General features: G+C 53.6%; 7 protein-coding genes across 15 annotated transcripts; 5 read left to right on the top strand and 2 right to left on the bottom strand.

Moving 5' to 3' along the window:
- Nucleotides 1-42,118: 42,118 nt before the first annotated feature.
- On the top strand, nt 42,119-76,786 carry CSNK1D (casein kinase 1 delta). Of its 3 annotated transcripts, XM_082860416.1 has the most exons (10): nt 42,119-42,487; nt 48,749-48,859; nt 65,794-65,942; nt 66,197-66,425; nt 66,748-66,918; nt 67,390-67,538; nt 69,528-69,699; nt 70,286-70,425; nt 73,451-73,515; nt 74,650-76,786. In XM_082860416.1, exons 1-9 carry the CDS (start codon nt 42,412-42,414, stop codon nt 73,481-73,483), a joined length of 1,230 nt encoding a protein of 409 aa, XP_082716542.1. In that variant the 5' UTR covers nt 42,119-42,411; the 3' UTR covers nt 73,484-73,515; nt 74,650-76,786. The 3 variants fall into 3 exon arrangements, with proteins under 3 accessions (XP_082716542.1, XP_082716543.1, XP_082716541.1); XM_082860417.1 differs by lacking the exon at nt 73,451-73,515 and having other exon boundaries at nt 70,286-70,332; XM_082860415.1 differs by lacking the exon at nt 73,451-73,515.
- A 3,705-nt stretch (nt 76,787-80,491) lies between these two features.
- SLC16A3 (solute carrier family 16 member 3) lies at nt 80,492-85,243 on the bottom strand. Its single transcript, XM_082860393.1, has 5 exons — nt 85,119-85,243; nt 83,739-83,986; nt 83,126-83,269; nt 82,064-82,828; nt 80,492-81,143 (listed from the first exon to the last, which is right to left on the bottom strand). Exons 2-5 carry the CDS (start codon nt 83,959-83,961, stop codon nt 80,890-80,892), a joined length of 1,386 nt encoding a protein of 461 aa, XP_082716519.1. The 5' UTR covers nt 83,962-83,986; nt 85,119-85,243; the 3' UTR covers nt 80,492-80,889.
- Nucleotides 85,244-106,742: 21,499 nt separating this feature from the next.
- On the top strand, nt 106,743-213,013 carry CCDC57 (coiled-coil domain containing 57; the record flags this gene model as incomplete). Of its 2 annotated transcripts, XM_082860378.1 has the most annotated exons (21): nt 106,743-106,779; nt 107,544-107,604; nt 108,623-108,747; nt 119,863-120,277; nt 121,465-121,573; nt 129,655-129,756; nt 131,186-131,343; nt 131,508-131,582; nt 132,903-133,103; nt 138,946-139,104; nt 141,098-141,260; nt 141,660-141,794; nt 147,694-147,916; nt 149,269-149,421; nt 154,256-154,359; nt 157,259-157,525; nt 162,780-162,966; nt 179,531-179,631; nt 183,941-184,060; nt 184,492-184,708; nt 212,811-213,013. In XM_082860378.1, exons 4-21 carry the CDS (start codon nt 119,871-119,873, stop codon nt 213,011-213,013), a joined length of 3,084 nt encoding a protein of 1,027 aa, XP_082716504.1. In that variant the 5' UTR covers nt 106,743-106,779; nt 107,544-107,604; nt 108,623-108,747; nt 119,863-119,870. The 2 variants fall into 2 exon arrangements, with proteins under 2 accessions (XP_082716504.1, XP_082716505.1); XM_082860379.1 differs by lacking the exons at nt 106,743-106,779; nt 107,544-107,604; nt 108,623-108,747 and having other exon boundaries at nt 154,259-154,359; nt 157,325-157,525.
- A 3,213-nt stretch (nt 213,014-216,226) lies between these two features.
- FASN (fatty acid synthase) lies at nt 216,227-234,896 on the top strand. The gene is made up of 42 exons (XM_082860377.1): nt 216,227-216,276; nt 218,212-218,349; nt 219,141-219,293; nt 220,535-220,708; nt 220,924-221,124; nt 221,239-221,361; nt 221,446-221,561; nt 221,652-221,786; nt 222,440-222,902; nt 222,988-223,175; nt 223,264-223,453; nt 224,116-224,210; nt 224,343-224,477; nt 224,582-224,785; nt 224,903-225,018; nt 225,255-225,427; nt 225,501-225,692; nt 225,774-225,854; nt 225,970-226,155; nt 226,341-226,520; nt 226,597-226,800; nt 227,438-227,742; nt 228,028-228,420; nt 228,504-228,668; nt 228,765-228,883; nt 228,973-229,127; nt 229,282-229,485; nt 229,658-229,808; nt 229,895-230,073; nt 230,159-230,278; nt 230,475-230,597; nt 230,707-230,930; nt 231,009-231,210; nt 231,346-231,497; nt 231,610-231,701; nt 231,910-232,061; nt 232,155-232,400; nt 232,643-232,831; nt 233,111-233,341; nt 233,454-233,674; nt 233,762-233,860; nt 233,956-234,896. The coding sequence occupies exons 2-42, from the start codon at nt 218,223-218,225 to the stop codon at nt 234,343-234,345; spliced, it is 7,548 nt and encodes a 2,515-aa protein (XP_082716503.1). The 5' UTR covers nt 216,227-216,276; nt 218,212-218,222; the 3' UTR covers nt 234,346-234,896.
- A 6,246-nt stretch (nt 234,897-241,142) lies between these two features.
- Nucleotides 241,143-248,201, top strand: DUS1L (dihydrouridine synthase 1 like). Its single transcript, XM_082860410.1, has 14 exons — nt 241,143-241,364; nt 242,225-242,471; nt 242,941-243,049; nt 243,565-243,615; nt 244,030-244,142; nt 244,697-244,779; nt 244,985-245,088; nt 245,316-245,460; nt 246,079-246,175; nt 246,255-246,343; nt 246,793-246,938; nt 247,426-247,463; nt 247,717-247,792; nt 247,891-248,201. Exons 2-14 carry the CDS (start codon nt 242,235-242,237, stop codon nt 248,028-248,030), a joined length of 1,428 nt encoding a protein of 475 aa, XP_082716536.1. The 5' UTR covers nt 241,143-241,364; nt 242,225-242,234; the 3' UTR covers nt 248,031-248,201.
- A 328-nt stretch (nt 248,202-248,529) lies between these two features.
- On the bottom strand, nt 248,530-253,708 carry GPS1 (G protein pathway suppressor 1; the record flags this gene model as incomplete). 6 transcript variants are annotated; one of them, XM_082860383.1, is made up of 15 exons in its annotated part: nt 248,530-248,988; nt 249,071-249,205; nt 249,276-249,413; nt 249,497-249,577; nt 249,658-249,763; nt 249,872-249,966; nt 250,181-250,266; nt 250,704-250,764; nt 250,944-251,021; nt 251,124-251,259; nt 251,382-251,546; nt 251,985-252,166; nt 252,672-252,764; nt 253,262-253,465; nt 253,642-253,674. In XM_082860383.1, the coding sequence occupies 15 exons, from the start codon at nt 253,672-253,674 to the stop codon at nt 248,914-248,916; spliced, it is 1,668 nt and encodes a 555-aa protein (XP_082716509.1). In that variant the 3' UTR covers nt 248,530-248,913. The 6 variants fall into 6 exon arrangements, with proteins under 6 accessions (XP_082716509.1, XP_082716510.1, XP_082716512.1 ...); XM_082860384.1 differs by having other exon boundaries at nt 250,704-250,761; XM_082860386.1 differs by having other exon boundaries at nt 253,262-253,346; nt 253,642-253,673.
- A 105-nt stretch (nt 253,709-253,813) lies between these two features.
- RFNG (RFNG O-fucosylpeptide 3-beta-N-acetylglucosaminyltransferase) lies at nt 253,814-258,015 on the top strand (the record flags this gene model as incomplete). The annotated part of the gene is made up of 8 exons (XM_082860424.1): nt 253,814-254,098; nt 254,749-254,797; nt 255,366-255,468; nt 255,601-255,754; nt 256,056-256,144; nt 256,234-256,399; nt 256,960-257,045; nt 257,119-258,015. The coding sequence occupies 8 exons, from the start codon at nt 253,814-253,816 to the stop codon at nt 257,198-257,200; spliced, it is 1,014 nt and encodes a 337-aa protein (XP_082716550.1). The 3' UTR covers nt 257,201-258,015.
- Nucleotides 258,016-279,729: the final 21,714 nt, after the last annotated feature.

Raw genomic sequence — 279,729 nt, 5'->3', positions numbered from 1 at the left:
TATGCCAGATGTCTTCATGATCAAAACTGTGTAACTCCACTGAGTGTGTTCTTTTTTTGGCGGCGGGGGGTAGGTCTTTTTTCTTCCTTTCCTCTTCGTTCTCTCCTCATGATTTGATGACTGTCTTTAGTGTTGTGTTGGAACTCCTTTTTCTTTTGTGTGTGTCTATCTATTATAGATTTTTGGCTTGTGGTTACCATGAGGTTTTGATATAGCAGTCTATACATATGCATGATTGTTTTAAGTTGCTGATCTCTTAATTTCAAATGCATTTCTAACATCCTGCATTTGTTCTCTCCTCTCGTGATGACTGGTCTTGATATCATGTTTGTGTGTGGGTGGTTTGCTACCTTTACTGTGTGTTTGCCTTCACTGGTGACCTTTCCCGTTTCATAATTTTCTTATTTCTAGTTGTGGCTTTTTCTTTTCCGCCTAGAGAAGTTCCTTTAGTATTTGTTGTAGAGCTGGTTTGGTGGTGCGTTTAGTGTATTCTTAAAAGGTACATATAAGGTGATAAATGAAGGTTTTTCTAGAAGTACTGCATTCAGTGCTTTGCGAAACATCCGTATTGCTAACCCTCAAGATGAATAAACTAAACCAAATAGCAAACCATCAAATGAGCTGAGAAACACGTTTTTAAGTGGAGAAAATAAAAATCTGAAACAAGCTGCTTTGAGTCTTAAAAACTAAAAAGTCCCAAGGCATCCAAACGACCAGACATCTGGGAGTCCTCACTCACCATGAAGAATCCAAAACTGGAGACCCTGCGCAGTGCCCAACGACCGTGGCCTCACAGGAGGATGATGACCCCAGAGCAGCTTTGCTGGCATCCAGAGTCCAGGTCTAGAATGGGCTGCATTTGCATCTCTCAGGTTAAAGTAAGGTTCACACGAGAAATACTGGGTTTGTGCCACCACAGGGCCAAGCCCATGGGACACAGTGTGCACGGCACCTGGGACCTCCATGCTTTGGGGGCCATGGAAATCTGTTCCGTTTTGCCTGAAACAGACAAAAAGTGTTGATGCATTTGAAGTAATTCAAAGGTTATTTTAACATTGGTATTATGGTGGGAAGGGCTCGCGTAAGTCATTCAGCCCCTGCACACCCAAGGCAGGAAACCTAGAAGGAAATACTGCATCTGGGTCTTTGACTAATTTTCATTTTCTACTCATTGCTTGTCTGTATTTTCAAGGATTTCTCTAAAGGAAGTTTAGTTCTGAGTCCTTGCAATGCCCTGGAAGCCCTTCCTCCTGATTCCCCCTCCCCCTCTGTAGCCACACTGGCCCTCTTGCAGACACTCAGACACACCAGGCACTTTCTGGCCTCAGGGACCATGCACCTACTGATCCTTCTGCTTGGAATGCTTGTTCCCAGGCACCACATGACCCTCCCTCATCTCCTCAGTCCTTTGTTCGTATGGCCCCTTGAGGTTTGGCCCCCCTCTCCCGACACAGGTTGTGTGTCCTGCTGCAGGTCTGCTTGTCCATCCCTGGAGGTCAGCTCCAGGCCACAGGCCTCTTGTCCATTTTGCCCTCTGCTCTTGGCAGGCACTGGCACGTACGGGTGCCCAGTGAGTGTTGGTGATAAACAAAGGCAGAATGAGATTAGGAAGGGTCTTGTTTTGCCAAGCCCTATGCTTTCATGACCTCCTGCAAACAACCTGCTAGGTTCCTAGGGGCCTTTGGCAAGATTCTGCCCCCGAAATAGATACCCCTCGTGCAAGGAGAGTCTGTGGGTCTGCCCCCACCCCCAAACCCCACTCAGGACCCTGAGCCATCAACAGACAGGAGCATCTGGCCAGTGGAGGGGGCTTCCAGGGAGGAAACAGCTTAAGGCTGTCAGACCACACGTGAGCCATGCGCACACACCTGTGTACATGCACATGTGGCTTTGGGCGCAACACTTGAGGCTTGGCCATCTGGCCCGTGGCCCACAGAAAAATGACCTCCTGGTTGCCTAGAGTCTGCCTCCGTGTCCTCGGGGTCAGGGGCCAGGCATGGGTCTCCCTCTGCCTTGGGGGCTGATCACCAGGGCCTGGTGCACCAACATAGGATGCTAGTCCAGCTGAGATGCCTCCAGCCCCTGCACCCACAGGAAGCAGAATCGCAAGCCACCAGGGCAGCCGTAGCCTTGGGCACATGCCCTGGCCCGGTCCCTACAGCCACACCAAGCCTCCACACTGCGGGTATGACTGACATAATACTCCAAGTTTCTGGGCATAAATCAGGTCCCCACGTGGGGACCCCCTTATCTTTCTCCTGGGCCTGACCCTTCCTCACCCTCCTTTCTCCTCTCCCTGTTGTGAAGCAGGGGCAGAGGACCAGGACCATGGGTCTACCTGGGGGCACTCAGCAGTTTAGAGGCGGGGGGGGGGGGGATGAGGGCCGTCCCTCCCAGCCTCGCCCACAGCGCCTCCCCTCACTCAAGGCACCGCCTCCAGGAAGCCCTCTTGGAGTGCCCAACCTACAGTCACTGTGTGCTGTCCCCCTGCCTACCTCCTGCTCCATCCTGCCCTGACTGCCCCTGGAAGTGGCAGTCTGTGAGGTGGTGGCACACAGTTGGGTGCTGCAGACAGGAAGTCTTGACAGCCCTGTAAGGGGGCCCTGTTCTTCCCCCACTGCAGTGAGCATGGCTGGGCTCCTGGGGCTCCAGCTGCTCCCCATGCTCCTCGTGCTCCCCCGCAACCTGGCTGCCCAAGGTAAGCACTTTCCAACCATCCGTCCCCCCGTCCCCCACTGCACCCATCAGCGGGCTCAGCGCTCCCACCCAGCCACCCTTGCAGCCCTCCCCTCCCCGCCCCGGACTCTCCTTCTGGGAAGGGGGTGCTCCCCCTTCCCGGGGATGCTGAGTGTGACCTTCCCTTGAAGCCTTGGTAGCCCCTCCAGAGGATAAGGTCCAGCTTTGGACACTTAGACAAAAAACAACGGGCACCAAGATGCTGATATCTGGGTGCAGAATCACTATGGTTGAATCTCTTCTTTCTCTTTACCTGAATGTCTGGGGACTTTCTCTCCTACAACCAGCAAGGCTGCCTTTGTCCTGAGAGAACACTGTCCTTCGGTTTACCTTTTGTGCGAAGTTCTGCAGTAAGAAGGAGAGATTAGTTCCGCAAGGTGGGATGGGGGACCCGGCAGGTGAAATTCTTGTGTTCTCTCTCCCAAAAACAGCTGCAGAATTTAGTTTGTGGAGAGCTGGTATTTGGATTGTGTTTGCACCTAGAAGTGGGTCCTGCTGGGCCTTGCTGGGCAGATGAGGGAACTTTCTGGGTGTCCCACAGACAAGCCAGGATATGCCCACCCCATGGAGCCACTGGCTTCAGGTGCCTGGAAATGGTGGAGAAACTGAGGCAGTAGGCATTGGAAAGAGACAGGGAGACAGGACAGTGCCCCCAGCTGTCTCGGGAACTGTCATTTAAGAGAGGGAGAAGGTGTAGAGCCTGGGAGAGTGGTTGGAGGTCTCAGCAGACGGCCTGCCGCTTTGAAAGGAAGAGGCCCCAGCTCTGACTTCCCCCGACCCTCAGGGTGGGGAGAGGTCACAGGCTGCCCAGCCCCCTGGGGCCCCTTTGGAACTTGAGTATAGCCCAGGGTGCTGGCACCGTGAGCTGCTTCAAGGCTTCCGAAAGTTGTCTCGTCCTTGACAACAGCCGGCTGTCCAGGACTTCCTTGGTGGTCCAGTGATTAAGAATCCACACTTCCACTGCAGGGGGCAGGGGTTCGATCCCTGGTCAAGGAACTAAGACTCTGTATGCCATGCGGTGTGGCCAAAAAGAAATTAAAGCCTTCTTTAAATTAAAAAAACAAAATAAAATAAAAACAGAAAAACCCAGCGGGCTGACCCAGGGCACCTCTGCCCTGCCACCATCCCCGGCAGAGAGGTGGGTCCCTGCCCCTCTGGCCAGGCTGGTGGTGACAGTGGCAGGTCCTCCTTGCAGAGGTGTGGCAGTCCCCCACCTACACGATCGCTTTAGAGGGGGACTCTGTCAACATCACCTGCTCCAGCCGGGGGCCCCTGCTTGGCCTCTACCTGAAGCAAAGGTGGCCGAACTGCAGCAACGTGATTTACTATGAAAACGGGAAGGAGCCCACCGTGGACCAGCGGTTCCAGGGCCGCGTCACCTTCTCAGGGCTGCAGTACAACCTGACCATCAGCATGCACCACCTGCAGCTGGCCGACACCGGTGACTATGCCTGCCAGGCCATCATGAATGACGAGGTCTGGGGCCCCGGGACGTTGGTCGTGGTGACAGGTAAGGAGTGTGCCACCCCAGGGACCACTCCACCTGCCTGCTGGCCAGCCCAGGCTCCATCTGCCCCCTGTCTGAGGATCTTCCCTCTACCCTTGCTTGAGTTACCATGAGCCCACCTCCTCCAGGAAGCCTCCTGGATTCCCACATGCACACACACTCCAGAGCCCCGCCCTTGCCCTGAACCCCAGAGGCTCTTGTGGACTCCCTCACCTGCCAAATGCCTGTCTCTGTTCCTTCTTCCCAGAAAAACTGCCCCAAACAGTGAACACGTGCCAGGAGACTCAGCTGATACACTTTGCCCTCCCCACGGCCCTGGCTATGGGCTTCTTCCTCGTCGGACTGGGGCTGGGAGCCGTGTGTGTGCTGAGAAGGACACAGGTCAGTGTGGACCCTCAGATGTCATCTGCGTCCCTATAAGCCCGTTTCTCTCAGAGAGAAGGGAGGGAAGGAGAGTGGTTAAGCCCCAGGGAGTTGGCCACATGGGAAACCTCAGCACCCACGAACTCCCTCCGTCAGGGTCTCCTGGAGCTCAGAGGGTTTGGACGGCAAGGTCCAAGGTGGGAGGAAACCCAGGAACTGGAGCCCCCAGCAAGGACGGGTGCGGGGCCAGGAAGACACGTCCTGGTCAGACGTTTACGGGGGAGCGAGAGGAGGGTCCAGAGAGACCCTTTCGGAGAGCATGGGGATGCCGCGCGTGACTGTGAGAGTGTGCACGCGTGTGCGCACGTGTGCATGGGTGTGCATATGCGAGTGTCTGGCCTGTGGGTGTGTGAAATCCATGTGCGATCATGGGCTGGAGGCAGGAGGGGAGGGGGCAACAGAGACAGGGGTCAGGAAGTGATCAACTTGTCCCTGGTCCATCAGCTTTTGCCCCCACCTTCACCTAGCGCCTCCAATTCCATGTCCCCTGCAACAGCCAGACCCCGACCTGTCCAGGGCCAGGGAGCAAGGTCACTTCCACCTCCTCCTCCCTGCTGCTGCCCAATGGCCCTGCCTCGCCCACCCTTGCCCAGGCCTGGGAAGCTCTGGAGAACTGAGGGTCTGGCCGAGGACCCTCCTAAAAAGGGTTCATGCAGTCCCCCAAATCTAAAAGCTTCCTGAAGGGAGGTGCCTTGAAGATAGAGGGTGCCCCTGAGCGAGCTGCCCCCAGTGGTAGATGACAGGCTTTCTTTCAGATCCAGAAACTTTGCTGTGCGAAGGAAAAGAACTCGGTGTGCGTGGTCTACGAGGACATGTCCCACAGACGCTGTAACACCACGTCCATCCCCAACCACTACCAGTGAGCCTGGAAGGACCCCAGGCCTCCCTCTGTCTAGCAGAGCTCTGGGCAGATCATCCAACCCAGCGTGGACACACAGGCAGCTCCCCACAGCAGTCAGGCTCCTGCTGCCTCCTCCAGGCAGCCCTCCTTGCCTGCCTCCCACCCTTGAGGCTGCTCCTGGCACCTTGGAGCCACCGGGAAGGAAGCTTTTCTGTCGTCCTGCTGCCCTGACCCTTCCATGGCAGAAGAGGCTGCTCTGGAGGAGGGACTTGGGCCTGGGGCAGCGGGCAGCTGGGGGGGCGGGCTGCGGAGGCTGGGGACTGAGCGCTGACCCCAGCCCAGCCTTGCCAGAAATAAAGGGCTTGTCTTCTCCCCTTTCCAACTCCAGTGTCTATTTCTCAGCCAGCTTAGAGTCAAGGAGGGGAGGCTTGCCTGACACCCTCCCTAGAGTCTCCAAGGACTTTGACAGCCTAAGGGACTATGTGTGAGACTTTCAGGAAGGAGGGAGGGGCAGGGGACACACACTCACTCCAGCCCCTGTTCAGGCTGGAGAAGGGGCAAATCAACCAGAGTCCTCCTGGCCTCTCTAGCCTCCACCATGGGGTGACGTGGGGATGGAGGAAGGGGAGCTAGCAGCAGTGGTCTGGGGGTCTTAACAGAGGGCCACTCCCGGTGTGCGCTCACGTTGGGGTGCGATGGGACCTTGGGGAACCGACCTTGGGGAAACAGGCGTGCCCAGAGTGGATGTGAACCGTGGCTCTGTCCTCCTGGACTCAGGGCCAAGAAACCGCAGACCATGCTGCCCACCAACTGAGATGAGGTAACCCTTCATCCACGGGGTTTGCAAAGATTAAAGTGTCATTAGCGAATGATGTTCGTTTTAGCTGGAATTATATCTTTGGGAAATGATCTTTGGGCATAGAAACAAGATTGCAGTGATATCCATGGCAGTGTTGCTTTCAATACAAAAATCAACAACTGAGAAATTACCTAAATGTCCAAATAAGAGAACTGCTGTATCGATCACGGTTTGCACATGCAGCAGACATTAAAAGGGCACCATGGGGGCTTCCCTGGTGGCGCAGTGGTTGAGAGTCCGCCTGCCGATGCAGGGGACGCGGGTTCGTGCCCCGGTCCGGGAGGATCCCACATGCCGCGGAGCGGCTGGGCCCGTGAGCCATGGCCGCTGAGCCTGCGCGTCCAGAGCCTGTTGCTCCGCAATGGGAGAGGCCACGGCAGTGAGAGGCCCGTGAACCGAAAAATAACACACAAAAAAAGGGCACCATGAAGAATCTGAAACACCACGCTAGGACCTTTGCAAGATGCCGTAACGATACAAGCTGGTGCAGAGCGTGTGTATGATCCCACATTTATAAAGCACAGATGGGTGTATGTAGTTGTTTAAACACATGACTGTACTTTTATGTCTACACAGATCACATAATGGAAGAACAAATGGGGTGTTGACACTGGTTCTGTCGCTGTGAGGTGTGTGTCACCAGGGCAGGGAGTCACTGGGACACTCTGGGCTTGGGTTGGGCAGCTCAGGACGTGATCTCAGCTGTTCTTGTGGAGGGTATCGGGACCTGCAGCTGGGACCCAAACGGGTACCAGGGGCAAAGGCAAGGAACACAGCGCCCCTGTACCCTCCACCTCCCAGGGCCCTGAGGAAAGGCAGGCCACCTACAGAGCCAAGTATACAGCAGGTGTCCACCTGTTGCCTGCTGACTTCTGATCTCCACTCTTGTGGCCTTGGGCAAGTCCTGCCTCTCTGGGCCTCAGTTTCCCCATCTGTAAATTAGAGGAGTGGGATCCACGCTGTCTTCAAGGGCTAGGCTCTGTGGTTTCCCAGTCACACTGGCCACCCTTCCCACTGCCCTGACCCTCAGCTGTCACCCCGACCCTCGGGTGTCACCGTAGCTCTGCCCTCTTCCCACCACCTGAGACGGAAGCAGACAGCGCCATCGGCCCGCCTCCAGAGGCCCTTGTCATCGGAGGCATCTCTCCACCCGACTCCACCCCAGCGACAAGAGGCTGTGCCCCCTCGGTGCTCCCGTCCTTGTGATCTGTGCTCGGGGTTATGCTCCCTACCGTCCTCCCCTCGCATGATCACCCCTGAATCATCTGCTTCTCTGTCCTTTGCCAGGACTGTGATGACACGAAGGGCAGGGCTGGGTCCCTCCTCCATGTGCCCCCTGCCCCACGTTGAGCACCACTGCATGCTGGGCTTGTTACATACATGTAAGCACACTGGCATTTGTTTCCATTGTGACAGAGAACCCGAGTGTGGCCTGAGTCCTGGTTCTCACATGTCCGTGTCTGGGTCTGAGCCTCTTGGGCCTCGATTTCCTCAGTGTAAAATGGGGGCAGGGAAGTGGTCCAGTGGTCAGGACTTGGTGCTTTCACTGCCTAGGGCCCGGGCTCGATCCCTGGTCGGGGAAGTAGGATCCTGCAAGCCGCATGGCACGGACAAAAAATAAAAATAAAAAATGGGGGCAGGGCTTCCCTGGTGGCGCAGTGGTTGAGAGTCCGCCTGCCGATGCAGGGGACAGGGGTTCGTGCCCCGGTCTGGGAGGATCCCACATGCCGCGGAGCGGCTGGGTCCGTGAGCCATGGCCGCTGAGCCTGCGCGTCCGGAGCCTGTGCTCCACAACGGGAGAGGCCCGCGTAACGCAAAAAAAAAAAAAGATAGTCTCAAACTGTATTTAAAAGAAAAGATTCAATACTATATTGTCTGCAAAGAACAATAGGAACAATAGGACACCACGGGTTGGAAGGAAAAGAATGGAAAACATATAAAAAGCAAACATGAACCACAAGAAAGCTGGAGTTATCAATCCTACCTTCTGGCCAGATAGTAATACTGGCAAAGCAACAATAGAACAAAAACAAATAACCAGTGTGAACCCATGAATCTAAAAATAGCAAAATACATAAGAACAGGAAGGACATAACCACTGTGAGAAATAGATCAATCACCAATTAAGCCTGAGATTTCAATTTGCTCCTTCAGATCTGAGCCATGCTGTTGGTTAATGTGAAATCCCACACTCATGGAACAGAAAATAGACATGACTGTACACCATATGTGAACTTTACAAAATGATCATTCACTATCAAGAGGAGCTGAGCAGAAATAGAAGCAGAATGAGGTCTTCAGGCCCAATGCTGTTGACGTGAGCTACAAACACACACACACAAAACAGCAGTGCACGTTTTATCCTAACTAGACACGCCTGGGACAAACTCAGCCTTGGGCTTCTGAGGAGGGGCAGGTTGTGAGTTATCCTGGACGATCTGGAGGGGCCTCTGTCAGGGACCCAGCCTGAAGGCCATGTGGCCACCCCCCTGGACCACCTCAGGCTCGCCCCAGGGTGCGGCAGAGAGGCTCACTCCGAGGCGTGGGCAGGGGTGCAGCCCAGGGGAGCCTGAGCTCATGCGCACCAAGAGGGGCTCTCCAAGGAAATAAACACGAAATCACCGGTGCAAAACCAGGTACAAAAGCAAATGTTTACTTAGAACAGAAAAAGGAAACCACAAATTTTAAAAAGCATCCAAAATATAAAAGGAAATAACAATATTTTAAAATTAATGACCATCATTAACAATTCTATTTTATGCTCCATAATTTCACTGCCTACCCTTTGGTGGCCTCTTGATATGACCGCAAAAGAATCCAGAGAGGGAATTCCCTGGTGGTCCAGTGGTTAAGACTCCACGCTCCCAATGCAGGGGACCCGGGTTTGATCCTTGGTCAGGGAACTAGATTCCACATGCCACTACTAAGAGCCTGCATGGTGCAGCTAAAGATCCCACATGCAGCAATTAAGACCCAGCGCGGCCAAATAAATAAATAAATATTAACAACAACAACAACAACAACACAGAGAAATACCATCCTTCTGAAAACACCGGTGGATCAGGATGTGCTTGGCCAGCTGGAGAGGCAGAACAAGTGCCTTGGCTCCCTACAAACACAGGGATTTCAGAACATTCTATTTTTCAAGAGTCTCGTACCAGAAGAAAAAGGGAGGGGGGACGGTGCTGTCGTAATTGGGTCGGGCTGCATCATGGAGGGCAGTCCAGGAGGTGAACCAGGTTTTGACCGGCGTGGATGAGCACCAAGGCCTCTGCCAACAACCTCACGTTTTACACACCTCACCTGGCACTGCCAGGCACGGAAAGTCGCAGGCTCCCTCCGTCCCCCACCCCTAGCCCCCAACTTTCCTGTCATGAAGCCAGAGAGCCAGCCCAGGAGCCGGGGGCGGGGGTGGGGGGTGGGGACGTGCAGGGAAGAAACCTGTCTTAGTTTCCCGTGGAGTCCGTAATGAATTACAAATCTGGTTGTTTAAAACAACAGAAATTAATTTTTTCACAATTCTGGAGGCCAGAAGTACAAAACCAAGGTAGGGTTGGTTCCTTCTGGGGGCTCCAAGGGAGACTCTGCTCCAGGCTTCTCCCAGCTCCTGGTGGTGCCAGTGATGTGTGCTTGCTGGGCTTGCGGCCGCATCACTCCGCTCTCTGCCCCTGTCACTGAGACAGGAGATAGATGGGCTCCAGGCTAGACATTTACAGCTGGCCTCCTGTTTACATTCTTTGGGGCAAGAAAAAGATGGGATTCAGGCTGGACACTCACGACCAGCCTCCTGTTTGCACTTCAAAATAGAAGTAACGGGCTTCCCTGGTGGCACAGTGGTTGAAAGTCCACCTGCCGATGCAGGGGACACGGGTTCGTGCCTCGGTCCGGGAGGATCCCACGTGCCGCGGAGCGGCTGGGCCCGTGAGTCATGGCCGCTGAGCCTGCGCGTCCGGAGCCTGTGCTCCGCAACGGGAGAGGCCACAACAGTGAGAGGCCCGCGTACCGCAAAAAAAAAAAAAAAAAAAATAGAAGTAACAGCAGAAACAGGGTAAATAAGCCACGACAGTTTAAGATAAAAGTCACGGCAGGAACAGAGAGGGGCTAAACCCTGTTTAAGTAAAAGATCAAGAGGTCATATATTTCCCATCCTTGGGGCAAGGGAGACATTGCATATGCGCAGAAAGGCTCCTTGGGGGTCAAAAAGGAGGGGGCGGCACCCCAGAATAGGTGATGCCAAGGCCCCCCATAGGCCTCTGGTCTGGAATCCATCTTGGAAAAATGTTGCACACTTATGTTGGGGAGGATCCTAAGGCGTCGGGTGTGGAAAAGGCAACCAGACGATGGGTCAAAGGTAGACAAAGCCCGGGAAGAACTGCCCTGTATAAATGATTTAAGCGCCTCTTTACTGTGCTCCCTTCCTTAGGGGGGACGCCCACACCCTTTTTCTCTGCGTGTGTATCTCTGCCTTGCTTCTGTCTTAACTAAACAAACTGCTTCTCTGGGTGCTCTCCCACTTGTTGTACTGTCTTTAATAGTAAACTTTGTACCTGTTTTTATAGTTTTTGCCTCCTTGAGAAATGCATTTTCTCAATGGGGGCAAGGGCCGGGGGAGTTTTGCTTCTCAGCCTCTAGCCCCTGGTGGTATAGTGGCTAGGGCTTTCATACAGGTTATCCAGGTTCAATTCCTGGGCAGGGAGCTAAGATCTCACTTCAAGCCACCTCTCACTGCTGCCTCTCCAAGATCATTACCACATGGCCTTCTCCCTGTATCCAAATTTCTCTCTTCTTATAAGGACACCAGTCATAATGGGATTAAGGCCATTCAGGATGGTCTCCTTTTAACTTGACTACATCTGCAAAGACCCTGTCTCCAAATAAGGTCCCATTCACAGGTCCTGGGTGGACATGAATTTTGGGGAGTACCATTCACCCTCAGTGCACCATCCCTCTCCCAGATACATAGCAAAATCTTATTAGATCTTGAAGCCACTGCACATTCATAAGTAGACCTACTAACCAACTAAATGTATCCCCAGCCCAACTTCCTCTTAGCCAGGCCCCAGAGATGCTCTGGGCCAGCCTGAGGCCACCTGACACACAAGCACACTGGAAGGAGACAGGGGTCTGAACCACCGTGGTTACACACCTTTACCAAGTTTTACATCACACCTTACCCTCCAGGCCTTGGGAGGGGCTGAGGCCTGAGTGTCAGAACCACATAGCAAACCCGCCTGGGCCCACCGGCCAGGGTGCTTCTGGGAGCTACGTCCACCCTGAGCTCCAGCTCAAGCCACCTACACACAGCTTCTAGATGCCACAGAGTGGGTGGTCATTTCTGTACAGCAGGCAAGATGGGGCCCAGGTACTTGAGGGGTCGCAGACCCGACTCAGCCCCACATCCTGAAGCTTCCCTGAGGGTCTTCTGTGCGCCTCTTGGACCATCAGGCCTGAGGCCACCCCAAGCCCCTACCCCACTGAGGAACTTTCCAGCCCTGCCATACACCACATTGCAGTGGGGTCAGCTCTTGGCTCCCCAAGTAGGGGACACCCAATTAAGGGGCAGTGGGTGCTCAGCCCCTGAAGAACACGCCGGCTGTGCCCTACAGATGTCTGTGTGATGTCCGTGTGATGTCCGTTGTCCCCAACCAGGTTGGGGTCCAAAGGTGGAGCCAGGGGCAGTTCTTGTTCTTCTAAATGAACAACTTTTATGTCCATCCAACAAATACTGACCGAGTGGCCACTCTGCGCAAAGCACAGGTCTAGGTGCTGTGGGTACAGCGGTAAACAAACTAGGGGCCCTTCCCCCAAGGAGCCAGCACTCCTAGGTGGCAGGAGAGAGACCTGGAAAGAGGCACCTGGGTGCTGGGGAGAAATACCGCACGAGGGGGATGTGGGGAGCCGGGGGCGGGGGAGGGAGGCAATGCTCCATGGGGCCAGCGTGGGGACACCAGGGGAGGGCCTCAGCCTGACACCACGCCGAGGGTCAGGGCTGTTGATGAGTCCATCTGCTGCCTCACTGCCCCTATGGAGGACTCTCAGGTCTGCAGGCCTGGGCGAGGGGGAAGGGTAAACACGAGGAGACCCTCCCCACAGGCGCAGAGGTGAGCAGCCACAGAAACGTCAGTCTGCTCACAGGCACCTGTCAGCCTGGCCAGCAGAGGCTGTGGTTGCCGTGACGGGAGCTGCTGTCTGGGTGCAGGAAGGAGAGGCGAGGCCTGCGGTGCCCCCCACCAAATTCTCACTCCCCCGCCGGCCTCACATCCGCCCCCAGCCCTGCTCAGTCCTGCAGTCCCCCATCCTCCCCAGCCCCCAACACCCACAAGGGCAATAGCACAAGTGGTGCCCGTATCCAGGCAACTGTCTTTCATACCTAAACCAGGGAACCAGCAGCTAATAAAATGTGCCCCCATCACCACCTTGGCAAATGAAAACCCACAGCCCCAACATGGGCCAAGGATGCTTGTGCACCTTGCCCTGAACCCCTGCCCCCACCCAGCCACCGGGGCAGCCACAGTCCTGGTGGGTCCAACCGCCCCCCGCAAGCTGAGCACTGCTCCCACCTCCTCTGGAGCACTTGGCCAGCCCTCCCCACCTGTCCCCAGCTCCTGGAGGCTCCTTCCACCCTCCTGCCCTCCCCTCTGCCTCCTACCCTTCCCAGTCCCCCTCTCCCCCTCCCCCTCTTGGGTCCCCTCCCCCTCCCCTCTTCCTCCTCCCCCTTCTCAGTCCTCTGGCTGAGGGATGTCATCCCTTTGCAGACTGACCATTCTGCCCTCTAGTGGATGGTGTTCAGGGCCTCCTGAGCCTCCCTGGTCTCTCTGGGGATGGACAGCCATGAGCAGGTGGCCTGTCTCCTCAGCCCGGAGCTCCCACAGTTCCTTGGACCTGGCCCCCGACACATGCATGGCATCTGCCTCTCTCAGACTCAAGCCCTGGGCTTCAGTCCTCACAAGGCCATGCCCTGCCCCACCCCCCGGGGACAAAACCAAGCCAGGGTGGGTGATGGCCCCCACCTCAGCCCCCACCCTGATGGATGGCCCAGGAAGGAGGGCTCCCTTCAGGTTATTACCGAATGCAGGTTCAGCTGCTCGCAGCTCAAAAGCCAATAATTCAAGAGGCAAGTATCAATAGAAAGGAAAGTTGCTTTAATCACAAAAGCCAGCAATCTGGGGAGAAGTGGATTCATGTCTCAAGACCAACTCTGAAGATTCTGCTCAGCCATGACAGTTTTTAAAGGGGAAAAAAGGGAAAGACTCTTAGTGAACCATTGAGGGAGGATGTTGGATTCTGCATCATTCTCCATCGTGTGCACGCTTCAGACATTATCTTGCCTGTGTGGTCTGCTTATAGGATTGCTAAGGGGACTGTTGCAGGTAGTCCTTTTTTAACTGCTCAATTCCTTTTTCTCCCCCCCTTAAGATTTATTTATTATTTATTTATTTTATTTTATTTTTGGCTGCATTGGGTCTTAGTCATGGCACGTGGGATCTTTGTTGAGGCACGTGGGATATTTCATTGCGGCGCACGGGCTCCTCTCTAGTTATGGCGGGCAGGCTCCAGGGTGCGTGGGCTCTATAGTTTGCGGCACACGGACTCTCCAGTCGAGACACATGAGCTCGGCTGTTGTGGCGCACGGGCTTAGTTGCCCCACGGCATGTGGTATCTTAGTTCCCTGACCAGGGATCGAACCCGTGCCCCCTGCATTGTAAGGCAGATTCTTTACCACTGGACCACCAGGGAAGTCCCTAACTGCTCAATTCTTCATTCTTTTTATCTAGGAAACAAATCAACAGATTAGGCAAGCCATGGTGTGCATTCAGGAGAGCATAAGTCAGGAGTCTGGTTAAATTGCCTAGTGATCTCGTTCCTATAATTAGGTTCTTTTAAGGTTGGAGGGGAACAGAAATGGGCAAACAGGAAAGGGGCAAAAGAGCTGCTTTCAATTCCCCACTGTCAAACATCATTCCATTTCTATGAGATCATGGGTGAAGGTTCATCTTCTGTAACTTCTTCATGCTGATATAAGGCACTGTATTCTTAGAGTGGAAGATGTCAACATGCGCCTGTAGTATCTCTTTACTGATAATTTTAATTGCCCGCTTACATATATGGGCAGAGCAAGCTATAAGTATTTTGATGCCCTCAAAGATATAGATTATTATGAGCGATAATATGAGTCCCATTCTCTTGAGGCAGTTCTTGGAATTGTGCTAGCCATAGATTCAGTGCTGCTCAAGTCGGAGCAGCTTCTTTCGTGGCTGCAGTCTGGTCATCATAGCAAGAAGTTCCAGGCTATTCTCAGCACGTCCAGAGAACGACTACCTTGACCTCAGAGTCTTCTACCTGCCTTCCCCCCACACACACACCTTCTGCCCAAGTGGGTCTCTCTTCACCTGGGCTTGAGGCTTTGGTCTTCACACACCAGACGTGGGGGGTCTCCTGGGAGACCAGGCAGAGGCTGGGAAGATCCCCTGCCCAGTCTCCCATCTCCTTGGGCCCCTGCCAAGGGGCTGTCACTTGCCAAGCTACAGGGCTGGAGAACAGTGGTCAGCCCCCCAAAATTGGCTGTGTTCCTATGATCCTCTAGCCATGGTGTCCTGGCGACTCACTGATGTCCCTCACTCGGACCTCATCAGCATCATCAGAAAGAACATCTGGTCCTGGTCACTGAGCCTGGGAGGGCTCTCTTGTGACATGGTCGATCACAGCTTCTTGTCTGTAGCTGGGCCACTTAGAAGGGGGGCTGCTTCTCTCATCCCCTCCCAGGACATTGTATGTCTCCCAGGTCGACCTCAAGTATGCTGGACCCCTGCCTGGACCCCTTTGTCCGTTCCAGCGCCAGGGCTCCAAGACCCGCCAGCTTGCACTGCCCCTCCCAACTCGTCCATTTCTCTTCTGGTTCCCTGCTGCTGTCACCTCCTCCCTCTTCACCCAGACAGCCTGCTCTGAGCTCAGATCTGCCCCCAAGATTCCCCATTTCTGCCCCCTGGTGTCTGAGCCGAACCCTGATGGCCCCACCCAGTCCATTCTGTGTGCCTGTAGCTGGGAGGTCCAGCTGGGCCTGCATGTCCTGGCCCCTCCCTTCCCATCATCTCAGTTGGCTATCCTCCCATTGCCCCCAGAACCCCTTGCTGGTTCTGTGAGACCTAAGGCTTCTCCATCCACTTCCTCTGGAGCCAAAGGCAGGGTCTGAGCAAGGAGTGGGGCCCTGAGGAGCTGCTGTGTCCATGGCACATCCTGCACACACACCCACACCTTCACCGGCCCCTGGCCTGCCTGCGACCCACCCTCTTTGCTGTCTGCTGGAATCCTCAGAGCTGGCCCCTGGCTGCCTTCAAGGGCCTTTACTGCCTGCAGGTGACGAGCTCCCAGATGATGTCCTAGCACCCAGCCTGGCACACCATGGTGGTCAGGCAGGTTCTAAGCGGGGTCCCCAGCCCCTGTGGGCACTGTGGAGCCCGTGGAGCCCTAACCGATCTGGGTCCAAGCACTGTCAGCTGCCACCCCTCGGAGCGATGCAGAGAGCAGAGCCTCCTGCCCTCTGGCGGCAGGACGGGGACAGGGCAGGGAGCCAGCCCAGCTAGTGTTCCTGGCTTGACACACCAGACCTGGAAGGGAGCACCAAGTTCCTAGAGTTCAGCTCCTCATTGACAGATGGGGAAACTGAGACCCAGAGGTGGCAGGGGCCTTTGACAAGAGATGGAGTCCCCCAGCCTCAAGACGACTTCCCTAGTGGGCTAGGCACTGGTCACGAACCAGTCTGTTCTCACCCGACTGTCCCCCTGTCCCCAAGAAATGATCATCCCCACAATGTTCCTGATGGTTTGGGGGTCTAGGGTTTAGGAACTTTAACAATCAACCCGAGAGGCTGGGGTTATCTGGACCAGCAGGGCTCACACCCCAAGTCAATGATTTGGGGAGCTAGAGGGACAGAGGGCACGGAGCCAATTTTCTTCGTGGGAAAGAGCTCTCCGGAAATGGGTAAGAACGAGAGGAAGGAGCAGGCAGGTCGCAAACAAGGTAACAGCTGACATAGATACACATGAAAACGCTCACCCACAATTAAAGAAAAGCAAAGGGCAGCTGTCAAGTTTCACCTGTGACTTAGCAAGTCTCAGAAATCTGTAATACAGGGTTGGCGATGCTGTGCGGATCAGACCCCTCACACTCAACGTCTTGTTTACAGAGATGAACTCAGCAAGAAAAACAGGCAAGGGGGACCACAGCTCCCAGCAGCCGAGACCCGTGGCCGTCAGCACAGGACCTGTGGCCACCACCGCCTACCAGGAGAGGCGTGAGGACGCAGCCAGCCAGGTGGAGGGCACCTCACCCCTCAGACTGACTGGACGGTCCAACCGCAGCCGATGTCGAGGTCTGGAGGTGTGGGGCATGGGCAACACTGTTCGTTTCACCAAAATCTCTGCAGGGGCCCGAGCCCAGCCTGGACCAGGCTCCGGGCTCCAGGCTCAGGGATGGCGCCACAATTTGTGACTGCAGCTTTGCCGACTGGTGGTCCCCAGACCAGCCTGAAAGGAGGGACCGGCAAGGTGTGTTTGGCTCCACGATGAGGGGTGTCTGCTTCCTTCCCAGGACACCTACTTCATCCAGGCTAGAGGCTGCTCTCATGGAATCCAGCTGTTCCTGCCCCCTTGACCTCTACCTGCCCTTCTGCCAGCCTGCCCTTTGGGCCCCTCCTTTCCTCTAAACTTCTAACTGCCTCCTCCTGGAGCATCTGCTCCTCTGAACCACCCCTCAGCTTTTGCCCTCAGCTTGGTTCCTTGAATGGCATTTGGGGATTTTAATGTCCCCGAAGTTGAGAGGGTCTGAGGTTGCCCAGGGCTTCATTGCCCTGGGGAATGGGTCTAGGCATGAAAACTTCTATAATTGTGAAGTCCTGAGCTAAGGTCTGTCACAATGTCAAGGGTCTTACAACAGCGTGGGGAGGCCTCTCTCTTTCAGTACCAACTCCCAGACCTCTAGGCCCATCACCTTCATGAGTGAAATAAAGACCTTTCCCCATGGTGGCTGCAGCAGGTATTCTGCAGAGTGGGCTTTTCACTGTTCCTTCCCAGACATCCTGCTCCAGGGCACCAGACTCTTGCCTTTGACCTCTCCTCCTCATCTGACCGTGGAGGGGGCTTCTGGCCAACACCTTAAGACACAGCCCCATCTCCCATCTGTGGGAGGGCAGGAGTCTAGCTCTGATAAGCACCAGTTAGCAAGCCCAGGTAGGCTTCACAGGGACCAAGCCCCTTCCCACTTTTGCAATTTTCCACTTCTCTGACTCTACTGAGCCATCCCCCTCCCTACTTACTCATTTTTCCTTTAAAACATCCCATCATCTCTGCACAGATCTGGAATGGAGCTCAGCTCCTTCCCTACTGGCAGAGTTACAGAATCAAATCTTTTTCCACCACTTTGACCAGCGTCCAGGAGCCTCTGCCACGCTCACAGGGCCTCAAAGGTACCTCTCATTCCACGCCCTTCACTCCTGCCCCCAGACCAGTCTACACACTGCTCCCTGCCCTGGGGGGTGCACAGTGCCCTGTTATCTGGGGATAACAGCTGGGGGCACACTCAGAGACACTCCCCACCCCACCTTCCTGGTGGATGCTGGCCTGGCTTACGAACACAGATCCGCTGAGTCAGGTATTTCATGGGAAGCTACTTGTCAAAATAAGCAGCCTGGGATGATGATTCAGAACACACTGGAAATATAGGAAAGGAAGCTCTTGTAGAGGCAGGAGCCCCACATCCCAGCACACATGCTGGTTCCTGGAACGGTCTCAGGCCCAGGGACGCCTGCCCAGTCTGCCCCCAAACAAAAACACACAGTGTGCTCCTCCCCCACATACACCTGCTACACACGTGCACCTGGTCCCCCTCCTATGATGCGCCCCACCCTGGCCCTGGACTCTTCCCCCCAACCTCACCCCTCTCAGCTTTTTCAGGCAAACACCTCCTCCCCATCCTTCTCACCACTCTCTCATCCTCCTGTCCCCCACCTCCATTTCCCACCCCGTGGTCCCAGAGGGAAAGGGCCTGCAGGGCTGGGATTCCACCCACCCAGCACAGCCCTGGGAGCTGAGGGCAGTCCTCACCCCAGTATGACAGGAAACAGACAATGGTCCCCTTTTACTTTTTGTATTTTAATTCAGATTACAAATAATAAATGGAATATTACCTGTCATATCAGTAAACAAAGGATGTCACAGTCATCAGCAATTGCAGCCCTCCAACGTTGAGCCGGTGAGGCCTAAGGAAACCCAGGTTGTGAAAACACAGGATACTGGCCCCCATAGCTAAGATGCATATCAAAGAAGTGATTTCAGTGAGCCCAGACTCTTGCATCTTCCCATGCATAGAAAAGCGCTAGATTCCTGAACTTGAGGTATCTAGTTTTCTTTAATTAATAGTAATCTTTTGTTCCTACTACCTGCCCTTGGTTGCAAAACTTCTATATAACCTGGCTGCCCCCCTTGCCTCTTTGGAGCAATTCTCTCAGGGTTACTTGAGATGCTGCCTCCGGGCTTGAAGTCCTAAAAATTCCCATAGAATAAAACATAACTCTCAACTTCTGGGTTGTGAATAATTTTTTAGTCAACACAAATAATTCACAAAAGTAAAAATAAAAGGATAATAAAATTCTTTTTTAGAAATTTTAATAGGAATTTAAACATAGAAAACCTCTTTGTACTTTTATCAAGCGGTTTTAAAGCACAGACATCAGAACTTCCCTGGCAGTCCAGTGGGTAAGACTGCACTTCCAATGCAGGTGGCTCAGGTGTGATCCCTGGTTGGGGAACTAGATCCCGCATGCATGCCTCAACTAAGAGCTCACATGCCGCAATGAAGTCCCCGCGTGCCACAGCTAAGACCCAGTGCAGCCAAAATAAATAAATAAATAAATATATATATATATATATATTTTTTTTTTAAAGGCACAGACATCACTGAAGATGAAACAGTACTGTCCTGGGTCCTTTCAGTCGTGTGAGATGGTCCAGGTGCTGGTGGCAAAATACTGGGATGTGGTCACCTGATGACCATTCCTCCCACCGTCGCTGGGGCCCAGGACTGCTCTGTTCCTTTTCATCTTCTGATGCGCTTGCTTCCCCTGTTTCTTCTCTTTGCACTGAGGGCAGCAAATGGGAGATTCCGGACCCTCCACTGTGTTAAGTAGAGCAAACTGCAGCCACAGAGTGGTGTCTGCAGAAAGAGGCTGATACTTCCGAGGCCCCGTGGGAAACTGAAGAAGCAGCGTCATCCTTCCAGGTGATGCCATCATTCTTCCGTTTTCTTACTAGTTTAGTCATTGTGGGCATAGTTGGTAATAGTTGATGAGTCATGACGAAATAATTCCTGTAACCAAGCAGGACCCTATGGTGCCTTCCCCCATATCCTCTGCTTTAGCTCCTCTCTGAATACCTAGATAACAGTATCTGACACACATTTCCAGAGCAGTACCACAGATGCTAAATCCCCCGCCAAAAGGCAGATGTTAACTACTTGCTGACCATGAGCCCCAGGACTCCTGGAGCCTAAGGATACTGTTAACCCCTGTGACACCACCCTGTTACCTCACCATCAACCAATCAGAGAACTGTGCATGAGCTGATCACACACCCTGGGACTCCCCTCCCACACCTGGCCTCTAAAAAGGCTTCCCTGAAGCCCACTGGGAGTTCGGGCTCTTTCAGCACTAGCTGTCCCAGACTCCTTGTATGGCGCCTGACAATAAATGCTGCACTTTCCTTCACCACCGGGTGTCAGTAGGTTGTCTTTACTGGGAGCCTGCCAGCGGACCCAAGTTTGGCTGGGTAACATTCCTAGAATGATGAAGTAGCAAAATGTCTCAAGATACCGGAAAAACAAGACAGGGGTCAGTGGGCCACAGTGGTTAAGTGCAAGCCAGGAGGCGCTTTACTCTATTTAGAAACAAAAGTAACCTTGTGTTCCCTTAGTGCTTTGAAGACCTGTAAAAATTAAAGTCTCACAAGAGTTAGAACTGCCCACTACCTGGCGTGCTTAAGAGGCAACCGAGACCGAAGCTGGCCCCGGCCCGGGAAGGTGCAGCAGGGGTCCGTCGGGGCGCGGCCTGGAGGGGCGGGGAGAGGGTGCAGGAAGGGGAGATGGGGGTCGCTAGACGCGGAGCGGGCGGCGTCGGGAAGGGAAATCGCGGGGAGGGGGAAGGGGCAAGGCAGGGAGGAGGACGGGAAGGGAAGGGTGGGGGCGGGAGAGGGAGGGGGAGGGGCGCAGGCTCGGAGCCCAACACCCGCCCACCTGCGGGTGCTCAGGGGACGGAGGCGGTGGGGAGGGCCAAGTGCCAGGGCCACTCCGGACCGGAGGGTTCTGGGGGCGCCCCTGAAGTGGGGGAGCCTGATGAGCTGAGGGCTTCCGCTCCGCGCCTCGGGGACCACTGAGGATCGCGGGAGGGCCAGGAGGCCGGCTAGGGACCAGGCCAGATCCTCCGGCCGGGTTTGTCAGCGCGGCCTCAGGTGGACAGCGACCCAGGCAGCTAAGGATACCTGGGCGGAGACCCCCGGCCGGAGGCCCTCCATGTCTTCGTCTGAATGCGAAGCCCCAGGGGTGCCGGGCCGCGGCGCAGCCCCGCCTTGGTGGGCCTGAGCCCAGGAGTCAGTCCTGGGGTGAAGGGGCTCCTTGCACGGCCCAATGCCAAACCCCCACCGAGGGTCTGCGCCAACGCTGCTTTCTCCGAGAGAGGCACAAGTCAACTACGCACTTTATATGCCATCTTTTTACAAAGTTGCCAAAGCAACTCAACAAACAAAGGAAAGTCTTTTCAACAAATGATGCTATAATAACCAGACATCCACGTGGCAAAAATGAATCCTATGTTACATCATGTACAAAAATTAATTTACAGTGCACCATAGATTTAAATGTGAAAGCTAAAACCGTGAAGTTTTAGAGGAAAACAAAGGAAAATATCTTCTGACCTAGGGACAGGCAAAGACTTCTTAGTTCTAAGAAAATAAATAGAGAAATTCGACTTCATTGAAATTCGAAATGTCTGTTCTTAAAAAGACACTGTTAAGACAATCAACAATCCAGAGGATGGGAGAAAATATTTGCAAAACTAATACCTGACAAAGACTGGTCTCCAGACTATATAAAGAATTCCCACTGCTCCAAATACAAAGTCAAACAACCCACTTGGAAAACTCCATCCTATCTCACTTTTGCTTTTTTGACCACATTTGAAAAAGGGCCAGCCAAAGAGTGGACATGAATACAATTGTCTTTTATGGAATCAAGTCCATGGTTCGGGGTTTATTTCCACTGCACCTTTAGGAGGAGCGCCAACCAGCCCAAGAAAGTAAATTGGGAGCTGTCATTAACTGAAGGACACAAAACAAAAGTGCCCAGATGTAAGTTAATGTATTATATCACAGGCAGAAATTGGAATATGTGCTTTTTCAGATGTAACAATTTAACTGCCTACATGATAGAAAGTTAAATAAAATGTACACTAACCTTGTTACTCTTCAGTTATCAAATACCCTCCCTGCAATGTGACTGAAGCTGGCAGAATGAGGTGAGCCTGCCCAGAATTACCAGAGGCCTGAAAGTCCTCTTTTGCAACACTATTTGCAACACAGAAGTTTAAGTGGTCCCATTAGACTAACTACACTTTTGCTATCTTAAACAGGGGGTTAAACACAGGGAGGGGTGTTTGAAAATTCCTTTTCCGTATAATAATCCCTTTTAAATGCCCTCCTGGAAGTTACCTGTGATAGTACATTTCTAATAAAATGCCACTGTTGGAAAACAAATTTTTTTAAGTTAAACAACCCAATTTTTTAAAATAAATGGACAAAAGATTTGTTCTTCTCAAAAGAAGAAAAAAGTGCGTAGTGTCATTCATCATCAGAACAATGCAAATTAAAACCACACTGAGGGGCTTCCCTGGTGGCGCAGTGGTTAAAAATCCTCCTGCCAATGCAGGGAACACGGGTTTGAGCCCTGGTCCGGGAAGATCCCACATGCCACGGAGCAACTAAGCCCGTGCGCCACAACTACTGAGCCCTCATACCACAACTACTGGAGCCCGCACGCCTAGAGCCCGTGCTCCGCAACAAGAGAAGCCACCGCAATGAGAAGCCTGCACACCTCAACAAAGAGTAGCCCCCACTCGCTGCAACTAGAGAAAGCCCGCGCACAGCAACGAAGACCCAATGCAGCCAAAGCTAAATAAATATTTAAAACAACAACAACAAAAAAAAACCACACTGAGATACCATTTCAGATCTATTAGAATGGCTACAATTTTTTTTAAAGTGCTGATGAGGATGTAGAGAAATTGGAACCCTGTTAGTGGCGTGCAAATTGAAAGCCAGGATGGAAGAAGATCTGTCAGCTTCTGGTGAAAATAAACAAACTCCTATCCTTTGACCCAGTCCTGGGTATCTTCCCAGAGAAGTAGAAACATATGTCCATGAGAAGACTGCAGAAAGAATGTTTGCAGCAGCTTTATTCACAATAGCCAAAAACTGGAGCCAGCCCAAGTGTCCATCAACAGGATGTTTACAATGGGGCACTACTCAGCAATCAAAATGACAAATGATCAATGCACGAAACAACATGGATGGATCTCAAAAACATTATGCTAAGTGAAGGAGCCTTACACAAGAGTGTGTACTCTGTGCTTCGTTTATATGACTCTTTGAACAGGCAAAACTGCCGTGGAAAAAATCAGAATCATGGGTGCCTCTGCACAGTAGGGGAGGACATGGAATGGGAAAGGCCGGAGGGAACTTTCTGGGAGTGATGAACATGTTGTGTTTGTCTCTGGATAGCATCTTGGCTCACACAGTGGTGTGTATTTGCCAAAGCTCAGCAAACGTATGATTAGGATTTATGTACTTCATTGTAAATTTAACGTTAAAAATCTATAAACAAATACTACATGTTAATGGTATGCGTGCTGCAGTATGTGGGGGGAATTGTGCTTATATTTGCAATCTAATATTATAATATAGTTTTTACTATAATGGTTTAATAACATAACGAGCACTTGCAAATCTACCTCCAGCACCAAAACTAGAGCATTTCCAGTAACTTGCATCTATCTATTCGTGTGCTTCTCCCCTTCCCTCTCCCCAAGATATTTAGCATTTTCTTGCTTTAAAGGGTTCCCTCCAACGTTCGTATGCTATTATATGTTTTACGTGCTTATAACACGTTTATATGCCTAACAGTAGACGGACTGCTGGATATAAATGCTAATGGCAGAATTTGGGTGGTGTTCACTGGAAAATAGACTTTGCTGAGTTTCAAATTATCCATTGAACAAAACCCTGAAGTGCAGGTTGGCGTGAGGCAACGGTCTCATCTTTGGGATGTCCACCCTGGACGAGCACTTTGCCTGGGGAAAGGGGCCCGGGGGACTGTGCTTCGAGCGCTCGGAGCTGGCCCGCAGGACCAAGTCTCCGGAAACTGCTGGGAACCCCGCCCCCGCGACCCCAGCCCCGTAACCCCGGTCCCCCTAACGATCCCGCCGGCCTGGCCCTCCCAGCGTCGTAGCCGCGACTACCAGCCACAGCCCAACACCGCCTCCCCGGCACATGACCGGGCCCGACCAATCACAGTACAACGAGCCGTGGCCTCTATGATTGGGCCAGGGGTGGTGATCCTAAGTGACCAATCAGAGTCCAAGGATGTCTCTTTAAGGCGGAGTAGTCCTCGTTCGCTCAGCCCGGCCCCCTGGCAGTTGCAGAGCAGTGATGTGTGGCTACGGCTGTTGGGGGCGCTTGGAGAGGGTCGCCGGCGACCTTAGAGAGCTGCCGAGACGCGAGAGGCGACCGCTTGGACGATGGGGCCTCCTGCTGCATCTCCCAGAAGTGCGACGTGGGATGAGTCTCCCGGGGTCGGGACCGGAGCGGGGTCTTCGTCTTGGTCACATGTGGTTCTGAGGTCCTGACTCGCCAGCTCCGAAAGCCTGGCCCAGGGGATCCGCCCATAAACAGGCGGTGTGGACGTCAGGCCTCTTCCGCAGGCCCACCGCTCTGGGGTCCCCAAAACGTGACAAGGACGCGCCGCTGGAAGCAGCACAGGGGGCTCCGGATTAAATGCCGGGCCTTTATTGAGTTAACAGTACACTTACTGTAAAATTCACTTATTTAAAGTGCGAGGTTCAGTAGTTGTCAGTATGTTCAGAGTTGTGCAATCGTCCCCTCTATCGAATTTCCATTTACATCACCCCAGATGGAAACCCTGTACCCGTCTAGCAGTCATTCTCCGTCCCAGTCCCTCCAGCCCTAGGTAACCACTCATCTACTTTTGGTCCATATAGATTTACCTATATTGCACATACTAAAGAATTAATTCCTTGTTCATCTGAAGTACAAGTTTAACTGGGTTTCTTGTATTTTTGTTTGCTAAATTTGGCCCCCAAAGGGGGGAGTATTCAAGCACCCTCACCTGAGGAGGAGGACCAAGGCACTGACTGGAGAGGCCCTGCCCATAGGACATACTTCCACAGAGTATGGTTTCCAAGAAAATGGAACTCCAAAGAAGCAGGCAGACATCAAGCCAATCCCTGGCTCTGCATGGGTCCTCTGGGGCTATCCCTGGTACACCCTGCATGGAAGATACAGGGGCTCATGGAGAGGAACAGTTAGTGCGGGTGATTTCAGGTCTCACAGGCCCTAAAGATCTTTCATGAATATATTTTTTCTGCAATGACCCTCCTTCCATATTTTCTAGTTCTCCCTATATTTAAAAATAGTCCTGGGGCTTCCCTGGTGGCGCAGTGGTTGAGAGTCCGCCTGCCGATGCAGGGGACACGGGTTCGTGCCCCGGTCCGGGAAGATCCCACATGCCGCAGAGTGGCTGGGCCCGTGAGCCATGGCCGCTGAGCCTGCGCGTCCGGAGCCTGTGCTCCGCAACGGGAGAGGCCACAACAGTGAGAGGCCCGCGTACCACAAAAAAAAAAAAAAAAATAGTCCTGGTTGTGTGCTTCTTAAATCACGTTTCAATTTTGTTGTTTTTGACCATTTCCCACAATTTTGCCATGCAACATTGGTCTCTCTGCAGCTCAGTGACCCTTCCTTTCACCTGGAAGTCCCTGCTGGTGGGGACTGTGGCTGGTGCCTCCCATCCCTGCCCCCCTTCACAGCAGAGTAAACTGAGGCTGGGAGGCCTCACCAAGCTCACCAGAAAGTAAAGGAGGCTCTGCAGCTTGCAGGCTAGCCTTCCAATTTCACAGCCAGTTTCCTTCTTCCTCTGAGGGTCAAGTTCATCACATACCTCAGGTCATGGAATATGATAGTGTTTCCTCAGTGCAAGGCCCTGTCTTCTTTCATCTATTTATATTTTACTCATTCATTCCCTGCTCTCATTTGCCTGACCCCATAGGCAGCCCTTCTGATGTGTTATGTGTGCATGTATTTTTTTCATCTCGAGATAATAGATTTAAGTACTAATTCTTACTACAATTATTAGCAAGCTAGGAATAATGAGGAAGATCTTTAACTTGCTATGGTAACAATCAGGAGCCTACAGCAAATACCTTTTTTTTTTTTTAACTTTTAAATAAACTTCTTTTATGTGGCCACACTGTGTGGCTTGCAGGATCTCAGTTCCCCAACCAGGGATGAACTCAGGCCACAGCGGTGAAAGACTGGAATCCTAACCACTAGGCCACCAGGGAACTCCCTAAACTTTTTATTTTAGTACACATGTATGCTTATAGAAAAGCTGTGAAAATAGTACAGAGTTCCCATATACCCCACAACCAGTTTTCACCTATTGGTAACATCTTACATGACTGTGATGTGTTTCTCACAATTCATGAGCCACTATTGATACATTTTTTTTGTTTGTTTGTTTTTTTAACTAAGGTCCACGCTATTCAGTTTTCCTCAGTTTTAACCTCATGCCCTCCTGCTGCTCCAGAACCGTCCAGGACCCCACGTGACATTTAGTCATCACGTCTCCTCCGGCTGCTCTTGGCCGGGAGGGTCTTTCAGACTTTCCCGGTTTGAACGACCCCAGTGGTTTGGAGGAGGGCTGGGCAGGGATGTGCAGACTGTCCCTCTGCTGGTTTGCCTGATTTTTTCTCGTTATTACTCTGGGCTTGGGGGAGGGAGACCACAGAGGGAAAGTGCCCTTCCCACCACATCCTGTCAGGGTCTGTGCTCTCAACATGACTCCTCACTGTGGCTGTGCCCTTGGTCACCTGGCTGAGGTGTGCCTGTCAGGTGTCACTGCTGGGGAGTTCCTCTCTCTCCCCTTTCCATCCTGTTCTCTCTGCGGGGACGTCACCACGTGCAGCCCACACTTAAGGGGAGGTTTGGGCTCCCTCCCGGAGGGCACAGCCATCTATATATATGACTTGGAATGCTTCCACACAGATTTGTTTCTTCTCCCCGTTCATGTATTTATTTAATCGTTTTTATATCAGTATGGACTCATGGATACCTACTTTTATACTTTGTGTTTTAATCTAATACTTTGTTGCTCAAGTTATTCCAGCCTTAGCCTTGGGAACTCTTTTACTTTGCGTCCCTTTAACAGAACCCCTTTGTTGTGGGTTGTTGTTTTGTTTTTGAGCACTTCTTGCCTTTCTAGCTATATTTGTCTGCTAGGGATACCATAACAAAGCACTGAAGGCTGGGAGGCTTAAACAACAGAAGTTTGTTTTCTCACAGATCTGGAGGCTGGAAGTTCGAGATCAAAGTGCCTGCAGCTTGGTTTCTCCTGAGGTCTCTCTCCTTAGCACTTAGACGGCCATCTCCTCCCCAAGTCTTCACACGGCCCTTCCTCTATGCGTTTACTCAGTCCTTATGTCTCTTTCTCTTCTTGTAAGGACACCAGTCCTATAGGATCAGGGACCCACCCTTATGTCCTAATTTAACCTTAATTACCTATTTAAAGGCCCCCGTCTCCAAATATAATCGCATGGGAGGTTAAGGCTGCAACCTATGATTTTCTGGGGTGGGGGGGGGAGGTGGCCACAATTCAGTGTACTAACCTGTGTATATACATGTATCTATAAATATTTCTACATGTTTCCACAAGTATCCATAATAAACATGAATTCCTATTGGTGTCTCTAATTCTATTACCTCATGGATCATTCTAGCCTTTTCCCTTGCTTATCTGTAAACTCCCACTCCAACAGAGAGAAGTGGCTCACAGCATCCACCATCATGCACTCAGTTGTTCAATTCCAGTGTGCCTGCACAGTAGTTTCAGAATTAACCAGTCCCAGTGGGAAGCAACATTACCAACTACAGTATAGGTCTGTGTGCTGTTCTTTTGCCTTTAGTCTTAGGGGCCCACTCTTCCCAAAGTTACTTAGGTCAGCACCTTCCCCCCACCCCCTACAGTGAGATGGTCTCATCTATTGGTAATGCAGCTGGATTCTTTTGTCATTCCATCTGGAGATCCCCATCTCCTAAATGATTCTCCTACATTTGCATACATTAAGCTTCATACAGTCTCTGGGTTTTAACAAACGTGTACTTTCATGTGTCCACCATCACAGTACCATACAGAGTAGTTTCACTGCCCCCAAAATCTTCTGTGCTTCACCTGTTCGTCCTTCCCCCCACCCCCACCCCTGGTAACCATTAATCTATTTAGTGTCTCCATAGTTTTACTTTTTCCAGAATGTCTTATAAATGGAATCCTACAGTGTGTAGCCTTTTCACACTGGCTTCTTTCAATGTAACATGCATTTATGATTCATCCATGCTTTGAGTGGCTTGACAGCTTTTTATTGCTTAATAATGTTCCATAGTATGGATGTTCCAGTTTGTTATCCTCTCACATACTGAAAGATATCTTGGTTACTTCCAGTTTGGGACAATTATAAACAAACCTGCTATAAATATTTGCATGAAGGTTTTTGTGTGGATATAGGTTTTTAACTCAGTTGGGTAAATACCTAGAAGCATGCCTTAGTTCAGGCTGCTATAACAGAACACATAGACTGGGTGGCTTAAATAACAAACATGTGTTTCTCATAGCCTGGAGGCTGGACATCCAAGATCAAGGTGCCGGCAGATCTGGCATCTGGTGGGAGCTGCTTCCTGACTTGCAGAGATGTCTTCTCGTGTCATCATATAGCGGAGAGCAGAGAGTGAGAGTGAGCTCTCAGGCCTCTTCTCAGAAGAGCCCATCAGGGGCTCTGCTCTCATGGCCTAATCACCTCCCAAAGGCCCCACCTCCTCACACCATCACACTGGGGGTTTCAACAGAGGAAATGGCGGGGCGACCAACATTCAGTCGATAGCCACGCACGATTACCGGATCTTGTAGCCTCTGGGACTATGGGGAACATGGGTGTCACCCAGCAGCTCATCCTGGTCTTGGTCTGAGCCACTGCACATTCTCCTTTGCACCCACCAGTGCTGTAGGCTTGGGGGTGCAACCCCCACCAGGTGAAGGAAACGCTCTTCTGTTTCTACTGTGCTGAGAGCTTTTTAATCAGTAACAAAATAAGACTAAATCCGTCGTATTCAAGACACACGTCAAACGCTTTTCTGTATCTATCAACTTAATCATAGGATCTTTCTCCTTTATGTATGGGATGAATTGCATTGCTGTGTTTGACGTTAAACTAGAGAAACCCAGACCATGAGGTCTATTTCTCACTTGTAATGGTTCTTTTTTTTTTTTGGACACACGTCGTGGCCTGTGGGAACCTAGCTAGTTCCCCGACCAGGGATCGAACCTGTGCCCCCTGCAGAGGAAGCACGGATTCTTAACCACTGGACTGCCAGGGAAGTCCCCTATGATTGTGTTTTATTTCAGATGTTTTGTACCCAAGTTCCTGAGTGAAATGGGTCTCTCATATTCTCTTCCCACTTGTCTGCTTCAGAGCCAAACGCAGTGAGCTGGACACATCCCACTCTCTTCCACTTTCTGGAACATTTTGTCCAAGACAGGAATTAACTGGTCCCTGGAATCAGGGTGGGACTCACTCATAAAGCCCGGGCTCCAGGCTGGGGGAGGACAGGGCTTGGACAACCACTTTTTAGTCTATTCCTGTTTATTACTTCATTTTGTCATTTTCCAGGAATTTATCTATTTCATTTAGGTTTTCAGTTTTATTAGTTTATAAGTGTTCCTAATTCTATTATTTAAAATCTGTGCTGTGTCTGCAGTTATTTCCTCTTTGTATGTTTTATTTGCAGTGACTTGCTTTTTCCTTCTTCCTTGCCAGAGTGTCTTCATGTGATTGTTCTTCCAACGAACCAGCATTGGGTTTTGTTCGTCTCCGCTCTTCCCTCTCTCTCCCTCCTCCATTGATCTCTGCCCTTTTAAATTTCTTTTTGTATTTTCTCCTTCTTGTTTCTTTGGGTTGGCTTGGAGTTAAACTGCATTTCTGGAATCCATGCTTAGTTGGAGCAGAGTTGGTCTTGAGTCAGCTGCCTTTGCCAGCCCATCCCTCTCTCGATGTCACCGAGATTGTTTTCAACAACGGTGACAGCTGACCTTTCCCAGTGTTTGTGCGTCCTGCGCACTGCAAGACCCTGTAGCACAGCCCCCCTCTACCCTTGCCCCATGCTCCCAGACAGGTGTCATGAGCCCCATTTGAGATCATTCTAAGTCTAGCCTTGATCTGACCCCGGAATCCTCAGCTCCTGCCCCAGCGCCCAGGGCACCCCGCCTGGAGGCCTCCCGAGGGAACAGGCTTCGTTCGGGCTGGGCAGGGCTGGGTCACTCAACCAGATGCCCTCTGCCGGCTGAGATGGTGGGGTGTCCTGGCTGGAGCAGGCTGCTGCAGGGTCTCTCTGCTGTCAGAGGCCCCAGCCCCCTCCCTGTCAGGGACTTTACCACAGGACCTTCCAGGTGTGTGAGGCCCCCAGGGGAAGGGGTGTTATGGAAGTGCCCATGGCTGCCAGCTCACTGGGTGGCACCTGTAGAGGCCCTGTCCACCTGGGGCGGAAGCTCGGCCCGGTGACTCACTGCCCAGTCGCGCAGCACAACTGGAGATGCAGAGGTCAGCGGGTGAGGGGTCTGGGCTCTCCCAGCTGGCCTTGCTGCAGGGCACACAGGGTGGCCACGAGAAAGGGGAGACCACCCGAGGCCAGAGACAGGCCAACAGCTGCAGCCCATCAGAGAGGGGGATGTGGAGGTCACCCCAACTTCCTTCTGGCCGGGCCAGAACCACAGGTGCCCCAGCCGTGTGGGCATCACTCCCTGCCCACAGGCTGCCGTCTCTGGCTTCTGGGATGGCATCTATAGCCCTGCCCATCCCCAGGGCCAGGAGAAGGGGCTCTCTAGGGAGCTCTGCGGGCGAGGAGGGGCAGGAACAGGTCTAGACCCTGACTAGAGGATACCCCCACCCTGCCTGTAGGAGAGGACGGTGGACAGAGAGGGGTGGGGCTCGGGCTCGTGGCCAGAGGCAGAGGTGAGAGGCCAGGAGAAAGGCCTCCTGCGGGAGGGGCTACCACTAGAGATCCTTCCACTCATGCCAGGGCAGGGTTGAGGGGGCCAAAGGGGTGCTGCCCTCAGACTCCAAAAGAGGCTGCAGGGATCTGCTTCCCGTCCAGGAATAGGGCTTGGGACCACTTTGGGGCCCTCTTGCATCCACTGACCATAGGTGACAGTAGGGCAAGCTCCAGAAAGCACCTGCTCTTTTTTTCTTTTGTTTTAAATGTATTTATTTTTTGGCTGCGTTGGGTCTTCATTGCTGAACGTGGGCTTTCTCTAGTTGAGGCGAGCAGGGGCTACTCTTCATTGCAGTGTGTGGGCTTCTCATTGCGCTGACTTCTGTTGCTGCGGAGCACGGGCTCTAAGCACACGGGCTTCAGTAGCTGTGGCACACAGGCTCAGTAGCTGTGGCTCGCAGGCTTAGTTGCTCTGTGGCATGTGAGATCTCCCCAGACCAGGGCTCGAACCCATGTTCCCTGCATTGGCAGGCGTACTCTTAACCACTGCGCCACCAGGGAAGTCCCAAGCATCTGCTCTTTACCGGTCCCTCCTGAGCCAGGGATTCAGGCTGGAAACCAGCTCCCTGAGGCTGGAAAGTCAACAGGGAACCACAAAGAGGGGGTGGGGAGTTTGGGCTCAAAGTTCAGTGTTGACTTGCTTTCAGAGCGAGACTGCCTCAGCCCCTGCTGGCCCTCTGTCTGTCCAGTCTAAGTACTGAGGACCTCCTGGGGCTGTGCAACAGAGCCTCTGCCCTCCTGGGGGGCTGGGGCAGGGTGGGGTGCTCCCGAGCTGGGCCTGGTAACACAAAGACCAAAGACCTGACTTGTGCCTAGCCCAGGTGGCCAGTAGCCTCTCGAGTGGGCCCTGGCCCCCTGCCCCTGCAGCTCTGAGACTCAGGACTCTAAATGTCAGATCCCCTGCCTTACAGAGGGACAGGCAACACTCACACCTGTGGATGTTCTTCAGCACTGCCCTGGGGGCTGGCACAGCAGAGCCACCCATCTACCTGGCATCCTCCAAGCTCACACCCTCACCTGACGGACGTAGAAGACCTGTCTGGGAATCAGGCTCACCAAAGCCTCTATCCAGTAGGCAGAGACGCTAATCACGCGCCGGGCTCCATCCAAGATAAGGGGGTCCCCACCTTGGCCCCAAGGACACTGGGGGCCGGATCATTCTCTGTGGGGGCGGGGGCATCCTGTGCACTGTAGGACGTTGAGAGCATCCCTGCCCTCCACCCGCGAGATGCCAGTGACCCCCTGATTGTGAAAACCCAACATTGCCAAATGCCCCTCCACACCCCCACCCCAGTTGAGACTCCTGGTCTCCAGCAGCCCTGCCCAAGAGGGCTCTCTGGGATGATGGAAATACTCTGTTCTGTGCTGTCCAATCCAGGCATCACTGAGCATGTAGAATGTGTCTAGTGAGACTGAGGAAGTAGGTCTTTACTTTTACTTCATTTTAATTAAGCTAAAGAGCCATGCATGGCTAGTGGCTGCCTTTGCAGCAAACGCCTGTCGGTGCTGGAATCCTAGCCCAGCTCTGGCCTCCACCCCAGTCTGGCCTGTGCCTGGGAATTTGGTTGGGGGCATGAACTCACTTCCATTTCCCTCCTGGCGTGGGTCGGGGCTGCATGCCTCTACCCGATGAGTCATGGGGTTGGCACAGAGCACCCAGAGCCTGGAAGGCTGCTCGGCCCAGTCCCACGGGTACTCTGTCTGGCCAGGGCCCTGGGTGTCCCCAGCATTTCCTGGAGTTTTCCTCGGCCAGTGGCTGGGTACTAGCTGTGTGGGAAACACTCACGTGCACATACAAGCCGCCAGAGCCGCAGACCACAGCCCCACGGCTCCCTGTGTTCACCTGGCACCTGTCCGGGAGCTCCACAGTCCTTGCTCACTTCCCGATGGTTGGCTCATGCATTCTCAATCCCCCAGAAAACGACTCACTGGGCCAATTTTGTTAATTAAGTGGGATGATCATTAGTACTGGTGGCAAGGGGTAGGCATGGTCCTGACTGCTCCTGGATGGGAGCCGAAGGCTCCTGAGGTGGGGCCCGGCCCTGGGCTGAGGTAAGAAAAGAATCCCGGTGCACAGCCTGGAGGGCACTGTGCTTCCAGAGTTGCCCCTGGAAGGTCAGGAGCTGAGGACGCAGCTGGAGGGCTCAGGCCCAAAGCACAGGCGGAGTGGGCCTGGTCTGTGTCCCCTGAGGCAGGTCCTGCTATGGTCCCCGCAGGCCCTGTGCTGGCCCTGGAATCACTCCCTAACCCCAGAGTCTCTTCCTGTTTCCACGGGGAGGCTGTTGGGAGAGAAGACATGCCTTTCAGTAACAGCAAGCAAAGTTCTAAAAGTGGGTGGGGGGTGCTGAGAGCAGGCTCTGGAGAGAACAGTGGACAGAGAGGGGTGGGGCTCGGGCTCGAGGCCAGAGGCAGAGGTGAGAGGCCAGGAGAAAGGCCTCCTGCGGGAGGGGCTACCACCAGAGATCCTTCCACTCATGCCAGGGTAGGGTTGGGGGGCCAAAGGGGTGCTGCCCTCAGACTCCAAAAGAGGCTGCAGGGATCTGCTTCCTGTCCAGGAATAGGGCTTGGGACCAACTCCTGAGAGAGTTCCCAGCTCTCAGTCCACATGTCAGGCCCTTGGGTGGGGAGGGGGTCACAGTGAATTGTGTGCAGAAGTACATTCCCACCCCTGCCAACAGACAGAAGCCCCTCCAGGTGCTCTCTCTTCCTTCAACATCTGAGGGGCCAGCTGCTTCATCTCTCTGGGACCATGAGTGACCAATAAGCAGAGTCCCCTCCCAGCCACGATGGATGTGGGGCGTAAGCAAGACAAAACCTCTTGTTTTCAGTCCTTGGGCTCGAGGAGCTATTTGTTATGAGGCTTACCCATCCCAGCCTGACTGAGACAGTCTGTACCTATTTAATCCCAAAGTATCTAGGGCTGAACGTGGGCACCTGGAAGGTGTGGGGCTGGGGACTCCAGGGTGCCCCACTCCAGGGTGGGCACCTGCTGGGCAAGAAGCACTGGCTCCCTGCAGGGGCCTAGGAGAAGGTCGGTTGGCGGGGCGGGGCATACCCAGCCCCATGGGAGAGCCCCACAGAGGGCGCTGAGGGTCCAGAAGTTTGCCCACTTTCCTTATCCTTCCTCCGGCTCCGACACTAGGGTAAAAAAGCAGGATCAGGAGATGAAGGGACCGTCCCCTCCAGCCCCTGGGAGCTGCACGTGACCTGGGCCAGTGAGAGGCTGGACCCAGGATCTCTGGAAGCTACCTACCAGGGACTTGGATTTTAATAAATGAAGAGACCAGAAACCATGGACCGCCCAGGAAACCCATCAGGCCGGGAAGGGCAGTTTTCTCAGGGCAGGCTCAGGGTGGTCGGGAGAAAGCTGTAACTGCTCCCTGCCCAGGCCCCCAGGTTCAGGATGCCCAGCCACGGCCCAGCCCTCCCTGCTCCTTCCTCTCCCTACATGGGATCTCCACCCCGCGTGCTCTGCTGCTGCCCTGGAAGCCCCGCAGCACTTTGCATTCATCCCTGATATTCCTTCCCCTTCCTGATGTTAATAAGCAGTTTTTTTCTGCTGTTATTTGAAAACAAGACACAAACTATTTTCCCCACCAAGATGCACTCCTCACCTTCCCCCCCATAACAAGATGAAATCTACAGAAAATTTATTCCTGTTTTCTTGCCTCCTGCCCACCTATCATGAGACCTCAGGAAGGATTCTATCCCCTGACTCCCTACCCCCAACTTCCGATCTTTTAGCACTAGCCTACTGATAGACTTCCTGGCAGCAGCCCCTTCCATATCAAGGATCTTTATTCAACACTTACTTCCCCCAGTTCCAGAGAGATTATCACTACCTATTTTCCACTACATGTCAGCATGCATGCAAGTATATGCACACAAACCACATGTATGTGCACATGTGTTTCTGGGCACACATCTGCATGTGTGTCTGTGCACAGATGTGCATGCATGTATGCACATGAACTCACAAGTGCATCTGTGCGTGTGGTGTGCATATACGCACATGTGAGTGCACACATACATATGTACACGTGCACACATGCAGGCATGCACATTGTACACATCTCTGTGTGTGGGCGTGTACACATGCATACGTACAGATAGGAGATGTGGGAAGACAGCTCACCACTGCTCTCCTGGTCCCTTTACTTCTCTGCCCTGAGAACTGGGTTCTGTCTCATTCTTGTTTACTAGGAGGCCTCTCTGGGCCCGTTCCTGGCTGGGCTCAGCATGTCCAACTCAGGTGCCGGCACATGAGTCCAGGGAGCAGTCTAGGCTGTCCGAAGATGCTTTTCCCCAGCCTCTGCAGGCTTCGGGTCACACAAGGAGCCCAATGTCAGTCTGAATCTTTCTCCTTTGTCAGCAACTGCTTTCTCAATGAAGCTTTGAAAATCTCTTCCTTACCTGTGGGGTTTAGGAGATTTATCAGGATGGGCCCGGGCGGGGCCTGTCTTGGCCTCCTGCCTGGAGCTCTCTGGGCCTCGCACGTCTACATCCCTGGATCTTCCTGGAGATGTTCTATTATATCTGTCCAATGGTCCTGGTCACACTAACCACCTGTTGCTTTTGCTCCTCTGGGACTCCATCCACAACTGAGGTCTAAGCCTCTCATTTTTCCTGTGTGCTTTGCATCTCCTCGCATTTTCCCTCTGTGATATGAGGTGTTGCTTCTACCTGGACATCTAGGTGTTCATGGACAGCTGCCTCTCCTTCAGTTCACGGGCTGACATTTTTATAGTTCAGTTGCAGGGAGTCCTCTCTGCAAGAGAGCACACTGATATGTGTGTGTGTGTGTGTGTGTGTGTGTGTGTGTGTGTGTGTTCAAGTGTATGAGCATGGGTTTCTCTGTTGGGTCAGAGGGGTGGGATGTTTGCACAGCCTCCTCTGGAAGATCTTCCTCTTTGACTCCTGGGCTCTGGTCCGTGTCCCCTTCCTTTGTCAGTTTGTTGGTGCCAGGTCTGGTGGAAGAGGATGCTGACCTCGACATCTGTGCCCACCCCCCCCCAGCCAGGGGTGAGGACAAAGCCATCATCCCGCCCTGGACTAGTGGCTGCTCTGGGATGGCTGCTGCCCCGGGCTGGCCCACCTGGCACCTTCCCAGCACCATCTCCACTGCACCTGTGGCCTCATCCACATTCTAGGTTACAGAGTCAAGACACAAACAAACAACCAAGATCCAGGCAGACAGCACAGTACTGTTGCAGCTGTCTGAAGCCCTTGGCACCTGGGTGAGGAAAGCAAGATAAATGGAGCCATCAGAGTCATGGGGGCCTCAAGAAAGAGCGGATGCTGACGGGAGGGGAGGGCAAGTTTTCTAGGAGGAAGGGTCCCAAGTCACCTGCTGCCAAACCTTTTAGGAGAGAAAGCTGTCTACACCAGCTGCTCCACTGCCTCTCCTCCCCTCTCTCTCTTTTTCAATCCATGGATTTTTTAAAAATTGTGTTAAAATATACATAACATACAATTGCCATTTTAACCATTAAATGTACAGTTTGATGGCATTAAGTACATTCATGTTGTTGTGTAACCATTACCACGGTCCATCTCCAGACTCTTTTCATCTTCTTAAATGGAAACTCTGTTCCCATTAAACATTAACTCCCCAGTCCCCTCCCACTCCCCTGGTAACTTCTCCTCGACTTTCTGTCTCCATGAATTTGCCTGCTCCAGACCTCATGTAAGTGGAATCAGTCTTTGTCCTTCTGTGACTAGCTTATTTCACTTAGTATAATGTCTGCAAGGTTCATCCACGTTTAGCACTTGTCGGAATTTCCTTACTTTTTAAAGGCTGAATAATATTCTATTGTATGTACAGGCACACTTCGCTTTATTGTGCTTTGCAGATATTGCATTTTTTACAAACTGAACATCTGTGCCCTGTGTCAAGAAAGTCTATTGGCACCAGTTTCCAAAAGCATTATTTTATTTTATTATTTTTAAAATTTTATTTATTTATTTATTTTTGACTGCGTTGGGTCTTCGTTGCTGCACGCGGGCTTTCTCTAGTTGTGGCGAGTGGGGGCTACTCTTCGTTGCAGTGCATGTGTTTCTCATTGCAGAGGCATCTCTTGTTGCAGAGCATGGGCTCTAGGTGCACAGGCTTCAGCAGTTGTGGCATAAGGGCTCAGTAGTTGCAGCTCGTGGGCTCTAGAGCACAGACTCAGTAGTTGTGGCACACAGGCTTAGTTGCTCCACGGCATGTGGGATCTTCCCAGAGCAGGGCTTGAACCCATTGGCAGACAGATTCTTAACCACTGCTCCACCAGGGAAATCCCAGGATTATTTTAAAATTAAGGTATATACACTGGGTTTTTTTTTTTTAAGACATAATGCCTTTGCACAGTTAATAGACTATAGTATAGTGTAAATATAACTTTTTTTTTTTTGGACATGCAGCATGTGGGATCTGAGTTCCCCGACCAGGGATTGAACCCATGTCCCCTGCATTGGGAGCACGGTAAAACTCTTTTTATCAAAGTATAGTTGATGTACAATATTATATTTTACAAGTGTACAATATAGTGATTCAAAACTTTTAAAAGTTATACTCCGTTTGTAGTTATTATAAAATATTGCCTGTGTTCCCTGTGTTGTATAATATATCCTTATAGCTTATTTTATACATAATAGTTTGTACTTCTTACTCCCTTACCCCTACATTTTTATCCCCCCCCCCCCACTGGTAACCACTAGTTCACTCTCTATTTCTGTGAGTCTGTTTCTTTTTTGTTGTATTCACTAGTTTGTTGTATCTTTTAGATTCCACATATAAGTGATATCATAGAGTATTTGTCTTTCTCTGTCTGACTTATTTCACTTAGCATGATACCCTCCAAATCATCCATGTTGTTGCAAATGGCAAGATTTAATTCTTTTTTTATGGCTGAGTGATATTGCATTATTTTTATATATATATACCACATCTTCTTTGTCCATTCATCTGTTGATGGACACTTAGGTTACTTCCATATCTTGGCAATTGTAAATAATGCTATGAACATTGGGGTCCATGTATCTTTTTGAATTAGTGTTTTTGTATTCTTTGAATATATACCCAGGAGTGGAAATGCTGGGTCATATGGTAGTTCTATTTTTAGCTTTTTGAGAAACCTCCATACTGTTCTCCACAGTGGCTGCACCAATTTACATTCCCACCAACAGTGTACAGGGGTTCCCTTTTCTCCACATCTTCATCAACATTTGTTTTTTTGTTTGTTTTCTAAATTTTTTATTTATTTTTTTTTAATTTTATTTATTTTTTGGCTGTGTTGGGTCTTTGTTGCTGTATCAAGGCTTTCTCTAGTTGCGGCGAGCAGGGGCTACTACTCTTGCGGTGCACAGGCTTCTCATTGCAGTGGCTTCTCGTGTTGCAGAGCAAAGGCTCTAGGCACACGGACTCAGTAGTTGTGGCTTGTGGGCTCTAGAGCGCAGTCTCAGTAGTTGTGGCGCATGGGCTTATTTGCTCTGCGGCACGTGGGATCTTCCTAGATCAGGGATTGAACCCGTGTCCCCTGCATTGGCAGGTGGATTCTTAGCCACGGCACCACCAGGGAAGTCCCTGTTGGCTTTTGCTAAAATCATAGAGTATTTGAAATTGCGGGTACCCTGCTAGAATCGGATAGCCTCTCTGGGCCTGTTTCTGCATCTCACAATGATGTACTGATGATCTCTAAGGGAACAATGCAAGTTAGCATTCCTATGGTTTGTCAACATGTAGCAGGAGCAGAAAGAAGGAGACTCACCCCCTGGGTGCTCACATGGGAGCCAGCTGGGGATGGTAGTCACGGGGGGCGACCTTCCCTCCAGGGTGTGAGCCTGGGCCACAAAGCCCCTCCTTGGTGACCCTGGGCTGCCCCAAGCTCTGGTCAAGGGGAAGCCACAGGTAGACACAATTTGCAAATGACCCCGGCCCCTGACCCATTAATTGGCTCTTGCCAGTGACCTGTGACCTGGGGCAGAAAAAGAACAAGTGACCAGGACCAGCCAGTAGCTGAAGGAGGCACAGCAGGGAGGTCAGGGGAGCTCAGGGGCAGAAACTACTGGAAGCCAGAGCAGCCAGCTAGAGGAGGAAGGAGAGCAGAGGGAGTGGCTGTGAGGTGTGGGGTCACCATGAGAGACCGCAGCCAGGGGACCCAGAGCAGCTCCCACCCCCTGCCCAGCACCAGGTCAGGTGTCCTTCCAAGGACATGGGCACATGTACATGCCTCTTGTTTCTGGAGATTGGAGTGTGTATCTATCCCTCTCCCCCAAAGAGTCTGACAACCCTTGGAGAGTTGAGGTGAGGTCGGGATGGGAGAAGGGAGGTGTGTGCTCTCAGGGGACAGGAAAATGCAAACCTCTGCAGCCTGATGCCAGCTCTGGCCTGACCTCAGAAAGCACAAGGGCTTCGTTCATGCATGGGGTGTTCGGGCATAGGTGTGGGGTACGGGCTTCTTTTTGGGGTGATGAGAATGTAAAATTGACTGTGACAATGGTTGCTATATACTAAAAACCATTGAACTGTACGCTCTAAATGGGTGAGTTGTGTGGTTTGTGAACTCTGTCTTGATAAAGCCACTCACACAGGCGCACAATCACACACGGCACAAGCCCAGGAATCTTCTGCACACCAGGACACACACGGTCTCAGCTTGCTTCCTTTGCGCTCTGCTTTCACACGAGGGCAGAGGACAGGCTGGGCATCCCCTCCCCTCTGAAACCTCCTCACCTGCCCAGGAGGTCAGGAAGGTCTGGGTTGAAGCAAAGGGGACCATGTATTTGGAACTGCATTAAAACCGTGATGCCAGGTGGAGTGGGGATGGTCTGTGGAGAGAGATGTGGGACCCTGACAGCAATGCACAGGGGATGGAAAGAGGTAGCAGGGACCGGCTGGGAGTCCAGATAATGGGGAGGGGCCTGCAGGGATTGGGTGAAAGGCCTCCAGCCCTCCAGCCCCCACCCCACAGGCTTTTGTGTAAGACTTACCTTTTGTGGTTTCCGATTAAAATAAAAAGACCCCGGGCAGGGGTGTATAGGCCCCCAGCCCAGTTGGGGCATCCTAAGTGTGAGTGAGTTTTGAGGGGGAGCTGGCAGAAGCCAGTGTCCCTGCTGGAAGCAGAATCATGAGCCTTGGAGGGGGCGGTGAAACCCACCCTGACTGCAAAGGCGGGGCTCTGAGCCTGGCAGTTCTGCTTGGAAATGGCCTGGGCTAGGAGCTGGGAGTTCATCCATGTGAGTCATTCATGAAGCCAGTGTTTACTGAGTGCCTACTATGTGCCAGGCGCAGGCTGGGTGTCAGCTTGGAGTCAGTATGAACCGGGATACTAATGAGGCCATTTCCAACAAAAAGAACACTCACCTATGTGGGAGCCTTCATGCCACATGCCAGCCTTCTGGCCGTGTTATTCCTGGTCCTAACACCATGCTCCAAGGGCAGGTCTAAGACACTGACTTTCACCTTCAAGGTCACACAAGAGCAGGGCTAGAGAGCAGAACACGAGCACAGAGAGGATTGCAATTCTGGAGAGTGTACAAGGCCCCCACTCCTGCGGCCAGAAGTGAGGAAGCAGCTGTCATAGTTACACCCTCTACAAGCCCTAGCCCTGCAAGGGTGCTTCACAAATGGGAAACTGAGGCACACACAAGGGATGACTATGTGATTATCCTGACCAATTCTGAGGGAAAAAAAAGAAGCAGGCAGAACCCTGGGACCTGGGGGTAGCCCAAAGAGTTGCAGCTTCTTTCTGAGAAAGGACATCGAGGCCCCAGTAGGGGACTGCTGACCAGCGATCAGCCCAGGGCAGCTAAGGAAGTCTCCAGGCCAGTATTTCCAGGGAGCTGGTGCCAAGCCCCTTTCTGTTTCCAGTCTCCACTCATGGCTTTCTCTTGTGGGGAAACTGGACACTTAGCATATTCTGCCAGCAAGGCTAGTTTTACTAGTTTGGCAAAAATCTTCCCAACACCCTAAGACTGAGAAACTAGGCTAACCACTGTGCATGGACATGGGGTGTTCCTAATTGCCCACCACTCATTAGCAGCTGATCACGGTTTGCCTTGCAGCCTCTCCTTCTGTCTTCACACTGCTATGTAACGCTCAGGAATTGATGCCTGCTCCCCCAAATTGACCTCCAACTATTTTCAAACAGGGGCTGCACTACTGAGGCTGAGTGGTGGAGAGGGAAGACTTGTGAATGGAGAGACCAGGCACTTTCCTTCTCTGCAACCAGGGAAGATGATCCTGAATGGCGGCCCTGGCAACCATCTCACCCACACCTCTATGTAACCCCTGTGCTCAGAGCAGTATGTTTGTTAGCTGTCCAAAAATATGTATTAACAGCCTGTTTTATGGCTCTTTCTTTTTGGCTGGGGTGGGAGATAGGCGTAGAGAAGCATCGACACGAAAGTCATTCCTTCTTGGTTCAGGCACCTCTCTGAAGACCCAACGCAGACTAGATGAAAACATTGATCCAGTCTCCAGGCAATGGAACTGGAGAGGCAGGCAATGCAGACCTCACTCTCTGAAACGTGGTAGTGTCACCCTCACCCTTCAGTCTGACACCAGGCCCTAGGACAGCTCTTCCTTCAGTCCTAGGCTTGAGAGCGCTGTAGGCCCGGGACTTAGCTCATAGGGTGGGAAGGGAACAGCACAGTGCAGGTCTCGGCCAGCCCAAGAGACCTGTGCACACTTGTGTCCCCTGTAGCCTGGCCTGTGTCACTTCCCACAGGCGCCGGTGCAGGGAGGGCGGGCCCCTCTTGGAGAGTCCCGAATGTGCGGGTCTGGGGCCTGGAGGGACAAGCTCTCTCTCCTCTCTCCCTCCAGCAAAGGGCACTGCCTGTGTGCTTGTCCCAGGCCTGTCGCGAGGAGACGCTGGCTTCCCAGACACCTGCGGGAACAAACGAAGACCCTGCGAGAGCACGTGGGTCCTGCATGCGGAAGGGGGCCAAGCAAGGGGCTATCGGCCCGGGACTGCTGCGGGGAACAGGGGGCAAGGAGAGAAGGAGGTCTAGGCTGGCCTGGACGTCCGAGGGTCGCGAGGATGAAAGAAAACGGTGGGTTGCGGGGCGGGGGCCGGGGGGCGGGGGCGGGGGCGGGGGCCCGGCCCCACCCGCCCCGCCCTGCCCTGCCCTGCCCTGCTCGGCCCCGCCCCGCCCCGCCCCTCCCCAGCCTGTCTTTCGAGGCCCCGGCCCCGCCCTAGCCCCGCCCCTAGAGCTGTGAGGTCCCGCCGCCGGCCAGTTGCCGAAACCGCGGCCCCGCCCCTCGGTCAGCGCGGCCCCGCCCTACCGGGGGTTGCTACGGGAAGTGACGTCACAGCGCGATGGCGGTGGCTCCTTCCGGCAGCTGAAGGGGGTTTAGGCCCGGGAGATCCGAGTCCATCCGCGGCGGGGAGAGGGCAAGCGGGGTGGGCAGGGGCCGGAGCAGGGGCGGCGGCGCTCGGACTGTCCCATCCGTCCCGTATTGAGGCGTTGGGAGCGGCGGGGCGGCTGGAAAGCGATGGTGAAAGCGGGGCCGTGAGGGGGGCGGAGCCGGCAGCCGGACCCGCAGTAGCGGCAGCAGCGGCGCCGCCTCCCCGAGCTCAGACCCAGGAAGCGGCCGGGAGGGCAGGAGTGAACAGGTCGCGCCGCCGCCACCGCCATGGAGCTCAGAGTGGGGAACAGGTACCGGTTGGGCCGGAAGATCGGCAGCGGCTCCTTCGGAGACATCTATCTCGGTGAGGCGCCCTTCCCCGCGGATGGGCAGCCCCAAACCGGCGTCCCCCGGCCCCGGTTCCGCTCTGGCCCCCTCCCCGGCGACCCCGCCCCCGGCGGCCCCAACCCCAGCCCCCGCCCCGGGCATCCCCTCCGGCCAGTGGCGGTAAGCCTCGTCCCCGTCGGTGCGGGCCTCCCAGTTCCCCAGGCAGGAACTTGCGGCCTTTCCGACCCGCGCCCTCGAGGGCACCTGACCAACGTGCGCTCGCGGCCTTTGGGGAGCGGCCGGGAGCCTCGGTTAGGCCCTCGCTACCCGCTCGGCCCGGCCCTCGCTACCCGCTCGGCCCGCCCGCCTTGTGTCCGCTCCCGGTGTCCCTCCACGCAGACAAAGGGCCGTCGGCGAGTGCGGCCCCCGCGTCCTGCGCGCGTGCGGTGGGCACGAGTAGAGTCCGGGGCTGGCCGAGGCTTCTTCGGCGCTCCTCGTGACGATGCAGCCCCGGCTGACCAGCCCCTCTGGCCCGGGGTCTGGGCCGTGGACCGCAGGTGGCGCTCGGGGTCGCCTGGGGGCCAGTAGAGTGGTCGTTGAGAACATGTTGCGCATCCAAGTTCTGTACTAAGTACCTTGGCGTAAACGAGAATGACATTCAGGTGATTCGGGACAAAGTCAGCGCTAGGGTGTTGGGAGAATTAGAGGCAAATAAAGTGGTAAAGCTCTGCTCATGAGCTTGTCCTTTTGCTATGAAAACTCTCCAGGTACACTGGAAAAAAATGGGATTAGAATGTTCTGGATTGTTTCAGATTTACAGTGAAAGAATGCACGTGTGTGTTAAAAGGTTGGCTTGAGTCTTAAAGTTGGAAGTTTTAAAAATATAAGCGTTTCTCAGAGAAGTTGTGTGTAAGTTACTCCTACCCCCGCATTTGGGGACATCCAGCCTGGCCCGCAATGCATGTGCAGAGGGACTGTCATTGTGCAAGTTTGGGGGTGAACATGCTCTGCTTGCGCAGCCCGCTCTGGTGTTTCTGTTTGGCTGGTGTACTTGTCAGGGAGGGTCAGGAATAGATTTGTATGTCAGTAATGCTTCTGGTTATGCTTTTCAGATGGTCCCAAGTGTGTGTGCTCACCGCCCCATCCTTGCCTCTTGTTACCTGGAGAGGATGCACGACCTCCTGGGCTAACAGCGTAAGAGGATTCCACACTTAGGGTAGTTCATAACTGCTTTTGGTACCCTTACCCTACAGTGTAATCCTGTCACATCGGTATGTGCTTTACTGCCCTGCTGAGTAAAACACACTTTAGAGATACTTGCATTTTACTATTTAAATATTTATGTCCAGTAGTCAGCAGTTGCCTTCTCAGCAGTGTTTTGGGAGGCGAAGTGCTGGGTAAATGCAAGCTGTTTGCCTTATTTATAGAACAATAGATTTTGGCAAAAGTTTTAACTTAGGATCTAGGAGCTGTACTGAAAAACCAATCTATTAGCCACCCTTACACAGATATGAAAAAGTAGATATTTTCAACATTTTTGTTCTCTGGTCTGAAACCTTGCCAGACAGTTTTCTGCTTTCCGAAGCTGCGTTCAGACAACCAAATCGTGGAACGTTGTCACCAAGTCATTCACAAAGAAGTTGAGAGTTTTGTGGGAGACCCTGAAAGCTTATTCACAACTGTGTCCTTTGGGCCTCACCTTGTGCTGGGCACACCAGTGGTGCTTGATCCAGCCAGGCACCGGCTGACCGGTCCCAGAGGGGTCTGTCCTCAGTTTCCTCCATCATGTTTATCCTAAAATGGATAGACTGTGGCTCTCGCGCCCTAGTTATGAGTACCCACATGGCCCACCCACTGGAGTACACGCAGAGTTACTTGTGTGGGGTTGGGTACAACTGATTTGGCTTTGACTCTTGGCCCGGGTGGTGGTCCCTTCAGGCTACATGCTACTCCACTGAGGAAATGTGAAGTGGTCTTGTTAGATTAAGATGTGACTGGAAAGGTGGGTCAGAGGAAGCTCACTATATACTGAAGTTAAGGGTCACAGATGACCGATCCAAAGACCATGGGATGGATTGAGTCTTCTGTACCATGTTTTTTTTCTATTTGTTAGGCAACTAGTCATTAGTTGAGGAATTCAGTCCTCATCTTAAAAATCGTTATGTTCTACGTATTCTAGTGTGACAGCAGTTAAAGTCGTTCCTACTACTGTCATTTTGCTATAGGTCAGAATGCTCGTAACTCCTCCTTCTTCACCTTCGTTTAAATGTGGGGTTTGGGGTCTTGGGTTTCCACCTGGGACTTTCTAGTGCTTTCAGACGTTTGAAGCCGGGGGTGGGGGGGGAAGAGAGAGCTGTCCTTCAGCTTGCCGAGTACCTTATGGACCAAGAAGGCCCAGTGCTAGCCTCCCTTTCCAGCAGCCTGCTGTGCTGACATGAGCATGTGGCAGTGTGCCCTGCAGGTTATTCCAATCCTTCCCAAACAGCGTGAGCCCCCTGTTCTCATGGAGTTCTGTTCTTGTCCCATGTCTGTCTTCTATAGGTGGTGGCAGTACCTCGGACCCTCCTCCCTGCCCCCCATTCATGATTGGTAGAATGGTGGTTTTATTCCTGCTAGCTGTTGGCATTTGTACTTGATCCTGTTGCTCTGTCAATTTATCAGAGGATGGCCTCATCTGTCCAGCTGTTACCCAGGTGGAGTGTGTGGTTTGGCTTCATCACATACACAAATGCTTTTGGGGATCTAAAGCTTAGTAACCTCTTCATATTTTTGATTTTCATGTTTTTCCCCTCGCTGACTTTCATTTCTCTTCAGTGGCACCTAGCAGGGTGTCTGGCACACAGTAGGGGTTCCAAAATGGTGGCTGGCTGGCCAGGAGAGGAAAGCAGTTGCCTGTATGCAACTTTCGTAGTCACGTGCCTGTGTCCTTTAGGGTGATGGCTTGAGTGTTCATAGATACCGCATCAGCTCTCAGTGGTTGCCCTGTGAGAGTGCCCTTTGCCCTGCTGTTCAGAGGCCTCTCCCTATTTCTTTGTCGATAAAACAGTCATCAATGGGAGTTACCTTTTTGTCCCAGGACAGGGTCAATCTTGGAGTTAAGTTCATTTATCATCTGCCTTTGCTCAGCTTGAGGGGCATAATTTTGTTTTCCTAGGACCAGCATTAATCTGTGTCTAAACATAGACTAACATCTTCATCTAGTGAGGGGGAACTCCTGTCTGGCACTGGAGCTGCACAAAAGAGCTGAGGTTGTTGGGTGATAAAAGACCTCACTATAAACAGACACTGAGTAAACGTGATGTGCCACTTGGTTTTGACTTGCTCTGAATCTGGAACCCAGAGCTCAATAGTATCTTTCAGATTTTTGTTCCCTATCTAGAAGTACTTCTAAAAGTTACCTGTTGTGAAGGACCAGGTTTTGTAATTTCCATTCTGTGGCAGATCAGCACTTTTGTAAAATGTTAAAATTTTAAAATGTTGCAGCAATGTCATGTTGCTATCAGAGTTCTGGGGTGCTTCCTCGCTGTCCTGTATTTGTCCCCTTGTGGACTGGTGGTAGTTTGAGGACAAGACTTGGAGCAGCACTGCCAGTAGAGCACAGGGGCTGCTGTCAGCCAGGGAGGTGGGACAGGACTGCAGGGCTACAGTGGTGGACCACCTCAGTTTTGCTCAGTGGTCTCTTATGTTTGGTTCCCATGGAATACCCAGAACTTGCAGCGCTGCTGTTTCACCCAGTGGTGAAGACCTCTCAGAGGAGGCAGCCTGCGTGTGTGCTGCCCTCAAGTCTGTTTGGTAGAGAACCCAGCCTCCCCTCTTTGAGTCATCAGACTCAGGGCAACCTTCACAACTGTGATGCTGTAGAGGGCTGTTTCTGTTTGCAGGTGTGATCCTGGGGGAGGCTGGCTCTGTTGCTGGTGTGATCCTGGGGGGAGGCTGGCTCTGTTGCTGGTGTGATCCTGGGGGAGGCTGGCTCTGTTGCTGGTGTGATCCTGGGGGAGGTGGGCTCTGTTGCTGGTGTGATCTTATGAGAAGTGGTCTGTGTTTCCAGGTGTGATCTTAGGGGAAGTTGGCTCTGTTGCTGGTGTCATCCTGGGGGAAGTGGGCTCCTTTGCTGGTGTGATCTTAGGGAAGGTTGGCTCTGTTGCTGGTGTGATCCTGGGGGAGGCTGGCTCCATCTGCTGGTGTGATCCGGGGTGGGGGGGGGGAAGGCTGGAATTCATATTGTGTTCCAGAGTTGCCTGTGGTCATTTGTCCCCAAGACTGTCAGTATTGCAGGGTGACTCAGATGTTAGCTTTACCAGCCACAGTACAGTGGAACCAGAAGTGTCCTCAGCCTTCCTGAAGGTGCTAGTTCAGTAGGTAGCCTGTGTGGGCCCAGGCTGTGTTGTCACTGAGAACCTGCCTCCTGGCAAAGGTGACAGGGCTGACATAGTTGGAGGAGCAAGAGTGCTATCATCAGAGGCTTCTCTGCTCCTGCTTTGGGGTGGGGGGAGTTGCTGATGTAACTAGTAAGGTGAATCATCTGTTCCTCATGGGCTGGTGAGTTCAGTTCAGAGTGCCAGGTCCTCACAGGAACTCAGAGTTCATTTTTCGTTTGCACAGTACGTTTTACAATGAAGTAATTTCTCTTGTAGCTAGATAGATTATCCTAGCCTCAGGGAGGAAGAGCAAAATGTATTACCTGTCTTTCTTCTGAGTGCCCGGGAGTCTTTGTGGAATGGTAAATGGAGTTCTTAAATTTAGAATGGTCCCTGGCAGTGATCAGATTGTGGTTATTCCCATGGAACCCCAGCATTGGTGACCGGTTTTGGATCCAGGCCCGCTAGAAGCAGCCGCATCTCAAGCAGCTGTCTGAGCAGACTAGAGGAGAAAGTTTCTCTGTCCTTCTTGGGCAGTTACTGGGTTCATGAATATCAGCAGACAGCTCTCCTGCAGGTCATCATTGTTCTAATGCTTGCTGACCTTACTCTGCCTTTTATCCGGGAGTCTTAACGTTCTCTGTAACCAGTAACCCATTCATCCCACAACTCCCTCATGAAACAGACTGCTGGTCTCCCTGCTGAACTCAAATGGTGAGGGAATCTGAGTTGCCAGGGACTGGCAACATTGCTTTGCCCAGCAGGATGGGTCTGGGTTCTGCCTGGGCTGCTGGAGCCAGTGTTAATTCCTTCACGAATAACCATACTACTGGGAAGGATTAAAGTGCTTTATACTTAGAAGGAACTGGTGAGGAAAGCAGGGGGAGAGCTAGGTATGTGCTTTCTAAAGACTGCTTTTCCCATTCTCTCCAGTGAATGCTTCTTGAGGGAGGGCTTGTAGCATAGCTTTGGGTCAGATTGGAACTCAGGAGCATTCGTGTGTGAAGCCTGGAGGGGTAGTGGTTGTCAACATTTGCAGGTCCATATTGTAGTAAAGAAGAGGACGGCATCTTGAGGTTAAAACTCTAATCTTTAATCACGATCTGGTGACCAGGAGGTGTGAGCAGATGTATTGCCGGTTTTAGCACAAAACTAGCAAAAGGTGAGTGACAAGTACACTTTGCATAGATGTGATTAGGGCTTTCAAAACAGAGCCCAGTCCTGTTTCAGTGTCCATAGGAGACGCACAGTATGTCCTGGTCCCTGGGAGGGGAGAGGTGTGCTGGGCCTCCCTGGGCCTGGCCTGGCCTGTGATGGCTGAGTGATGGCTCCTGCTGTGTCGTGGGAACCGAGTCCCCTTGAGAAGCGACCTGCTGTATGCGGCTTGGTACCTGGGCCACATGGACTGGGATGGGCTGAGGCCATGTGAGAGTTCAGTGGAAACCCAGCCACCTCTCTGGAGAGAGGCTCACACACACCCGAGACCTGTCAAGGCAGCATGGAGAAATGGGGCCCACACGGAATGTGTTGCCCTGGGACTGCCCACGGTCTGGCTTTGGGTGGGTGAATACAGGGCTGACCAACAGGCTGGATGAGAAGGTTCAGACCAGATGGGGGTCCTGTGGAGAGAACTGCATACCCTGTCTCTCAGTCCCCTGGTGATCAGAGTAGAGCCATATGGAAGTAGGTGATGTAATACCAAATAAGACTTTTCTATACGTATCAAATATTCCTGTTTTAAAAAGTGAAAATAAGGATATTTTCCCACAGGGGTTTATCTACCACTGACACCATCTTGTAGTAGAAAGTGGAGTGCATCCATCACCTGGTCCTCCTTGGAAGATTCAGATAGCACTCGTTGTTTCTCCAGCGTGTTGTAACATTGGGTGAGGTGGTAGACACCAGACGATTAACGTTTGTGATTTTCTTTCTTTGCCAAGGTACGGACATTGCTGCAGGAGAAGAAGTTGCCATCAAGCTTGAATGTGTCAAAACCAAACACCCTCAGCTCCATATTGAGAGCAAAATCTACAAAATGATGCAGGGAGGAGGTATGGTCTTTACCTGTTAAGAAAACCAAGGTGGTGTTTGATGAGGGAGAATACAGATGTCATGAATCACAGTCTGGTTAATTAGGAAAAGGGGCAGAAGCGTTCATACCCTTGACCCCATCCTGTGGCTTCTTTCAGATACTGTCTGAGAGGCCTGTAGAGGGGCTCACGCGACAAAAAGAAACATTTTATGCTTTTTTGCATAAATATTCTCTTCCTTAGTTTCGTATTACGTACTGGTGTCTTTGAATGCAGACTTGTGTGGACGCTGACCTAGAGCTTGCTGCTGGTCCTCCTGTGCCGCCTTGGTCATGCCTGCAGCTTTGGGATGGTCCCTGCAGACTCTCCTGAGTGAGACCCCTTCTAGCTTAGTTACTGTCCCCATTCTGTGAAACCTCCCCTTGGGCCTGAGGGTACCTAATATCAGAGTGCCCATCCTGATTTCAGGGTCTACCTTTTAGAATTCTCTGGACTTTGAGATTGTTTGGCAGGAAGGGGTTTTATTGGGGGTCTCAGAGTCCTGAAGACACTGCAGCATTTTGAAGGGTGTGCCTGTGCTGCTCCCCAAGGAGCTCAGGAAGCCCAGGCACATCCCTGAACGTCTTGAGCTTTCTCTGGGGACAGGGCTTCGTGTGTGAAGAATAGCTGTGTTATTTCCTTTTGGATACCCTTTGAAGCAGAAACCCCCATGATACTTTCATAGTTGGGGGGGGGGGTGGGGTCGGGACGGCTCTTGGCACCTTGCCAAAAGGAAGCTTGTCTTCAGAGTCTGTGTTGGTCCTTTGGTCAGGTGGAAAGGGAGGACTGGTGATGTGATTTCTTGACATCTTTGCTTCACAAAGCAGTTTAATCTGTGCTACTTACTACCAGAAACCAGCATATCTCAGCTGACGTAGCACAGGGTGTCTCTTTAGCAGCAGATATATCTTAAAGCAACACAAACAGTCCTATGAGACGACTGCAGAAGGGTGTGTCCAGTGCCGCTTGTCCTGGGCATTATGGGACCAGAACAGGCTGTGGGTTCTCAGATGGCACATAGGGAGGAAACTCCCTGGCCCCTCCTGTGCCCAGGGAGACGTTGGCAGAGGACCCTGCCAGTGTGTCTGTCCTCTGGAGGCCCTCAGCAGGCTTCTCAGGCATCAGGGATGGTCTACACAGCTTTTAAGGTGGTGATGAGTAGGAGGAGGTGACTTGGTTTGTGGCCTTCGTGGTGGGAGGAGCTTAGTGCTGGGGGTTGGATGAAACCTTCTGACTGAAAAGCTTGTGTGTTTGAGGAGCAGCATCTCTGAGAACTCAGAAGCTGGGCCCCCAGGGATGGAGGGAAGAAGAGCTGACACCCAGGGAGGAGCTGGTGTAGTAGATTGAGACTCAACAGAGGGGGACTTCCCTGGTGGTGCAGTGGTTAAGAATCCACCGGCCAATGCAGGGGACACAGGTTTGAGCCCTGGTCCAGGAAGATCCCACATGCCGTGGAGCAACTAAGCCTGAGCGCCACAACTACTGAGCCTGCGCTCTAGAGCCTGCAAGCTACAACTACTGAGCCCGTGTGCCACAACTACTGAAGCCCACGTGCCTAGAGCCCGTGCTCAGCAACAAGAGAAGCCACTGCAACGAGAAGCCTGAGCACTGCAACGAAGAGTAGTAGCCCCTGCTCGCTGCAACTAGAGAAAGCCTGCACGCAGCAACGAAGACCCAACGCAGCCAAAAAGAAATAAACGAATGAATAATTTTTTAAAAAGACTCAACAGAGGGAATTCCCTGGCAGCCCAGTGGTTAGGACTCTGTGCTTTCACTACCAGGGGCATGGGTTCAGTCCCTGGTCAGGGAACTAAGATCCTGCAAGCCCTGTGGCGCAGCCAAAAAAAAAACTCAACAGAAAGGAGTTTATTTGGTTTAGAACAAGGTCTCTCCTCAGGAGCATAGCTGTTTTTTGTGGAAGCTGTCTTCTGCAGGAGGACAGGGAGCAGCATCCTAGGTGCCAGTAGCCCCCCGCCCCCAAGTTAAGGTGATCAGAAATGTCTCCAGACGCTGCTCGATGCCCCTGGGTGCACTGTCGCTTCCTGTTTTGACCCCCTGCTTTAGGACATAAAGGATCACTTGCTCTCCTGGTCTTCCCATGCCCCTTCTCTAGGATCCTGGAAACCTACTGGGATTCCAGACATAGATCTTCTCCTGTCTGGCCCTTCCCCACGCATAGGTCAGGTTTTACTCCTGTTTCAGATACACACTTGGTGAATACTATCAGGGTGTAAATTTCTGTTTTAGAAAACAGATTCTGTCCAGGAGAGCAGAGAGTAGCATCTTGCTACTGTTCTGTGAGTTCGTCCTAGCCAAGATAAAGCTGGGATGGCAGAGGAGATAGAGTTCGGCTCTGCCCAGAAACCTCACAGCTCTGCTGTTGACCAGCCTTCTACATCCATCTCATGTGGGTGCATCTCTGATCGTGGCTCTTTTTATGTTAAGTTCTGTGCTTCGTTGCAGGTGGTTGATATTGACGGCATCGTAGGAGAAAGCTCGAAGCCCAGGGCCTGCCTTGCCCTCTCTAACTCGTAGTACAGGGTTGCCCGGGATGCTGCCTCATGATGGTGGCCTTGCAGTGCTTGGCTAGAGACAGCTGCTGTGCTGGGTCACTCAGGTCCCCTAGGGGAGGGGTTAGCATTAAAAACAAAAACATGTTTTGGGGGTGGATGAAATGGGTGAAGGGGTTCAGTTGTATGGTGACATTTGATAACCAGACTTATTATGGTGATCACCTTTTATTAGTGTATACAAAGATTGAATTGTGTTGTACACTTGAAACTAATATGTTATATACCAATTTTACCTGAATAAAAACAAAAACAAACACACGCTAGTGTCAGGTATTGTTAAGAGCGTTTTTAAACATGCGGGCACGTTCTCCGCCACACAGTCATGTGCAGTGGGTATCATCAGCCTCGTGTAACAAATGAGGAAACTGAGGCTGTGTCCAAAGGACAGAGATCTTGAGCATTGTAGGTCCCAGGCCACTCCTGCACAGCGGCCCTCCATGGCGGTCAGGGATCAAGAACGTGCCCCAGGGCTTCCCTGGTGGAGCAGTGTTTAAGAATCTGCCTGCCAATGCAGGGGACACAGGTTTGAGCCCTGGTCTGGGAAGATCCCACGTGCCGTGGAGCAACTAAGCCCGTGCACCACAAATACTGAGCCTGCGCTCCACAGCCCGTGAGCCACAGCTCCTGAAGCCCAGGTGCCTAGAGCCTGTGCTCTGCAACAAGAGAAGCCACCGCAATGAGAAGGCCGCGCACAGCAACAAAGACCCAACGTAGCCAAAAATAAATTAATTTAATTAATTAATTAATTAAAAATACCTTTAAAAAAAGAAGAAGAAAGTGCCCCAGGTCTAGTTGGAGCAATAGGTAAAAAACCTGAAATATAAATAATTTTAAGTTAATTACGTTAGTGAAGGATATGGGTGGACACCAAGTTTTTATCAAAACAGAGTGGCCTGCCAGGCAGAACCTAGAGGCTAAGGCTGAGGCTGTGCTTCCCAATCCTAATAACCCCACAAAGTGTCTTTAGACCATGTCCTCCTTCGGGAAACTCCAAGTGGAGAACCTTTGTTTAGTTCACAGCTGCTTCTGGTCAAGGTTCATGGCAGGTGTGGGACAGGAGTGTGGGCCCTTTGTATCAGAGAATCCAGGCCAGGGGTGAGGGTAGGAGCTCTGCGCTGAGGGTGGGTGGATGCCGCCAGCAGTGTGGCTGTGGGGCCACCAGTGAGTAGAAACAGGCAGCTTCACCCGAGTTCACTCTCTCTCATCTCATGTGCCTGTCCAGTTCCCGCAGTGTATTTCAGACAATCACGCTCTTTTTGCTATGAAATGTTTTACGGTACTTAAGAACATATGTAGCTCGTGGCTATCAAGAATACTAAAGTGAACCCCCAGAACTCCCACCTTCTTGAAAGAGGGAGCAGGACGGCCCTTGGCACCTGTGTGCCCACCCCAGGGCGCCCTCTCTGCAGCTGCCCAAAGCCTGTCTCCACATGCCCTTGCCTAGTTTGTTTTTTTTTTTTTAATATTTATTTATTATTTGGTTGCACCGAGTTTCAGTTGCGGCAGGTGGGATCTTTGTTGCAGTATGCGAGATCTTTTAGTTTCGGTGCGTGAGGTCTTTAGTTGTGGTGTGTGGGATCTACTTCCCTGACCAGGGATCAGACCCGGGCCCCCTGCATTGGGAACGCAGAATCTTAGCCACTGGACCACCAGGGAAGTCCCACCTAGTTTGTTTTTAAAGTTTTGATTCCTCGTCATCCTGCAAGAAATTGTTTTTTAAAAATCTAATGACAGGGCTTCCCTGGTAGCACAGTGGTTGAGAGTCTGCCTGCTGATGCAGGGGACACGGGTTCGTGCCCCGGTCGGGGAAGATCCCACATGCCACGGAGCGGCTGGGCCCATGAGCCGTGGCCACTGGGCCTGTGCGTCCGGAGCCTGTGCTCCGCGATGGGAGAGGCCACAACAGTGAGAGGCCTGTGTACCGCAAAAAAAAAAAAAAAAAAAAAATCTAATGACATTGTCCAGAAACATTTGGCCATTGTATTTACAATTGTTTTAAGGTTGAATTGCCAGACACTTCATGAAAAATTGTATTTGTGTTAATACTGAGTCCCCATATTTATATTGAAACTTCCCGCAAATCAAATGGAAAGCATTTAGCTAGCACTCTCCCTCATTTTTCACCCCCAAGCATATGTTTTGGTATCTTTGGACTCGATGAGGGAAAAAGTATCAAGTGTTCAGAGCTGCATATAAGAGTCCAAGTGACCCATTTCCCATATTAAGGGCATGTGGGCAGGGGCAGCTGGGTGTCCCTGGCATGACTGGTCGCCTGGGCACAGGGCAGCACTCTGGTGGCTGTGTGTCTGACCTACAGCCTCGCATGTCCTTCCCCAGCCCCAGGAGCAGTACTCTGGCGGCACAGGTGCATTTTTAGCTTCCTGGTCTCACTGCATCAGATGTCTGAGGTTACAGAGCAGCAGTCTGTGCACAGGCGGCAGGATTGTTCTTGTGAATGGCTTTTGAGCTGATTTCTGCCTGGGGCCTCAGCACTTAGTTTACAGACAGTCTGCTTAGGATGAAGCAGGCTACACAGCATCCTCCTCTTCTGGCCAGAGAACTGAGAATAGGAGCACCCTGCTTCTATTGTGTCTTATCTTAGGGTGATGAGGTGCGTTGGCGTTGCCAGTGAGAAGGAAGGTGCTGCCAGTGAAACAGACCATCAGAGCAGACGAGTGGCAAGTCCACGCCCCGTGTCATGCCAGTTCATACGCTTTTGAATATGAGTAATACAGTCTTGCCGTGTGTGTTTACGACTTTCTTTTTTGATCCACTGTGTTCCTGAGGTTCTTCCATGTTTGACACAGTTGTGGTTTGATGGGTTTCGTTGTTGTTTATAGACTCTTGTGTCTCCATAAACAGTCCTCCCTGTGTTGAGGAGCCCTGGCCGGCTTCTAGTGTTTTGCTCTTCAGGATGGTGCCTCAGTGACTCCCTCACCACGTCTGGTGCAAAGCCTGTTAGTGGAATTGCATTCCATAAAGCAGGCAGGTGCTCGGCCTGCGGGGTGGCACCCGGGCCACAGGGATAGTATGGCATGTTTACCTTCCTGCCTGAACAGCCTCGGAGCTCCTGTTGGATCCACACCATCTTCAGCCTCGCCATTACCATTTCTCTCCAGTGTGTCATGGGGTGTCTCAGCTAGCACAGAAGAGAGAAATTTTAAAGAATTTTAAAATTTAAAGGTTGGAGAAGGAAGAAATAAAACTTATTTGTGCATGATTTAACTTCCTACATAGGAAACCCACAAGACAAGTTAGAGCATTGAGCCAGATAGCTTAAGATCAAAGGGTAAAATCAGTTCCTTTCATTACACCGATAACAGTCAGTTAGGAAATGTAATTCTTTTTTCCGCTCAGTATGAGTAAGTCTTTATTCATTGCATTTGACAGGGAAAAGGGAGGGAAAGGGCCAACATGTGTGACAGGACTTGGCGAGTGGGAAAGGAAGTGCTGGCATGGCAGAGTCAGCCACTGAGTCTTCGTTCTCCAGGCCCCAGGGCTTAGTCTCCTGTAGTTCAGGAGCAAGGGGAGGGGAACAGGAGAGGACAGACTCCTCCTTCCTCGTAAATTCAACATTTCAAACAAAGCTTTGGTGTCTAGCCGCGAGCATGGAGTTATATTTCTGTTTCCTGTTAAACAATCATGTGGCCACTTTGACAGAAATTTCTTGCGCTTGCACAGAAGCTCCTGAGTGACTTCGGAGATACATTCATCTTCCCCTGCTTGGTCTCCCAACCTCACTTTCTACATAGAAGGGCCCCCTTGCTTTTCTTTACCCAAAGATTTTTTTTTAATACTTACTTTATTTATTTATTCGGCTGCTCTGGGTCTTAGTTGTGGCACGTGGGATCCTCATTGCCGCATGTGGGATCTTTTAGTTGTGGCGTGTGGAATCTTTTAGTTGTGGTATGCAGGATCTAGTTCCCTAACCAGGGATAGAGCCCGGGTCCCCTGCATTGGAAGTGCGGATTCTTAACCACTGGACCACGAGGGAAGTCCCTACCCTGGGATTTGAGATTAAAGTAGGTTTGATCCATCCAATTACAGCAGTGTGTTTGTCGTGAATCATGTCAAGGAACAGTCTTGACTTGGAGTTGGGAACAAGGGATGGAGTGTTTCTAGCTGCTTCAGCACTTTTGCACAAATCATTTAAGAGTTGTAGAGACACCACACAAACTAAATGTACAGGTGTGTGGGCTTCTGGGGGGTTGGGGGTGGAGGAGGGAGTAGAGTAGGAGTCAAGTTTTAGGACAAAAGATTTGGTCTGAAATGGGGGAAGGGGGCACGAAAGAAAGGATGGCTCAGGACCCGTATTTTGAGTGGGGCCCTCCCCAAGTTTATGTTTCAGATCCTTTGCCTGGTGCACAACCTTTTGTCTGACTGTTCTTTGAATACAGTAGGAAGTTTGTAAACAGTGAAACCCCAGAAGAACATGGAAAAAGACCAACACATTATATTTACACCAACTAGGCTACCTAGCGTTCATTTTCAGATCAATGGCTCATGAAGTCCTATGAAGCCTCCAGTAACTAGAAGGGCAGCAGCTAGGGTGACAGTGGCTCATGAAGTCCTATGAAGCCTCCAGTAACTAGAAGGGCAGCAGCTAGGGTGACAGAACCCGGCATCAGACATACGTCCCCCCAACCCGTGTGCTCTAGTGCGTCCACCCCATTCCAACAACACGAGTCCCATCCTGTGAACTGAGCCCTTTGTCCTTCAGCTGCTGCAACACTGACCGTTGCTACTGCGGGCAGGATGCTGGCACCAGGCACTAGAGAGAAGCCCTTGCCTGTGGTCTCGAGAAGCCAGGGCAAGAAACCCCCTGTTAAAGCTTAAGGATTTTGGTCTTTGCTTCATCTGGCCAGCTGGCAGCTTGGGGTGGGTGCAGAGGTACCCTTTGAACCCTTTTCTTATGGATACACAGGAACCCTAATGAAGGATCAGGGAAATGAAGCAAGTCTATGCCTGGGGTTGGAGATCCGGCACTGGAATCCCTCACCCAGCCGTGCCTTCCTCTTGGCCCCGGCACCTGGGTCTGCCTGTCCTGACCTGTCCACAGCATGTTTCCTGTTCAGGCTGATTTCCAGCCTTCCAGTAGGAGGAGGTCAAGTCATGGGGCAGCAGTTAAAACCTTGTCTCCTGTGGAACATTGAAGGTGGAGGGGTTCAAGAGGACACACACACAAGCCACCTCTGATCAGGAAAAGTGAGGTGGTTCAGTAGGCTCTGCCCTCCAAAACATTGTTCTTGGTAGCAGAACATCAAAAGATACTCCTGTGCAGTCCTGGAGCCACTGCCTTCTTCCTAGGATTGCTCAAGGGCTTGAGAGTGCACTTCCTGAGACTAAAACACACAGAACGTTTCTATCAAGGAGAAAGTTAAAATGCAGAAGATGGGTCACTTGCACCTTGGGGATGGAACCCCAAGGAGCAGTAAACAAGTGGTGCTGGCTGCAGGGGGGAGGGGGCTGGGTAGCAGGTCTGCAGCTGTCGCCAGCCACCCCTTTGCCTGTGCTCTCAGCCTGGCGTCCTGTCCCAAGAGTGGGTCAGGAGGAGGGGAAGCCCTGCCTCAGCCCTGAGAGACTCTCCCAGAGAGCAGTGGTTTGTGCTTTGGTCTTGTGCTCAGTCTTCTCACTCTGACACAGGAAGTGTTATTATTACATAGCCTTTAAAAGGAAAACACTTCCCTATCCTGGCCACTTTCAAAAGCTGGAAATTTGGGGGTGGAGACCAATAAGTAAGCAGGTTCTGGAGGGATTTCCCCCATGCCCTCGAGCACTTGCACGGAGCATGGTTGGGGTTCCTCTGTCTCACCCCTCCCCCTGCCAAGAGGGAAGTGGGTGGATGCCGTGATAGGGGTGGCAGTGCCCCTACCCACCCTTTCCCTGCTTTTGCCACTGTGTTCCTCAAATCTTGTGATCGCGAAAAGCGCCACCCACTGTGGCTCAATTCTGCCCTCTGGTGCTTCTCACTCCCCACACAGAACACCCACCATGACTGGTAACTGGAGAGACTCCAGGCCCTTGGGGGACTTCTGAAAGGTCAACTCCACTGCGTCTCCCTCCTTCAAGCTCTGGAAGCCCTCTGTGTGCAGCTGACTCTGGGGCTTAAAGACATCCACTTGTAGGCCAAGTGTGACCCCAGTGGTCGTGGATAGGAAGCAGAACCAGGTGCATGGTGACCCACTTTGAGGTGCCAGTACCGCACAGCAGCTCTGCTGGCTCCTTGGAACAGCTGCCTGCAAGCAGCTCTTGGACACAGAGCCCACAGTAGCGGAGCCCAGATCCCTGGTCAGGTGGCTGCTGGCCCCAGAGGAGTCTAGAAGCCAAAGTTTCATTCTTAAAGTACTGTAAGTATAGAGGAATAAATCCTAAGCCAGGTGTGACCTGCATGCAGAAAATTTTTAAACTTCATTGGAGAACGCTGATGAGGACTCAAGCAAGTGGAGATATTCTGTTCATGGAGAGGAAGACTCGGCAAGATGTCTCCCAGAGCTGCTCAGGGGATTCCAGTCAGAGTCCAGCAGGGCTCTCCTCCCAGGGACAGGCTGATGGATCCGCAGAGCAGCGAAGGGCCAGGTTGACTGAGGTGCAAATGCCACACTCACAGAAAGCGCTAGTGACGACCCAGCACCCAGTTGGGTGCTGGGCTTCTAGTATCACTCCCCACCGAGAGGAGCCCAGATTCCAGGGCGAGGCAGGAAGAAGGAAGGCGAATCTGGAGCATGTGGCTGAAAGGAAAGAAGTGCTCGGACACTGACGGGCATGAGTCCACAGGACACGGGAGAGAGCTTGAAGTGGCATCTGTTGCCCCAATTTGGGACAGTTGAAGCCTCAAAATGAACAACGGATTATAGCACGTGGAGGAAATTCTCACCATTTCTGTTCAATATAGTATTGGAAGTCCTAGCCACGGTAGTTGGACAAGAAAAAGAAATAAAAGATATCCAGATTGATAGGGAAGAGGTAAAATTGTCATTATGTGCAGATGACATGATACTACATACATATATATGTATATATATATATAAAACTCTATATATGGACTCCACACAAGGACTACTAGAAATGATAACGAATTCAGAAAGGTAGCAGGATCTAAGAGTCGCATACAGAAATCTGTTGCATTTCTTTACACCAACAATGAAATACCAGAAAGGGAAGGTAAAAAGACAACCCCTTTTAAAATTACATCAAAAAGTATAAAATACTTAGGAATAAACCTAACCAAGGAGGGTGAAAGACTTATATGCTGAGAACTGTAAAACGTTGATAAAGGAAATTGAAGATGATTTAAAGAAATGGAAAGATATACCATGCTCTTGGATTGGAAGAATGAATATCATTAAAATGGCCATACTACCCAAAGCAATCTACAGAGTGAATGTGGTCCCTATCAAATTACCCATGACATTTTTCACAGAACTAGAACAAATAATCCTTAAATTTACATAACACATGGAGGAGGGGAGGAGAATTCTTGAGTCCACGATGACACACACACACACACACATTAAGCTTCACAGAGAGGCAGAAGGAACAATCAGAAATGGAAAGCCACCACTTTGTGGGCACTTATTATTGATTGGTTTAGACGGTAATCAAAGGTGGATGCAAACGTACAACTTAAGTATTGACACTACCCTCAAAGCTTCATCCACAGATTACTTATTACTAACAAAGACGGGAATTCCCCGGCGGCCTAGTTGTTAGGACTGCTCTTTCACTGCTGAGGGCCCAGGTTCAATCCCAGGTTGGGGAACTGAGATCCCACGTGTGCCGCATTGCGGCCAAAAAAACCTTACAATAACAGAGAAAAGTACCTTTTGGTGGAGAAATCTGGCAGATTTCCATCTGACAGGTGATCAGAACCAGCAATCAGGCAAATCAAATTTAGGACAGTTCAAAATTGACCTGAACTCTTCAAATATGTCTCTGTGATGAAAGATTGGAAAACTGTTCTAGACTTAAACATGGTGGTGCATGGTCCTAGATTGTACCCTGGGCAGGGGGACTAGCCTGAAGGACGTTACTGGACATGCAGTTGGGGAAATGTGAGTGTGGACTGTGTCCATCTTTGGAGTGTCACGTGTGGTCACCTGCAGTGTTGTGCAACCCACACTCCGGACACAAAGACCCTCGTGGCCACAGAACTCTGACTTCAGAGGAAGAGGTGTTACGGTCAGTGTGGGGGGCCTTGTGAACACGCGGTGCTGAGGTCTCTGGGAGTCCTGCCTCCCCTCACCCCAAACTCCACTTTCAGGTGGATCAGGTGACTTCAGTGTGAAGAGGAAGACTAAAACATTTTGATTTGTTTAAATCAGCGTTATTGAGGTGAATCAAACTGCATGTGTTTTGAGTGTGTGATTTGAGAAGTTTTGCCTGTGTCCTCTCATGAAACCATTGCCATAATCAAGGCGGCGAACACATCCATCGCCCTTCAAGTTTGTTGGGTCCTTTTGTGGTTCCTCTACCCCCGCCCTCTGTCATCTGCTTCTGTCGCTATAGGTTAGTTTGCATTTCCCAAAGTTTCCTGTGCAGGGAGTAGTACTGTGTGTTCTTTTTCTGAGATTTTGTGTGTGTATCAATGGCTACTCCTTTTTATTGCTGAGAAGTACTCCCTTGTGTGGGTAGTTTCTTTGTCCCTGCACCGGTTCATTTGGGTTGGTTCCAGGTTTCAGGTACTCCACACAAAGCTGCTATGAACTTTTGTGTAGATATTCATATGGACGTTCATTTGTTTCTCTCCTGAGTAAGTGACTTGGAGTGGAATGGCCGAACCAAAAGTAAGCGAATGTTTTTCCTCTTTAAGAAACTGCCAGACTGCTTGTACTTAGTTCCCACCAGCAGCATACAAGGGCTTTGGTGGTTTGAGTCTTTCAAATAACTTGTTTGTTTTATCTAAGTTATTGAATGTATTGGCATAAAGCTGTTTATAACATTTCCCTACTAGACTTCTAATATTTGTAGAATCCAGTGATGTTACCTCTCATTCTTTTTTTTTTTTTTCCCTGGCCGCGCCATGCGGCTTGTGGGATCTTAGTTCCCCTGACCAGCGATCGAACCTGGGCCCTCGGCAGTGAAAGCTCAGAGTCCTAACCACTGGACCGCCAGGGAATTCCCTCTCATTCTTGATGTTGGTAATTTGTGCCTTCTCTATTTTTTCCCTGATCAGTCTGATTAGAGATTTATCAACAATCTTCTCAGAGAAACAGCTTTGGTCTCTGTCATTTTCTCTGTTGTTTCTCTGTTTTCTGTTTCATTAGTTTCTGCTGTGATCTTTTATTTCACTTCTGTTTGCTTAGGGTTTAATTAAGTATTTTCTTAAGGTGGAAGCTGAGATCATTGATCTGTTTTCTGTAGTATAGACATTTCGCGGCTATAAATTGTCCCCCTACCATAGCAGCATCTCAAATCCTGACAAGTTTTCATTTTCATGTAGTTCAGATGCTGATTCCCCTTTTGATTTCTTCCTTGATCCATGGGTTATTTTGAACTGTATTATTTAGCTTCCAGATATTTGGGGATTTTACAGAGAGCTGTTGTTTATTTCTAATTGAATCCCACTGTCTTCTGAGAACATACATTGTATAACTTGAATCCTTTTTAGCTTTATTGTTTTATGTCAAGAATGTGGTTTGTCTTGATAAATGCCCCTTGCGTACCTGAGAAAAAAAGTGTGATCTACTGAGAGGGATGATTGACGTCTCTAGTAAGATTGTGGATTTGTCTCTGTCTCTTTGCAGTATTGCCTCATGTATTTTGAAGCTCTCTTGTTAGCTGCGTGAATGTTTAGAATAATGTTTTCTTGATCAGTCAATGCCTTTATCGCTGTGAGATGACTGGTAATATCCCTGGAAGTATTCCTCTACACATTCTACTGTGTCTGATGCTGACATAGCCCTTCTGCTCTCTTATCTGATGTTGGTGTGATACACTGTCCTCCTTGTGACCTAGTTGTATCTGAAGGGTGTTTGGTGTGGGCAGGGCAGTATAGCTGGTCCTTTCTTTTCTGTCTAATCTGAGAAAGTGTGCCTTACCTGCGGTGTTTACATTCAGTGTGATTAATGACAGGATTGGGTTTGCTGTTAGTTTTTGTCTCATCTGGTCTTTGTTTCATTTCCCTCCTTTTTTACCTTATTTTGGATTAATCAAGTATTTTTTACATTTCTTAATGATTTTTCTTGTGATGATCTCCTTTGTTGAATTCTGTCACTATCTCTCTGTTGTTACTTTAGTGGTTGGGTTAGGGTCTGTCATCTCTTTAGCAGGATGCAGAGGAACCTGACCTTGTGGGCTTCCACCTGCCCACCTGCCTGCGTGATGGTGTCATGTGTTTATATTTACATGTTGTAAGTATTGCAGTGCGTTGTTATTTTTGTTTAAGCAGTCATATCTTTTAAATTTAAATAATTTTTTATGTACTTATGTTGTTATTTTCATTGCTTTTCATTCCTTTTTCTTATTGGGTTTTTTTGTTTTGTTTTTTTTTTTTTTTGCGGTATGCAGGCCTCTCACTGTTGTGGCCTCCCCCGTTGCGGAGCACAGGCTCCGGACGTGCAGGCTCAGCGGCCATGGCTCACGGGCCCAGCCGCTCCGTGGCATGTGGGATCCTCCCGGACCGGGGCACGAACCCGTGTCCCCTGCATCAGCAGGCAGACTCTTAACCACTGCGCCACCAGGGAAGCCCCTTCATTCCTTTTTGTAGGCCCAGACTTCCATGTGGCATCATTTGCCTCCTGCCTGAAGGACATCCTTTTACATATGTCACAGTGCTGGTGATTGATTCGTCACACTTTTTGTATCTGAAAATGTCTTCATTTTGTCTCTGCTGAGGTGTTTTTCGGCAGATTGCCAGTTCTTTTCTCAGCACTTGGAAGATGTTCCTCCACTGTGCTCTAACGTGTCTTTTTTCTCTGGCTGCTTTCAAGGTGTTCGTATTATCACTAGTGAGCGATTTGACTGTCAGCTATGTCAATGTTGTGCTCTTTATGGTACTTATGCTTGGGGCCTGTTGAGTTTCCTGAATCTGTGGGTCGTTTTTCTCAGCTCTTTCTTTCAGTGTGTCCTCTGTCCCCCTCCTCCCCTCTCTCCTCCAGTTACAGACGGCGGGTACCTTGATGTTGTCCCACAGCTCTGAAGCTCGTGTTGGCTTTTCCAGTAGTTTCTACTGCTGTGCCTTCAAGTTCACGAGTTTTTTCTCCTACAGTGTCTGGTCTGCTGTTAATCACACACCCAGTGTAGTTTTCCTCTTAGACTTTGTAGTTTTCATCTTTGAAAGTTAAATTTGGGTCTTTTCTTTTCTTTTTTTTTGGCTGCACCACGCGGCATGTGGAATTTTAGTTCTCCGACCAGGGATCAAACCCACACCCCCTGCATTGGAAGCGTGGAGTGTTAACCACTGGACAGCCAGGGAAGTCCCTAGATTTGGGTCTTTTTTTTTTTTTTGCGGTACACGGACCTCTCACTGTTGTGGCCTCTCCCGTTGCGGAGCACAGGCTCCAGACGCGCAGGCTCAGCGGCCATGGCTCACGGGCCCAGCCGCTCTGCGGCATGTGGGATCTTCCTGGACCGGGGCACGAACCTGTGTCCCCTGCATCGTCAGGCGGACTCTCAACCACTGTGCCACCAGGGAAGCCCGATTTGGGTCTTTTATATCTCTGTCATGTTGTGCCTTTGTTTAACTTCTTTTGACATGGAATACAGTTATAGTTTATAGTAACTTTTATTGCCCTTCTCTAATGATTCTAACTCAGTTTCTGTTGATCTCAATGTGGATCACGTTTTCTGCTTCCTGGCATATCTGGTAATCTTTGGATGCCAGACACTGAATTACCCTCTTGTGTGCTGGGTATTTTAATGATCCTCAGATTCTTCCTCAGCTTAGTTATGAGACGATGCTACTTTCATCTGCTCAGTTTTTGCTTCTCTGCTCACACTCTCAGGCAGGACTTGGGCAGTCTGGGCTCATCGTGTCTCAGGTGTCAGTGTCATTCATTGCCTCATGTTCAGCGTCTTAGAAAACCTATGTCTTTCTGTATGTTCTTTGTTCTCTTTTCTCTTCTTGGTTATTGTGGATGTGAGGGTAAATTGGGTCCCCATTACTCCATCTTGGCTGGAAGTAGAAGTACTCTTAATATAATAAGCACCTCTTTCTGACTGAGTTTGGGAAGGGTGTCTTATGTAAGATACCAAACACATTACTCTTAAAAGAAAAGATTGATACATTCATGTTTGTTAAAATTTAGTATCTCTTCTCATCAAAAGACTCCAAAAGAAAATAAAAAACATGTCATTAACTGAGAAAAGGTATTTTCCTCACATAAAAAAGATAATAGTTTAATAGCCAGAATTTATAAAAGAACTGCTATAAATAGGAAAAAAACACCCTGATAGAAAAAAAATGACAAAGATATGCATAGACATTTTAGAGAAGAGGAAACATGTAATGCCAATAAATAATGAAAAAAGATCCAAATTGAGAGTTCAGTGAGACACCATTTTACATCTACCACTTGACTGATAGAAATTAAGAGCTCTGACGAGACCTTGCATCCAGCGGGAACTCATTCATTTGTGGTGGGGTTGTAAAGTGGGTTATTTATTTTGGAAAGCAGTTTGACGTTATCTTGTATAGTCAGATAATTTGTACCCTGTGTTTCTAGGTCTATACCTGGAGAAACTAGCTAAGGACAAGAATTTCACATGTGAGAATTTTCACCAGCGGACATACATAAGAATGTATTTAGCAGCACTGTTTATAATGGGGAAAGCAACCCTAAACAGTGCAGATGAGGGAAGAATAGATGAAGTGTGCTGTCCTCTCCAAGTGGAGTATTTCATAGCTCACACTCTCACTTTACTAAAAACAAGGAAGGGGTACAGTCCTGTGTATTTGCTGTCTGGGGGGTGCAGGTGTGGGAGGAAAGGGGAGTACAAGTAGATGCAGTTACTGGGAATGCCCCTGGTCTGCGTGGTGGGCCACAGGCTTTGTTACATTATGCCTTATAACCTATCGGTTTGTTAAATTTGTTCTCACGTGATGTGCAAATGTATTTTAAAATGAAAACTTGCCCCGTTGATATCAAAACTAAAACTGTTTAGGATCTTTTTTTTTTTTTGGTTTGTTTGTTTGTTTGTTTGTTTTTGCGGTACGCGGGCCTCTCACTGCTGTGGCCTCTCCCGTTGCGGAGCACAGGCTCCGGACGCGCAGGCCCAGCGGCCATGGCTCACGGGCCCAGCCGCTCCGCGGCATGTGGGATCCTCCCGGACCGGGGCACGAACCCGTGTCCCCTGCATCGGCAGGCGGACCCTCAACCACTGCGCCACCAGGGAAGCCCTGTTTAGGATCTTATAGTGCCAGAAAGGAAGGCAGTGCTCAAAACAAACAGAGCCTGCAGTGATGGGGTGTTAAAGGGCCACAGGAGCCACGGAGGAGCAACAAAGGCTGGGATGCTTGGAGCAACAGAATGAGTGACATAGTGTTGGAGTACAGACCAGAGTATAAAATAGACACTCATGGGTCCGTACTGATAGGAAAAAATACCGAATAAGTAAACGGGGAGAAGAGACAAATCTGTGTGGAAGCATTCCAAGTCATATATATAAATGGCTCTGCCCTCCGGGAGGGAGCCCAAACCCCCCCTTAAGTGTGGGCTGCACGTGGTGACGTCCCCGCAGAGAGAACAGGATGGAAAGGGGAGAGAGAGGAACTCCCCAGCAGAGACACCTGACAGGCACACCTCAGCCAGGTGACCAAGGGCACAGCCACGGTGAGGAGTCGTGTTGAGAGCACAGACCCTGACAGGATGTGGTGGGAAGGGCACTTTCCCTCTGTGGTCTCCCTCCCCCAAGCCCAGAGTAATAATGAGGAAAAATCAGGCAAACCAGCAGAGGGACAGTCTGCACATCCCTGCCCAGCCCTCCTCCAAACCATTGGGGTCATTCAAACCAGGAAAGTCTGAGAGACCATCCCGCCAAGAGCAGCCGGAGGAGATGTGGTGAGTAAATGTCATGTGGGGTCCAAGACAGGTCCTGGAGTAGCAGGAGGCATGAGGTTAAAACTGAGGAAACCTGAATAGTGTGGACCTTAGTTAATGACGGTGTATCAGCACTAATTAAGCATCGCACTGGTGCAGGATGTCAGTTACGGGAAGACTGGGGGCATGGGAGGGAGCGCAGCTCCTCCTCCTGAGCCCCTTGTCCCACCCCTTCCGTGAAGTTGGCCTCCCACCCTCTCCGCACGTCACTTCTGACTGCTCCTGCCCAGTCCTCTGCTGGCGTCGTGGGCACAGGTGCCCTCAGTGCAGGTGCGTGGGAGGCAGACTGACATGGGCTCTCTTGCAGTGGGCATCCCCACCATCCGGTGGTGTGGGGCTGAGGGGGACTACAACGTCATGGTGATGGAGCTGTTAGGACCCAGCCTGGAAGACCTCTTCAACTTTTGCTCTAGGAAGTTCAGTCTCAAAACCGTCCTGCTCCTTGCTGACCAAATGGTAAGACTTCATTTTTCTCAAGTGAAGGGCAGCCTGCGTGCTCAGCACAAGCTCGGTTAGATTCATCAGTCTGATGAGGCCTTCAGGGCTGTGCTGTTAGTGCACAGGGAGAACATGGAAGCTCGTTAACTCTGTGAAAGATAGTGACCCTTGGCGGGCAGGGTGCATCTGTGTGTGGGCCTGAGTTCCCCGGGTTCCCTCCACCAGGCTACTGCCTGGGGTTCAATCTCTCACCCTTGCTTCTCCACCTGCAGATTAGTCGTATTGAGTACATTCACTCGAAGAACTTCATTCACCGAGACGTGAAGCCGGACAACTTCCTCATGGGGCTAGGCAAGAAGGGCAACCTGGTCTACATCATCGACTTCGGGCTGGCCAAGAAGTACAGGGACGCCCGCACCCACCAGCACATCCCCTACCGCGAGAACAAGAACCTCACCGGGACGGCGCGGTATGCCTCCATCAACACGCACCTCGGCATCGGTGAGCCCTCCTGCCCCGGCCACAGGCCCGGCTGTCCTACAGCCTCCTGGGGGCCCTGAGGGTGGTTAGCATGTTGGGTGTGGAGGCTGGCGTCAAACCTTTGTAGCAGAGGCTGGTGTCCGGGCCTGGAGACCTTACCTTGTGGGATGTGGGGAGACAGGCACGTGTTGGGGCCTCCTGACAGGTGGCGGTGCGTCTCTGAACAGCACAGCAGGGGCACTTGTGCTGAAACAAGGAATCCAGGTGTCCTTCCCTGTGGCTCTGAGTTCATCCCCAGGAAGCGGGGTGTTTGCCGCTTTGACCCATTGTCCTCTCTCCCCAGAACAATCTCGAAGGGACGACCTGGAGTCTCTGGGCTACGTGCTCATGTACTTCAACCTGGGCTCGCTGCCCTGGCAGGGCCTGAAGGCTGCTACCAAGAGGCAGAAGTATGAGAGGATCAGTGAGAAGAAGATGTCCACTCCCATTGAGGTGTTGTGTAAAGGCTACCCTTGTGAGTGTCCTCAGGTGGACAGCAAGCCAACCCTGTGTTTCTGTGGGAGGATGGGGGCCTGTGAGGCTCTGGGAAAGGGACCAGGGAAGCCCCCCAGAGGCTGGCTGCTAAGGCCCCACTGATGTCCTGCATGGTTGGGGAGGTGCAGAGTGAGCAGGTGGCCTGCCCTTTAACTGGCCTCAACCTTCTGTCCCTGGCGCTCCTCTACCTTCCTGAGCCGTAAAACTCAGGGAGTTTTCCTTTTGTTTTTGTGGGACTGCCCCTGTGATAAATGCCTCAGATGAAACTCTTTTATGCTCTGTGTGCTCAGTTTTCTCAGCCTCTTTCCTCAAAGCATGCTCGGTGTTTCAGGTTCCAGCTTTCACACCCTCTGGGTGGCTGGGAGTGGTCAAGGATTTTGTGGACAGACGCCATGCTGGCTCCCAGTCAGGGGTACTGCCGGTTACCTCTGAGTTTCATGGTGTTTTACAGCTGAATTCGCCACGTACCTGAATTTTTGCCGTTCCTTGCGTTTTGACGATAAGCCTGACTACTCATACCTGAGACAGCTCTTCAGGAACCTGTTCCATCGCCAGGGTTTCTCCTATGACTACGTGTTCGACTGGAACATGCTCAAATTCGTAAGTGCGCCCCCAGCTCACTGACTGCTCAGCGTGGAAGGGGCATGCCGGTCAGCAGAAGGCCACTAGCTGCTGCCGTCCCTTCCTGGGAGCTACACGGGGTGGGGCTTCAGGAGGCATGGCTGCCACACGGGGAGCACGCGGGGTTCTGAGAAGCCAGATGCCTGTTGGCAAGTGAAGAAGGCACCTCAAGGCTGCAACGGGGCTGTGGGGTTCCTGGGCCTGAGGTATGTCCACAGTGCAGGTCTGCCCAGACCAAGGTTCTTACTTAGGACGCTGAGGTCATTTTATCATCATCATCATCCATCCTAAGGACATTGTGGCTGCTCTGGCTTGTGAGTTCCTTGTCAACGGGGTGTGGCTGTCGCCGGGTTGGGTGAAGACTTCCCTCCTCCTCCCCCTACCAGGCTGTGCCGAGGCCCGGCCTCCGAGGGGGTGGGTGGCCTGGGAGGCGCTGTGTGTTAGGTCTGCGTTTGGCCTTGTGATGAGCTAGACTTACAGTTGATTTCCTTTGTCACCCAGTTCGTTCATTAAGTGTGAGCCTGTGTTGTGTGCACGCACACTGCGGGGGCTGGGGGTGGAGGGGCTTGAACTTTAATTCGTTTTCCTCTCTAAAACAGGCCGCCTGTCCCTGAATCTGTTGTGTGAGTTTGTTTAATCTCCAACACTACGGCCAGAATTCCAGTTTTTTTTTGATTTCCACTTTCTCTTTCATTAAAAATGTGTTCTATGAGCTTAAAACAAAAATGGGCTCGTTTCTAGGGTGACAAAATCTGATGGAGGAGCAGAGCCTCCTCTTCAGAGGGTGCAAAACAGGAAGCCTTGTCCCATGGCCTTAACAGGTGCAGGGGTGTTCACACAGGGACCAGGTAGGGGTGGGGGGCTGCAGCCTCCCAGAGCGGGGGCCAGCCCGCAGAGCCAGCCTGCCCTGGACCTCGCCCATGCCATCCTGGTGTCAGGCCCCTCTGTTAGGATGGCCTTCGAAGGACAGCCTTTGGGAGTGGTGCCGCAGGTTACCTGGAGTCTGGACATCAGGGTGGGCCTCCTGCCAGAGCCACTTTAATAAGTTCTTTGTTCTAACATTGTCATCCCTCCGAGGGGCTCAGCAAATCTCTTCTGTAAAGGACCAGACAGTCAATAATTTTAACTTTGCCGTCAGCACAGCGGTGCGACCACTCAACTCTGTGTTGTAACTGGAGAGCTGCCCGAGCAGTGCGGCAGTGAGTGGGTGTGACTGTGCCAAGAAAACCGTATTTGCAGGATCAGGTGTGGCTGCATTTGGCCCGTGGGCTGCAGTTTTCAGACTCTTGCCTTACAGCGCTGGTAATTAGGATGTGACCTCTACTAGGGCAGGTATCTTAGCGTTACCACTTAAAATCAAATGTCCCCGTGTTTCTGGTGTGATATTCACTGAAAGTGTAACTAGCTGTTTGTTCTGGGAGTAACTAGCTTAGCTTAGGCGGTACCCACCGCATGGCCCCCCGGGATGAGCCTGGCTGCTGGCCTCCTTATTTCAAGTGCACCAACAGGACATGGGCCTGGCCCGGGCGTCTGGGCTCCAGTTGGACCCCTCAGCCAACCAAATGCTGTCCCTCCCACCTGCCTTGCAGACTCCCCCAACTGTCGCCGCATTGGGCCACCTCTGACCTGGGCTGGTTCCCATCCCCGTGTGAATGGTCACAGAGAAGAGGGCCGCGAGGTGCCGTTGGTGTCTGGGTTCTGAGGGGGTGCTGAGGCGATGGGGTGGGGGTTTCCTCTGCTGTGCTGGGAAGAGGAGACTGAGAAGCCTGGTTCTGCTCTCCCACGGTTGTGGGACAGGCCATGCGTGGACCCAGAGGGAAGAGCACCTGGCTTGCTGCGAGGCTGTGGACGGCTTTGCGGGCAGACTGTCCCACACGCCCCTGTGTTTTCTCGAGTGGCAGCCAAGTGCCTCAGGTGGTTTTTCACCAAACCCAGTTCAGTTCTGGTCTCGCCCTCTTTCCTCTGTAGGGAGCCAGCCGGGCGGCTGACGATGCTGAGCGGGAACGCCGGGACCGAGAGGAGCGGTTGAGACACTCCAGAAATCCAGCCACACGCGGCCTCCCTTCCACGGCCTCGGGCCGGCTGAGGGGGACACAGGAGGTGGCTCCTCCCACCCCCCTCACCCCTACCTCACACACTGGTGAGTGGTCCCGGGGCTGTAGCTTGCACCCCGGCCCCTGCTCTGCAGGCAGTGGGGGTTCTGTTTTGAGTGTCACTTGCTCTGGACACTCCAGTGTATGACCTCGTGGGGTCTAGGCAGGAGTGCCTGATGGGTGAAGACATGTGCATCCTTACTCTGACCAGTTCTTATTTCCGAAGTTAGTCCAGGGAACGCCCTGGGACAGTGCCTTCGGGAATGTGTTTCCCAGACGTTGGCCTCTTGAAGGATTGTGTTCCCTGTGAGCTCTGTTGCTTTGCCTCTTGTTCTTCTCATGGCACGACATCCTCCACCACAAACCTCTCCAGCCTCTTCCTTGCCTGTCGAGACAAGCGTTGTAGGCAGAGGCCCCGGCTGCCCTCCCACTGGACACCTGGTGCTTCGCTCCCGGGGCATCAGCAGAGCCTGTGGTGCCGGCCTAGTCTTACGGTACAATAGCCTGTCCTGTGCCCGACACCGAGGCAGCCGAGGGTCCTCGTTAGACGTGGTTCCCGAGGAGAGACCCCGTGCTGGAGCGTGGGGCTGCATTCCGAGGCCTCACACTCGCCCCTGTCTCCCTCTCCTCCAGCGAACACCTCTCCTAGGCCCGTGTCCGGCATGGAAAGAGAGCGGAAAGTGAGTATGCGGCTGCACCGCGGTGCCCCAGTCAACATCTCCTCGTCCGACCTCACGGGCCGGCAAGATACCTCCCGCATGTCCACCTCACAGGTACGCGCCCCGCGGGCCGGCGCCTGATCTCACCCAGGCTGGGCGCTGCAGGCCTCTGGCTTCTCCATGTTTGGTCTGGTCTTACGGGCTCCAGGCAGAGTGGGATGATAGTTTCGAAGGCTTTCCTTCTTTCCTGCCTTCCCTTTCTCCCCATTTTTGGGTGTTTTAACCATTGGGGGAATGTTGTGCCCCTCGCAGTTTGGCCCGTTGGTTGAGAGCCTCTGTGACAAACTTTGTGGGGTAAGGGCTCTACATCCAGCCCCCACCCCCGCAATTGTGCTGGGATGTGCCACGGGACCTTTTCTCTCCAGCTGCCCTCCGTGTGGCCCCCAGCCCCCAGCCAGCTTTGGAGGCTTGGCCGTCTTCCCTGGGTAGACTGGAAACGCCAGCCTGCTCACGCCGTTTGTCGTGGGCACCTCCAGCCTTTGGGACTCTGTCCTCGTTCTCGTTGGTCAGGTGCTCCCCCAGCAGAGAACCCGGGGGGGTGGGGCGTGGCATATTGCCGGCGGTCACTCTGCAGTGTCATGCCCAGCACTTGGCGACGTGCTGTGCGTTCCTGTCTTCTGATGCCCCTTCTGACGTTTGTCTTCTCTCTGGCAAGGCGAGTGTGCTCAGAGGTGCAGGGCCTGGCCCCGGGGCCTCCTCCACCCACGTCGTCTTCCCCGTCTGGCTTTCCTTGCTGTTTTTCTGTCTCACTGACGCGCCTCCCTCAGCAGAGCAGCTCTTTACCTGCTTGCGGACGTTTTTCCTCAACTAGCTTTCAGGGTCTCCTCCCATGGGCAGTGGGGGTGGGCAGGGGTCCTGTGGGGGCCGAGACTACCCGGTGGCGTCTGCTGGGTGGGCAGGTGGTGAGTTCAGGAATGGCCGAAGCCCAGGTCCTGGCCAGGTACCGGGGCAGCATCCGTCTGCTTCACCACAATGCCTCAGGTTTACATTTAGCGCCCTGCCCTCCCCCTGTGCTTGCTGGGCAGTAGGTGTAGCTTGTTGCTGAATGTGGTGGATTGAGCACGTTGATCAGGAGGGCACAGGGTCTGTGAGAATTGCCCAGAACCTCGGTCCTGTGGTGTCCAGCTGGTCTCCTGGCAGAGGAGCAAGGTGTGCCCAGGCAGAGGAAGTGCTCCTGACCAGTTTTCTTTAATCAAGTGAAATAGTATTTTTAGCAAACACTTCTAATTTACTAGTAATTCTACTAGAAATGGGTTCTTATATGGTAATTTTCTCTCAAAAAGGCTGAAGACGCAGGTTGGTTGAACTGTGGGGCTCAGCGGGTCTGGCCAGAGTGATGAGATTGGGCCTCTTAGGGCTCCCGGCCCCACACCCCTCCTCTGTGACCACAAGACACGGAAAGGGCTTAACGTGTTTCTTCCATGAGCCCTGGAACGCATGAGCCAGCAGCTGGGAGCAGGTCCTGGGAGATGTTTTGCTGCCCCTGGCCAAGTGGGCCTGGCTGAGGGCCCTGGAACACCTCAGCCATCAAGGACCAAGGAAGGGACAGGCTTAACTTTTTTTTTTTAACACAAGAAAATGTCTTTTGCTCTGAGGATCGTTGAGGGAAACGGCAGAGGTAGAGGGTTCTGAGGGTGCCGGGTAGTTATGGGTCCTAGTCTAGCCTCTTCTCCGGCTTGTGTCCACCCCTCAGGCCACCGACCCATGAGCGTTGACCACACGCAGCTCCAGGGTCTGTCCTCAAAATCACGTGTCTTTGTTCTCTGGTTCTCTCTCTGCTTTCCATACGAAGAAGTGTCATGTGGGCCTGAGCACTGCGGGGAGTCTCTGAAGAGATTCGATTTGGGGGTATCCTCTCCCAAAAGAAGCACTCTAGTCACCCTGGGGGTTTCCTTAGGATCTTCATGTTGAGGACAAAGCCCCTGAGGGCGTGTCCCCGGTGGCCTCCATCCTGGGGACAGCTCGGTCCTTTGGGTTTTTCTGGTCATCCTCCAGGCGCTCTTCCTAAGAGACTCTGAAAGGCTCTTGTCCACCAAGGGCGTGGTCAGAGTTGCTCCAGCTTTTACAACTCTGTGGCCTCCATTCATTGCCCTCCCCCGCAAAGATACGATGCAGGTAGGGGCAGTGACACACCAGTCCAGGGGGCGGCACCACGTGTGCACAGACCCACGTGTGCACAGAGTGGCCTTCCTGTGGCCCGGCGGGGGCTGCTTCCTACCCACTTCCTCTTTGCCGCTCGAAGAGGAGAGGTTGCGTCCTGTGCCAATGCACCGAGTGCAAAGGAGTAGCTCATCCTCAGCTCAGAAGTGCCCAGAGCCGCCCACCTGCTTGGGGGAGGGCCCTGCCGACCCTGTCCAGCTGGAGGTGGGAGGGCGTGACATGTGTGTTGCTTGTCCTGGCCGTTCCTCCTCGCCCCCACGTGCTTCTCCAGGGACCACAGTCCCCACATCCCTGACCCCGGCCTGCGAATCTGGCCTCTCCAGCTGGAATAATGTGAAGACTGAAGGGCTCCTGGTGGATGAACCTGTTTGTCATGTTTCTCTTTGTGAGGAGGGCCTCCTCCATCCAGTGCTATTGGTAGAACATGATGCTGGTCCGTGGTGCCAGTTTTTCCTTCAGGCTTACTCGTTTTAATTCCTGCGCCCCAAGTAAGGTCCACAACCGTGTCCTCTTCCTTGTGTCAGTGAGGAAATGTGTCCAGTCCTTTAGTCACAGGGAGGTGGTATCCTCTCCACCTGCCAAGCACAGGCCTTGGGGAGCTGCTGGTCCCGAGAGCTGATGGAGGGGCTGCCGTCTGGGCATCCAGTTTTCTTACTACGTGAGAGTTGGGAAGGGTCTCCCTTGTTGGCCCCATTGACAGATCCGTCCTCAAGGAGCAGCAGCGGCTGCATGTCCAGGGGCCACTCTCGAGAGGCAAGACTGAGCTCCTGTGTCCCTGGGTCCCCTCGAGCGGCCCTGGCCAGTGGTCATGGACCTGGTTGAGGCAAGGCGAGGCAGTGCTTGCGGAAACAGGAGGGCCTCACGTGCTGGTCCGGCCAGCGTAACCCTTACCAACAGCTGTCTTTTCCCCCCACCTCAGAATAGCATTCCTTTCGAACATCACGGCAAGTAGCTGCACGTCTCCCCGTCGGAAGGCAGCACTGGGTGAGTGTGCTCACGGCGGGGCTCCTCAGCAGGCGCCGGGCGGGGTGGGAGCTGCCGCCCGCTCGCCGACCTGAGGGAGCACGCAGGGGGTCGGGCTTGCATGCCAGGTGCCCCAGGTAGAGCAAGGCCCCTGGCCCAGGTCCTCTCCTCACGTGGATTCTAGAGCAGCTGTGGTGGGCTGTCCAGTCTGGGGTGACCCCAGAATCCTGTCTGTTGGCCTTTGGCCTTTGCTGTGGTCTCCAGTTGGGAGCCGGCGTGGGGAGCAGGAGCCCAGTCTCGGCTCCAGTGGCCCCAGGGGCCTCAGAAGGTTCGGGGCCGCGTGGTTCCAGGTCGGTCGCTGGACGTGTGTCGTGTCATGCTGGCTGTGGGGGCCGCGCTTGGCAGGGGCTCTTGCACTCTTGCTGCGTGAGACACTCCTGATGGTCCCTGCTGTCCCGGCTTTGTCATCTCTCTTCCTTTAGCACTGATTTCTGTCCTCCTCGTTTGTTTTTCTTTTTGAACTTGGTCTCTGCCTAGCATCTTGTCCACCACGCTCTCGTCTGTATTCACCCATCAGCCACAGCCACCCGCTCCCTGCCGTTGGTGCATGGCTGGGCATCCAAGCCAGGCTCCCCTCTTGGTGGCAACTCTTGTGGCTCCTCCCGGCTGAGGGCTTGCAGCTTCTGTCCACTCGGTGCTGTGGTGGGAGACCAGCTGCAGTTGTAACGTGACTGCACTCTTGGGGACATCTTGATGGGAAATGCTTTTCACGTCTTGCCCCACGTGGAGTCCCAGTGCCCGCTTGGGGCCTGGTCCCTGTTTTTGGAACACCAGGCTACTTTCCAGGAAGGGGGGCTGGGAGCAAGCATCTCTTGCCCGCTTGGACTCTGGTCTGACTGATCATGAGCTCGCGGCCCCACAGCCTCCTTGCCTGCATGGCTCTTCCTTCCCCGTCTTCCTGTCACTCTTTCTGCTGCACGTATCCTGGACTCGAAGGACCTTCCAGAGCAGCTGGGGGTGCGCGTGTCCAGAGGGGCTGGGCGGCATTTGCCCCCTCCCCACCAGGGCACTGTCACTGGTGTTTTCTGCCCAAGGCCAACCGGCTCCGTTCCTCTGGCCTCACGCTGACCTTCTCCTGTGCTTTGGCTCCGACAGATTCCCGGTCGGGTGGCGTCCAGTGGTCTGCAGTCTGTCGTGCACCGATGAGAACTCTCCTTTTTGCTGAGGGCAGACAATGCATGGCTGATCTACTCTGTTACTAGTGACACGCCCCCGGTCTAGAACCGAAATGTTAACACCGGGACCTCTCCAGGCCACCCACCCAGCGACGCCCATGGGGGAAACAAAACACAAACCCAGCCGGACAGACTCCAAGCGCTGCCATCGCCAGGGGCTGCACTGAGCCCCCATGAACTTGGTTCTAGCGGGGCTGGGACGAAAGCAGTGAGATGGTTGCAGAGAGAATCAAACTCCCATTCAAGAGCCTTTCAGTCCCCTCTGTGGTGGCGCACCCATGTCCCTGCCGAGTCTACTGTAACTACCGATCTTCTACTTGGTTAAGACAGTTTTGTATCATTTTGCTAAAAATTATTGGCTTAAATCTGTGTGAAGAAATCTGTCTTTATTGTTTCTTTCATGTCTGTTTTTGCGGTCTTGAAGATGCTGACTTTAAAGAATTCTAAAGCAGGCACTGATGTGGAGTTCGTGTAGAAGGAGTGAGGCAGGGAGCAGAGCACGTGGGTTTCCATGGTCTGCGTCTCGTGGTTTGTTGTGTGGTCACTGTGGAAAAGGGATTTTCTCATCAGAAATTCTATCACGTGTATACGCGTGTGTAAGTAACGTGTGTGTCCGTGTGTGCCGTGTGTCTCGTGACCTCATTAACCTGGTTTTGGCTGTCATGCTCCTTTCCCCACCGTAAACTGAAATGCCTGCTCGCTGCAGACCCGCTGGGATTCTTGAATCATCAGAGCAGTTAGAAAGTGCTGGCTACACGCATGGGCGCAGCGGGTGCTTCCCCACAGAGCAGCCCACCGATCTGACCTTCCCAGACGCAGCGAGAAGGAAGCTGAGCCTGAAGACTGCAGAAGCTGTGGCTTCGCGTCGTGTCGCTGATCCCTCGGGAGAGGATTTCAAACTGAGAGACTTGGGCCCCTCCGTGGAGTCGTGTGTGATTATTTTGGTGGTGGTTGCCTCAATGCTTTTGAATCTGGGAGATTTTCTAAGTAGGCTGTCAATATTACCAGTGCAGATTGGCCCTTAATCTGTGTTAATATCTATGTGCTCAAAACCAAGGGCCATGGTATCTGCCCTGGGTGCCAGCGTTGCTCAGAAAGGCCAGCGAGCCCAAGGAAATCCACTCTGAAGTGCCAAGAAGCAGGTGACTCTGATGACCTGATTGTCCAGGAGGGTGAAGGGTCACCCGCTTTTGTGACTTTCCCTGGGACATAGTGACCCCACAGAGGCCAAGAGTCAGAGCAGGGCTGAATCTCCCCAGAAAGACCTTCTGCGGCAGCCCAGCTCCAGGTGGTTTCCTGAGACGCTCTCCCTCACTTTGCAGTAGCAGAGGCACCAGGTAGTAGTGGTGGCCGGTAGACAGGAGCCCCCGTCTCTGGAAACGAGGTGCAATATATATGTTCATAGGTACTTTCACCTTTCTTCGCATCATCCCCCTGCAGTGTGTTCTGTTTGGAAACTGGGACACTCGTAGGAAGATAGGCACCTAAAAGGTGTCCACGTCTGTGTTTTCCCTTCCTGCCCCCAAAGTCCCAGCACGGGGATGCTGGTCCTAGGACGCCCTGACTGCTGCTGATGGCACAGAACGCAGCTGTTTACTTCTTTCTGATTCCTGAGCTGGCTACTCTGTAAGTGTTTTGGGGTGTGGGCACTTGGCCAGGTCGGGCTGTGTTTCTGGGAGTGCAGAGGGAGCTCGCGTGGGTCAGAGCGAGTTGGGGGCTTTCATTGTGGCCCAGTGCCTTCTGCAGAGGTGGGCTTCCCCTTCCCAGCAAGGTGTTAGCAGCCGCAGCCCCAACATTCTGCATCCAGGTTTCCACCTGAAATTGCCAGATGGCATTTGAGAAGTGGACTCTGACCCAGTCCTCAGCAGTGTGGTTGTGGACAGTTGTGTCCCCCCCTTATTTAACTCCCCATCCTGACTTGCAGGAAACATAGTTGGAATGTCTGTATCAACCTGTGTATCCGTTGCCAAGTCTCTGAACTGCGCTTTTGTATGACCACTGTATTTGTGTCCTTAACTACCGTGTAAATAATAAATTCATGACGACTTCTACCTTTATTCCCTGCCCCTGCCATGTGGTCTTTATTTCATCAGTTTGAGTTTTGATTTGTTTAGATTAACTATTTGAAACTAATTTTCTGAGACTGGGCATTCGTGTCTGTCCTTTTGAAGCCTGTTGGTGTACTTTGTAAGCTGCTCAGGAGTAGGTGGAATGAGCCTGTGGGACGTGGCATGGATGTGGCTGAGTTGTTGCCGGTGCAGGCCATGTGCACATACCAGGCCCCTGCCTTAACCAGCTTTATGGGAAGGAAGTGCTTCCACCCACCTTGGGTTTTCTGGGGAGTGAAGAGCACGGTAGCTGACACGTAGCCATGTTCCTGCTGCCCGTGGTGGGTGCTCGAAGTGGCTGCTAGTGGGCCCCTGCTGGGACGCAGGGGCTTGGACCTGGCAGTCGCCATCCCAGTGAGAACACCACCTTGCATGCCCCATGCCCCGGGTGTTGTCCTTTCTAATCAAGGCAGCGGCTGCAAGGGGACATCATCCATCCATCTGTTGGGCTCATGGCCTCCGCTTCCCTCTCCCTCTGGAGTTGTTGGAGCCTAAGAAGTTCCTACCCCTGGGAGCTCCAGATGGCGCTGAGTGAGAAAGCATGGTCCCCAGCAGGCTCTCCTGCCCACGGTGACTTGCAGGGCTGGCAGAGTGGGAAGGTCCGTCCCTCTTGAACTGGGACCACAGATGTGCTCCCACGGATATGTGGTAATCAGCCACTTCCTGGTCCACACCCACTTGTCCTGGGGCTGAGCATGCTGGCCTTGCGTGCGTTGCAGGGAAAGCTTGGCGGCCCCACCCACATGCATGGGGAACAGGTGGGGCAGGTGGATCTCCCACCTGCTGCTAGCTTGCTTTTGCTCCTCCTAAGCCACCATGGCTATGCCAGTGGTCCCTGAGGTTCCAAAAGGGCCTGAGCTCTTCTTTGCGGGTTCCCCACCCCAGCCTGCTGACATTTGGACCCAGCTGAAATGGTGACGAGGCAAGCCCTGAGCCACCTCTTGTTTTCCTGCCGGGAGGTGGACCACAGGCAGGACAGGGACCCTGTCATCTTTCGCTCAGAGCCTGCTTGTCCCGCTCCCCAGCCCCCTTGCCACCTCTGTCTGCCTGACACAGAGAGCTTCACCCCCTGACGCGCGTGGCAGGCTCCATGCTCAGGAGAGCAAGCTCCGGGCCCATGCCTCCACCTCCCACCCTCCCCCAGGCCCCATCACCACTGAGGGTGGTGCTTGAAGACCCTCCTGGAAACTCCTGTGTTGGGGGAGGGGACCTCTCCTGCCCTTCCCGCTGCCTGCCCTGCCCCCCGCCCCGCCTCCATCTGCTGGGAGCTCTGGAAGCAGCACACCTCTTGGCGTCATTACCTGTAAGGGTGTTTAGGGTTACAGGGGAGTGTCCTTTAGGGAACCATGAGGGGGCCCTGCAGGTCTAGGCGGCTGCCTTCCAGACTGCCATTGGCAGGACCCTTAGGCAGCCACTGACGGTGGGGTCTGCCCTCCTGCCAGGCTCTCCTAGCGTGGGGCCTGCACACATGTCCTAAGGTGTTCTCCTCCGCACAGGGTGGCAGGTGCCCTGAGGTCTGGCCAGGGTGGGGGTAGCAGCCCAGGGTGCCTGGCTCGTGTACCCCACCCCCCAATTTAGGCTGATTATGTATGTGTCCTCCAAGGAGGTGCTGAAGGGCCCATGAGAGTGGGCTCAGCACGGGCATCTGGGTCTTCACAGGATGCTGGGTGTGAGTCTTCTTTAGTGGGACGTCTAGAGGGTTAGGGGCAGCCCCATCCACGCCAGAGCACTGATGACAACTGTCGTCAATTGCTCTTAGGACTCTTGGCAGCCACAACTTTGAGGACAGGAAGTTTTTTTTCTCTGTGTCTTGGGCACAGTTGGAAACGTCTGGAACCAGAAAACTAGGCAGTCGAGATGGTCTGGTCACCTTCTCCCCCAGGGCCCCTGCGGATCAGTCTCCAATCTTGGCAGAGCCCCTGGATGCTTTAACCAGCTGGTGTCGCTGCTGTGTGGGCATGGGGCCTCAGGTCCACCCTGGGGTGCATGGGTCCAGCCCCAGACCAGCTGTGGGTCCCACCCCCAGCGGAGCAACTCCCACACGTTGACCATCTCAGAAGCACTGAACAGTGTCCCCAGAGCATGCGTGTAGAGAGTCGCCAGTCCTCGAGTAGGGAGGGGGGATGCATGAGGCAGCTTTGAGTGAGAGTGAGGGGGTACTAGCGCAGGATACTGAGGCCCTGGTCACCACCACAGCTGGTTCCAGGAGACCCAGGGTAACTGAATGACTGGCGACAGCCAGGCCAAGCTCATATCAGGAGAGAAGGGGGCGGTGTGATGAGGGCTGGGAGGTGGCTGGGGGAAGGGCACAAGCAGGCTGCCCACTTGCATCCTTTTCCCTGCCTCCCTCCAGCTCAGGTAGGTGGTTGCAGAGACCACAGGTGGGGCTCTCGCCGTTTAAGACCTAACAAGTGGGGCGCTTATGGCTCAGCTTTGCCCAGGGACTGGCCTGGGGGCCCTGCCTGGCCCACCTTATTACGGGGTGAGGTCAGCGGATGCAGGGCTACCACTTGACACCTGTGACTGCTAGCACTGCCCACAGCCCAAGCCCCTGGCAGAGGGGAAGGAAGGACAAAGAGGATGACAGACCGGGCAGGGGACTGTGGGCAGGTGCCTGGCTCCCTCATAGAGCTCAAGGGACAGATGGAGGAGGGAGACAGCAGCCCCTTCGGGGCGACATCTCTGGGGCAGACCCAAGATGTGAGCTCTCGCTTGCTTTTCGTTGCAGAGAAGCAGGGACGTGGCATCTCTCCGGCTGCACGCGGCCCGCCAGGGTGCCTGCTGCCGTCCCCAGCGCCCTCGACGCACCACCTACTGAGGCGGCCCCAGCGGCCTCTGACCGGGCTCCCAGCCACACAGGCCGCCGCTGGCCACAAGGGCAGGTGGGTGTGAAGTACCCGGGGTGAGGCTGAGTGGGGCTGTTCAAGGAGGATGGGGAGCAGATACCAGCCCAGGGTGCTGACCACATGCGGTGACTGAGGGGCGAATAAACAAAAGGCAGGGGCTTCCCTGGTGGCGCAGTGGTTGGGAGTCCGCCTGCTGGGGCATGGGACGCGGGTTCGTGCCCCGGTCTGGGAGGATCCCACATGCTGCAGAGCGGCTGGGCTCGTGGGCCATGGCCGCTGAGCCTGCGCGTCCGGAGCCTGTGCTCCACGACGGGGGAGGCCGCGGCAGTGAGAGGCCCGCGTACCGCAAAAAAAAAAAAAAAAAAAAAAGGCAGATCATTTTCTTTAAACACACACCAGTGAACAGAAACCACACGTATATCTCAGCTTCAGTGGACACACCCCTGCAGCGTGGCCCCTTCCCTGCCAGCCACCAGGGTGCTGTGTGAACACTCTGAGCCGTTTGGGGTCCATCAGGGCAGGGTCCAGAACCAGCAGTGCTTAGAAGGCCGACATGGCTGACAAGGACCAGAACCACTTTGTAAAAATAACCAGGCTATTTGTTAAGAAAGTGAGATTTGGGGTGAACAGTTAGAATACTGCCCCTACGTACAGCAAAACTCCTGCAGCTCCTGGAAGATATTCCTTCTGAGATGGTGCCTCCCACATGCAGGTTTATCTCAAACCTTCAGAGGTGAAGGAGGGACCTTTGTCCACTGGACGCTCAAAGAGGGGTGGGCTGGGGCGCATGGGGAGACCAGGCAGGATGGGGTGCTCACGGGCACGCAGGGAGGCCTGTCGTGGCAGTGCCCGCTCCGCAGCTGTCCCCGGCCCTGCCCCCTGATTAAAATCGTGTTGTCTCCAAAGCGTGGGTCTCTGGGTCCTTGAGCCCAGCGGTGGGCACCGGGCTCCCTGGGGTCAGCAGGTGGGGTCCCTGGTGCAGACCGCTCATAACCTCACGGCTTGGCTTCACCACAGATCCACCTTGGAATGACACGTTTCCACCCTGCCACCTCCCCTGAAAAACACTGATCGGGCGATGATCCGCTGCCCGGGCGGCCGGCGTGGAGCCAACGGCCCCGCCCAAGCTAGTCCTGTTTGTGAAATAAATACGAGCATTGATGGTTCCTGTCCAGTTCCCTGCCACCCCTGCTGGCCTCCCCCAGCTCAGACGCTCGTTTCTGGGGTGTGAACGACCTCCCCGTTCTTCTCAGGCTCTGTCTTCAGGAATTGCTCCACCTCCCGAGAGTCCACCTTCACGTCCTCGGGGGGCTTGTGATGCTCCTCCTCCGTGGCCGCCTCGGGCCTCTTCCCAATGCATAAGAAGTTGCCCAGCACCAGCACGAGGGAGGAGGCCAGCACCTCAGCCCCCGCCAGGACAAACACATACTGGTACACGTGCGTCGCATCCAGGAGCTTGCCTGCAGTGCAGGGGGACAGGGTCAGCCCAGGGCTGAAGCTTCCCCCGGATCCCCCCAGTCACCAGTGCCCTGCCGGGGACAGGCCAGGGCCCCTGAGGCAGCCACCCTCACCCCCACCACCTTCCCCCAGGCCGCACAGACTCAGAGGCTAAAGCAGAGTGGCTTTGACAAGGGTTTGGAGCAGAGCCTCCGGTGGGGCCTCATCCCCTGCCAGGTGGAGGCACCTGGAGGGATCTGGCCCCACTGCCTGTCACTGTGGGGGCCCTCATAGGAACCACCTGGGCCCCAGAAGGACCCTGGGACCCCGAGACAGTGACGATTCAGGCACCTCTTACCCTCGCCCCAGACCTCTCTAGGCAGGAAGAGCCAGAGGCCCAAGGCCAAGTGGGAGGTAGGGGGACTACAGGATTGGCTGGAGAGACCCAAACCCAGGTGCAGAGGCTTGGTGGGGACTTGGCCACACTGCTCCCACCGTCCACACCATTTTAATCGCACACCATTATTTTCTCAGTTATCAAAAAATAAAGCAAAAGCCCAACGTAACAGAAGCCGGCCCGATCTTCAGCTCTGAGCCTCCCCGGCGTGTGGGGACAGCCAGAAAGGAGGACCAGCACTCCACCCTGGAGCCATCACCTGGGCCACGACTCAAGCCCGTGGCCTCCTCCCACAGTGAACCGAGGGGGACCCAGGGTGTGTGAGAGGCCATGTTCTCTCCTGACACCGGCTGGCCATGTGCTGAGGTACACGGTGGCCTGGCTAGACAAGGCTGGGAGCAGTGGGGGAGGGGGGGTCCCCCCAGCTAAGAGCCCCCCATGGTGAGTACCGTCCCCAGGAAGAGCAGGTGTGGGAACTGCCCGGAGGCCTGGCCAGGCCTCAGGGAGTGGAGGAACTTCGCTCCCCACCCTGCCCCCAGCACTCACCTCCCGACGGGGGCCCAATGAGCACAGCTATGGCCTCCAGCAGCAGCACGAGGCCAATGGCACTGGAGAACTTCTGGGTGCCCACAATGGCCATGAGTACCTCGAACTGCAGGGCCCCCACCATGCCGTAGGAGATGCCGAAGAAGATGCAGAAGACCACCAGGCCACCGTAGTCACTGGCTGTAGATCCCGTGAGGTCGGTGAAGCCGTTGAAGAACATGGCGAAGCTGAAGAGGTACACAGAGTAGGGCCGCACCTTCTTGAGCCCTGTGATGAAGCCGGCGGTGGGCCTCGCGAAGATGTCGATGAAGCCCAGGATGGTGAGCAGGAAGGCCGCCTGGGTGTCGGGCACACCCAGGTCCTTGGCGTAGCTCACCACGAACACGGGCGGCACAAAGAGCCCCAGCACCATGATGGAGGCGGCCAGGGCATAGACGACAAAGCCGCGGTCCCTGAAGACGCTCAGGTCCAGGAGCCGCCGGGGTGGCCGCTGGGGCCCAGGCCCCGAACCTGAACCCAGCCGGGGCGCCTCCAGGGGCCGCATGAGTGCAGCACACACGCAGCAGTTGAGCAGCAGGCCACCCAGGATGAGGAAGCCTCCCCGCCAGCCATAGTGGTCCTGCAGCACCTGCCCCAGTGGGGACAGGGCGCACAGGAACACCGGGCTGCCCGCTGCCGCCAACCCGTTGGCCATGGGGCGCCGCTTGTTGAAGTAGCGGTTGAGCATGATGAGTGAGGGCTGGAAGTTGAGCGCCAAACCCAAGCCTGGAGGGGAATGGGTGGGTGAGCGCAGGTGGCCCAGCCCCAGTTCTCCCCAGCACGGGCTCCCGCCTGAACGATTCTATGTGTGGGTCTGACAGGCGTCGACATGAGGAGACTCGGCGTGTGTTCAGAGCCCCTGTTGCCAACCCACGTGCCCGGGAGAGACAGACGGGGAACGAGGGACGGGATGGCTCTGGGTGGGTACACCCCACAGCTGCCCACCCCTGGGAGGTCCTTTCTCTTCCATCAACGTGAGCCATCGCCACCCGGCCGCCCCACTTCTGGCGGGGCCTCACTCACCGGTAATGACTCCAGTGGTGAAGTAGAGCTGGATGATGCTTCCACAGAAGGATGCAGACACCATGCCCAGGGACGCCAAGAGGCCACCTGTGAACATGACGGGCCGGCAGCCAAAGCGATTCACACACACGCTGCAGAGCGGGCCTGGGGGATGGGGGACAGCAGCTGAGGGGCCGGACCGAGGCTCTCCATGCCCAGAGAGACCTGCCCTTCCCTGATGCCCCCTTGCCCCTGGCTCAGGATACACAGGGGCACCAGGTGCCCAGCGTGCAGGTCACGCTCGCCCATCTTTTAAGCAAAGCATGGCTCACAAGGAACGGTCCCCGTTAGAGGGGTCTTTTCTGGTTGGTCTGTGCAGGCAGCAAGAACAGCTCCGGGATCCAGCACAGCTGTGCAGACACAGCCCTTTGGACAGGGTCCCAGACAGCCTTGGCCTGTGCTCGTCTGCACTCTGGAGACCACGGCATCCTCGAGGGCTTCCCACCAGGTGCCCCTGGGGACCGGGGCTGAAGACGCTGGGCGCGCTACCCAACCCCTGACCCCCAGGCCTTTTTGTCCAGAACTGAACTTGCTGAACTCCCAGAGGCAGTCACCTGGCATGACAGCCCCTCACCTGTCCCGTACAGCATGGCCAACAGGATGGAGGAGATCCAGGCTGTGTCACTGTAGCCTATCCCAAACTCTCGTATGAGCTCTTTGAAGAAGACGCTGACCGCCTTGGGGAAGGCGTAGGAGAAGCCTGTGATGACAAAACAGCCCCAAAGGATGGCCCAGCCCCAGCCCCCATCTGGGGCCTTGACGCCCGTCGGGCCCTCTTCGACCACTGCCCCTCCCATGGCCAGGAGGGCTGGTTCCGCGTCCCTGAGAAAGAGAGGAAGCCAGGCTGACTCGGTTGTCAGGCAGTCACCCAGCTACAGCCCTGCAGTGTGGGGACAGAGACACACCTGAGGGCTGGCACCCAGGCCGGCCACCCCTCCCTTCAGGCCTCAGCCCCCAGCAGGAGCTCAGCTCTGGGCCAGGCCACGTGCCCGATGTTACCTGAGAGCCCTGCCTCTGACCCTCACCTGTGCTGGGTGCAGGGCAGGAAGGTCTGGGGTGACCAGCAGCTGCAGCTCCTCCTCCCTCCCCCGCTCAGGCCTGGCCTGCTCCCATACAGCTGGCTTTAAAGGGCAGTGGCTTTTTTGGGCTCAGCCATGTCTCAAGTTACCTCCTGAGGAGGGCAGACCCCAGTGGGGAAGTCAGCCATGCTCTGGCCTCCCGCCTGACCCTGTGTTGGGAAGCAGTGTGGTTTTAGCAGCCAGCACCTCGGGCAGTGAAGCCAGCCCTGGTGAGGACCTGGGGCCCGATCTAGGCTGCAGTCCCTTGAGACCTCAATCTAGGTGTGGCCAGCCTTGCTCTCCCACCCCCAGGGCGACAGGGCTCCCCGATCCTTTCCACTCTGATCGCACTGCACAAGAAGTGACAGTCTGAAGAAGAGGCTCACACAGGCTGTGCTGTGCGGGGGCCGGGGGGGGGGGGGGGGAAGCAGGTGGGGAGGGCGGGGGTCACTGTGCTGGCCCAGACTCGTCCCTTCTCGTTATCATCCACCTGCAGCAGCTCTTTTGGGAGCCTGAGGGCAGCAGGGCCAGCCCAGGTGGAAGGGAAGGTGTGTCGGCTGCTGGAGTTTAACCCTTCTGGCGAGGGAAGGGCAGGAGGGACACGCTTCCATCCAGCCTACCAGAGCAAACCATTCTAGCCCCCAGGCTGCCAAGGAGGGAGCTGGCCGCACCCACTGCTGGCCCAAAACCCGAAGAAGCTCAGGGTCAACTTTCCTCTTTTAAACCCCAGGAACTAAGCTCGTTTGAGGCCCAGTAACTTGAAACACTGCAGGCAGATTTCCACCTGGAGATCCTCCCCTCCCCTCCCGTCTTCATCCCCTACCCCTCCCTGATCCTTGCTCCAGAAACCCCCTAATCCCAGAGATCAGCCTGGTGGCCTAGTGCCCCCACCTCACCTGACAGAAGCTGTTTCAAGGACAGAGTAGGCCTTGCTGCAGGCGTGGGGAAGGGAGGGCGTGTTGGATCCAGCCGCTTGCTGCCCACTGAAGCTCTCGTGTCTCCCCACCAGCGGCGAGCTATAAACCAGCTCCCTGGTGGGGGAAGCGCTGATGTGTAGTATCTGCTGACTTGGTGGTGTAAACACTCCACCTGCACGATGCCCGAGCACTTCCTGCATGAGCTGCACACGCAGCACCACAGCCCCCTTCCTATCAGCCCGCCTTCCTGGGTTTCATAATCTGTCCTGACTCCACCCCTTGCCCCTTTTCCTTGAATCCTTCTTGACCTGGCACAGCCCTCCGGGTGGCCACTCTTTCATCTGAGGCTACACAGAACCTGGGACCGGACTCTGGAATGAGGACAAGGGCTTCTATCCCCGGACAGTCTGAGCACAGCTTCAGTGTGGTGGGAAAGGAATGTGGAAAATAAGACACACTCCCTGCTCCCCACCCCCACCCCCCGCCTCCAGCCTGCCCCCCAGCACCACAACCACAGGTGCTGTGCCCTCTGGGGGCTCTGATTCAGTAGTCTGGGGGGATCTGGGCTCTGATATAGCGGTGGTGGGGCGTCTGAGATCTGACTCAGTGCGAGGGGTGGTCTCCGATTCAGTGGACAGTTGGGTATCCAAGGTTCTGATTCAGCAGTGGAGGGAGGTCCTGGGCTTTGATTCAAAGGGTGTTGGGGGGGGGGTTGTTTTTTAAGGGCATCCTAGGTGATTCTAAGAAGTAGCTGCTGTCCGTGGGCACCACCCTTTGATGACCAGACCTCCAGGAGCCAGCTGGCTGTCAGGGTGATGACAAGGCAGACACAGCCCACCAGAGCAGAACAGCAGCCCTGCCCCCCACCCCAGACTGGGCCAGAGGTCCACCTTCAGAGCCTCTGCTGGTTCTCAGCTGGGCCAGGGCCACAGGCGCCACTTTTGGGAAACCTAGGAGAAGCCCTCACCTCTCCCGGCACTCAGACCCCAGTGCTCTTTCAAGCACTTTGCCCGGTGCTTGGAAGGCTCCTGGGCTTCAGTGAGCAGGATGAAGGGTGCGTCCGAGGCCAAGGGCTGCGCAGCCATCCGGGGACACAGCTGAAGGGTGCACGGGGGCACCCCAGCCAAGGGAGCCCCCCATCCTCCTGCAAATGTGTGCACAGACCCGTGACCTGGCATAGCCCCCTGGGTGGCCACCTCCACATCTGAGGCTACACAGAACCTGGGACGGGACGGTCTGAGCACAGCTTCGGTGTGGCCCACCCCTAGGTTCTCCTCCAGAGCCCTGCCTTTGACAACACAGCCGGGTGCCTGAGCCTGGAACGGGACAAATGGACAAAGGTCATCCGCAGCCAAACTTCCCGGGTGGGGGTACCGAGCTGCTGTCCCTTCCCCTTGATAGCCTTAAGTTTAAAAGGTACATGCATCTGAGTGATATTAAAAAGAACAAAAAACTAATAAGTATATCTTAGGAATGGGAACATTCCTAAGATATACTTACCTTAAGCAATACTTATTGATGCAGTGACACTATTTAAGGCAGAAAGCACAGGAACCCCAGACCCAGGACTCAGGACAGTGGTCATGGTCATGGGAGCACTGAGGGGCTGGTTGTCCTCAGAATCCTGGCATGTTTGGGGTTGTGGGCTTTTTAAAGTAAATCAAGTGGGCCATGTAGAGGCCAAGGAGGGGAGTGTGTCTGGGCCGAGCAATTAGGAATAGCCCAACTCTTATAAACCCAAGGTTCCAAAATAGAACAAAGGAGGGCCTCCCTCTGAGATTTCCGTGGTTCCATCAGCCATGCCTGGTGCACCATGGGGATCATGGGCACCCCACCCTTTGAGGCCCCATTCTCTGCCCGCCAGGGCTGGGTCCTCCCTGGAGGCCCCCGGGATCCTCAGGAGAACTAGCATCTGGGAGGGTGAGGAGGCAGAGGGATGGGTGCCAAGGCCCAGAGGCAGGAGGGTTCAGCGTGTTCTGGGACCTACGTGGGCCAAGGGGCTGCCGTGTGAAGCTCACGTGGGGAGGGGGCCACCTTTTGTGCCTGGACCAAGGCCCAGTATGGTCATCTCTCCCACCAACCCCTGAATGCCCCAGAAGCTCTTCAGACACTACTTTCTCCCAGCTAACCCCCCAGCCCAGGGTGCCAGCCACACTGAAATGACCCCCGCCCTGTTCCCACACCAGATGGTCCTCAGACTGAGGTGTCTAGTGAATTTCAGTTTGCCAGCAGAGGTGGAGGTGGCGGTGAGCAAGCAGGGAAGATGATGGAGGACTGGGGGCTCCAGGTTGGGGGCAAAGGGATTTCGCTCAGCAGTGCTCTGTGTATTTAGGGGTGGGTGGAGAAGGGGCTGGGATTTCCAAGAGCAAAATGTCCTCATCAGCCCAGCCCGTCATGTTGAAGAGGCAGGCTTGGGTACAGGCTGGCTGGTGTTCCAAGGAAAACCCAGGGTGAGAGGAGCAGCCCCCTTGGGGGCCGGTCGGAGACCCTCAGTGCAGCGCAGAGGGAGGTGGCACCAGCACATCTGTGAGCACATGCCGCTGGCTGTCCTTTCAGTGACATTTAGTCTCCCAGAGAAGCATGCAAACCACGTACGCAGCCCAGAAATAACCCGCCCTCTGGGCTTCAGAAAGCTGATCTCCCAGGTGGGGTGTATGTGCCCGTTTCTGGGTCAGGTGAGGTTCCAGGGGCTGCCCCCCAGGTCCCGGCCCAAAGAGGAATGTACACAGAGGTCCCTCAGAATGACCCGTCCATTGTGCCCTCCCAAATCAAGGGCTCCCACCAGCTGCTCCCTCAGGGGCCCACTGGCTATCTGGGTGAGGGTCCCAGCTGGGGTCAGGCTCCAGCTTCTGCATTACCCCTCTCCCCAGTGCCCCCCTTCTCTGCCTACACTCACCCACTTTGAATGCCATCTTGGTGGTGACAGTGTCCAGTCTCACCCCCACCCCCACACATCCACCCGGAGAGCTAGTGCAAACCTCATACCAATGTGTTCCCAACCCGACCCCACACGCCTACCTCAGAGCCAGCCCTGAACTCACATCCTGTTGGCCTCACCACCTCCCAGACCCCTTCTGCCACCCCAATCCAGCCACAGCTTGCCGCTGCTCCTTAGGCCTCTGTACGGGCAGTCCCCTCACCCACCTTGGGTCCTGGGTCTGTGGCCTATCAGTCCCCAGGGCAGGCCATGAACCCAGGGAGCGGGGTTCAGTGCGGGGGGGCCCCCAGCCCTAGAGCCTGTGGCCTGTCCCAGGTGCTTAGTCGGTGCACTTCCTAGGCTGGCCAGTTACCTAACTGGATTTCTAGTCCTTGGAGACTAGCTCTAGGTGGGCAGGGCAGGAAAGGGGCAATTACGTTTCTTCCTGACTCTTCCCCGCACCAGGAGGCTTGGGAGACATGCCTGAGCAACAGGGAAGCAGGCCAGGGTGGCTAGCACCTGGCTCCTCGAGCCCCAAGGCCCCTGAAGCCCATGGGGGTAGCTGACAGGCAAGAGGGTGCTGCACCTCAGGAGGAGGGAGGACCTCCCCTCCTTCCTTCCCCCACTGCCCCTGTTGTGCAAACAGGTAACCAGAAGATCCAGGACACTCTCACCCATCCACCACTGGTCAAAGTGCCTGTCTCCCTCCCAAGAGGGGGGAAAGGACCCCAGATGCCCACCTCAGCCCTGCCCTCACCTGTGTTAGGAGCTGTGACTGGAGGGAGGTGACTGAGGCTTTTTCTGGGGAGGTGGGAGCCGGGCAGTGGGTGGCCTGGGCCCTCCACCCCACCTCCACTGACCACACAGCTCTCCACCGCATGCCCAGTGCCCCTGCAAACTCTCAGGTGGGCTCACGTCCTCTTGCAGGGGCCGGTGGGGTGGAAACAGTGGCCTCATTCACCAGATTGGACACTGCGCCCCAGGCCAGCCCCTAGCTCTGAGTCATTCTCCACTCCACCACCATCACCCCGTTATGACAGGAGAAGGCCATTCGAGAGTGGCCCTGGGGATGTTTTTGTGCTTATCCTGTTAGAGCCCCCTCCTCTAGAGAGCTCAGTGGGCAATGAGGAGGGGCCAGGAGGTAGTTGAGCAGGCCCAAGTTGCCCCCCTCCAGGCCTTGACCCAACCCTGCCCAGCCTGCGAGTGCCTGGCCTGCCCATCCACGTGGCCACCTTGTCCCATTCCTCAACTCCCTACAGCCCCCCAACCCGAAAGCCTGTAACCTAAGGCCAAGGCCCAGAAGGTGGTCTCTGTGTCGGCAAGCCCCACCAGCCAAGAGGGGCCCCCTTCCACCAAAACTGGGTTCCCAGCTCCCACCACCATAGGGCCACCATAGGGCCTTTGGAACAAGTAGGAGAGGGGAGGTGGCTGAGGAGGGGAGAACGGCTGGGGAGGAGGATGTGGATGGACCCTAAGCTCCACCCACCCACCCCCCCCCACCGGACCCGAGGGTGCAGGGCGGACAACGGACGCTCCTTCCCGTTCCAGCTTCTGGCTGGGCAGGTGGGGGTCAGGCCGACCTCGCCGGCAGCGGGGGGCTGGGGTGGGGGCGTTGGGAGAGAGGATGCTCCGCACGGCCCCGCCCCAGCCCCCCTGCATGGCCGCGCGCGGGACGTGGGGGACGTGACCGCGCCAAGGGAGGAGCCGCCGCCGTATTGCCTGGAGTAGGCGCCCTCCCGCCCGCTACCGTATTGGCCAGAGCGCACAGCCAAGGCGCGGGACTGCCCGGGTCAGCGAGCCCCGGAGCCACACTGGGCGTCCCCGAGCGCCGAAGGGGACCCTGCGGCTCCCACAGAGCGGGGCCCGCTTCACTGTCCCCCCGTTGGGGCTGGGCCAGGTGGGCGCGAGTTGGAGCTAGCAACATTGACTGAGAACTCCGGGTCTCCGGGACCCACTTCCCCGCACAGCCCGTTTCACAGATGGAGACTGAAGCCGGGAGGTCTGCACTGGCCGAGGCGAAGCCATAAGGAGCCCCATGCCTTGTCCGCTCCTTCCCCGCCCCTGTGTCGGGGCCCAGTGCGCCCGAGGCCTGATCCTGCCTGATCCGGAGGTGTCTCCAATGGACTGATCGCTCTGCCTGGCTGTCTTCTCCACTGGTCACCTCCCAGAAGGGCCAGCCCGGGGCCCTGGGGTCGCTCTGCTGGGCTCCTCCACACCTGCCAGGTCTCTGGGAGGACCGCCCTGGTGCAAGTCAGCCTTGTCATACGGACACCACCAGCCAGTGCGTGGGACCCCACAGACCCCGCTCCACACACTGTCCCTGGCCAGTGTCCTGAGGAGCGTGAACACCTCCCGCTCCTTCTGCCCTCCAAACTGAGGTGTACAGCTGGAGTGGGTGAGAGCTGTGTTGCCTCCTGGGTATCAGGCCCTGCCCAAGGTCACATGGGGTTGTTACAGAGCCTGTCTTGGGATCAGGCCTCCCAAAGTCCACCCCAGGCACTGTCTACACTACAGACTGCTGGGCAGGAAGGCTCCACACCTGTCTGGGCACTGCCACCCATGCCCTCAGAGCCCCTTGGGGGCAGACCTCCCACCATGGGAGCAACTCCTTAACAGCTGAGCCCAAAGGGCCCAGTCCATCCTCCAGGACACACTCCTGCATCTGTCCCTGTCCCTCCCAGTGCCCATCTGACCCTGAAGACTTTTGGGCCTTCAGAATGAGGCAGTGGACCCCTGAACCCACTAACCCACACAGCACCCACGATGCCCTTGGCTTTGGACAAGCCCCTCTGACCTCGGCTGCATGAAGGCCGTTGGTCCAGCTGCCACCTCCTGTCCCTCAGACCATTCAGCCTGGCCATGGTCATCACATAGAGTGATCCTGTCAGCCCAGGCACCTCTGGGTGTGCAGCTTAGTGCATCTGGGACAGAGAAGCACTCTGGGCCCTGGGCTGCCCCTTTGTCCCTCACCCAGAATCCAGGCACCCCACCCCACCCCACCCCAGCGGCTATGACCCCAACTGCTTCCCCTTCCACTCAGGCCTGCCAGCCACGGGCCTGGGCCAGCATCCATGTAGGTAAGTTGTCAACCCACTTTTCAGGTAAGTAAACCAAGGCCCCTGAGGCCCCACCTGGTTTTCCCAGGGCTAGGGGCCTGGGACGGGGGGTGAGGCGAGCTCAGGGACTCCAGTCTGATCCTGGAGGGGGGTCCCCGTTCTCTCTGCCCAGGGACTGGATCAGAAGCCTTTGCCTGAGGGCAGGTTTGGGTTGGTGAGTGTTTAGGGCGGCGGTAAGAACAGGGAGGTGAGAGAGAGGACGGGTCCTCGGGCACCACCACCCGGACGCCCCGGCCTGGAGCGCACGTGCTCCCCAATCCCCCCGGCAAGGGGGCACGGGCCGCGGCAAGGGGGCGTTAGCCCCACCAAATATAGCCGGCGAGCCCCAGCCGCTCGCCGCGAACCGAGCTATTTATACCGGAACCGGAGCTGCAGCCCGAGGGTTGCCCGACGGAGGGGCGCCCAGATGAGTCGGGGAAGTCGAGGTCGCGTGACTCGGGTCCGAGGGCGCGGAGGGGTGCGGCTGGCTCCCCGGGGCCCTCAATGGGGGCCGCCCGGGGGGGGGCTCATTTGTGCCCGGGGCGCCCCCGGACCAGGAGGACGAAAGGCAAAGCGCGGACCCCAAGGACGCTCCCACGCCGGGTGCAGACTCAGCGCCAGGGCGACTCGGAGGGTCCCAGTCCCGGAGCCGCGGAAGCACCCGGGCAGTGCCTACCTGCTGCCGCTCGGCCGCTGCGCGTCTCTGCTCGCCTGCCGGGCGCGGTGCCGGGGGCGACTCAGGCCGTTCGCGCGGCACTTCCCCAGTGTACGTCACCGCCGCCTGGCGCCGCCCTGCATGGACCCCGCGGGAGGGGCGCCCCAGTGCTCCCCGACGGCGCGGACACCGGCGCGGGTTGTGCCTTCTCGCCCGATCAGTCCCGCTCCGCCGCGCCCTCAGACCGGCCCCCCAGCCTCGCCATCCCCTGGCGCTGGGCTGGGAGCCCAGGCGCGCAGCCCCCTCCCGCCCCTCCATGTCCCACTCTGTGCGCGCTCGCTTCCCTCTGCCTGGGCTTGATGGGAGCCCAACTGGGTCCCGCAGTGACCCCCGTCGCCCCCCGCGCCCCAAGCCGCGCCCTCTGACAGGTGAGCGCGCGCATCCAGGCGCACCCCACGCCGCGAAGTGCCCGCGGACCCCGTGGGGTTCCCGCCTCTCGGCTCAGCTTTGGGGTTTTGCAGGCCTCCCTGGCCAAGCCCCCTGGGATCTGCGCCCCCATCCAAACCTCGGGGCCGACACCCGCCCCGGCCCCCCAACCCCCAGCCCGCGCTGCCTGGGTGATCTTGGGCAAGGCCTCCGTCCTCTCTGACTTCCGTTTCCCCCTGTGGCTTTGTGCGCTGCTGAGCCAGATAACAGCCGCTGCCCCTCCTCTCGCGCTCCCAGAACTGGCTGTGCTGGGGGTATGGCGGGGGGGCCCCAAGGCATACTCCACATCCCCACACCCCGCGGACACTCATCTAAGGGGAGCGTTGATCCTGGCTGATCCTGGGCAAGGAGCTTCAAACCCCCGGTTTTCTCATCTGCAAGATGGAAAGAACTAAGGTTTGAGGAGGCACCAGGGAGTGTGGCCATTGGTGGCCTGGGCCCAGGACACCACTTGGTGGCTGCCCCTGAGCCACAGGACCACTTTCCATTGAACCTACTTCAAAATGACACCCGAGTCTTCTGGGACTACAGGAGGCCAGGCATTGGTGTCTCTGGGATTTATGGCAAAGATTCCAGCTCATCCTGGACAGGGTGACAGAGTGAGCATCCCTGGAGGAGTACCCCCCTCCAGAGGCCTATGGGGTGGCCCACCCGCCTTGGCACAGTACAGAGGAGTGGGCAGAATGGTGGTGGTGTTGGCCTCCTGGCCCAGAGTTCACCATCCGACCACCCCTTCTGAGACACCAAGTCCACTGAGGCCTTCTGCTTTTTTTTTCAGATGCTGGGAGACTGCCCCACCCCCAGCCCCTGTCAGAAGAGCCCTAGCACCCATAGAGGCTGAGCTGGGTCTAGCTGCCACCCCGGCCTGGGACCCGACCACCCTCACCCCCAAATGCTAAAGAAGTTGCCACATAGGCATACACACACAAGAAAGCAGGAAGCACAGCCCAAGCCTCCAGCAGCAACTTGGCCTGGGCCTCCCAGGTGAAGCCCTGCTGAGTTGGCCTGGACCCTGGGTGTCTATAGGGGCCCTTGGGAAGGAAGGGGGTCCCCATGGGGTATCAGATGGTACCCCCAACTGCCTGCACCAACAACACTCACTGGCTTCCTCACGGCTGGAGGTGGGAGGTACACCAGCATGGGAGGGCATCTGAGGGGGTGCAGGGCAGAGCTGCAGAAGGGAATCCCTCACCCGTGCTGGTAGTTCCAACCTCTGGGATGGGGCACCTCCCTCCTCTGCCTCAGATCATTTAGACTCACACCCTGCCCTGCGTGGGCCCCTCCTGCCACTACCTGGATGCCCTACCCATCTTCATGAGGCTTGGGAGCTAGTGCCCCTCACCCCAGGGACCAAAGATTCCTGTTAGGTAGGAGCTGTGCAGCCCTCGAGCCCGCCCCCCACCCCGCTCCTGCCCCCACCCACCCCCAAATGGAAGACCTCAGAGCACCCAAAAAGGGAGACAGATGTGGGGTGGCTGGGGTCTTCCGGCCTGCTCCCAGCCTCCCTCAGACTAGCGCTGGGTCTTCTCTGAGCTCTGCAACCGGGGAGGGCCCCCACCCAGTGATCTGAGGGAGTGCCTGGGTTCCACCCTTGCTCCCCAAGAAGGAAAGGGACACCAAGCCTCCACCTGGGAGGGCTGGGGGTGTTTATCTAGAGATACTGTGGTCCTGCAGGAGCCCCGAGGAGGGAGAGGACAGTTCCTCAGACCCAGGGCCCCTCAGGCATGGTCTTCCATGGGTGTGGGCCCCAGGGCCAGCCTGGCTGCTCACCCAGAGCTGAAATGTGGGCTCCCCCCTCCCAGGGACACCACGGGCAGGCTGATCAGGCACTGGCTTGCCAGCCCCCGCCCCCACCCCAGCAGGGCTCCAGGGAGTGTGCTTTGACTGGGGAAGTGGAGGAAGACCAAAGTGGGGTGGCAGAGTGATGGCCTCTGTGTGTGGCCCGGCGTGGGAAACCACCTGCTGACAGTCAGCAGACGGCAGAGCAGCCTCCCCCCAGGGCCTCCCGTGGACCAGGGCCCTGCAGGGGAGGACCAGGAACCTCCACAACCTGAGACCCTCGGCCTTCCAGACCCCAAGCTCCCCCTGGGTGCTTCAGTCCACTTTCCAGGGCCAGGAGCCCTGAGCACAGCAGGGAAGGAGTGGGTGCAATTCTGTGGTGCAGGGGAGGGGCGGAGAAGGCCAGGGACACCCACCCCAAGTCTGACTCCGATGGCTGGTCCCCCACAGTGGACCTGGGCTAGCCCCCCAACTGAAGCTCCCCTTTTCTGAAAGGGAGGGGGTGGGTGACCCGGGGAGGTGCTCTCCCTCATGACCCAACCTGCTTCTGGCCCTGCCCTTCCCCACGGTCCACGACGCCCCTGCCAGTGCCCCCACCTGCTCCATCTCCTGGATTCTCATTCTTCCAGTTGTTCCAAATCACAGCTGCAGGTCCCATCAGGACCTAGAACATGCTCTGAGGGGCCTCCAGGCCTGCCTGCACCCTCTCCCCGGCTGCTGCAGCTCCGGGGTGGGGACTGTGCCCCACCCTTCCCAAGGAGAGAAGATGGATACAGAGCAGGAATGTCTACTGGGCCCATCACCCTCTCAGAGTCTGATCTCCATTTTCCACCCAGATGGTGGATGGGAGCCAGGCCCCACCGTGCCACTGTCTCTGAAAATGATCTTGGAAACCTGGAGAGACTTCAGAGGGTCTCAGGGGCAGCCCCCCGGGAAGGATGGTGGGACAGGCCTCCTGCTCCTACGCAGGGCCAGATCTCGGGCATCAGGGAACCTTCCAGGGTCTGATGGGGCCATGCAGAGGCCCCATCCTTGAGCCCTGGGCACCCCCACTGGGCTCCAGGCCCCAGCCGGGCCATTCATCCTGCCCCTGGGCTGCCTGTGCCACCCAGCATCGGCTGCCAGCACCCCGTGGACGGGTTCGGGGCCAGCACAGGCTGGGTCGGTTGAAGAAAGCCGAGTCATGGGACGGACATTCTGGCTGAGCCTGGGCCCCCCTGCCCTGGGGTCCGGCTCCTGACCCCACCGTCCTTAGGGACCTGGAGGCAGGCGGGACTGTCGCAGCCGGTCCTCACTCACACCACAGCTGGGCCACACCTCCCATGATTCAGGGTGGAGAGGCCGCCTTTCCGGAAGACTGAGGCCAGCGGTACACAGGCCCCTCCCCAAGGTAGGCCACGCCCCTTCCTCCCTGCTTGCCCCTCGGCTTTTCCTCGAAGTCAGTTCGGGCGCCCTGAAAAATAAACATATTGACTACTTGGCTGGCCCAGGCTGTGGGCGGAGGCAAAAACAGGCGGCAGAGGCCAGACCCCTGCCCAGCCCAGCCTGATTCACCTGCCCTCCCCACCCAAGGCTGGTGTTGGGCACGGGGGTGAGGGTATGGGTGGGGCTTGGGGGTGTCTGTGGGGGGTGGGAGTTCCGGGTGGGGTTCTGTGCGTTTATTGGGGTGTCTGTGGCAGGCGTTTGAGGTGTGGCTGGGATTGGGAGTGGGTGGGCTCTGGCTTGGGCCCTGGTGGGTGATCCCTCTGATAGCCGTTGGCTTTCTCCGGCGGAACCCGGCTGGCTGCTGCCCCTTGGGCCAAGGTCAGTCACAAGGGGGGCCGCCCCAGCTGCCCACTCCTCCTGACCCTGCAGCAGTCCTGAAGGGAGGGTCTCACCTGGGAGGTGAGGAAGAGCAACCCAGCATGGGAGGCTGGGTCCAGGTGGGGGCAGCAGACTTGGGCCAATGGCCCCTCTCCTCAGTGACCGCAGTGACCTCACCCATGCCACTAAGAGACAGGACTGAGACAGGGTCGGTGCTGCTGCCGAAGCATTCAGCACCCAAGGTCAGTGGGGCTGCTGGGCAGGCGTGCCCAAGACTCTTGTCGAGGTGGGGTGAAGGGGCCCAGCAGAGAGGAAGTCGTGCCGGCAGCCCAGGTCAACCCTGACGTGCTCTGGCCTCAGTGTCCTATCTGTGAAGTGGCAGTGAAGCCCTCCTGACCACTCTTGGGAGGGTTTGAAAGCTCACCCAGCTCACCTGTTAGGGGTGTCGCTCCTGCCCCATCGTCCAGCCAGACTGGTCGGGGGGGGGCGCTCCCATGTGGACAAGCCCCCCTGCCCCGCCCACGCCAACATCCATCCACCGGGCTTCAGATTGAGGCCTGCCCCAGCTCGGCATCGCCCTCCACCTTCCCAAATTCACCTAGCACCCTGCACCCCTCACACCCACCCCCGTCCTCAACTGAGCTCTGCTTGGACGGCCAGTGAGGGCATCGAGGGTGGGGCACCTGCAAGGGGCGAAAGGGGGAACTTCTTAGGGCCACAGGCTCTGAGGACAGGTAGCCTCTGTCCTGAGGCTGCTGCCACACCCTCTGGCACCCTGTGACGCCCTCGGGAGCTCTCCTCTCCCCCACCCATAGATGAAATGGGCCTGGCCTGGAGGAGGCAGGACTCAAGTGCAGACCTGAGCTTAGATGTGGGAGTGCACAGGCAGAGGCAGGGCATGGGGAGCGGGCAGGAGGCCGCTGGCCTGGCCAGGTGTGGATGACACGGCTGTGGAGGCTGGAGACTGGGGGTGCAGCGGAGCAGCGCCCACCCCGACCCCACCAGGCTGAGAGGCTCCTGGGACTCCCGCCAGCTCTCCTCCAGGCCTCTGTGCCTTTGCACGTGCTATGCCTTCTTCCCTGGGGAGGCCAGTGAGCCTGTGCTGTGGCTTTGTTACCTGGATCGTGGCTCCTCCCCAGGTGAGACTGGGGGCCAGAGCTCAGGGGCCAGGTGAGTGCGGGAGGATCCCGGCAGGTGGAGGCAGGCCTGGGCTATCTGAAAGTGCCCGGTGCTTAGCCATGACATCCCTTCTGCAGGATCCTGTCAAAACACTGGTGTCCAAATGTCCTGCCTCCCCCTGCCCACATCTATAGATGTGGAGCCTCGGCTCCAGGGGAGGCCCCACCAGGAGAAGACAAGGTGCCTGGTGTTGGGGCCCCCTCTCACCCCCCACAGGCGAGAGAGGTATTCGTTCTCTATTGCTACACAAGAAATCACCCCCCAAACTTAGCCACTTAAAAGAGTAAGCATTTATTACTCGCCCTGTGTCTCCGGGTCAGGAATCTGGGGGCACCTGGGCTGGGTGGTCAAGGTTTCAGGAGGACCCGCTTCCAGGATGTGGCTGTTGGCAGGGGATCTCAGGTCCTCTGCAGATAGGCCTCTTGGGAGGGCTGCGGAGTGTCTTACACCATGGCAGCTGGCCTCCCCTGAGTGAGTGGTCCAAGACAGCCAGGGGGCTTTGCAGACCCAGTCCTGGAAATCCAGCATCATCCCTCCTGCAGCTTCCACTGTTAAAGTCACTCTGTCCGGCCCACACTCAAAAGGTGGGGAATTGGGCTCCACTTTTTGAAGGAAGATTAAAGAATTTAGAGGCCCCAGAGGACACCAACCCTTGACCCTGGAAGGAAAGGGTGGGGGACAAGTGTCGAGCCAGACCAGAATTGCTGTCAGGGCTACGACCACTGATCCCCTGGGGAGGGGGCTGCTACTCCTCCCTCCCCACCCCTAGCCCAGAAGTCTCCAGGCAGGGCCCTTTCCAGGTAGGTCTCAGCGGGGTGAGTGGACTTGATATTTGGACCTGAGGGCTATGCGGACTGCCCCCACCCCGCCACGCACCCCTCCAGCTGCTCAGCCCTGATGTTGGGGTACAGGACGCAGCTACAAGTCTGCCCCTTCACCTCTTCTCCTGGGCCCTGGGGGTTCAGATGTGACGGTTCTCCTACCCTCGGCCACTGAGAACAGCCTGAAGGATGAAGGACGCTGCAGTCATCCTCGTTTTACCTAGCCAGTCATGTTTCTGAAGGCGATGACTGCAGGTAAGGTTTCTGACAGACTCTGAGGTGGAAAGCAGTGTGCAAAGTCAATTCAAAGTAGGTCACGTGTTTGCTCTTAGAAATACACACATGCCGCAGGAGAGGTACACGCCCCAAGCGGGATCAGGTAAGGTTACATTCAATTTCTCCTTTACACTTTTCTAGAATTTCTCAGTTTTCCCGCAGGGAATATCTATTAGTTGACTTTTTTTTTTTTTTTTCAATTGAGGTGATATTCACATAACATGCAACGGATATGTAAAATGTACAACTCAGTGGCATTTAGTTTATTCATAATATTGTACAAACACCAGCTCTCTCTAGTTTCAAAACTTTTTCATCACCACATTAAAACCCCATAAAAATACCACCCTGTACTCAGTAAGTCATCATTCCCCATTTCTTCCTCCCCCATCCTCTGGGAACTGGTAATCTGCATTGTGTCTCTGTGAATTTGCCTGTTCTGGGTACATCACATAAAAAGCATCACATGGTATGTGGCCTTTGTGTCTGGCTACTTTCACACAGCACAGTGTTTTCAAGGTCCATCCATGTTGTTGTCTTTATAACTTCATTCCCTTTTATGACTGAATAATATCCCACATTTGGTTGTCCATTGATCTGTCAATGGACATTTGGGTCATTTTTACCTCTTAGAGATTGTGAGTAATGCCGCTAGGAACATTCCTATAAGGTCTCTCTGTGGACATAGTTTTCATTTCTCTAGGTCATATACCAAGGAGTGGAATTGCTGGATCATGATAATTCTATGTTTAACTATTTAAGGAACTGCCACACTGTTTTCTGTTTTCCACCTGCACCATTTTACATTTCCACCAGCAATGTATAAGAGTTCCTGTTTATCCACATCCTTGCCAACACTTGTTAGTTTCTGTTTTCTAAAAATCAAAGTCATCCTCATAGGTGTGAAGTGATATCTAAGTGGTATCATACTGTCATTTTGATTTGTATTTCCCTTATGACTAATGACAATGAGCATCTTTTCTTGAGTTTATTAGCCATTTGTATATCTTCTTTAGAGAAATATCTGTTCAAGTCCTGTACCATTTTTTCAAGTGGATTCTATTTTTTTGGTTGAGTTTGTTTGTTTTGTTTGTTTGTTTTTAGCTGTGCGGGGTCTTAGCTGCAGCATGCGGGCTCTTAGTTGCGGCATGCGGGCTCCTAGTTGTGGCATGTGGGATCTAGTTCCCTGACCAGGGATTGAACCCTGGCCCCCTGCAGTGGGAGCTTGGAGTCTTAGCCACCGGACCACCAGGAAAGTCCCTTGGTTGAGTTTTAAGAGTTCTTTATGTGTTCTGGAGGCTAATCAGATATATGCTTCTCCTATTTCCCAGGTTGTCTTTCCACTCTCTTACATTGTCCTTTGATACAGAAAAGTTTTACATTTGTTTCTTTGGTTGCTGTGTTTTTGGTGTCATATCTAATAATCCATTGCCATGAAGATGTACCCCTATGTTTTCTTCCAAGAATTTTATGGTTTTAGCTCTTACGTGTAGGCTGTTTTTTTGTTTTTGTTTTTTTTTGCAGTACGCGGGCCTCTCACTATTGTGGCCTCTCCAGTTGCAGAGCACAGGCTCTGGACGCGCAGGCTCAGTGGCCATGGCTCACGGGCCCAGCCGCTCCACGGCACGTGGGATCTTCCCGGACCGGGGCACGAACCTGCGTCCCCTGCATCGGCAGCCAGACTCTCAACCACTGCGCCACCAGGGAAGCCCGGCTGCTGAGTTTTGAGTGGATTTTTGTGTATGGTGTGAGGCGGGGATCAGACTTCATTCTTCTGCACGTGAAGATCCAGTTGTCCCAGCACCACTTGCTGATCTATTACTTTCATAATTACAAAACTAGGTAAAATATAAGCCTGCTCCTGTGTTTAAATTGAAGTAGGCATTGCTCGGCATGGGCCACCTTTTGGGTCTAGATGCTGCCCTGGTCTCTCCTTCCTACTCCTGGGGCAGCAAAGCCCTGCCCTAGACCCTTGTCCCCTCCAGCCCTCGCACGTCAGTGGGCAGATCACCAGCCTCAAGCCAGAGGCCTTAGTGATGGGCATGGAGTAGGAGGCAGGCTCACCTGGGTGCTGGGGGAGGAGCAGCCCACCCTGACATAAAGGGCATGAGGTGTCTGGAGCCTTGGCTGCAGCAAAGGCCACTGGCTCTGCGGGGCTGACCTGGCCTGGGGAAGCCAGGCCAGGTCGGGTCAGGCCTTCAGAGAGACCCATCTCTCCCTGGGATCAGGCTAGGCAGGTGGGGACACAGCCCTCCCCTCTCAGCTCAACCTTTCAGCCTGCAGGCTGGATAGGGCATGGCCCCTAAGGTTTGGACTTTCCCTGCCCCGACCTGCTGCCCCAGGCCCTTTGGATCCAGTCCCCCCAACTTTTCCTCCCATTTGCTTCATTCCACCTGCCCTTGGTCCCACAGGTGGCCACTTGGGGATCTGCCATCTCTGCCCCATCCTGAGCTGTGGGCTGGGGGTAGGAGGAGGGTGAGGTCTCCCTCTCCCTCTCCTTGGAGCCAATCTAGGTCCTGGGGGTGGGATTGGGTCAGGGTTGGAATTGTCACTTCGTGCTTTCCACTGGCTAGAGCCCCCCAACTCCCTCTTTGCTCTTTGTGTCCACACCCACTCCTCTCCCTGGGTCCTCCCACACCTGTGCCCCCAGGCCCCACAGGCAGCCCTTCCAGCCTTGCTCCCTGTGGTCCCTACTACCCATTCCTCCCTCCCCTCGTCCTGGAGGCCACACAGTCCAGGCACCCAACATACGGCTCCTCTGTCTGCTGCCTGCAGCCCTGTTCTCCCTCTGGGTCCCACAGGCTTGGGGGCTGCTGCTGTGGGACGCTACCTCCCTGTGCCCCCCTCTGCCTTGCCTGTCGCTGTTTGCCCCCACCTGTGGCCTGAGTGAGGTGCCGCTGAGCGCAGTGGAGTGGCCAGCCAGGGAAGGACTGGTGGCCAGAAGACCACTGGGGGCTGGCGGTGGGAGGCTCCCTGCTGTCGGGCATGGCACAGCCTCCTCAGACGGGGGCCTGGAACAGAGCTGGCGATCACACAGCCTCTGCTGGCAGTGGCTGCTCCCACGGCCTGTGCACAGCCTGAGGGCGGCCGGGCTATACCTGCAACCTCGCCTGCTCTCCAGGCAAGGCGAGGTGCCCCTTCACAGGTCAGGGCAGCTGAGGAGGCTGGCTGAGCCCAACACTGCAGACTTCCGCTCAGTTGGGTACCTTTCCCAGGGGGCATCTGGCAAACGCTCACTGTCCCACACTCCTGTCCAGGTCCCCAGCCCCCAAGTGCAGTGGCCGTTTCTCAGACCACAAGCCTCCAGGCCCCCTCTTCTCTCTCTGTCCATCTGGAGTTGGGGGGTAGCCTCTCCCCTCTCAGGGCCCTCAAGACAATCCTTGTGTTGGTGACCCCAAGGCACCCCTGCAGCCCAGACTCCCTGAGGACCCTCAATTCCCTGCGCCAGTTGGAACTCCCTGCTGCCACCCCCTGCACCGGGGGCCTTCCTCCGGGGTCCTCTCTTTCCCTCACTCCCACATCCAGGCCTGGGCAAGTCCTGCAATTCCTCATGCCCTAGGCCGTGGACCCCCAAGGCTGGGAGAGCCTTTGCCCACCCTGGTGCCTGGAACAGAGTAGGAACTCCAGGAATGCAGGTGAGTGAGGACATTCGGGAAAGGGCAGCTTCACACACCGTCCAGCCTCCTCTCCACCCCTGCAGCCCATTCCTCACACGCGGCCAGAGGCAGACTCCCAAAGCACCCCTGGCCCGGGCCTCTGTCTCTCTTCCTTGGCTACCATTCAGGTCTCACCTGCTCAGGTGGGCTGCCTGGTGGCCCAGGGAACTTGGCCCTAGCCACGCACTCTGCACCTGACCTTGCTTCGGCTGCCTCTCCCGACCTTACCGGGGATCTGCGTACCTTCTGGGGGGTGAGCTGGGTGTGGGCCCACCTCATTACTTGCTTTTGCTCTCTAGGGCTCAAACTCGGCTCACCTGGGCTGCCCCCTCCCAAGTGATACCCGGATTTACAGCTTCCCACTAATCCCCCTAATCTCAACTTGGAGCATCTCAGCCCCAGGGGACAGAGGTCATGACCCAGCCTGGCACGCGGAGGCCCGGGAAAGTTCTCCTGAGGTGGAGGATGGAAGTCTCAGCCCGACCCTGCCCTTGGCCTTCCCCAGGCCAGAATGGCCGGCTGGAGGATGCAGCCAGGCCCTGGCAAGGAACCAGGCCCGGGAGCCACGGAGGGGGCCGAGAGAGTGGGCTGGGCTGCGTGCCAAGCTCTAAGCATCCCTGTAGCCACAGGGAGGGCGAGGCCTTGCCCAACCTTCCTGTGCCGACCGCAGTCCTCCTCTTCCCGGTGACTCAGCACAGCTCGGCGGAATGTCTGGGGTCACTCAGGAGAGGGTGGAACGAAGCCAGTCCCTTGCCCCTCAAGCGCCAGCTCACGGGTGGTTTGCAGGGAGGCGTGAGGGTGGGTCCTGTCCCTGCTCTGCTTGGCCACTCGAGCCCCCGGTTCCCCTCACCTTCGTTTCCTCACTTTCACTCCAGAGGGTGGACCTCACGGTCTCTGGGGATTCGGTTACTGGACTCCCTCAGCCTCCCCGAATCCCCTCAGAGGCCACAGTGGGCAGCAAAGTGAGGTGGACATCAGCCCCCCGGGCAAGACGGCTGTGGGGGTCGGTTGACCTGGCGAGGTGCACCCTCTCTTGGTGCCCACTTGTCGGGCAGCTTGTCCTTTTGGCCATGGCCTCACAGGGAACACCGCACTCTGTCCCATCCATGTCCATAGCCCTGCCTCTGCCTCCAGGCCTCAACCTCTAGGAAATGGCTATGTTGGGCCTCCTGGTTCTCTTGTCCCTTCCAGGAGTGCCGTACTTCCAACCAGAGTCCCTTCCTGGTTGTGGCGCCACGAGGACGCCCTCCCCTGCCCCAGCCTGCTGCCGGGTTCACAGGGCACCCCTTGTTCGGCGGGGGCAGGGATCATCCCGCTGGCTGTCCATGGCCTGGCACATTCTGGTAGCGGGGGGGACGGTGAAGGACATCTCTCCCACTGAAGCCTCCCAGCTGGTCCCTGTTTCCTCAGGACCCTACCAGGGAATTTGCCCACCTGCTTCTGGTGGTCCAGAGGGGCACACAGAGGCCCAGGCAGCTGGTGGCAGCCTGGCCTTTCCTGCCCTGGGGCCTGTGAGCAAGTGGATAGGTCATTGCAGCCTAACACAGGCACCTTCCTAATCCGAGGGGAAGTGACTTGCTCAAGGCCATGCAAGCTGGTGCCTGAGCTGGCCCCAGCCAGATCCCTGTGCTTTTGGGACCCCATGAGAGGCCTGCAGCAGGGCTCCCACTGTGAGGTCAGCTCCCAGCACTATGAGCCCCACGGCCAAAAATTGGAGGAAGAACCTGGAGTCGTGGGCAGTCAGAATGGGGGCCTCGTCGGGCAGCCCCTGGTACTCCCCTGGGGGGCACTGTCCTGGGAGGGCATCCAGCTGCCAGGCCAGGCTGCCCACACAGGGGTCACTTGATGATCACCAAGGTCAGGCTGTATTCTGGGATCTGGGAGCCACAGCCCAAGCCCAGCCCTTTGATGCGTGGCCATCCTGGTTTATACCACCCCACAGCAAGCCAGCTTGCCACCCAGTGTTGACATCTGCTCTAAGCTTAGGTGCTGGGGGCGCCAGTGGGAGCAGGATGGCTGACCACGCCCAGGCCAGCAGACTTGGCCCACTCCTGAGCCCCCTGGCCTCAGTTTCCCCATCTGTAAAGTGGAGAGAGTTCTAGAATCACCCAAAGTGTGGCTTTGAGGGCTTCATGTGATATAGGGGCCACCCCACATGACAGGCCGGGAAGCAGGGCCCCCCTCAGAGCCCAGTGGCTTCTCAGGAAGGTCCAGCACTAGTCCTTTGCTGGCCCTTTAGTGTCCCTGCAATGTTGTTATTATCCCACAAGCATTGTACCCTCACAAGCTCCAACTGTATGCTTGGGGTGAGGGGGCAGTTTGATCCTGGCTATGCTAGTCACGAAGGGGCTGGGCAGGGTCCCTTAACCTCCACTGTTCTGTTACCACATCTGTGAGGGGTGACCACAGGGTGGCCTGTGGGGAGCTGGCCCTGGGCTGATATTAGCCCAGGGAAAGCAGTCTGTAGCAGCTTGAATGGTGGCCCCAAAAAGACGTGTTCTGGTGGTCCCAGTACCTTAGGATGCGACCTTCCTTGGAAATAGGGTCTTTATAGATGTAATTAGTTAAGATGAGGTCACATGGGAGAAGGGTGGGTCTAACCCAATAGGACTGGTGTCCTTAGAAAAGAACACATGTGAAGACACACACAGGAGGAAGGCCACGTGATGACGGAGGCAGAGAGTGGGGTGATGCATCGATGGGCTGAGGGGCACCAAGGACTAGCACCAGTAGTCACCTGAAGCTGGGAAAGGTGGGTCAGGATTCTATCCAGGGCTTTTGGAGGGAGCAAAGACCTGCAGCCACCTTGATTTCGGCTTCTGGCCTCCAGAACTGCTGCCTCAAGCCCCCAGTTTGTGGTCACTGTTATAGTGGCCCCAGGACAGACACACAGTCAGTCAGCATTGGCAACAGTGGGGATGCAGCAGGCTGGCCGAAGGGTCACCTGCCTAGCAGTGTGCACAGAGGGCATTCTGGGTGGAGGAGGGGGTCTGGACAGGATGGTGGGCTGGTTGGGGGAGACAGACTGGGAGAACGTGGGGTCTGGCCTGACCTGTGGGGAGACCAGGCAGAGAGCTGGGTAGAGAGTAGTCAACATGTCCCTCCTCCCTTCCATGGGCATCTACTGGGCTCCCAGACGTGGGGCACAGATAAGGGGCCGAGCTCCAGAGCCCAAGTGGACAAATTTTCAGACCTTAGAGGGCCTGTGGGGTCTGCCAGGAGTGACAAGGCCCCTCTCGGGGTGGTGAGGGCCCGAGCTCTCAGCAGGGCCCACTGCCGGCCTCCATCATTTTGTGGGCTGTGTGATGTGCAGGGGCAGGTGAGTACCATACCTCTCTGGGCCCAGCACCCCAGAAGCCTTAACTGGGGCTCAGGTGAGGGAATCAGAAGTTCTGGGATGTTGGGCGATTGAAGTGGTAGAAGCTGGCCCTGCCACAGGAATCAAGGCCATGCTGCTCCTGGGCCACCCTTAGGGTTAGTGCTAGGGTCAGGGTCAGGGGTGGGGTTATTGCAGGGATAGGGTTACGGTAGGGTGGGTCAGGATTAGGGGTTAGGATTAGTGTTGGGGTTGTCACAGAGTTAGGGGTTAGGGTCAGGGTGAGGGTTGGGGTTAGGTTTAGTGTTGGGGTCAGGGTCAGGGCTTGGGTTAGGGTGACTGTTGGGGTAATTGCAGGGATATGGTTATGGTGGGGTGGGTCAGGTTTTGGGGCATAGATGGTGAGGTGCAGAGATCATATTTATTGTTAGGATTTGTCTTTATTCAAAGGGGTGTATCCTCTTGGCCCTTTGGGTTTATATAGATACACCCCAGAGGCCCTTCCCTGGGGCTGAACTAGCACCCATGTAGTTCACATGTTGTTCAAATCTATGAGGAATGGAGGGTGTTATCCCTAGTTTATGGAGAAACAAACAGAGTCCCAGAAAGCTGTAACAAGAGGAGCGGAATTGGGATTTGAAGCTGGACTGTCAAGCAGGTTACCCTGGTCTGGAGGCCGTGAGGCTGCCCAGGGCCTATGGGATGTAGGTTAAAGGTCATGGGGACCCGCTGTGGCTCCTCCAGGCAGGCAGGACTATTTTCACGTGGTTTCTGTGCACTGATAGGATCACATCTTTCATTTTCCATGAGGCTTGAATTATTGATCTGCCTGATTTTTTTTTTTTTTTTTTTTTTTTTGCGGTATGCGGGCCTCTCACCGCTGCGGCCTCTCCCGCTGCAGAGCACAGGCTCCGTTGGTGCAGGCTCAGCGGCCATGGCTCACGGGCCCAGCCGCTCCACGGCATGTAGGATCTTCCCGGACCGGGGCACAAACCCGTGTCCCCTGCATCGGCAGGCGGACTCTCAACCACTGCGCCACCAGGGAAGCCCCTGATCTGCCTGATATTTAATAACCCCTGGACCTCCCTCCGAGGGCTGCCTCCTAAAACAGAGGGTCGGGACTTTTGTCCAGCACTGGCAGGAACAGCTTGGCGACTGGCCCTGGGCAGCCAGAAAGCCATCAGGGTGGAGAAAACACAGATGGAGAGGAGAGGCTGGACCAAAGACTATGTCACCCCGCCTCTGTGCCCATCACTGCCTCTCTACAGCCCGGGCCCCTCCCCTCCCAGGTACAGTACCGCCCCGCTCCGTGCAGTCCCACATCCCTACCCGTCGGAGCCGCCAACAGCTTCGGGGCTGCGAGACGGGCGGGATCGTGGAGCCCAGCTGGACGAGGGGCGGCTGTCGCGCCGGGAAGCCTTGGCCGCCTCCCGTCCACCCGCCACCCACTGATAGTCCTAGGCCTTCCTCCCTCGGCTGCACCTGCGCTCGGGCCGGGGGGGTGGGGGGGGTGGAACCCGGAACCTGGCTTCGGGGCTCACGATTCCAGCCGGCGGGATCCGAGCAGTGCACCAAGCGCGCCCGGATAGTGGCAGACGGACTCGGGTTACCATGGCAACGCGCCGGGACCGGAGGCTGCTCGTAGCAGGCGTTCTGGGTGAGGCGCGGACGCGGGGGCGGCGCGGGGGGCCGCCGAGGGGCCTCAGGGGCCCGCAGCGTGGGAGGCTTCGGCCTCTCGGCTCGCTTTTCACGGGCGTCTTTGCTTTCCTTGGAAAAACCCGAGACGTTCAAGTCCTGCCAGACGCAGTGCGCTGGGTGGGAGGGCCGGGGGCGTTTTCTGCCGGCACGCTTTGTTTCGAGTGCTCTAGTGTTTATTCGACCCCTCCAGGAACCTGAAGAGGTGGGTGCTGCAGAGATGAGAGAGTTTACCCCGGACAACAGCCAGTGAGGACGGGTTCAAACCCAGGCAGCCTGGTCCAGAGTGATTTTTTTTTTTTTTTAATTATTTGAGACTTACAAAAGAGTTGCAAAAGGAGTACAGAGATTGCCTCTTTACCTTTTGCCGAGATTCCCCCAAATGTTAACCTCTTATGTTACCATAGTTCATTTTAGCAAACTAAGGAAACTAACACTAATACAAAACCATGATCTAATGTATAGGATTTATTCACTCAGCAATTATCCCACGAATGACTTTAGTCTTTTACAAGATCCAATCCAGCACCATCCGTGTTTTGTCTTCTTATTCGTTAATCTGGAGCACTTCCTCTGTCTTTCCTTGACTTTTATGAGTCAGTTATTTTGCAGAATGCCTCTCAGTTTGGGTTTATCTGATGTTCCTTTATGATTACTTTTGAGTTATGCATTTTTATTAAGAAAAACCTCACCAGTGAAATTGTGTTTTTCTCTGCATCTTATCAGGAGTCATCTGATGCTGATTTGTCCCATTACTGCTGATGCTAACTTCGGCCGTGTGTTTTAGGTGATGTCTACAAGGTGTTTCCCTCATCAAGTTACCCTTTTTCCCTTTCTAAATGGTAAATATCTTGTTTATAACCATACTGCCAATGAGTAATTTTAGCGTCCAGAAGTGAGCATTTTCTGAAACAATTATAAGTGTTGCATTTGCCACATGGTAATTTTTCCATTTCCATTATTTCTGCTTTTATAAGTTGGAATTGTACTGTAAGGAAGAACTTTTCCATATTTTAATTTGTTCAGTTATTTCTTGGTATAGGCATTTTATTTTTATTTCATAGGTTATAATCCATTACTATCATTTATTTTGTTGCACTGTTGTCCAGATTTAGCCCATTCAAGTTGGCCTCTGTCCTTTTAGCCTGTCCTCAACATCTTGAGCACTTACTTATTTTCTGACACCACAAGATATTCTGGACTCATTTTGTGCTTTCCTTAACCTAGCCTGGAGTCAGTCATTTCTCTAAGGAGCGTTGGTTCCTTTTAGTTTAGATGGTTTTTTTAGAAACCAAGATCTGGGGGAGGTATGCTCATTGCTACTGGAGTGTCATTGCTTTTTGGCTTTCTCAAAGGGCGAGCTGGGAAACATGTATTTGTGTACACTATATACATCCGTATCTATTTCTATATCCATATATCTGTACATACTAAAAATTGAGTTTATATTGATACTTCCAATTCCAATCCATCACCACAGGGTTCATTCTACATTCCTTTTCCTCTAACTCTGGCTCCTATTGTCCTCAGTACATTTACCTTTTTGCTCAATCCTAGACCGCATATAACGTAATTTCAGTATTACCAATCCATATTTGTGTGAAAAACAAACCTACTAAAGTATAATATTTGCATGTGGTTGTTTTTGTTTTTTTCCTTAGAATATATAGTTAAAATGCTGTTTTACAAAGTTGTCTTAGTGTGTTTATGTTATTAATTTGTAATAAAGTGAGGTTCATTTGTTTCTGATTATATTTCACTTTGAGTCCTTATTGATTTTTTTTTTTTTTTTTTTTGTGCTGCAGTGCGCGGCTTGTGGAATCTTAGTTCCCCAACCAGGGATTGAACCCAGGTCCTTGGCAGTGAAAGCACGGAGTCCTAACCACTGGACCGCCAGGGAATTCCCGATTCCTTATTGATTTAAGTTTTGGTATGTGAAACATTTATGTGGTTCTAAAAGTGAGCACAGTATCAGCTCTTAACTACAAGACTATTCAAACTTTTATTTTATCATTTATTCGCTTTTTGGGGGGGAGAGGCAAGGGAATCTGGCAGCTGTAAATTCAAATAAAAAGCACTCTGTTCCCCTCACTGTAGCAGTATCCCTCACCCCAAGCAAGTTCCGGTGATTGAATTAAGATCTATCTGCTGCTCATCTCTCTCAGGTTTTACAAATGGTCATGGGTACTGTTTGGCAGTCAGTGAAGGACAGGAGAAAAGGCTTGGGTCATAGGCCCCGAATTTTCATCCCCTCGATCCTCTTAAAAATTGTCTATACCGAGTTTAGTTCATGCTGGGATTCCAGAGGGTGCCAGCACTGAGTCCCCTGTCCTGAGTGCAGAGATGAGACACCTCTGGAATTTCTTTCAAGTCCCACAAAAATGTTTTATAAATTCAGCTTTTTGAATATATTTACAGAGCACCAGTAAGACAACATGCCTTACCAAAGTAGATTTGGGTTTTCTGCATTAGGAATGGTGGTTGAGTGGAAAGCCAAATGTATCTGGAGCCACAGTCCTTCAGAGGAAGGAGATAAAAAGAAACCTCTGCTTTAGGTGTCTCTTTGCCCAGCCATTGTGCCTAAATGGCTTGTTTGTGAGCGTCTAGGGACTGACTTTTAGCCTTTACAAATGGTCCTTTTTTGTACATTTTAGAGTTTGCAACTGCTTATGTTTTACTGAAGTCATGCAATGTTTTTTCAGTAAAGTACTTGTCAAGTGTTTATTCTAAAACAATTGCTCCAAGTTTTTGGTCAGACAAACAAAAGTGTGATTAGTTCTACTGTCACATCTGCAGTTGGGTAGCCTGTGGGTTCCTCTCTGATTTGGTCATCTTGGCAAGGGGTGAGATTGGCAAGGATGAAATCATCCTCCCAGGCTCCTTCCTGTATACCCAGCTTATAGTCGCTGCGGCCAGCTTGCTGGAGAGGTGGGGCCCCGCCAGGGTGGGGCGAGCCCCTCTGCAGAGCCCACTTGGCTTGGAAAGCTCCTTCTTCTCCATGGAGCTCCTTTTCATATATGGTTTCTTAGGCCTCATCCTTTGCCCCGAACTCTTGTAAGTATGATGTTGGCTGTTAGGAGATGCTTGGCTATAGATCCTCCTTGCAGCCCTGGCCCTGTCGTAATCTGTGAAGAGACACCTCAGAGTCTCCCAATGCCTGGACGAGCCAGTTTCTGAGCCTCTTTCTCAATGCTCCGTTTGATCTGACAAGGCTGGGCCTGCATGGTCAGGGTCAACTGCTGCAGACCACTGCTGGGTTTTGGGTGAGAGAGTAAGTGAGTGCCCGAGCTCTTCCACACCCCACTGTATAGTCTGTGGTGGCATCTTGACACCAGGGGTGCATTCGAACTCACTCATGACTGAGGTGGTCTTCAGATAGGGCCTCTGCTGCTTGTGTCTGTTTGCAGCCTGCAAATTTTCCATGTTTGGGAAACCATGGCTTTCATGAGGAGTAACTTCCATCTTCCTAAGACCCAGAATTTCCAAGTGCCTTTCAGAACTAACAGGTAAATATCCCCCTTAGATTAAAAAAAAAAAAAAAAAGTTTAGAAAGCTCAGCATTTTACAGATGAGAACATCAGAGTGATGAGATGACCTAGCACAGTCCTGGTCCATCCCCTGCTGACCCCACTGCTTCTCTTAGAAGACTGAACGCCGTGGGCCAAGATGAGTTGACAGTGCGCTCCCCCCGCCCTTCCCGGAGATTTCTCCAGTTGCCCCAGAGGTTTTGTGTGGTCCCTCCTGTAAACTGGGTGCGTAATGGGGATGCCTGCTGGCTGACAGACAGATTGGGTCCAGATTTTGAATCTGTGACCTTTAATAAAAGCCGATTATTCTCAGCCTTGGGGCTTTTAGGATTTGTGACGGATGCAGGGCAGGCTGTCTGTGATGGGGTGGGCGGGAAAGGAGCATAGCACTGGGCATGTCGAGGTCCAGTGGAGCATACACAGTAGAAGCTGGTTTCTCTCTGGGGACCGGCTGGAGGTCCAGAGGGAGCTGTGGTGGGCAAGATGGGCCAGGCCCCATCCTAGGGGTCTTCATATACTGTGCCAAACAGGTTGAACTTTCTTTTGAAAAGGCCACGTGCCATGGGCACAGTATCACGTGGTCAGATTTCTGTACTAGGAGAGCAATTTCCATGGGTGGCTGTGTGACCGATGCATTTAAGAGGCGAGCCTATGGACGGTCCTCAGAGGAGGGAGGCCCGTTGACGTCGCAGACCTCCGTGTGCTCTCTCTGTAAAGAGCCGCAGTGATGACTCAGGCATTTCATCAAAGATCACAGTAGCATCGGCATCATTTAAAGTCGTGTATTTGCTTAAATCCTGATTCTTTGCCTGTGAGTGTGCACAGGCACGTGGGTGGTCTGTGTGTACGCCGATTTCTGTTGACAAGACTATGTCAGACCCCAAAACTCACTAGGCCACGCACCAGCTCACACTCACGCGGCCCCACTGTAGTCAGCTGGCTTTGTGCATATGTTGGGGTTTGGGGGGCCAGCCATTAGACGTCAGTTAGTGTGGGTGAACGCCCAACTGTGGAGGTCATCGAGTCACTTTGTTATTCCACTCCGGGCTTTTCTTGAGCTTGGTGGCCAGGCTGACCTGCTGGAACCCTGGTTTCCCAGTGGTCCTGGGAGGCTTGCAGCCAGGGCAGGGGCCACGGGCTGAACAGGATGTGTAAGCCTCCTGAAGGCTGAGCAGAGCCCCTTCCTGCCTTTCCCTCTGGGCAGGGCCTCCCTGACCTCTGACCCGGGCAGCCCTGCGTCTCCGGCCACGCTAGTGATGTGGGAAGTTACCTCCTCTGCCCCTTTGTTTCCGTGCATCTCTGTCTTGTCCCAGTAGGGATGACAGCCCGTTGGTGTGGGGACCTGGCCCGTGTCTCCAGCAGGTGAAACAGAACCTGACATGTAGTAAGAGCTAAATAAATACTTGTTAAATGAATGAATTTAAGAAAGTTTGCTATGTTTATGAGAATTTTACATAGTATCATTTTTTTTCTGGCTACAATGATATACATCCTAACTGGAGTAGTAACAAACATTTGTTATCTCCTTCAAGGTGCCAGGGATTGGCGTACAGAACAGAGTGTGGTGACCTCAGGACATACCTGGGGAATCCCCTCGGCTGTCTACCTGGGGGAAATACTTGGCAACTGACTGAACTGGAAGCCAATAACTCCAGTTTTTACTGAATTCAAAACTTTTTAAAGTGAATGTCCTTAGTTTCCCTGTAGTTCATTGATACATCCAATAACACACTTAAAGATCAAGTTATTGTTGATCTAGAGTGACCGAATCTGAAGGGAGAGGGCTGGCGATCAGAGTGTGGGGTGCTTGGGTATTTTGGAGTGGGGGAAACCATGGACGGGGTAGCAGAGGTGGGCCAGGCACCTCAGCGGATGCAGGGTCATCCTCTGTGGTAGAGCCACCTGGGCTCTGAGACCACCTAGTACACAGGGTTGTGGGTACTTTAAGGAAGCTGAGCCTTTGGAGGAGGAGGAGGAGTGGTTTGGAAGGGCCCTGGGGGAACAAAGATACCTGCCTCCCGGGTTCCTCTGCTGTAGCCCCAGAGCCCCATGTTTATGTGTTGTCATGTGATAGTTTTTTTACTTTTTTTTTTTTTTTTTTGCGGTACGCGGGCCTCTCACTGTTTTGGCCTCTCCCGTTGCGGAGCACAGGCTCCAGACGCGCAGGCTCAGCGGCCATGGCTCACGGGCCCAGCCGCTCCGCGGCATGTGGGATCTTCCTGGACCGGGGCACGAACCCGCGTCCCCTGCATCGGCAAGTGGACTCTCAACCACTGCGCCACCAGGGAAGCCCGTCATGTGATAGTTTTTACCATTTAGTTATTTAGTACATACTTTTGAGCGCCTCCTGTGTGCTGGAGTTCCAAGTATGGGATACCATGTGGAATGTGTAGGGAAGAATGATAACATAAGCAATAATCCACCCGCTCCTGGTAAGTGCCACGCAGAGAACTTGGATGGGTCTACGGCATTGCACCAGTTTGGGTCGAAGTTGAGGGGGGATTTCCTGGAGTGATCCTTGAGTTGGTCTCAGTGACAGGAAGGAGCCTGCTTGTGGGTTGGGTGGAGCATTCCAGGCAGAGGGGCAGCTGGATTGAGATTGACTGACGGGGTGGGAGGGGGAACCATTCGGCACATCCCAGCCCTGAATGTAGCGATCCAGGTGTTGTAAGTGGACCGAGGAACCGGAAGCACTGCTGGGCGGGGGGCAGTTAGGCTTTTTTTTTTAAGATTCCTTTGGTGGCTCTGAAAGGGCAAGTATGGAGCAGAGGGGCCAGTTCAGGGTCTGGAGTCAGCGAGACTCCAGGTGAGGGATGATGGTGGCTGAGGTGTGGTGGGGGGATGAGAGACAGCAGGAAATCCAGGCTAGTTCGTGGTGTTCAGCTTGGGCAGCTGGGTGGAGAGGGGTGCCATGGGCAAGCTGAGGGCAACGGGGGCGGGGGCGTGCAGAATTGAGGGTGGCAGGCTCAGGGTTTCTGTCAGCACCCTGTTAACTCGAGATGGCAAGCAGGCCCTGGATGGATGCAGCTAAGGAGAGACTGACAAGGCCGCACTGGGCCTGTGGGTGCTGGGCGAGGCAGGGTGCGACTGCCTAGCAGGAGAGGTGGTGGAGACCGGGGCTGTGCCCGAGGTCTGCCCCGGCAGAGCTCTGCTCTGCCCCAGAGCCCTGCGGGGAGGCCACCACACTGTCCCTGGTTAGGACAGCTCTATCAGGACACTTGTGGAGTTCGGCCGTCCCTTCTGATTAGGACCCTGCTTCCGAGTTCGTCCTCCCTCCCTGCCCTCACACTCAGGACGCTTGCTTCCTGTCCGATGCCACATGTCAGGGGGCGCTTCCTCCATCAAGCCTTCTCAGATTCTCGGTGGACACCGAGTGGGTGTCCTACGTTTAACTCAGTTCCCACACTAACTGCCTGGGGTTAGTGCCGATCCCACGAGATGCCCCCCTTCTGGATGCAAGTCCAGGTTGTCACCTATGCTCTGCCCGACTGCTGTAAATCAGTGTTCCCATGACGCCTCTCCTCAGGTTCAGTAACGTGCTAGAGCAGCTCACAGAACTCTGGGAAGCGCTTTACTTACTAGATCACCAGTTTATTATAAGCGGATACAACTCAGAGCTGCCAGATGGAAGACACAGGGTAAGGTGGGTGGGAGGGGCCGGGAGCTCCCATGCTCGCTCTCCTGGCACACTGCCCTCCACACTTCCACGCCTTCACCAGCCCAGAAGTTCAAACCTGCTAGTTCAGGGATTTTTACGGATGCTTTTGAAACCGTGCATAATAATTAGTCAAACCCATTCACCTGCCTTCACTAATCAAGGTAGTTTTAAGACTTGCGTGTCCTCCGAGCAGCATGTAGCCTAAACAATAAGATGTTTGCCTGAGTTGTTTTCCAGGAACTTGGAGTCAGCTGTGTCTAGTTCAAGCTGAGCCAGTTAAGACTGGATAGGACCACCAGCCCTCCAACTGGGCATGTAGGAGTGTCCGCTTGGTGACCTTTTAACACTGGGGGGTCGAAAACTCCACCCTCAAAACGTGCAGAGGCCTGTAGCCTAGTTACACCTGTGCAGACCGATTACCAAACCTTTTTTCAATCACCTTTCCTCATGAGCTTGCCTCTGACTGCCCTGCTTCTTTATTCCTGATCCCATAAATACCCCGAGCCCCTTGCCTCTGGGGAGGTGGATTTGAGATTTGATTATCTTGCAAATAAACACCCTCTTTGCTGCAACCTTGGTGTCTAAGCGAGGCTTGTTGTGTGGGGGGCAAAGTGAACCTGGTTGCCAGCCACGAGGTAAGTCCAGAGGGACGTTTTGCCTGTGCCTCGTTGGCCCCTTGCCAGTACTGAAAGCCTGAAGAGGAGTCTGAGCATCTGCTTGGTCTGTTAGTTCCAGGGACCGTCCCCTGGATTTCCCCAGGGAGGTGTTGCTGACCTTCGGTGCTTAGTTTCATTTTGCAGCAAAGAGACAGGTTTTGGGTTTGTTTTGTTTGTTTGTTTGTTTTGCGGTACACGGGCCTCTCACTGTTGTGGCCTCTCCCGTTGCGGAGCACAGGCTCCGGACGTGCAGGCTCAGCGGCCATGGCTCACGGGCCTAGCCGCTCCGCGGCATGTGCGATCTTCCCGGACCGGGGCACAAACCCGTGTACCCTGCATCGGCAGGCGGACTCTCAACCACTGCGCCACCAGGGAAGCCCCTGTTTTGTTTTTTTTTAATTTATTTATTATTTATTTTTGGTTGCATTGGGTCTTTGTTGCTGTGCGCGGGCTTTCTCTAGTTGCAGCAAGCGGGGGCTACTCTTCGTTGCAGTGCATGGGCTTCTCATTGCGGTGGCTTCTCTTATTGTGGCGCACGGGCTCTATGTGCGCGGGCTTCAGTAGTTGTGGCATGCGGGGTCAGTAGTTGTGGCTGGCACACTCCAGAGCGCAGGCTCAGTAGTTGTGGCGCACGGGCTTTGCTGCTCCGCGGCATGTGGGATCTTCCTGGACCAGAGCTTGAACCTGTATCCTCCGCATTGGCAGGCGGGTTCTTAACCACTGCGCTACCAGGGAAGCAGGTTTTGGGTTTTGAGTTTTTGTGTTTGGAAGATGTCTTTTGGATGAGTAACCTTCTTAAAGAAATGCACCTGTGCCTGTTGCCAAAAACCTTGGCTCCCTGTGCACCAATGCCGAATAGAAATACGGAGACAGAGATTTGGAGGAAAAGAAATAGAGAGGCTTTTATTTCTCTGCCAGGCAAAGGAGAGACACGGCATGCTGGCACCTCAAGAACTGTGCCCCTGCTCCTCGGGGAATCAGAGAAGATTTACATGTGGGGCTTGCAGTCAGGCCTATATGATAAGGATCAAAAGTAGTGAAGGTCTTGCATTCTTTTTCCTGCATTATTTCAAAACAGTCACAGCTGGCCTCAGGCAGCCTGGTAATTGGGTTGTTGGGTCCGTTTGTCTCTTGGTTATCGGCCTGCGACCTTCTTTCTGAAATGCAGATGCTACAAGGGAGCGCAGGATGTCATTCACTTAGTGTTAAAGAGTGATAGGTTAGCTTTGTGAAGTACAGATCTAGTTACAGACACTACAGATTAGTAACAGTTAAAACTAGGAGTGATTAACTCTTTCAGGCCAGGTTATGTTTCTTGTCTAGCCTGTTCACTGTTCCCTTTATTTTTCTTGTTCTCAGGAGAGGGAAAACTTCATTTCTATTTTTGCTGCAACATGCCTAGATTGTTTGCCAATCCTGTCCAGATTGTGGGTTGGAGGCCCACCTGGCAGGATTTTTAAACCTGATTGTTTAAACCATTAGCCACTGGTGATTGATTCAGCCTCCAGCTCCTCTCCTTTCCCTGAAAGTTGGGAGGTGGAGGTGCAAGTTCCAACCCTCCGGTTCCCCTGGCAACCAGCCCCCAACCATTGGTTATCTAGGGGCTTTCCAAAATCACCTCATTAACATAGACTCAGGTGTGGTTGAAAGAGGTTTGTTATGATTAATGGGAGACATCCTTTCACCTGGAGTTATTTCAGGAACTAGGAACAAAAACTAACTAAAGATGCCCCTGTAGCTTCTGTCACTCAGGAGGTAGGGTTTTAGGAGCCTTGTGCCAGAAACCGTGGATGAAGACCAGTGTTTGTTGCTGTATCACAACCCCACAAGGCCCTGCGTTCTCCTCCTTCTCCCTCAGCCTCTCGTGCCTGTGCCCTCTCCCTTTGCTCCGCATCTCTGGTGCAGTCACCCCGAGACAGGCTGGGCTGGAAGGGCATGTGCCTCCTCCCCTCCGTGAGGCTGGCCTGCACCCCCAGTGGACACCGGGGAGTTGTGGATGGATGTTTCTGTCCAGATTGAGATCATCGCGGACGCCTGAGGATTAGGGGCTGCGAGGACCAGCCTTAAGAAATGATAGTATCTGTCACACAGGTGCTAATAAAAGCGTCCCCTGCACAAGTGTCTGGAGGTCAGCACAGCAGGCCTGTGGGAGAGACTCAGCCTACACCTTTTCTGTCCTCTGTGGCTGCTTTCACACAGAGTTGAGGGGCATCAGTAGAGACCCTGTGACCCACCAAGCCCTCAATGTTTACCGACTGGCCAGGAAAGGGAGAAAGCTTGCCAGGCCCTGTCCTGCACAATTTGTTTCCCTTATCGTAAGGAATTCATTTAGATCTAAATGCCGACAGCTTCACCTGGGAAACTGCCTTACTTTTTCCTCATGAAAGATGCAAATCCTATGATGGATCCTGTTTTCCTTTGTGCTTTGCCTTCCAGCAAGCCCTTAGTCAGATGCATTGCTCAATATTTAATAATTACCTGGCCTTCATTGCCCATTCCTAACGTTCATCGTGTGTTTCTTTTTTTTTAAATCAATTTTATTTATTTATTTATTTATTTTTGGTTGCATTGGGTCTTCGTTGCTGCACGCAGGCTTTCTGTAGTTGCGGCGAGTGGGGGCTACTCTTCGTTGCCATGCACGGGCTTCTCATTGCAGTGGCTTCTCTTGTGGAGCACAGGCTTTAGGCGCGCGGGCTTCAGTAGTTGTGAGCTCAGTAGTTGTGGCACACTAAGCTCACGGGCTTAGTTGCTCCGCGGCACGTGAGATCTTCCCGGACCAGAGATCGAACCCGTGTCCCCTGCACTGGCAGGCAGATCTTTAACCACTGCACCACCAGGGAATTCCCTCATCGTGTGTTTCTTATTTTACTTTCTGTGTTCTGAGCACTGTTCTGCTAAGCTGTGAGAAACAAATGTCTGAAAAGTTTGTTTCATGTTCCCACTGTCCACGGGGGTAGACAAGCACGTAACACGCATCTTCTTCCAGAAAACGCACCTTATTGTTTCTTTAGTCCTGACAGAATATTTTGGGAGTCTCTAAATACTAACCCAGACCACTTTACTTTTTTTTTTCATTTTGTTTCCAAGATGTTAATAGTAATAATTTTGATTACACAGATAATTTTTTGGTAGGGGGTGTGTGTGTGTTTATTTTTTGGTTTTTTGTTGCTTTTCTCTAGAGTTTTATGAGTTCTGTTATTAGTGATCACCTTTCACAGGGCAAAGAGTCCACAGCTCATAAGCTAAGCAAGACTTGGGCTGTCTGAGGAGAGCAGTGCTGGTGGCAGCAACTCTGCAGGTGTTTGAATTGAGGTCCTACGAAGAGTTCAATCACAGTAAACCTGATGCCATCAAAACGTTGTGTAAAATGAAAATTTTGTTCATTTCTTACCTCCACTGGGTTTCAGAAAGTAAGGTTTCGTTGTAGAACTTTGTTGGTTTGTTTTTCTTTTAATATTTATTTATTTGCTGCATTGGGTCTTTGTTGCGGTGCGCAGGATCTTTCGTTGCGGAACACGGGCCCTTTGTTGTGGTGCATGGGCTCCAGAGCGCGCAGGCTCTGTAGTTGCCTCACGCAGGCTCTCTGGTTGTGGCACGTGGGCTTAGTTGCCCCACGGCATGTGGGATCTTAGTTCCCTGACCAGAGATTGAACTGGTGTCCGCCGCATTGCTAGGCAGTTTCTTAACCACTGGACCACCAGCGAAGTCCCCCTGTTGTTGGTTTTTGTTATCAGTAATTTCAGGAGTGAAATGAACTTCATGTCTCTAAAAAAAGTAGTCCTCTTTCTGGTTTAGAGAGTGTTTGCTGTAAATGTAATGTTAAAAATAAATTTTAAAAAAGACCCTCAGGTTCTCCTGTTCCTGTTTCTGAGTTAGTTTGTGGATATTTGCTTTACATTGACCAAGGGGGACCAGTAATCATGCTGCTGGTGCCCCTTGGGAGGGGCTGCATGGAACCTCCACAACCTGCAGGGTGTCTTCACAGGCCCCTGAAATCTTGTTCCTCTGCCCAAGAGGGTTTCCATGAATGTGTATTGACCCTGTGGGTTGAGATGGCCTGGGACAGTTTGTCTTTTTCATCTTAAAAAAGACCCACTTAAAATGAATCAGACATTTCAGACTCTTTAGGGACAATGATACACAAAAGTCGCTGCTGGATGCCTGCCTCAGACCCCACCTGGCCTTCCTGGAAAAGCACTCTCAGAGCCGGGCATCATTCACATGCCACCCTCTACCCCAGAAGATGCCAGTGGTACGTGTGCCAGCCTTTATGCCTTCTGGGCCTGTTGTGTAGCTGGCAGGGCCTGACCCATGGCCTCGGACCCATTGCATAAGTCAAGCCCAGGAGATTCCCCCCCCCACCCCCACCAGCGGTTCTGCGTATCAGAATCCACCCCATCTCTGCCAGGTGATGGGACCAGGACAGTGGTGGAGGTGCCCTGGTGGGGAGCAACCCTCACTGGCCCTGCCCCTTGTGGGCCATCCTCTGTGGAGACGGGAAGCAAGAGGTCTTCAGACACTTGTTGGCAACTTGACAAAGTAGTTTTATGCTGTTGAATCTAATAATTAAAAAATCGGAGTTGTGTATTACATATCTTCGTTTTTGTAATTTTCATTTTTGTTCTAGCACTTTATTGTGTTTTACAAAAGTATCAGTGCACGATGGACTGGAAACACAAGAACAGAGGAGCCTGCTTCTGGGTGGTGAATCTCCGGGAGCCTGCATTCCAGCTCCAGGAGTAGAGCATGGGGGTGGGAAGGGGCATTGGCTCAGGGGCCACCTGGGGCCAGTCACAGCTCAGCTACTGAGCGGCCTCATTTTTTTATTTGCGAAATGGAGAGAGCACTTTATGAAACTATTTTAAAGAACCTAGCTTTTGTAGGTGAGCAAACAACACTCCCTGTCTTTGCTTCCTCTCTTACCTCGGTGATCCTGCACTTACTGTCTGTTCCCTCTGCTGTAGGGTGAGGATAGGGTAGAAAGAGCCTTTGGGGTCTGGGCCTAGTATGCCCCTGCCCTGCTGGAGCCTAGGGGAGCTGCCTTTGGCTCTCCAGAACTCAGAGTGTGACCAGAAAGCCAGTAACTGGCCAGAGCATCCTCCTGCTTTGGTGACAGCGATCATTTAGTTGGGGATCTGAGGTGTGTGTTGTGGAAGACAGGGTCCCTAACGGTGAACCCGTTGCCTGCCTCCTCTTTGCTGCAGCTGCCGACATGCTGCCCCCGCCCACAGAGCAGGCCCTGAATGCCCTGCTGGCTCGCAAGGAGGAGGAGTGGCGAGCACTGCAGGCCCAGCACTCCCAGTTGCGGGAGGCAGCCCTGCAGGACGCTCAGCGCCAGCTGGAGGAGGCACAGGGGAAGCTGCGACGCCTGCGGGAGGACTTTGTCTACAACCTGCAGGTGCTGGAGGAGCGGGACCGGGAGCTGGAGCGCTACGACGCTGCATTTGCCCGGGCCCGTGGGCTGGAGGAGGCCAGGCAGGCCGAGGTGAGCGAGCTCAAGATCGAGGTGGCCAAGCTGAGGCAGGCGCTGGCCGGCGAGGCCCGGCGGGTGGAGGATCTGCAGCAGCAGTCCCAGCAGAGGTTGCAGGAACACCGCCTAGAGCTGGAGCGGGTCCACAGGTGAGGGCCAGCAGACCCCACTCCCCGACCCTCCACACGCCTCCCGCCCCACAGCGCTGCCCGGCGCCCACCTGTCCAGTGTTTGTCAAGGGAAGGCAGGCAGGGCCACACCTGGATGTCTTTTTCTGGGTCCCAGTGTGGCTGAAATTAGTGGAGATTTGTTCAACTATTTGGAATTTTTCCCCATGATTTACAATCTGTATCATTATAATAAAACATATTTGAGCTTATGATTATTTTAATGGTGTGGAATATATATTAAATCCAAAACTAAGTGAGCTGACTTGAGGCAAGTCGACTGAGACCCTGAAGCTACCGTCAGGCTTGTGGGCTCCGCTCACGGTGAGAAGGGGGGTCAGGCCTCAGCTGCGCGCTCTGCTGCAGCCTTGAAGTGCTGTACACTGTTTTGTGAAGTGTCTCCTCAGGTCTTCTGCCCATTCTTTTTCACCAAATTGGGGACATTTTCAACCGTTATTTCTTCAAGTACATTTTTGGCCCCACCCTCTTTTTCCTTCCATTCTGGGACTGCAGTGATGACCATGTGAGTGTCACATCTTTTGTTATCCACAGGTCTCTGAGGCTCTGCTCATTTTTTTCAGTCTATTTCTATTAACAGGTCAGGTGACTTTTGTTTTTCACTGGTTCTTTGCTCTAACATGTTCATTCGGCCTTTGAGCCCAACCAGGGTGTCCTTTGTTTGGGTTATTGTACTTCTCAGTTCTCAAATTTCCATTTGATTCTTTGTTACTTTTTCTTTGCTGAGAGTTTCTGATTTCCGTTTGTCCTAAAACTGTGCAAAATTGCTTGTTGAAGCATCTTTATGACGGCTGCTTTAAAATCCTTGTTAGATCATTTCAGCATCTGCGTCATCTTGGTGTTAACATCTGTGGATTGTGTTTTCTCATTCAGGTAGAGATTTTCCTGGTTCTTGGTATGACTGGTGACTTTTGATTGTATCTTAGGCACTTTGGGAATTGTGTTGTGAGAGCCTGGATCCCACATCACGTACTCTTCTGCAGGCAGTCACCTGTCCAGGTGCAACATGTAGGTCCCCTGGGTCCTGCCAAAGCCACCCCCGCAAAAGTGAAGCATCACCTGTCACCTCATGTTTGCAAAGGTGACCCTGCAAATGTGTAGTTTGGAGACTCTTCAGTGTTACTTTTCTTAACACTGCACTTTTCACACAGTGACAGGAACAGTGAGCTGGACCAGCAGCGGGAGCAGTATGGGAACCTGAAGTGGAAGCTGGAAAGGAGGCTGGAGGAGCTGGACAGCGAACTTGCCCTGCAGCGGCAGGTAGGGCGTGGGGTCCAGTTCCTCCTCAGGTGCCCACCCTGCCCGCCCTCTCTGAAACCAAAATTGTACCAGTTGGAGAAGACCATTTTGTTAGCCGTATGGTATCCTGGGATCACAGATTTCTACTTTATGGTGATCTGTGGGGAAGTGTGATGGGGTGTCTAAATCTTCCTCTGTAGTAACTCCCCCAGGGTTCTCTTTCCTTGGAAATAGAATAAACATCTCCTCCTTTATTTATTTTAGAAAAAAGTATTATAAAGTTAAAGTTTGAGTTATTTACTGTGGAAAAGAGCTGGGAGCTCAAGTTGTGATAACTGTACTTCTTTCAACAAAGCAGTAAATAAGTTTAAATATAGATGTATCAGCTGACAGGTGACACTTAAACCTGTCACCAAAATTTCTCCTTGGTGTCATTGAAACTCAGCCTACACTCAGAGACTCAGCTATGTTGGGGTTTGGGTGAAGGATATCCTTCACACTTATGGCCGAAGTCCATGTCTGGCAGGGCTGCGTGTATGCAAGGACATGGGTACCCTTGGTCTCCTTCCAGGATGTGCCAAGCTTGTGTCATCGTAGCAGTGACTGGTGTTTATAGAAACTGCCTCATGGAGCTCCTTGTGCGTGTGTGTGAATTTATCCGCTCAACACAACAGAGACACAATTTTGTTCTACATTTTCCAGATAGGGGAAACATTAAGTAACCTGCCCAAGATCCCCCTCAGTAAGTGGCGGAGCCGTAATTTGAGTCCAAGACAATTCCAGTGCAAGAACTCTTAGGTACTGTCATCCTGCCACAGGATAACAACTCACGCCTCATTTTTATAAATTTATTTATTTTATTTATTTATTTTTGGCTGCACTGGGTCTTTGTTGCTGTGCACGGGCTTTCTCTAGTTGCGGCGAGCAGGGGCTACTCTTCATTGTGGTGTGCGGGCTTCTCATTGCGGTGGCTTCTCTTGTTGCAGAGCACGGGCTCTAGGCGTGCAGGCTCAGTAGTTGTGGCTCGTGGGCTCTAGAGCGCAGGCTCAATAGTTGTGGCGCACGGGCTTAGTTGCTCCACGGCATGTGGGATCTTCCCAGACCAGGGCTCAAACCCGTGTCCCCTGCATTGGCAGGCGGATTCTTAACCACTGAGCCACCAAGGAAGCCCACGCCTTATTTTTAGACTGTGTCTGTGATATTGGAGAGGAGCTGGATCTAGAAGTCAACCTGTCTGTGTCCTCACTTCTGCCCTTCTTGGAGTGATTGAGTGACTTGGAGTGATTGGCTGACTGAGCCATTGAGCTCTGAACTAGGCCCCTAGTCTCTCCAGTGGATGTGCCACTGGGCAGATGTGAATGGTGTGCCTGCCTGTGCTGGTTCCTTTTCGGGCACTGGGGTCAGCGGTTCTCAAGGAGGACAGACCTGTCAGCTGGCAGACTGAGGCCTGACTGCTGGGCCCTCTGTCCCACAGCATAGCGTCAGTGTCCTGAGATAGGACGGCATCCTGATGTGCTGTACCCATCAGGATGGAAGGCGCCCATGGACACAACTGTCCTTGTGACCGAGCTTTCAGGCACGGCCGCATCTACCAACCACGGCTGGTGGAGGAGGGGGCCCTACCCTTTCCTTCCCCTCTTGGAAGCTTGAATTTTACTGTCCATGATGCCATCATCGCTTAGAACATTTGAAATTTCCTGCAGAGGACTTTCTTTTGGAGTCCTCAGGGACCAAAGAACTTTTCCATTATGGGCGGGTTTGACTTTTGGAAACAGTCCAAGGTCACTGGGGCATGAGCTGAGTGATCAAGACCAGGTATGACTCATCTAAGTCATGAGGTTTCCTCAAGTGGCATTGGAGTCCCTTCCAAAGAAGGAGTTTCGGAAGGGCTCTGGGCAGTGGTGGGAGTGTCCCAGTTAGCAGGACAGTCAGTGGCACTTGGAGGCAGCAGTGCCCTGGTGGGAGTTGTGGTCGCTGGGCTGGGTCTGTGGGTGGCTTCCCAGCCTGTCCACACTCAGAGCCCTTGCTCCGACTCAGGCTTGTTCAGGCTTTGAGCCCCCTTGTCCACAAGGAGGGCACCTCCGGATGGGAGTTTTTATACCAGCCCTGTCTCTGGAAGGAAGGAAACTTGACGTCTGGACTCTCCAGCTCTGGGCTCCATCCAGAGCTGCTGCCAGGAACTTGGGCAGCCTTTGCTGCCTAGTGTGGTTCAGGGACAGCTGGGGTCACGCCAGCCTCAGGGCTGTGCTGCCCACGCCCGACTCTCTGTGACTGAAGAAAGGGCCTTATGTGCTCATCAGCTTTGTGGGCTTCCTTTGGGCTGGTTTCCCGTCTCCTTTTTCTGAAGATCTTTGTGCTCATTATTGACTTGTCAAAGGTAGAATTGATGCAATGGTAATAGTGATTTTTATTTTCAAGAAAGAAGTATAAGATGACGGGAGCTGAGTTTGTAAGCTGTAGACTGTGGACTTAAGGTGTTTCACTGTTGGTTAGCAGTCACAGGATTAGAAGCCACTGGAGGAGAAACAGTGATTTATTGATTTATTCATTTAACAAATAGACTTTGCCAGACACCATCCCGGGCCCTGGGGTTAGGGCTGAGCAGGGGCCCCACCTGCCCTGAGAGTGAGCTGGCCCTTGTGGGGGCACAGTGGACACCCGAACATTACAGGCTCTGGCTGTAGCATCCTAGGGACGTCACCTGCATAACACAGGGAGGCAGGGTGGATGGGGCTGATCTTTAATAGGCAGGTCAGGAAGGGCACCCTGAGAAGAGGACTTGTGAGCCCGCCTTCAGTTGGCGTCAGAGTTCAAGTTCAAGGGGGCTGAGATAACAGCGGTGTAGGCCTCCCAGGCCCTCGTGAGGATGGCCTTTGCTCCAAGTGAGGTGAGAAACTCTTGGGGGCTTGTGAGCCAAGTTGAGTTTTTAAAAGATCCTCTGTTGTTGGGTTGAGGACAGCCTGTGGGACTGGGGAGGCAGGGAGACAGGAGGGAGGCTGCCGCAGCCCCAGGTGAGAGGGCGGGGCTTGAGCCACTGGCAGGTTCTGGATACACCTAGACGGCAGAGCCAGTGCACACGCTGATAGATGAGATGGGGTGAGAGGCAGGCGCCGCGGACACATCTGGTTTGGGGCTGAGTGCCTGGCAGGATGACTTGCCCTGTTTGGAGTTGGGGGAACCACACAGGGAGGATGGGGAGGGCGCTTGGTCGGGCTGCATAGGAAGTGGTTTCTGCGCTCCCAGGTGGACAAACTGGGAGGTCAGGATGGAGCAGGTGGGCCACAGGGTACAGAGCTAGGAACCTGGGGCACCCCCAAAGGGTGACTGTAGGCAGAGGAGCCATCCAGGCTGAGCCGGGGACATCGGCACAGGGCAGGGGCATGGGTGGGGGACTAGCAGGAGAGGGGCCCCCAGGAGCAAGAGAAGAGGGTGGTCGGGAGGCGGGCCTGAGCCGCGTGCCTCTGGGGTGAAGTGGGGATGGGGAGTGGACTTGGACGCAGCAGTGCGTGCAGGGGTGGTGGCTTTCTTGTTTCCTCACCAAGGACACTAAATGCTTGCCCGCTGGTCTGGGCCAGGCTCTGCCTGTGTGAGGGCTTCCTGCCCCCTGGCAGCCACAGACTGCAGAACTTGGAGCAGAAACCAAGTGCTTCAGTATTTTGTAGCGTTAGGAGTGAATCTCAATGATTTTCATATTCTGATCCCAACAAGCGTTGCTCGTGTGACCCCTTATACTTCGTCTTGCTTCTCAAGGGATAAAAAAAGTATGTTTTCAGTTGTACTTCTGCATGGTGTCTCTGAGGCCCCCCACCTTCCGAGGAGGGGAGGGAGGCTGCTGTGGAGTTTATTGCAGGGCGGAGGCAGACGAGCCCATTCTTGCCGGCGCGCTCAGGCTGGGTTCAGCCTTCCCCGACTCTTTCCTTCAGGAGGCTGAGTCTGTCCAAGCCTCTTCAAAAGCAGGGGCCTCATTACTTGGTCAGAAACCTGGAATCCTGCTAGTGTGCTGGGCTCTCCATGCGCTGTGCTTTCCAGGATGTGCATTTCAGTTTGACTCTGTCCCTCAGTGTGTGATTTCTGCATCTGTATCCAGACCTCCCGTCCCTAGGGCACATCAGCCACGAGCGTCTGCTCTCCTGTCACGACTGTAAACAAGACAATAAAGGACTAAGGACAGTGAGAACCCACAGCAGTGACGGGAGCAGGAGAAGGGCCTCAGCACACGGATGAGTGAGCCTGCGCCTTCCCGGGGAGGGCGGGGGCAGCAGCTGGGAGCGGGCCTGTGGGAAACGCAGCCAGTGGGCCTACAGACTCAGAGAGGTTAGGCCTTGGGACACCAGGGGCCATGCACGTGCAGGTGGATGTCTGTATTTGGGGCCGCGAACCACCCCCCTCATGTGCAGATGGAGTGCCCAGCAGCCAGGAGCTCCTTCCCCAGGCAGAAGCTCAGCACAGTTTTCTTTACAGAAATTGAACTACCCATGGGGAGAAGGAAGGCGGCTGTGTGGGCCCTGTCTGCAGCGCAGACCTGACATTAGGGAAGCAGCGACCTCAGTCGGCTCTGCGAAGATTCAACTTAATTGAGCTGTAATTTCCTACAGTCCATGCACCCATGTTAAGCGCGCAGTTCAACAAGGTTTAACACAGGTACTTGAGTAACAACCAAGGCAGAACTTTACTGCCACCCAAAGTTCCACGTGCTTCTTTGCAGTCAGGGAGCAGCACCCCTGGCACCGGCCCCACTGGCCTGCTTCCTGCCCCTTGCGGCGAGATCTGTCTTTCGGAGAGTCCTGTGAGAATGGAGCCGCGCACTGTGCCCTTCTTTGTCTGGCTTCTCTCTCACCATGACGTGTCTGAGGCTCGTAGTTGTCATATAGTTGGCAGCTTGTTCCTTCTCGGTGCCAGTGCTGTGTTGTGCGGAGGTGCTAGTCTCTTTCCGTTCTCTGCCAACGCACATTTTGGACACTTGGGTCGTTTCCAGTTTGGGGCCATTTCGAATGAGGCTGCTGCATCCTTGGCCGTCTTTGAATGGACACAGGCTACATGACCAGGAGTGCAATTTCTGCGATGTGTCCTACGGCTGTGAGTAACTTTTTAAGAAACTGCCGAGCTGTCCTCCAAGATGGTTGTAGCGTCACATTCCACCAGCAGCAGATTAGAGTTCTAGTCGCTCCCCGTCCTTGCTAGCACTTAGTGTTGTCAGTCTTTTTCTCTTTAGCCAGTCTAGTGGTTGTGTAGTAGTGTCTTACTGTGGTTTTAATGTGCTTACCCCTGATGATCAAAGATTAAGCATCTTTTCACATGCTTACTGGCCATTCATATATCCTTTGTGAAGTGTCTGTTTAGCTTTCTTGTACTTAAAAAAATTGGGTTATTTGTCTTTACATTACTGATATGTAAGAGTTCTGCATATATATTCCAGAAACAAGTTCTTAGGTATATATATTTCAAATATTTTCTTCCAGGACTTCCCTGGCAATCCAGTGGTTAAGACTCCGCGCTTCCACTGCAGGGGGCATGGGTTTGATCTCTGGTTGGGGAACTAGGATCCTGCATGCCATGGGGTGTGGCCAAAAAGAAAAATTTTCTCCCATTCTGTGCCTTTCCTTTCCCTTTTTGTAACAGTCTCTTATGAATAGCAGGTGTTTTTTAATTTCAACATCCCAGTGAACTTTTTATTGCCTCATTCCTGAGTAGGAGCATATAACTGAGGCAGGATTACAAGACAGAGAAATGCCAGCAACATAAGAAGAGGCCCAGAGGAACAGGGAAAATGACCCTGGGTAGGACAGAGATGATTCCCGAGACAGAGATCCTAAAACCCGCCGCCGTGTGATCAGCTCAGGTGTGAGGCAGCACGGTGGGCCGTGTGGCCCTGCCCGTGCTAGGCTTGCCCGGGCATGGCAATTGGTTGTCCGTGTTGGTCTAGCTGTCTGCGTGGGCAGCTCTGGTGCTGTGGCCTCCTGGGCTCCGCAGGCAGTGCCAGTGATCCTGCAACTCCTGTCAGCCCAGTCCTGGAGGATGGGCTGGGAGAGTAGCCACCTTCCTGCTCCCAGGGCAGGGGCTGGCTATTTCCCTCCTTCCCATGAGGCTCTTCCTGTGTCGTTCCCCCAAGGTGAGAACTTGAGCCTCTTGGGAATGGGGTGGGGACAGAGCCAGCCACTCATCACATTATATCTTCATTTTCAGTGTCTAAGAGCACATTGTGGGGGCTTCCTGAGATCAGTGTCCCCAGGGGTGTATTTTGCATCCGTAACTCAGGATGCCAGGAGGAAGGGCCAATCATAACAAGAAAGAATTTTGACAATTAAAAGTATGTATAGAGCCTTCCCTGGCCATCATTAAGACTCCACACTTCCAATGAGGGGGCCCGGGTTCAATCCCTGGTCAGGGAACTAGATCCCCCATGCCATGACTAAGAGCCTGTATGCAGCAACGGGGATCCCGCGTGCCTCAACTAAGACCCAGCGCAGCCAAATAAATAAATAAATATTTAAAATTAAAAAAATAAAAGTATATATAAAGAAATTAATTCAGAAAATGGAAAAAAGACACAGAAAATCCAAGAGAGAATTTAAGAGACATGGAGGATAAATCCAGGATTCATCTAACAATACAAATTCCAGAAACATACAGCAGAGAACAGGAAGGTGTCAGATTATCAAGTAAACATCATAGTCACTTCTCAGGGTGGGGACTTCAGACTGAAAGGCCCCCAGAGCCATGAGCAAAAGGGGTTTCAGAGGAACAAAGAGGAGGTGCTGCAAACGTCCAGAAAACCCGTAGAGTCAGAGCCTGGCCCAAACTCCTCAACCTCAGCTTGGGACAGAAGACACATGACAAGGTCTTCAGCACTGCTGGGGGAAGAGATGTAAGCCCCGGGGCCCTGGGGTGTGAGGGTGTGGATGCCTCTGGCTGGGTAACAGCCTCTCAGGAAGTTACTGGAGTGTAACTACTGAGCGAGCCCTGTGCATCGTGGCTGTGTGTCGGGGCCGAGGGATCAGCCTTTAGCTGCCTCTGTTTCCCTTTTGAGTTCAGAACATTGAGAACCAAGAGATGGAGTGGAGGAGGCTGCCAGGAGAATGGGGGCCTGAGCTGGGCGGGTCCCCAGGACTGGGTGGCCCCAGTCACAGGGCTGAGCTGGCAGCCTCACCTGGAAGCCCGTGAGTCTAAGAGAGGTGGGGCAGGGAAACTGAGGGCAGCTCCCACTCCAGCCCCCTGGGAGAAGGCCGAGTGGGGCAGGGGATCGTGGGACTCTCACCCTGATGGGAGCTCTTGAGCTGGGGAAGGAGGTCCTTTCCAGCAGGAGTAAACCAGGAGAGAGGATGAGGGCATCCAGGAATACCGAGGACCGCCTAGGGGAGCTGTGAGTCTCGGGCCTGGATGCTGGCTGTGAGGCAGCCCAGGGAGAGACCAGATGGGCATGGAGACTGAGGGCCCTGGAGGGACCATACCCCAGGAGAAGAAAGGGTCACATTATGGGGTGTGTCCTGGGAAGCAGACACCACTCAGGAAACAGGAGAGAACCAGACAGAGAAGGGGCGGCGAGAGAGACAGAGAATTGAAAACTCTGGGAGAAATGAGATGGGAACCGTCATAATCGTTCGCTGTTGGGTGAGCCGTTAATCACTTTATTGTTGTAATAGTTTATGGACTTTTGGGTTCAGCCCGTGGGTGAGGCTTACACAGCCAGGGGAGTGGAGCCGTGAGCCCAGTGTCGGGGGTGTGGGGTGGGGCTGCTCAGGAAGCCGGCAGGTAGCGCGGAGGGAAGAGTGACGTGTTGTTTAGAGAGAGACATAGACGGAACCAACAACAGAACTGCTGGGAGGGGTGCTTCTGAGCTCATGGGCCTGGTGTCTCTCCTTGTGGGTCCACTAGCAGCTCTGTCTGTGCAGAGCAAAACTCCACAGGACCACAGGGGAGAGGGACAAACCTACGTCCACGGTGGGAAGAGCCCTCCGATGTCCTTCATGCAGCGTTACAGGCCCCAGTCCCACTCTTGACCTCGTCCTCCGCTAGGTCCTCTGCGTCCCTCCTGCCCTCAGCGTGCCAGTGGGTCTTTGCTGGCCCCACCGTGCTCTTTTCACCACCAGCTCTTTTTGTTCCAGGAGCTGCTCCAGGAGTTTGAATCTGAAATGCAAAAGCGGGAGCACGCGTTCCGCCTGCAGGCTGACAGCATGAGCAATGTGGTCCTAGCACACGAGCTCAAGGTAGAGGGCGCCCTCGGACTGTGATCATTTCCTCAGCAGAAGTGAGAAGCCCCTTGCGAGTTAGGGTTCACATGAAGGCCTCCCGCTTTGTACGTGGGCCTCGATCTCTGCCACACAGAGTTGGGGGTGACATGCAGGTGACATGCTTGCCACTGTGCCTGCCAGGGCCCCGGTCAGGAGTGACGGCCACTCTGCCCAGCCAGAGGAACGCTGGTGCCACCAGTCCAGGTCTAGTTACCTGACCTTGAGGAAGTGTCTCCCTCTGGAGAAACCACCACCCCGCAAACTCTGTCCTTGGCCTGTGTACTCCCGTGACACCTCGGAATGGGCCTGTGAGGAGGTGCCATTCATCCCCCTGTTTTCAGGAGGAGGCCTGTCTGCAGTTGGTGCTCCCAGCCGTGGTGCCGGCTCCCCTCCGTGAACAGGACTTCTCTAAAGCACTGGCCCCAACATGGCCAGGGCACACATGAGGAGCACGCATGCCTGGCCTTTAGCACCGAGACAGGGAGCAGCCTGGAGGGGAGGGGGAGTTGTGCCGGGGACAAGGAAGCAGGGTTGATGCCTGGCCCGGCCCTGCTGCCCCAGCTGGTCACATCTGGGCAGCGTCCAGCCAGGTGTTAGTAGCAAGATCGACACCCTGCACTGGTGGTCAGCAAGGTCCCTCCTCTAGGCTGCCAGCCTCCCCACAGGGCTGCAGTCCAGGGGGCAGCACCAGGCCCTGCCTGACCCCTCTGTGGAGTCTCCCTGACTTTCCCCTGGAGGAATGCACCCAGGGCCAGTAGGACCTTGAGGCTGGGGCTGCCTCACAGTGACACCACCACCACCCCCGCCCCGAGGCCACTTTGAGGACTTCTGAGCACCAGGGGAGAGAGAGCAGGCGGGACGTGCAGGGCCAACCTGTGCCTCACAGTGCAGTGGGCACTCCTGTCAGAGGAGCAGGGGACAGGGGTGGGTGAGCCAGGGCATGCCCCACTCCCATCTCCAGCTGCCACGAGTCGGTTCTAGTCCCCTGAACACCTGCCCCTTGAGGGCATCACAGGTTATACACAGAACTGATTTGGGGGCAGCAGTACCATCACCTCTGCATTATAGTCGAGGAAGCTGAGGCCCAGAGAAGCTATTTAAAAATTGAATGTGTGGCTGGGGTTTGAGTGGGGTCACTCAGCAGGGAGCCACGTTCGTACAGCCTCCATCTGGCTGTGTGATTCCAGTATCAAATCATGCCCGAGTCGGGTGCTGGGGTACGACAGGGACTCACACGGGGCCCGTGCTCTCAAGGTTGTGGGAGCACGTGAGGAGACTCACTGTTCTATTGCTTCTCAAATTCCAGTTTTCCTTCGCTCCCAGTTCTGATAAAATGGTAAGGCTTACCTCTAGCACCTCAGTTTGTTCCACTTATATCCTTATTTTGAATTCTTCTCTTTCAAAGATTAAACTGCTGAACAAAGAGCTCGTGGCCCTGAGAGAGGCCGGGGTGAAGGCTGCGGAGTCCCTGCAGAGCGCCGAGGCGGTGAATGCAGAGCTGGAGGATAGGCTGCAGCACAGAGAATGGGAACTCAGGGACCTGGCTGCCGTGAAGGACGCCCGGTGCGGAGTCTCGCCATCTCCCTGTGGGCGGATGTGGCCAATGCGCCCGATGTTTTGCATGGTCTGGACTCCAGCCTGGAGGCATCTGCCTGTTCTGGCTTTTTCCAGGCTGGCTTTGCTGTAGCCCCTTACCTGCTTTTTCCACTAATATTTGATTCTTTCAGGATAAAAGACTTAGAGGGTAAACTTCACTCTGTGCAGCTCACCAAGAAAAAAGAAGAGGAGACGTTTAGGAGGAAGTGAGTGTTTCTGGCTCCAGTGTCAGCATAGGGAAAACGTTCCCTGATCCCCTTGGGGGCAGACCCAGCCCTTCTGTGGGACTGTTAGCTGGGTCAGGCCTGCTCTTCCAGGGTCTCCCCTCACTTTTCAGTTCAAATTAGTATATTTGTGTGTGTTTGGAGGAATATCATCAAAACACTGAGAATTACAGAACACGCTTTGTAAAATGAATTGCTGAAAGCCGTCCAGATTGACACTTAGAGCCAATATACTTGACCCGTTGAAACAAGTCTTGGGAGCAGGGTGCACACAGATGCTCCGTGTCCTCACACACTGCGTGACCCCGCAGAGTCGTGTGCAGCCCAGGTGGCGTTATTTACAGAGCCAAGGTGACAAGAAACCTGTGTTCCTTGGTTCCTTGGTGTGGGCTGGGGTGTCCATGCCCTGGAGTCTTGGTGTTTGCCTTTTGAAAGTAACTAACCAATGGTCACAGAATAATGCCGTGCAGAAATAACTCCCTCCCTTCACTAGCTGTCATGATCAAACTTTTGTTGTGATTTGGTGAAAAAGAAAGGTATATCCTGCCAGAAACTAATGGGTACAGCAACTGGCATGAGTATAGTTTTTTGCTACTAGAAGGTGGAAAATACTGAACAGTTTGCAAGGTGAGTAAGATGAAGATTGATTGTAATTGGAATGAAAAGTACGGCATGCGACTTGATTAAATAAGGCTTAACCATCTCATTGAACAATGCTGATGGAATCTGAAAGAAATCATGTGGAATTACATTTTTTAGGGCTTTTTACTCTTCATCGAAACCAAATAGAATAAAAGCATAAAACATCATGGACATCACGTCAGCTGTCAGCGACACCCAACAGTGTATTTTCGAGACGAATGTTCTGTTCACAGAGTTCCAGTAGGTTTGGCATCTCTAGCAAAGACAGACATGCAGCCTGCATCCCGCGGCCCCCAGTTCTGGGAAGCCTCAGATTCCGGGTTGAAAGCAGCCCAGCAAATGGGGTAGCTGCGAGGCCAGGGCAGTTTACACCTGCCTTCTGCTTCCCGAGTCCGTACAGCTTCTGCTGGTGGCCCTTCACTGAAGCACATGTTCTGGGGTCTTTCTCCCATGGACTGTGAGCTTGGGAGGGCTGGGGCCCGGCGTCTGAGAATCTCTCAGTCAGTGTTTTCGTGTGAGGAGTGAGGAGCAGAGAGAAGCGGGCAGAAGTGCCCTTCAGGAGGACACGCATGCAGCACTCCTGCAGAATGAGGAAGGTTCTAGGCTCGGGGGTCCTGAGCAGGGCCTGTGTGAGCCACTGGGGACCTCACTGTGTTTCAGGCATGAGGAGCTGGACCGTCTGGCCAGGGAGAGGGACACGGTGCTGATGGCAGCGAAGAGCGCCCATGCGGAGCAGCTGCAGGCGGTAGAGGCCAGGGCCCTGGAGCTGCAGGTGAACTGCGAGAACCTCGAGGTGCAGCTCCGCAGGGCTGAGTGGAGGCAGGCGGACACCACCAAGGAGAAGGACGCCGCCATTGACAAGTGAGCTGCGGCTGAGGGCCTGGCTGCCTAGTTAACCTGTTTCAGATGAAGGGAAGTGGGCACAGGCTGTTGGGAGTCACTCCTGCAGCTCCCGTCACTGTTGTTGTTGTTGTTGTTGTTTTAATTTTATTTATTTATTTATGGCTGTGTTGGGTCTTCGTTGCTGCGTGTGGGCTTTCTCTAGTTGGCGGCGAGCAGGGGCTACTCTTCGTTGCGGTGCGCAGGCTTCTCATTGCGGTGGCTTCTCGTTGTAGAGCACGGGCTCTAGGGCGCGTGGGCTTCAGTAGTGGTGGCTTGTGGGCTCGAGCAGACGCTCAGTAGTTGTGGCACACGGGCTTAGTTGCTCCGCGGCGTGTGGGATCTTCGCAGACCAGGGCTTGAACCCGTGTCCCCTGCATTGACAGGCGGATTCTTAACCACTGTGCCACCAGGGAAGCCCCTCCGTCACTGTTTTTAACCATTCTCTTTTTTCATTTTCCTTTATTTGAAAGTATGTGGTTAGTATGTGTGGATGTATGTATGAATGTGTGCATTTATTTATTTGTGGTAAATACACAGCATAAAATTTACCATCTTAGCCATTTTTAAGTTCAGTGGCATTAAGTACATTCACAGTTGTGCAACCATCACCCCATTCGTCTCCAGAACTCTTTTCTCTGTAAAACTAAAACTGCCCATTAAACAGTAACTCCCCATCCCCCTCTCCCAGCCCCTGACACCAACCATCCTACCTTCTGTCTCTGTGAATTTGACTACCCTAAGGACCTCACATGAGTGCAATCCTACAGTGTCTGTCCTTCTGTGACTGGCTTGTTCCACTCTGTGATGGCTTCAAGGTTCATCCACGTTGTAGCGGGTGTCAGAATTTCCTTCCTTTTTAAGGCTGAATAACGTTGCATTGTTTGTATAGAACTACATTTTGTTTATCAGTTCATCTGCTGATGGCCATTTTGGTTGTTTCCACCTTTTGGCTGCTGTGACTAGTGCTACTATGACTATGGGTGAAAAAATATCTGCTCAAGTCTCTTCTCAGTTCTTTTGGTATGTACGCAGAAGTGGAGTTGTAGGTCACACGGTAACTCTATGTTTAACTTTCTGAGGACCTGCCAAACTGTTTTCCACAGTGGATGCACCATTTTTCACAAAGGTTCTAGTTTCTCCATAAACTAGTTTCTTTTTGATTTTTTAAATCAAAAACCATTCTTTACAATTATTTTTTATTTTTTTGGCCACACTATGCAGCTTGCAGGATCAGTTCCCCAACCAGAGATTGAACCCGGGCCCTCGGCAGTGAAAGCACAGAGTCCTAACCACTGGACTGCAGGGAATTCCCAACTAGTTTCTTTTTAAACCCAGTTTTCTTTTTCGGCATCTTAACCAGGCCATGACATGTAAGCCACTCTGTCCCACTGTGCCTGGTGTCTGCAAAGGGCCACTGTAACTGAAGTCATAATTGAACTCAGCCTTTTGGCGGCCAGTAAGGAAGTGATCTTTAGAGAAGCTGTGTTTACAGAAGACGATTAAGATAAATAAGTCATTTATAGAGCCTACTGTTTAGCAACTGGCTTTTCTCCTTTGTTTGGAAAATATTTGTCTCTTTTTTTTTTTTTTTACAGAGAATTCTCTGCCAAGTTATATTTCTACTTACGGGGAAAATGGCTCTTAAACTATAAAATACCAGGAAGTTAAAGTTTATTCAGGATAGCTTCCTTAGAGTCACACGTTATATTGTTTGATCTGTTAAACACAGGCAGCGGTAGCTGGAGGGGTGAGGCAGCTCAGTCTGGCGGGCATGTGTTTCCCCAGCCTCTCCTCCTTTGGACAGGCTCTCCCTGGGCCCTTCTCACGGATGGCAACTCAGATCCCAATATCCGGGTGCACAGAACTTCCTGCAGGCAGGCCTCCTTCCTCTGCTCTCACCTCTTGGCATGTCCACCCTTGCGTTCCTTCCTATTCTTCCATGGGACCAGTCAAGTGGCCATGACAAGCAGCATCATTGGGTTCCCAGGAGAAGTCTTAGTGTCTGTATCAGTGTCTTTTCATTCCCAGACATACTCTCTATAAATCAGCGACAAAACGGCCCATACTGTGAGCTTGCTGTCTCTTTGGGCCTATTTGTGATAGTTTTCCTGAGACCAGTGGTTTGTGGATGGCAGAGTAGAGAAATGATGACCTGAGACAGTGTTGTGAGAACCATGTGTGTCCGTGCAGGTGTATAACCTATCACATGGAATATGGTGCACTTTAACCTCCTAGTACCCAGAGGTAAGATGCAAAAAGAAATAGGTGAAATTAACTCCAGGGGACTTCCCTGGTGGTCCAGTGGTTGAGATTCCACGCTCCCAATGATCAGGTTCAATTCCTGGTCAGGGAACTAGGTCCCACATACTGCAACTAAGAGTTCACATGATGCAGCTAAAGATCCTGCGTGCCGCAACTAAAAAGATCCCGCATGCTACAGCTAAGACCCAGCACAGCCAAATAAATAAATGAATATTTTAAGAAAGAAAAAAAAAAATTAACTCCAATAACATTATATCTAACTCAGTATACAGTAAATCCCCTACATATGGATGAGTTCCGTTCCGAGTACACGTTCCTAAGTCCGATTTGTTCATGAGTCCAACAAAGTTAGCCTAGGTACCCAACTAACACAATAGGCTATATAGTATTGTACTGTAATAGGTTTATAATACTTTTCACACAAATAATACATAAAAAATACACAAACACAAAAAATAAAACATCTTTAATCTTATAGTATGGTACCTTGAAAAGTACAGTAGTACAGTACAACAGCTGGCATACAGGGGCTGGCATCAAGTGAATAGGCAAGAACAGTTACTGACTGGAGGAGGGAGATGAGGTGGGAGGCGGTAGAGCTGAAGGATCGTCAGCAATTGGAGATGGAGGGCAAGCTGCAATTTCATCTACACCTGACCTTAATGGCACAGGTTCTGGTTCCTTGCTGGATTCAATTCTATCTACCCTCTTAAAGAAACGATCCAGTGATGTCTGGGTAGTAGCTCTTCTTTTCTCGTCATAGATGACATGGTAGCACTGGATTGCATTCTGAACGGCTGCTGCAACCTTCATATACCGTTCTACGTTTGGGTCCTGTGCCTCAAATACTATCAGTGCCTCCTCAAATAAAGAAAATCCCTTGCCATTTCCTGCATCATGAATCTCTTCAGTTCTTCAGTTACTTCTTCATCTTCGTGTTTCTCTTCGTCCTTTCTCTGGGTCTCCAATTCCATCAGGTCTTCATTAGTAAGCTCCACGTTCACATCTTTGAAACTTCGCAACTTGAAGGTTCATATGTAGGGGACTTACTTTAACCAAAATGCCATCTTGTTGCATATCGTTAATAAGTAATCAATATAAAGTTATTGAAGAAGGATGACTAAACTTGCCTGAAAAAAATATTATTGAGATATTTTGCATTTTTTGGTGCTAAGTTTTGAAGGCACATCTCAATTCAAATTGGCCACATGCCTGGGAGCCCCATGTGGCCCATGGCCCAGTGCTGGGCAGCGCTGGTCCGAATGCTGGTCGGAGGCCAGGACTCAGTGAGGGCGAGCTCTCTGCTCTCCAGAACACAGGCCTGCTTGTGCTGGCTTGGTCTTGGCAAAGTGGAGCAGGAACCAGGGTCCCATTCATGGACACATGCAAAGCCTGCTGTGTGCAGATCATCTCGTGGGAATTCGTTAGAATTAAAAATATGGTTCTCGAGCTCCAGCACCTTCTCTTATAGTTGGGGAAGCCCAACACACATGGAATTACGAAGAATCAGATCAGGGACTGTAATGGGAAGCTCAAATTGGATGTCCTGCTTGATGTGTGAGTCCTGGGCAGTCGACTTCCCAGGGCCGCCAGCTGCTCCTCTTTCCCCCCCGGAAAATCAGATAAGGTCCAGTTACAAAGCACCTCCTAGCCGATGTCCTTCGGCCTCGGAGCAGAGTTGCAATTGAGTAGGTAGAGGGGAAGGAGTGCTTTGGAATTCCAGGGCAGGCCAGGCATCTCGTGTCCTTTCGTCTTCCAGCGACACACAGATCGGAGGAGAGCCTTTCATTTCCCTCTGTCACGTCAGACATGGGGCACTCGAGGCTCCAGGGCTAAGTGTCTGGTGGGGCACAGCCAGGGTGAAGCCCGGATTGCTGTGGGCAATCAGCCCACCCGCACACACTTCCCGGTGTGGACTTGGCTCCAGGTCGGTGCCTGGGTTGGGGGCCAGCTTTGTCACAGGTTCCTGGGCCCCCACCTGCTACTTTCTCACCCCGACAACTACATGGGACCAGAGCAGGTGCCGCCCCAGAGAGAGGGTGCTGGGCAGACCCGGAGGGGAGCAGCTCCAGCCCCCATTCTGACACCAGCACTGTGTCTTAGCTGGACAAGTTCTGCAGTTTCCAACTTTTTGTGGCCCCTTGTGATATTAGGATGAGCTTAGTTAAGAGTCAGTATGACTCTGGACATATTGTGCTAGAAGTAATTTGTTTAAATTATATGGGCTTCCCTGGTGGCGCAGTGATTTAAGAATCTGCCTGCCAATGCAGGGGGCCCGGGTTCAATCCCTGGTCAGGGAACTAGATCCCACATGCGTCCCCCAACTAAGAGTTCACGTGCCACAACTAAGGAGCCCACGAGCCGCAACTAAGACCTGGCACAACCAAATAAATAAAATAAAAATAAATATATATTTTTTAATTATTAAAAAAAAAAAAAACCCAGCACACCGGCCTTGGCGTTTAGGCCTGTTTAAGCTGAAATGTTTAAAGAAGCTTCCCATGAGGGAACCTGCTCCCTTCTCCTTCCCATCTCTGCCCATGTTTGGATGGAGCTTTGTCTGAGGCTCAGGGCAGCTGCACTCGGGACTTTGATCCAAGGCCTTATCGGCTGACAGCCATTTGCCTTCCCACAGCTCGTCCACCTCTGCACTGCACTCCGTGGCCCACCTGTGGGCCTGTGGCTCTGGGCAGTGGCCAGTGAGTGATCACAGCATTTACCCCACCGCATGCTGAGTGCAGATTAGGAGGGAAACAGGCCAGGGCTGCAAATAGGGTGACCACCCTGCGAGCTTTGTGTGGTTAATATCATGGCTACTCTAGTCAATATCGTTAGGTGTTTTTTCTAAAGTTTCTCTTCTTGGGAGATTTATCATATTTTTGGTGATTCTACCAAGGAATGTAAAGGGTTTCTGTAGAACCTTATCTTGCTGTTCAATTTGGAGATAATGTGTTGAATGTCTCTATGTGGAAGGGCTATGCCGGGCATGGCAAGGGGTGCCCAGGTGAGTCAGATGGCACTGGTTCAAAACCGTTGGCTCAGGCTTCCCTGGTGGCACAGTGGTTGAGAGTCCACCTGCCGATGCAGGGGACGCAGGTTCGTGCCCCGGTCCGGGAGGATCCCACATGCCGCGGAGCGGCTGGGCCCGTGAGCCATGGCCGCTGGGCCTGCGCGTCCGGAGCCTGTGCTCCGCAACGGGAGAGGCCACGACAGTGAGAGGCCCGCGTACCGCAAAAAAAAAAAACAAACAAAAAAACAACCATTGGCTCTGAGAGACACGCCCTGGCACACATGTCCCTGCGCACCTGGCGTGGGCTTGGCATTCTGCAGGTGTTAGTCGATGCTTGGGTTGGTGGGAGGGATGGGTGTGTATTTCTTCTTGGGTTGGACCATTTCTTAATCTAGGCAAGGAAGCCTCTGCCCTGATGAGTGTGAAAGAGACCCTCATCTGTAGCATTTCCTTTGAGGGCTGTGTGCATGTGTGTGTGTGTATTTGTTATAAAAGAGAGCTCTAGTGAGAACCACGTCCACATTCACGTTGCTTCCCTTCTTTGTTTAGACTTCGGGAAGATGCATCAGCTCTAAAATCTGGCTGGGATGCCCAGATTGCTCAACTTTCCAAGGAGATGATCTCCAAAGACCTCCAGGTTCAGGCGCTGCAGGAAGAAGAGGTGAAGCTGAAGGCACAGCTGGCCAGATGCCAGCAGGACATTGGAAGGTACCATGTGGTGGGGGAAGGGGATGAAGATGGGGCGGCGGGGTGGGTGGTCAGAGGAGGCCTTTCCCACAGAGCACGGTTCTCGGTCTGCACCAGGGCTGTAAAAGTGTGTGTGCCATTTGGTCCTGTGTCAGGAATCACCTCTGAGGTCTTTTGTCTGACTGTTAGTGTCTTTTCCTATCAGTTGGAATGAGCACTTGGCTAAAGGTAATATTCTCTTTCTTGAGAAATCATTGAAATATAATAAATGTACCAATTTTAACTGTACAATTGATGAATCTCGACAAATATGTACGTAAATATGCAGTATAACCTCTACTACAGTCAGGATGTAAAACCCGAAGCCCGAAGCCCCCTCCCACTTCGGCACCTGCCAGGATGCTTTCTGTCACTGTGGGTTTCTCTTGATCTGGAATTTCATCTGCGTGGAATCCTACTGTTTATAGTCTTTTGTGTCTGGTTTCTTTGGATATTTATTTGAATATTCAGGTTTTCTATTTTGTGTGTGTGTGTCGCTTTTGGTAATTTGTATCTTTCCATGAGTTTGTCCATTTCATCTAATTGTTGACTTTATTGGCATAAAATTGTTTATAGTATTTCTTTATTGTCCCTCTAATATGTGTCAAATCTGCAGCAGTGTCCTCTCTCCTTCTTGATACTGGTGACTTGTATTGTCTCTTTTTTCCTCCATCAGTCTAGCTAGAGATTTATCCATTTTACACATCTTTCCAAAGAGCCGGCATTTGGTTTCATTGATTTTTCTCAATTGTTTTTCTGTTTTCAGTTTCACTGATACCTGCTCTTATCCTTACTATTGTCTTTCTTCTGTTTCCTTTGCTTTAATTTGATGTTCTTTTGATAGCCTCTAAGGCTTTCCCCACAAGGTCTCATCTGCCAGGAAGGCTGGTGGGTTTTTTATTTCAGACATTTCACTTTTCATTTCTCTCCTCATTGTGTGTGTGGTTGCCTTTAATCTCTGAACATATTTACAGTAGCTGTTCTAAAGTATTTTTCTGCTAATTACATCACCTCTGTTGAGGGTCTGTTTCTGTGGCAGCCAGGTCCCCCAAGTAAGTGGGTCTCACTCAGCTGGAATCAAGGTGTCGGCCGGGCTGCCCTCTCTTCTGAGGCTCGGGCTCCCCTTACCAGCTCATCTAGGTTGTCGGCAGAGGTCACTTCCAGCAGCTGTGGGTCTGATGTCTGTTTCCTTGCCGGCTGTCAGCCGGGGTTGTTCTGGCCACGTGGTCCTCTCAGCATGGCCAGCAGGAGAATTTCCCTGCAGTGGGCAGGATGGAGCCTTACTTGGTGTCCCCTGTAGCAGGTGTTACCATCCCGCCCTGGTCACAGCCCTGCTCACCGGGGAAGAGGCCTTCCAGCGATCTTCACCCAGCATTGCTCTGTGTGGCTGACGAGAAGCCTCGTGCGGGTCCGGTTCACTCCCCCACGCACTTTTCTTCCATCCCAGCCGGCGGTCTGTACCTTCCCCATGGCGTCTGAAGCCCCTCCTGTCCAGCACTCGGAAGCTTTCAGGCAGAAGGCGCATATCCCTCCCCAGCCATGGTGGATTTCCTCCTATTTCCGTGGTTATTTCCTCCTTCCATTCTGATTTCTCCCAGCCCCCTGGTAGATGGACGCTGGTCTTCTGAGTTGTTTGACCTTTCAGCGCACTGTTGACTATCGAGCTCTGTCTGCTCTGCTGTGAACCCTCTCGCGTTTCTCTAGTGCAACCATTTTCTTGTTTGTCTGAGTTTGCTGCCTTTCTTCCTGTCTCCTCTTACTGAGTTTGACCTCCTCTCCCACAGTGCTGGGTTTCTCGGTATTGGGAGACCCGGCCGCCTGCTCCTCTCTGAACCTGGGCCTGTGTGAAGGTGTCAGCCGGGCCCGTGAACACGGCTGGCCTGGGGGCCCAGGAGGAGCGCCTCCCACCTCAGCTACGTCACAGCCCAAAGGGACCTCAGGAAAATGTTCAAGTTGGTGGTTTTCACCCCCGCAGGTACAAACAGCAGCTGTCTCTGGCAGTAGAGAGGGAGCAGAGCCTGGAGCGTGACAAGGTGCAGTTGGAGCTGGACTGGCAGCGCCGCTGCGAGGGTGTCGAGCGGGAGCAGTACCGGCGGGCTGAGGACTTGATTCAGGGCCTAACCGCGGCCAGAGACCAGGTCTCTGCTCCCCAGGGCTGTCTGACTTCTTTCTGCAGGAGGAAGGGCTGGGAATGTCCACTGAGGTGCATGGAGCCCGGCTTGGGCCCTCACTGAGTTATCCTTTGCATTTGAAAACACTCAGCCTCACTGAGCAGTTTGATTTATAACAACAGGACTTAAAGTGATAAGATGAGTCTCTGCCCATAGCCTTTCTCTAATGGCCAGCGCAGCTGCCTCTGGAGCTGGATCAGCGATTGCTGTGCTCTGCCGGCTCTGATGGCCACGTATTTGCTGGGGTTTCTCACCCGAGTGTCTGCTGTCTGCTTCCCCGCAGGATGGGGAGCTGGTCTGGACCCTGAAAGTGGCACTGGTTCCTTGTAATCCTCCCGGGATGAACTGAGTCTTTGTTTTCCCCAGGTTGCTGCCAAGTTGCAGGAGACAGAGCGGGTGCTGTGCGGCCAGGAGGTGGTGCTGAAGGCCGTGACCCGAGAGAGAGACCAGGCTGTGCAGGCGCTGCGGACACGCGGACTCCACCCTGAGGAGGAGGCGCAGGTGAGGGGCCACCTCCTGCTGAGCCTCCGCACGGCTCTTCCTCCCAAGCCCCTTGGAGACACCCACTCCCCCAGCCAGAGGGAAAATATGCCAAATAGAAGCAGCGCTGGAGGCAGGTCTTTTCAGCCCTATTTCTTTTAAAATGACTGTTTGCACAAACAAGGGTGAGGCTGAGCCTCAACCAGTTAATGGGAGTCTACACTCAATCTTTGTATCTTCAGCATCTGAAATATCAAAAAACCCCAAATTCAGATATTGCACCGTGGCAGACAGTAACACAAAGAACCAAGAGGTTAGAGCTTTATCCCAAAACACACTTCTTCACACGTGGTGAGTAAGCCATGCAACATGCGACGACGGCCGTTCCTCTCATAAAGCACAGACTTCCTTACTGCTTTGCACTGGCCAGAGCCTGATACTGTGGGATGCCTGCGGGTTGAATGGTGGCCCCAAAAGACATGTTCCGGTCTCAGTGCCTCAGGATGGGACCTTCCTTGGAAATAGAGTCTTTATGGATGGAATTAGTTAAGATGACATCACATGGGAGCAGGGTGGGCCCAACCCAATAGGACTGGTGTTCTTAGAAAAGAACACACATGAAGACAGACACAGGAGGAAGGCCATGTGACGACAGAGGCAGAGAGCAGAGCCTTGTGTCTGCAGGCCGAGGGGTGCCAAGGACTAGCGCCAGTAAAACCTGAAGCCAGAAGTGGCAGGATTTGACTCAGTTGCAGAGGGGGCATTTGCTTCCACTGAGGGGGACCCTTGGCGCAGGCCTAGAGTTTGGCATTACAGTGAACACAGCCCATGTCTTGCCTTGCCTCTTGCCTTGTCCCCCGTCCATCCAGGGCTCCAGAGGGAAGCCCTGTCACCGGGCTGCTAGGAAATCTGGGCAACCCGCAAGGAGAAGTGCCTTCCAGAGCTGCACCAGCAGAGCGCAGCCCGAGCCTGTCTCAGACATGACCTTCCTGGTTCAATGGCCCATTGTTTCAGTAGTCTGACCTCTGTCCATTTGTGGAAAGTCACTTACCCGGTCGTCCAGGATAATGGAGCCACTGAAATCCTTAGGATGTCTGCAGGGGTGCTGGCCTCTTCCCACCTGTCCAGCTGTCCACCTGCAGAGGGAGGATGGATGTGGCACAAGCTGCGTCTCCAGGCGTCCAGCCAGCCCTGCTTGTGCCTACGTGCGGGAGTGCAGGTCGTAGCTCATGTGTCCTTGCTGGGAGGACTCGTGCTCACTGCGGGTGGAAGGGGGCCCTGGGGCCTCACTGCGACCTCTGTGGCTGGCACTTGCCCGCAGTTGGTGCTGGGTTGACCTAGCATTCACCTGGTGGAGGTGGGCTCCTGCCAGCCATGCTATGTGGGCAGTGACTGTCCTCTCTGCACAGGTGACTGCGCAGCCCCCAATCTGGCCACCCTCAGAAACCTCAGGAGCTTCCGAAACACACCCCTGTGAGTCCCAGCAGGACCTACTAGGCCCGATGCCTTAGGGGTTGAGCTCCGAAAGATGAGTCTGTTAACAAGCCCCTGGGGAGATTCACCGTCAGCCAGTCGCCAGGTTTGGGAGCACCGGTGTTCCCAGGTGGGGCTGACCCCAGCCTCCAGAGTCACCTGTGGTCCTGGGGGCTCACAGCAGGTGGTCTCTGCATGGGTGCCTTTCCTAGGACACATAGAGAAAGCAAATGCCTCTTTTTTTTTTTTTTATCAATGAGCCCCCACCCCAATTTTTCGTTGTCATATTTTCCCCCCAGGCTGGCAATTAAAAGAAGACATGTGTCTCCAAGCACCAGCTCGGCTGGTCAGGGAGGCCTCTCATGGCTGGTTGCCTTGTTAAGTAAACAGGGGCTTTAGAAATGGTCTAGGGGTCAGAAACAAGTGCCCCGCCCATCCATGCAGAGTGGGGAGATGCAGTGGAGCAGCATCCCAGGCACCTGCGAATGTGAGCTGGCGTGGCGGTCTTGACAGAGATGTGGCTTCCAAGCCAGGACCCAGGGTGGGGCAGAATGCTGCACAAGTTCCCGGCTGACCCAACGGAATGAAGTTTTTTGAATCCTGCAGCTAATAGCAAAACACCTGTGCTCCTGTAGGGGGCCTTAATGCTGGGAACAGGTTAAGGATGTGACCACCTGGTAAAGCGGCAGGTGTGGGCGGGCAGCAGTTGGTGCTGAGTTCCGCAGGGGTGAGCCCTTGGCAAACACTAAGGTAGGAGCAGTGAGGGAATCTGTCATACATCGAAGTCAGAAATAGAGGCCGCCAGGGAGCGAGACACTGTGCTTCCTGGGGAGCGATGAGCCCATCACAGATTCCACTGTTCAGATGGACAGGCTCTAGGCTTTGGCCACATCTTCTCCCTCGCTTGGTACTAGTTCCGAGCACGGAGCCTCAGCAGAGCTGTGGTGATCACCCCACGGAGACCAAGGCACCACCGTCGGGCAGGCATTACCAGGGCAGAGACGCAGCCACGGCCGCAGGGGCAGAGGATTCGCCTTGCAACTGGGCTGCACTGCGGCTTTGAGGTGGATCCTGTTGTTCAGGACAAGGAAGCTGAGGACCTGAGAGGAGTGGTCCCTGCCCCACAGGTGGCAGAGGGAGAATGTGAGTAGCACCAGCCAGCTGCACACTCACGGCCCCGACCACACTGCTGTCTGCCTGAGTGGGAGCAGCCTGAGGCTCTGCCACGGAGAGGGTGGGAAATGGCCCGGTGGGCACAGAGAGGGAGGTCGGGTGTTTGCAGCAGGAGCAGTGGGGCCAGAGCAGTGGCTGGAAGGCGACAGAGCAGGTGCATAGCAGAGCCAGTGGTGGCTTGAAAAGCTGGGAACTGTGAGTAACAGAAGAAATAGCTTCATTCTGAAAGTAAAAGTAATATGTGGCCACTGCAGAAATTTTACAATTTTAGTTCAGCACAGTATTCTCTGGAGTCAGGTGGGCCCAAGGTTCACTCCAGCTCAACTCCTCCTTGGCCAGACCTCTTGGGTCCCCCGTGGTGCCTTAGTGGGAAGTTGGTGACAGCGTGTGTCATGTGCTTGCTCAATGCCAGGGCTGAGCGTCGTGGCCAGGTCAGACCCATGGAGGCCGTGTGCTTGCCTGTCATCAGCGTGTGGCTGCGTGTGGTCGGGTGGCGCCCGAGAGCTCGCGTCTCTGTTTCCTCATCTGTGTGAGGGGTACCCCTGGGAACGCTTGGCCCACTGCGGATGGATGTGAGCTCTGCAGATGTGAGCCAGCATCGCTTGGAACAGAGAAGAGAACATATCGTGTCTGTCTGACACTCAGATGTTTTGGTGTATTTCCTTCCAGCCACCTGTATCTCCATATCTCACGTATGTTCCTGTGCCCATACTGTGTTCATATAGCTCAGGTCATGCTATATAACGTTAATTCTTTTTTAAAGTTTCCATAAATATTTCTCACATCATTAAAATTCTTTAAAAATGCAGGACTTCACTGGTGGCGCAGTGGTTAAGAATCTGCCTGCTAATGCAGGGGACACGGGTTTGAGCCCTGGTCCGCGAAGATCCCACATGCCACGCAGCAGCTCAGCCTGTGCGCCACAACTACTGAACGTGTGTTCTAGAGTTGTGAGCCGCAACTACTGAGCCCATGCGCCACAACTACTGAAGCCTGCGCACTTAGAGCCCCCGTGCCACAACTACTGAAGCCTGCATGCTCTAGGGCCTGTGTGCTGCAACTGCTGAGCCCACGTGCTACAGCTACTGAAGCCCACGAACCTAGAGCCCATGCTCTGCAACAAGAGAAGCCACTGCAATGAGAAGCCCACACACCACGACGAAGAGTAGCCGCCACTCGCCACAACTAGAGAGAGCCCGCTTGCAGCAGCAAAGACCCAACACAGCTAAAAAGAGAATAAATAAAAAATAAAATTCTTCAAAAATGCAACTTAAATGGTTGTGTACTTTATTGTATGACCATGCCACGGTTTACTTCATCATTCTCTCACTAATGGCAGTTGGGATCATTTGCACAGATTCTTGTAATGCTGCATGGGCATGTTTGTGCGTCTCTGAACTTGTTAGAAGCTCGCGTTGTGTTCACATAGTCTTGGTCTCTCTCAGCAGGACTGGTCAAAGGTCCTTGCGAGCCCGGCTGGTTTGCTTTGCTGGTAAGCAGGATCCAGCAACCAGTCGGAAAGTCAGAAAATCTCAGGATGGGACCTGGGCCTTGAGTGGGGAGTGAGCATGTGCTGCTTCCTAGGGGAGGACCTTCCTTCCTGCCCATTTGGAGGTTAGTGTGCTGATGGGGCAGCCATGGAGGAGAGGAGCCTGGTGCTTTCTGCAAGCAAACATCCACAGAGGGCTGGGTTGTGCTGGGCCCAGACGCAGAGAACTAGGCAAACCACGGGCTCCCTTCCTCTGTCCCCTCCTCTCTGGCACCCAGTTCTGTACAGGCAGTGTCTGAAGACAGTGGTTTCATAGAATTTGTGTGGTTTTCTAGTTGTTTACAGCCAGAGGGCAAGTCCCGTAGCAGCAAATCCCTCATGGTCAAAGGCAGAAGTCTCTCTTGCCATCATTTTCAAAGGAGATTTTCACTCAGGGTGACAGGTTTTTATTTTCTTTCTGCATATAGTTCCATTGTCTTCTAGATTTCATTGGTTCTCATGAGAAGTTGTCAGTTTCTTGTATTTGTTCTTCTGCAGGAACATAATGTGTCTGTTTTTCCTCTGGTCGCTTTTAAGAGGTTTTCTTTATCATTGTTTTTTAGCAATTTGACCATGATGTGCTGTTTGGTGTAACTTTTTGTGTGTTTATCTTGCTTCAGGTTTCTTCTTGGATCTGTGGATTTACGTTTTCATCAAATTGGAAAGTTTTTTGCCAACAAGTTCTGAATCCTTTTCTGTCCCCCTCAATGATCTGGGTTAGTGTGTTTCTGCTTCACATTATTCCGTGGTCACTAGAGCTCTGTTGTTATTTGTTCTTTTTGGTCTCTTTCACTCTGTGCTTGAGTTTGAATACTTTCTGCTGCTATGTGTTTATGTTCCCTCATCTTTTCTCCTGTAGTGTCTGATCTGCTCTTAATCCCATCCTAGCCAGTGAATTTTTCCTTCAGACAGTATATTTTCCATCTCTGCAGATGCTATTTGGTTCTTTTTTGATATCGTCCATTTCTCTCTTTATGTTCATGTTTTTCTTTAAATCCTGGAGTATATTTATGGGAACTGCTTTAAAGTCCTTGACTGCCACTTAGCATGATGTCTTCATGGTCCTTCCATGTTGTAGCATGTGTCAGAACATTGTTCCTTTTTCTGGCTGAGTAATGTTTCACAGTGTTACCCTTTGTTTATCCATTATCTGTGGGTAGACATTTGAGTATTTCCATTTTGGCTACTATGAATAATGCTGCTCCAAACCTGTGTACAGGTTTCTGTGTGTATGTATGTTTTCAGTTCTCTTAGGTCTATACCTAGGAGTGGAATTGCTGGGTCGTATAATAGCTCTGTGTTTACTTTGTTGAGGAACAGCCAGACTGTTTTCCACAGCAGCTGCACCATTTTACATTTACAAGCCACTGCGTACCTTTACGTTTTACAGTGCACAAGGATTCCATTTTCTCCACATCCTCAGCAACACTTGTTATCGTCTTTTTTCTAACTGCCACTCTGATGGGTGAATGATGGGCTTCTGACTAAAAGGAAGGGTCCCCAAATTTCTCAATAAAAGTTATCTTTGAAAAACCGTGGTCTTGTCTTTATGAAACACAGAAGAAAAAGTTTTTTCATACTTCTGTCAACATTACCCACCTCCAGGACAGAAAACGGGGAGCAGGAACAGGGGGCAGGTGGACGCAGATGCAGCCGGCCTCAGTGCACAAGGGAATCATCGGTTCTTGGCTGTAACCAATTTCTTTTCTTTCTTTTTCTTTTTTTTTTTTTTTCCATATTTGACAGATGCTTGTAAGGCATCAAGAAGAAGAAATAAGTAAAAGTTTTCCATCTACTGTGATCCAGCAGCTACAAGAGCAGAACACAAGCTTGCGAAATGTTATTGCACAGATGAGGAAAGAAATGGAAACTCTAAGTGATCAGATTCTTCCTTCTGCCCAGTTAGGAGGGGAGACCTCACAAACAAACGAGCCTGACCCAAAGGCAGCCGCTGATTCAGCTGTACCTGGTGAGCGAAGGGGAGAGGGAGAGAGGGAGACGGAGGATGAGGTGCCATCTCTACTGGGTCCACGATAGGCTTTACTTGGAGTCTTACAAGTGAACATCCCCTTTGATAGATTACTTCAAAGTATGACAGCTGCCTTTCTCTGGTGGGGCCGTCCTCTGCCCAGCGGGGCTGTCCTGTGCATGGCGGGGGTATTGAGCAATAACCCTGGTGTCGACCCTCTAGATGCCAACAGCATCTCCCCCAAGTTGCACAAGCAAACTGTCCTCAGACGTTGCTAATGTCCCCTGGGTGGCAAAACCTCCCTAGCTGATAACCCCTAACTAGGGAAACTGATAAAAATCGTTGGTCTTGAGACCAAATGCAGAGACATAAACAACAAGGTTCCGTTTCTGTAGGGCAAATAGTAATGCGTAGGGAGGGTCCCTGTACCCACGTATCACCCAGAGAACAGGCTGGGAGATGGTGCTCTGTCCATACCGGTTCTCATGGGAGAGAGGGAAGGCAAGAAATAGTATAAAGATTGTTGTTTAAGAAGTGCCCGTGGATGGGCTTCCCTGGTGGCGCAGTGGTTGAGAGTCCGCCTGCCGATGCAGGGGACACGGGTTCGTGCCCCGGTCCGGGAAGATCCCACATGCCGTGGAGCGGCCGGGCCCGTGAGCCATGGCCGCTGAGCCTGTGCGTCCAGAGCCTGTGCTCCACAACGGGAGAGGCCACAGCGGTGAGAGGCCCACGTACCGCAAAAAAAAAAAAAAAAAATAGGCTTCACTTGGAGTCTTACAAATGAACATCCCCTTTGATAGATTACTTCAAAGTATGACAGCTGCTTTTCCTCCAAGGGAAGGGTCTTAAGTCAAATATTTTATATACAATAAAAACTTTTTATTGGTAAGTGGAGGGAACAAGTGAAGGATACACACTTGACACACTTAAAAACCAGGGCGAGACTTGGACCAGGGACTGGGTTGGCGTTGTGCTCTCCTGGAGTGGGCAGGTGGGGCTAGGGGAGCAGGCCCTTCCTCAGGGGAGCATCCAGGCCCCAAAGGTCGCCCAGCTCCACGCTATTTGGAGCAGGGTCTCGAGGGGTGGTGAGTGGAGGGGCAGCGCCTGAGACGGCTGCACTCAGGTTGATATGGTTGTGTCGGTGCGTCAAGGGTTGCAGGACTGAAGGAGGGTGAGTGTTCGCTCCTGACCATGGGGCCCCCTCGGAGAGCATGGCGAGCTGATCTCTGGAGGGGAGGGTATCAGACAGCATGGGACAGTCATGAGGGTCAGGCAGGGGAGGACAAGGGTGGTAGATAAAGGGTGAGAGTATAAACACATGTGCCTGTGTGTTTACTGGGTTTTTTTGGAAGATTATGTTCTGGCCCTTGAAGCAGAAATGCGAACTCTAAAGCATAAATTAAAAACATTGGAGGAACAACTAGAAGATGTGTTAGATGCTTCGAAGACGACCTCGTCCTGTGCTGGCGTTCAACCCAGTGTCCTGGCCTCCACAGACACCACCGGTGAGAATCCTTGTGTCGTGTCGTGTGCTCCGTCCAGTGACTGTCTAGTAACACAGCCCGAGGAGCTGTTACAAATGTGCCATCCCAGGAGCCCCTTGTCCTCCTGAGCCAGCCACTGTCCTGACTCCTCACCCTGTGGCTGAGTTTTCATACAAGTGGAATTCCACGTGTGCACTCTTGTCTGGCTGTCTCCAGACTATTCACACCATTTCCTCTCCCAACAGCAGTTGTGAGAGCCGTTGCTCTGGTTCCTGCTGACACAGCACAGCTGGCCATCTCCTGTACAATATATCCGTGAATCTTATTTATTTTATGCATAATAGTTTGTACTTCTTAATCCCCCGCCCCTATCCTGCCCCTTCCCCCTTCCCTCTCCCCACTGGTAACTACTAGTTTGTTCTCTGTATCTGTGAGTCTGTTTCTTTTTTAGTTATATTCACTAGTTTGTTGTATTTTTTAGATTCTACTTATAAGTGTTATACAGTATTTGTCTTTTTCTGTCTGACTTCTTTCACTTAGCATAATGCCCTCCTGGTCCATCCATGTTGTTGCAAATGGCAAAGCTTCATTCTATGACCAAGGAGGCAAGAATATACAATGGAGAAAGGACAGCCTCTGCAATAAGTGGTGCTGGGAAAACTGGACAGCTACATGTAAAAGAATGAAATTAGAACACTCCCTAACACCGTATACAGCAATAAACTCAAAATGGATTAGAGACCTAAATGTGAGACCAGAAATCATAAAAGTCCTAGAAGAAAACATAGGCAGAACACCCTGCCATAAATCTTAGCAATATTTTTTTGGCTCCATCTCCTGAGGCATCAGAAGGTCTTAATTTAAGACAAACTTATCCGTCAGTCTGTTCCTCTGTGGTTGGTCCAGGATCACAGGCTTGTTCTAGTCTCCGCTTTCATTACTCTTAACTTCCTTTTCCGACAACGAGAAGCCTGGCTCCCGACCTCCTCAGTACATTATTTCTTCAATCCAGTTCCTGGGTGTGAGCAGCCTCCCTAGCACGGAGGCCTTTCCCCACATGGAGGCCCCACCCTTTTACCCAGGCCCTCCCGGGCTCTGACAGCCAAACCAGGCTGCCCTCCACCCTGACACCCTCGCCTGCTGGGCCACCAGCCCCCAGGCAGATCGCTCACAGAGGGTAACCTCCTGCCACCGCCCATCTGATCATTTATGGGTCCATTGTTCAGGAAGGAAAGGAAGGGGCAGGCAGGACACTCTGCCTACCTAGCCATCTTGTCCCAAATAGTGGACGTTTTATTTTTGTCTTTTCCAGAGCTGATAGCTTTTACTTTTTTCTCTTGTATTACTTCCCCTGAGTGGAATCTCTAGTATGATGATCATAGCTGGCTTTCTTCCTGATCCCAGAGAAGAACTTTCAACACTTTAAAGTTTAATATTTACTTTTTTTTGTCAGATTAAGGTTTCTTCCTATTCCTATTGTAATACAAATCTGTATTTTTTTGTCATGATTCTATCAGGTTTTGCTTAATGTATTTTGAAGCTTTGCTGTTCAATGCATATACATTTATGTTTTCTTGGTGATTTCACCTGTGTATCATTATGTGGTGTTCCTCTTCATCCTGGTAATTTTCTTTCCTCTCAAGTCTACTGTCTGATGCTAATTCAGCCAGTCCAGTTTTCTTCTTCTTCTTCTTTGGCCAAGCTGCACAGCATGTTGGATCTTAGTTCCCTGACCAAGGACAGAACCTTAGCCCCCTGCATTGGAAGCACAGAGTCTTAACCACTGGACCACCAGGGAAGTCCCAGTGCTGCTTTCTTCTGATTGGCGTTTGCATGTATATCTTTATCGTCCATTTTCTTTTAACCCACCTCCATCATTGCATTTGAAATGAATTCCTTGTAGGCAGCATGTAGCTAGGCAGTTTTGAAATCCATCTTGTGATACTGTAGCGGATGGGTTTAGAGTGTTTGCACTTGCTGTAATTGTTGCCGTGTCAGGAGCCAAGCCTGCCATTTCACATTTGTTTTCTATCCGTCGGTTTCCTCTTTCCTGCCTCCACTGGGTCACTTGAACATTTTTTAGTGTTCCACTTTAGTCTAGCTTTTCAGTGTATCTCCTTGGGTACTTTTTCTAGTGTTTGCTCTAGGGATTTCAATATCCTTACTTATCACAGTCAACTCGTGTCAACACTGCAATTTCAAGTGGAATGTGGGGATCTTACCACCAGTCAGGCCCCATCACCCCCTTTATTGTCGCAAATACCACCCCTCTGTACATCGAGAACCACATCAGACAGGATCCTCGTTTTTGCTTTCAACTGTCAAACATAATTTTAAAAACTCAGGAGGAAAGGTATGGTCCATTCTTTCCCCGGATCCTTCCCCTCTCCATGACTCTTGATTCCAGGTTCCTTCTGTCTGAAGCACTTCCTTCAACACTTCCTTTACAGCAAGACTGCTGGTGACAAACTCGTGGTTTTTCTTCCTCTGAGATCTCTTTATCTCACCTTCATCCCTGAAGAGTATATTCACTGGTATAAAATTATGAGTTGACAGTTCTTTGCTTTCAGCACTTAAAATATAGCATTTTCTTCTGGTGAGAAATCAGATGATCATTTCTGATGAGCAGTCCATTGCCTGTGAATCATTTCTCTCTGCCTGCTTTCAGAGTTTGTCTTTAGTTTCAGAAATCTGATTATGATGGTCTGTGCACAGATTTCCTTGGCTTATCCTTTTGGCATTGAATCTGAAGATGTGTCTTTTGCCAAATTTGAGAAGTTTTCAACCATTATTTCTTCAAGTATTTTTTTCAGCTCCACACTGTTTTTCCCTTTCGGGACTCCAATGGCAAGAGTGTTAGATCGTTTGTTATTCTCCCACAGGTCACTGAGGCTCTGTCTGTCTGTCTGTTTCCAATCTGTTTTCTCTATTGTTCAGATTGGAGAATTTCTATTATATCTTCAAGTTCACCAGTTCTTTCTTCTGTTGTCTCCATTCTCCTATCAAGCCCATACAGTGAGATTTTTATTATGGTTTCAGTTCTGAAATTTCCATTTTGTTTTGCTTTGTATTTTTCATCCCTTTGCTGAAACTTCCAATATTCATTTGTTTTGAGAGTGTATCAGATTGCCTGTTGGAGTCACCTTAATCTGTCATCTTGTTGTTGTCTTCTTCCATTCAAGGTGAGATTTTTCTTGTTGTTGATATAATGAGTAATTTTGGATTCTGTCATGGACATTTGAGTGTCGTGGCATGAAATCCTGATTGTCTTTGAGTCTGTTTTAATTCTGCTTCTGTTTTACCAGCAGCCGTGCGGGTCTCCCTTTTCCTGGGCCTTGGTTCCTGGTCTTAGCTCAGTGGTGTCTCTGAGCCGTGGCTGCTCCAGCACCAAAGTTGGGAAATACAGGAAGGAAAAAACTCCAGGAACTCACTGTGGGTTGTCCTTTGATTCCCAAGGTCCCCAGCCTCTCTGCCTGCTTTTCCTCCCTGTTCAGAATCTCCTCATCTGGCTTGGTGTGTGGTGTCCAGGGCTGTCAGCTGTAATCAGGGAGAGGAGTGGGGTGGAATGCACACACACATTCATTTTGTTCAGAATGAGAAGCTTAAATTGGTCTTTGAATGTTAAACCAACCCTGCATTTCTGGAATAAACTCAACATGTGATATATTCTTCTGCTAATATTTTATTGAGAATTATCACATTTATGTTATGGGTAAGTTTGGCCTATAATTTTCCTTCCTCTTGATGTTCACGTCAGGTTTTGGAATCAGGATTATTCTGGCCTCATAAATAAGTTGGAATATGTTCACTATCTCTCTGTTTTCTGAAAATGTTTATATTAGACTTATGTTAATTTTTCCTTAACCAATTGATAGACTTCAACTTTGAAACCACCTGGGCATAGAGTTTTCCTTGTGGGAAAGTTTTAAATTTTTAGTTCAGGTTTTTTTCACAGTTAAAGGACTATCTAGATTTTCCTTTTTCTGTGTCATTTTTTGATGTTATAATTTGCTAGAAAATTGACTATTTCATTTAAATATTCAAAAATTTGGCATAAAGTTGCTTTGGGGAGTGTATTCTCCACACGTTTTCACAGCCCCCAGGATCTAAAGTAACAGCCTTTCCATCTGCTGTATTGTTTCTGTCCATTTTTCCTGCTTAATCTCACCAGGGACTTAACTTTTTCAAAGAACCTCCTCTGGTCTTATTCACCCTCTATTGCACATTGTTCTCTGTTTCCTCAGCATCTAATACTGACTTTGTTCTGTCCTTCCTTGTACTTTATTTGCTTTTTTTCCTCATTTTTCAAATGGATGTTCAGTTCATTTATCTTTCATCCTTCTTTTCTAAAATAAGCTTGTATGGCTATAAATACTTTTGAAAGGACAGCATTAGATGCATTCCTTAAGTTTGATAAGCAGTGCTTTTATGATAATCAGTTCAAAATAATTTCTAACGTCCACTGTGATTTCTTCTTTGACCTGTGGGTTCGTGGACATTTTCTTAATTCCCAGCCAAACGACCAGGAGGCTACGGAGGTTGGCCTCTACCAGACACTAGCTGGTAAGATTGGATTTTTTTCTCCACGAAGACTCCTGCTTTCTTGGCATAAGGATTGTTCTTCATGTGCAGCTCATCTCAGTCTTTGGGGGCACCCAGCTGCATCCACTCAGCTTTAGAACATCTTAACGTCACAGCAGACCAGCAGTGACAGTAGGCATCCTTAGGGGAAGGCAGAGAACACACCTCTGCCCTGGGTGCCTCAGATGTCCATCTCCTCAAAGGGAGGACAGGCAGTTGGAAGTTCCCAGGGCTTTAGGAGATGTGAGTCTGACAAAAATCACTCTCTCTGCAGGAGGAGCTGTGCCGGTCGATGGTCCATCCATGGGACTGGCGCTCCAGAGGCTTGGAGACAGGGCACATCTCCTGAGCTTCCTGGTGGCACAACTCAGACAGAAGGTATGGCTGCCCTCTGATGCTAGACTGTGTAGGTCTTCCGACTGAAGGCACTCCTGGGGTGGCACTGAACCCCAGGAACCTGCTGTGGCCTCTCTGTGCCTCAGGTTCCGTGCAAGGAAGGGGTTGTTGTGAGGAGCAGCTGGTTCACCTCTCGTGTGTCCCTAGAAGGCACGCAGTGAGGACCTGGTAGATGAGAGAGGAGAGTCCAGGGCATGAGGGGCAGTGCTGGCCGTCGATGTGCAGGGCCCCGTCTCTGCCCTCCCAGGACATGCTGGGCAAGTCCCGGGACCCGTGTTAAACCCAGGCACCAAGCTGTGGCAGGAACGTGTGCTCGTCATCACTGTGACTCTAGATGCCTTGGCCAGTGGCGACCCTTTCTGTCCCCTGGGCCTGCCTTCCTTGGGGACGGGTTGTCACCAGGTACTCGGCCGACCCACTGCTTCCTGGGGAGGCAGGACAGCTGGGCAAACTCCAGTGCAGTTCCGCCCTGGCATGATGGTGCTGGTGTCACACACTGTGCTTTATTGCTATTAAGTCATGATATCTCTTTTTTTTTTAGTGCTTTTTATTAAATTCTGGTAAAATATACATAACATAAAGTTTACCATTTTTGTGTGTACAATTCAGTGACGTTAAGTATATTCACAGTATCGTGTAACCATCACCAGGGTCTGTTCCCAGAACTCTTTCATCATTTGAACAGAAACTCTGTCCCCATTAAACAGTAACTCCCTGTTCCCCACCCCCAGCCCCTGGTAAACTCTACTCTTTCTGCTTCTATGGGCCTGAGTCCTCAGGGAGCCTCATATCAGGGGAATCACGCAGCACTTGTCCTTCTGTGACTTGCTCATTTCACTCAGCATAATGTCCGCAACGTTCATCCATGTTGTAGCAGGTGTCGGAACTTCTTTCCTCTTAGTAACTGGAGAGTACCCCGTATTTAGTGTACCCATTCATCTGCTGGACACTTGGGTTGCTTCCACTGTTTGGCTGCCGTGAATGTGGTGGACACGTTCTGCCGTGAATGCGGTCTGTCCAAGTCCCTGTTTCAGTTCTTCAGGGTATGCATGAAGGAGTAGAACTGCTGGGTCACAGGGTAATTCTATATTTCACTTTTTGGAGAGCCACTAATGTTTCCACAGAAGCTGCACACTTTCCACCCCCAGCAGGTGCACGAGGGTCCCCGTGTCTCACGTCCTCACCAGCACCGGCTGCTTTTGCTGTCTTTTTGACTCTAGCCGTTCTAGTGGGTGTGAGGTGGACCTGACCTGTGGTTTTGATTTGCATTTTCCTGATGAAAAATGACGTTGAGCATGTTTTCATGTGCTTATCGGCCATTTGTATATCTTCTTTGGAGAAATGTCCATGAATATCCTCTGCCCATTTTTAATCGGGTTGTTTATTGTGTTGTTGAGTTTTCAGAGTTCTTTGTATGTTCTGGATACAAGTCTTTTGTCAGATATATGACTTTTTTTTTTTTTTTGCCACACCGCAGCATGTGGGATCTTGGTTCCCCGACCAGGGATCGAACCCACTCCCCCTGCATTGGAAGCACAGAGTCTTAACCACTGGACCGTCAGGGAAGTCCCCCAGATATATGATTTGCAAACTTTTTCTCCCATTCTCTAGCTTGTCTTTTCATGGTCTTGACAATGTCCCTGGGAACACAGTCCTTACTGCTGGTGCTGGTGGTGTTATGCCACTCTGTCGCCTTGTGACGTTTCTTTCCCATGAGGCCGTTTTCATGTGCCCTTTCAAGTCCATAAGTGCATAGGTTACACCATCCTGCAGACTCTGCATCTTCCATGGAACAGAACACCTAGCTGGTGACAGACATTGCTTGGCGATTTCTGTCTTTTGTGGGGAGCAGGCAATGCCCAGAAATCAGATGCCTTGTCTTGGCTGAAAGTTCATTTTTGCTGTTGCAGTGGAGATGAACTGGACCACTTTTCTGTCTCTGGGATTACAGACCTATGTCACATATGAGAGGAGGGGGTCTTCAGATGCTTGCCCTTTCCCAGTTCTGCCCCACCATCGGGATGTTACATCCCCCCACATGCCAGAAACAGGAAATAAACATGTAAATAAGAGCTTTTAATCCTGTCTTGATAATGATAGATGGTTTGATTATCCTGAGGAAAAAAGTCTACCTTGACGTGTTTTTTAGTTAACAGTGTATGTTTATCGAATGGTCATTTTTTTAGTGTATGTGAATAAATAGAATAAAATATTCATTATGAATTCTTTGTAGGAGGCCCTCGAATAGGAAGATATTTTATCTTCCTGAGAGTAAAATTGGCAAGTTGAGGGTGTAGAGAGGTGTGTCTGTCTTTCTACCTGTCCTTTTCCCCTCCTTATGTTGGGAGAGCAGACGTTGTCGAGAGAGGTAGCTGAAGGACGGGGCGGCCCTGGAGCTCTGGCCAGGACTCTACTCGGGCACCTCCTAGCCGCCCTGCAGCTGCCCCAGTCGTGCAGCCAGGACTTCCCTTCCTACCTCTTCCTACGCCTTCATCCACCTCTGCCTTTTGATAGGCTTGGGCCTCCCCACCCCTGCCTGCGGTTACGTGCCCTTTGTCTCCACCTGGGACTAGGGCCCAGGAAGAACGTTGTAAGGCCCACTGTCCAGACACCGTGCAGGGACTCTCCCCAACCAACCTTGGGTCCAGTGTAGGCTCTGCTGCAGGTGCCCGCGTCCCCACTCTGGGGGCGACAAGTGGAGCCGCCTGGGAGCCTGGTTAGGTGGGACCGGAAGAGCCGCAGTTTGGCGGTGGGACTGCAGGCTTGTGGGTGATGGAATTCGGCCAGAGAGGGGAGGCTGACCGGCATGTGTCCTTCTGATCTTTCTGGACGCTCTACCATCTACTGCTGCCCTTCTCTTGCTTCCCTGTCCTCCCTGCAGATCTGTTCCAGACCCCTTCCCAGAGCTGGCTGCCTTCCTAACATTGTCTCTGAAACGGCCTCCCAGGTGCTGCGGGAACCCCTGGACATGGACACCATCCAGCGAGAGCTTCCCCACGAGCTGGACCAGGTGCACCTGGAGGTTTTGCAGCTGCGGAAGCAGGTGGCTGAGATTGAGAAGCATCTCAGGTCAGCCCAGAAGGAAGGCGGGGGTGCTTCAGGCAGGCAGCAACCGCACGCCTCAGACACCGAGGCTGTCGGGGGAGAGGTGGGTGCCCTGTGGGTGCTCTGCGTCCTGTGCGGGACTGGTCTGGGGTGCAGTCTTGGCCATTGAGGGGCCCGCCCGCCTGCCCCGGCCTCCCTCTTCTTCCTTGACTAGGCTGACTCTGTCGGGGCTGTTCTCCACAGACGCTGTCAAGGACTGCCAAGCCCCTCATCCTCCAGGTCGCTGAGATCCCTTTAAAAGCATGTAGGGAGGCTGCACATGTGAAGAGGACTGTTCGGTGTCCTCTAACACAGGAGTCCTTGACTGTGTGATTCAAGGGCCTGGGAAGCCCTGAAATGGATGCAACATGGTGGGTTCTCCTTCCAGAGGACCCTCAGGGATGGAGCCTGTGGTTCTCATGAGCTTCTCAGAGTGTTTGAGATGCTGTCCGGAGCACGGGCCACCAGGCCACCTGGCGTCCTGGTCCTGGTCAGGCCCTTGGCACCCAGTTGCCCTCCAGTTCCGTGGCTGGGTTTAAGCCAAGGTCCCAGGCCAGGGCAAGAGCTCTGCAGCAGCACGTTGTCCCCACATGTCTGCCAGACAGGCCACCTTCCTGCTTCCTGAACACCGTGATGGAGATGCTGCAAAGAATGGGCTTTCTTCACAGGGCGTCGTGTGACGTGCCTCCCGAGACCTGTCAGTTACCTACGGTTATTTGCAGTCACAGATGGTGACCGGCAGTTACCTGTGATTACCTGCATTACCTGTGGTGACCTGTGATTACCTGTGTTACCTGTGGTTGCACATGGTGACCTATTCATAAGCAGAAGGTTTTAAGGACAGTAAAATGATGTCTGGAAGGCATCAAGAGTCCTCAGGCAGAAGTAGCATCGATCATATGCCCCCCAGTGGTTCTCATCACATGGGCCAAGTTCTGAGAGTGATACTTAAGGACACAAGAGGGACCAGGCTCCAGGACCTACTGTCGGGGACTGTGAAGGACCTGGAATGGAGAAGATGCAACCCAGGACACTATCTGGCTTAAGGAACATGAGGGGGGCCAGCTGTGCGTTGGCAGGGGCGAACATATGAGGAGTGCCTGCAGAGGGAGATGGGCTGGTGAGGGGGAAGCTGAGGGAGCCTGAGCCCCGAGGGGGCACTAGAAGTGGGATACTGAACCCTCTGTGCCATCGGTAGGTGGATGCTGTCCCCAAGAGCCCCAGACCTCCCCACAGTCCTGTAATCCAGGAGTTAAGTTCAGAGGCTCCGGGCCCAGCTGGGCAGCAAATGCCATTGGTGATGTGTCTGCTCTCCCGCCATGGCCATGACTGTTCCAGGTGCTGCCAGGGGCTCACTGCAGCCCAGGGACCCTTGCAGCTCTCCTGTTAGCAGCCCTCGCATAACTCTGATCCCCTTGTTTAGAGTGAAGGGGGAAGAAACCATGCAAATGAGTGGAAGTTAAAATCGAGGTATTTAATCCCTTGGCAGACAGCCTGGGACCTGAAGCGACTTGAGGCCCAAGGCCGCTCTCCCAAGGTGGGTGTTGAGTGAGCTCTCTGGGCCTTAGTTTCTGCATGGCTATCAGGGTCCCACCTCCTTCCAGGTCTAGGCATCCTGTGACCTTGGTGAGATCACTCCCAGGGTGAGAAATTGGAGGCACAGGAAACCCTTTGCCCAGGCCAGGCCCCCCCAGGCTCTGCTCGTAATTGCCCAGCTGTGTGTTGGGTGCCCAGAGAAGAGGATGTGGGCACCAGGCTTCTGAGGCTGGGGAAGAAGGTGGTCGGTAGGGCTAGGATGCCTCTGGGGCTCAGGTTGGGGTTGGAGTCACCACAGTAAACTCGTGGGTTACTTTAAAGAGAGCGGTGTGCACATACCCCGGCTCTGTCCACCAGGAGCCAAGGGGCAGTGGCTCCCCAGGGTGGGTGAGCGCACCCAGTGCCTAGATCGCATTCCCGAATTTCCTGCTCTGCTGAGAGGAACCAGGCTAAGTGGCCAGTTCCACCACGGAGACATGACAGGGATGCAGGAGCCAGCATAAAGGGCTCCCACTGACCAGATCTAGGCCAGTCAGTCATGAAGTCAGGGTCATCATCTACCTACTAAAACGGAGTCACGTTCACTCTGCTGCAAATAAACCAACAAGGAAAGAAAGGAGAGAGGAAAACCCTTCCTTACTTAGAACATCAACCAAGAACATGAGGGAATGACACAGCCGGGGGGCGCCATCAGATGCTGAAATTCTGGACAAGCTGTTTCTGTGGAATCTCCCCAGAAGTTCTTCTTATTGGAAAGGGAAAACAGTAACTTTCTGGTGCTGCAGCCAGTGGACGCCACTTCCGAGAGATCAGCTCCCATTGCCAACACTGGGACAGACGGACATCACGAGCCTCCGGACAGGAGAGGGACACAGCCTCACTCCTAACTCCAAGCACAAGACCTCCTGACTCCAAGGACAGACCCAGACCGAGGGGCACTAAACCCACAGCCTGTCCTGTTGAGAACATTCTGCTGGGGACTTAGGGGACCCAGGATGCAGAAGCCATGCAGGGTCCTGGACCCCGGGCGGGAGGAACAGGCCATAAAGCAACGTCCTCTGGGCAGCTGGTGGAGGTGCCTGTGGACTGTGCGCTAGGTCATAATGCCACGTCCCTGTGACATTTCTGGTTCTAATAACTGGTTATTAAGAGAATGTCCTTGTTTTCAGAAAGTACAAGCTGAAGTACTGGGGCATAAAGGGGTGCGATGTCTCCAACTCACTGTCAGATGGTTCAGAGAGAGATGTGTGTGGAGAGGGGAGGAATCCCACCAGCAGTGAGACAGGGGCATGGGCCTCGGGCCATCCCTGCAGCTGCTCTGTGGGGGTGGGACCCTGCCACACAAAAGCCAGCACCCCAGCCCAGAAGGGACCTGCAGACCCTGGAGCTCCCCGCAGTCACAGGAGACCCTGTGGGGCAGGTGGCTGCATTGTCACACTTCCATGGTTCTCGGCTCACCCAGGCCCCTCCCTCCTGCAGGCTGCCCTGCCCAGGCCCCAAACAGACGGATGCTGGGTTTCCCCAGGCCTCCCCACCGGGCACCTCGGACCGCTGGGGGGCAGTGTTGGCTGGCGATCCCTCTGGCTCTGCCTGGAAGCTTGGGAACCTGCCCCAAGGGAGCCCGCGCTGCCTCTCCCTGGGCCTCAGCCTCCCCGCAGGGCTTCTTCAAGGAGCCCAGGCACTCCCTTCCCTTGGGAACAGAGTTGTCATTAGGATGCCTCAAGCTTTCCCTCTGCTGCGTGGATGTTTCCGTTTTGGCCACGATGCTGGGACCTGCACCAGAGCAGGCGAGGGCAGGTGGATGGGGCCATCACAGGGTGGAACCTTGGGCCCTGAACGCAGCAGTGCAGAAGCTCCTGGGCATCTCAGGTCATTATTAGCATTGTGTCATTGTGGGGTGAGACTTTAGAGTCATCAAAATAAGCTTCATCTTACCAGGAACTAAGCTTAAGAGAGGTGGGGCCCAGCTGCAGCACCCGCTCATCGCGTGCAGTCACTGTGTGACAAGAACATGGGCCACTCAAGATCAGGACTCCCCATCCCCGAGCCCAGCCACGCCTGAGGTCACGCCTCAGGCAGCATGTTCCTCAGCTCAGGCCAGGGCCATCTTTGCAGGGTGGCGTCCTGCTTTTGAAGAGATTTTTAAATCTCTAAGTGTTCTGAGTTTTGCACAGTCTCTGTTTTCAGGATTGTTCTTTCCTTACTTAAAATAACACAAGAGAATCCCACAGCATATCCTTGTAGAGGACAAAGCCTGGAGAAAGAGTGGCCTGGCCAGTCCCCCAATCCCAGGGCTACATCTCTGGAGGTTGTGTACCTTTCCCAACGGGTCAGGTTAGCCACCTGGGGCCTGTGCAGCCCTGTGTGTGAATCCACGCTACAGGTCTCCGAGACACAGCCCCCCACCGGCCCTGGTCCTGTACACTCGAGAGACCCTGAGCCGGGGCTGCGGGGCAGAGGCCTTTCTTTCTCTGATGGTCGCTTTACCGCATCACCTCCACGCCCCGCTTCATGCCAATACGTCAGGCATGTGCTGGAGGCACTGGTGTGCAAACACTGTAGCTCCCAGGCCACAGGAGGGCACAGGTGCTTGCCAGCCCTGGAAAGTCACACCAAGAAACAGGGCCAGGACAGGACGTGCTGGTCTTTTCCAGGGACGTAGAGCAGATTCCTTGTTCTGGCGCCAGCTCGAGTGGCTGGGACGGCACAATGCGGTTTTTCATAGGTGTGAGGAGCAGCCATGCCTAAGTAGGCCACCTGCCTCCTTTGGGGCCTTGGACGCCACTGGCTCCTCCTGGGCCCCTGCCTGGAACAGAGGCCGCCACACACATTCTCCTTTTTCCCTTTCTCCTTTCCCCACACCCACCCCTTCCAAATACCCCTCTGGGTGGGAGCACACGTCTGTGTGTGAGTCCAGACTGGGACAGTGGTAGGATGTAGGGCCGCGTGGTGCTGCCCGAGCAACGGGGTTCAGACCTCGGGTGTTGGCCCAAGGCAGCCTCCAGGCCCAGAAGCGGAGGCCCCAGGCGGCCACTGCTCCCTCCCTTGGCCTCCTTTGCTTTCTCTCTGGCACCTTCGTCCGGGTCAGGATGGTGGGAAACCTGGGCTGGCCTGCAGGTGGTGGAGGGGAGTCTGAATGGCAGGTAGAGAAATGACTGAGACGGGAGTATGGACGATGGAGCCAGAGAGGAGGCAGGGAAGGCAAGGTACTGAGTGAATGAAGGCAAGGGAGGCGTTGGAGAAGGGCCCAGGGCAGAGGGGCCCAGCAGTGCAGCCATCCAGGGCAAGGGGAAGAGAGTAATGGAGGCTGGGTTCCCGTTCCAGGCCACCTTTTGGGTCTCTGCCAGCCCCCTTCCACACCAGGCGGCCAGCAGGCACCCAGCCTGTGACCATGGGGCCCTCGAAGGGGGTCGGATCACACGTGTAGCCCTCCTGGGTCCCGGGGGCACCTTTGGAGGGAGCCCAGGCCTGGGTGCCAGCTGGCTCCTCACTGTCACTGGAAAGACAAAGGCATTGGGGCAGGGCACAGAGTCACCAAGTGCAGGCAGGCCTTGGCCTGGGAGCCTCAAGGGCCTTCATTCAGAGCACACCCCCAGCCCAACCCCGCCCCCCTGAGAGAGAAGGTGGGCATGGATGCATCATGGTGGAGGGACGTCACCCAGCGATGTGGGTTCTGGGACAGTCGTTCGGGCGGTGGCACCCACCATCCGCACCCTCACTCCCACTTCCCGTTCCCCTCCAGGACTCATCTGATGGCCTCTGCTGTGTGGATTTGTTCACAGGGCCCGGCACGTGGAGGACCCGCAGGGACCGAGGACCAGGAGGCACAGCCCCCTCAGGCCCTGTCTGTGCCCCGACTCCAGAGGAAGCTCAAGGAGGCAGCCAGGAAAATCCTGCGGCTGCACCTGGAGAAGGAGCAGCTCCTGGAGCTGGGGAACCGGCTGCGTGCAGAGCTGGGCCACCTCACTGGTGGGTCACACCCCCCCCCCCCCACCGGCCCAGCATCGCCTGCGCCGTGTGGTTGGGGATGCTGGCAACAGAAGAGCCGCGGTGGGGGGACCGGAAGAGGGCCAGAGGGAGGAGGGCTGGCCAGGCTGGCGGGGCGGGGGGTGGGGGGGGTTTAGAAGGGAGAACAGAGCCGCCCTGTGGAGTGGCCAGGTCAGGAGTCAGGCACAGAGCTTGGCTTCATCTCTGCAGTGGGAGTTCCGTGAACCCACTCCTCTGGCAGCATCTGTGAGAAAAATACCACAGGTTAGCAAAGCAGCTGGTGTTTCTATGCGGCTTTGTGGTGACGGCAAAGGCTGCCGGGTTCCCAGGCCGGCTCGGGCCTCGGCTTCCTCGAGATAAAGGCGACAGTGTATGCGGTGCAGCCGAGAGGCCAGGGCTGTGGGCCGCAGACACCCAGGCTGCCCGTGGGGGTCTTGGGTGCTGGTTCCTGAGAAAGGGGCCCATGGAACCCACCAGAGCCACCACACATTGGGCCTCTCCTGGCGCCTTGGCACCATCCGGTTCTCACAAGCACCCCCGGGTCACCCAGCCTGGCTGAGCGGCGCTCGCGCTGCCTCTGCCTTAAGCCCCTCGGTTTTCCTGCAGCTGGGGCACAGGCCGCTTTCTCACAGCTTACCCCTCAACTTCTGTGGCTTCTGCTTGTCTGTCCTTTTCCAGCAAGAGCTTTGAGTCACTGTGATGATCCCAGAGTCTGGGAGCTTTGGGATTCTACCCTGTTGTCGACTTGAAACTAAGCCATCCCCTCTCTCCATGACAGCTCACCTCCTTGAGGAGCAAGGCCCCAGGCTTGTGTTTCCTACTGGAAGCAGAGCACCCCAGTGTGCCTCTAAGGAGCTCGGAGCCATGGGGTGTCTGCAGAATGCTTCCTCTTGGCTAACTAGAGTCTTGGCTTCCCTCAAGGGTCCTCCTCACCCCCAAGCACTGCAGTACCCAGAAAGCACTTCCCACTGAAGGGGAAGGAGGTCGGGCGGAACATCCATCCCCGGTCTCTTTGTAGCACTGAGCTGTGTGTACGATAATAGTAGCTTTTTTTTTTTTTTTTTTTTTTTTTTTGCGGTACGCGGCCTCTCCTGTTGTGGCCTCTCCCGTTGCGGAGCACAGGCTCCGGATGCGCAGGCTCAGTGGCGGGCTGAGCCCAGCCCAGCAGGCTCACGAGCCCAGCCCAGCAGGCTCACGAGACCAGCCGCTCCGCGGCATGTGGGATCTTCCCAGACTGCGTCATGAACCCGTGTCCCCTGCATCTCAACCACTGCGCCACCAGGGAAGCCCCAAGGGCTCCATTTCTTAATTCTACCCCATTCCCTCCCACATCTGAACCTTCCTGCCCCTTAACCTTGGCCTCCGTGCCAAGCCCTGCCACTCTCAGGGTTCCCTCTCCCAGCCCTTGAGGCCCCAGACCTTTTTGATCACAGCCATGCCTCCCTCTCCCTCTGACCTTTTATCCCAGTGAACTTTTCTTTCCTCCTCATTGTGGCTTCCTGTAATCAGCTGGCCTCATGGCCAAATATTTGAGTCATCCACCTACCTACCCACCCATCCACCCACCCACCCACCCATCCATCCATCCATCGCCCATCCATCCAGTAGAGGAGCCCCTGATCGGTGCAGACCCTCCATTGCCAGGCCCCAACCTGACTGAACTCCTCTCCCCAGGCCTGCTCCCTGTGCCTCCCAGTGTCAGAGAAAGCCGCAAATCCCTAGTGACCAAGTTTGCAGCCTTCTCTGAAAGTTGGAGCGACCTCAGCAATAGAACTTTCCATGCCTGGTGTTTTCATTAGTGGTAGACTTTTAACCACCTTTCATTTTCTTCTCTGGTGATTTGTCTGTATGGATTTTCTGCCTCTTCCTGGATCAATTTTGGACGTTTACATTTTGCTGGAAATCTATCCAGAGTTCCTAGCCTTTAAAGTACTACCGTAGAGTGGCACATAGTGGCCCATAACTCTCTACTTTCTTCTGCATCTGTGCTTGTTACCCCTTCATTTTCTAAGACTTCCATATGTGCGGAGATGTGGCATTCAGCTCCAACTGCCCTTCGCCCATTGGCTATGCACATACTGACTCAGTGCATCTTTGCAACAATCCCAAGCATGAGGAAGGCTCCCCTTAAAAAGTTTAAAACCACATAGACATGGAAAAGTCAAAAATCAACAGATTTGATGTCATTACATCTTTTTTTTAAATTTATTTTTTATTTTTTTGGCTGCGTTCGGTCTTCATTGCTGTGCACAGGCTTTCTCTAGTTGCAGCGAGCGGGGGCTACTCTTCGTTGCGATGCGTGGGCTTCTCATTGCAGTGGCTTCTCTTGTTGCGGAGCACAGACTCTAGGCGTGCGGGCTTCAGTAGCTGTGGCACGCAGGCTCAGTAGTTGTGGCTCACGGTCTCTAGAGCGCAGGCTCAGTAGTTGTGGCACTCAGGCTTAGTTGCTCCGCGGCATGTGGGATGTTCCTGGGCCAGGGCTCAAACCGTGTCCCCTGCATTGGCAGGCGGATTCTTAACCACTGTGCCACCAGGGAAGTCCCTCATTACATCTTAGTATATCTCTAAGGAAAAGACATTGTAAGCAAAGATAAAAGACAAATAACAGACTCGGGAAATGTTTGCAACATACCTGACAGGTAAAACGAATGAGTACCCAAAATGGGCATCTGTAGATCACAGGCAAAATGCTGGATGGCACGTACAGGAGAAAATCCACAGAACTGACAAGGGTATGGACGCCACGCGCCTCTGCAGGAGTCTGAGGCGGGCAAGTAAGTCAGCATCAAGTTTACGCCCAGACTAAAAAGTCCCACCCTCATTGTCCAGGAGAGTGTGGGGGACACCCTGCCTCCGCGGGAACCTTCCCTGGTGAAGCCTTTTTGGAGGGCAATTTGGCTGCCCTCTCAAATTTTTTAATGTTCGTACCCTTTGAATAAGCTACTCTTCCCCTAGAGATTCTTTTAAAAGATTTTCTCACAGATCTGAAAAAGATGTACATACAAGGATACATATATATATATATATTTTTTTTTTTTTTTTTTTTGCGGTACGCGGGCCTCTCACTGTTGTGGCCTCTCCCGTTGCGGAGCACAGGCTCCAGATGCGCAGGCTCAGCGGCCATGGCTCACGGGCCTAGCCGCTCCGCGGCATGTGGGATCTTCCCGGACTGGGGCACGAACCTGTGTTCCCTGCATCGGCAGGCGGACTCTCAACCACTGCGCCACCAGGGAAGCCCATACAAGGATATTTTTGACAGCGTTTTTATTACAGTAAGAACGTTATTGGGAAGGTCCAGGTGTTCATCCGTGGGACATCGGAGTCAGAACTTGGATGCTGCTCAGCCCTCAAGAGAACGAAGGGGCGCCCGCATCCCCAGCAGGCGCCATCTCCGCACAGCGCTTCTCAAACAAGAGGGACAGACAGCCCGCTTTCCGCATTCAGCTCCAGTCCACTGTGGATGATTCTTTTGTCAAGTACAATAAAAATGTGGCCCTTCCAAATTACTTCAAAGCCCCTGACGTCCTAACGCGTATTCTCACTTTGTGTCCTTTCCTCGCGGGCCTGGACACTGTAAGGACCAGCTCGGCCCACTGACCACACACTGTGTGTGCCAGCCCAGACCCGTCAGCCTGTGAGAGGAGCAGCCCGCCGAACAGTGTGCTTGGAGCCCCAGGTGAACATACAAAGCGTGTATGTGCACGCGTGCACATACAGGGCGGACTGGAAGGAAGCACATCCAGCGCTTTGAGGAGGATAGCAGAGTGAGAAGAGATGGGTGAAGGGTTTGGGGTTTGCTCTGTGAACTTCTCTGTCACTGGTGGTTTGTAAGAATGTCCAGCATACTCCGTTGGTTCCCTTTTGGGAAGGCCACCCTCCCCCAACACCGTGCGATGGTAGGTTTCTACTCTCCCACATTTGGGGGATAGCAAAGGCTGTGAACAAGACTGGTCTGTCTGCATTTTTTCACAAAGATGATTTACCAGGGTCATCAGTCATGTGACCGCGATCATTAAGTGGTACAGAATGACCAGCTGTGACAGAAGTATCTTATCATCACTTGACAATATTGAAAATGTGAGGCCGTACAGCCAAGGCAGAGCCACACCCACTCTGGCTCCCTCTGGTTTCAGCGCCACCAGGCAGGGTCGACCCCAGGGTACACCTGCCCCTGCCCCAAGGCTTGTCCTCGCCTGTATGCCTCTGGGAAGGGACCTCATCCCCGCAGGGAGCTAGCAGAGCAGCCCCTTCACTGGCCCTGGCTTCATCCTGCATCCTCCACGGCCTGGGGTCAGGCTCCTGTGCCAGCCACGTCCCTCCCGCTCAGGTCCGGGCCTTCGGATCCGCATTTACAGACAGGCAGACTCGCGTGGTTGGGCATGTGGCCCAGAGCTGCCCAGGTGGCCCTTGATTCAGCCCTTCACTCCCCCACCTCTTCTCCAGGCGAGTGGGTGGGTGGCAGTGCTGGGGAGTCACCTGTCCCCAGGTGCCCCGTCCCCGTTTGCACTCCTGTCAGCCCAGCTCTGAGTGCTCACCCCTCACTTCTGAGAGACCATTACACCATCTGCTGTGGGTGAGGCCAGGACCATGATGGATGCCAGCACAGCCTGAGCAGGCCTGCACGGTGGAGGGCCAGAAAAGGGCAGGTCATGCAGGCAAACTGAGTGGACTTCAGCTTGGCCCACCTCTCTCCTACTCTGTTCTTCCTCCTGCTGCCAATTCAGCTTTTGCCAGAAATTGGAACTGCACATGATGTTTTCCTAATCTATAGTATACAGCTAGGATTCCTTAAAGTGTTGTTTCTAAGGATCTTAACATCTAACACTTTTGAAAGACTTTATTTGGGGGGTAGTTTTAGGTTCACAGCAAAACTGAGCAGAAGACACAGATTTCCCGTACACTCCCTGACCCCGCACACGCACTCCCCCCTCATAATCCACATCCACTCTAGATGGTACATTTGTCGTAATCAGTGAAACTCCTTTGACACAGCGTCACCCAGAGTCCGTAGTTTACATCAGGTTCACCTTGGTGGTGTGTGTTCTGTGGGTTTGGAGCCTCTGTGCTCCACTGGTCATCCTCCCTCCCTCCTGACTTCTGACAACCACTCATCTTTTCACTGTCTCCATAGTTTAGCCTTTTCCAGAATGGCATACAGTTGGAATCACACAGTATATAGCCTTTGATAGCCGGCATTTCTTTTTATTTATTTATTATTATTATTATTTTATTTTTTTGGCTGTGTTGGGTCTTTGTTGCTGCACGTGGGCTTTCTCCAGTTTCAGTGAGCAGGGGCTATTCTTCGTTGTGGTGCGTGGGCTTCTCATTGTGGTGGCTTCTCTTGTTGCGGAGCATGGGCTCTAGGCGCGCGGGCTTCAGTAGTTGCGGCTCGCAGGCTCAGTAGCTGTGGCTTGTGGGCTCTAGAGAGCAGGCTCAGTAGTTGTGGCGCATGGGTGTAGTTGCTCCGCGGCATGTGGGATCTTCCCGGACCAGGGCTCGAACCCATGTCCCCTGCATTGGCAGGCAGATTCTTAACCACTGCACCACCAGGGAAGTCCCATAGCCAGCACTTCTTAAAAGCTCTCTTTTTATTCTGATTATGAAAGGCTGTTTGCTCACTATAAAAATACAAATGAATGCTGAGAAATTGTTAACTTATACTGGAAAGCACAAATTACTGACTAGAACTCATCCGCATTTTGGCGCCTATCTGTCTGTCTGTCGGGGTGTGTGTTCACACTGTCACACGCACCCTCACGTTGGAACTCCACGTGGCCCCCGCCTCAGTCTGCACTCATTCCCTCGCTGGCCCCACTGGGAGGAGACTCCACGCTGGAATCACATGTGTGTCCTGCGGCTCGGCAGTCATGCTGTAGCCAGCCTCGCAGGAGGGCATGGTCGTGCCCCCAGTCCACCCCTACCCCCCACCAAAGCGCATCTCAGGCATTTTTACAACAGTAAAGTGCCTACTTGACCACAGCTTCACAGAAACTAAAAATTCATTAGAAAATGTTTTTTGCCAATTTAGTTAGGTAAAAATAGTTCATTGTTTTAATTTGTATTTCTTTACATTTCTGTGTGTGTGTGTGTTTTGGCCATTTGTATCTCATTATCATGTAGTTTTCCTGCTGAGTTTCTTTTGTCCCTTCCCCCAACTTTCTTCTTGCTGAATTTTTGATTCATCTAGAAATGATTTAGTAAAAGAAAAGAACAAATTAGGGATTTATCTTTATCTTTTCCTAAGTGGTTAGCTGGCTGACCCAATGCTGTTTATTGGGCACACTTACATAAATAGTAAAATACCTCTTTACATGTAATTAATTATGATCATACATAAGGATATCCAATCCTACTGTAAATGATATTAATTTAGAAGCAGTGATTTTCAGTCACATTTTATGAACTCTTGGCATGTTTGCCCCTCGCTGTCAGTAACCTGCCACACTCTGCTTCTCTAGGACCCTCGGGAGCCCTGGGTCATGCACAATTTCACACATCTCTTCTGAGGGCCTGGGAGGGAAAGGAACTGACACTCAGGGATCTAGTCTTTCTTTCAAGAAGAGCCTGTGGGCAATAAACTCTTTGTCTTCATAAAATGATTTTATTTTGACCACTTTCTAGAACGATGGCATAGCTGGAAAGAGACCTCTGATTAGCATTTTCTTACAATTTTTTCAAAGACAATAGCAACTTCCCTGGTGGCGCAGTGGTTAAGAATCCACCTGCCAATTCAGGGGACACGGGTTCGAGCCCTGGTCTGGGAAGATCCCACATGCTGCGGAGCAACTAAGCCCGTGTACCACAACTACTGAGCCTGTGCTCTAGAGCCCACGAGCCACAACTACTGAAGCCCACGCGCCTAGAGCCTGTGCTCGGCAACAAAAGAAGCCACCGCAAGGAGAAGCCCACGCACTGCAATGAAGAGTAGCCCCACTCGCTGCAACTAGAGAAAGCCTGCACGTAGCAACGAAGACCCAATGCAGCCAAAAATTAATAAATAAAATAAATAAATAAGAAAAAAGAATCCACCTGCCAATGCAGGGGACACGGGTTCGAGCCCTGGTCCGGGAAGATCCCACATGCCGCGGAGCAACGAAGTCTGTGCACCACAACTACTGAGCCCGTGTGCCTAGAGCCCGTGCTCCAATGCAAGAGAAGACACTGCAGTAAGAAGCCCGCGCACTGCAGCCAAGAGTAGACCCACTTGCCACAACGAGAGAAAGCCCGGACGCAGCAACGAAGACCCAACGTAGCAAAAAAAAATAAAGACAATACCCTGCTGTCTTCTGAGAAGACAGCATTAGTACAAGCCCCTTCCTTGTGGGTGGCCTCCCTTTCCTCTGGCTGCTCTCAGATTTTTTTCATCTAATCCGTTTGTGCTCCTGTTTTACCATCCTGTGTCTACGTGAGAGTTGCTCTGCTTTAATTTAACCTGCTCTGGAATCAGTATGTTTTTTAAATCTTAAGACTTGTGGTTGGTTGGTTTTGTTTTTTTTTTCCCGATTCTTTAAAATTCTCAGCCATTTTTTTTTTAATAAATTTATTTATTTATTTTTGGCTGCATTGGGTCTTCGTTGCTGCACGCGGGCTTTCTCTAGTTGTGGTGAGTGGGGGCTACTCTTCGTTGTGGTGCGCGGGCTTCTCATCGCAGTAGCTTCTCTGTTGCAGAGCACGGGCTCTAGGCCCACGGGCTTCAGTAGTTGTGGCAAGGGGGCTCAGTAGTTGTGGCTGGTGGGCTCTAGAGCGCAGGCTCAGTAGTTGTGGCACACGGGCTTAGTTGTTCCGCGGCATGTGGGATCTTCCCAGACCAGGGCTCGAACCCGTGTCCCCTGCATTGGCAGGTGGATTCTTAACCACTGAGCCACCAGGGAAGTCCCCATTGTTTCTTTCTTTTTTTTTTTTTTTTAACATCTTTATTGGAGTATAATTGCTTTACTATGGTGTATTAGTTTCTGCTGTATAACAAAGTGAATCAGCTATACATTTACATACATCCCCATATCTCCTCCCTCTTGTGTCTCCTTCCCACCCTCCCTATCCCACCCCTCTAGGTGGTCACAAAGCACCGAGCTGATCTCCCTGTGCTATGCGGCTGCTTCCCACTAGCTATCTATTTTACATTTGGTAGTGTATATATGTCAGTGCCACTCTCTCACTTCGTCCCAGCTTACCCTTCCCCCTCCCCATGTCCTCAAGTCCATTCTCTACGTCTGCATCTTTATTCCTGTCCTGCCCCTAGGTTCTTCAGAACCTTTTTTTTTTTTAGATTCCATATATATGTGTTAGCATACGGGGTTTTTTTTGCTCTTTCTGACTTACTTCACTCTGTATGACAGTCTCTAGGTCCATCCACCTCACTACAAATAACTCAATTTTGTTTCTTTTTATGGCTGAGTAATATTCCATTGTATATATCTGCCACATCTTCTTTATCCATTCACCCATTGTTTCTTTAAATACCACTTCTTCCTATTTCTTTCTAATCTCTTCTGGAGCATGTTAGATGTGTTTATTTACATTGTGTGTGTGTGTGTGTGTGTGTGTGTGTGTGTGTGTGTGTGTTTTAAAATTTCTCTGCTACCTTCCAGGGGGTTTCCTCAAAGGTGACTGCTTGGAGCCAATGGGTAGATTCCTGTGTCTTTACCAGAAGTTTCCATTTCATCTTTATTCATTCTTATCCTTGAGATAATTTTATTGTTCTTTCCCTGATTTCTTAAACATTTACTTCATTCTTTTTTGTTTAGTAATTGCATTTTTTATATATATAAATTTATTTATTTATTTATTTTTAGCTGCATTGGGTCTTCATTGCTGTGTGCGGTCTTTCTCTAGTTGCGACGAGCGGGGGCTACTCTTCGTTGTGGTGTGCGGGCTTCTCATTGCAGTGGCTTCTCTTGTTGTGGAGCACGGGCTCTAGGTGTGTGGGCTTCAGTAGTTGTGGCATGCAGGCTCAGTGGTTGTGGCTCATGGGCTCTAGAGCGCAGGCTTAGTAGTTGTGGCTCATGGCTTAGTTGCTCCGCGGCATGTGGGATCTTCTCGGACCAGGGCTCGAACCCGTGTCCCCTGCATTGGCAGGCGGATTCTCAACCACTGTACCATCAAGCAAGCCCAGTAATTGCATTTTTTAAGGTGTGAATTTCCCATCTGAGTATGGCTTTGGCCATGTCCCAGGGGTTTTGAGGGATCATATTATCAGGGTGATTAGTTGCCAGATGTTCTGCCCCTATGGGCTCAGGTTTTCTATTTCACTCAAGTTAGGTTAGGATTGTTCACCTAAAACACAAAAATGGCCAGTTATTTTTCCAGCAAAATGGGAACAGCAAAGAATTGCCATTTAGGACTGCAGCTACGGTGAACCACGTGGAAGTCCAGTAAAACGAGAGGAAACGGGTTTTCTCACGGGTGAGATAGGAGTACCACACGAACTACTGTAGGGGATAATGAGGCCATAAGCCTCAAAGTCTTCTGTTATGGACTTTATACCTTGAAGGGCTTTTTTACTTGAGGAGAGGTTTTGAGGGATCTATTTGAATCTCGATGGGAGGTACACTGTGGATTTTGCCGATACCAATTGGAGAGAGTGCCCATAAGGAGAGTGGTAGCTGATTCAATAGGGACAAATGATTAGTGTTTCCGGAGTCAGTTCCAGAGCCGTTGGAGACAGAGCAAATAAAAGATGTCAAAGGATCATTTAATTCACCTGGTGGCTATTTTGATGGCGACTGTCAAATTTGAGAACTGTTTCCCCCTTTTGGGAGAAAGAAGTTCAGGCATGATACTTTTCCAAGAAGTCTCAGCCTATTAAATGAATAGGGACGGAGGAGCTAAGGAGAAGAGGGTATGTATCTCTTAAAGGGTCTAAGCAAAAGGGCATAGGTTCAGAAACAGGACCCTGCTGAGGTGCATTAGAGATCCCCCACTACTTGGACCATTTTAGTATTTTGAGGCAGGGGCTCCTTTCTAGCAGTGGGGCTGAGCACTGAGAGTGTGGTCTGGTGTCTGTAAGGACAGAGAGAGATTCGTTCCCAATCTGGAGAGTGGCTTCTCCAAGCTGATTCAAGGAGAGGATTGGGAGAGCCTCTGTCCTTCCTTGGAGCCCCTCATTGGGAGTTAAGAGGATATTGGAGAGGCTGGTTAGAGGGCTGAAGATGCCCGAAACGCTTAAACTTGTAACAGTCTTTCCAGTGTCCTCGCTCTTTACAGTAATAGCAGAAACTAGAAGGTTTTGGGTTTCATTAAGGGGCCTTCATTTTCGGGAGTTGAAGATTAAGAATTTAGTGGTCTTTCTTTCTTTCTTTTTTTTTTTTTTTTTGCAGTACGTGGGCCTCTCACTGTTGTGGCCTCTCCCGTTGCGGAGCACAGGCTCCAGCCGCGCAGGCTCAGCGGCCATGGCTCATGGGTCCAGCCGCTCCGCGGCATGTGGGAACTTCCCGGACCAGGGCATGAACCCATGTCCCCTGCATCGGCAGGCGGACTCTCAACCACTGCGCCACCAGGGGAGCCCTAGTGGTCTTTCTTTTAGGTGATTCATCTAGGATTCGAGTGAACTAATTTGCCAAGTTAACTAAGTCTAGAGTGGACATAATTTCCCATTCCACCCTTGTTCTTTTAAAAGAGAAAGATCCTGGTTCAGCCCATTCATAAGTATGGAGATAAGGGGTATCTGAGTGGTTTGAACATCTGAAGGAAGACCAGAATTTTCTTTAAAAACAATGTGAAGTCAATTATAATAGTTATGAACAGGTTTATCAGATTTTTGTGTGAAAACCTAAATTTTATTCCCATCAACAGGCTTAGGAAAGACGACTGTAATTGCTGGTGGAGGTTTTCAGCACGTTCTGACCTCTTGCCAGAAGCTAGGGGTTTGTTTTTCTAAATCCCCTCCAGGGTGTTTCCATCGGGCTAATTTCATCCAGTGTTTGGCTTGCCCCTCAAAAAGCATGTAAACTAACTGATATAAATCTGAGAAACCAGACTGGTAGGTTTGAATAACTATGCTAAATTCTCCAGCAAACCTACGGGGGGCCCTCAGTTACTTTAGGAAAGTCTTTAACTGCGTCTGGCAATTCACCCTTCCTCAACGGAACATAAGTAATCTGGGGTCTCTTTGGACCCTCAGAATATTTCACTTTAAAGGGCAGGTTCTGATAGGTTCAGAGGGCGGCAGAGCCTGAGACAAAGAAGCAGGGGTGGGAGGATGAACAAGATGACCCCAGGGACAAAGGAGTTGGGGGAGCTGCGCATGAGACTTCAGAGCCATTTTGTCTTTCTTTAATTGTTTGTTTGCCTCAGTTAATGTAATTATTGTATTTGCAGGGAAGCAATTTTAAATTCCTGATAATGTTTGGAAGCCTCAAAATAGCAACCAAAAGAGGCACCCGGTTTAATTTTGATGATTTCAGAGCTATGGCTAATATAGTTTTAAGAAAGGTAAGTTTGGGGAGCCTGAAATTTCCCCACAGAAATGTGCAGGAGGAGGGGCTGTGGTTTTTAAACATAAAATCAGACAGGGTCCTTGAATGTGGGGTGCCCTCAAGACATTTAGATAACTGGGATCCCAGTTTCGAGAGTTTTTTTTTTTTTTTCTCTTAAACCAAAGAGGTAATTCTTAAACAGCCTGCAGGCCAAATAGCATCACAGTTCCAGTAGGGACAGCCTGATCCCAACGGAATCAGGCCAGAGGCTGAATGGCACAGTTCCAAATAGGAACAGCCCAGTTCCAAAAGGAATTGGACCAAATGCCAGCACAGCTCCAGTAGGGACAGCCTGATTTCAAGTCCGGCTGAAGTGCCAAGTGAGTACTCACGGACAAAACAAGGCCTTAACAAAAAAGGATGAAGCCTTTGAACAGATCCCAGATAAAGCCTAGAGAGCTTCCACATGCAAAAAGAGTGGAGCTCAGATCCAGGAGAAAAGCTTACCCTCAAACTCCAGGGGTGACTAGAAAAACAGTGAGCTCAGTGGGCTCTGTTGGTACCACACCTGTTTGCTCACCAGCCTTGGGGTTGTCAGGGGTCTGCTCTGGATCTCGGTCGGACCTCCATGTAATGTTAACCTAAAACAGTTATTTTTATCAGCAAAACGAGTTTATTAAGGAGCAGCAAAGAATTGCAGTTCAGAACATACAACTGGTGAACCACATGCAAGTCGGGTAAAGCAAAAGAGAGGAAACTCTTTTATAGAGGAGAAGGGGACATTGTGGGGAGCCGTTATAAACAGTCCATTGGAGGAAACTGGGGGTTCAAAGTGTAGTGGTTTTTCATTGGCTGAGCTGTAATGATCTCTCATTGGTTGGGCTGCTGCCAGGCAAGGAGAATGTCTTCCTCCCACAGGCAGCAGTAAAGCAGTGTCACTTCCATATGGAGATGCAAGGTAGTCTCTTCTGTTAGGATCTGTATTGATGTGAGTGGGACGTGCATAAGGGCTCCCCTTCTGGTCTCCCACTCCATCTTAGTGAGATTCCCTTGGTTAATTTTCACAAGAGAGAGTTTCAAAATTCCTTTAGTGGGCTTCCCTGGTGGTGCAGTGTTTATAAGGATCCAACTGCCAATGCAGGGGACGTGGGTTTGAGCCCTGGTCCAGGAAGATCCCACATGCCGCGGAGCAACTAAGCCCACGAGCCACAACTACTGAAACCTGTTCACCTAGAGCCCTTGCTCCTCAACAAGAGAAGCCACCGCAATGAGAAGCCTGCGCAACACAACAAAGAGTAGCCCCCACTTGCCACAACTGGGGAAAGCCCGCGTGCAGCAACGAGGACCCAACTCAGCCAAAAATAAATAAATAAATGTATTTAAAAAAGAATTCCTTCAGTTATTTTTAAGCATGAGTTGAAGTCTACTTTTGATTCTGTTCTATTAAGCAGCCTTATTAAATATACTTTTTCTTATTGGAAAAAAATTACAGTTTTATTAAAGATGCTAAAGAAGACCTAGATAAACAGAGATATAGTATGTCCACTGATACAGAGAGTTTACTTTTTTGAGGACGTCAATTCTCAAACTGATCAAAATCCCAGCATATTTTTTTCAAGGAGCTAGACAAACTGGATTTTACGTTCACATGGATGAACAAATGAGCAAAATACCGAAGACTATCCTGCTGGTCTTGGGGGGTCTCCGAGGAGGTGGGAGGCAGCTGCAGCTCACTGTGGGGACAAGGACACTGGTGGCGGAGGTACCAGGGAACACCCACTGGCGTGAGCTCTCCTGGAGACCACCACCCTGGCATGAAGACCCAGCCCCACCCAACAGCCTGTAGGCTCCAGTGCTGGGACGCCTCAGCTTAAATACAATTATTAACATTCTGTCTAAACTTCTTTATACTCGTCAACTTGAAAAGCCAAGAACCATGATCTTTGTGTTAAAATCTTGCACTGCTCTTGTATTTCTGTCCATTTCTCCTCCTCACCATTGTGTTGTATCAATTTTCATGCCGTGTTACTTAGAGCAGAAGTGTTCATGACAGTTAATAGCTCATCATGGTTCATATTAGTCAGTGTCCTTTCTGATGTTTAATAACATTTAATAATATTTCTTTAATCAGGTTTTAAAAAGTAATTTTCAGAAAGAATTAAAATATGGCTCTCAAACAGATATGAAAATGATCCCGGAAAAAAAAAAAAAAAAGATCCCGTGTTTAGAATTCTCTTCTGTTTACTAAACAGTGAGGAAATCAGGCACATGTTATAAGCAATTCCAAGGAAAAATCAAAAGAGCACAAATTTATTTGGAGTAAAGGAATTGAATTGCAAATGGGGCAGAACTGGTTTCTCTAAAGGGGGGAGGGGGAGCCCATGAAAACTCCAAGGGACAAGGTGTAGTTTGCGTGTCTGTCAACTTCCAGAGTTGTAAAGTAGTTCAGGCACAATGAGAGGCAAGAACCTGATAGCTCCTCAGGGTGCGCAGTAGGCTATGCAGTTTCCATTGGAACACAGTTTTTTCCCTGCAGTTTCTTTTTTAAAAAATTAATTTATTTACTTTTGGCTGCCTTGGGTCTTCCTTGCTGCGTGTGGTCTTTCTCTAGTTGCGGCGAGCAGGGGCTACTCTTCGTTGCAGTGCACAGGCTTCTCACTGCGGTGGCTTCTCTTGATACAGAGCACGGGCTCTAGGTGCACAGGCTTCAGTAGTTGTGGCATGCGGGCTCAGTAGTTGTGGCTTGTGGGCTCTGGAGCGCAGGCTCAGGAGTTGTGGCACTCAGGCTTAGGTGCTCCGCGGCATGTGGGATCTTCCCGGCCCAGGGCTCGAACCCTTGTCCCCTGTTTTGGCAGGCGGATTCTTAACCACTGTGCCACCAGAGAAGTCCCTCCCTACAGTTTCTCATCTTTTGATAAAAAAATAATCTCGGGGAATTCCCTGGCGGTCCAATGGTTAGGACTCTGCGCTTTCACTGCTGAGGGCTTAGGTTCAATTCCTGGTCGGGGAACTAAGATCCCACAAGTCGCACAGCGTGGCCAAAAGAAAAAAGAGAAAAAGAAAAATAATCTCAAAGACTATCCTTGATCACAAAACAAGGCTGGTATCATTTGGCCTGATCGTTTCCATAGGCGCAGCAAGAGTGTTAATTCACGGTGTTAGCCTTCTTGAGTTTGCTTTGCTGGAACTTTCCATCACGATTTCAGATTGGACTGTTGAAAGCTTGTTTGTTGTCCTGAGTCCAGGAAGCCAAGAACTCTCCATGTTTCACCTGCTTGATGATTTTGAGAAAATTCCTTTTTTCTTGAGGTTTCCAAAATATTCTGAGGTTCCTGGACCTGCCAGGAGATGACCTTCCTTAACCCTCTGTGAGCCTGGCACCTGCCAGTTATCCTGGGAGGGAGGGCTTTGTGAGCATTGCTCCATGAAGTCAACCACAGATCCTTACAGGCAATGGGTCCTGATAATTAAATGAGTATCATTCTCAACTCTGGCTGCCCAGGCAGGGCCTTGGCTGCATAATCCACATTTCCAGTCAAATCCTGGTAAAAACAAGGACAGATTCTCTTTGAGCCTATGCAAATTACTATATTGTCAGGCAAGTAAGAATAGTCAACAGGAGTTTCTGAGTTCTGGAGGACTCGGGCAGGGAGAACAAGATACCACTTAGAAATGTTTCATTTCAGTTTACAAAACCAGAGACCACTAAATGTATGTGGACTACAGACAGCTTAAGGGGAAAAAGAAAGAGTTCCTTGCATATCTAGAAAGGAGAACATTAAAATCACATCTATAGTGTTCCCAACAACAGCTGCCTCGTCCCTCATTGGTTCCTTCAGTCCTAGGTGGTTAATCCTTGTTCCTCTCAGTCTTGGTTCTGAGGTCTCAATGGTCCATCTGCTTCTTGACTAGAGTTCTGGAAATCCTGAGTCAGTCCACTGGGATGGCCTCACGGTGGTCTAAGCAATGCCTGTAAGCACAGTCTTTTCCCACTGTGCTGACCTGACTGTAAAGCTTTCTCTCCTTTTTCTTCTTTCTTTCTTTCATTTTTTTTCCATTAAAGTAAACAAACTCTTTGTAGATGTTCACTGAATTAAAAATGCACAACCTAAAAGTTGAGAATTATGTTTTATTCAAGAACATTACTGAGGACTGTAGTCTGGGAAGGTAGCCTGTCAGATGGATCTGAGAGACTGTTCCAAAGAGGTCAGGGAGGAGAAAGAATATGTAGGAGTTTTTGCTGAAACAATATATATGTAGTCAGACATCAAAAGATTACTGCTAATCACAAAAAGCAGACATCTCGAGGATTTTAGTGCCTTTCTACCTATGGGAAGATGCAAGACCTTGGGCCCATTGAAATCATTCCTTTGATATGCATCTTAACTATGTAGGGACAGTGTCCTGTTTTTCTCCATCCCAAATCCCCTCAGGGTGCACAGTTGGGGTGGCTGCAGAGGCTGATAGCTTGGTGGCAGGCAACATTCTTTGTTTATTGAAATGACAGACAACATTTTTTTTGTCCATGGAGATGTCAAAGACTTAACATGGCCATGGTTAACTTACTAATAATTTTCAAAAGTGAAAGATCTGATGAGAGTTCATAACAAGAATAGTGCAACTGAGAAGTTACAGTTGGTTGTTTCTGTGTCATGCAGAACAAAGTTAGTCCCCCACCCCCCACCCCACCCCCACCCCCACCCCCGGCAAAAAAAAGTTTTAGATAAAGTTAATCTAAGATGTTTACGCCTATTTTCAAAGAAGACTGCTGAAGCATTGATTACAAGAATAATCCTCAAGTGTATATACTTAAACTTGCTTCTTATTTTTCTCTGCTGCGGAGAGGGTATGTCTTTGGGTCTCTTAATGGATGGCTCATGACTGCCACTTTGAGAAGCTGCATAAGGGGTATGTGCTGCTGTGGAAGGCTTCTGTGTGTTCTGAAGTCTGCTGAAATGCTGGTGTGTGTTGTACAAGTCACAGGTGTCCACCCCCCAAGTTCTCTTGAAAGAGAAGTGACTTTGGTTTTGAAGAGGTACATACTGTTCTTCTTGAGTATTTGAATTCACCACGAGAGAAACCCAAGTGATGTGCGCACAGAGGACAAACCATTTCCCTCATCTCGTTTATAGGGAAGCTGCCTCATCACCCCCTTCCTACCCCTGAGGCCCAGGGTTCAGGTGAGGCACCTGATGCACGCTTGGGACCGTTGCAATCCCGTCTCACAACTCAGGTAACACTCCTTTACGTAAGAAACTTATTTCTAATAACTTTTTACTGATTGCTTAAATACTTCATTTCATAACAGAAACTTCAAAATACAGTAAACACAATTTAAAAAGTTTCCAACTTTTAGCATTTCAACATAGTTGCCAGTAACATATCAGTGTGTTTCCTGCTATTTTTCAAAATTACAAAGTATAATATATGTATATGTTTTATTATATAGCTTTACCTACCTAGGTATTATTTTCTAAATCTTTACCAACATAATAGTTTAAAAAATGCATCTTTTAAAAATGTCTTATATTCCGAGCAATTTTAAATTTTTTAATCTATTTATCAGCCATTTATATTTCTTCTTTTGTGGGTTATTTATGCAAGTTTTTAGCTAATTTTTCTACTTGTGTGTTTGTATTTTTCTTGTTAGTTTGTAGGGGTTCTTTATATGTTAAGGAAATTGTTCCTTCTCTGTTACACATGTTTCTCAAACTTGTCATTTGCCTTTTAATTTTTCTTTTTTTAAAAAATCCACAGATAACTTTTTTTTCATCTAATGAACCCTGTCAGTCTACTTTAAAGGTTTATTTCACTGTTTTCTGGCTTAGAGGTTTCTTTCTATATTTTGAGTTTAGGTAAATATTCACCTGTTTCTCTAGTTGTTCTATTTTACTAATTGTCATAGTACCCTGTAAGTAATTATCCTCCTTTTTCTCACTGATTTTGAATTGACATTTTTATCATGTACTGAAAATCTATAATCTTGCTTATGTTTGTGTTTAATTTTTTATTTTGAAATAACTTCAAATTTACACAAAGTTGCAAGAATAGCACATATACCCTTCACTTAGATTAACCAATTGTTAACTTTTTGCTACATTTGCTTTATCATTCTTTCTCTTCCCTCCCTCTGCTTCCTCCACATTTTCGAGAAATAGGTAGATCTAAGTTGCAGACATCGAGCCCCTGGATGTCAGAATACAAGGACACTCCCTGACATATAGCTGCAGTAAAATATAAATTATCAAAATCGGGAAACATAACATTAATGCAGTCCTAGAATTTAATACATATTCTGTGTTCAGATTTTGCCAGTCACCTCTTTTCAGCCATCCTCCTCCACCAAGCAGGCCGTCCAGGACCTGTGTGGCATGCAGCCCACGCGTGTATGTGCACATGTCTCCTTCAGCCTGGACGACTTCTCAGCCCTTCTTTGTCTTTCACAACATTGGCATTTTTGAGAAGTTAGGCCAGTGCTTTGTAGGCGATGGGCCTGATGCTGCAGCATTGTTAGGTTCGGGTTCTGCATTTACTTTCTGTACAGTTCCAGTGAATTGTCTGCTCCTGAGCAGGTGCTCTCCGGCTCTGAATCCCGTAGCTTCGTAATGTTTTAATAAGTTACAAATACATATAACAGCTTGCCCTTGTTTCTGTTCCTTTACAGAATTTTCTTGGTTGTTCTTTCCATTTATTCTCTGTTGGGTGGATATTGTTATTTATGTATTTATTTTTATTTTAAGTATTTTTAGACTTCTAAGATAAAAAGACTAATATAATGAAACCTGTGTGTACACCATCCAACTTAATAAGCAAAATGTTGTAAGTTAAAACCCCTTTGAGTGTTCTGCCCCCAATATCCATGGTCCCTTCAGACTTTCCCGAGCCTGGTGTTTCTCTCTCTCAGCAGATATTTAAAGAATCTGTGTAAATCACACTGAGCTGTGTTTACATCGTTCTGTACACATGCTCTCATTCAGCACTGTGTTTCTGATGTACACCGTTGGCCCTTGAACATCATGGGGGTTAGGGACATGGACGCCCCACCAGTGGTCGAAAATCCACGTTTAACTTTACAGTCGTCCCTGTGTATCGGTGGTTCTGCATCCGTGGATTCAGCCAGCTATGGATCATGTAGTCCCGTGCTGCATATTTATTGAAAAAACTCTGCATATGAGGGGACCTGCCCAGTTCAAACACATGTTGTTCAAGGGTCAACTGTGTATATGTTGGTACATGTAGCTTTAGTTCAGGAATTGGTAAACCTTTTCTGTAAAGGACCAAATAGTGAATATTCCGGCCTGTAAGAGCCAGAGTCTCTGTTGCAACTTCTCAACTCTGCGTTTGTCCTGAATGCCAGCACAGGAGATACGTAAATAGGTGGGCATGGATGTGCTGCAGTAAAAGTTTATGGACCTTGTAACTTTAATTTCATAATTTTCATGTCATGAAATATTTTTCTTCTTTTTTGATTTTTTTTCAACTATTTAAAAATGTAAAAACTATTTTTAGCTCATAGGCTGTACCAAAAAATGTGGTGGGCAGGATTTGGTCTACAAGTTGTGCTTTGCCGACCCCAGGTCTAGACACAAGTTGGTGTATTTTCTTTCTATTTTGTGAATACACAGGCATTTACTTATCCATTCTTCTATTGATGGGCATTTAGGTCAGTTACCATTTCTTTGGTGTGAACATTGTTACAGACGTCCTCATGTGCAGAAGTTTCTCGGGCATGGACCTAGGATCAGAATTGCTGTGTTCTAGGCTGTGTACATTTTATCTTCCTTAGATACTGTTGAATGACACTGTCAAGTTGTTATACTGGCCTATACCTTCAGACAATGCATGAAGATCCTTTATAGTGTGTCACATATAGGTATTTCAGAGGTCAACAAAATATAGTCATCTGTTTTTGTTGCTATCAAAATTTTTTTAATAAATAGGCTTCGTTTTTCAGAGCAGTTTCAGATTCACAGCAAGATTGAGCAGAAAGTATAGAGAGTTCCCGTGTACCTCCTGCCCCGACACGTGCACAGCCTCCCGTGTCATCAGCAACCCCCAACAAAGCGGTTAATTTGTTAGAATCAATGAGCCTGCCCTGACACGTCATCAGCACAGTCCACAGTTTACATCAGGGGTCACTCTAGGCACACTTTCTACGGGTTTGGACTAATGTATAATGGCACATGCTCATTATTATAGCATCACACAGAGTAGTTTCATGGCCCTAAAACTCCTCTGTGCTCCACTATTCATCACCCGTAACCCCTGGCAACCACTGATCTTGTTCCTGTGTTCATGGTTTTGCCTTTTCCAGGATGTCACAGAGTTGGAATCAAACAACAAGTAGCCTTCTCAGATGGGCGTCCTTCCCTTAGCAACATGCGTGTAAGGTTCCTCCATGTCTCTTCCTGGCTTGAGAGCTCATCTTTTTATTGATGAATAATTGTCTAATAGCTGTACCAGTCTGTTTCTCTTCAACATCCCTTTAAACTTACACTTTCCTACTGTTGCTGGTCATTTGGAACAGAGTTGACTTTTGTAAAATGATTTTGAACTCTTCTGAACTGATTGATGCCAACACATGTGTCAGTATTTCTCTTTGCTTTTGTGTGTTGATGGACGTAGCATCTGGGGTAAGGACCGGGCTGCTTCCTTTTCTGGCCTCACACCATTCATCTTTTCTCACCCCACTGTCCTGGGCAGGACCCCACACAGCGTGGAGGAAAACTGGGTGGCTGACACCCACACATTTGTCCTGGTTTACAGAGAATGCTTTTCCCATTTTTTATCTTCAGGTAGTATGTTTGCTGTAGGCTTTAGTATTATGTTGAACCATACAAAATTGCCATTTTATGGGTCAAAAGTGGTCAGATACCAGCAATTTCATATAATTTGACCTAACACAGACTCTCCGTCAGTTTAGATAAGTTTGTTTGTTTGTTTGTTTGTTTGTGGCTTGTGGGATCTGAAAGTTTAACTGAAAGTTAAAACGAAAATGTATGAGTGCATTACTTGGCTGAAAATCCAAAACTTAATTAAACTTGAGCAGGAGAAGCGGCAGCAGCAGGTGGCCCTCCGTGCAGGGCTCTGCACAGTCCCGGGCTTCGGTTCTCCTCGGTGACCCCTCCTGACTGCTTTTCCACAGGCTTCCCCTCAGAGGGAAGATGTGAGTGTTTAGGCTGCAGGGGGCCAGCTGTGCACTGAAGATGTGTCACAAACAAGAGCTGCAGGGCCCCTTGTGTGCCTGGCGGGGCCCAGGGTGCCCTCCCTGGGCACCACAGGAAGGTTGTGTGACTTTCCGGTGCTTGGTTGCCCTCGAGGGCGGGGAGGTACTTCGACTGCCATGATGAGGCCTGTTAAATTCGTCCTGGCCGGTGAACCCAAGCAGGTTCCCCACTTTGGCTTGTCACAGAGCCGAGTAAGTCCCTCATATCAGAAATTTGGGGAGAGCGTTTCTCCCTAATCTTGAGGGAAAACTCAGTAAGGTACCCCATCAATGACCCACGAACACTGAATTTCTTTTATTTAAATTTCCACGACAGGACTCTAAGAATGCCAAGAAAGAATGTTTCTCTGAACGCTCAGGAGAGAGCCAAGCCCGCTTGGCACAGACAGTCTGCAGAAGGGATGCTGAGCCAGGCTGCACAGCGGGGCCAGGGCTGGTACGCAGGATCCACCAGGGCCAGGTCTTCATGCCACATCCCGACCCAGGAAGCACCTGGAACTGGAGTGCTTGGTGTCAGAGAGGGTGGCCGTTGCCCAGAGTGACAGGGCTTCACCTCAGGGCATTGGCCCTGGTCCCCAATCCCACCTCCCTCGCCTCCCTCGGGATTGTGTTTCATGTTTTTTTTTTTAGCTGCACCGCGCAGCTTGTGGAATCTTAGTTCCCCGACCAGGGATTGAACCCGATTGAACCCGGGCCCTCGACAGTGAAAGCACAGAGTCCTAACCACTGGTTCGCCAGGGAATCCCCCATGTTTCATGTTTAAATGTCCAGAGCCCCTCCTCGGGCCACGTCCACTGTCTTATCACCCCAGGAGGGCAGGGAGAGAGGGTGGCTTTCAAGGATAATTCTCTTTTCTCTCTTTCACAGAGGCAACACAGAATCTCCACAGTGACTTGCAGATCAGCTCCTCAGAAAGAAAACCAGTCCCCAAAGCCACGCCTGGCTCAAGAATTCCAGGAGGAAAATGGCCACCACACCCAAAGGTCCTCATCACTTGCCAGCAGTTCCCTCCAGGACACATGGAAGTTACTGGACCTGGGATCCAGCCCTTCTGGCCTCACCTCCCAGGACGACTCGCCTCCAGGTAGGTGAAGATGTACATCCCCAGGCCGTTGCCCCATTGGTCTGGGTGCTGGCCATGAGGACAGCTGTGGTGGCCACTCACAGGCTGACACACAGAGTGAGCTCGGCGTTCTTCCTGCTATGGTTAGGGAATCTGTAAATTCTGCAGTCCTGTCCTCTGATTTGGTGCCTGACCGTCCCCCAGGGACAGAGGGTGTCTCCCAGCCCCGCGTCCAGCTGACCATGTCACCATGTCTACCCAGAGTAGAGCCCACAGGTCACGAGGGTGGGGACACTGTGGTCAGTCTGGGACTCGGGCAGGCAGGTGTTCTGTGTTCTGCTCAGCCTCACAAGGCCAGGGCAGCCCACGAAGTGCGTGTCCTCTGCCCCCGGGAAACTCGCTCACTGTGAGGTTCTCAGGAAAGTTCATTTGAAGGGCCACCTTTGGGGGAACTGCGTGAGACCAAGATGTAGTAAGCAGGGTGGGCGGAGGGGAGACTGTTTGAAGACCGGGGTTGGGGGAATGAACTCGGATCCCCTTCCGGATCAGCTCACAGCAAGCGCCCTCATTCTCGGCTCTCAGCCTCAATGCATGAATGCTTCCTGCTGTGCCCAATGTGCCAATGGGCATTTTAGATTATTTCCAGTCTTTTGCCGTCACCAATAACGTTACAGTGAATTACCTTGTACATGCTGTAGCACATGCATAAAAGCGTAAATGTAAATTCCCGGAGGGTGTATTGTTTTGTCCAAAGGTATGTGCATGTCCAGTTTGAGAAGATGTTACTTGGGCTCCATCAGGTGGTACCAGTTCACACCCACCCAGCAAAGGCTGAGAGGGCATCTTTCCCCAGACCCTCTCCAGCAGTGTCATCGAACTATAATCTTTGCCAGTCTGTTAGGTTTCTCCTGTTAGGAGGTTGTGCATCTTTTCACATGTTTGAGTCATTTCCTTTTCCTTTACTTCAGTTCTCTGCCCATTTGTATACTGGGTTTATAATCTTTTTCTTATTGATTTGTATGAGCTTATTATATATAATGGAAATCAGACCTTTTCTGAGATATGAATTGCAAATATTTTCCCACAGTTTTTCATTTGTTTTTTGACTTTGCCTATGGTAGTTTTTGTCATGCACGTATTTTTTTATTTTTATGTAATTTAATTAATGTTCTTGTTTTTAATCCTTTCTGGGTTTTGTGCCATACTTGGGTTTTTTCCACTCCAAGACTGAAGATTATTCTGCCATGATGTCTTCTAATACAGTTATGGTTTCCTTTTTTCATAATTAAATCCAGGATCCATTTGGAATTTATCACTGTGTAGGTTATGAAATAGGAACCAAACTTTTTTTAACCCCAGGTGGCAATCCAAATGTCCCCACACCAGTTTTTTTTTTTAATATTTATTTATTTATTGGCTGCATCAGGTCTTAGTTGTGGCATGCAGAATCTTTTGTTGCAGCACACGGGCTCTTTGTTGAGGTGCGTGGGCTTCTGTCTAGTTGTGGCACACGGGCTCCAGAGCACGTGGGCTCAGTAGTTGCAGCACCTGGGCTTAGTTGCCCTGCAACATGTGGGATCTTAGTTCCCCAACCAGGGATGGAACCAGCGTCCCCTGCATCCTGTGACGTATTCTCAACCGCTGGACCACCAGGGAAGTCCACTCCCCATACCCGTTATTGAATAACTCACATTTCCCCACTTGTTTGAAATCCCGCTTTTACTATCATGTTAGATGTTCTGTGTGTACTTGAGTCTGGGTCTGGAGCTCTTGTTCTGTCCCTTGGTTCGGCAGTCCCCAGCCTTTCCACAGACAGGGGTGCAGATGGCTCAGGCGGTAATGTGAGCGAGGGGGAGCGGCAGATGAAGCTTTGCTGGCTCGCCCGCCGCTCACCTCCTGCTGTGCCGCCTGGTTCCCAACAGGTCACAGATCAGTACCAGTCAGTGGCCCGGGAGTTGGGGACCTCTGCCTTGATTTATGGGTCTTGGTCTGTCCACGTGCAGTGCTGTTTGAATTGTTACTGCTTCCTGGTCCCTTGTAATGTCTACTGACTTAGGATCTCCAGTTATGCTTCTTTCTCAGAGTTTTCCTGGTAATTCTCATTTGTTTATTTATTTTTTTCCCATACAGTCTTTAGGCCCAGCCCCAAAACTCTGTTGTGGCTTTTCTCAGGATTTGTTAAACCTGGGTTCTGCCCCTGGAAGGAGCCACATCCTCCCAGTGGTCCACATTCTGTCCCCTCTGGCGGCAGCATCGCCCCTGTGATGCCTCGAGTAGTCTCCTCAGATGCAGACTGGTCTGTTCTCTTCACAGCTCCCGCTTGAGCTCATTAATCTGAGAAGCTACTGCTTCAGTACATTTTAAATTCAGGAACGTTCTGCTGTATTTTTCATCGGCTCTATCGGAAGTTTTTGGTGAATGTTCATTGTCGTTTTGCTGGTTTCCTTCCTTCTTTTTTCTCGTAGCACTTTTGTTCCTTTGTTCCCCCTCATCTTTAAAAGAGGTGATTTTTCCTTGACCAGGTATTTGTAGGAAACTTATAAGGGAAATGAGGCCAGGGCCATTGTCCAGTCTAGCAGTTTTGTTGGTGGTTTTTAACTAAGTCCGGCCTTGACTTATCTCTGCCCGTTTGCACAAAGCCCAGCTTCTCTCCCCTCCCACCCAGGCACGCTGCATCCAGGGGGTTGTGCTCCCACCTCCTGGCTCCTCCTGAGGCCTCCCACCGTGCCTGTCCTTCCACACACCCCTGCTCATTTCTACCGCCTTTGGCAGAACCACCATTTTTCCCATCTGGAATTTTATCTCTAGTTTTCATGAAAATTTTCTCTTTTGGGGGATGATTTACAGGAAGAGTAGGGGAGAAATGCTGACTCAATGATGCTTTCTTCAGGCCACACGTCCATCTTATTTCCTGATAAATGCACTTTCCTCCAGCTCTGCTTTGCTTTAGAAAAACAACTGAGCAACTGTGCCCCACCCGTCCCTCACTAAAAAAAAATTCCAGAGTAGGTGTCGGGCCGAATAGTGAGTGTTTTCGGCTTTGTGGCCCAATGGTCTCTCTTGCAACTACTCATCTCTGCCTGCAGCTCAAAAGCAGCCGCAGACAATGTGTAAGTGATCGGTGTGGCTGTGCACCAATAAAACTTTATTGACAAACACAGGCAGTAGTGATGCTGTTTCTCAAGCTGAGTATACAGGTTTCTGTTTTATTCTTTGTTTTATTTTTTAACAATTCTTTAAACGATACACGTATGTTATATGTGCTTGATGTAGTTTGGTATCTTTTATAATGAAAAGATTTTAGAGGGAGGGAGTGGTCAACTGGGTGGAATGCTGCAAAGAGGTCAGGGAAGGTCAGGGCAGAAAAGTGCTCTGCGTCACTATGGCCTTCTGGCTGTCTCAGTGGAGTGGTGGACTTGTCATCCAGCCTTCCCAGTTAAAGGGGCTGGAGAAGAACGGGTGGACAGCTTAGTCAAGATTTCTTGGGACTTCCCTGGTGGCACAGTGGTTGAGAGTCCGCCTGCCAATGCAGAGGACACGGGTTCGTGCCCCGGTCTGGGAAGATCCCACATGCCGCAGAGCGGCTGGGCCCGTGAGCCATGGCCACTGAGCCTGCGCGTCCAGAGCCTGGGCTCTGCAACGGGAGAGGCCACAACAGTGAGAGGCCTGTGTACCGCAAAAAAAAAAAAAAAAAAAGATGTCTTGCTCTGAAAAGCAGCAGTTAAAATAGGGACTGGGGACTTCCCTGGTGATGCAGTGGTCAAGAATCCACCTGCCAACATAGGGGACACAGGTTCGAGCCCTGGTCTGGGAAGATCCCACATGCTGTGGAGCAACTAAGCCCATGCACCACAGCTACTGAGCCTGCGCTCTAGAGCCTGAGAGCCACAACTACTGAGCCCGTGTGCCACAACTACTGAAGCCCACGCGCCTAGAGCCCATGCTCTGCAAAAAGAGAAGCCACCGCAATGAGAAGCCCGCGCACTGCAACGAAGAGTAACCCCTGCTCACCACAACTAGAGAAAGCCCATGTGCAGCAACGAAGACACAATGCAGCCAAAAATAAACAAACAAACAAATAAATAAATAAATTTACATTTAAAATACTTTAAAAAAAAGCGATATTGGAGGAAGTTGTGGAAGTGCAGCCTGTCTATATGCAGGTTGGGAAGATGGGCGAGATGTGATGCTTGTGGCTGGGGAGGAGGGCAAACCCAGGAGAGAAAGGGGTGGGGGTGCTCAAGGGGCTGGGGTTTGATAGCACAGGTCAGAGGCAGGGAGGTGATGGGCAGCCAGAACTGGGAGCTTACTGGCCACACCTGACAAGCAAGCTGCCACAGCCTCACAGGCACCGGCAGGAGACGCGGAGAACTCGTCGCTCGCAGCACAGCAGGCAGCCAGGGGTCTCCTCAATCCCTGTCCCACGGGCCAGGGCAAGAGTCTCAGCTGAGCGACCCCAAACGGGCAGAACCCAAATCTTTCATAGTGGGCTGCAGGCATATCTGCCCTTTGCCCCCGAGGGAGTCGTGCTGTCTTCTTCTGAGGCTGTTGGCCATGGAAACACCCAGGCAGGAGAGTCAGGAGCAGAAGCCTTCAGTGGCCTGAGGAGAACTGTCCCAACAGCAGGTCTGGTGGTGGGAAAACAGGTGCCGGTCGGTTCCCTTTATTTCCTCCTTTCAAGTATGAGGCAAAGCCATGGACTCTGAGAGGAGGAGGTGGAGGGAGAGGTAGAAAGAGAAGTGTGAAATGGTCGTCTGGTATATGAGGAAGCAGGGACAAGTAGTGGTGGATGGTGCCATCAGCCATGCAGGCCCCCGTGGATAGCAGGGCCTGGATCAGGGCGAGAACAGCCCGCTGGTGGCTGCAAACACGGCCCCCGGCAGTGGAATTGGCTTGGGGTGGAGGTGGGGATGGTTTGTATTAGTTTAAATGCTTTTGGCTACAAGTCACAGCACAGCCTGATGAAAGTAACATACGGGAGCTTCCCAACCTTTATCTCATCGTGGCACCCATAGAAAATCACACACGGTCACTGAATGAGGAGGAGAGAGCCAAGGTGGCCAGCATCATGGTAGCCTTCCCGACACACAGTGTGCATGCACAGCAGCAGGACACGCTGACCAAGAAGTTGCATGTCAAGGCCGAGGTAAATGAGCTTACGGCTAGCTCCTCTGGGACTCTTTCCTCCTAAAGGTTCCAAGATGGCTGCAGCAGCTCCAAGCATCACGTCAGAAGGCCAGAGACGGAAGGCATACTTCTCTCCTCCTGCTTTGGTTTCTTTTCATTGGAAAGGGAAATGTTTCCCCAGAGCTCCCAAATTCCCTTTTCCATCTCGCTGGCTGTCGGGGTCACATGGTGTCCCTTGACCAGTCACTGGGAGATTGTCTTAGACTCTGTGAACCTGCTGCCTGGAACTAAATGGTGTTGGGGTTCCTTGGCAAGAAAGCTGGGGAAGGGCTGTGCTGTGGGTGGGCCTGCAGCAGAGTCTGTGCAGGGGAAGGTGCTGAGACACCCATACAGAGGGGTTGAAGCTGCTGCTTCTCAGCAGCACTTTGCAGTAAAAAAGTAGGAATGATACATTGCTGCCTAGGCTTTTGGTTCGCCCCGTGAAAGATTTGGTTGGGAAGAAAGGTTGAAATTAATGCAGTTTAGTTTTAAGTTCCCACAAAGCTTCTTTATGCTCTCCTTGTATCTTGAATATTTGAGCACTGAACTACCTGTCTGGTATTTCTACTTTGTGTAAGTGTACTTTTTAAAACTTTATTGGTGACTTAAATGATAACCACAGCTCTGGTTAAGACGTAAGCCTGTTAGTATTTATGATAAAGGATTGCGTGGGCTTCAGTCCGCAGTCAAGCAGTCTGGAAGCTCCATTCTGGAAGGTGGGATGTCTTGTCCTCTGCATTTTTTTTACATTTTTGGCGCATTTTGAGTAGCAAACTGTGAGACCTAGCAGTCATGAACTGAGTTAAAAGTGATAACGAGAGAGTTTAACAATTTGTGGCATCTGCATTAATAACATGAATAACTACGTGGTATTTCTCAGGATGGAGGGAGGTTTTCCTGCTGAAAGGCCACACTCCTCATGGTTTTGAGGTGGGGCCAGGGCCGCCCCTCCCACCTCTGCCCTGACACCCCCCCCACGCCTGTCCCTGCCCCTCCTACTCATGCCCCGTCCCTCCTACCTTTGCCCCGCCCCTCCCTGACGTCCTCCCCCTTCCTCCCACATGCACACAGAGCTGCCGCTTTGCCGGCCTTACAGAGTCCTGCTGCAACCTGGTCTCAAGGCAGGGCTGCAGCCTGACATCCTCGGCCCCGCTGCACCCCAGGTCCCAGGGCCACTATAGCCCCCTCCTCCATCCTCCTGGATCTGTGGTTCGCAGGGTGTGGCCTCTCCATTCCCAGCCTCCTCTCACCCTAATTCTTGCTGCATCTGGACAGTACCCAGTCCCTCTTCTCCCCTCCCCTCCCCTCCCTTCCCCTCCTCCCCCCACTTCCTGGAAGCAGTGGCTCAAGGACTCCGACCCCATCTCCCCTCCTCCCCAGACACATGCAGCCCAGCTCCCTCCTGCACCTGTGGACTGTGGACACACCCCCACCCCATACCTGCGGACCCCTGACCCCTGTGCACGTGTGGGCACCCTCTACCTTCCTCTCCCCAGCACCTGCCTGTTCCTTGAATCCCTCCCTTGCTAAAGTTCACTCCCTACCTGGCTTTCTTCCCCCTTAGCACTAGCCTCCAGACCACGTGCTATTTTTCTCATTTATCTTGATTCTGTTCTGTCTGCTGGAAGAATGTAGGGGTGGGGGCATCTTCCTTGATCCTTGACCCCTGGCCAGCACAGACAGGTACACAATAGGTGCTCAATCAGGATGTGCAGGAAGATAACTGGGAAGAATGGGAGCCCAGCAAGGCCTTGGGTCCGCAGCTCAAGGATCTAGAGGCTCAGGAAGTGCATGTGATTAGAGAAACAACCAAGCATTGTCTAAAAAGTATAAGATTTGAAAGACAGACTCTTCCTGGATGGAGTATTAAATATTATAAAGACAGCTGTTTTCTCCAAATTGAAGTAACCAGTTAGTGTAACAAAATATTGACAGAGGGCTTCCCTGGTGGTGCAGTGGTTGAGAGTCCGCCTGCCGATGCAGGGGACACAGGTTTGTGCCCCGATCCGGGAAGATACCACATGCTGCGGAGCGGCTGGGCCCGTGAGCCATGGCCGCTGAGCCTGCGCGTCCGGAGCCTGTGCTCTGCAATGGGAGCGGCCACAACAGTGAGAGGCCCACGTACCGCAAAAAATAAATAAATAAATAAATAAATAAATAAATATGGACAGAGTTTCTCTTGAAGCTAAAATAAGTGGATTTTCAAGTTCTAGAGCAATAAAATGCATGGGGAAGGGGGAGTAGCAAGACCCAGCCTCATGGCTGTGTGGCAGGCACAGAGCAGAAACCCTTCCCCAGCAGAGCCTGCAAATCAGAGCCCAGACACAGCAAGGTGGGGACACAGCATGCTTCCATCCTCACAGCCCGCACCCAGACTACACACTAAAACGCAGCCCAGGCGCAGTTAAATGCCTTAAAATCAAACCTAAAAATATGCAGAATTGGAACTATTTACAAATGACTAGAAGGTTATAACCTTAGATGTGACTTAAAAATCACAGATTTCTAAGGTATTCTTTCTTAACCTCAAAAATAACCCAACTAGAAAGATATTTTGAAGCAACATGACAAAGATCAGTCATATATAAATAACTCATCCAGGTTGACCAGAGGTACAGGGGCGGAAACACTCAGCCAGGGCAGTACCAGAAAATATGGATGTTTGACCTGTCAGCAAAGCAGCCCTTGAAGAGCTGATCCTGGGCCTAGAGGGGGCGGCCCAGCCGCTTGGCCTTCTTGGAGGGCATTTATTGGTGAATCTGCCCCAGGGGTGGTTGGGAGTCATCAGCCTCCCTAGTGTCCGTGCTGCACGTGCAGGCGGCCCAGGTTGGCAGGACGTGGCGCATCCACTGGAGCAGAGGGGCTCCAGACATCGTCCAGCATGAGTGACACCTCCTTGTGGCTAAGAAATAAACTAAAACAGCGCAGAGGGTTTTCAGTGAAAGTCAGTCTTCTCCGTTTCCGCTTCCCTGCCCACCTGGCCACCTGTCCCCTGCTCTTCTCCGGACACACTCTGCACTCCATGGCTACGGAAGCATGTATTTAAATGTGTGTGCGTATCCTCTTCCTGCTGTGTAAAGTGCTGTCTGCGGTGTTTCTCCATTTTGGTTGACACAGAGCTCACAGATCTTTTCAGTAGTTCAGTGGTCCTCTGCGTAAGTGCTTCCTTTCGCCTGCCTCACATTCACGGACACTCGGGTCGCTTGTAGTTTGCAGTACTTCAGCGAGTCTGCTGGTGTGGGTGGTTGCTTGTGGGAGTGTGTGGTCAGGTGAGTGTCTAGGAGTGAAATCACTGGGTCAAAGGTGTGAGTGGTCTGAGCTCTGGGAGGTGTTACCAAATCGCCCTCAAAGAGTTGGTGCAATTCATGTTCATGGCCACAGGGTGTAAAGCATCCTTCCTCACTCCAATACTGGTAGATTTTTCTCAAGCGTTTTCTTTTTTTTGCCAGTCTGATAGGTGAAAATATGGGTTTTAATTTGCAGTTTTTAAATGATGGGTAAGATTGGCTATTTTATGTGTGGTTTGTATGTCGTTCAGGTTTGTACCCTTTTTTAAGGTGACTATGAAAGGTAGCAACAGAAGAAAATGCATGTTCGCTGTGGTCTTGAAGTCAGGACACAGAGGGTAGAAAAGTGCTCTAGAAAGGGCTGTGGCCCCTGCTCTGGGAAGAGGGCTGGGCGTGGGAGGCGGGGAGGGGCTGGACATGACTTTTACAAATAAATGCAGCCTGAATGGGTTTTTAAAAAAGAGGAGTCCAGCTAGAAGCTAGTATTTGTTGAGTGCCCACCTGTGCTAAGGCAGCCACTCCCACAGTAAACCAATGCCATCCAGCCACTGGGTCCCGTTTTCAAAACAGGACGCCTCACCGCCCAAGGCCGGAGTTCCCAAGTCCCAACCCTCATTCCACCCCCTGGAGTCCCAGAGGGAAGAGGCCTGACCTCATCCTCAGGGCAGAAGGTCAGGAGGGGCCAAGGTTGTCCCTGGGGTCACACAGATAATGGGCAGAAGCTCCTGAGGAATGCAGCACTCCTTCAGAAAGAGAGGCACCTGCCCGGCCCTGCCCTGGGGGCCGGACACACCTCCCCACATTTCAGTGTTCTGAGCACGGCCCAGCACCCCTGTGGCCTGGCTGGTGCTGGGGCTGGCATGGAGCGAGGTCCCTAGGTTTCTGCTGTGGGGTCTGAGAAGGTCCTGAGCAGTCCGGCTGTGCACCCTGCTTTCTCCTGGGTGGAGACTCTTCCCCTGGGTGCTCCCCACCCACTGAGGATGAGGCAGTGAAAGGGGATGAAGTTTTTAAAGGGTACAATGTTAGTGTTGAGGTTGTTTCCTTTAAATTTTTATTCTTCTGAAAATCATATTAGTTTCTCCTGAAATTAAAATTTTTTCCTTTAACGAGGGTTGCATAAGATTTTAAGATGGAGCATGCATGAGCCTGTTAACTGGTTGCTAATCCAAAGTTATTTTTAAGCCCTGTATAGTGAGAACATTTCTGTGCAGATCTCACTGTAGAGATGACACCTAAGTCATAGTTGCCAGGCTGTTCTGAGGATCCAGGAAGCCAACGACCAACCACCGCCTGTCCTCAGCCCAGTGCCTGCTCACACAGTGCCCGGTATCGCCATTAGCCCGGATCGCACTCTGCCCGCCACAATGGATTCCTCTCCCAGCAGCTCCTGGAGGCCAGGGCTTGACATTCAGATGAAGAGACCCAGGCCCAGAGATGCTAGGCTGCTTGCCCGAGGTCACATAGCCCCCAGTTCGTGGACCAGGCCCTGGCTGAGAAGGGTCCGAGACACCAGAGCCCCGGGCACCAGGCAGCAGGTGGCTGAGTGACGGCGGCAGAGCCGTGCGGGCTGCAGGGCGCTGCTCGCTGGAGGGGGTTGGTGGCCCAGCCATCTGGCCTGTCCGGCGGGGGCAGTTGGTGACTCCACTCCGTGGCTGCCCCTCCGTGGCAGTGTGGCTCCAGCAGTTTTTTAAGATGATAGAAATCTTGTTTTTTATATAGAATGTGTCAGTTTTTGAATATTGGCAACTAATTTAAAAATCAAAGTAGGGCCAAATTGCAGCTCCGTCTGTGAGCTACAGACCCCTGGGAGCCAGATCCAGCCATGCCTAGTGGTACATGGTCTGTGTGGCCTCCAGCTCCAGGGGACTTGCTCCAGCAAAGCACCTTCTCAGACCGGGAATAAAATGACTGCCAGGTAAACTGAGATTCTCCTATTCTGAGAGTCACACATGATTGACTGCTGAGCAAACGTGCCAAGTCCCCCAGTCTCGTCTTCGTGGTTAGTGGGCCATTCTGCAGGGTGTCACCAGCCTATGAATAGGGCTAAGTGGGCCCCCAGGACACCAGCTCAGCCTGGTCTTGTGTGTTTTTGAGTGGAGACTGTTCTGGACCTTCCCTGAAGGACGCTTGGACTCAGAAACAGCATTTGGGGCCAATCTCTGAAGGCAGATTGTGATTCAGCCACGGCTCTGCCGGCCCAGCTGTGCTCTGAGGACGTAGATACGTACTCTCAACACAGGACCTTAGAGCCACCTAGTCTGCACGCCCTCAAGACCAGGAGTATCACCATCTGGCCTCCCCACACATGCTTTGTGTTTCTCAGTAAACCTAGGGGCTAAGCACAGGAGAGCAGATTCAGATGCCCCGGCGCTGCATTGAGTGAAAGATGGAAGGAGCAGCCGCTTGTGGTTGCACTTGTGATAAGAAAAGCTGAAATCTCACCTCAGAGAACAGTCTGTGATTCCAGGGTAAACACACCTGGAATATTACATTCTCTTCTCCCCATCTGTGGTCCTCAGACCTGTGTGCAAACCAAAGAATTCTCCTTGGGTCTGAGACTCTGTCCTAGAAGGTGGGCACCAGGCTTCTGGTGCGTCGCAGTGAGATGGCAGACCCAGCTCGGAGACTGGCGAGCCTGACCCATGGGGAGGGAGGCCAGCATGAGCCTGGGGAGGGGCCGTGCTCCACACCAGACACGTGTGAGGGTGGAACACGAGCCATCAGAAAGGCTCAGCCCACACTCTCAGCAGCCACTGTCGCTGCGGCCTCTTGGGGTGGATGGTAATGGGAACTGCCCAAGGGAGCACAGCCAGAGGCTCACTGAGCAACGTGACCAGAACTGTTCCAGGATCCGGGGGGACGAAGGGGTCCTGCCCTGTTTTGCCAGCATCACGTTTGTCCTTTTGGCTCTGCCCATTACTACTCTGAAGATGGGACTGAATGAGAGCCAGGTTCACCAGCGTGCACCCCCTGTCAGCATCCTCTGTAACTGCAGCCAAAGAAATCTAAGAACCAGTGTTCTGGTCAAAGGAGGGAGCAGTGCAGTATCTTGAATTAGGTGAGCAACTCCAGCTTCCTGCCTTTACTGATTATTATAACCTGAGACATTTTGGGAAGTACAGAGTATCCTCTAAACTTTTTGAGAAACAGATAGTCAAATAGATCTTTGTTAGCTATTTTCTTGAAGTTGTTATGATGAAACAACTTTTCCTGCCACTTAGGAAAACACTTGTGTTGAAATAACTTTTAAAACACAGTAAATACTTTAAGATAGAGCCAAATCAGCTTATACTTTAGTGATGTTTATTCTGGGGCCACAGCATGACCAGCAGTCCCTCCTGCTTCTGGCCAGGCTAAGGACTAGACATTAACATCCCTCCATAAACAAAATATATGAAACAACTGTCTTCAGACACTGGAAAATAAATAGCACAGGAGTGTGCTTCTTGAAAGAAGGGAAACAAATGAGGCACCTTTCTGGTTCCCCTGGATTTCTGCTGCAGGCACAGGGAGGGGAACGCCAGGCAGGGTTCAGTGCCTTCCTGGGTGGAGGAAACAGGAATTGCAGTTTGGGGAGGCAGAGGGGCTGGAAGTTGCAGGGAAGAGTCCAGAGAAGCAGGGGGAGGGATATGCAGAAGAGAGCTCCAGAAGTCTGAATAGGGATTATCTTGAGTCCTTACTGTGTACTAGCCCATAGATGTACAGAATAAGACTGCACAAACCCAGGCAAAGGAAAGACAGCTTATAAGCACAACCATTTCCAGAGCTCTCATGGGGTGGGTAGATATTCAAGCTCCAGCCTTCATTCAGTGGATACCCAGAGAAGTTACACCTTGGTCGTAGAGCTCACTGTCTCTGAAGTGCAGGCCCATCTAGACTTACTTTAGAAAAGCTTAAAAACAATCTTTGAAATGACCAAATGAGGAACCTAACTGCCTACAAAACAAAGCCCAACACTCTAAAAAAAAAAGTCAAAATTTCAACACAATACTTAAAATGTCCAACAGCCAGTTAAAAATTATAAGATTTTTGAAGAAACAGGAAAATGTGATCCAAAGCCAAGAGGAAAACCATTCAATAGAAAGAGGTCCAGAAATGACAGAAATGAGGAAACAAGCAAAGACGTTAAAAGGACTGTTACGACTATTTTCAGATATTTAAAGGAAAATACGTACATAATGAGAAGAACTGAAAATATAAAAAAGAACCAAACAAAACTTCGAGATGAAAAATACAATATTTGATAAAGAAAATACATTGGATGGGATTAACAGTAGAATAGAGATGGCAGAAGAAAAAACAGGGAACTTGAAGACATAGCAATAGAATCAACCCAAAATGACACACAGAAAGAAAACATGGGGGATGGAAAACAGCCCCAGCAACCTGGAAGATAGCATCCATTCGTCTTAACAGAGAGGAGAGAAAGATGGGCAGAAAAAGTGTTTGAAGAAATAATGACTTTTTTTTCTAAATTTGACGAAAACTCTTAACTCACAGATCCGAGAAATTTGTCTACCCCAAGCATCAGGATAGACACATGGGCACAAATGCAACCCAGGGAATATCATAATCAAGTTTCTGAAAATCAGTGATAAAGTAAAATCTTAAAAGCAGTCAAAGAAAAATAAAAGACACATTATATGGAGATGAATGAAGATAAAAATTATGACAGGCTTCTCTTCAGAAACTGTACGTGCCAGAAGACAAGGGATCATTGTCTCTAAGCCAAAAGAAAAAGGAGCTGCCGAAATAGAATTCTATACCTAGCAGAAGTATCCTTCAAAAATGCAGGCAAAATAAAAACGTTCACAGACAAACAAATCAGATAGAATTAATCACCAACCGACCTATGCTACAAGAACTAGTAAAGGATGTTCTTCAGGCAAAGGAAATGACAGCAGATGAAAACTGGGGTCATCAGAAATATAGAGACAGCAGGGTGGGTTTGTGGGTAAACGACAGAGATAGCCTTGTGTTTTTCTTTGAAAGATCACTGGCTGTTTAAAGCACACATGATAGCAGTGTACGATGGGGTTTGTGATACATGTACAAGTAAAATGTATGACAAAATGGCATAAATGGTGGGAAAGGGAAAAGGAAGTACACTCCTGTAGGGCTCTCATACGTGAAGTTGTATAATATTACTTCAGCGTAGAATGTAATAAGTTAAAAATGCATAAACCATAGTGCAACCATTCAAAAACAAACAAACAAAACCCACAAAGAAGTATAGCTGATAGAGCAGTAGTGGAGATATTGATAAAATGGGATAAAAAACATAAATTCAAAAGTAGGCAGGAAGGGACTTCCCTGGTGGTGCAGTGGTTAAGAATCTGCCTTCCAATGCAGGGGACGCAGGTTCTATCCCCAGTCAGGGAACTAGATCCCACATGCATACCGCAACCAGGAGTTCGCATGCCACAAGTAAGGAGCCCACGAGCTGCAACTAAGGAGCCCACAAGCTGCAACTAAGGAACCCATGAGTCACGGCTAAGGAGCCCGCCTGCTGCAACTAAGACCCAGAGCAACCAAAATAAATAAATTAAATTAAAAAAAAAATCTTGGGGCTTCCCCAGTGGCACAGTGGTTGAGAATCCGCCTGCCAATGCAGGGGACACAGGTTCGATCCCTGGTCCGGGAAGATCCCACATGCCGCGGAGCAACTAAGCTCGTGTGCTACAACTACTGAGCCTGTGCTCTAGAGCCTGTGAGCCACAACTACTGAGCCCACATGCCGCAACTACTGAAGCCTGCGCGCCTAGAGCCCATGCTCCACAATGAGAGAAGCCACTGCAATGAGAAGCCTGCACACCGCAACAAAGAGTAGCCCCCGCTCACCGCAACTAGAGAAAGCCCACGTGCAGCAACGAAGACCCAACACGGCCAAAAATAAATAAATAAAATTTAAAAAAAAAATCTTCACAGAAACATCCAGATTAACGTTTGACCACAGATCTGGACACTGTGGCCCAGCTAAGTTGATACATAACATTAAACATTAAAAAAAAAAAAGAAGTCAATTAATCAGGAAGATGTAACAATCCTATGTGTGTATGCCTCTCATAAGACAGCTTTAAAACACATGAAGTGAAAACTCACAGGAATGAAAAGAGATATAGACACATCCATAATTACAAGTGGAGAGTTCAGTGCTTCTCTATCAGTAATTGATAGGGCAAGTAGACAGAAAATCATTGGGGATAGAAAAGACTTGTACCTCACTATTAACCACCATGACCTAACTGACATGTTTAGACCTCTCCGGACAATAACAGCAGAATATACAATCTTTTCAGGTACATATGGAACAGTCAACAAACTAGACCATATATTGGGCCATAAAAACCGGTCTCAGTAAATTTAAGAGGATTAGAATCATACAGAATATGTTTCCTGACCACAGAGGAATTCCACTGGAAATCAATAACAGAAAGATATCTAGAAAAAGATCCAAAAATTTTGAACATAGAACACTTCTAAATAATCCATTGATCAACAAAGAAATCACAAAGGAGTGCTTAGAAATTTATACCTTTAAATCCTTACATTAGAAAAGCACATTGGTCTGAAATCAGTGATCTCTACACCTTCACCTTAAGAAGCTAGAAAAATAAGGGACTTCCCTGGTGGTCAAGTGGTTAGGACTCGGCACTTCCACTGCAGGGGGGCATGGGTTCAATCCCTGGTTGGGGAACTAAGATCCCACACGCCGTGTGGCATGGCCAAAAGAAAAAAAGAAGATAATAATGGAATAATAAGAACGACTACATGCCAATAGTTTCACAAATTAAGTTAGATAAAATTGGCAAGTTCTCTGAAAGACCCAAGTTACCAAAAACTGATTCAAGAAGAAATAGAAACGTGAATATGCCCGTATTTATTTAAGCACTTGAATGTTTAACTTAAAACCTTCCCACAAAGAAAACTCCAGGCCAGGTGGCTTCACTGGTGAAGTCTATAAAACATTTAAGAAAGAAATAATATTAATTCCACCCAAACTCATTTTCAAAAAACAAAGGATGAAAGAAGATATTCAATTCATTTTATGACACCAGCACTACCCTGACACCAAGACCAGACAAAGACATTACAGGAAGAGAAAACTCTGGACCAATATCCTTAATGAATATAGACCTAAAAATCCTTACTAGAGTATCAAATCCAATGATACGTGAAAAGCATAGCACATCCTGACCCAGTGGGTGTTATCTCAGCAATGACAGGTTGGTATAACATTAAAACATCAATATGCTATATTAACAGATTAAAAAAGGAAAACCATATGATATGTCTCAATAAATACAGAAAAAGTATTTAACAAAATTGAACATCCACTCATGATTTTTTAAACCCTCAGCAAATTAGGAATAGAAGGGAACTTGTTCACCCTGATAAAGGGAATCTATGAAAAACCTGCAGCTAGTATTTCACTTGGGGGTGAAAGGCTGATCCCACTTTCACACTTGCATTCCACACTGTGCTGGTAGTCCTCGTCATGTAAAAAAGCAGGGAGGCTGGACATACAGAATGCAAAAGAAGAAGTAAAACTGTTTCATCCACACACTGCATTATCTAGTACATAACAATTGTAAATAACCTACCAAAAAAAAAACCTACTAGACCTAAAGAGTGACTTTAGCAAAGGCCCAGGATATGAGATCAATATACCAAATCCATTATATATCTAGCAATGAAAAACTGGAAATTGCAATAAAAATACCATTAACAATAGCATCCAAAACCATGAAATACTTAGGGACATACTAAACCAAATACCTGTACACTGAAAAAAATATCATTGCAGAGAAAATTAAGACCCAAATAATGGAGATATAGCATATTCATGGATCAGAAGACTCAATGTTAAGATGTCATTCCTTGCAAAATTTATCTATAGATTTAACACAATCTGAATTAAAATCCCAGCAGGCTTTTAAAATTGAAATTGAAAATTAAAATTTACATGGAAATGCAAAAGATACAGAACATCCAAGGCAATCCTGAAAAAGAACAGTTGAAGTCACTTAAACTACCTGATTGTAAGACTTACTGTAAAGCTCTAGTAAACATGACAGTATGTTGTTGGCATAAGGACAAAAAATAGACACACACACACACACACACACACACACACACACACGGTGATTGATTTTTCAATTAATGTAACTTAAGAGGAATGGATTGTTTATGCAATTAATCGTGCTGGAACAACTAGATATCCATGTGGGGAAAAAACAAATCTCAACTCTTTTACCAAATACAAAAATTAAATCAAAATCTATCATAAGCCTAAATTTAAAGTTAAAACTATAAAACTTCTAGAAGAAAGCATAGGAGAAAATCTTTGTGACTTTGGGATAGGCAAAAATTTCTTAGGATTAAAAAAAAGTTCCAACCATAAATGAAAAAAAATTTGCTAGATTAGACTTCATCAAAATGTTAAAGTTCTACATCTCCAATGACACTGTCAAGAAGATGAAAAGATAAGCCACAGGCCGGGAAAAAATATTTGAACACATATCAAGGACTCGTGTCCAGAACATTCAAAGAACTTTACAACTCAGTAGTAAATGAATAGCCCAATTTTTAAAATAGCCAGAATACTAGAAAAGACACTTTACAATAGAAGAGATACAAACGGCCAGCAAGCCCATGAAAGCTACTCATTGTTAGTCATCAGGGATATGCAAATTTAAACCACAGCGAGGTGCCGCTACACGTTCCTTCACTCAGGTAACCAAAAACATACAAAAACATGACAATATCAGTGGTAGCGAGGATGTGGAGGGGCTGGAACTCACACTGCCTGAGGGAACACAGGATGGTCAGCTGCTTTGGAAAATAGCTTGGCAGTTTCTTAAAACTTTCTTACTACACAACCCAGCCATTCAATTCCATGGTAACCGTGGGAGAGAGATAGAAACATGCACGCACCGGAAGGCCTTAACGTGAATGTCAGACTGGGAACAGCACAGATGTCCATCAACACATAAATGGAAAAGCAAATTACTATGTAGCCGTATGGTGGACTACTACTCCACAAGCAAAAGAACTACCGATACATATGACAACAGGAACTCAGAAACATTTCTTTGATCTCTGGAAGAACCAGACATCAAACAGCACCTAGTGGGGCTTCCCTGGTGGCGCAGTGGTTGAGAGTCCGCCTGACGATGCGGGGGACACGGGTTCGTGTCCTGGTCCGGGAGGATCCCACGTGCCGCAGAGCGGCTGGCCCTGTGAGCCATGGCCACTAAGCTTGCGCGTCCGGAGCCTGTGCTCTGCAGCGGAGGGGCCACAACAGTGAGAGGCCAGAGTACCGAAAAAAAAACAAAAAACTACCTAGTGTACGCTTTTTATGTGAAATTCTAGAAACGAGCCATATAGTCAGTAATGACAGAAAGCAGATTGGTGGTTGCTTAGGGCCGGGGGTAGGGATGTTTGGAGTGATGGAAATGTTCCACATACATGGATATATACATTTTCTACAACCCATTGAAATGCACACTTAAAATGGGTACATTTTATTGTTTGTAAATTATAGCTCAATAGAAGTTATTTTTTTAAAAAAAACATCAAAGGATCTCCTGTGTTTAGCATCACCCAGACAGCAGCTGGGAGCTTCTGCTCTCTATGTTCTCCTCTCTACGTTCTGTCTCTCTCCTGCCCCATGGTCCCTTCCAGTCTCAGTTTCTAGTCTAGGAGATCTGCGTCTGTCACAGGCAAACCCAAGAAGGGCCAAAGTGAGAAAGACACCAGTGTCAACTTGCCTCACATTTGATGGCCGCTGCAGGTCCTTGCAGAATTCTTGTAATTCCTATCAATTTACTCAGACTCTCTTAATTATCCTCCACTATGGCACTCAGGACTCCTAGGGGAGGTCATTACTGTCAACAGTGCCCTCTTAGCGGGCCCCAGGGCCTCTCGGAAGGGCCTCAAGAGCCCTGGGGGGTGGGAGGGATGAAGGAGCCTCTGGCTTCCTACCCTCATCCCAGCCAGAGCTGCCCTTCCCTGCAGGCCTGCACTCAAGATTTTGTTTAAAGAAATAATACCTCAACTTTAAAAACCATTAGAATCAGTGTATAGAACAAACCCGCTTCTGGTTTCTTGACTCGTACGCGGTCATTTGCTCTCTGGAGAACACTGCAGATTTCACACTCACTTTGTAAAGAGAGGGTGGCCTAGATCCTCCTTCGCTGACGGAAGGCCCCCAGGTGCTGCAGGCAGAAGCAGCAGTGGAAATAGTGGCCACCCTCTGGCCACAGACAATGATGACAAGGCGTCCGGCTGCATCCCGGTGAGACTTCATTTACAAAACAGGTGGCAGGCTGGTTTCGAGTCTTCTTGCTATTTCCAGTACTTTATCCTATTTGCCAGATGGTTACAGTTCTGTAGAGAAGTGCTCTGTAGTAAGCAGGCTGATCTGTCTACCCCCCTTGCTGAACTTCCACATTAACACTAATAGTTTGTCTTTGGTGCTTTTTTCCCTAAGTGGATGATCTTGCTGTCTTCAAATAGTGAGTGTTTCTTCCCTTCAGTACTTATTGTCCTATTTAGTTTGCTTTCCTTACAGAGCTGGTTGGGGCCCTGGAATCATATTAACAGGAGTGTCATCATGGACATCTTGTCGCATTCTCTGAGTTGAGGAGGTTGAGGCTAGTTTTCCACTAAATAAAGTGATTGCTGTGTGTTTTTAAAATATAACATCTATCAAGTTAAAATTTTTTCCTTTTTTTTTTGGTTGCATTGGGTCTTAGTTGCAGCAGGCAGGCAGGCTCCTTAGTTGCAGTTCACTGGCTCCTTAGTTGTGGCATGTGAACTCTTAGTTGCAGCATGCATGTGGAGTCTAGTTCCTGGACCAGGAATTGGCCCCCTGCATTGGGAGTGCAGAGTCCTAACCACTACGCCACCAAGGAAATCCCTTCCCTTACATTCTTTTCTTTTAAAATAAATTTATTTATTTTTGGCTGAGTTGGGTCTTTGTTGCTGCACGTGGGCTTTCTCTAGTTGCGGCGAGCAGGGGCTACTCTTCCTTTCAGTGTGAGGGCTTCTCATTGTGGTGGCTTCTCTTGTTGTGGAGCATGGGCTCTATGCATGTGGGCTTCAGTAGCTGTGGCTCGCGGGCTCTAGAGCGCAGGCTCAGTAGTTGTGGTGCACAGGCTCAGTAGTTGTGGCTCGTGGGCTCTAGAGTGCAGGCTCAGTAGTTGCGGTGCACGGGATTAGTTGCTCCGCCATATGTGGGATCTTCCCGGACCAGGGCTCGAGCCCATGTCCCTTGCATTGGCAGGCGGATTCTTAACCACTGAGACACCAGGGAAGCCCCTACATTCTTGATTTACTGAGAGTTTTCATCATAAGTAAGTGTTAAACCTCATCAGCTGTTTTTCTGCATTGACTATGATAATCATATTTTTTTTTGCTTATTGTGGTGAAATATGGTGTTAGATTTTCTGATATTGAAACAGCTTTGCATTACTGGGATAAACTATACTTGATAATGATATATTTTTAATACTTATTTGATTTGATTTGCTAATGTTTATATACAGTTTTTATAGCTACATTTATGAGTTAAACGGGCCTGTAATTTTTTCTTGGGTGGTCCTTATCTGGTTTGGGAATGTAGATTACTTATAAAAGGAGCTGGGTAGCTTTCGCTCTTTTTCTACTTTTCTGAATAATTGGAATAAGATAGAAATTGACTATTCCTTGAAATTTTGGTTTCTTCGAAAATTCAGTAGAACCTCCTGTAAAGCCATCTGAACCACCAGTCTTTGGGGAGGGAAGTTTTTGATCATCATTTCAATTTTCTTAATAATTGTTGGACATTTCAAATGGTTTTGTAACTTTCCATTTCATCTAGATTTTATTAACTTACTCGTGAATAGGTCTTTATAACATTCATTTTTACCCAGTTATTCCCCTGCCATGTTCATTTTCTCTCCCTTTTTTGGATCAGTCTTGGCAGAGGTTAATCTTATTAATCTCTGCAGATAGCAGTTTGGGTTCTGTTGATACTCTGTGCTGTTTGTTTTCTTGGAGATTCTATGTCACTGAAACTTGCCTTTAACGCTGTGACATGCTTTTTCCTGTTCCCAAGTTTGTTCTGTTCCTTACTCTCCCACTTCTCCCATTGGAGGCTAGCTCATCTCCTGGTAGTTTTAACTGTTAGTATTTCCAGATAAGTGTATTTAAAGCTGTTTCAGCTCTGTCCTACAAATTCTGAGATTCAATTCTAAATATTTTTTTAATTCACTATTTGATTTCCTGTATAACTCAAGGATCATTCAGTAATACATTAGTCAGTTTCAAGGCAGAAGAAATTTGGGGGAATTTAGATGTTGATTTCTAATTTTATTGTATTTTATTTGGAATGAATTGAGACTTGTTCTGTGACCTGATATGTGGTCTGATTCTGTGTGTGGACTGTGTTTGGCTTAAAAAAAAAAAAAAAGTGTGTTATCTGCCTATTAGTTTAGACGTCTCTGTGTCTAATAACTCATGGTAATTAATTCCATTGACTAAGTCTTTGCCATCTCTGTGTGGGTTTGTGATCAACAGGGGTGATTAAAACCTTCACCTACCGTTTTGGATTATCTATTTTGCTCTGCAGCTCTGTCAGATGTCATTTGATATGTTTTGAAGTTGTCCCTTCACCAGAACACAGAGTTCTTCTTTGCCCCTTATGACACTTTGTGCCTAATTCTATTTTTTGTTTTGTTTTGTTTTCAATTTTTATGTTTGTTTTCTTTTGGCCTCACCACACGGCTTGGGACATCTTAGTTCCTCAACCAGGGATCAATCAAACCCAGGCCCCCAGCAGTGGAAGCACAGAGTCCTAACCACTGGACACTGGACTGCCAGGGAATTCCCTGTCTTTTGTTTTAAATGGGTCTTTTATACAACATCTTGTTGGATCTTGTTGGGTTTTTTTTTAATATAAATTTATTTATTTATTTATTTTTGGCTGCGTTGGGTCTTCATTGCTGCACGAGGGCTTTCTCTAGTTGCGGTGAGCAGGGGCTACTCTTCCTTGTGGTGTGCGGGCTTCTCATTGCGGTGGCTTCTCTTGTTGCGGAGCACGGTCTCTAGGCGCACAGGCTTCAGTAGTTGTGGCACGTGGGCTCAGTAGTTATGGCTCGCAGGCTTTAGAAGGCAGGCTCAGTAGTTGTGGCGCACGGGTTTGGCTGCTCCGCGGCATGTGGGATCTTCCCGGAGCAGGGATCAAGCCTGTGTCCCCTGCATTGGCAGGAGGATTCTTAAGCACTGTGCCACCAGGGAAGTCCTGTTTGTTTTTTTTAATCCAATTTGAGAATTTTTTTCTTCGCTGCTGAGCTTAACTCATTTATGTTTATTTAGTTCTTATCATTGGGCTTAATTCTACCTATTATTTACTTCCCATTTATTTACTTTCTGTTTCTTTTTTCTACATTCCTGCCTTTCATTGGAGAAATCAAGTTTTCTGCTGCTGCACTGTAAGTTACAGATTCTACTTTTACCCTAGGATAATTTCACTCACTCACACCCATGTTCACGCAGCCCTACTGATTTCTCACACTTGTTACCACTTTCCTGCTCCCCCGCCATAGGCACGTTCTTTACACACTCCCCTCCTCCCCATGACCGGCTGCCCCACCCCATCACAGCCACAGCGTCTGGAATTCTCATTTTGGGTCGTTGTGGGTCTGCATGGGTTTGACTTCTCTATTTCTAACGTCTCTGGCAGCTTCTTCGGGATTTGTTTTTCTCCTTCTGTAAACACTCCTCCCAAGAGTATTCTCAATGTGGATCCTTATACTGAACCAGAATTTGTATCCCACTTGTCTGAGAACCCCTCGTGCCTGCATCCCTGTAGGGATTTAAAGTTTGTGTCTGACAGACTCTGTCCTCCATCAACATCCTGTAAGAACGCTGTTCAGTCCTCAAGTAAGCATAATAACAATGTAACTAATCCTGGGAAATGAGGGATTTGTTTTTTAACTTGGGAAAGACAGTAAAAGATTTCCTGGGCTTTGCACGTGTGGCTCTCGTGGCCAGGTTTCTTGTGATTCGAAGGTTCAGCCCTGAGTGATTTTGGCATCATTACGCATGCTACTCCGTTTATATTTTAGTGTAAAATAGAGAGCCAGTTACAATCCTGAACTACAGATGTCACACACAAGTGAGCAGGAAATCTCGTAGCGTAAAATTCTGTTGTTTAGCTCTCCACAGACCCTACTACAAACATGTGGGTTTCGGGGTTCACTCTACAACGAGGGCTGAGCCTCCCTGGTCCACATGGGGACTGAGGGAACTCTGCAGATGGGCAGAAAAGCCCAGCCATCTACAGAAGGGGCTCCCAATTCATGGGGTGGGACGTGGGTCAGGCGTTCAGAGCTGCACGGGCACCCTCCTCCTGGCAGTGCCCAAGGGAGGCCTGACAGAGGGGCAAGAGCTGCATTCTTGCTTCCAGCCCAGCGGCTGCAGGTTGACGGTCCTGGACTTGCTCTCGGCCCAGCTGCACCACCTCTGTGTCAGGACGGGGATCCCGCAGTCCCCGTGTAGGGGCCGGGTGTGAGGCCAGTGTGTGCCCAGGAAGCTTCGCCTGGAGCCAGGCCTGGCACCGTGGCGGCACTCGGCAAATGCCACACTTCTGCTCACACGGTCAGTCGTTCCGGCAGCCCAGGCCCCTGGAGAGGCCTCCTGGCCTCCTTGCCAGCCTCAGGCCTCCCACTTGGGCTGAAATCAGACAGGGAGCAGCAGAGAAGCTGTGGGGAGCTACCGGACACGCAGTAGGTCTGCGCAGAGCTCACTCCCGCTGGCCGCCTGCCCTGCAGGGCACGACTGTCATTGGCCTCTCCTCCTGAAGGGGGTGGGGTGTGGTGTTTGCGGGGGTGGGGACCCAAAGCAGCCCACAGGGTCCTCAGGCTCATCGCCTGGGACCTGGTCCGGACTCACGGGGCCTGGAACAAGACAGGCAGCCAGTGTGCTTGTGGCTAATTGGTGGCCCTCCCGAGGGGGCACGTTTCTGTGGAAAAGGAGAGTGTTGCCTCACTCACAGCTGTCCCCCCTCCAAGAAGGAGCAGAGGGCAGCCCTTCGAGGCGTGTGGCCTGCCGGTCTGCACCCTGGCTGGGTGCAGAGGTGGGCAGTCCCTCCACACGAGGATCTCCAGCGATGCTTGGGTGCCCGGCCTGGCCTACCTGGGGGCAGAGCCCCCACGGGTCCCTTTGAAAGTGTACCTTTCATGAATGTCATCTTGTTTATCAGGTTTTCAGGCTTTGATCTCTGGAAAGAAGGCAGGTCAGAATCTACCCCGCCCCATGTGCCCTCCCTGCTGTCCCCACACATGCCTTACAGAGGACACAGGCTCTCTGGGTGCAGTCTGGGCACTCAGCTCCCCCCCACCCCGCCAGGCAGCCCCGCCAGCCCTCTTCCCTCCAAAGGAGGGACCCAGCCAGGCTGGGTGGCCCAGCCTCTGCTTTCTGCCACCTGACCCCAGCCCCCACTGCCCTGACCTCTGTCCTGGTGCCATTTCCTCCTTGCCCACGCCTGCACTCATGTGCCTGGCGCCTGCCCACCTGACCTGGCCTCTGCCAGCCCCTCTCCTCTGGGGAGCTGGGGCTCAGACAGGCCCCGAAAAGGGGTAGAGTCACCATGGAGGCGGTGCCAGCTCTCCTCACGTCCTCTGCCACAGAGTATTTCTGCTAAGTCCCCTGCCCAAGTCCTGGCACCCTGCGGCCCGGCAGCCCTTCCCAAAGCCCAAGATGGAAACCACACTGGGCCACACTGAGGGACGCTAGCAGACAGTCCTGGATGAGCCCAGAACCAGGGAGGAGGTACCCCCAAAATGATGGTAAGCAGGAGCAGTTAGGGGTTAGTGTCAGGCCTTAACTTCAGGAAGGGAGGGGGAGGAGTGGTGATGCTGCTCTGTTAACCAGGTTGGTCGGGGCAGCGTCCCCAGCCCAAGGCTGGGGGTGGCTACAGGACCCTGAAGGAGCTGGCGTTTCCTGCCTGCCCCTCCTCCACCCTGCTGAGTAGAGTCGGGCCTGGCAGTGTCCTCCCAGAGCCTCTGCACCAGGGGCCAGCAGCAGCTCCCGGCAGGGCACCATCCACACCCATCATACACGGAAGGCTTGGGGCGCTATCCCAACAGTGGTGGGAAGCCTTGGAAGGATTTGGGGGTGGGGAGTGTAACAGAATCTAACTTTTAACCACTGATCCACAAGGAGGCCCAGGGTGAGGGTGAGGAGACCTGGGGGTGTGACTCCCCCAATTTGGGAAATGTTGAACTTTGGGGCTTAAGGGGCTCCCAGGGAAGCAAGAGAGAGGTCTCGACAGAAACGAGGGGCCGCCGGCACACAGAGGTGGTCACCCAGAGAGGAGAGGGGAGGACTGGCTCGGGCAGCTGAGGCTGAAGTGGGCCTGAGGAGGCCTCGTCCCCTGTGGCCACAACTGGTACCTGCGTCGAGAGCAGCCACCCAGCTCCAGTGAAGGCTCTGGAGAGCCGCGGCAGACATGGCGCCATACCCCCTGTCTCAGGAGTGCAGCTGAGTCCCCAGCCCTTCCAACTGCCCTTCCAGGCCTGGCAGGCATGCTCAGGGTCGCCCTGAAAGCAGGCAGCCTAGAAGCCAACTCAGAAGGGAGCTGACCAGCAGCTCCGAGCCTCCAGAGAGCTGTGCTCAAAGAGCCAGCCCTAGGAGGCCCTGAGACAGGAGACTAGCCCACTTCCCCCGGGGCGCTGGTCCACAAGAACTTCCAGGCTCAAGGTCATTACAGGGGCCAGGAAGGTTGTGGGGAAGGCCACCCACCGTAAGTGCAGGCCCACACCCCCCTTGGCACTGTCAGCCCCTGCAGGGCCCCCCCGTCCTGCTCCCGGGTTCATACTGGGCGGTCTTCGGCATCTCACTGAACCTTCCTGAGAGCTGGAGCTGGACCAGCAGCCCATGAGAGGCAAGTGCTGTGCCCCCAGATTTCCCTGAAGCCTGATCAGAACCAGTGCAGAAAGACAGCAGAGCAGGTCAGGCAAGGGAGAGCAGGCAGAGAGCACGGTGGGAGCCTCGCTTCCACACACCAGCTCCTGGTCCGAGTGAGGGCGCAGAGTAACCAAGCGGAGACCACGGCTCGGGCACAGGGAGTGTCCTGAGGAGAGCAGGCCTGAGGTGTCCAGCTTCGTGCCTGAGCCAGGACTGCCCTGCCCCGAGAGCCTGTCCTGGAGGAGCCAGTCACCCCCTCAGGGTGACACTGCAAGGAGAGGGACAAAAACCAGAGCCTGCAAGGCCGCCTGTGCCATCCTCCCAGCCTCGGCTCAGAGGCCCTGCCCGCAAGCAGACAGGTGGGTCTGCCTGGCCTGTGCTCCCAGCACACAGTGGAACCACCTGCCTGGCATCCGGCTGAACTGGCAGACAGCTCCTGACAGCCGGGCACAGGGAGCTTGGCCTCCCAAGCAAAGGTCTTGGGGCCTGGGCTGGCCCTTCTCCCTCCACCTCACTTTCTCCAGGAGCCTCCAGGTGGAGACTCTGGGATAGACCCAGGTCATGCCCACAGAACCCCTGAAGGGGCTGCTCCCTCGAGTTATAGGGAAGGACCCCCAGCATCACAGCGGTCAGGGTCCTGACCCTGCCCCTCCCCAGTGGCCGCTGCATTCCAGAAGGAAACCAAGTGAGCAGCATGGAGCTGACCAGAGATCCCTGTATAAGTACTTGTAAAGGCATCTGGGGTGGGAGTGTCTCTGTGTAGAGAGGAGGAGTTCGTCTGGGGTTTAAGAACCACAGACACGGGCGCTTTCCCAGAGAAGGAGAGGCAGCCATGGCCAGTGGAAGCAGAAGGGAGCCTGGGGACGTCCAGGGACGCACATCCTCACCCCACTCCAGGACCCGGTGCATGGAGGCACTGGGCAGGAGGAGAGCAGAACCTGGCCCAGCTTTGGGGCTGAGGGCTCTGGGGAGGCCACTGGGTATGACCCCTGGAGGCTCCGGGAAAGGAGGAATGGTTCCAGATATCTCCAGAGGCCAGAGGAGCAGAAAGAGCACAAGATGAGAGAGGGGTCCAGGGCCTGGGTGCCCCTGGCAGACCCCGAGCTCATGATGCTGGAGTCGCTGGAAGAAGCCCAGCACGCAGCCCTGTGTGTGTGCTTTCAAAGCCCAGGCCTTTCCCATCTCCCAGCTCCACACCAGCACTGTTCTTTTCCTCCAGAGGCTGTGCAGCTGGCCTGTCCTCGGCCTCAAGTCTTGCCCAGGTTGGTTCCTGTCGTCCACCTGTACAGCACGCGGCCATGCGCTGGGCAGGCCTTCCAGACCTCTCCCCACAGCGTCCCACCACCAGACCCAGGGGGGTGGGCTCGGTGACACTGGGTAGACGGTGTGCGTCACTGCAGTGTGTGTCACACGTGTGAGATGCCAGTGCCAGTTGGCCAGGCCCCACCTGTCTTTACACCCTGGGGCAGCATTGTCTTTTATCTTATTTATTTTTGGCCTCACCATGTGGTATGTGGGATCTTAGTTCCCAACAGGGATAGCACCTGTGCCCCCTGCGGTGGAAGCATGGAGTCTTAACCACTGGACTGCCAGGGAAGTCCCAGCATTGTCTTTTTGTGCAGACCCTCCTGGAGCTCCAGACCCCGGTCCTGCCTGCTGGGCCAGCCCAGGAAGGAGAGCCGCCCCTGAGCTTGCATCTCACAATTGCTTTTTATTTATTTTTATTTTTTATACAGTTTTTAAAGGGTTACACTCCATTTACAGTTATTACAAAATATTGTCTCTATTCCCCATGTTGTACAGTACATTCTTGTACGTCTTCTTGGTACTTCTAAAAAAGAAATACAGGGCTTCCCTGGTGGCGCAGTGGTTGAGAGTCCGCCTGACGATGCAGGGGACATGGGTTCGTGCCCCAGTCTGGGAAGATCCCACATGCCACGGAGCGGCTGGGCCCGTGAGCCATGGCCACTAAGCCTGCGCGTCCGGAGCCTGTGGTCCTCAATGGGAGAGGCCACAACAGTGAGAGGCCCGCGTACCGCAAAAAAAAAAAAAAAGAAAGAAATACATTCTTAGTTCTAAAAACTAGGAAAATAGAGAAGAGCTCAAAGAACTTTTTAAAAAATCACCTATGGTGCCCTAGTGCAAAGACAGTCGTTGTCAATATTTTGGAAGTGCTGCCCTGGAGCATTGGCCCATACCTGTGACATGTGGTGCAGCTCCCGGGTCCTTGGTCTGTGCCTGGCCACGCGTGTTGGGGGCTGCTGCGCGGTTGGAGATGCCCGGCAAGCATGGCCAGAGGGCAGGGGGTGGTTGACAGCCTGGGAAATGCCTGGGAAGTGTCGTGAGTCAACCATTAACCCTGGTACCTCCGTGGGACCTATTGCGAAATATGCACGACAGGGGATGTCGTTTTCAGGGCCAAATGTCCTGAGTGCCCAGTGGAGGAGCAGGCCCAGGCCCTGCAGAGCATCTGGAGAGCACGTGCCCACACAGACCTTCTTTGCGGGGACACCAGGGCCAGAACCCCCAGGAACAGCTGTTGCCCCGGCATGGGCTCCTGCAAGGAACCAGGGCAGGCATGGGGTCTCTGGTTCCTGCTGGCGAGCAGCTCGGCCACTCGCACTCAGTGAACCCAGCTCTCTGTACACACCGCATCCTGCCCCTTCCTGCCCCATGATGACGCACCCTCCTTTCTCTTTTCTCTTCACTGCTAGAGCACCCAGCACCTCCAGCAGCCTACAGCCTCCAACACCCCGAGGGGAGCTCCCTGGCGCCTTGGGCGGCCTTTGCCGTCGAAGGGATGAAGATGGAAGCCCAAGCAAGGGGCAAGCCTGCCAGACACCCCAGGGCTCATCCTGCAAAACCTAAAGGCTGCCAGCGGCCCCCCAAGATTCGTAACTACAACTCCAAGGACTGACCTCCTCGAACCGCCCCTCCCCGCCCCTCCTCCTCCCTCCCCCGCCCCCCCTTCTTCTCATCCCTTCCTCCCTCCCCCCTCCCCATCCCTCTCTCCCCACCCCTCCCCCTTCTTCTCATCCCCCTCCTTCCTCCTCCTTCCCCTTCCCCCTTCCCCTTTTCCCCCTCCTCCTCCCTTCCAATCCATCTTGGTCTCTTCCCCCTCCTCCTCCTTCATGGCTTTATCTCCATATCAGGGGTGTGTGTGTGTGTGTGTGTGTGTGTGTGCGCGCGCACATGGGTGGGCACACTGAACTGAAGAGCAGCCTCCCCAGTGCTGCTAAGGCACCTCGTGGACCGATTGCAGAGCCCCGAATTGTTCTTTTAACTTGGGAAGGACAGTAAAAGATTTCCTGGGCTTTGCATGTGTGGCTCTCGTGGCCAGGTTTCTTGTGATTCGAAGGTTCGACCATGAGTGCTTTTGGCATCATTACACATGCTACTCCTGGGGCCTGGTCCGGACTCACGGGGCCTGGAACAAGACAGGCAGCCAGTGTGCTTGTGGCCAGTTGGCGGCCCTCCCGAGGGGGCACATTTCTGTGGAAGAGGAGAGCATTGCCTCACTCACAGCTGTCCCCCCGCCAAGAAGGAGCAGAGGACAGCCCTTCGAGGCGTGTGGCCTGCCGGTCTGCACCCTGGCTGGGTGCAGAGGTGGGCAGCCCCTCCACACGAGGATCTCCAGCGATGCTTGGGTGCCCGGCCTGGCCTACCTGGGGGCAGAGCCCCCACGGGTCCCTTTGAAAGTGTACCTTTCATGAATGTCATCTTGTTTATCAGGTTTTCACGCTTTGATCTCTGTGGAATGAAGGAAGATCAAAATTTACACAGGCATATTGATGTCCTAACCACAGATGCACTGCTCATCCTGGGCGCAGTGCTTGGGGAGCTGCGGGGGCAATGGCAGGTCACTTCTGATGTGCCAGGAAGGAGCACGCTGGGAACAGCTTTGCTGCCAGGTGGCGGGGGTCTCTATGCTCTGCTGTGTCTGGCATGTGGCCCTTTAAGTGAGGTGTTGCCATATGACTTCCTTTAGATGAAAAAATGAGGAGAGATGCCCTGTCGCTTTCCCTAGAAGCACTTCAAAGCCCATGAGTCTCCAGACCTCTGTGGTACAAACCAGGGACTCAATCCCAGCCACCCAGCCTGTAATCGTCCCATCACCTGGGCTCCTGGCAGGCTGCAGTAAGCAGAGCCCTACTGACCAGCAGGAAGTGAGCCTAGGATAGCTTAAGACACCAAGAGTTGGGGACTTCCCTGGTGGTCTAGTGGGTAAGACTCCATGCTCCCAATGCTGGGGGCCTGGGTTCGATCCCTGGTGGGGGGACTAGATCCTGCATGCCAATCCCGCACGCCACAACAAAGATCCCAAGGGCCACAACTGAGACCCGGTGCAGCCTAAATAAATAAATATTTTAAAATAAATAATAAGACGTGGTCTTTAAAAAAAAAAGACACCAAGATTTGAGGGTGTTTGTGCAGCACGGTCCAGCCACTCCTGGTCCAGGTTACCAGGTGTCTGAAAAGGTCTTAAGTAGGAAGGAAAAGAAAATCCCACAGAAAGGTTGTTCGGGACAGCAATTCAGCTGTGGGATCTCGGGGCCCTCTCTCCCCTTTTCCTGTCCTGCCCTTTATTCCACAGTGTGCGAACCAGAAGCCCCCAATGATGAAGCCAAGGGGAAGAATAGAGCAGGGAGTATGGAGCTGCCCTGGGACTACCTGGGGGCCTAGGGAGCACTGTGTGTGTGGGGGGGGGGGGGTGGCGTGTGGCCACGTGAAGCCATGTTGTCTGGTTTGACGTGCCTGTCCGTTCTGTGTTGTCCCTGAACATCCGCGGACAGTGCGACACTCCACTGACAGCCCCTGAGCTTCGGAGGGCAAGGCAAGAGGGGTTGCCAAGGAGCCAGGCGAGGAGCGCAGCAGCGTTTGATTTCAAGACAATGAGGCTGCGGGGCACCAGCCCCAGGGAATTGCCAAGGCTCCTCTGGCCTCACAAGGGTCTGTCTGTGGCCCCAGAAGATAGCCAGGGCGGTGCAGGGCGTGGCCACCAGGCCGGGAGGGCCGTCTTCCTGGACTCTCACTTGACCCCAAGACGGAATGTCTGTTTCTTTTTGGTCTGGAAGTTAAGGGTTTTTTGTAAATTCGGTAAACATTAGAGCAGGGGAATTACAAAGGAGGGCGCGCCGGTGAGCGGAGACGCAGAGTTCCGCCGGTGCGTGTGCGCGCCCGCGGGTGAGAAAGGCCACGTGCGCGCGCGAGTGCCTCTGCCCAGGGAGGCTCCTTTGTTCAAATCACACCAAGAGGTGTCCGTACAGAGCCCGCTTGCCAGATGGCCGCGCCCCGTCCCCGCGGCCGGCTGCGGGGAGCCCCTGCCCGGCCTCGGGAGCGTCCCCCCGGTCCCCACGCCCGCCTTGCGAATCTGGGAGGCGAGGCAGGGGGGACCAGCCGCGCTGCGTTGCGGTGACCGGCAGTAACCCCGCGCGGGGCGCCCTCGGCCGGGTCAACGACCGCGCTCGCCCGCTGCGGTCCGCGCAGCGCCGGCCCATCACCCTATCGCCTAGCAACGCCCACTCGCGCGCCGCCATTGGTCCAGCGCGCACGCCCCCGGCTCCCGATTGGCTACGGCTGCAGAGCGAGCCACGCCCCGGGCCGGCTTCGCTCGTCCCGGACGCCGGCCCTTCAGTCCTTACGCCCAGGGGTTCGTCCGGCCCCCAGTGTGGCCCCAGTATAACCCCCAGAGTGACCCAAGCAAGCCCCGTCCCGTTTCCACTGCGCGCCGTGCACACGTGGCCCCCGAGGCCCCGTGGGTGGGGGCGGCCCCGGGAGGCGTGGGGCGCGGAAGGGAAGTCGTGGGGCGGGGGTGACGCTGCGCCCCGCCCCAGCGCCCCCCGAGTCCCGGGGCCCCCAGCCCGGCGCCCCCCTGGCGCGCCCCCGCGCAGAGTCCCGGCGTCCGGCGGCGGCGCGCGGCATCACCCCACTGGCGGCGGCGCGCCTGGTCCCGGGGCGCAGCCCTGACGCTCATTGGCCTGGGCGGCGCAGCCAAGCTGTCAGCCCATGTGGCGTGTCCGCGCGGGGACGGCAGCGGTTAAATAGCGCCGGCGCGGGCCTAGAGGGAGCCAGAGAGACGGAAGCGGCCCGGCCTCCCCTCCGCCGCGCGCTCCATCCTCGCTCTCCCTCCGCCGCCCACGCCACCGCCCGCGCCCGCGCCCGCGCCCGCGCCCAGACCAGGTACGAGCGGCCAGGCCGGGCCGGGGTCGGGAGTTGGTTGCCGGGGGCCGGAGTCCTGGGGCCGGGCAGGGGCCGGGGCAGGGGTGGTGCGGTCAAGCTCGAGGGGGCGCCGCCGGCCCGCATCTTCCGGCCTTGGGCGCGCGTCGTCCGGCGCGCCAGTGGCGAGGGGTAGCCCCGCACAGCCTGCCCTGGTCTCGGGGTCCGAGCCCCCGGTATGGATGTTCGAGCCCCACGGGGCGCCCGAGGCCGGGCGGCGAAAGGCCCTCGCGGCATGCCCCAGGCCCGGCGGGGCAGGTGGGCGGATGGCGAGGGGCGGACGCCCAGGAGCGCCGCGAACAGCCATTTTGGTCTTGGGCTGGGCCGGGCGGCTGCGGACCCTCGAGGGCCTGTAGGAGCCCCCAGCCGCCCGGTGTGCGCCCAGCTCCGGCAGCCCACAAGGGCCTCGTTTCAGGCCGGGCCGCCAAGCCCCTCCATCCGCAGCGTCCCCCCACCCCCGGGTGCGGGATAGCAGAGTCTCAGCCGACCGGAGGGCCTAAGAAGAAGGGAGGGTGGTGGGTGGAGGAGGCGCGGGGCCGGATGAGGACGGCTTCCCCACCACGTGGGCTCCGTTTGGAGCCCCCGAAGTTCTGGGGGGAGAGCGGCTCCTGCCCCGTACAGCCTCGCGGCGGCGCATGCGACACAGTGCGCTCTGCAGGGGTCTCCACCCCCTTGCCTAGTCCCGCCGGACTCCGCGTGAATAGCAAGTAGGGGGAGAACAGAGCGGGCGCTTTCTGGAGAAGCAGCCGCCCCGGGAGCTGGTGCCTCTGGGCCGGCAAAGGGCTCTTTATTTAGCGCTGGGGGAGGGGCTCCCTCTCTGCCGGGACAGCAGGGTGATCAGGGCACCCAAGGGAGACGCTCTCTCCACTTGCTTGTGCTTTCCTTTGCTCAGAGAGACGCTGGAGGGCCGCTGGTTGGCGAGTCCAGCGGTCATTAGCGCCATGAGGCCCTGGAGCCTTGGTGGAAGTGTGCAGGATCAACCCTGGCCTTGCCCCCTCCCTCAAGGGCTGTACAGGAGCCCCCATCCTGGGCCCACAGCCTCAGGGTAGCCTAGGCTCCCTCGTTGGCGTCTTGGGAACCTGGGTCTGGGTGACCAGGCAGGCTGCGTGGAGGTTGGCAAGCAGGACTCTGAGGCCTCAACCTGTGCAGGTGTGTGGGTCTGGGTAGCACTTGACCGGCACCTGACTAGGAGTAGTTCTCCAGGTTGGAGCTCGCTGGAGCAGCCATACAGGCTGGGTCTGTCCACTGTGGGGCAGGGACCAATTTTGCCCCAGAGCCCCCCAGGCCTTGGCACTCTCAGTGCCTGAGCCGTTGGGCCCAGCATGGAGGACAGCGTGGGGTGCTGAGTGCAGAGCCGGCCGGTCAGCAAGGGTGCGCCTTCTCACCCGCACGTTTGCCCTTTCTCCTTCGCCTGCTAAATTCCCTTGGCCAGCTCTTGATAGGCTGATGGCCAGGCAGCCCTTTCCTAGGAAGGGTTTGGGCCCTTCTCTGGGTTGGCCCTGCCTGCCTCCCACTGTGAGGCCCCCTCCTGGGACCACTGCAGCAGGGCCGTTTTGGGGTCACCCCAGGCCAGGGCCAATGCCCAGAGAGCCCAACACTGCCAGTGAGAGGTGCAGGCAGGCTGGACCGGAGTGGGCTCCCCGCCTCCCAACCACCGTACACATACTTCACCCAGGGCATCCATCCGGCGGGCACACAGCACGGGAGCTGGCCGTGTGGATCTTTGTTGTGGGGCTTTCTGAGCTGCTGCCCTCAGACCCTTGGGTGGGCCAGATGGAGGAGGGGGGTCAGGGAGCCAGGGCGGGGGAGCAGCAGCTGGGCCTCCAGTGAGGCTGCAGACTGGCAGTGTGGGTGCTGAGGTTGACCAGTGCCCGGGCCCCCACACCACCCTCCCTGCAGAGAGAGCAGCCATGGAGGAGGTGGTGATCGCTGGCATGTCCGGGAAGCTGCCTGAGTCGGAGAACTTGGAGGAGTTCTGGGCCAATCTCATCGGCGGTGTGGACATGGTGACGGATGATGACAGGCGGTGGAAGGCAGGTAAGTGGGCCTGGGTTCTCCTCTCACTGCCGCTGGGTACACAGTCTCCAAGCTACCAGGACAGGCCTGCTCTGGCCTGAGCTCCCGTCCCACCTGCAGAGCCAACGGTCACCCAAGGTGAGGCCATGCTGCAGGCTCTTCCTGCGAGATGGCGCCAGGAGAAGGCTCAGGGCGAAGGAGAAACTGGGGCCTCTGGCCAGTGGGCTAGGGACTGAACTCCAGTCCGCAGGAGACTGAGGGCTGGCCCTGGGCGTGGTCTTTGCCCACTTCACAGATGAGCTGGGTAAGCTGCGAGGGGGCAGATCCAGAGCTAGGCCAGGTGGGTGAGCACCTTTGGCCCCACTGCCCACCACCTGGTCCCTGCAGAGCCTGGCCAGCCACTGCTGGCCCACATGTCCCAAACTGTCAGATAAGACACGAGGCTCTCCCAGGAAGCTGGTTGGACTCCCTCACGCCCAGTAGGTTCTTCAGCAGAGCGGCTCTTCCTGATCTACGGGATGTGAGTCAGTGTGGCGGAGCCTGGCCTGGCCTCAGCCTCTGGGGCCAGTGTCAGGCCAGGCAGGGGGTCTCCAGCCAGGACAGGACAGTGGTGGGTGGGAGGACGGGGCCCTCCCCCCACCGTGCTGTGCTCTAGGACACCACCCGTGAGCCTCCCCCTAGGGCCCCCTCTCAGAAGTGGGCCCACCCATCCCGGGGAGCCTTGGCTCCCTGTTGCCACAGGGACGCCACTGTCAGTCACTCGGGGCCGTGAGGTTCCGTGGCTGGCCCCTCCATCTGCGTGTGTTCCACAGGACTGTATGGCCTGCCCCGGCGGTTAGGCAAGCTGAAGGACCTGTCCCGGTTTGACGCCTCGTTCTTCGGGGTCCACCCCAAGCAGGCAAACACAATGGATCCCCAGCTGCGCTTGCTTCTGGAGGTCACCTATGAGGCCATTGTGGACGGAGGTGGGTCATCAGGAGGCTGACAGCCAACCTGGGACTTCTGGGGGCCCATCCCTGAGGTTCCTGCCGCCCCTCTTGAAAGCGTTCCTCCATTTTGCTTCTAAGAGCAACATGTGTTCATGACAAAACATCCAAAACATAGGAGCTGTTGAGGGAGCGGAGTCCTGGGCCGGGGCCAGTGGGCTGGGGAGGCATGGGCCTTGGGCAGGTCACATTTCACAGCTGCACACCAGAGGTGTCCCAGGCACGTCCTGATGCCCCAGTTTCCTCACTCCCCATTGCACGGCTGATCTTGGGGGCGAGGGAGGGTGCCAGGCAGAGTAGGAGGCGAGACCTGGCCCCACGACTGTTACCCTCCACACTCTTCTCTGCCGGGTTGAGTCTGGCCTTGGACAAGTGCCTCGAGGCCAGCTGCCCCTTGTCCCAGGGCACAGACTTGTCCCAGGGACACCAGGGACGTAGAAGTCCTGCCAGGTGGGAGAGGGGAGGCTGACATGTGGGTGAGGCCCCTCAGTAGGTGAGCAGTGAGAGCTCAGCTCTGAGGGGGAACCTGGGGCCTGCCTGCTCCCACCTGTGGTTGACAGGGTAGGTATCCTGACCTTGCAGTTTCTTGTCCTGCAGCAGATGCTAAGTAGTCTCTGGGGTTGACACTGAGCGTGATGGGGTTATGGACACATGCTGCCTGGGGTGGAGTGGAGGGGAGGGGAGAGGACCCTGGTAGGGGAAAGTGGAGACCTTTCCACTGCCCAGGCCCCACCCGGAGACCTTGGATGCGGCTCCCCAGGGGCCGGCCAGTGTCCCTCCCTCCTTCCCAAGCCTGGACACTCGGCTTTTGTCTCTCTCTGTCTTCTTATCTTGGCCCGCCCAGGGCAGGCCGCCCTCAGGGCTCACCAGACCCTGCCAGCAACACCAGGGGCCAGGGGAGTAGCCTAGGGACAATGCTGCCCTCTGTCCCCACCTCCGGCTGTCTCTGGCCGCTGCCTGACCCAGAGCCTGGAGCCCCACCTGGCACCCCGCCCGTGCCTGGGCCCTGGTTCCTTGTGACCTGGTTATCCGTTCTCAGCCCTACCTGGGCTGGCCGCCCCACTGTGGCTCTGCTCTCTCTTCCCTGGCCCACCTCGTCCCTTCCAGAGCCAGGCTGAGATGGAGCCTCCTCTCACCCAAGCCAGGGAGGCTGAGAGGCGAGAGCTGGGTGGTGGGCTGGGCATGTCACAGCAGCTAGGGCTGACCTCTGTCTCCTACAGGCATCAACCCAGCTTCCCTTCGTGGGACGAACACCGGTGTCTGGGTGGGTGTGAGCAGCTCTGAGGCCTCAGAGGCTCTGAGTCGAGACCCTGAGACCCTCATGGGCTACAGTATGGTGGGCTGCCAGCGCGCCATGATGGCCAACCGCCTCTCCTTCTTCTTCGACTTCAAAGGTGGGTGCACACACAGCTCCTCTGGGCCTCGGACTGGGGCAGGGTGGGGCCAGACGGCAGCTGAGACCCTTCCAGACTCTGACTTCCCCCCTCCGAGGAGGGCCTGCAGGGGTGAGGTCCTGGTATCAGAGACTCCACATGGAGGGCACCTGCTAAAGCTGCCAGGGCCCCAAGGTTGGGGGAGTCCCACAGCTGCATTGTGCCCTTGCCTGCAGGGCCCAGTGTTGCCCTGGACACAGCCTGCTCCTCCAGCCTGCTGGCCCTGCAGAGCGCCTACCAGGCCATCCGCAGTGGGGAGTGCCCCGCGGCCGTTGTGGGTGGCATCAACATCCTGCTGAAGCCCAACACCTCGGTGCAGTTCATGAAGTTGGGCATGCTCAGCCCTGAGGGCTCCTGCAAGTCCTTCGATGCAGCAGGTGAGGGCGGAGGGCGTGGGAGCACAGGATAGCACCCCCCGCCCCCGTTTCACCCTACACCAGCCCCTGAGCTCTGCCCTGAGCTCCTAGGCCTGAGGTGCCCTCTGTCCCCAGGGGACGGCTACTGCCGTGCAGAGGCTGTGGTGGCCGTCTTGCTGACCAAGAAGTCCCTGGCCCGACGGGTGTATGCCACCATCCTCAATGCCGGCACCAACACTGATGGCTTCAAAGAGCAAGGTGGGAGCATCCCGGGCAGGGTGAGGGTGGGGCTGCAGGCGGTTAGGTGATTGGTGGTGTGCTGAGGCCTGGCCCCGCCCACAGGCGTCACCTTCCCCTCTGGAGAGGTGCAGGAGCAGCTCATCCGCTCCCTGTATGAGTCGGCCGGGCTGACCCCCGAGTCCCTGGAGTATATCGAAGCCCATGGCACTGGCACCAAGGTGAGAGCCCTGCCTGGCTGTGTGCACACCCCACACCCCATGCCGGAGAGGTGCCGGGGTGGAGTCCTGACCTCCCTGAGTCCCCCACAGGTGGGCGACCCCCAGGAGCTGAATAGCATCATGCGGGCCCTGTGTGCCACCCGCCAGGACCCCCTGCTGATCGGGTCCACCAAGTCAAACATGGGGCACGCGGAGCCCGCCTCGGGGCTCGCAGCACTGATCAAGGTAGGCGGGTGGTCTGGGGCCATCCTGCCCCTGCCTCCTCAGCTTCCTGCTGCCCGGTCGGGGGAGGATCCCCACAGGCTGTGCTGTGGGGTGTGGGCCACTGAGACCCAGACAGCAGGGTGCCAGCATGTAGCCATTCCCTGCCCTAGTTCACTGGGCCAGACATCTTGCCCGGTACTGCTCCACAAGAGACCAAGCCAGAGGGTGGAAGCAGCGGGGCGGCCCCACCTGTCCAGGGCTGCCCTTCCCCGTGGCCTGCTGACCAGTTGGTAGCCCAGAGCATCCAGGTCAGCACTGCTCAGGCTCCCTGGTGCTCTGGGCTTCCTGGGCCACTGTAGCCACCCGTCTGCAGCTCTTAGATCGGGACCTGGGGTGGAGTCTGGCTGAGGGACCTTTGTGTCTAGCCCCATGGCCATTAGTCCGGAGGTGGCAGGGACCCTAGATGAGACCCAAGGCCGAGAGGGGAAGGGGCCTGCGGCTCGGTCACCAGACCACTGCACTGGGGCTGGGCAAGGTTGTGGGGGAAGGAAGTCTGTTGCAGTGGGCAGGTGGCCTCAGAGTGTCCTCAGGAAGGGAAGTACCTGAAGCCCACCCTGACCAGCAGGGCAGGGATCCCGGGGCTGGCCACCCCACTGACCATTAGGCACCCATAGGTGCTGCTGTCCCTGGAACACGGGGTCTGGGCCCCCAACCTGCACTTCCACAGCCCGAACCCCGAGATCCCAGCGCTGCAAGACGGGCGGCTGCAGGTAGTGGACCGGCCTTTGCCCGTTCTCGGGGGCAATGTGGGCATCAACTCCTTCGGCTTCGGCGGCTCCAACGTGCATGTCATCCTCCGGCCCAACGCCCAGCCGCCCCCGCCACCTGCCCCACACTCTGCCCTGCCCCGTCTGCTGCGGGCCAGCGGGCGCACCCTTGAGGCGGTGCAGGGCCTGCTGGAGCAGGGCCTCCAGCACAGCCATGACCTGGCTTTCGTGAGCATGCTCAACGACATCGCGGCCGCCCCCACGGCCACCATGCCCTTCCGTGGCTACGCTGTGCTGGGCGGCCAGGGCGGCAACCAGGAGGTGCACCAGGTGCCGGCTGGCAAGCGCCCACTCTGGTTCATCTGCTCCGGTGAGCCCCCGGCTCCCCAGGGTGTCCCCGAGGGCAGTGGGGGCAGGGCCGCGCAGCCCTGCCCTGACGCCTCTCACTGGGACAGGGATGGGCGCACAGTGGCGCGGCATGGGGCTGAGCCTCATGCGCCTGGGCAGCTTCCGCGATTCCATCCTGCGCTCAGACGAGGCCGTGAAGCCTTTGGGACTGCAGGTGTCGGACCTGTTGCTGAGCACAGATGAGGCCACCTTTGATGACACCGTCCAGTCCTTCGTGAGCCTCACTGCCATCCAGGTGCACCCCCGGGGTCTGGGGTGAGCGGGCCGGCAGGGCGGTCAGCCTGGCATCCCCGGGACTGGCGTGACGCACCCTGTTCCCCCAGATTGCCCTCATAGACCTGCTGACCTCCATGGGCCTGCGGCCTGACGGCATCATCGGGCACTCCCTGGGTGAGGTGGCCTGTGGCTACGCCGACGGCTGCCTCTCTCAGGAGGAGGCCGTCCTCGCTGCCTACTGGAGGGCCCAGTGCATCAAGGAGGCCAACATCCCGCCTGGGGCCATGGCAGCTGTGGGTAGGTGTTGCCCTGCGCTCTGCCATCCCACTCCACCCATGGGCCTGAGGGTCTCCGTGGGAGGGGACGTCTACGCTGGCACCTTCGACATTGGTGCTGAGCAGAGGCAAGGTTCTGGGGTGACTCGCCGGCCACCGTCCTCCTCACTTCAGGGAGAGAGCGACCCTGACGGCCTGCTCCAGTGTGCCCTGTATGGCCTCCCTGAGCCTGCTGGCCTTGGTGCTCAGCACACTTGCCCATGGGCATCAGGAGAGGCCAGCATGTTTTCCCATGAGCCTGAGCTAACTGGGGGCTGCAGGGGAAGGAGTGGGCCTGTTCGCACTTCGGGCAGGCAGGGCTGGGGACGGAAGGACACCCGAGAAAACCTGAGGGACTGGCAGGAGAGTGAGGCCAAGGTCCTCTGTGGTTGGTCAGACGTAGGAGCTTTTGGCCTCAATACTGAGCCGAAACTGGCTCCCGCCTCTGGGGTAGCATTAACGACACCTCTGCCTGAAATCAGACACGGCAGGGGTGAAAGTGCCTCATAAGGGTGCCGCTGTGCAGCTGTCATCACCGCCTCTGTCGTTAGAGCCACCCCGGCAACGTCTTCCTCCCCCTGGGGAGGGGCCGAGTGAGGGTGCCGGCTCCCTGTGGCCACCTTCTGAGGCTGTCTCTGCCCCCAGGCTTGTCCTGGGAAGAGTGTAAGCGGCGCTGCCCCCCTGGTATCGTGCCTGCCTGCCACAACTCCAAGGACTCTGTGACCATCTCCGGACCTCAGGTGGGCCCTGGGAGGCGAGGCCTCATCCCCAAGTCCCCTCCTATCCCTCAGGGTGAGCTCTGCATGGGGAGCGGGGCACAGGCCTAGGACTGCTCGTCCAGCGCCCCTGCGCCCTCCCCGCCCCCACCCCAGGCCGCAATGTCCGAGTTCGTGCAGCAGCTGAAGCAGGAGGGTGTGTTTGCCAAGGAGGTGCGGACAGGTGGCATAGCGTTCCACTCCTACTTCATGGACTCCATCGCCCCTGCGCTGCTGCAGGCACTCAAGAAGGTGGGTTGCTGCCCCATGGGCTGCCTGGCGGGGGCCTCCCGGAGGACGGGCGGGCAGGCGGCCCCAAGCTCCCTCACGCCGACCCAGCCTGACCGTGTGTGCAGGTGATCCGGGAGCCACGGCCCCGCTCCGCGTACTGGCTCAGCACCTCCATCCCCGAGGCCCAGTGGCAGGGCCACCTGGCCCGCACGTTCTCAGCTGAGTACAACGTTAACAACCTGGTGAGCCCTGTGCTGTTCCAGGAGGCACTGAGGCACGTGCCCGAGCATGCCGTGGTGCTGGAGATCGCCCCCCACGCCCTGCTGCAGGTGCGTGCTGGGGGGCAGGATGGTCAGGTCCGGGAGGGATGGCGGTTGGGCTCCGTGTGGCCTTGTGGGGTTGGGTGGGAGCTAGTCAGGGAGGCCCAGCCTGTCTCTGCCTCTCAGGCCATCCTGAAGAGAGGCCTCAAGTCCAGCTGCACCGTCATCCCGCTGATGAAGAAGGACCACAGGGACAACCTGGAGTTCTTCCTCGGCAACGTGGGCAGGCTCCACCTGATGGGGTGCGTCCCCTCGCCCTGCTTGACCCTGGGAGCCCCTCAGCCATAGGCTGGCCTTGAGATCGTCCCCAGGAAGCGGGCCTGTGGGTGCTGGGCCACCGTCACACCCTCACTGCAGCCCCCACCCCACCCCGTCTCGGTCATCCCTGGGGTCTTAGAGGAGAACGGTTGGCAGTACCCACCCCAGGGTGGTCCTGGGGTCAAATGTGCTGCTCACATCTCCCCTCTCCACCCTCCAGCATTGACATCAACCCCAACGGTCTGTTCCCACCCGTGGAGTTCCCGGCCCCCCGGGGGACCCCCCTCATTTCCCCGCACATCAGGTGGGACCACAGCCAGACTTGGGATGTGCCCGCCATGGAGGACTTCCCCAGCGGCTCGAGCTGCTCCTCTGCCACTGTCTATAAGATCGGTGAGTGAGGTGTGGGCAGGCGGGGGGCGGCTCCTTCCTCCCGCTCGCTGGCACTAAGGCCCATGCCCCACAGATGCCAGCCCTGAGACCCCTGACCACTACCTGTTGGATCACTGCATCGACGGCCGCGTAATTTTCCCCGCCACTGGCTACCTATTCCTGGTCTGGAAGACGCTGGCACGAGCCCTGGACCAAAACATGGAGCAGGTGCCTGTGGTGTTCGAGGACGTGACACTACACCAGGCCACCATCCTGCCCAAGACAGGTGAGGCCGGCGGCTCGGGATGCGGGGCGGGAGTGCCGCCTGCTGACCTCTGCTGCTGACCTCTGACCCTGCTGCCTGCAGGGACCGTGCCCCTGGAAGTGCGGCTTCTGGAGGCTTCGTGCACCTTCGAGGTGTCTGAGAACGGCAACCTGATTGTGAGCGGTGAGCGGGGGCACCCGCCCAGGCTGCAGAGTCCCTGGTGGGGGTCTCTGGGTGGACCCTGGCTGCCAGCTCAGCCCGGCCTTGCCCTCAGACCCTCTGCCACCCCCGCCCACAGGGCAGATACACCAGTGGAAGGACCCCGATCCCAGGCTCTTTGACAACCAGTATGGCACGGGCCCCACACCTGTAGACCCCAGTGCTGCGTTCCACCTGAGCCAGAGCGACGTGTACAAGGAGCTGCGTCTGCGGGGCTACAACTACGGCCCCCACTTCCAGGGCATCCTCGAGGCCAACCTCGAAGGTGGGTGCAAGGGGGCCCCACTTTATACTCAGGAACATGCTTTGGGGCTAACTCCTGCTGCCCGGCGTTAGATGCCCAAGCTGGGTGAAGGGAGGGCAGTTGTGGGTGTGAGGGGGCCGCATGGAGGAGAGGGCCCACTGGGGGAGAGACCCAACCTGGCCGAGCTGACGGTCCCTCCACCCCAGGTAACACAGGCCGGCTGCTGTGGAAAGACAACTGGGTGACCTTCCTGGACACCATGCTGCAGATGTCCCTCCTGGTCCCGGGCCACCGCAACCTGTGCCTGCCCACACGCATCACCGCCATCCACATCGACCCCACCACCCACCGGCAGAAGCTGTACGCGCTGCAAGGCGAGACACAAGGTAGCCCCGCCCTGGCCCCGCACACTTGTGTCCCTGCACCAGGTGCTGCCCGCACTTACCCAGCATGTCCCCGCAGTGGCCGACGTGGTGGTGAACAGGTATCTGAACAGCATCGTGGCCGGCAGCGTCCACATCTCGCGGCTCCACGCCTCAGTGGCCCCTCGGCGGCAGCAGGAGCAGCTGGCACCCGTCCTGGAGAAGTTCTGCTTCACGCCGCATGTGGAGAGCGGGTGCCTGGCTGGGAGCCTGGCCCTGCAGGAGGAGCTGCAGCTGTGCAGGGGTGAGGCCTGCGCCCACCCCCTTCATCCCGGGGTCCAGCTCCCAGTTCCTGTGCCCAGTCTGGCAAAGGGGAGCTCATCATCTCCCCTCATCACCCCGTCACAGCCCCTCCTTCATGTGGAGCCCAAATCTGCCTTCCCCTCGTGAGTGCCCCCGGGCCTGGCTCCCCCCACCCAGAGCTGATGTCTTCAGAGGAGGCCTAGCACACACAGGTGACAGATTTGTCCCCTTCTGTCTATGCCCCTAGCCAGGCGTATAGGCGTAATGCCATGAGACAGCTCCCTACACAGGCCTCACACCCAACCTGATGGGTGGGGAGAGCTGGGGAGGGGCAGCAGGGCCATCAAGGCACTGAACCCACCCTCTGGAGAATCTACCCTCTGTAGGGCTCACACCTGGGTGGGAGGCAGAGCAGCCCTTCACCCGCCCAGTGGTCCCGATGGTTGATGCCAGTTTCTAGCCCTGGAGGACTGGACTGCCCACTTCGTCCTTCTATTTGCTGTCAGTGGGCAGAGCCGGGCGGTGGGTCCTGCTTACCTCTGAGTCCCTGCTCCAGGCAGACACCAGTTGCTGGGGGACCTTCAGGAACCCCAGCCCAGCTGAGGCTCTTCCCTAGCACCCATCTCTCTCCTCCCCAGGACTGGCACAGGCACTGCAGACGAAGGTGGCCCAGCAGGGGTTGAAGATGGTGGTGCCCGGGCTGGACAGTGCCCAGGCTCCCCGGGAGGCCCCGCAGCAGGGCCTGCCTCGGCTGCTGGCCGCTGCCTGCCAACTGCAACTCAATGGGAACCTACAGCAGGAACTGGGCCAGGTCCTGGCCCAGGAGAGGCCCCTGCTGTGTGACGACCCCCTGCTCAGCGGCCTCCTCGACTCCCCAGCACTGAAGGCGTGCGTGGACACCGCCCTGGAGAACACGGCCAGCCTCAGAATGAAGGTGGTGGAGGTGGGTGCTGAGCGCAGAGGCAAGCACTGTGCATGTGGACCCAGACGCAGGCAGCCCCGAACACCAGGAGGGCCGGGGCTCCTCTGAAGCGAGGCCGCCCGCACACTGAAGGGGAAGGGCCACAGAGAAGGGGCTGGAGGTGGGCTCTGCGGGTGCTGTGGACAGGGCAGTGCTGGCCCGTGGCCTCAGCGGAGTTGGTGGGTGGGCCTTTCTGGGAGACACCCAGCTGAGGGGGTGGGTGCGCCTGCCCCGCGGCAGCTGATCCAAGGAGCTCTTCCACCCCAGGTGCTGGCTGGTGACGGCCGACTCTATTCCCGCATCCCGGCGCTGCTTAACACCCAGCCCCTGATGCAGCTGGACTACATAGCCACTGACCGCCACCCCCAGGCCCTGGAGGCGGCCCAAGCCAAGCTGCAGCAGCTCGACCTGACCCAAGGCCAGTGGGACCCTGTGGACCCGGCCCCCAGCAGCCTGAGCAGGGCTGACCTCCTGGTGTGCAACTGTGCCCTGGCCACCCTTGGTGACCCGGCCACGGCCGTTGGCAACATGGCGGCTACCCTGAAGGAGGGAGGTTTCCTGCTGCTGCACACGCTGCTCGGAGGTTACTCCCTGGGGGAGACTGTCGCTTTTCTCACCTGCTCTGAGTCACATCAAGGGGGGCAGCACCTCCTGAGCCAGGTGCGGGGCGGGGCCGGGATGGGGAGGGGCCGGGATGGGGAGGGGCCAGGAGGCTGCCGAGCACTGACCCCCCCAACGCACAGGACGAGTGGGAGAGCCTATTTACCGGGGCATCCCTGCACCTGGTGGCCCTGAAGAGGTCCTTCTACGGCTCTGTGCTCTTCCTGTGCCGCCGGCCAGCCCCGCAGGATAGCCCAGTCTTCCTGTCCGTGGAGGACGCCAGCTTCAGATGGGTCGACTCACTGAAGGTCAGTCCCTCCCAGCCCTGGCCAGGCCTGGCTAATGCAGCTCCAACGCTGGGGCCTGGGGAGCCCCCAGAAGCCAACCCCTCCCTCGTTCTACAGAACATCCTGGCTGACTCCTCGTCCCGGCCCGTGTGGCTCATGGCCGTCGGCTGCACCACCTCAGGTGTCGTGGGCATGGTGAACTGTCTCCGAAAAGAGCCCGGCGGGCACCGGATTCGGTGAGATGCCCACTGAGCTGCATGCCCCTTGCTCCTCCCCTCCAACCCCCCCCCCCCCAGCTTCCCCTCACCTGTCTGGCTGCCCATAGGTGCGTCCTGGTGTCCAACCTCAGTAGCACGTCCCCCACCCCTGAGATGGACCCAAACTCCTTGGAGCTGCAGAAGGTGCTACAGGGGGACCTGGTGATGAACGTCTACCGGGACGGGGCCTGGGGGGCGTTCCGCCACTTCCCACTGGAAAAGGGTGAGCGCCCAATGTGGCACCCTGCCCCCCCAGGCTCCTCACCTCGCAGCTGGGTGGGCTGAGAAGGAGAGGGCAGGGGGACCCTGGCTGGAAGCCCTGCCCAGCCCAGGGCTGCGTGTGACCCTGTGGCAGCTCCACTTTCTGTCACCCACAGACCGGCCAGAGGAGCAGACAGAGCATGCCTTCATAAACATCCTCACCCGAGGGGACCTCTCCTCCATCCGCTGGGTCTGCTCTCCTCTGCGCCACGCCCAGCCCACTGGCCCTGGAGTCCAGCTCTGCACCATCTATTATGCCTCCCTCAACTTCCGAGACATCATGCTGGCCACGGGCAAGCTGTCCCCTGACGCCATCCCAGGTACAGGCAGCACACGGTGGGGGGACCAGAACAAAGACCCTTGGGGCCAGGACCTGGGAAGAGGGGGTCCTCACCCCACAATGCTCAGGAACCTGGGAGGCTCCTCGAGCCCAAGCTCACACACTGGGGTCCTCCTGGGGAGGTGAGGGGCTCACCCACCATCTGCCCCCAGGAAAATGGGTCGCTCGAGACTGCATGCTGGGCATGGAGTTCTCCGGCCGAGATGCCAGAGGCAAGCGTGTGATGGGGCTGGTGCCCGCCGAAGGCCTGGCCACCTCCATTCTGGTGTCTCAAGACTTCCTGTGGGACGTGCCTTCCAACTGGTGAGTCGGTCAGGGCTGTGACCTGGGGCCCAACATGGATGTGGCCAGGGATCAGGCCAGAGCTGACCCCTGCGCTGTGCCCATAGGACCCTGGAGGAGGCAGCTTCAGTGCCCGTCGTCTATGCCACAGCCTATTACGCGTTGGTAGTACGCGGACGCATGCAGCCTGGGGAGACAGTGCTCATCCACTCGGGCTCGGGCGGTGTGGGTCAGGCCGCCATCGCCATCGCTCTCAGCCTGGGCTGCCGCGTCTTCACCACTGTGGGTAAGCCTACAGCCCTTCCCAGAGCCCAGGACTGCCCCTCCAACGCCTGAAGCCCACACTTACCAGCAGCGTCTCTCCCCACCAGGGTCAGCTGAAAAGCGGGCATACCTCCAGGCCAGGTTCCCACAGCTCAACGAAGCCAGCTTTGCCAACTCCCGGGACACGTCCTTCGAGCAGCACGTGCTTTGGCACACGGCCGGGAAGGGTGAGAGGCTCCCATCACTAGCCAACCGCCATCCACCCATATTCTCAGCCCCCTCTTCCTCCCATCCCCCCCTCTCCGGCCAAGCTGGAGGAGACACCGGCCCAGGTGGGGACAGGGTCTGGCCTTCTGGACTTGTGCCACGTTGGCTGGGCAGTGGTCTTGACTGTGAGGACCCCTCTTGCCCCCCAACCCCAAGGTGTTGACCTCGTCCTGAATTCCCTGGCGGAAGAGAAGCTGCAGGCCAGCGTGCGGTGCCTGGCCCAGCATGGTCGATTCCTGGAAATTGGCAAATTTGATCTTTCCAACAACCATCCCCTGGGTGAGGCTGGGCAGCAGGCCGGGTGGGCAGGGGGCTGTTGGGCAGGGCAGGGGTCCACAGGGTGGGCTGTCAGCTGAGTAGTGAGGCGGCCACCTGCCCACCTGTCCAGGCATGGCCATCTTCCTGAAGAACGTGACTTTCCACGGGATCCTGCTGGATGCAATCTTTGATGACGACAGCGCCACCTGGCAGGAGGTGTCGGCGCTGCTGCAGGCGGGCATCCGGGACGGTGTGGTGCAGCCCCTCAAGTGCACCGTGTTCCCCAAGACCCAGGTGGAGGACGCCTTCCGCTACATGGCCCAGGGCAAACACATCGGCAAAGTGGTCCTCCAGGTGAGTAGGGCACCCCAGGCACCCCCGGCTCCGGCCCCTGCCGGCAGTGTGTGAACAGCGGTGCTACCTGGGCTGCAGGTACGCGAGGAAGAGCAGGAGGCGGTGCTGCAAGGGACCAAGCCCACCCTGACGGCGGCCTTGTCCAAGACCTACTGCCCAGCCCACAAGACCTACATCATCACAGGGGGCCTGGGTGGCTTCGGCCTAGAGCTGTCCCAGTGGCTCATGCTGCGAGGGGCCCAGAAGCTGGTGCTGACCTCCCGCTCCGGGATCCGCACAGGTGACCGGCCCCAGGGAGCACGAGGGTGGGGCGGTGGGAGAGGCCTCAGTCAGCTCCCCGTCCTGCTGCCCTCCGGGCGCCTGGGCCTAGGGCCAGAGCCCTGATTTGCCCATCCCCACCATCTGTGTCCCGCAGGCTACCAGGCCAGGCAGGTCCGTGAGTGGAGACGCCAGGGTGTGCAGGTCCTGGTGTCCACCAGCAACGCCAGCTCGCTGGATGGTGCCCGGAGCCTTATCACTGAGGCCACCCAGCTTGGGCCTGTAGGCGGCGTCTTCAACTTGGCCATGGTGAGGACGGCTCTAAAGGGGCTGCAGCCAGCTGCCCAGGGAAGCCCCCCGCCCCAAGCAAGCCCTCCGAAGCCCTGGGGCAAAGGCAGGTGCTAAGATCCCCTCACCCCAGGTCCTGAGAGACGCCATGCTGGAGAACCAGACCCCTGAGTTCTTCCAGGACGTCAACAAACCCAAGTACAGTGGCACCCTGAACTTGGACAGGTGGGCTCCTCCCTTCTCTCTCTCCTTCTCCCAGCCCTCCCCCGCACGACCCTCACACTGCTGTCCAGAGACCAGGCCACAGGCCTCTGCCGGGGTCTGAACCAAGGGTCCGGGGCAGTGGAGGCGGTTTGGCAGGCGAGCCAGGGATCCTGGGCATGTCGGCCGGTGGGCTGGGGAGGCCGGCTGGGGGTGACTCTAGAACCCACAGGGTGACCCGGGAGGCATGCCCCGAGCTGGACTACTTCGTGGTCTTCTCCTCGGTGAGCTGCGGGCGTGGCAACGCCAGCCAGACCAACTACGGGTTCGCCAACTCCGCCATGGAACGCATATGTGAGAAGCGCCGGCATGACGGCCTCCCAGGTGGGTCCGCCCGCCCCTCCTCCTCCACTCCTTCGGTGCCACCCTCACTTGTGCCCCTTCTCACCCCAGCCCCCCACCCTCCCTCACCCACAGGCCTCGCCGTGCAGTGGGGTGCAATTGGCGATGTGGGCGTCGTGCTGGAGACCATGGGTACCAACGACATAGTCATTGGCGGGACGCTGCCCCAACGCATCATCTCCTGCATGGAGGTGCTGGACCTCTTCCTGAACCAGCCCCACCCCGTCCTGAGCAGCTTTGTGCTGGCGGAGAAGAAGGCCGCAGCCCATGGTGACGGCAGCAGCCAGCAGGACCTGGTGAAGGCTGTGGCTCACATCCTGGGTGAGGGAGCACCCTGCACCCCCCAACTGGCAGACACTCAGCTCCCTTGAGTCTGGTCTCCCTGGCTGCAGAAGGGGGCATGCCGGCTTGCTCATGGAGGGAGAGACACAGGTGGTCTGTGCAGAGCTGGGTGGGTGCTGTGTGCCATGACCATAGTGATGATGGTTTGGGAAGACCCAGCCATCAGGGCACAGTACCCACCAAGGCCCATCCCCCATTGCCAACTGAGCGCCTCTCCCCAGGCATCCGTGACTTGGCCACTGTCAACTTGGACAGCTCACTGGCAGACCTGGGCCTAGACTCACTCATGGCCGTGGAGGTGCGCCAGACGCTGGAGCGAGAGCATGACCTGGTGCTGTCCATGCGGGAAATCCAGCAGCTCACGCTCCGGAAGCTGCAGGAACTTTCCTCGCAGGCTGGCACAGCTGATGGTAGGTGTGGAGGGGGGTATCCCCGAAACAGCACAGGTCCTCTCAGTGCTGCTGGCCTGTGAGCAGCCTGGACCCACCTGCCCCCACCCAGGTCAGGGCTCGTCCATCTGGCCCCGTCCTGAGAGCCCTCAGTGGGAGCCCAGTGCCCCCATCCACCTCCTACCCTAGCCACCAGCAGCCCCAGTCAGGTGTGTGCGTGTATATGTGTGCATGCTGAGGGATTGTAGCAGGGGACCCCATGTGGCCCCGGCCCTCCCTGGCATCTGCCCCTCTTCACAGAGCTGGTGGCCCCCACACCCAAGGAGGACAGCCCTGCCCGGCAGCAGGCCCAGCTGAACCTGAGCACCCTGCTGGTGAACCCTGAGGGCCCGACCTTGGCTCCACTCAACTCTGTGCAGAGCTCCGAGCGGCCCCTATTCCTGGTGCACCCCATCGAGGGCTCCATCACGGTGTTCCACAGCCTGGCTGCCAAGCTCAGCATTCCCACCTACGGCCTGCAGTGCACGGGAGGTGTGTCAGGGTCCTGCGGGGCTGTCCCCACAGCGGGCCTCCTCCGTCCCCCAGTGGGTTGGGGGTGACGTGCACGTCCAGACAAGGGCTAAGCCTCACGCTGTACCTGCAGCTGCGCCCCTGGACAGCATCCAGAGCCTGGCCGCCTACTACATCGAGTGCATCAGGCAGGTGCAGCCAGAGGGGCCCTACCGCATCGCTGGCTACTCCTATGGGGCCTGCGTGGCCTTTGAGATGTGCTCACAGCTGCAGGCACAGCAGAGCGCCGGCCCCACGAACAACAGCCTCTTCCTGTTCGATGGCTCGCACACCTACGTGTTGGCCTACACGCAGGTGAGGACGGCAACGGCGCCCCTGGGGCCGGGTCTGGAGTCCCAGCCCCTTGTGCCGCCACTGCAGCAGCCCCTCCTCCCTTTGCAGAGCTACCGTGCCAAGATGACCCCTGGCTGCGAGGCCGAGGCCGAGGCCGAGGCCATGTGCTTCTTCGTACAGCAGTTCACTGACGCGGAGCACGGCAGGGTGAGTCTGCAGATACCGCGCGGCCAGAGGCCTCCCGACACCCCTGCCCCCCATTCACGTGCCTGGCGCCACTCATCGTCCTGTCTGTCCTCCAGGTGCTGGAGGCGCTACTGCCCCTCGAGGGCCTGGAGGAGCGCGTGGCAGCCGCCGTGGAGCTGATCGCACAGAGCCATGCGGGCCTGGACCGCCATGCCGTCCGCTTCGCGGCGCGCTCCTTCTACCAGAAGCTGCGGGCGGCCGAGAAGTACACGCCGCAGGCCACCTACCATGGCAACGTGACACTGCTGCGTGCCAAGACAGGCGGCACCTACGGCGAGGACCTGGGCGCCGACTACAACCTGTCCCAGGTGTGCGACGGCAAGGTGTCCGTGCACGTCATCGAGGGTGACCACCGCACGCTGCTGGAGGGCAGCGGGCTGGAATCCATCCTCAGCATCATCCACAGCTCCCTGGCCGAGCCCCGGGTCAGCGTGCGGGAGGGCTAGGCTGGAGGCTCCTGCATGCGGGGCCCACCCCGCCGGCCCCGCACCCCACGTGCAGCCACCAGTAGGACCAGCGCCCTCCCCGCTCCCACCCCCATCCCGGCTGCCCCGGGCGCGGGGCTGGGACCCGCGCCGCCAACTCGGAGACCTGCCTGGTCTGTGAAGAGTCGGCCGAGCCGCCAGCCAGGCCAAGCTTCCTGAATCGCGCGGGCTCTGCCACGCGGGTCCATTTGTCGTTTCTCCGTTTGGATTCTCCTATTTATTGGGTCGCCAGGGAGACGCCGGTTGGTCCACCTGTGAGGCCGGCGCACGGTAGCCAGGCCGGGGCCCCATGATGCCGGCAGTGGAGCGGAGCAGCCCCGGGCACTGGGCACCCACCCTGTTCGTCTGTGTTCATTTTTCAAGAAACAACATTCAAGCTGCTGCTTGGATTTTGAAATTTACTGTAATTGTCTGTGTAAAGAACCATGTCTGGATACTGTTTCATTTTTACACCAACCTGGTAGAAATGTTGTCTCCTCTGGAGCCTCCCCACGATTAAACCGCACGTGCGCTCTGGCCTCTGGGCATCCTTTCTTCCTGACCAGCCCTGTGAGCCTGCGCTGTCCTGGCCAAGTCCTGGTGGCCCGGAAGGGACCACCCTCTGCTCCCTGCTGGAGGAAGGGGGCAACGCCTGGCTCCTGAAAGCAGGCTGGACACCTTGAGGCAGGGGCCCCTCTATCAGGGAAGCTTGACCAGGAGGAGACAGGTATGCCGTCTTATGATCCACTGGCATAATCGTGGGGTACCCCCTAGGGTACCCTTGCCAGATTTTCTTATCCCTCAGGGAAACCTCAGGTTTTCTCTCCTGGGCCTCAACTGAGTGGAGGATGCCCACCCACATTATTGAGAGTAAACTTTTATTTGAAGTCACCTGATCGTAGACGTGAAGCACACGGACCAAATACCTTCACAGCAACACCTAGGTGAGTGTTTGCTTAACTGGCCTAGTCCAGCAGAAGACTGAGCACACAGGTTTAGGCAGAAGGAATGAAGGCTGCATGGAAGGAAGTAGTGGGGCAGGGAGGCCCCTGAGCATCTGAACCTCGCCAAGCCAAGGGATGAGGTGGATGCACTGGGCTGGAAGCTTCTGGGCCAACAGCAGAGGTGAGATGGAGCAGGGAGAGAGGTGGGCCCTGCACTGGGCCAGGACTGAATCTGGGGCCGGGGGAGCAGGCCCACTGCTAGACTTCTAGAAGGATGTGTTGAACCCAGAACATCCGGGGGCCCTTATATGTTCCTCAGAAAGTTCAACGTAGAATTACCATGTGAGCCAGTAATTCCACTCCTAGGTATAACTCAAAAGAATTGGAAACGGACTCAGATACTTGTACGCCAATGCTCATAACAAGAAGTGTTACTCACCTACAACAGCCGAGAGGTGGAAATAATCCAAGAGTCTGTGAACAGATGAATGAGTATACAAATGTGGTCTGCCCACATAATGGGTATTATTCAGCCTTAAAAAGGAATGAAGTTCTGATAACATGCTACAACATGTATCAGAACATAGTGTGAAAAAGTTTCTGGAGCAGGTATGTTAATATCGGAAAAAGTAGGTTTCAGAGCAAAGAATAGGTTAGATATAAAGGATCATTTCATAATGATAAAAGTGTCAACTAATCCAAAGGACATGAGAACCCGTGCTCCTATAACAGAGCTCCAAATTACACAAAGCGAAAGATCTGGAAGAAGAATCGGAATTCCCTGGCAGTCCAGTGATTAGGACTCCGTGCTTCTGCTGCAGAGGGTGTGGGTTCGATCCCCGGTCGGGGAACTAAGATCCTGCACGCTGCATGGTGCAGCCCAAAAAAAAAAAAAAATCAGGCAATCTACAATTACAGTTGGAGATTTCCAAAACCCTTCTCAATAACTGAACAAGTAGAAAATCAGTAAGGATGTGTAAGACTTGAGCAATACAATCAACCAGCTGACATTTATAGACCGACCAGCCAACAGTAGCAGAATGTACATTCTTTTCAGATTCACACAGAACATCTCCTAAGATGGTTCACATTCTGTGTCATAAAACCAGCCTCAGTAAGTTGAAAAGAACTCAGCTTCTATAAAGTATTTTCTTTGACCATAATTGAATAAAATTAGAATTAATAGCAAAAAAATCTCTAGAATATCCTCAAATATTTAGAAACCAAAGAACATACTTCCAATAACCCATGGGTTGAAGAAGAAATCAGAAGAGAAATCAGAAAGTATTTTGAACTGACTGAAAATGAAGATGGCATGCCAAAATTTGTAGTGTACAGCTAAAGCAGTGTAGGGGAAATACATAACAATAAAGGTCTATGTCAAAAAAGAAGAAATGTCTCAAATTAATGACTTCAAATTCTGCCTTAAACTAAACAAAGAAGAGCAAATGAAACCCAAACTAAGCAGAATAGAGGAAATAATACATATCAGAGTGAAAGTCAAATAGGAAACAGAAAAGCAGAAAATGAAATTAAAGTCTTCTTTGAGAAGACCAGTAATTCATAAACCTTAAAACAGATTGAGCTGGGAAAAAAAATAGAAAAAACACAAATTACCAATAGTATCAGGAACGACAGAGGTGACATCACTAAGATTCTACATATATTAAAAGGCTAGTAAGGGAATATTATGAACAACTTAATGCCAAACAATTGGACAACTTAGAAATGAACAAATCCCACACAAAACACAAAGTCAAGAAGATATAGGCAGGGCTTCCCTGGTGACGCAGTGGTTGAGAGTCCGCCTGCCGATGTAGGGGACACGGGTTCGTGCCCCAGTCCGGGAAGATCCCACATGCCGTGGGGTGGCTGGGCCCGTGAGCCATGGCCGCTGAGCCTGCGCGTCCGGAGCCTGTGCTCCGCAACGGGAGAGGCCGCAACAGTGAGAGGCCCGCGTACCGGAAAAAAAAAAAAGATCCCACGAGCCGCAGGTAAGACATGGCGCAGCCAAATAAATAAATATTTTTTTAAAAGCGCATTGAGATATCACACACGTATTTGCATGGCTAAAATTAGGCATACTAAGTGTTGGTGAGGATGTGGAGAAACGAACTTTTCTACGTTGCTGGTGGGAATGCAAAATGGTGGAACCACACGGGAAAACAGTTTGGCGATTTCTTTGAAAGGTTCAACACGCACCTACCATATGCCCCAGCCATTCCACTCCTAGGCATTTACCCGAGAGAAACAGAGCATATGTCCACACAAAGACTTGTCCGTGAATGCTTCCTGCAGCCTTATTTGGAATAGCCAAAAACTAGAAACAACAATCCTTCACAGGTGAATAGGCAGACAAATTGTGGTGCATTTCTGAAATGGAATACCACTCCACAATAAAAAGGAATGAACTACTGATACACACAGAAGCATGGATGAATCTCAAAATAATAATGCTGAGTGCAAGACACCAGACCAGAGAAGAGGACAGCTTTTCCTTGACTTACGATGGGATTATGCCCAATAAACCCATCATAAATTGAAAATACCGTGAACTGAAAATGCATTTGCTACACCTAAACTACCACACATCACAGCTGAGCCTCGCCCACCTCAAATGTGCTCAGAACACCAACATCAGGGGGCAGTGAGGCCAAATCATCTAACACAAGCTCTATTTTATAATAAAGTGTTGACTGCCTCACGCAACGGATTAAATACCATACTGACAGCGAAATCAGAATGGTTGTCCGGGTCCAGGATGCTTGTTCACCCTCGTATCACGGGCTGACTGGGGACTGCGCTCGCTGCCGCTGCCCAGCATCAGGGAGAGGACCAGACTGCATACTGCTAGCTTGGAAAAGAACAACGTTCAAAATTTGAAATATGGTTCCTACTGAATGTGTATTGCTTTCACACCATCATAAAGTAAAAAAAAAATCGTAAGTTGAACCATCATAAGTTGGGGACCATCTGTCTATGTAATATGACTCCATTTATACAAAGTTCTAGAAAGGAAAATTAATCTGCAACAGAAAATGGATCAGTGTTTGCTAGGGATAGGAGGGGGAGGGGAGGGAGGACTTACAAAGGGGTAGAGGAAGCATGGGGGATAATAAATATTTCCATTATTTTGATTGTGGTAGTTTTACTGTTTACATACATGTAAAAACTTATTTCCTTGTCACCTTATGTGCAGTTTTAAACTGTTAATTATACCTCAATAAATCTGTTAAAAAGTTTATATATATATATACCAAATAAAAGTCACTTAGACACCTAACATAATAAGACACTTCTCTCATTCTAAGAGAAATACAAACGACAACCACACTGAGCTATCTCATACCTTACCCATCAGACAGGCACAAATTGAGAACACCGCCTACATCCTCTGATGGTGAGGCCGTGGGGAGACAGGGACTCATGCGCTGCTGGTGGCAATGCAAAAGAGCACAAATCCTCTGGAAGGAATTTGGCAATCTGCAGAAAGATTACCTATGCATTCCCACGTCTTGTAATTTATCCTAAATGTATATCTACAGCAATTTTTGTAAAAAACCAAACCACACATACACAAGCAGATTCATTGCAGCATTATTATTATTATTATTATTATTATTTGGCTGTGTTGGGTCTTCGTTGCTGTGCACAGGCCTTCTCTAGTTGTGGCGAGTGGGGGCTACTCTTTATTGAGGTGCACGGGCTTCTCACTGCGGTGGCTTCTCCCGTTGCGGAGCACAGGCTCCAGGCATGCGGGCTTCAGCAGTTGTGGCACGTGGGCTCAGTAGTTGTGGCTCACAGGCTCTAGAGCGCAGGCTCAGTAGTTGTGGTGCACGGGCTTAGTTGCTCCGTGGCACATGGGATCCTCCCAGAACAGGACTCGAACCCGTGTCCCCTGCATTGGCAGGCGACTCCCAACCACTGCGCCACCAGGGAAGTCCCTCATTGCAGCATTATTTGAAGTTGCAAAATATCAGAGATTACTTACATGTCCATAAGAGGTGATTGACGTACTAAGCGACAGCCCATTCCCACGGAAAATAAGGAAGACTGCTGTGATATTCAAGACACAGTATTGGGCTTCCCTGGTGGCGCAGTGGTTGAGAGTCCACCTGCCGATGCAGGGGACACGGGTTCGTGCCCCAGTCCGGGAAGATCCCACATGCCGCAGAGTGGCTGGGCCCGTGAGCCATGGCCGCTGAGCCTGCGCGTCCTGAACCTGTGCTCTGCAACAGGAGAGGCCACAACAGTGAGAGGCCCGCGTACCGCAAAAAAAAAAAAAAAAAAATTTCTGGCTGGACTATTGCTTGCTCCAACCATTATCATGGCCTCAGGCAGCTGAGATACAGGCCTCTACCCAGTTGTTTGCTACTGTGATTGCAATTGTTCTTTGGGGCTTTCCCCCTCCCCCAATCAAGCCAGCTCTCTCCAGTGTCTGTAGGAACTTGAGGTCCTCAAGGCCTACCTGGCTCTGGTGGAACTACCATGGGGAGGGAGGAAATAAAAGTAGTTCAATACTAAAACTCCACAGACTCCCATTGTTCTTCTTACAGATGTTCAGTACTTTTTTTTTAATAAGTGCTTTTCAAATATTGTATGCCTTTGGTCAACTTCCAGAGTCCTGGAATGGTTGCTTTTAACAGTTCTGCCCAGTTTTATCACTGCTTTTTGGGGATGAGATTTGGTGAGCTCCTCAATCTGCTATTCCAGAAATCCCACCCACATACATAAATATAAATTTTCTAGTAGCCACACTGAGAAACATAAAATTATTTTCAATAATGTATTTAACCTAATATAAAAATATTATTTCAACATGTCATCAATATTCTTTAAATTATGAATTTTTACTTTTTTTGTTTCCCACTAAATCTTTGAAATCTGCTGTGTCTTTTTACTGTTACAGCACGTCTTAATTCAGACCAGTCACATTCGAGCACTCAAGATATGACAGCTGGCTGCCATATTGGACACACAAGGATGGATATTTGATATTAGGAAATTGTTATTTTTCAGGTGTGTTAATGATATTGTGGTTGTTTCTCTAAAAACTCCTGTCCTTTGGGTATGTTGAAATACTTAAGGATGAAATGATACAATGAAACTTGGTTCTGCCAGAGGAAAAATTTTCCCTCTTCCCTTTTGGGACTGTGCTTGGAGGTCCTGAAAATTAAATTGACAAAAGACAGGTGAACAGGAAGAAAGCAAAGTGTATTCACACCCTCTGGCGGGTACAGAAGACGTGCACGCAGTAATCAGAGGTAGGGGTTTCTGTACCTAAGGTAATAGGAGAAAGGGAGGGAGGGGAAAGAGAAGATCAATCGGTTTCTTTAGGAAAGAGAAGAGAGTGTTTAGGGGAACAAGCAGGAGGTAAGTTTGTGATCATATTTTCTAAGCAGGTGACTCGCACGTCTTGGGTTTAAAACGAAGAATTCTGTGGGTCTGGGCAGCCGAGCGTCGCACTATGGGGGGCAGGAAGCTCGCGCAGTGTTTGCCTTCCGCGATAAAACGGCGATTTCGGTCCTTCGAAGGTTTTTACGAGGTTCCGCGCGCGGGGCCGAGGCGAAGACTTTAGCTCCGAGCTCCTCTGCGGGGAAAGGCGGGAGCTCAAGCCGGGCGATACCCGCCGCGAGCGAGGGGTGACTCTCGGCGTTGCCTGCCCGGCCCGCCCCGCCCCCCGCGAACCCGCCCCACCGCGCCGGGCGGAGCCAACCTCCGCCCTGCGACCCCCGACCCCGCGTACCGTCCCTCCGCCGCCGGGCGCGGTTTCCCGGGGACGCGTTTCTCGCCGCACCGCGGGCTGCCCGGACTTCCCTGGCGGAGCACCTTCCGGCGGACCCAGCGCGGAGCTCTGAGCTCGGCTGCGGTCCGGCGGCAACCCAGGTGTGGCGGCCTCAGGACGCGGTGCGAGCACAGGAGCCGCACCCCGCGGGACCCCGGCCTCACCCCCGGAGCTCCAGGCCGCCCCGCCTCGCCCCCGGCTCCGAAGGGCGTAGCTGCGTCGGGAGGAGCCTCAGCCTGGCTCGGGCGCTCAGGTGGCCCGGGTCCGCCCAAGTAGGTTCCCTGCGGATTTGACCCGCGGTTCTCGGGTTCCCGGGGCTCTTCCTTCGGGTGGGGGTGGAGGGTGCCCCGCTGGGCAACACATTGGCGACCTAGGTGATTTTTACATGTAACTTAACAATTTCCGAAATTCTCAAACCCACAGCTGGGCACTTAGGCAGTTGTTAAGCTGATGACCATGCTTAATAATTCCCAAACTAGGTACAGGAGGTGAGTGTTTCTGAAAGTAAGCCTGCCTCATAGTCCGTTCTCCGGTGTTTCGGATTGTAATCGTTTCTCGGCTACCCCCTGTTAAGCCTCTGTAGGGAACGATGGCTTCTATAAGGCTGGCCGGGCATAGGTAAGATAAGACAGAGGGGAAAGTACTCTTAGTGCTTTTATAAACCTGGCACCCAGAGGAGAGCACAGAGTGTCCAGGTGACTGCCCTGAGCCCCTTGGTGGGCAGGGAGGGCAGGCATTTTGCAGGCTTCCAGGAGTGTCGCCACTGGATGGTCCTGCTTTGGTGGGGGTCCCCGAGTCTTCTGGGTCGTAGCTGCCTTTTAGGGTAGCCTCCTCTGGGCTAGGCACTGACAGGACGTACTGTTCCATTTACTCTTCACGCCAGTCCTGCCAGGCAGACATCTTAATCCCGCTAAGAAGTAAGGGGTTAAAGCTCAGAGAGGTTGAGTGACCTGACTAAGGTTTCCACTGGAAGGCAACCGGCACTGGGGCTTCAGTTCCTGGCCTGCACCAGCTGACATCCTTAGTGTCCACATTTGTGACCATCGGGCAGCACTGGAGCGGCCTCGAGGAGGGTCGGCTCCTACACCTGCGCTCCGTTGGCCGCGGCTGAGCCCCTGATCTTACCCCTCAGTGTGGAGACGATGCCAAAGCTGCAGGGCTTCGAGTTCTGGAGCTGTACCCTGGGGGGGGCCCGCCACGTGGTGGCCCCCATGGTGGACCAAAGCGAGCTGGCCTGGAGGCTGCTGAGCCGCCGCCACGGGGCCCAGCTGTGCTACACACCCATGCTGCACGCCCAGGTCTTCATTCGAGATGCCAACTACCGCAAGGAGAACCTGTACTGCGACGTGTGCCCCGAGGACCGGCCTCTCATTGTGCAGGTGGGCAGCCCAGCCCAGAATGCTGGCCTAGCACCTCTCCCTGGGCCTTTCCGGAAAAGGCTTCCTGAGATCGGAGGGGCGGGGGTGGGCCAGTTCTCCCAGAGATTGACCTCTTCCTGGGAGCTGCCTCAGGCTTTTGGTGAACGGACGACCTGGGTGCGATGGAAGATTCGCAGCCCCCTCCCCAGCATCACCCCTAGTGCTCCCTCTTTATCAGAACAGTTAGAGAGAATGGCTCTGCTCTTCACAAAGTCAGTGATACTGGCTTTCTGCTACAACTGGGAGAATTGTGTGAATTCGTAACTCGCTCTCGTGGTGGCATGGGAACGCATCCCAGCTTGGTTAAATTGTAAACATCTAAGATAGGATGCCATCCTGTGGTCATCCCCTTGGGCAACACCCCCACTGGTCACCTGTGAACCCGTGTGGGACTGTCTTGGGCTCATGGTAACTTTCATGTCTCTTTCAGTTCTGTGCCAATGACCCGGAGGTGTTTGTCCAGGCAGCTCTCCTGGCTCAGGACTACTGCGATGCCATCGACCTGAATCTGGGCTGCCCGCAGATGATAGCCAAGCGAGGTGAGTTCCCGTCCTGGGGTTCTGTGTCATTGCACAAGCTTTTGCCTAGGGTGGACTCCAAGCCCAGAGGTGCCCCGTGTGTGGCTGAGCTGGCCAGGGGCCTGGCCCTGCCTCTGATGGCAGCAGCTCAGGCGGCCACCGGCCCTTTCTTTGCTCCTCTTTCTGGAGAGCGGCCCTTCTCAGGCACTGAGGGCGGGGGACAGGGTTCAGCTGGCTGTCAGGGGCTCATCACGTCCTGGGACGTTGTTGGGCTCCCTCTGGATAAATGTGTTTTGCTGAAAAGTCCCTACCATGCCCTCGTGCTGCCTGAGGGACCAGTGGCTGCTGCCCTGGCATTTCAGCCTTTCTCCCTCACTGGGCCTGAGGAGTTGCTGGCTGGTCCGAGACCGTGTGGGGTGGGCATTCCATTCAGCACCCTTGAGCTCAGGCCGCCGGGCTAATAGAACCTGGCCAGGCAGCTCGAGGCCCATGTGGACTCGAGAGGGGGTTGCAGAGGGCATGCTTGTTCTTCGCAGGTCACTATGGCGCCTTCCTGCAGGAGGAGTGGGACCTCCTCCAAAGAATGAGTGAGTTGGCCACACACTACCTGCGGGGACTTGGGGCCACGTTGTGGTTGGGTGGCAGGCCTGAGACAGCCTGGCAGGGTTCAGGAGAGGACAGTGGCTGGCAGAGTCCTGTTGGCTGTGGCAACCCCCGTGCCTTTCCACTGTAGAAGGTGGCTGTGAAGTCGCCTGTCCCGCTCCTGCTCTCCCCCCGTCGAACCAGATAGTAGGTGCTGGAGGGCGGCATCCTCGCCTACCCAGTCCTGGCCTCTCCAATGCCCTAGGGTCAGAGGTGCAGCTCTCAGCTGCCATCAAGAGGGAGCCAGCGCGGGGCGTCTGCAGGGCCTTTGCTCCTTTGGGGGCTCAGCCATGGGTCCCCACACCCTGCCTGAAGGTGGCACCACAGCTCTCTCAGGAGCTGACTCTGCCTTTCCCTAGTTCTGCTAGCCCACGAAAAACTTTCTGTCCCTGTCACATGCAAGATCCGTGTCTTCCCAGAGATTGACAAGACCGTAAGGTACGCCCAGATGCTGGAAAAGGCTGGCTGCCAGGTGAGGGCTATGGGCTCCCGGGGCCCTGCACTGTTCCCCCGCCTCCAGGAGTGCCCCTTGAGGGTTTACCCTCTGGGGTGGGCAGGAATCAGTGACCTTTAGGTGAGGCCTGATGAGGGGAGGGGAGCCCCATGCTTGGGCCCAGGAGGCCAGTATTGTGCAGGGGGAGGTGCTGGGCCTCAACCACCTTCTTCCCACGCACCCCCCACCAGCCCTGGGGTCAGGCTGGTGCCTGTTCCTCCCTCACACCTTTGGCCTTGGGCAGCGGGGGTGCTGCCACCACAGAGAGGACTGGCCCTTGAAAGCGTCTGGGCCTCTCACCTCCACATCCTGGGTGGCGTAGTAGGCTGGCTCTGACCTGCAAGCCCCAAGCAGCACCCCCAGGGTGTCAGCTGGCCTCAAGTGCAGCACTGAGTGAGCGAGGCACAGGGCGGCCTTTCCTCTGCTCTGCATGGGAAGTTGATACCCTAAAAGCCGAAGGCAGAGGGTCCCCTGGAGTTGGTTTGGGGGCCGCAGTTGAGAGTGGGGCCGAGCCAGGTGCTGCTGTGTCCTAGTTGCTGACTGTCCACGGGCGCACCAAGGAGCAGAAGGGGCCCTTGTCGGGCACCGCGTCCTGGGAGCACATCAAGGCTGTGCGGTGAGTGGACACGGGGTGAACCCAGGGCAGGGAGACAGCCCAGCCCCAAGGCAAGGCCCTCAGCCCTTTGGGCACCAGGAGGGGTGCTGGGCCTGGGGGTGAACAGCACAGTGGGAAGATGGAGTTTGGGGGCCTGGCCCTCCCCCCAGGGTTGTGGGGGGAAACAGCATCCTTCTGAGCGTCTGCCCATCCTGTTCCCCGACAGGAAGGCAGTGGCCATCCCCGTGTTTGCCAATGGGAACATCCAGTGCCTGCGGGACGTGGAACGCTGCATCCAAGACACGGGGGTGCAAGGGGTCATGAGTGCAGGTGAGGCTGTGCCCTTGCCCACAGCTGGGCCACCACTGGCAGATGCTGGAGGGGCCTGTTTGCATCATGGCACCATTGGCCCAGCTGCAGAGCCTTAGGCTTCACGCTGTCATCACTGAAGTCTCCATCTGCCTGATGGGCCAGAGCTGTCAGGCCAGTGGCCAGCCTTGCCCTTGGAGTGGCGAGGCACGGGGGCCCCTGAGCCTTGCATTGCCTTCCTCCTGCAGAGGGAAACCTGCACAACCCTGCCCTGTTCGAGGGCCGCAGTCCTGCCGTGTGGGAGCTGGCCGAGGAGTACCTGGACATCGTGCGGCAGCACCCCTGCCCTCTGTCCTACGTCCGGGCCCACCTCTTTAAGCTGTGGCACCACACGTGAGTTGCCCCCCCCAGGGCAAACGCTGTCTGGTCTGAGGCCTGCCTGGAACATTGGGGTTTGTTTGTGTTTTTTTCCTAAATTTTTTTAAAAATTTATTTTATTTATTTATTTTTGGCTGCATGGGTCTTCATTGCTGCGTGTGGGCTTTCTCTAGTTGCGGCGAGCGGGGGCTATGCTTTGTTGAGGTGCGCAGGCTTCTCATTGCGGTGGCTTCTCGTTGCGGAGCACAGGCTCTAGGCGCGCGGGCTTCAGTAGTTGTGGCACGCAGGTTCGGTAGTTGTGGCTCACGGCCTCTAGAGCGCAGGCTCAGTAGTTGTGGCGTATGGGCTTAGTTGCTCCGCGGCATGTGGGATAGTCCCACGCCAGGGCTCGAACCCTTGTCCCCTGCATTGGCAGGATTCTTAACCACTGTGCCACCAGGGAAGCCCTGCATTGGGGTTTTTAAGACGAGCTCTCCACATTTACAAAACCACCTGCCACCGAGTCTGGGAGGGCCGCGGTGACATGGTGAGGTTGGGTGGGAGGAGAGACCATGCTCCTCTGTGCCCAGGGCTCAGGGTTGGTGGTTGGGAGCTGGGTGCTGGGTTGGCTCTGTGATGGGGCGTCTGCATCAGGCTGCAGGTGCATCAGCAGCTTCGAGAGGAGCTCGCCAAAGTGAAGACCCTGGAGGGCATTGCCGCAGTGAGCCAGGAGCTGAAGCTGCGGTGTCAGGTAGGTGCTGGGCTAATGTGTAGTGGGAAAGAGGCTTGGGCCTTGGGCCTCTAACCGAGGGCCCTCTGGGCTTTTGCAGGAGGATATATCCAGGCAGAAGGAGGGAGAGAAGCCTTCAGGCGGCTTGCCTTTCTTCCACTGGATCTGCCAGCCCTACTTCCGGCCAGGGTGAGCCTCCCGCATGTGGGCTGGCAGGGGGGTGGGGGGGTGCGAGAGGGTTACATGGAGGAGGGGGCTGTTCTGCCTGCTGCCCCCCTTGGCTGGGGTGCTTCATCCCTCAGGGGCCAGGGGCCTCTTCCTTGTCAGCCTATGTTTCGGTTTTAAATGGGTTTTTTCATAAGATGCTTCTCTAAGCTCCTCTGATCCTGAGTGGGTTTGCCCTGGGGTCAAGAGGTTGACCCTCCCTAGCTTCCTCTGGCTTTTCTGAGGTGAGGCTAGGCTGTCATCTGTAGCCACAGCCCCGCCCAGGACTCAGTGGCTCAGACACTGGTGTCCCAGCCTCCGTGCCGGCTGCTGGGGCCTCAGCGGAGTTGCACACATCCTCACCCGGGGACTGCAGCTGGCGGGCTGCCTCTCATGAGTGTCCCTCAGCTCCGCCCGCTGCTTCTCCCTTTCAGGCCCAGGGACGGGAGCAGGGAGAGCGGGGGTGCCCGTAGCAAGCGGGCCCTGGAGGAGGAGGAGGGCAGTACAGACGTCTTGTCCAAGAACAAGCAGAAGAAGAAACTGAGGAACCCCCATAAGACCTTCGACCCCTCGCTGAAGCGTAAGATGCTCCCACCACTGGAACCCTGGGAGGTGGCCAGCCCCTGCCCCGGGTCCCCCAGGGTCAGGTGGCTCTGCTGCTTCCTAAGCCATGGGGAGTCCACCAGGAAGGGCCCTGTGACCCTTCCATGTGCCCCCAAGGAGACTGGCGGGTCCCACGAGGCCACAGCCAGTCAGCCTCCCTGCCTGCTGCGGTCCCTGAGCTGCTGCCCTGAGGCAGCTGGAGAGGAAGGGAGTGGGGCCTGGGGCGGCTTTCCCAAGAAGGACCTTCAAGTGGGAGGTGGTGGGCATGGAGCCCGTGCACCTCGGGCAGATGGGATGAGGTTTCCCGGCGCAGTCGTGAGTACTACGTCCTCTGCCCTCTGCAAGCCACCTGGCCTGGCCAGCCGCAGGGAGCAGGGATACCTGCCAGGGGCCACATGTAGGAGATGGCTGTGGTGGGTGGGCTCACCTAGTTCAACCAGCACCTCCTTTTGCTCTTTTCCCAGCAAAATATGCAAAGTGTGATCAGTGTGGAAACCCAAAGGTGAGTCTGTCCTTCTAGCCACACCGCCCAGGGTAGAGCTCAGCCCCGGGAGGGGTGGGGACCTGCGCAAGAGGTCCTCTCCCTGTCTGTTTTGGGGGCGGCCTGGGCAGAGCCCAAGGTGGGTTGGCTTCTGTCGTGTAAGGGGCTCTGCCTATCTTCAGGAGAGCCCCACCTGTGCTCGGGGCCCACTCAGGCTGCAGCCCGGCCAGGGGAGGAGCATTAGCCCCAGGCTCACACACTTTCCTATGTCCAGGGCAACAGATGTGTGTTTAATCTGTGCCGGGGCTGCTGCAAGAAGCGAGCTTTCAGAGAGACGGCTGACTGTCCAGGTGAGGTGCGCCCGCTGCCACCAGGCGCCCGCCCCCACTGTAGTGGGCAGTGGACCCTCAGCCTCCTGAGCCCCATTTCCCTCTTGTCCCTCTGCCAGGTCATGGACTGCTTTTTAAAACCAAACTGGAGAAGTCTCTGGCCTGGAAGGGGGCCGAGCCGCGGCTGCAGGAACCACAGCAGGCCAGGCCTGGAGAACCAGCTGGCTTCCCGGAGGTCATGGGCAGTGCCCTGGCCTGAAGGGCAGCTGCAGCCCCGTGTGCCACCCCCCAGGCCCGCTGCTGAAGCCTTGAAACGTCCCACTTAAGGAAACTCCTTTACTCAGGGAACCTCCTGCTACTTCACATGGAAGGACAAGCTGGTCTTCCCTTCAGCCCATGCTGGGGGCCCAGAGATGCTGCACCAGGGAGCAGGCTCCCAGGCTGGACCTGCCCTGTCCTCACAGCCCACGTGTGTTCAAGATGAACAATAAATCATTTCAAAGACACGACGTTCCCACTCAGGTTCTTTAAGACCTGAGTGTCGTCGGGGTCAACAGGGCCTTCACAACAGGGGAATGAGCAAGGCGCCGCCTGCCATCATCTTCCTAACCATGGGACCTGCTAAAAGGAGGGCCATGCACTGGCCTCAGCCCTGCAAAGCCAAGTGGAATGTGAGAAAGGGGAGCCCAAGGAGGTGGGGACTGGGCCAGGGGGCCCCACGGAGACAGGAAGGAGTGGTGCAAGGGGCTGTTCTCAGGCTGCCCTTTAATGGACTAAGATTCAACAATGCTACAACCCCAAATGACACAACGTAGAGGCTGGGAGACAGTGCTGCCGGGTGGGGCCCCAGGCGCCATGTGCGTGAGCCCAGCAGGCCGCTCCTTCCAGGAAAGCCCATCTCCTCCCCAGCACCCCCAGCACAGGGTGCAGCAAGGGGGAAGGGGGGCACAAGAATCTGGGCACATGGAAGCCCAGGCAGGGGGCTGAGGGCTAGCGTCAGCCAGCAGCCAGGCCCCTACAAGTGGGCCACAGGCAACACCTCTGGAAGTGCTGCTGGAGCAGATGCGAGGCCCAGGAGTCCGAGGGTGGGGGGTGGGGCAGGGCGGAAGGTGTGCAGACCGTCCTGGAGGCCGAGGGTGCCCTCACATGTTGGTGCTCATCCGGGACTGGCTGTTGGCTGGCGTCAGCTCCCCTTGGCTCCCTTCCCGGGGAGGGGACTGCAGTGGAGACAGCCACTTAGCCCAGAGGGGCACGTGTGCCCATCCCATCCCCCCAACCCCAAGGCCCCCCTGCCCGCACCTTGACATGGATCTGGTTGCGTAGCACGGCCGCCCTCAGGATCATGGCTTTGGCACGGCGCTGGAACTCCTTGCCCATCAGCAGGGACTTCTCGAAGGTGGTGCTGCGCTGATCCACGTCCCGGGCATATAGGATCTGTGGAGGTGCAGGGCTCAGTGGGGCCCAGGGTCTCCCTCCCACACCCCACAGCCCTGAGGCTGCCCACCTTGCTGTGGGAGTCGATACGGGCGTTGATGAGCCCCTCCAGGATGAGCTGCGTCAGCTCATCCTCCAGCGCCGCCACTGTGGTGTTGAAGGCCGTGGCCATCTTGCGCATGTCAGCTGACACGTAGGGGCTGAAATACTGCAGAGCAAAGGGGACATGAGCTACCCACAGACACATCCATAGCACCCTGCCTTGGCCTCAGCTTCTGCCCCTGCGTTTACCTGGATGAGGGCCCGGTTGCGAATCTGTGTGTACAGGGTCCTGACGTGGGGGGCCAGGTACATGTCTAGGAGCAGGTTGTCCTGGCGAGGAGAGCCAGTTAGGGACAGCTGCCCCAGGCCTTCCGCACTCGCCCACCTCCAAGCCAGGCCAGGCCCCTCACCTTCATCTCGTCCAGCATCTTCAGGCACGAGGCATACTTGGACTCATAGAATTTGAAGATAATGTCCCGAACCTGTGGTTCCAGCTCCAAGAACAACTTGAAGGAGCTGCAGATGCCAGACTCCTCAGAGCCGGCCCTGCCTGCCCACCCGCCTGAAGGTGGCTGGGGGCACAGGAGCAGGGCTGCAGTGCCCAGTACCCTACCTTCCACCCACCTGCTGGAGATGACATTGCGCTGCAGCTCCTGCCGGTCAAAGGTGGCCAAGGCGCACAGGCCACCGTACACGGCCACGTTGCTGGGGGAGAGCAGCTGAGGAGCAAGAAGGGAGATAGGTCAGAGTCCTGGAGTCACTGGCAGTCAGTACAGAAGTCTGGGCTGGGTCCACCCTACCTCACCCACCACCCACTCAGAATGCCTAGAACCCCATGGGGGTGACCGCCCAACAGGGAGCCCAACTCTCGAGCCCTCACCCTGCTTCCCAAGCCCCAGTGAAGTTCTCCCCAGAGACCCTCACGCCCCTTACCTCGGGGAAGTCGCAGTGATCGAAGGAAGCCAGCAGGAAGCACTTGGCAGCCTGCTTGTACTTGCGTGCGGCCAACTCAGCCAGGCCTGGGGGGGGGGGCAGAGGGAAAAAGGATGAAGCCCGGCATCCAGAGGAAGCTGCCAGGGCCCTGTGGGGCCATCAACGGGCGCGCACCTGGGGCAGAAACGCTGGCAAGTGAGAAGTAACCTCGCCAGTGAGCACCGGCAGCACTCTCCGTGAACCAGGCGCCCAGGGAGGCTGAGCAGCTGCTATTCCTACTGCAAAGGGCACCCGAGCTGTTGAGCTGACGGGCTAGGGGTGGGAGCAGGGGTAACCAGCCATGGCAGCCCTGTCAGAAGGCACTGCCTCTACTCCCAACCACTGCTCACCACTCCCTAGCCTCCAAGGGGGACCTGAGCCGGGGAGGTGTCAGGTACAGCACAGGTGTGGGGCTTGTGGGTTTCCCTGGCTGGGATGAGGTCACCCGGGCTGCCCTCCTGCCCCTGTGCCCCAGGGCCCTCACCTGCTGCACACTTGAGCTTGGTGAGGATGGCCTGAGTCTGGGTGTCCCGCTCCCCACGCTGCTGCAGGAGAAGGTCGCACATGTGAGCAACCCCCCGCCCTCCATACCTTCATCAACCCCCAGGCACCCGGCCCCAGCCTAAGAGCAACAGAGGCAGACTCCAGGAGGACAAGGCCCACCAGGGCCAGGAGTGGTCAGGGATCCTAGGGCAAGTTCCAAGGGGCACAGAGCCATCATTACCTCGGCAATTTCCGGGGTGGACTCGGCCTTGCTGACATAGCTCAGCACGTGAGACCAATTCTGCAAGTAGACGCTGACCTGGTGGGCAGGTGGAATGCACTCAGCCTAGGGCGCCCCCTCCTGGCCCACGGGCATTGCTGCCCTATGCCCCCCTCCCATGCCACCCACCCCAGGGCCCACCTTGATGACGTTGAGGCACATGTTAATGACGTGCTTGGCGCTGGTGCAGTAGTCCCGGGCCCGGGAGTAACACTTGAGGGCATTGCTAAGGTCCCCACAGTCCAGATAGTGGTCACCCAGGTCATCATGGCCACGCCTGTGGGTCCAGCCGCAAGTGGACACCGGTCAGTCCATGGGCCTGGCTGCCCAACCCCCCACCCCAAGGGTGCACCTGATGCTCCCTCTGATGGAGCCTGGCCCCCAGCCCCCTGGGCACACCTGATGCTCTCCTTGATAGAATTGCCCTTGTAGTTCTTCAGATCTGTGTCTAGCTTCTCCAGCTTCAGCAAGGCCTTCTTCCGCGTGGCCTCCACCCAGGCTGTGTCCAAGGGCGGGGGCTCCACACCACTCTCAGGGATGGCGTCCGGTGCATTCTGCAGCTCCCTGAGGGAGGACCTGGCCATTAGGGGCCCGTGTGCAGGGGGGCAGCTGCCTCCCATTGGCCCTCATCCCCACTGGGAGGGCACCCAGTTGGCACAGGGGCAGTTGTGACAGCAGGAGCCCGCAGCCTGGCGGGAGAGCCCAGCGAGAAATAAGTCACACAGCCGTGCTGAGAAGCAAAAAGCACGTTGCAGTCTCCACAGGCTCTGCTCAGTGTTGGAACTGCACACGCATGCAAATGTGGAGGGAGCCTGAATTCTCAGCGAGGAGAGTGAGAGTCTAGCCCGTTGGGTCGTTTCTGCCCCTCCTGGCTTTTCAACAAGAAAGCCAGATCACTGTGTCACGGGGCCAGGCACTGCAGGAGCATAGGGAAGGCCCTTGCCCAGGCTGGCCATATAGCACACGCAACCCCTGCCCCACCTCATTGAGCCCTGGCCTCACCTGGCAGCCTCCAGGAGCTTGCGGTGGATCTCCTCGTACATGTCCACGTTGAAGGTCCTCTGCACGAAGGACAGGGCCATCTTCAGGGCCTCCACCCGCAGCGGGGGGCAGTGGTCAGCAATGAACTGCAGTCGTTCGATGCGCATCAGGCCACTGTAGCTGGCCGCGTACTGCTCCAGATCCTGGGGGCGGGGGTGGATTGTGCAAGCTGGGACCCTAGACCCTCAAACCCCAGCCAGTGAGTCAGGAGTAGTGGCATGTGGGCACCAAATAAACCACTGTCCAGGGGCTGACGAAAGGCCACTCGGGATGGGCCAGTGCAAGGGCCTCTGGAGTCAATCTCTGTCCTGGGGGGTGAACGGCCAGAGCCACGTGGGCAGCCAGTCACCAAGCTGAGCAGTGAGGAGACAGTGCTTCCCAGGCTGGGTCCCAAGGAAGACCTGCCCTCGCAGTGAGACTCGACCTGCAGGGGGGCCTGGCACACAGGGCTCCTCCGTGTGGGGGAGAAGCAGGTGCAGGGTCTGGAAACGACTAGCAACCCATTATAAGTGTGCAACTAGAAACCCTAAAAGTTTCTGAGTCACAAAAAGATGCGGTGGAAGTGGGGAGCCTGGCCTGGACCTCCCAGCAGGACTGACACCCCCAAGCAGTCCCCGACGCTCCAGGAGTGCCCGCCAGGCTCCGTACCAGGGTGGGGTTCTCCACAACGTAGTTGACATCGGGCGCGTTCTGCGGGTCCTCCTGGGGGTCCACGTCAATCTGCATAGGCTCCACGGCTCCCTGCAACACGGGCCAGCACCTTGGCACCTCGAGCAGGGGACGCCCAGGGAGGGCGAGTGACCCTCACTGTGTCCCAGCTCAGCTCTGCCCTCCATCTCCCGGGTGGGTGGGATCCTGTCCCCCGAGCCCCTCCCCACTGCCCGCCAAGTCCAGCGCCGCCACATCAGGGAGGGGGCTCCTAGCAAGACCGTTGGCTCAAGAGCAGAACGCTCAGCCCGATCGTGATGGCCCATCTGTGGGGCGGGAACCAGAGCCGAAAGACCACTACCCAGGGACCCCAGAGGGTCCCTACGTGCTCCCAGCCACCGTCCTGACGCAGCCTCCTCCGAGCCATAGGGAGAACACGGGCGGCCTCGACCCAGGCGCGGCTGAGCAGCCGGAGCCGCAGCGCCGGGCGAGTACCGCCGATGGACCGGGAGGCGGGAGGGGGGCGCCCGGGCGCCCTGCGCGGCCCGGCGGGCGTGCGGGCTGGTCCCGGCCCCTATCCTGGAAGGTACCTCATAAAGCAGCGTACAGGCCGACAGGCTGGCGCTCAGGCTGAAGTCCCCGGCCGTGCCCGGCAGGAAGAGCTCTGACCTACCGCTGGGAGGGGCGCAGTGCACATCTGCCACTGACGACGCGGCCGCGCGGGGGGCCGGGCCACCCCGCATTCTGTCCTGACTCTCTGCACCCCCCGACCCTGACACAGAGCTGGCTGGCTGCTGAAGGAGAGAGAGCGTTAGCGCGCCGGGCCTGCCGGGCTGCCGGGGCCGACGGGCGGGACGCTGCGGCCGGAGCCCGGGCGCAGGGAGAACGCCGCGCGGGGGGTTGCGCACGGCCGGCCCCGCTCAGGCCCAGCGGCGGGAGCGCGGGGGGGCCGCCGGCCGCGGCTCGTTACCTGCAAGTTAAACACCTGAACCGGCAGCGGCATCTTCGCCCACCCCGCCGCGGCGCGCCGTTCACTTCCGGGGCAACGCAGCCGCCGCTTCCGGGTCGTGGCGTGGGCGGGGCGGCTCTTAAAGGGGCCGCGGCGCTCCTGGCCGGGCGGTGACCGCGGATCCCGCGGCCGCATGAGCCGCGCTCGGGGGGCGCTGTGCCGGGCCTGCCTCGCGCTGGCCGCGGCCCTGGCCGCGCTGCTGCTGCTGCTGCCATTGCCGCTACCCCGCGCGCCCGCGCCGGCCCCGACCCGGGCCCCGGCCCCCGGCCCCGGCCCACACGCTCCCCCTGCCCGTCCCGCCACCGCCCCCCGCCTGCGGCCCGACGACGTCTTCATCGCGGTCAAGACCACCCGGAAGAACCACGGGCCGCGCCTGGGTCTGCTGCTGCGCACCTGGATCTCCCGGGCCCGACGGCAGGTGGGCCCCGTCCCGAGACCCCGCGAACCCCGCCCCCGGCACCCTCCCATGCCCCGAGATCCCAGCTCCCCGGATTCCTGACCTTGGGACCCCGGGCCCGGGACCTCCTCCATCCCTAGTCCCGGCACAGCCGCCCCCCGGACTCCGCCCTCAGGACCTCCACCGCCGGGATCCTCCACCCGGGACTCCTACCCCGGCATCCTTGCCTTGGGACCCCGCGCCCTCATCCCCAAACTGGCAACCCCGCCCTGGACCCTCCCAGGATAACCACCCCAGGACCCCTTACCCACCGCTGTGTCCCTAGCATGGCAGTCAGGCCACAGGCCTGATTATACAGAGACCCAGGACCCTCAGTGCCCACCCTTTCCTGTCCGTTCTCGGGCTCCAGGCTTGGGTGGGTTTTCCCAGCTGACAGGCTGAGACCACAGAAACTCCTCCAGCAAGAGCAAGCCTGGCCCCAGCAGCACTGGGGATGCTGAGGGTACTAGCAGGCTGTCACTGGGACACCGCCCTCCCTTCTCCTGGACCCCGTCCCTTCCAAGCCCCCCCTTGCCTCTCCAGCTTCACCCTTGCTCACAGGGCCAAGACCCTGCCAGGCCCAGAGTCCCTGGGAGGTGCCTCTTGAAACCTCACAGGTTATTTCTCTATAGACGTTCATCTTTACCGACGGGGATGACCCTGAGCTACTGCTCCAGGAAGGTGAGTGCCCTCCCCAGCCCAGCCCTGCTGGCGTGTCTGAGGGCCTCCTTCTCAGCTATCCCTTGGTTCAGTGCCACATGGACCCCTGCTGTGTATAAAGGCCCGGGGTGGGGGGTGGGGGTGTTAAGGCACCTGCCCAAGGCTACACAGCTGGTAGAGGACAGAGCCTGGAGTCCAGGGCCCCACCCTACCAGCCATGCTCTGCCTCCCTCAGCCACTGGCTGACTTCCCAGTGCCTCTGGCTGGAGTCATGTTCCCTGAAGATGGGCCAGCAGGGAACCATCCTTTCCAGTCCTGCCCAGAGCAGTGTGGTCCCACCCCAGTCCTATTTCCTGGTGGGTTTTCTCCCATGAGATTCCAAGTGGTCGTCATCTGCCCGGATCTCGGAGGGCAGCAACAGGATCAGCTGAAGGAGGTCAAGACAGAGCTGTGATTGGGTCCGACTTCCGGACCTTGAACAGGACAGGCCCCGTGCCGACCAGCTAGCCGCATTTTGCCCAACTTCAGTGGGGTGGGCTGGCAGCAGGCCTCACCCCAGCCCTCATGCTTCCATCTCTCCAATGGGCAGGCAGCCATGTCGTCAACACCAACTGCTCAGCCGTGCACACACGCCAGGCTCTGTGCTGCAAGATGTCAGTGGAATACGACAAGTTCATTGAGTCTGGACGCAAGTATGTGGTGGCCACGCCCATGCCCCCTGGAGACCCCAGGGCTGAGTGAGAGTCTGGGCCCCCACCTGGGCCGGGGGCTCCCCCACCCCCACCCCCTGGGCCCGGCTCACTCTAGAGACTGCACGTTCCCAGGTGGTTCTGCCACGTGGACGATGACAACTACGTAAACCCCGAAGGCCTGCTGCAGCTGCTGTCCACCTTCTCACCCAGCCAAGACGTCTACCTGGGGCGGCCCAGCCTGGACCACCCCATCGAGGCTACCGAGAGGGTCCAAGGAGGTGGAACCGTGAGTGCTGGGGCCGGGGAGGGGCCGCTGAGAACATGGAGACCCTAGCAGGGAAGGGCTGGGACAGGTGCCCGATCCACCCAGATGCAGTGTTTCAGGAACTGGGGTAAGTGAGGTGGGGCTGCGGGAGGGGCTGGGACCACAGGCAACTGGGCTGTGGAAGCCCCGGTGTCCTTGTGCCCTGGGAAGCTTCTGCCAATTGACCAGGGAGTCATTAAGGAGCAGCTTGGGGACGACCCTTGGAGTGCCCAGACGAAGAGTTGGGGTGAAGAGACCTGATCGGTGGCTCCCTTCCCTTCAGGTAACCACGGTCAAGTTCTGGTTTGCTACCGGAGGGGCCGGGTTCTGCTTGAGCAGAGGCCTTGCACTCAAGATGAGCCCATGGGCCAGGTGAGTGAAGGCCAGGCAGGCGCTGGCTGCCGCAGATGGAGCTGCCCAGGGCTGGGGAGGCACTAACCTGTCCCCGCTCCGCTCCCCAGCCTGGGCAGTTTCATGAGCACAGCCGAGCGGGTGCGGCTGCCGGACGACTGCACGGTGGGCTACATTGTGGAGGGGCTGCTGGGCGCCCGCCTGTTGCACAGCTCGCTGTTCCACTCCCACCTGGAGAGCCTGCAGAGGCTGCCGCCCGACACCCTGCTCCAGCAGGTAGGCGCGCTGGGCCCCTGCTGCCTCCGCAGGTGTCCCTGCCCCCACCTGGCTCCCCAGCTCCCAGATGGGCTCCCGGCTGAACAAGGGCTCAGGGCGGGGGTAGGTCCAGCGCTGCGGCAACTTTGCCGTGGACCCTGGACCCTGGCTGCTGTGGCCCAGGGTCCTGGCTGTAGGGGGCTCTCAGGCTCATACGGGGGCTCTTTTGTAAAGAACAGCTGCTGCGCCTTCCCAGGTGGGTGGGCCCAGGGCACCCGGGCCATGGGCAGTGGTTCAGGTGTGACAGGAGCCACAGACCTGGCCCAGGGAGGGGGGATCAGCTTTGGGCAGGGGGTTGGGGACCTCTCGCCCCTACACATGCACCAGCCACCTCCCTGAGGTGTCTTCCGTGCTGGCCACGCCTCTCAGCCCCCATCACTCTTCAGTGTTCTTCCTGAGCCTGCCCTGAGAGCGCTGAGTGGGGGGCGCTAGGAAACCAGGAGGCCGAGTGGTATCTCCTGTGAAGGATGGGGTGGGAGGCACTGGCCCGGAGAGTGACTCTCCCTCCTCCTCTCTCCCAGGTCACCTTGAGCTACGGGGGTCCTGAGAACCCACATAATGTGGTGAACGTGGCCGGAGGCTTCAGCCTGCAGCAGGACCCCACGCGGTGAGCCGGCAGTGGGGAGGAGTGCTGGGGCCAGCCCACCCATCTTGCAGCCTGACTCCCACTTCCCTCCCAGGTTTAAGTCCGTCCACTGCCTTCTTTACCCGGACACGGACTGGTGTCCTGAGCAGAAGCAGAGTGACGTCGCCTCTCGGTGAACCTCGACATCGACCCAAATATGCCTCTGGCTCTGCCCCAGGTGCAAGTGGACGACCCCTGCCTGAGGAAGCAAGAACAGTGCTGTTCCCTCCTGGGCTCCAGGCGGCCACGGTCATGGTCTCATCCAGGGAGATAAGGGCGCCCAGCAAATACTCCAGCTGGCTTGGAGGCCTCCCCACAGCCCCGGGCAGGCCCGGGTGACCTGGCACTGTGGGAGAGGAGGACAGGCTGTGTGCCTGCCCAGGGGCCCAGCCCCAGCTCTCACAGGAAGGGTCTCACCCTAGGGTCCGGGGACCTGGGAGGGGGCTGACATCTGACTCCCAGGGCTCCGTCCTGCTCCCCTCACCTGTTGGAGAGGGGACTCCAGGCCAGGGTTGTGTGTGAGATGCTGCAGCTTAGCAAAGGTGACTACAGATGCTTCACCCTCCGTTCTCTTGAGAAGCCGCCCTCCCCACACCAGGCTTTGGAGCCCCCACAGGGCCTCTCTGTTTCCGAGGGGAGCCGCACTCAAGGATGCAGGCCCTCTGGCCGGCTGTGCTCGGGCACAGCTTACTGCTAGCCAGGGCATCTCCATTCAGCGGCCGCCGTCTTGGGGCCATCGGCCAAGGGGTTCTTACTGAGGGAACTTGAACTTTTCTCCGCTCTGACTTATTGCTCAGTACTGGTCCTCCCTTCCTCCACCCCGGGCCCCAAGTCCATGAAACAGCAGGAGCCTTTTGTGTGAGGCCCTCTCTGCAGTGAGGCATCCCCATCCCACCAGCTGACCCACCTTGACCTTGACGGTGCCTTTCCATGGGAGGAGGAAACAGAACAAGGGGAGCCAGCGCTTGCCTTCTGGTCTCTCGCTCTGCTATTGCAACGAGTGAATAAAGCCTTGATTGTTACTCTGTCATTGTCTTAATTAACCAGTGGCACCTGGCAGCTCAGCTCCGGCTAGGGCCACACAGCATCCAGCTCCTCCCCCTGAAGGCTCTGCCCCAGACCAGCTCCACGCCAGGCAGATCTGCGTTCCTTACCGCACTGCCAGTGCAGCCAAGCCTTAAGCTGCCCACTGGGCTCTTCAGTGTGAGTTGAAGAGTATGTGGCGGGGGGCGGGGGGGCCTGCAGGGAATGATGGAAACATGACAGAACTTGCCCCAGGAGGCAGACCGCCTGAGTGTCATGCTTGCTTTTTCAGCACACTGTGGAAGTAGCGTGTGTGCGTGCATGCACAGACGTGCACATGTGTATGTGCATGGGTGAGCACATGTGTGTGTGCGTGTATGTGGGAATTGCTGTGTAAACGTATGCATGTGGGTACGAACGTGTGTGGCTGTGTACGTGTGGGCAGGTGTGTGTGTGTGTGTGTGTGTGTGTGTGTGTGTAGGGCAGGCCAGCAATACCCAGTAAGCAGGTTGGAGTCAGCATGGGCTGAGTGGTCAGACCGAGGTCCCTTGGAGAGGGGTTTATGGCAGGTCACTGGGAACTGTCCATGCTCAGCAGTCACCTCCCCTCACATTCCCAGATGTGAATGTGTAACAGCCCCCGAGACCTAGACACACACTGAGCCCCCCAGACCGCAGCCCATTGGGGCATCCACACAGCACAGACCCAGGACAGCATCAGTTGGACCAAATTGCCCCTCCCCCAGCTGGAGCCGCCTCAGGTCTGGATCTCCAGGCTCGACCACCTCGGAGGCACAGACTCCTCCCTCACCAGGTGCAGAGAAATAGTCACCCGCAGCCCTCCAGCACCCTCTAAGGGGAGGTGGGACTGGCTAGCACCCTGAGGCTGCATGATCTGCCCAAGTGGGCGGTCCATTTATTGTTCAGAGAGAAAAAAGCCTGGAAGGAAACAGCAAAATGTTTATGTGATTGTCCCTGAAAAGTGCAAAAATTGACAAAAATGTTTTTTTCTCTTCCCACTTTTTGTTATTTTACAAATAACAAAATATGTCGTATAGTAGACATAATAGATGTATAATCAAAGTTAAAATTTTGTTAATTAAGGTTCAAAATTAAATTGTGTGTACTTGGCCCTCCATCTAACTTTTTTTTTTTTTTTTTTTTTTGCAGTATGCGGGCCTCTCACTGTTGTGGCCTCTCCCGTTGCGGAGCACAGGCTCCGGACGCGCAGGCTCAGTGGCCATGGCTCACGGACCCAGCCGCTCCGCGGCATGTGGGATCCTCCCAGACTGGGGCACGAACCCGTGTCCCCTGCATTGACAGGCGGACTCTCAACCACTGCGCCACCAGGGAAGCACCTCCATCTAACATTTTTTTGGACAACTATTTACTCAGCATCAGTCCATCCCATGTAATTGCATGCCAGGCACTGAGCAAGCCCAGAGGAATGGTGACCTGCAAAATGGACCAGCTCCCCAGGGCTGGGGAGAGTTGGGGTGTATGGGGCATAACCACTGATGGGTATGGGCTTACTTTGAGGGGATGAAAAGTCAATCCTCGTTATTTGCAGACTCTGTGTTTCCAAATTCACCCACATGATAAAACTTATTTGTAACCCCAAAATCGACACCTACTTTCCTGGTCATTCTCAGACACGCAAACAACGGTGAAAAAAATTGAGTTGCCAGACGTGCCCATCCCCAGCTGAGGCTTAACTAGGTGAGGCTTGGCCCCAGAGACTCCGAGAACATGGAAACAGTAGGGGGCAGTGCAGAGTAAAGCAAGAAACCCAGTGGGAATTAACTTCACTCTGGAATTAGATTATGGTGATGGTTACACAATTCTGTGAATGTAATAAAAAAAAAAAACTAGTGAATTATACACTTCAAAACTGTACACTTTTTGATGTGTGAGTGATGTCTCAATAAAGATGTTATTTAAAAAGTAGCCAAGATGAAATTAAAAATTGAAATAGCCCTATATTTATTACATAATCTGAATTGAACAAAAACATTCCCATAAAGAAATCTCCAGGATCAGACGGTTTCATTGGTGAATTCTATCAAACATGTAGGGAAGGAATAACATCAATCTTACACACAGTCTTCCAGAAAATAGATGAGGACATTTTCCAATTCGTTTTATGAGGCCAGCATTACTCTGGTACCAAAATCAGCAAACACATTACCAAAAAACCTGACCAGCTGAATCTAAACTTTATATGGAAATGCTAAACACATAGAATATAAAAAGCAACCTTGGGGCTTCCCTGGTGGCGCAGTGGTTGAGAGTCCGCCTGCCAATGCAGGGGACACAGGTTCGTGCCCCGGTCCGGGAAGATCCCACATGACGTGGAACGGCTGCGCCCGTGAGCCATGGCCGCTGAGCCTGCGCGTCCGGAGCCTGTTGCTCTGCAACGGGAGAGGCCACAACAGTGAGAGGCCCACGTACCGCAAAACCAAACAAACGAAAAGCAACCTTGAAAAAGAACAAAGTTGAAGGACTTACACAGCCTGACTTCAAGACTTACTATGAAGTGCCGGAAAATTAATCTGTAGGGACTTCCCTGGTGGCGCAGTGGTTAAGAACCCGCCTGGCAGTGCAGGGGACACGGGTTCGAGCCCTGGTCCAGGGAGATCCCACATGCCACGGAGCAACCAAGCCCGTGCGCCGTAACTACTGAGCCTGCGCTCTAGAGCCCAAGAGCCACAACCACTGAGCCTTCGTGCCACAACTACTGAAGCCCACGCTCCTAGAGCCCCTGCTCCGCAGCAAGAGAAGCCAGTGCAAGGAGAAGCCCCCACATCACAGCAAAGAGTAGTCCCTGCTCACCACAACTAGAGAAAGCCCATGTGCAGCAACGAAGGCCCAAGGCAGCCAAAAATTTTTTTAATATTAAAAAAAACTAAAAATCTGTCGATCTAAGAAAGAAATGCAAATTTTTATTTGAACCAAATTTGAGGATTATAACCCAGGAAGAGCATCTCAGAAAGCTCTGAGAACTGTTCCACCCATTAGAAGTCAAGGCACAGTTATGTAAGTTTTAAGACAGAAGGCTGTACATCAAATGACGTATTATAGACAATTTACATGATCCAGATCTAAGTGTCATCCTGGTGGGTCACGTGACCCCATACAAGATCAGGAAGAAATGCTATCCCTGGGCTTCCCTGGTGGCACAGTGGTTAAGAATCCGCCTGCCAGTGCAGGGAACACAGGTTTGAGCCCTGGTTTGGGAAGATCCCATGTGCCGCGGAGCAACTAAGCCCGTGTGCCACAACTACTGAACCTGCACTCTAAAGCTCGTAAACCACAACTACTGAAGCCCACGCACCTAGGGCCCGTGCTCTGCAACAAGAGAAGCCACTGCAATGAGAAGCCCGCACATTGCAACGAATAGTAGCCCCCACTCGTCACAACTAGAGAAAGCCCACGTGTGGCAACAAAGACCCAACACAGCCAAAAATAAATTAAATTAAATTATTTTTAAAAAACATTTAAAAAAATGCTATCCCTTAAGGAGTTGTCTTGTTGATGATGGGAGAATGTTGGTCTTTACAGTTGAGCAGGTATTCCTGCTGATGGGGGAGGTTTGCCTGATGCCTAATGCAGATACACGATGCACAGTGAGGGGAGAAGGGAGGTCAAAGAGCAGAGAAGATTTTTTGTTTGAATATCTCTTGTCTTGCCATAAAAATATGACTTTCATTTCACAAAACTACAGTATGGAGACTGTGATGCTGGCACTGGGACCAACAGATGGATCCGTGGGACACACAGCAGAGCCCAGCCACAGATACACGCTTCTACTATCATAGAGTTCCCAACAGTGTCACCAGAGCAATTCAAGGGGGAAAAGTCTTTTCAACAAATGATGCCAGAATTAGTTTACTAATTAATTTTTTATATTTAAAAAAAAAAAGAAGCCAACCTGGAGAATGTATGTCAGGATGCGCTAGGCTGTGCTGCAGAAACCACTAAGCCCTGGAAGCGTATTTGTTCACATCACACTGTGACCTGCATGGGTGGTGAGTCAGGAACTCAGGCTGCTTATGTCCCTGGGGCCCAGCATCCTTGGATCGTCCAGGTGAAATGGAGGAGAAAGCGGGATGAATGCATACTAGATACACACCATCTGAGCCCAGTAGGGATGTTAATTTCCCATATGTCACTGGCTTGAAGAAGTCACATGGCCACCATAACAGCCAGGGAAGCTGGAACAGGCAAAGAGTGCTGTGGCATCGATGTTACTGAAGGCAAATTCATGTGCCCGATGAGTGAGGCCAAACGTACCGAAACATCGGAGATTGGAGCAGAGAAAGGTTGATTGCAGGGCCAAGCAAGGAGAACAAGAAAGGGTAGTTCATGCTCAAAAAAAACTGAACTCCCCGATGGTTTTCCGGGAGATTTTAATAGGTGAAATTTGGGGTGAAGGCTGCAGGGTGTGACTTTCTTCTGATTGTTTGGTGGTGAGGTAGCAGGGCGGTGTTCTAGGATCTTGGCTCAGCCTGAGGTTACAATCCTCTAACTCGGTGGGGGCCTTAGCTCCTGCAGAAGAGCTCAAAGATATTGTTATGTCCATTCCTTGAGGAGGAGCCAGGACCCTGCCCCAAGGCTGCACTATTGTTTCGTGACTGCTCCTCCTTTGTTTCTGCATCCCCTCCCTTCCCTGATTAGCAGCTCTTTGAATCTGCCCTTTGGAACTCCGGGAAGGCCAAGGAGGCTGAACGAAACCTATTTCCTACAAAAAGAAACAGGGGACAGGGAAAGGATTTGTACTCAGCAGGGCCCTCAGGGTCCTGCTCCGTCTCACTAAGTGGACAGAGGGAAAGATCCTGGGTCTCTGATGTTGCTGGTGCCACGTTCTCATCATGCATTTGTTATTACGAGAGAAACATTTCAGCCAGTATTAATCACCTTGTTTGCAGCTAGAAGCACTCCTAACTCATATGGAATGTGAAGCAAAGTCCATAAGTACAAATCGTTTTTGGAAGGAGTAGTTAGGGGAAGAAAAATGAAATAAAAGAGGTGTTGGGCTGCACCCCACAGGCCTACAAGGCCTGTACTTACCCAGCTTCAAGATCAAAGAAAGAGCCCGGCGTCAGCAGCAGAGACATCAGTGGTTTAATGGGTGGGGGAGCTTAAGTGTCCGAGACAACGTCCTAGAACGACACCCCACCATGTGCGGCGGGGCGGCAAGCAGGACATGGCAGCAGCCTTCGCTCCCAGGCCGGTGTGGGGGGGTGGTGGTGACGGGACAGGGCGGGGAGATTACTAGTTATAGGGGGAATTGACATCAGGTGGGCTCATTAGTTACCAGGGAAACCATTAGAGGGGCACGCCCCTCACCACCCCTTTGATAAGAACGATCTCTAGCTGGGGCCTAGCGCAAGTGTGTAGAAAGGTCAGTCATGTGAGTAGGGTGTAAGTGAAGCAGGCACTGGTCCTGCGGGGGATGTACAGAGAGCAAGAGGACAGCCATCTTGAGTGTCCTGACCACACAGGAGGGCTATAAAAAGTAGAGGAGACATGGAAGGAAGGCCTCTCAGCTTGAGACGGCAGCTCTGTTACCGAGTCCAAGCTCAGACTGCTCACTGCACGGCAGGCCAATAACTTGAGAGACGAGGTGTTGGGGCAAAGGAACAGCGACTATTCAGAAAGCCAGCAGATCAAGAAGATAGTGGACTAGTGTCCCAAAGAACCATCTTCCCCGAGTTAGAATTCAGGCTTCTAATACTAAAAGGGGAGGGGGGAAAGTTCTGGTTCTGGCCAGACTCTGGAAGGGATGTGTTAATTTCTTCCTCCCTACAGCCATTCACAGGTGGGCCTGGTTGGGATATTTCATGTCAGCTAAACAAAGGTATTTTAGCTTCACGCTCTTTACCTGGGAGGCAGGGTTCCCAGAGATGGGCCATTATGTGTAATTTAAGCTAATAGGCAACATCCCTTTAGTAATTACCTTGTCATAGAATACAAGGCTCTTCCCTATTACAGCTCCTGGGTGCTGCACACAGTTATAAGGGAAAGTCATCATTCTTTTTTTATATATTTATTTATTATTTTTCGCTGTGTTGGGTCTTCATTGCTGCGCGGGCTCTCTCTAGTTGCAGCGAGCGGGGGCTACTCTTCCTTGTGGTGCATGGGCTTCTCATTGCTGTGGCTTCTCTTTGTTGCCGAGCACAGGCTCTAGGCACACGGGCTTCAGTAGTTGTGGCACGCAGGCTCAGTAGTTGTGGCACACGGGCTTAGTTGCTCCACGGCATGTGGGATCTTCCCGGACCAGGGATCGAACCCGTGTCCCCTGCACTGGCAGGCGGATTCTTAACCACTGCGCCACTAGGGACGTCCCATCATTCTTATGTCTTTTAAGAGGAGGGGGGAGAAGCACCTGTACTTTGAATCTCAGCCGGGGCACGAGAGCCTTTGGAAGCTTGACAGGCTGGAAGGTGTTGAATCAGGGTGACTCTGTTCTCCATGTGGGATGGGTTCCAACTCTCGTCCAGAGTTGTCACCTCCAAATAATTTCGTTGATATGTGCTGGGCACAGGGCTGCTATACATGCTGTGTCTCATCTCTGCACCAGAGCCTCCGCTGGCGGCTCAGGTTCTGACTAGAGCCGAAAGCTTTCTTCCCTCCCACCTGAGCTAGGGGTCTGTCTCCACCTACCCCTGAGGTGGCTTCCCCTTTCATTCTTTGAATATAGTTATAATAGCTACTTCAAAGTCTTGCTTGGTAAAGCCAGACAATTTTTTAATTGGTTGCTTTTTTTTCTTGACGTTGAGTAACATTCTCCTGTTTCTCTTCATGTCTAGACAATTTTCATTGTGAATGACATGCCATAGAGTCTGGACTTTGTTATTCTCCGCGGAAGTGTTGACGTTTGTTCTGGCAGCTTATTTACTGAGAAATCACTGCACCTGTTTGGGCTTGCGTCTGCGCTTCATTAAGGTCATCTGTGGAAAACCTATGGCATTTCCCAAGGGCCTCTAACTTAGTGGGATTTGGCCTCCAAACTCTTGTCTCTGTGCAGGTTATCAAGGTCTCGGGGATTGGGACTGGAGTAAGTCTCCCTCTACTGGTCCTGACTGGTAAGGATCAGACTCTGCAGGCCTCAGCTGGATGCCCAGGGAGTGGACTAGATATTAATGAGCTGCGTCCACTCTGGCGGGGCCACCACTTGCAGGCCTCCAGCACTGCTTCACTCCTGGTAGCTCTGTTGTGCCCTTAACCTCTCTTGGGTCATCTCACCCTGTGTACACACAGCCCAGCCCTCAGCCATTGACTCACAGCCGTCTCTGCTGCTGTGCCCTGAAGAGTTCAGCTCCTTCAACTCCTCGAGTCCCGATCGGCCTTCTCTGCTTGGCGGGACCGTGCATCTGCTTGGACTCCAGCCTCCACCCCTCGGAGGAGGTGAGGTCCATCTGTGGGTCTCATCTCAGGGGTCCCACCCTCCGGAGATAGAAGTCTTGTGCTGCTTGTTATCCATTTCCTGAAAACGATAACTGGGCCTCCGTTGTCAAGATTCATGGTTATTGACAGCAGGAGGGCTAGTGTGGGTACCAGTTACAACATTACCACTGCAAGCAAATGTCTGCACGCATAATTTTGGTTTATGGAGAGGACAGTGTGTTGTACACCTCAGTCTCTTTCTGTCTTGTTCCTCTGCTCTGAGCGGCAAGTTACAGCAGGTCCTGAGGAGGCACTAGCTGGTGGGAGGGTCTGGTGGGGCCTAGGAAGGCAGATATGCATCTGCGCTGGGCCACTCCCCAGGGACACCATCACCTGGAGGAAGGGCTCATCCTTTCCAAGTGGCTGGGAGAGGCCGGGCTGCGTAGGGAGCGGGCAGAACTGCTGAGGACTGAGTGATCTGACCTGCAGTATGAGAAACCCCTCCTCACCCCAGAAAGTTCTCCTGGACGGGATTGCAGGGTCCTCAGCTCCAGATTCACAGTACTTGGGGCCCTGTGCCTCCAGGCGGGGGTCAACTCTTCCGTGAACTGCTGACTCCAGAAGAGTATGGGGCCTCTGTGCCCCACGGTGGGGCGGGGGTCACGGGAAGGCAGCTTGCCCACAGGGAGCTCGATGCCCCCTCCCTAGCTCTGCATCCTCGGCCACTCAGGTCTGCTCCTCAGAATGGCCCGGCAGCTTTTCCCAGTGCTATCACCTTACTTCTGGCGCTCTCCTCTCCCGGGAGCGCTTCCCTACCAGGAAGGGCTTAGTCTCTTGGCACGTCTCTTGGGAGAGCAGGGCCTCTCCCAGTCCACACTCTATTGCTCAGGCTATAATCCCATTATACTGGGGGCAGGGACCTCAGACCCTTTCCCACCAGAGAAGCTTCTGTGGATCCCAGGAACCCAGGAGCCTCTGGGGAGTGGGCCTCCTGGCCCAATAACCCTGGCACTCAAGCCTCCCTCTTATTTCTCCAAAACCCTGGTACTGAGGTAGGAGCTTCCCGGAGGGCAGAGCCCCAGAGCAGGGTTGGGGTTTTCAGGAGACAGCAGGGGGTGGGGGGTGGGACGTCCTGAGAAACACTGAGACTCAGCAGTGAGGGATCCCCCCCGATCCTGCCTCCTTGGCCAGTGCCAGGCACAGCCCTTCCACCCTGTGCCTACGCTGTGGGGCCCCCTCCCTGCATGTCCCTGTCCCCTCTGAGACGCTCAGCCCCGACAGCACAGGAGGGACTCATCCCTGCGGGGGAAGAAAAGAGCCACCAAGCCGACGTGGGAAGGACCAGAAAGGCCGTGGTCTGATGGTGACAGTCCGCCTCATTGGAGGTGACCGCAGGTGCTGGCCTGAGGTCCTCAAAGGAGGCCTGCAGGAAGCGCTTTCTCTGTGGCATCTGTGGGCTTGAACGCCCCCCCTACAGAGGGGTTGCTTGTGGCAGGAAAGGCCTGGCGATGAGCCCACAGACACTCCTGGAGGCAAAGGGCCCCCAGCTGGGCTCCTGGGATGGCCTGAGCCCTGGATCCCACTCCCTGCGTGGAGCACAGAGGCCTGGGGCTGAGATCTGACCTGGAGTGCTCTGCTCCCTGCACAGTCAGCTTGGCACCTTGGTCCTTGCCAGCTGCTGGCCACGCAAGGACTGTCCTGAGAGCCAGAAGGACCAGCACAGTGTCCAGGAAAGTGGGAGCCAGAAGGTCTCAGGTCCTTTCAATCCCATCATTGCCCAGAAGAAAACAAACTATGTCCTTGAGGTGGCCCTTGGCTTCTCTCCAGGAGGGCGAGTATTTCTCCAGCCCCCACCTATGGTGACTTCAAAGGCCGCAGGACTGGGCCCAGCTCTCAGCACCTGGTGTGACTCTGGCCCAGCAGGATCCCCAGGAGCCTCCCCGAGACCAGGGAGCGGCAGCCGACCTAGGGGCCCTCACCACGGCCAACGTGCCATTAGCCACCCTCCCCCGAGATCCGGCCCGTGTGGCCAGCTCCAGGGAGTGCCAGGGTTCTGTCCCCTCCTTAGCATGGCTGTCCTGCAAGAGGACCCTAAGCACAGTGATAAAGACACAGCTCAGCCTGGCTACTGGGTCAGCCCAGCGTCAAGAGTGAACATGCCAAAAAAATTAAAAAAGAATGAACCTGCTGATGTCCAGGGTCCTCTTCACTGTGCCGGCCGGACGAATGTGTGCTCGTGTGCGTGCTCACGTGTGCCTACACCCATATGTGTCCATGTGTCTCCCTGTGTGTGTGCATGTGCTCACATGTGCATGTGCCCAAGCAGGCACACATGAATGGTGACAGGAATGGTGACCTGCACTCAGTGACCTGCACAGGTTTTCTCTCCTTCCCAGGGCCCCCTTACGCTTTCCCTCAGCTGCACCTGCCTCTTGCTTCATTCGGGAAGTCCCCCTGTGCTCTATGGGGTTCAGGTCCTCTTAATCTCCTCTTAAGGGTTCATGCCCTATGTCTAAGAGGCCTCACTGTCAACGGTGCTCTCTCTTTTTTTTTGCGGTACGCGGGCCTCTCACTGTTGTGGCGTCTCCCGTTCCGGACGCGCAGGCTCAGCGGCCATGGCTCACGGGCCCAGCCACTCCGCGGCATGTGGGATCCTCCCAGACCAGGGCACGAACCCATGTCCCCTGCATCAGCAGGCGGACTCTCAACCAGTGCGTCACCAGGGAAGCCCAACAGTGCTCTCTTGATAACAGTTCTATTGACAATAATAAAGCCATTTCCACCCGTCTTGGACGTGGGCCAGGCTAGGGGCTCAGGGGTGGAAGACTTGACTGCTGTTATCGGAACTCACGCCCCTGTTCCCATTCCTTCCCGCCCTCTCGATCGCAAGCTCCCTGGGCAGGCACAGCTCACGGCCCACACAGTTCTGTGTGGCTACACGTTGGCTGTCCCCCTTGTTTTAGAATGTGTCATTCATTCATTCATTCATTCACTCTGTAGACACACGTTGGAAACACACTCTCTCCCAACTGCTAGGGAAACAGTAATGGAGAGAGCGGCCCCTGCCCTCCCAGGGTTCAGGTGACTGCAAGTGACGGAGCAGATGGAAGTGTGAGATTCGTACCACTAGTGCGTGAGTCCAAAGGGGTGACCCTTGAGGTTGCTGACACCCCAGCTGGGCCCAGAAGCCAGAAGGTGAAGGGGGGCCAGCAGGGAGACTTGCAGGTCTAAGCAGGGCAGGAGCTGGGCAGTGAGCAAAGGTGACCCGGCCTTTGGGAGAGGAACACAGGGATACAAGCAGATCAAAGGCTCTTCATGCAGTAGAACCAGTGGGCCAGGAGGTGGGCCCCAGGCAAGCAGTGGAGGACAAGGAAGGGTTTGCAGCAAGTAGGGGCTCCGGACTGAGCAGTGGGCAGAGCTGGGACCACGGCTGTGGCTCTGGGTGGGGGTCAGGTGGCACAGCAGAGACACTGCAGCTCAGAGAGGAGCTACGGGCTCAGACCGAACAGCAAAACGGGGCAGCGTCCGGATGGGGCATGGGAGAGCCCCACTCACCCCTGACCCTGGCTGCACCCAGGCGCCCTTGTTTGGGAGACAGGCTTGATTTCCAGGTCCAGAGGGTACAGTCCACGTGGAATTTTCTAGGTGGCATCAAGCCCTGTCCAGCCTGGGCAGCAGGGTGGGGCCTGGCCTGCTTCCCAGGCACCCCTGTCGTGCACCCCCGTCCCTGCTCTGCTGGGCGCACGGCCCTCCCTGAGAGCCCTGTGGCCGTTCTTGCGCTCAGCCTGGATCCCAGCCTTTCCCAGCAGGTGCCCGAGGGCTGGCCCTTTGAGGGGGCCCCTTCCCCTCAGAGGCCGCTTGTCCCGGACCGCGGCCAGCCCCAGCCTCAGCCCCACCCCGACCCCTGCTCAGATGTGCTCTACCTGTGATTACAGTTTTATTACAGCAAAAGGATACAGGAAATCTGCCAAAGGAAGAGACATAGAGGGTGGAATCTGGGAGGTCCGAACACAGAGCTTCCGCTGTCCTCTCCCGGCAGATCCCTGACGTGTGACAACACACACGGAGTATTGCCACCCAAGGAAGCTCTCCCAGACCTTTAGTTTCTATTGGGGCCTCATCACCTTCTGCCCCCGTGGCTGGCCATCCTTTAGACCCAGCCCTTCCCAGAGTCAGAACTGATGTGCGTGTCCCAAAGCCCTGGGCACAAATCACACACTGGACCAGCAGGTGGCCAAGGCTCCAGGCAACCGACATGCTCCCATCAGGCAGGACGACGTGGGTCCTGGAGATCCCACCCCAGGAGACGAGGCCAGGACCACACCTCTCTGGTAAAGTCAATTCTTTAAATACACCTGATGCAAGAGGGCTGGGGTTTGCCACACAAGCTAGAGCATCATGGGCACAGAGCACAAGCAAGCTTCCGGTGGCCACTTCCATTGGCTCAATGAGGAGCCAAGGACTTTCCTTTTGGAGACTCTGATGAGCGATGTCAGGAGCACATGGGCCACCAACTGTGTTGGGGGGGGCATTTTGCACCCCCACCCCTGCCCCTTGGCTGCAGGGCCATGGCCTCTGGCCCCAGGGCAGAGGGCAGCCCCTGGAGGGATGGTTCTGGAGAATGAAGCACCCAGAATCAGAGGGATAGAAAAGCAGCCAGCAACGCAGCTGTGGGGGCAGGCGTCCGGGTGGTGTGTGTGCTGTGGTGTGTGTGGTGTGTGTGGTGTGTGGTGTGGTGTGTGTGGTGTGTGTGGTGTGTGGTGTCTGTGGTGTGTGGTGTGTGGTGTGTGTGGTGTGTGGTATCTGTGGTGTGTGTGGTGTGTGGTGTGTGGTGTGTGGTGTGTGTGGTGTGTGGTGTGTGTGGTGTGTGGTGTGTGTGGTGTGTGTGGTGTGTGTGGTGTGTGGTGTCTGTGGTGTGTGTGGTGTGTGTGGTGTGTGTGGTGTGTGTGTGGTGTGTGTGGTGTGTGGTGTCTGTGGTGTGTGTGGTGTGTGTCGTGTGTGTGTGGTGTGTGTGGTGTGTGGTGTGGTGTGTGTGGTGTGGTGTGTGTGGTGTGTGTGGTGTGTGGTGTCTGTGGTGTCTGTGGTGTGTGTGGTGTGTGTGGTGTGTGGTGTGTGTGGTGTGGTGTGTGTGGTGTGTGGTGTGTGGTGTGTGTGGTGTGTGGTATCTGTGGTGTGTGTGGTGTGTGGTGTGTGTGGTGTGTGGTGTGTGTGGTGTGTGTGGTGTGTGGTGTGTGTGGTGTGTGTGGTGTGTGTGGTGTGTGGTGTCTGTGGTGTCTGTGGTGTGTGTGGTGTGTGTGTGGTGTGTGTGGTGTGTGTGGTGTGGTGTGTGTGGTGTGTGTGGTGTGTGGTGTCTGTGGTGCGTGTGGTGTGTGGTATGTGGTGTGTGTGGTGTGTGGTGTGTGTGGTGTGGTGTGTGTGGTGTGTGGTGTGGTGTGTGGTGTGTGTGGTGTGTGTGGTGTGTGGTGTCTGTGGTGCGTGTGGTGTGTGGTATGTGGTGTGTGTGGTGTGTGGTGTGTGTGGTGTGGTGTGTGTGGTGTGTGGTGTGGTGTGTGGTGTGTGTGGTGTGTGTGGTGTGTGGTGTCTGTGGTGTGTGGTGTGTAGTGTGTGTGGTGTGTGTGGTGTGTGTGGTGTGTGGTGTCTGTGGTGTCTGTGGTGTGTGGTGTGTGTGGTGTGTGTGGTGTGTGGTGTGTGTGGTGTGCGTGGTGTGTGGTGTGTGTGGTGTGTGTGTGGTGTGGTGTGTATGGTGTGTGCAGTGTGTGGGGTGTGTGTGTTGAGAGTGTGCTGTGTGTGAGACCCTGAGGTCTCATGTCCTTCTGCCCCTCTCCTGATGGTCCCCTCATGGGTCTGTTGGCATCTGCTTCTCCTCACACAGCCCTTTCCCTTCCCCAGCCCTCCCTACACCGCCCCCTGCTCCTGGGCTCAGGGAGACTCGCTGGAGAAAGGCTGGGGCCCAGGCCTGGCCCAGCCCCTGCTTGCTGGAGTGGTGGGTTGCATTCTCCACGATGTTTCCCGTCATCTGTGGCACTCCTCAACTCAAGGATAGTAGGACCGGCCGGTTGCTTCTAAGTGTACTGGAGACATACGGGGAAGGAACACTCCCAGCCCAAGGCCTGCTTAAGGGACTGAAAGTGTCTGGGGTGGCCCTGGAAGAAACCCGGGTCCTCAGCAGTTGCAGGGGAAGATTTCCAAAATCCCACCCAAAATCTCATGCTGAATTAAAGCACAAATTGAATTCCTGGCCCTGCAGGGACCCTGTTTTAAAGCTGCTGCATCAATTGGCAATGAATGGGACCTGGAACAGTGAGATGGGGACCCACGGGGGGACGCTTGGAACCACTACGTGTCGCTGGTTTCCCTTTCCTGGTGGAAGCAGCCCTTCCAGCCACCTTCCCTGGCACTCAGTCGCCCTTCGCCCAAGGAACCGGAAACCGCCCACCCTGAGGTTGCTGTCTTGCAGGGAACTGCTGGTCCTTTCGAGCACACAGCCCACTGCCTCTCCCTCTCCAGACCCTCAACCAGAGGCAAGTCTCAGGGGGGCCTAGAGGGTAACGGTAACGTAGAAAGTGTGACCCGTGAAGGTCTGTGAGGCACACGGGAAGAACTGGACAGCTGAGCTGATTTATATCCACAGAAATGAGGAGAATGTATCCTCAGGGTGTAGGACCAGTGTAGAAGGAACAGGAAGTTGCATGAAGGTGAGGGTAGATGTGGGCTCACTTAGCAGGGCTCTTGGGTCCGTGGGTGACTGCAAGCAGTTGGGGGGCTCTGCTGGTGTGCTTGGTTGGTTGGCAAACCTGGACCCCATGACGGCAACTCTAAACAAACTGAAAATGTCAGAACATCCATAGCAGATGGTAGAGCAGGGGGTCCTAAGGTGCAGAGAGATCAAATGTTAGAGTGGACTTATCATGTGAGACCTGCTCGCCCACCCCAGAGAGCCTGGAAGATGCACTTTTCACCACACTTCTGAGAAATAAATTCATGAGTGGGGCCCCAGCGTCCTCAGGGCCCTGTGGGGCTCTTCTCTGTAGGTCAGAGCTTACAGTGGCCAAAGCTTCCATCGAGCTGGGGGTGATGGGATCCCAGGGTGACAAGGGCCAAGGGGTAGTACTTGTCAACTTTAAAAACAGACTAGCCAGGGCTTCCCTGGTGGCGCAGTGGTTGGGAATCCTCCTGCCAATGCAGGGGACATGGGTTCGAGCCCTGGTCTGGGAAGATCCCACATGCTGCGGAGCAACTAAGCCTGTGTGCTACAACTACTGAGCCTGTGCTCTAGAGCCTGCAAGTCACAACTAGTGAGCCCGCGTGCCACAACTATTGAAGCCTGTGTGCCTAGAGCTCTGCAACGAGAGGCCACCGCAATGAGAAGCCCATGCACCGCAACGAACAGTGGCCCCCGCTCACGGCAAATAGAGAGAGAGCCCATGTGCAACAACGAAGACCCAACACAGCCAAAAATAATAAAAGTAAATTTTAAAATAAATAGACTAGCCTGTTTCACCAGCAAAAGCAGGTTTGTTCTGGAATAGCCAGAGGAATGGTGACTCCAGAAATGCAAGCTACAGGGAACCAGAGGCAAATCCAGAGAACAAGGAAGGGAAACTTGCTTTTATAGGGGAAGGAGGGAGTGTGAGGAGGGGCCGTGGTAACCAGAGTACATTGGAGGAGCTGGGAGGCCACAGTATGGAGGCTTCCCATTGGTTGGGCTGTGGCAGTCTCTGATTGGCTGGGCTGTCTGGGCAGAAAGATTTCCTCCTCCTGAGGGACAGTAAGTAGAGGCAGCTGTCTTTCCCGTCTGGGTCATGGGCATGCGTGGCGGGCATGAGAGCTCCCCCACAGGCCTGCCCAGACTCCAGCTGTGGCTGAGGTTCCCTCAATTCTATTACCGAAAGCGGGGTTTGTGTTCTAAAGCCAATAAAGAGGCAAGTTTGGTGGAAAGGAAAGTTTGCTTTATTTTGGAGGCTGGCAACCTGGGGAGGAGGGCGGATTCCTGTCCAAAGGCCAACTCCCTGCCGCTGACGATGAGTTGGCAAGAGTTTTTATAGGTGAAGGGAGGGGGCTACATGCAGAAACAGTACAGTCAGCTCTGACCGTCATCTTGAAATTGGTCATCAGTGGTCTGATCAGCGTCATCTTGATTGTTTTAAGTACAGTTAATCTTCAGTTCCAAGGGCACGTACTAGGCATTGGTGCGAAACCTCAGACACCTAAGTGGATAGGAGGAATCCTGGCTGACAAGGTAGAACGTGGGAGGGAAAGAGGGGGGAAAGAAAAGTGGAGGCAGGACAGGACCAGAGCCCCTGAGGGGGAGCTGGGGGAGGGGAGACATTCCCACACTTGGAGGGGCCCACTCATGGCGAGGGGATCAGCGGGGACAGAGAGGGACCTTTGGGGGATTGGGGGATCAGAGGGGAACGCAGCTAGCATCTCCCCTGCCCACTCGGGCTCTGGTGAGCCTGCTGGGGTCCCAGGCCTGAACCCCCACCCCCTGGGCCCCCCTTCGGCCACGTGGGTCCCCGGGCCTGAGCCCTGACCCAGCCAGGGCCTCCTCCGGCTGCGCAGGTCCCAGAGGGCCTGAGTGCCGCCCCCCAACAAGGCCTCCACGGGCTGCATAGGTCCCAGTGCTGAGTTCTGCCTCCGCCAAAGCCTCCTCTGGCCACGCAGGTCCTGGCAGCCTGAGGTCAGGCCCCTGACAGGGCCTCCTCTGGCCATGTGGGTCCAGGCAGGCTGAGTGCCACCCCCCCTCCAAGGCCTCCTCCGGCTGCGCCGGCCCCTGCAGGCACACCTGTGGGGGCCTGAGCCCCAGCTGGCCTGAGCCCCAGCTGGCCTGTACAGGCACGTGTGCTCCGGCCAACTTCAGGAATAGATGCTGGTGCGAGGAAAACACGCAGAGGTAGGGCTGACACAGCAGGTCCAGAGACCTACCTAGAGGTCTTGGAGGCCTACTGGGGAGGCAGGGATAGGCTGTAGCTCACCATGGGGGCAAGGACACTGATAGAGGAGGCACCAGGGAATATTACTCAGCCATAAAAAGAAACGAAATTGAGTTATTTGTAGTGAAGTGGATGGACCTAGAGTCTGTCATACAGAGTGAAGTAAGTCAGAAAGAGAAAGATAAATACCGTATGCTAACATATGTATGGAATCTAAGAAAAAAAAATGTCATGAAGAACCTAGGGGTAAGACAGGAATAAAGACACAGACCTACTAGAGAATGGACTTGAGGATATGGGGAGGGGGAAGGGTAAGCTGTGACAAAGTGAGAGAGTGGCATTGACATATATATACTACCAAACGTAAAATAGATAGCTAGTGGGAAGCAGCCGCATAACACAGGGAGATCAGCTGGTGCTTTGTGACTGCCTGGAGGGGTGGGATAGAGAGGGTGGGAGGGAGGGAGATGCAAGAGGGAAGAGATACGGGAACATATGTATATGTATAACTGATTCACTTTGTTATAAAGCAGAAACTAACACACAATTGTAAAGCAATTATATTCCAATAAAGATGTAAAAACAATTATTTTATTATTTATAAAGTATTTTTTTAAATATTTATTTATTTGGCTGTGTTGGGTCTTAGTTGCTGCACACGGGATCTTCGTTGCCATGTGTAGGATCTTCGTTGCAGCATGCGGGATCTATAGTTGTGGCACGCGAACTCTTAGTTGCAGCACACAGGATCTAGTTCCCTGACCAGGGATCGAACCCAGGCCCCCTGCATTGGGAGCGTGGAGTCTTAGCCACTGGACCACCAGGGAAGTCCCTATTTTATTTTATTTTTTAAATCTTTTATTATCTTTTTCTTTATTTTTTTGCTGTTGTGGTTCTGTTTTGTTTTGTTGTTTCATTTTTATTGTTATTTTTTCTAATATAATTTTTATTTTTCTAATTTTATTTTATTTTTTATTATTTTTTATTGTTCTGCTCTTCTCTGTTTGTTGCTTTTTTTTTTTTTTTTTTTCTGCCATGCTGTACAGCTTGTGCAGGTCTTGATTCCCAGGCCATAAGTCGGGCCTAAGCTCCTATGGTGGGAGTACAAAGTCAAAGCCGCTAGCCTAACAGAGAACTTCAGGTGCCAGGGAATATTAATTGGTGTGAGGTCTCCCGGAAGTCCTCATCTCAGCACCAAGACCTGGCTCCACCCAACTGCCTGCAAACTCCTGCCGGACGCCTCAGGCCAAACAAGCAGCAAGACAGGAACACAGCCCCACCTGTTACACACACACACACAAAGGATGAGACGACAAAAAAGTATGTTACAGACGAAGGATAAAGGTAAAAACCTATAAGACCAAATAAATGAAGAGGAAATAGGCAACCTACCTGAAAGAGAATTCAGAGTAATGATAGTAAAGATGATCTAAAATCTCAGAAATAGAATGGAGGTACGGATCGAGAAAATACAAGAAATGTTTAACAAGGACCTAGAAGAAATAAAGAACAAACAAACAGTGATGAACAACACAATAACTGAAATGAAAAATACACTAGAAGCAATCAATAGCAGAGTAACTGAGGCAGAAGGACAGATAAGTGAGCTGGAAGATAGAATGGTGGAAACAACTGCCAAGGAGCAGAATAAAGAAAAAAGAATGAAAAGAAATGAGGACCGTCTCAGAGACCTCTGGGACAACACTAAATGCACCAGCATTCGAATTATAGGGGTCCCAGAAGAATAGAAAGAGAAAGGATCTGAGAAAATATTTGAAGGGTTGTAGTCGAAAACTTCCCTAACATGGGACAGGAAATAGCCACCCAAGTCCAGGAAACACAGAGAGTCCCATACAGGATAAACCCAAGGAGAAACACGCCGAGATACATATTAGTCAAAGTAACAAAAATTAAATTTAAGGAAAAAATATTAAAAGCAGCAAGGGAAAAGCAAAAACTAACATGCAAGGGAATCCCCGTAAAGTTATCAGCTGATTTTTCAGCAGAAACTCTTCCGGCCAGAAGAGAGTGGCAGGATATGTTTAAAGTAATGAAAGGGAAAAACCTACAACCAGGATTACTCTACCCAGCAAGGAGACCATTCAGATTTGATGAAGAAATCAAAAGCATTACAGACAAGCAAAAGCTAAGAGAATTCAGCACCACAAAACCAGCTTTACAACAAATGCTAAAGGAACTTCTCAAGGCAGGAAACACAAGAGAAGAAAAAGACCTACAAAAACAAACCCATATGGGGGCTTCCCTGGTGGCGCAGTGGTTGAGAGTCCGCCTGCCGATGCAGGGGACACGGGTTCGTGCCCCGGTCCGGGAAGATCCCACATGCCACGGAGCGGCTGGGCCCGTGAGCCATGGCCGCTGAGCCTGTGCGTCCGGAGCCTGTGCTCCGCAACGGGAGAGGCCACAACAGTGAGAGGCCCGCATATCACAAAAAAAAAAAAAAAAAACATAGGGCCTCCCTGGTGGCGCAGTGGTTAAGAATCCACCTGCCAATGCAAGGGACATGGGTTCGAGCCCTGGTCTGGGAGGATCCCACATGCCAAGGAGCAACTAAGCCCGTGTGCCACAACTACTGAGCCTGCGCTCTAGAGCCCACGAGCCACAACTACTGAGTCTGTGCACCAAAACTACTGAAGCCCCATGCCCTAGAACCCATGCTCCACAACAAGAGAAGCCACCGCAATGAAAAGCCCGCGCACCACAATGAAGAGTAGCCCCTGCTCGCTGCAACTAGAGAAAGCCCGCACGCAGCAACGAAGACCCAACGCAGCCAAAAATAAATACATAAAAATAAATAAATTTATTAACAAAAAAAAGACACATGCACCCCAATGTTCATTGCAGCACTATTTACAATAGCCAGGGCATGGAAGCAACCACTGACAGATGCATGGATAAAGAAGATGTGGTATAGGGACTTCCCTGGTAGTCCAGTAGTTAAGACTCCATGCTCCCAATGCAGGGGGCCCAGGTTTGACCCCTGATCAGGGAACTAGAGCCCACATGCCGCAACTAAGAGCCCGCATGCCACAACTAAGACCTGGCACAGCCAAATAAATTACATAATATTCCATTGTACATATATACAATGGAATATTACTCAGCCATAAAAAGGAACATAACTGGGTCATTTGCAGAGACATGGATGGACCCAGAGCTCTGTCATACAGAGTGAAGTAAGAAAGAGAAAAACAAATATCGTATATTAACACATATATGTGGAATCTAGAAAAATGGTACAGATGAACCTATTTGCAGGGCAGGAATAGGGATGCAGACATAGAGAATGGACATGTGGACACGGTGGGTGGGGGAAGGGGGCTGGGGTGAATTGGGAGATTGGGATTGACATATATGCACTACCCTGTGTAAAACAGAGAACAGGGAACCTGCTGTATAGCATAGGAAGCTCACCTCGGTGCTCTGTGGTGACCTAGATGGGTGGGATGGGCAGGAGGAGGGAGGTGCCAGAGGGAGGAGATATATGTACACATATAGCTGATTCACTTCATTGTACAGCAGAAACTAACACAACATTGTAAAGCAACTATACCCCACTTAAAAAAACAACTGCCAAGGAGCAGAATAAAGAAAAAAGAATGAAAAGAAATGAGGACCGTCTCAGAGACCCCTGGGACAACACTAAATGCACCAGCATTCGAATTATAGGGGTCCCAGAAGAATAGAAAGAGAAAGGATCTGAGAAAATATTTGAAGGGGTTGTAGTCGAAAACTTCCCTAACATGGGACAGTGGGCTTCCCTGGTGGCACAGTGGTTGAGAGTCCCCCTGCCGATGCAGGGGACATGGGTTCGTGCCCCGGTCCAGGAAGATCCCACATGCCGCGGAGCGGCTGGGCCCGTGAGCCATGGCCGCTGAGCCTGCGCGTCCGGAGCCTGTGCTCCGCAACGGGAGAGGCCACAACAGTGAGAGGCCCGCGTATCACAAAACAAACAAACAAACAAACAAAAAACCCCTTCAGTTCCAGGGTCAGTTTGTTCCCATTTCTTTTATTTATTTATAATTTTGGCTGCATTGGGTCTTTGTTGCTGCGTGTGGGCTTTCTCTAGTTGCGGCGAGCGGGGGCTAATCTTCGTTGTGGTGCGCAGGCTTCTCACTGCGGTGGCTTCTCGTGTTGAAGAGCACAGGCTCTAGGTGTGCAGGCTTCAGTAGTTGTGGCTCGCAGGCTCTAGAGTGCAGGCTCCGTAGTTGTGGCGCACAGGCTTAGTTGCTCCGCGGCATGTGGGATCTTCCCTGACCAGGGATCGAACCTGTGTTCCCTGCATTGGCAAGCAGATTCTTATCCACTGCGCCACCAGGGAAGTTCTGTTCCCATTACTTTGAGGCCAGCTTTTGGAATTGTGGCAGCTTACATCATGGTTACAGTCTGGTCATCATGTAGTTTTCTTCTTCCACCTGGTGGGGTTTTAGTGTCTAGAAGACAGCTCAAAGGATATGGCTCAGTATATTATCTATAGCCCTTGACGGGGAGCTAAAGGCCCTTGACTTTGCTTAATGACTAAACTATTATTATTTAGTCTTGTTGGACTGTTTTCCTTTGTTTCTGCATTTTCTCAATTCTCTGATTAAACTTATTCTTTGGCCAAAGTTCTTCCACAGACAAAAGGCAGGTTGAGGATATGGGGGGCAAGGACCATAGGGGTCCTGCTCCATTTCGATTCCACACAATTTTTTTTTATTTTATTTATTTATATTTTGGCTGCATTGGGTCTTCGTTGCTGCACGCGGGCTTTCTCTAGTTGCGGCGAGTTGGGGCTACTCTTTGCTGCGGTACACAGGCTTCTCACTGTGGTGTCTTCTCTTGTTGCGGAGCACGGGCTCTAGGTGTGCGGGCTTCAGTAGTTGTGACTCATGGGCTCAGCAGTTGTGGCTCACGGGTTCTAGAGCGCAGGCTCAGTAGTTGTGGTGCACAGGCTTAGTTGCTCCACGGTATGTGGGATCTTCCCAGACCAGGGATATGAACCCATGTCCCCTGCACTGGCAGGCGGATTCTTAACCACTGCACCACCAGGGAAGTCCCGATTCCACACACTTAATCCCCAAAGACAACTTGGTCACACTTGCCACAATGGTAGCTGATTCAAAGCAGTAATCAAAATGTGTACCCTCAGAGATCTGACTCCACCTGGCAGTGGAGGACAAAAGAATATGGGCAGTGTAAGAAGATAAGCAGTAGTTATGGCCATGTGACCATGTGACCATCTGCAGAAAAGAGAACTATAAAAATTTCATCCTCATTTTTACACAAATATATTTGTGTACATATGAACCGATTTTTTTTCTC

This window comes from Leucopleurus acutus (genome assembly GCF_964270905.1).
Source record: "Leucopleurus acutus genome assembly, chromosome: 19".
NCBI classification, from domain to species: Eukaryota; Metazoa; Chordata; class Mammalia; order Artiodactyla; family Delphinidae; genus Leucopleurus; species Leucopleurus acutus.
Note: the sequence above shows the minus strand (reverse complement) of the source record. Positions and strands in the feature narration are given on the sequence as shown.

Bases quoted from the DNA above. Each gene is read 5' to 3' on its own strand.
- SLC16A3 (XM_082860393.1), bottom strand. From the start codon at position 83,961: ATGGGAGGGGCAGTGGTCGAAGAGGGCCCGACGGGCGTCAAGGCCCCA. The intron at 83,270-83,738 runs GTGAGGGGCTGT...CCCATCCCCCAG, and splicing joins GGCCATGCTGTACGGGACAG to GCCCGCTCTGCAGCGTGTGT. The intron at 82,829-83,125 runs GTGAGTGAGGCC...ATTCCCCTCCAG, and splicing joins CACCACTGGAGTCATTACCG to GCTTGGGTTTGGCGCTCAAC.
- DUS1L (XM_082860410.1), top strand. From the start codon at position 242,235: ATGCCAAAGCTGCAGGGCTTCGAGTTCTGGAGCTGTACCCTGGGGGGG. The intron at 242,472-242,940 runs GTGGGCAGCCCA...TGTCTCTTTCAG, and splicing joins ACCGGCCTCTCATTGTGCAG to TTCTGTGCCAATGACCCGGA. The intron at 246,939-247,425 runs GTAAGATGCTCC...CTCTTTTCCCAG, and splicing joins CTTCGACCCCTCGCTGAAGC to CAAAATATGCAAAGTGTGAT.
- FASN (XM_082860377.1), top strand. From the start codon at position 218,223: ATGGAGGAGGTGGTGATCGCTGGCATGTCCGGGAAGCTGCCTGAGTCG. The intron at 222,903-222,987 runs GTGAGCCCCCGG...TCACTGGGACAG, and splicing joins ACTCTGGTTCATCTGCTCCG to GGATGGGCGCACAGTGGCGC. The intron at 232,401-232,642 runs GTGAGGGAGCAC...GCCTCTCCCCAG, and splicing joins GGCTGTGGCTCACATCCTGG to GCATCCGTGACTTGGCCACT.
- CSNK1D (XM_082860415.1), top strand. From the start codon at position 42,412: ATGGAGCTCAGAGTGGGGAACAGGTACCGGTTGGGCCGGAAGATCGGC. The intron at 65,943-66,196 runs GTAAGACTTCAT...CTCCACCTGCAG, and splicing joins TGCTCCTTGCTGACCAAATG to ATTAGTCGTATTGAGTACAT. The intron at 66,426-66,747 runs GTGAGCCCTCCT...CTCTCTCCCCAG, and splicing joins CAACACGCACCTCGGCATCG to AACAATCTCGAAGGGACGAC.